We start from the raw sequence: 271,095 nt of genomic DNA, 5'->3' as shown, positions 1-271,095 counted from the left end.
AAACGAGCTTTATATGTTTCGAAATTATCTGTTTTTAAAATAACCATAAATTCTAAAAAAAAAAAAAAAAGAAACAAATAAAATGTATTTATTTAAAAAAAAACAACAGGAAAATCTGTGTGCGCTCTTCTAAAATGGAATTTTCAAAGCCCCAACTTTGTGTGTTTGTGTGTGCATAACACACACACACACACAATATGGAGGACGAATTTTGTACCTTACAGATGAAAAATGTTCCTGCGCCACTGTTTATGCACCATCCAAGTTCACAAGTTCAGCCCCCCCAAAAAAAATATATAATTATAATCTCTAATTCTTCGTACGCCAGTGCCAGAGGGTATCAAGTACTGAAATTAAATAATAAAAATATACGTTTTTAGTATTTGTTGTATAATCAAAGGTAATTTATTTCTGCCAAACTTATTGGAAGGCAACGATTATATTGGAACATACGGCTGTGAAGGCCAGTGTCAAAGATGATTTATGCACAATGGAACTAACAAAGAAATTTACTTTTCGTATACTGAATCCAACCTTCTTTTTTGTTATTCAATAAATATTCGCTCCTTGATCTATTTGACATTCATTTCCCATTCCCTTTTTTGCGATATTAACTACACCTAAGCTAGATAAAGAATACATGTATTATATCCCTGTTCTTACACAGTCTTTTTGCCTATTCAAGTAACAATAATAATACATTATTAATTAATTTACATATTTCATTAATGTCATTAATCTAATGTGAATACTTTAATTTCATCATTTATATTATTATTATTTCTGAGACTTGATTTGGACTCTCCCCCGAGAGTGATACGTGCCTGCTTTTGACTAATCTTGATTGATTGATTTGTTGGTTTAAGTCCACTTTATGCACAGGAAGGCTAATCGGGACTGGACCTACAGTTTAAAGTGGGATCCGAACCACTGTGCCATGTGTCTCCACCGGGTATCGAACATACTAATATTGAGAAATAGAGGTCCCGAGTTCGGCGGTTATGTACAGAATGGTATTTGAAAGGGAAGGGAAAGTCCTCCATCTGCTTGCTAATATTTGGTTATTGTGGGGAGACTATATATGTACAATTTATAATATATCGATGCTTCAAGAGTAGTTGCCGGAAATTTTGCAAATAGCTCACTCTTTATGTACATCTATCCATTTTGGACACTTATCAATATCTCCAACTATTAGAGCACAGCCAATTATAATTGTGAACTGATAGCAAAAAGTTTGTTTGTTAAACTTGTATTAAGACCAATTTATACACAGAAAGGCAAATCGGGACTGGACGTATAGTTTAAAGTGGGATCTGAGCCACTCAGTGGCATAGCGCAGATCTTTGGGCTCCCCTGCAAGTAAAATATTGAGCCCCCCCCCCTTAGTGTAAAAAAAATGATGCCAGAGTGGGACGGAGGTACAATAGTTAGCTGCCCTCCCCCCTTCGTTGTACAAGAAATTAACTTTTACCTCAAATATTGCCTTCCCATTTTTTTGTTATCGACTTATATCACTGTAGTACCTTCTTGAAACTAAATCAGGATGGTCTGAATCTCTGAAAAATAACTGGAAGAATAATCTGGAAATATTTTCTCTACTTCAACGCAGCGACACAGCCAGGAATCACTTTTGGAGGAGGGGGAAGCTTCCCGCTGCCAAATATTTTGTTCATGATGCTTTTTTATTTTTGCTTGAAATATTTTTTTAATGAAGTTACATATATTACACAGATATTAAAAAATACTGTTTTGGTGGAATTGTAAAAAGATAGTAAACACTCCTCTTTTGGACTTTGAGGTGGATGTGCCTTCAGCCCCTAAGCCATCCCCTGGTTCCTCCAGGCCAAGATTCAACGTAAGAGTCGCTCATATTAGCCTTCTAATACTGAGTGAGTAATATACTCAAGCAACAAACTTATCCTTCAGTAAAGGGGGTTGAACCGGACATCTAGATTGTCGGTAGTAACCTATCACAAGGTAAATTTCAATCTGCTACGAAGAAATAACTGCGGACTCTAGTCTTGAGTGATAGATAATAAAGCTGCGAAGAAACTCTATTCACTGAAAATTTGTCACTCAATGAAATGCAGCTTTGAAGGACTGAGCCCCCCCAAAATAAAAGAAGGTTGCCACAGGTTAGTAGACCTCAACATCATTGTTCATAATTTTAACGCTGCCATTCTTTTCTCGATAGACCAGTGATCATACTTTCTTAAAGACTTTTTCATGAAACAAGAACCTTTTTATTAATAGACCATCAGTGCTCGAATTTGCATAATTATTCTCCTTCACCTACTTCATTATCTTCAAGTTGTTCCACACAAGGATCCTTCCTTCTATGCCCAACGCGAACAAGGAAATTTGTAGCTAGGAATTTTCCCTTCGAACACTGCAGATCAAAAAAAATTATAACACATTGGAAAATAAGAACTAGTTCGACAGAAATGTCCAAAAAATGCCAAATTGTAAGAAAAATAAACTTAAAAAATTACACAAAATAATGGTCACATTTAACTCTTACGTTGTATACCCTGCGTGGCATTGGATGGGATAATGGTCTTTACAGCAAAGGGATAATTTACTATGGGTCCCACCTTTAACTGAGGTTTTCGGCCCTTTTGAAGTAAGACGTAACAAGTGTAGACAATGTGGGAAATTCATTTCAGCTCTTATTTCAATATGAAAAGAATTGGGGGCCCCCCTTGAAAATATTTGGTGGGAAGTTACATTTTAAATATCACGTGTAAAACTAAAAGGTTACGAATTAACAATTTTGATATTTATTGTAAAATAAGGATCGACTGGTTGAGCAACTGAATATTTCTACTGGATTCATAACTGTAGACCATTGACACGCTACACTACGTTTACGACAAACTGCTTAGATAAAAAGGTATGAGATGAGGGATATTTTCCTATCGATGGACATCTGCGAGCAAGTAAGTTAATTCTGCATTTCGGAGGGAGACCCATATGACAAGTTACTGGGGCCCCTCTGGCTGAGATAATACGTCACTGCTTGTTATCGCAGACGTCGTATATGATGTTACTGGGAACCAGATTTCTGTTTCGTAAATCAATTTTTTTATAAGCGACACTATCTGTGGAATTTCTGCGATTATATAAAAAATTCAAGAGCACATTGTGGGGCACCTACACCTCGTCTGACACCCCCCCCCCCCATATTGCGGGGGTGGCTGCTACGCCATTGGAGCCACTACGTGCCTCCACCAGGTATTGAATCTGGGGTCCCTTGATTACAAGGCGACGACGTAACCACTACGACATCAGAGAGGTCCTGATAACACAAAGTGTGTAGATTCTTGCACGAGAACAGTAACAACAGAATCCTGATTCCAAAGCGGAGAATTTATATTTTAGGTATTTTACTACATGATCTATGTTAGTTGGCCATTTTACTGTAACAAAATGAATGTACAGACGAAAAAAAAAAAAGCTTCACAGTGCATAGGCTGGTGATCTCAAAGGGATGATGTGTAAGCTTTAAACAGTTCTTCTTCAGGGTTGTGGCACATCTGTCAATGGCCAGTGGGCACAACCATTCCATTCTTGCCCTCCCTGCCAGATCGTAAAAGCAGTGAGGTCGGGTTGCTGAAACTGGGTAACGATGGTAAGAATATGGGAGGGTTTGTGAATGGGGAAAAAGAAGAATTTCTTGAAAGCGACGCCAGCGCCTCCCTCGTGTTCCCTTGGTACTGTTGTTAGAATGGAACTAAGAACACCCTCGAAATTTGATTTCTTTCAACATCCAGCCGAGGCTTAATGATTTTTTCTGTACTTTCAAACGAGCTGAAAACAAAATGGGGTTTCTATAAAAAAACAACAAAAAAAAAACCAATGAAAATTGTACTTCCTTACGTAGTTCAACGTATTGTGTCCACTAATTTCATGAGCCCCTCTCATACCTATATATTTGCGAAAGCAGTTTTTCAATATTTGTTGTTCTTCACCAAATATTTTAGGTTGCAATGTTAGATGAGACACCCTGTATATATGGAGTGTGCAAATGATTTAATGGAAGAAATCTTGTGCTGCTAACTGCTAATTTGAGGGTCCTGAATGTACCTCATATAAATGTTATGTTAGTCAAGAAAAAAGTACATATTTTGAAGGTTTTTTTTTAGAAAAAGTAAAGAAGGATAGAGGAAAATCTCGTATAAAAGTTTGAAGGCGATTTCACACGATTTTTTACTTTGCAATGTAATGTTCTGCGACACCAAGAAAAGCAGTGCCATTCTGGCGGAATTCGAGAATGCACCTCCCATCACATGGGATGTAGTTTGCTGAATATGATGTTTATAAATATTTAGTGATTAATAATGTATTTGCAAGCACAAGGCAAAGATAGCTCTCAAGAAAATGAACACAGCAATGCATCCAAGCAGTTGGGGTGTAAGGATTGACCCTTTTGTAAGACTCCCAAATATCAACCTCCCTGCCACGTAGTACACTCTGGACTGCATTTTGCAGACAAACAAGGCTCTGGCATCTCGTCTCCCAGCAAGGGCAAACCTCTCTGGGACTTGTGTCGTGTTGTCCTTTCATTCATTTTGTCGTATCATTAAAAATATGCATCAGTTTCATAAATGAGCACATATATTACATCACAGTACAAAAAAAGTTATACAAAATAACAATTACAACTACCAGGTCATGTGGTAAACATTGTCTAAATAACTACTTGGTACACAGCAAAACAAAGCTGTATCGAATGAATATTTCTATTTTTCATCAGGTTTCATTTGTAGCACATGTTCCACTAAGAAATGCTAACAAAATATATTTTCTGTACATAAGCATCCATACAAGACAGTGCTGTCAAGAAATATGCTTGTAGTTGGAAGCTGAGTTTGTTTTTTACCCATTTTAAACCTCATTGTCATTATCTTTAGGACACTGCAAATGAAAAACATACAGACCATACATATTATTTGCAATTACTGACACGTAACAACTCATTATCTGATAATGTTAAAGAATCAGTAAGTGAAAATTTTCAACTTTATACAAAATATGCAAACTTTTTGTAAGACCTCATTTCATGTTTAAAACTAAATTACTGCTGTATAAAAAACAAGAGCATTTTCCTGTAATCACATTACAAAAATTACATTATGAGTTCTGATGAGTACTCAATAGAGCATTAGCTATTATAATTTGACCGTTCAACACTCGTGATTAAATATGATGATTAATTCTCCACATTATGCCGGATTTCCAACTAGACAAGTGCATTCAACTGAACTCATTTTTTCTATCCTGTACAAACAGTTACAAAAGTCAGTCTTTATGTTGTCTAGCATCCATGTACCATGCATGGATAGTCCGATACAAAAATCCTTACAGTAGTCATAGTTACCGGTTGCATCACATCAATTGATGCCCGTTCTGATTAAATAACAAACATGTCTTGCAAATCCTACGAACCAACTACCAGTAACACCCCCTAACATGTGAAAACAATTCTTATTCTTAACTAATTTGTATGCTATATACGTAAGTCTGTTGGTTTGTAGAATGCTCTACACCTTTCATAGTACACTTTCCAACTTCTTTCCTTCACTACTTCTTCCACATTTAACTCTGCCTGTAATAACCTCAGCTGAAAGTGATAAAAAAATCAATCAGTTTAATAAAGTCTAATAAAGTCTCACATTATTTCAGAATGTTTCTGCCATCAGAAATGAGCATTAAGAAACATGTTAATGCAATACAAAGATAATCCAATGCTTATGTTACAATGGATTGTAAAATTGTAACGTTGAATGTCAAAAACTTGGTGAACCTGCTTCACTTACATAGTGAAATAACAAAAATTCCCGTTATGCAGGGTATACGGAATAATAACTATCTCAAAACCACACTTTTATAAAAAAAAGTAGTTGAATTAAAAATTACACAGTCACTATTTGTATTAATACTGTTTAAATATTAATATTAATGGTAACCTTATAATAATAAATAAAACAATAATAATGATGATGTGTGAACATACTTTATACAATGGTGGAATAGAGAGACCTTTGCAGATTGAGTCAAAAATGTTGAAGCAATCATTTTTGAACATACTGCTTTATTGATATCAGCGGATACCAGTAGTGTTAGTATCAGAAAGTATAAGCTGAAATTTAATCACTAATTCCGACTGGTGCTTGTCATGAGTCTAAGTGTTTTGGGGAATCAGCAAAAAAATCTGTATGACATTTTTGCTCTCTGAATATCCTGCAAATTATCAAAATGTATAATTTTCATTATCTTTGCAACAGTGTCGTAGGGAGATATGGATTTTGTAATTAGTTTACTATTTTACGTGCTGAGGTATAGTTCCAATGGAAAATATGTATTAAAATTTATAATTATTCTGAAGTTTTTCAAATTTTTACAATTTTCAAGCATTGGCATTGGAAACCTCTAAGAATATCAACATTGGTATCGGTTCAGACCTATAAAGAATAAAAAATGTGCATGACAAATAAATCATCAAATGATTAGCTGATGCCAATGCTTGAATTGAAAGGTCGACATTGAAACTATCACCACATGAAATTTTTATGCGAGGTATGTACAATCTCTGAAAAGTTTGGAATGTACATTAAATGAATATAAAATTTGAAAACCAGTGCTAGATGTGTAATCCAAAGGAATATCAATATAATTTGTTCACTTTTAAGAGATTATGTAGAGCAAAGAACAAGAAAAATGGGAACGAGGTAGCACGAACATGATCTCGACATTACAAATTTAGACCTAAGTATGGCTTTTCAAGGTCACACGAGGGAGATTTTGAAGAGTAATTGGAGACAGTTCTAAATATACGTTCCTTGCAAAAGAACACAGGAAAAATAAATAATAAGAATGGCAATAGAGACTTGCTGTGGAGATTTTCACAAGTGGTGTCAGCTGCCACAATTAAATTTAATTAAAATGAACATATAATCTTTGTAGAAAAGATGATGATTTTGAATTTCCTAATGACATTAAGGTTCATAATTAAAATTTGATAAGTTCTCCAGCAGCAAAAATGGTTGCATATTAGGTATCTACGTTATTGCATTTTTTGTTTTCGTTAAATTTATCCTATTTATCCTTGTGTGTAACTTTTTGTATTCTCCCGAAATGCAACATCAAAAAACATGTTGGAATGCTTTAGCAACTGTAAACTATAGGAGAAATAATTTTTAGCTAACCAACAGGCTACTATCCGTGACAAAAATATTGAGCCCTCTGTTTACGTGCTTCTCAAATTGTACTCCGTGGGAGGAAAAAAGTCAAATATACCTCATTGGAAAGCTACAAGTGTCTACTTTTAGAAAAAAAAGCAACACAAATTGATTTTAGCTCTGTCTGTTCTCTATTCAAACAAAAATATTCATAAAAGTGTAGTTTTTTCGTGTGTGTTTTATGTAAGTCAAATTCAATCGTGTGTCGCTTCTTGAAAACCAGTCGTAAAAATACGAAATTTCTTGTGATTGAAGCTTGTTTATGTGTAAATATCTCGGCCATATATAATGTTACTATCATTTGTGGAACAGCCAATATTAATGTTTAATAACAGTGTTGTAATCTCGGTAATGGTCAGCCCAATGGCGATGCAAAGCATATCTAAATAATGAGCATGGAATAACAATCAAATTTTTATGGCTTATCTTTTCACATTCTGCGAATTAAAAATGACAGACAGAATTGTTTCCCTTGGCAACCGGCTCGCATGTTTTTCACCTCGTTGCTACGACGAAGTGCACTTTGTTGCCACACGCCGCCGGCAGCCCTTTAAACTTTGCGTTCAGCCCAGCAGCTTTGACACTTAAAGTAAGCCGAAAGTTTTGGTTACAAAGAGAATTGTTGTGCACAGAGAAGCATTGTTCAGATGCTCTATACGGCGTACGCTTTTAGAAGGAACATGAGTTCGGCCAATACGCGGCCAGTGCTACTGCGCCGTTGCCAAACTAACTGCTAGCGCAAGGAAAGGACAGAAGATTCGCGATGTATCCATTATTTTGATAATGCATGGACAGTATATATGAATACAGTGAAATAATATACAGTAAACTCTTGTTAACACGAATCCCAAGGGACCGAAAAATCAAGAGTTCGTGTTAAAAAAATCGTGCTAACCGGGGACTTAAATTTTATTGTTGCAATACAGTTCTTTCTACACATTAACCATTTAAAATACGTATTTTGTATGTCACCATAGAAAACACTACTACATTAATTATTTTTTTAAAAAAGTACTCACAGATCATTTTCTGGTGAAAAACAGTTCAGTATGTGTTGTGATGACACAGATTCCCAGGATGCGGTGATAGCTTTTATTATATCAAGCACACTCCTACTTGGGGTTTCAGTCTTCTACGTTTTAAAGAATAGAAAAACACATCGGAACACACAACTGAATTTGTTGACGCGGTGATGGCGATTGTCGAGCAATTGCACCCAAGTTTTAATATTTATGTTACTCGTACTGGCTATGTTTTAAAGAATAGAAAAACACCTTTGAACACATTGTGATCTTAATCTGTTTAATTCGTGGTAACCGAAATTCGCGTTAACCGATAAAACTTTCTATAAGATATAATACATCCCTGCCGGGACCAACATTTTGTTCATGTTAACCGAGTGTTCGTCTTAAGCGAGTTTGTGTTAACGAGGGTTTACTGTAGTGAATATTTCTACACAGGATTATAATGTCATATCACTGTAGCATATACGAGAAACCCATACCTGAAAGAAGCTTGAAGGTATTTATTGTAGAGGAACTGTCAGGTCATCACCGCTCTCGTCGTCTTCCTCGGTCTCCATGTCACTGATTTCACTCATTTCCGAATCACTCTCCTGGGGGTTAATGATTAGATTTTGCACCTTTGGTGCCTGTACTACTGGTGCTAGGTTTCGAGAGTGACATTACTTAAAATAAGAAGAACACACGGAACACACACTATTGTACGAAAGGGCTGTATTTCATCTTTTCACAAACTGTTCTTCATGGCGCACGAGTGAACGATAAGCGAATAATTTTACACCAGCCTTGCTACGAAAACGCTGAACTCAAACTGACAGACTTTCAATGTTCGAGAACAATGAAGGGTCATTGTTTATATCCAGACGAATTTAACACCCACAGTTTTCCTTAGACACAACAACTCAGCTGCGTCAACACGGTGGCAACGAAAAAACAGGCGGAAGGAAATGAAAGGTGATGTTTCCCTTGTTTCTTCAAGGAACGATAACTCCGGCTGTAGGCGACGGAAATTCATGGGACTTGGACAGTCAGGTTCAAAATGTCTTGCCCCATCTTATGATGAACCTTAAAGTGGCGAGTTTTATGAAAACGTCTTGCGCGCAAGAAAAATACAGAACACGGCTTTTAACTTCCGCGCCGCAGTCTCCTAACTGTACAACGTTGCACTCCTGCCATTGGCTGATTGCCACGCACACCCTCTACGTGGCCCCGCCCTATATCGCTTCTAAAAGCGTGCGTCGTTTAATTGACGAATGCAGATTTTCTTTTATCACTCTTGTGTTCCTACCATATAGCCTGAACTTGCACACATACATAAGATGCCTTACATGCACTTTTTCTTGCTGTTTATCTTTGTTATAAAGGTGCTGTTGCTGTACATCGCAGGCACGTTATTTTTTTTATACAGAGGAGACTGCGAAGCCAGCAGTCACGAGTTTGAATATTTGGTCAGATATTTCATTGCCTTCATCAAATCAAGCTCATCGTTGCACTTACTCTCTTTAAATGAGCGACATAAAATGATACGGAGAAAATGACGTTCGTATAAAGATTGGATAAAAGCTAGAAAATTAACAATAACTAAAGTATACAAAGAAAATGTATTTCATTCATATGATAAATTGTTCATTCATTATTTTACACTGCCAGAATGTTTTGGATCGGACCAACGAAACACACTTCCAGTATTCCCGCAGCGTAAACCGTGTAGCTGCAAAGAAGTGGCAACACTGTGCAAGTCACCTGCAGCCCGCAGCGTCTGAGATGGGCCGCATATTGCCATACGTCATCCGCGCATTTACCATATTAGGAGTGGTCAATAATAATTTATATCTGTGGTCATACTTGAGATACACATGTTAATCTTCTGGATTTGGATCAAATGTGTCATATAAATGGCGTTTTACAATTTAATTTAATTTGAAATTATGCATTTCAAGATTGAACATTTGCCTAAAATTTAAATTTTTGAAGCATCTAGTGAAGATCTGCATTTGACTTCTTCCACAGAGATGCAAAAACAATCCGTCCTCACATACAAAAAAATCTCAATATTACATCAATTGTGGATTATGAACTGCATGATGTTAAGTTCCCCATTCTTGCAAACTGGAAGAAAAAACTACACTTTTTAGTGAATTTTTCATTATAATACGAAAATGGAACGAACAATAATTTTTAGATGACGCTTATTAAAAAAAAAAATACTTGAAGCTTTCCAATGAGGTATATTTGACATTTTTCCACCCACTGAGTACAATTTTACAAGCACGCAAACAGAGGGCTCAATATTTTTGTCACGGATAGTAGGTTAGTTTACCTGTTTTTAACACACCTGGAAGAGACTTGATTTAGCTTATGCACAACACAAATTCTTGAAGTACTATACCAAAATGCATTTACTCTTGTCTTAGTAGTTTGCTTGTTAGCATAGTACTATATGGAAAGGGTAACCATATGTCTAGTTTTGACAGGCAGTCCCGTTTCCGAGGCATGACCAGGTCATCCCATCGATATTATTAAAAAAACACTATTTGTCCCATTTTATAGAAGTCTATCAGTTAGCTTGAAAACAGAGTCTTAATTTGAGACATTTCATGCTAAAAAAAATTGGATGGAATTTTTAAACTAGCATGCATTGCAAGACTGTGGTAAGGGCATCATAGCAATGAAAATGCTCCATTTTCGTCGGGAACATTCGAACAGACAGAAGTTCACTGTTTTAGGTTAGTTCGCATTGTATTGTTGGTGTGTTCCATTATTTGCAGAGCAGTGAATAAACATAGCGAAGAAGTGTACATGTAGTTTCAAGCAAGAATTTAAATTCCTCCATTTTGCACAAACTCCAAAGACAAAGATATGTGGTGTAAGTTTTTCGAGGAGTTTTTTTTATGAGCAGTTGGTGAAGCATAAAACTGTTCTCAAGAAGATTGGATCTTGTAATTAATACTTCAACTTCGGCAAAGTTGATCAGAAGGGACCAGATGTGATGTTTCATTTATGTGATTCATACTTTAGTAAATAAGAATATGTTAATAACAACATTAATTGTATAATTAGGCCCAACTGATTTTTCGGGGTAAACTGATCTCCTTGGAATATCCCATTTTGGAGTCAAAGTATCATGGTCACCCTACATATGGGCAGTTCAAAAGTAACAGCATATTGGTAGTATTTCCACTCTGACCTTGACCCTCTCTGATTATCATATGTTTAATTATGTCCCGAGTAGATATTAGAACAAGATGAAACAAGCAGTGTATTTCATGCTGGAACAATGAAGCTGGTTCACTGATGGAATAAATTGATTGAAAAAGAACTACCTCTATTACTTTCGGTACCACCCTTCTAACAAACTCACAGATCCCAACAATGCATATCACATACCTTGGTTTGTTCTTTTCTAAGTATTTTTAGGAGTTGTACATCATCAGGTTTAGTAGTCCTTTCTTCCTTTAATTTACGCACTTTGTCATTAGCAAATGATATACACCTTTTAATAGAAGACTCCCTCTGATTGTAGTTACTTTGCAACTGTGGAGAAATGTTATAAGCATAAGTAAATTTAATTCATATAAATATTTCACTTACAAATAAACAAAGCAACACACACTGCATCAAAATGATCTTATTTATTTATTATTTGGTAAAAAGGGTTATCTATAATATGAAATTTGGGAGACCTAAAAAAAACAACTATGCTTTTAACCCTTTCACTGCTATGGACTTTCTGAATTGTAATACCATGCTGTGCTAACTACTTCTTACAATTTAACAGTTTAATTTGTACCATTTTCCCCCTTTCAATTTAAACGATTTTAGTGTTTCAGCAAACAAAACATGCTAAAAAGTTGTACATATTATTATCATTTATCACCAAAATAATTACACACATAATACACATAGGTAACTATACAAACGTGTATATATTTTTGTATATGAAATCACTGTATGACCATAAGGTGTGTAGTACCTGTAAATTCCGCCATTGTGTGAGGGCAGCACTGCCAAGTGGCAACAGCTGACCGGCGGGGTCGAGGAATTCACATCAGACACTTGATGTACTGACTGAGTGGTGCACGATGTTTGTGTGCAATCCGCGTTTCGAAGTGGGCTGGCTGGTTAGTTCTCGTAAAGCTGTAGTCTTCGTGTGCTATGTTTGCTTTTTTTTTTTTTGTTAAATAAATCTGTTGTTCAGCATATGGGCTTTCTGTGCAGTGTGGTGATAAGTGGTGCACGAACAATGGACCGAATATCAGACCGCTCAACGAAACACAAAGTGTTTGACCGTTACATTACGAATTGAACTGTGAAAGTAAGCAGCTGTTCCGTGCCATGTACTGTGATCGTCACGAATGTTGAAGATGGTCTTTGACTACCAGCTATGTGCATTTAGTGGAAAGGATAAGTAGGTCACTAGTTGCAACAAAATGCCAGCAAAACCAGACATTCAAGCAGTTGGAATCTCGACTAGGAGACATATTGCAGCAGCAGCTATCTACCTTCGGATCCCAGATTACTGGCTTGCAAGAAAATGTTGCTTCCATGCAAGAAAATGTTACCTCCCTGCAAGAGAACGTCGCGGAGAGGGATGAAAAGATGGATTCTCAGATGTCGTCGTTGGGTTCGAAGTTTTCTGAAGTAGAAAAAAGTGTTACAAGGAAATTACGGTTAGTAGAAGACTGTGTTGCTAACATGAAGGAAAACGTGTCTAGCAAACTAGATCAATTTGAATCTAACTTTAATGACGAATTTGTTTGCCTTGAAGCAAAGGTTGAGAAAAGAGTTACTGATTTGTGTGTTCAAACTTGTGAGTCTTTAACTGATGTAAATAATAATTTTGAGTCTTTTCATAATCAGTTAGAAACAAAAATTGACGAGATTGTAAGAAACTGCTCCGATCAAAGTAATAAGTCACAAGAAAGATTGAATGAACACGTGAAACAGAATGATCTTGAACTTCGAGAAATAAAGTCCATTATCGGTACTGACCAATCTAGGTACGAAACTGTAGTTAATAAAGTAGGTGAACAGAATGCTAGTCTTGTTCAGTTACAAGAAGAATTCTCAGAACTTTCAATGAAGACAGGTTAAACAATACAGGACCTGAGTCAAAGCGTTCATGTAGTATCAAATAAAATTGCAGGATGTGAAATTACATATAAGGGTTGTGTTCAACAAGTAACTGACATTGCTTCAAAAGTAGAAATAGTAGAAAATAAATTTGTTGACTTTCGAAAGACTTAAGAGCATTGCAGGTCATTGCTCAGCAACAAACTAACAAAAGTCAGATGCAAAGCACCAGTAAACTTAGTGATTTGAATAAAAATCCTAGTAGTATTGCTAGTCATGTACGTTTTTCAAGATCTAGTCATATAGATGAGAGATATCCAGTAGAAAAATGTTCCAATGTTACATTTAGAAAGAAAATACTAGTATAAAGTCTGATACTTCTAGTTCTGATACTGAAAGCTCAATAGAGTATAAAAAAAAAACTATATAGACTTAGTCATTCTTTAAGAACAAGTGGAAATGGTGTTAACAAAAGAATATCTAGTTTTAATAAAAATAGAAAAGGTTTATGTATCTAGTGAAATTGAATCTGAAATTAATAGAAGGTTCAAGAAAAAGCATGGAAGGTTGCCAAATTTCAATGCTACAAGGAGAGATTACTTAGCGTCTCAGTTTTTAAAAGAAATTGAAGATAATTTTGTAATGTCAGGCATGATTAGGGTTACCAGACGTCCGGTTTTTCCTGGACATGTCCTACATTTTAGCCTTTTGTCCGGCGTCCAGGAGGAATTTGAAAAATATCATAAATGTCCTACATTTTGAGTGTCACATAATAGTAATTAGGAAAATATGCGTTTCAGTTGAACAAAGAGAATGCATGCTAGTTACAAGTCTATGAACTGCGTTCCAAAACTCAAAAGCAAAATTTATTTTGATTCAGTCATTACCCCCCCCCCCCCATCCAGATGTTACTGTTCAATGCCTGAGCGCAATTTCTTGATTTGGGGTTTTCACTGATGGAACAAGGTGGTTTCCATTCTTATTAAATATTGTGATTGTAAAGCAGGGGCTATAGAGAACGAAGTTATTCCGGGTGTCTACTAGTCAGGAAAGTCAACAAAAAGTAAATAAATCAACAAGTAGGTCAAGATGTCAATAAAAGTCAATAAATTATTCTTGTGGTCAAGACTGATTGGTTGATTTAGTTTATTTTACTTCACTTTTCTGCTCGTTTTGCTAATCGCGAAGATGAGGATAAATGATGGTAAGATAAGATGGATGAAGGGACAATCACAAACATGCAGGGACAACCAACATTAGTCTCACATAAGATTTTACTGGCTGTGATCCCAGGCACCAGAGCCCCACTAGTCTGCCAAATGCAGTCCAGGGTACATTAATAGATAAAGCAGGTCTAATTGGCTTGTTAAATTCAGTCCAGTTTTCATCTTAACTGGCTTTTGTTAGGGATTTTTCATTAAATAGATATTTTCCATCTTTACCCAAGGTAGGGGTCGAATAAATAAAGGTTAAGAAGAATGAAAAAGGGCCAAGAAAAGTCCTGAAAAAGTCACTAATTTTGGATTTGTAATTTTGGCAGAAATCCTGTTATCGAACTAAACACTACCCAGAATGGAACTTCTGCAACCATTTCAAATTACAGTAATTGCTAAGTATTTGTTTGCCATTACAGGCCTTAATGCAAATGTTCAAAGACTACTTTCATTACCAACAGCACAACGGATTCACGAGAGAAATATTTTTTTCATAACGTCTGTAAAAAAGATTGGTACTGGTCCCTATAATTTCAAAGAGTTTGACTGTCCAGTTTCTCATAAATATATTTTGACTAAACCTAAAATTTTGAGAAAAAATGACTGAGAAGTACCAGGTAAAACATGTAGTAAGAGGTGCATTGTTTATAAGTATGATTACAGGTTTTGAAATTTTGCATTTAAGAACTCATTAAGAATTCATTTTTTTAAAGCTGAAAAGTGTCATTTTTAAATTACTTTTTAACGTGCTCTATAGAAATATGTATTATTTATTGCGAAAGATGTGTCCTACATTTGGACATAAAATCCTACATTTTGGGACATTATGTCCTACATTTCCCTTATAGCGATCTAGTAACCCTAGGCATGAAGTACATACCCATGGTTCTTAAGGGTGTTGCAAAACATTGGTTTGATCAAAACAAAGAGTTGATAGATGATTATGATTATTTTAAAGCATTGTTTCTAAATGTGTTTGAAAGTCCATCATGGAAGAGTACTTGTTTAACAAATGTACTATGTAAGAAATTTTCCAAGGAGAGTAAACAAAGTTTGTTAGGTTATTTCTGGTCACAGGTAAATGTGTTAAATGTAGTTCAACCTGAAATGAGTGATCAGCAAAAACTTATTCTCATTGCTCATCAAATGCCAATGAAAGTGAAAGAGGCTATACTTCATCAGCCCAATATCTCATTGGGAATTGCAGCTGAATTAGTTTCAAGACATGAAGCTCTTTATAATTCCTATGATGTAGATTCAAAGCCATCCAGTAGGTTTGTTAGGTAAGTAAATGTAAGAAAGTTTGATAGTAACGTTGAACCAAATACATCCAGAAATGTAAATAATAGTGCAAGAAATGTTGGTAACAACAATCGTGATAGATTTAATTCCTATAGAAGGTATAACAACAATACAGATTATCAATCTGGAAATAATACTGTAAGCAATAGATTTCTGAATAATTTCAATGATAACCAAGGAGGTTACAGAAATGAAAATCACAGTAGATTTAATGATAGAAATAGATATAATCCATATAATAGGTTTAATCAGAGGAAGCCTCTGATGCAAACAAGTAGTACTAATACTGAATTTGAAGAAAATACTGGTGTAGTACATGCAGTAAATTTTCCAAATAGGAATAATAGTAGTGGTGTACGAGAAAATTCTTCTTTGAGAGCTAAAGCCTCTACATTTTTGCCTCATGAAAGTTTAAACTGAATTGTGAGCCTATTAGTATGGCGATACAGGGTACAATACGCGTCATACCAACATAAGATACAAGATTTTGACAGTAGTGATGAAAATATATTGAAAACCACTAACATAGATTAAGTATAGACCTAAGCTTAACACTTATGTACATATTTGCCAAGTAGATGTTGACTTTTATAATGACTTGATGATAGAAGAGAAATTCAGTACAAAAACCATGAATTTGCCTATTAATGTCAGACAAAAAATAAAAGGTACATGCTTTATTAATTGTGAAATTAATGGTTTAGATTATAAATGCCTCGTAGACTCGGGTAGTGAACTCTCGTTACTCTCTGAAGATAAATGGAAAGAGATTATTCAAGAAGTTACACTACCAATTTTACAGCCCACTAACAGACATAGTACTTGTAGATTATTCTGGCAAGAAACAACAAAGGGTATTAGGCAAGATCATTGTCAATCTAAGATTTGATGGAGAAGATATTTTAATAGAATTTCTAGTGGTAAAGAACCTAAATGTTGGAATTTTATTAGGTTTAGACTTCTTATACAATATAGGAGCCCATACTGATTTTTCATGTAATGAATTGTTATTCAAGACGGCTCAAGGTAATAAGTTGATTAAGCTTTTACCATGTGTATCTGAAGAAGTAGATGGTATATTTCAAGAATGTTTGAATGTTGAATTAAATAAAAATGTAGGGGAGACCGGGGTAATTAGAACAGGAAACAGCCTGTAGAAGTTCCACTGTAAATTACTCAGAAAGTTACTGAAGGATTTTTTTTAAAATTTCTACCATTTAAAAGGACATCTTTTGCATATTTTTGAAAAAAATAATGCCCATACCTGCATTGCAAATAATCGTCCAAAAAAAAAAAAATTGTCATGACACCATAAAATTGTTCCAATTATCCCATTTGGGGTTAATGGAACATAAGTTAGAAATTTCAACTGAATAGCTTTAGATTGCTGTTGGGGTAATACGAACATCATATATAAATGTCCCATTTACCCTGCAAATTTGAACACAATAGCTCTACTTCTTCTGGAGTTATCAATGCTTGTTTAAATAAAATCCCAAGTTAACGTCTTTTTTTCATAAAGTTCAATTTCCCAGGTGTGAAGCAAATATGTGTGAATGAAAATCAGTGTTCTATGATTTATTTGAAAGGTTACAGGCCATTCTACAATGTAGTAAAGAAAAAATTTCTAATAGTTACATGTACAATCTAGTATACCCAAGCGAAATCAAGCAAATTACGCAATGTTCTAATAACCCATTTGCAGAAATTTTTGGGGTAATAAGAACTTTGCTTATAAAAACCAGGCAAATTGCCCATAGACAACCAAACTCACATGAAATGATGTGTGCCCTTATGTTTTATTATAGGGGTGAAGAAAATTTTGAAAGGGTTCTTTCATTCACATCCAGTATATGCAGAAGCAGAGAAACACCAAGCATGCGTCACATCATTTTTGCAGGTGTATAATAAAACTCAAATAAAACTTACTTTTGTGTAGTTATTCCAATAACAAATTTTCTGCATGTAGGTTTAGTGTAGGTACATAGGTATGAAATGTTATTACACCAGTCTTTTCGTTTTAAATTATTCTACATTAACATGTTCCAATAACCCCATGTTCTAATTACCCCGGTCTCCCCTATCAGAAATGGTTGCCAATACTACAGATTTGAGAAACAATGTAGATCAGGCAGAAATCTTGTCAATAGAATGATGCGTATGTGTTGTTTAGAAAGTCAAGAAGACTGGCCAAAATATATAGATATTATTGTTAATTTAATCAACCATAGTATCCATTCCAATTTAGGATATGCACCAGTGGAATTAATGTTTAATCGTAAATTATTGTTTTAATATTCCCCAGACAGAAGAAAAGAATTGGGATGATAAACTTTTTCAGCCACTATGCAGGATATAAATAAGAGAAAAATGAGAAACTTGAGACATAATGTAACACAACAGAAACACATTATCTCAGTAGTCTTGTTAAAAATAGAATTAGAAAATATGAATGTCCCTATTATGTCTTTAAGGAACTCAGAAAAGGTGTATTTAGTTTAATTGAATTAAGTAAAGGAAAATTAACAGAAAACCATCATGTAGAAAACTTAAAAAAATGGAATTGTAGTATAGAAAAAAGGAAATTTTATTTGGATGAATTTATGAACAAATATCCTGAAGTGTGGAACCAGATAAAAATATAAGTTCATTTTTGTTTATTCAAATATTTATTTTGAACTTTGGACTAAACTTATATTTTCTTGTATATTTTGTGTATTGTAAATATTTTTTTCCAATGTCAAAAATTATTCTCTCCAGGGAGGGGTAGATATGACCATAAGGTGTGTAGTACCTGTAAAATCAACCATTGTGTGAGGGCAGCACTGCCAAGTGGCAACAGCTGACCAGCGGGGTTGAGGAATTCATGTCAGACACTTGCTGTACAGACTGTGAGCGGTGCATGATGATTGTGTGCAATCTGTGTTTCGAAGTGGGCTGGCTGTTAGTAGCTACTCGTAAAGCTGTAGTCTTCGTGTACTATGTTTGCTTTTTATTTATTTATTTCTTTTTCTGAAATAAATCTGTTGTTCAGCATACGGGCTTACGGGCTTTCTGTGCAGTGTGGTGATAACTGTATTAGTATAAATGTATGTACAAGAAACTATCATAAAAGGGAGCACTGCTAAAATTTGTTGGGAAACAAATTAACATTTATCTACCTAGAGTGCGCGTCAAATCTCTTGCATATGGAAATAGCCAATAGCAGCGCACTTCACCGGTGCCATGTTGAAATCTCACGGAAAAGAGACAGCGTGGTTGAGCGAAACACCTTGTCACGGAACTACGCAACGCCGCACGTCTGTGATTCGCTGGTGCTGTTCAGCCGGTCAAGGCCATATGCAGGAGATTTGACGCGCGCACTAATATATACAACAATACACACAATGTTAGTAGCTTTGTGTGGTATTTTTCAAAGTACGGTACTACACAAAGTGTGACATTACATTTTTGGCACATATAACTCCACAATTGCTATCATCGAAGTCATGCACAGTAGGTACAAAATTAGCACTGTCCCATTTCAAGTGTCTTATCTTTTTCTTCTTTGTAACCTGTGTAACAGCAACGGGTGTATCAGGATCATCAATATCTCTATTCTCATCTCATTCACCATGTAAATCATTGCCTGACTCATCACTTCCATCATTTGTAATAAATTCGGCAATTTCATTGAGCATCAGTAAGAGCACTCGTACTTGCGCGACTAGAAGCCATTGCAAACAATAATAATGTGCAAAGTATACAAAACAACGACCGTTTTCACAAACTCGCATGACAATTCCATAACTCAAAAAACATAGGCTAATCTTTAGGACCAGTATACTTGCCCGTAGCAGATCTTAGAGGTTTCAATATACATTAACATAGTTGCTTTGTACCTCCCAAGATAGCAGTAGCTATCAGTGATCGACAAACTTGAACCTGCATTGTGCTGACGCCAATATAAAAATAGCAAACTAGTTGGGCGAGTATACTCACCGGTAGCAGTGAAAGGGTTAAACACACTCATTCACGCATTCTTACACGAAAATAAAGTATGTGTTTTCAGAATTCATTCACTTGTTATTGAATCAACTTCTTTGAACTCAACAATGTTTGCTTTTAAAAGTACACAACTTTCATTTGATATTATTTTTTTCTTAAATCACTTACATCCTTATCCAAACATAACTTGAATTGATTATTCACCATTTATATATAATGCTCTCAATCATAATTTAAGTGCGAGGTATAAACTTTAATCTTTATAGATGCAAATTCGCAAAATTTGTGAAGGACAAATGTGCAAAGTATTTTTAATTCAAAACAATTACCTGATTATATAAATCCTTGCAGGTTGATGTTGCATTGACTTGTGATTTGAATGAAGCAGTTGGTATTGATGTATTTAAGGCATACACAATTTTGTCATCCAAAATTCGCATCTTTTTAAGTGTGTCCTGAAGAGAAAACATGACTTGAAATATATATATATATATATAGTACGGATTTAACAACAAAAGAATGTATAAATTATCAGTACAATTTATAAAATACTTAAAAAGTACTTACGTTGGTGAGTATATGATTCCGTGAAACTACGTTTCGGGACGAAACTACTCCCTTCGCCAGGTAGATGAGCTATGCCCATTTAATTATACCATTGCTGCATCCAACAAGACATGAAGAGGTATGGTAAAAATTGATAAAAGGTTGAAATGTGATATAAGGCAGCTGAACATGTGTAGGTGCCTTATTCCTACCATTACGTTAGAATCTTGATGCAAGAATCCGTAAAAACAGTCTAAAACAAATTTTGTAAAACACGTTAAAAACACTTTTCGACTCTGTGAACACATTACAGCTGTCTAAGAAGGCCTCTCATGGAATGCCGGAAGTTGTGAGGTGTATTTCCCTCTTACTCCCCCCCCCCACTTCCATTGGGTTACGTCATATCTAGCTTGATTTCACGAGACCCGATCACAGCCGGGGTGACCTGGAAGCTGATTTCTTCCTTTGTTGTATCCCACCTTTTGAACATTTTAATCCATTTTGCATCAATGTTCCCGTCCTCTCTGTTTAGTTTATTATCCCCCCCATTACAGATATACACTGCTTCGTATACATTCCTACTTAATGGTTTATGATCAACTCTCATTATTTCTCGCTTCTGAATTTCATGTTCTTCCTCTATCACGTGTTCTGATAGTCCAGTTGTTGGGGTTCCTTCTTTTATGTCTTTGTCATGCTCCCCACACCTAATTTTCATGCTCCAGCCGGTTTGACCTATACCTATATTCTTTATTACATGAACATGTTATATTATACACCCCTTTTTCATTTTCTGTTTTATTCTCCTTTTCTTTCCCATCTTTTTTATATTGTGTGAAATGTTTTTCTACTGTTCGTGGTGCCCTCATCCCGCATTTAATGCCAAATTCTTTAGCTACTTTTTCTATCTTTTCCAAAATTCCTTTGAAATACGGAATTACGATATATTTGTATTTCTTATTCTCAGAGTTAATTTTGTTTTCTTGTGTATTTTTTCCTTTATCACTGTTCATTTCTTCACCCTCCTTTATCCTTTTTACATATCTTGTGCGCTTTCCTGCGTATCTTATTCAGATGTTCCTCTTTGTATCCATTCTTTCTTCTCATCCTATAAATCCATTCTTCTTTTTTACTCTCTCATTTCTTTGACTGCATAATTGTATTCACCGGATGAAAAAGTTAAGAAAGACGTTGTGTTTTGTTCTTTTGGCATGTTCTGACTTGCTATGAATGTATAAATCTCCAGCAAGGGTTTTATGGAAAACCCGTTTTAATTTTTGTTCCGGTTCTGATGATTTTTAAATCTAAAAAGCCCATTACATATTTTGCCATCTCTTCTTTTGTGAATTTAATTCGGGGGTCTTGTTCCCCCAATATATCAAATAATTTCAGAAGATCAGCTTTTCCCCCTATAACCAGAACGTCATCGACGTATCTCCCGAAATATTTAATATTTAAAAAAATAAAATGGTAGTTATTAGGAGAGAGGAACGCTTCCATAGTAGTGATTTCAAAATTGTACGAGGTAATCCCATCAATAAAATTAGGAGGGAAATCAAAAAAGGAATCGAAACTAGCATAACGCTTGCAAGAAAGGAGAAAAAGAAACTAATCGAATGTTGTAAAAAGGGAGAAATTCCGGTCGCCTTTGGGATCCCCAAAACTCACAAGGAGGGGGTACCACTAAGACCGATCATTCGCATGTACTCCCACCCTGGATATAATTTGGCAAAAACTCTTGTAACTAAAATTAAAGAAGTGGGAAATAACACAGAATTCAGTATTAATAATTCTAAGGAAGTAAAAGAGAAGATCGAAAATGCAGAGTTAGATAAAGATGATCAAATAATGAACTTTGATGTGGTAAACCTCTACCCTAGCGTCCCGAGAGACAAAGCAGCTGACTGTTTATTCAGATGGTTTAGAGAAAAGAGAGTAGATATAGTTGTAGCTTGGGAATATGTGTGGTGGTTTGACCTATGTACTAGGTATAACTATTTCAGTTTCAACGAAGAAGTATACATACAGAAAGAGGGTTTAGCTATGGCCAACCCTATTTCATGGATTGCATCAGGGATCATCATGCATTTTATAGAAAAAACTGCCTTAGAACAAATGGTAGAATATATTAAATATTTCAGGGGATACGTCGATGACGTTCTGGTTATAGGGGGAAAAGCTGATCTTCTGAAATTATTTGATATATTGGGGGAACAAGACCCCCGAATTAAATTCACAAAAGAAGAGATGGCAAAATATGTAATGGGCTTTTTAGATTTAAAAGTCATCAGAACCGGAACAAAAATTAAAACCGGGGTTTCCATAAAACCCTTGCCGGAGATTTATACATTCATAGCAAGTCAGAACATGCCAAAAGAACAAAACACAACGACTTTCTTAACTTTTTCATCCGGTGAATACGATTATGCAGTCAAAGAAATGAGAGAGAAAAGAAGAAGAATGGATTTATAGGATGAGAAGAAAGAATGGATACAAAGAGGAACATCTGTTCGTGGTGCCCTCATCCCGCATTTAATGCCAAATTCTTTAGCTACTTTTTCTATCTTTTCCGAAATTCCTTTGAAATACGGAATGATGATATATTTGTATTTCTTATTCTCAGAGTTAATTTTGACACAAGATAATAAAATTAACTCTGAGAATAAGAAATACAAATATATCGTCATTCTGTATTTCAAAGGAATTTTGGAAAAGATAGAAAAAGTAGCTAAAGAATTTGGCATTAAATGCGGGATGAGGGCACCACGAACAGTAGAGAAACATTTCACACACTATAAAAAGGATGGGAAAGAAAAGGAGAATAAAACAGAAAATGAAAAAGGGGTTTATAATATAACATGTTCATGTAATAAAGAATATAGGTATAGGTCAAACCGGCTGGAGCATGAAAATTAGGTGTGGGGAGCATGACAAAGACATAAAAGAAGGCCCCAACAACTGGACTATCAGAACACGTGATAGAGGAAGAACATGAAATTCAGAAGCGAGAAATAATGAGAGTTGATCATAAACCATTAAGTAGGAATGTATACGAAGCAGCGTATATCTGTAATGGGAGGGATAATAAACTAAACAGAGAGGACGGGAACATTGATGAAAAATGGATTAAAATGTTCAAAAGGTGGGATACAACAAAGGAAGAAATCAGCTTCCAGGTCACCCTGGCTGTGATTAACGGGTCTTGCGAAATCAAGCTAGATATGACGTAACCCAATGGAAGTGGGGGGGGGGGGGGAAGAAGAGTAAGAGGGAAATACACCGCACAACTTCCGGCATTCCATGAGAGGCCTCCTTAGACAGCTGTACTGCATTCACAGAGTCACTTCTCGAAAAGTGTTTTTTGCGTGTTTTAGAAAATTTGTTTTAGACTGTTTTTATGGATTCTTGCAGCAAGATTCTAACGTAATGGTAGGAATAAGGCACCTACACATGTTCAGCTGCCTTATATCACATTTCAACCTTTTATCCATTTTTACCATACCTCTTCATGTCTTTTTGGATGCAGCAATGGTATAATTAAATGGGCATAGCTCATCTACCTGATGAAGGGAGTAGTTACTTCCTGAAACGTAGTTTCACGTTAATCATATACTCACCAACGTAAGTACTTTTAAGTATTTTTTAAAATATTTTTTTATATTGTACTGATAATTTGTAGTACGTGAGTAAGTTGCACCTGCATCAATATGAAAGGAAAAAAGAATGTATTTTGCCAAACGTTTTAAAAAATAAACATTTTTTTTATCATTAAAATCACCACCATTTGAATGTAAATACAGTATATATCAATATCAAATATGTATTGAAATACTGGTACAGTATACCTAAACCATATGCTAGCCTCTGTGGCAGAGTGGTCAAATTTTATATTTTACTAGCTCTTCACTATTGCATTACTGGATTAATTGGCTCTGAAAATCCTAAAATATTGGGGGACTGAAATAAACATCGCACTTAATGTGCTTGCACATGCACCGAAAATATCGGTGGTGTCTTTTAGCTCGATGTCGTCAGCACCAGAAACCAACCCAGGTTAACAACACCAGGCACGTATCTGGAGATACATTGTCTCTCAATAATAATATATTTAGAATAATTATATTAAATTAAAATACAACAATATTAATTAAATATGTAAATTAATTAACATTGTAATAATTAATTGTTATTATTACATTAATAGGTAAAAAGATGGTAAAAAAAATAAATATATTGCAGCATGTATCTATTATTAGCTTACGTGTAGTTAAGCTCGCCAAAATTTGTATAGAAACAACTGCCCTGGCAAGGAAATTAATGTCAAATAGATAAAAAAAAAAAATATTTATTGAATAGCAAAAATAAGTTAATATAATTATAATAGGCAAAAATAATTGTATGGTGATCCCTTTTAATTGCCTATTACAACTGATGAAAATAAAGTTGCTGATTAATATTTTATGCATATTGCCACAAGTAGTAGTGTGCATAAATCTTTGAAACTGTCCTTCAAATTCGTATGAGCCAAATTCCTTGCCTTTCAATAACTTCAGCAGAAACAAACAACCTTCGATTACATAAATTGGAAACAATTATATTTTGATTATTTAATTCTAGTACTTGTTAAATCTGGGGTGGGGGGTGGACCCCTTTCCGTAAATACATCCTTGAATGACAGAGCTGCACACCTGGTCCTACACAACAATTTTCCCGGAAGGGTCGGAAGCTGGCGGAACTCCTCTTCACGAGCCGAAAGTCAGACCCACTCCCTATGCACCTAAGGTAATGGAAAAGGAGACACAGACTCAAGCCATATATTTTTTGTGTGTGTCAAGGAGGAAGTTGTTTTGAAGAAGGTACAGGAGCCATCTGAACTTTCTCAGGGTTTATACATCACTCCGTGTGCTCCCTCCAAGGTATTATCGAGAATCCTGATTTTATCAGTGTGTGTGTGCAAAATTTGGTTAATCAAATAACAACTCCAACAAAAGATAGGCACATATGCAAAGAATCTGACTGCTAGCTTTACCCCAGTGTACATTTGTACTTGTGCTGATCATGGAAATAATTCTGAAAGGCCCAATTATTTCATTACTTGAAAAAAGAAAATATTTTTTTTCTTAGATAAGGGATAACTTACACCACATGCCATCATTTCACTAAGTAATAAAGACCAGTTTTGGCATGTACTTACTTTGTTCTCAAGATTTCACCACATCATGTGGCTTCCTCAGAAGATAGGACAAGTATAGTAAAAATTTAAGACATGGGAAGGTAAGTTAAAGGTTAAAAAGATGAAAATATGATGGTAAGAGCCAGATCAGTGTACTGTCACTCCTTCCTACTCCAACTCTGGCTGGCAACTGACTGCCCTATCCAATATGGCTGCCTGGCTGACAGGAAGTAAAGATGGCTGCGCTTCCTGGTGGTCATTTGTTTATTGTGATGTGATTGTCTGGATTCCATACTGAACTTTTTGTTGATAGCTTTTTCTAATAATAACACAGGGCCGCAAATTAAATTCAATTTAATGTTGTTTTTTGTTTAATAGGTGAACTTTATTATTTGTGCCATGCTGATCACGAATATGAAATTCGTTTTTCTCTATCACGCAAGGTTTTCTTACAAATCAAATTTCAAAATTTGGGCTTTGTCCAATATTGCATACTGTTTTATTATAATGTTTCTTTTCTTCAATCAGAATAAGTAGCTTATCACACTAAACGCATCAACATGTTTATTTTAAAATGAATATAGACAGACACAAAGGACCCATATAATATAGAAAACGACATATAGCAGTATATAATATACACACAAGAAAATCATTACACAATACATATTTTTCAGTTCAGTAAGCTTTTTTAACTTTCTTGTGATTCTGGCGTTTCTCTGTACAATGCCCAACAGTAGTCAGCCATCATGCTAACACTCCAACGTCCTTGATACCTTTTCTCCATATCCCTCATGTCCTGATGGAACCGTTCGCCTTGTTCCTCACTTAATTCACCGAGATTTTGTGGAAAGTTATCAAGGTGTGAATGTAAAAATGTAATTTGATATTCATGTTGCAACCCAGCTCTTGAAATTTAAGTAACATATTCTCAACAACTGATCTGTAATCAGGACTTTTGTGGTTCCCCAAGAAGTTCAACACTACACTTTTAAATGCTATCCAAGCATCTCTTTCAGCTACAGTCATTGTTTCCTCGAAGTCTTTATCATTCATTAATTTCCTAATGTCTGGTCCAACAAAAACACCTTCTTTCACTTTTCCGTACGACAGGGATGGAAATTTGTTGCATATGAACTGGAAACATTGTCCTTCCTTGCTAAGTGCCTTCACAAATTGTTTAGTCAGCCCTAATTTGATATGAAGAGGAGGAAGTACAACTTTCTCAGGACTGACTAAATGTTGTTGTACAATGTTCTTTGAACCCGGGTTCAACGTTTTCCGTATTGACCATTCTTTTCTTTCCCAGTGGTAATTTCGTGCCCTACTATCCCACTCACAGATGTAACATGGCATTTTCGTATATCCACATTGTAGTCCAAGTAAAATGCTCAAAACTTTAAGATCACCACACACCAACCAACCATGGTCCTCATATTTAATTTTATAAGAACAAGTTGCATATTGCTGTAGGTTTCTTTTAGTGACACAGAATGAGCAATATTACACATTCTATTATGTAACAGAACAAATTTTAAACTTGTTTTATTCGAGTCAATGAATAGCCTCCAATCAGTTCAAAGACAAGGAAAATTTAACTTAGTCAGCAAACCGGACACATCACAACAAAACGCGAGAGAATCTTGTTTCGAGAAATAAGGCACAAACTCTTTTTCTCGGTGTCTGTACCAGGAAAATGTTGTTCCACGAGCCAGCAAGTTATTTTCGTTAAGTCTGGAACCAAGAAGCTCAGCTGATTCTTTAGATAAATTTAGGTCTCTAACTAAATCATTGAGTTCGCTTTGAGTAAACGGTATAGGGTCACGAGATCCGTGAGGGGGGTCATAAATGTCATCTTCCATTTCACTTCCTTCCACTGAATCACTTAGTGAACCAGGGTCACTTACACATTCAAGACTTGATGGAGGTGTCGGTACAGGCAAGTCTGGACAGTGCAACACAGGTCTCATTGCAGAGGGAATATTGGGATACACTATCCTCTTCTTGTTTCTAATATTTCGAAATACAATTTCACAGGAACAGAAGTAACAATCATTGCTGTGATCCTGAGGCTCCCTCCACACCATAGGTATTGCAAATGGCATAGATGGCCGCTTTCCCATGCTCCAGTTTCGTAAAGATTCCACACATGATCTACATACCTTGTGTGGGGCCCACGATTTATCTTGATCTCCTAGTTTAATTTTAAAGTATGCGTAATATGCTCTTCTTACAAAATCTGTAATTTCCTGTCTCTGTACCCAGGGAACAAATTCACCGCAGATGTAGCAAAACATATCTGGGCTATTCAATCACGAGATGCCATGGCCACACCATGCAAATTAGGACTTTTGAGAGTTACATATAAAATTAATTTCAAATGATATATCAATGTTTTACATAGTATTATTTTCAGCATTTAGGCAAGAAACATATTAATTCATTTAAATAAAACAAAACTTCTCTGTATTTAAAGCTTGTTTGTCTTTATTACTTGTTAAATAATTTTGAAACGTACCAGTGACATCTATCGACAATCACTTCAATTGCACTGAAACGTGCATACTACAACCCACATATAAAAATCGTGAATTGTAAAAAATTCTTGTGTGATGTGAGAAAACTAATGCCAGTTTCAGCATCAGCAAGTTCAAATGCATGTAAAACACCCAAAATTATAAAAACAACAGAACCCATGCGGCCCTGTGTAATTGACTTATTTGACTTAATTCCTGTTGCTCCTTTTGGAACATAGGGCATCTGTGAAACTTATCCATCTGATCCTGTTGACAGCCATCATCTTAATTTCATTCCATGATTTTCTCATTTCCAAGGCTTCTTCTTCAATTGTTTTTTTTTTTTTTCAGGTTTTCCTAGGTCGGCCACGTCTTCGGTTTCCCTGAGGATTCCAATCTAATGCAGATTTCTTTATGGATCCAGCAGGTTTTCGAAGAGTATGTCCAATCCATTTCCACTTCCTTTTTTTTTATCCGGATATCAATTGGTTGTTGGTTGGTGACTTCACATAGGTCTTCATTCATTATTATGTCAGGCCACTTTATATTTATTATCTGCCTGCATCTATTAACAAAAGTTTGCAGCCTATGTATAATCTGCTGGGTCATTCTCCATGTCTCGCAAGAATAAAGACTTAACACTCGTACTGAAAATGCTGATTTTGTATTTCTGGAGATATTCTTATTTCTCCATATTGGGTATAGTTGTAAAAAGGCTCCATTTCCTTTTTTAATCCGACTTTGGACATCATTATATGCTCCACCATTTTTGTGACTACACTTCTCAGGTATACAAATGAATCTACCTCAATGTTGTAGAGTTTTAGCCCTTCTTTATTTTATTTATTTACCCTCATCTCCTTTGTTTTATTTACATTAAAGTGTAATCCAGCTCCTCTTGCTTCTTCTTCAAGTTGTTTTAGTTTTGCATCCATGTCCTTGAATTTTTGGGCTAGGAGGTAAATATCGTCAGCAAATTCCAAGTCCTCTAACCTATCAACTATACCCCATTGGATACCTCTTTTTCTTCCTTCTGTCACCCTTCTCATCACTCTACCCAAAACCAATAAAAATATGGTTGGCAAGAAAATGCAACCTTGTCGTACTCCAGAGTTCACTTCTGTATGCTCTGTAAGTTTGCTTTCATGTATAACCTGACATTTGAAGTATCATACATGTCTTTGATAAGTGTCAGAATCTTCCTCTTTCAAAACCAATAAATGTCAGGTAATGGGTAGTCGCCACTCTGCATTCTGTTCAAGGATAATTCTTAAGGTATTAATAAGGTCTACACAACTACGACGTTGGCGAAAACCAGCCTGTTCTTTGCAGAGATGAGTCTCCACAACGTTTTTCATTCTATTTAAAATTATCCTGGAAAGCACCTTGCTTGGTACACTTAAGTGTGTTATTCCTCTGCAGTTATTACAGTTGGTGGTGTCTCATTTCTTCGGTATTTTAACAATTAACCCTTCTTTCCATTCTGTTGGAACTTTTCCTTCTTCCCATATTTTCTCTATGAATGGATGTAGCACGTCAATGGTGGAATCAATATCTGCTTTGAGGATTTCAGGATTCCCGGTGCTTTGCCATTGTTTAGTTGTTTGAGGGATGTTCTTACTTCTACACGTGATGGTGGATGTAGGCTTATCCTTGGGTCAGAAATATCTTCCCTTGCAATTTCTTCTTCTTGCTCTTCTAATACATTCTGCTTATTTAGGATTTCTGAAAAATGTTCCTTCCATCTTCCCAATTGCTGCTCTTGTGTGGATAAAATTTTTCCCTGTTTATTTCTGGGTTTACTCCTACATCCTTTCCCTGACAATTTCATGGTAATATTATACAATTCTCTTAGATTGCCTCTTTTTCTGCTTCTTCAGCTATCTGTGCTTGATTATCTCCCCAGTTTATTTTGTCTGTTCTAACACTTTCTTTCACTCTTTTATCCATCGACTTCTGCTGACCTGTTCTGCTTTGATTTATCTTATTCTTGGCTTGTTTTCTAGCTTCTATTTCCTCTCATGTATTTTCTGACATCCATTCTTTCCGTTGATAATTCCTACATCCAAGCACATTTCCACTAGTTTCGAGATATCCATCTCTAATAGTGTTCCAAGTTCCTTTAATATCTCTAGCTGTCACCGTTTCATCCTCTGTGAATGTGGAGTGTGCTTGAAAACGGTTTCTTATTTCTAGCTTAAATTCTTGTAGCTTACTTTTATCATGTAGTTTCTGTATGTCAAACTTTTTCTTCCTTGTTTCAAACTTTTTGACAGCTAATGTTATCTTAAATTGAAAGTATGCAACTACAAGGTGGTGGTCACTGCCAATATCTGCCCCCTTTTATTCCTTACATTTAATAAGGATCTTTGAAATTTTTACTGACAGCAATATGATCAATCTGATTTTCTGTGGTATGATCTGGGGACACCCATGTAACCTTGTGGCATCTTTTATGTATAAAGAGAGTTCCTCCAATTACTAAAACATGGTTTGCACAAAAATTTATAAACATCTCTCCATTTTCATTCATATCCCCTAATCCAAACATTCCCATTACCTGTTCCAATCCTTCATTATTTGATCCTACTTTTGCAATCTAACAGCACCCCTCTAAAAAAACAATGATCTGTCTCATACTGTTGACTGAGTTACTTCATAACAATGTGATCAGACCACTCGAGTATCTAAAATTTGGGTACCAGTTGAATAAGCCGGACACACATTAAACTCATTTATTTTCAAATAAAAATCATTTCTACTTACCTCATATGCATACCGGAACATTTTTCAAGCTGGGGATCACTTTTTTTTCCATGAAAAAAGCGTAATTTTTAAAATTATAATCATTTATTGGTCGTTGCAAATTCGGCGGGCAAATCTTGACTCACTTTGTCTATCGTCAGCTGATGTGCAGTGTTTCCAAATTTATGAACCGATAAATGCCGCACAAACTATTCACAAAAGGTTTTTAAGCGAAAATTTAGGCTAGACTCTACGTCCTTATCTGCATGGTGATTGCTTCTTTGCGTTCGCGGTGCGGCACCCGGCATCTCTTCGGGTAAGTACCTTTTTCTTTTTACACTTTCTGTTCACGATAGTCCCACTATCCATTCACGGGGTCGAGGTATGCCTACGAGGTTAGGTTAGGCCTGTTAGGTTAGGTTCCATTAGCACTCATTTCACCCCTAAATATGTGCATCATCATCTAAAAAATTCCTCTGCACGTTCAATTACGCATATCCGGACAACATCGGTTTTTCTCGATTTACTCCTTCAGGAAATTTTTGCTCGCTTTGGGATTTATGTTGTTGAATTCCTTATAAAATAAGCTTTCCAACGATATATGACACGTATTCCTTAGGAAAAGGACATAAACTAGAGTCTTACCTTAAATGGGAAAAAAAAAAACCGCTCACAGGTCATCTTGTAAAACTACCGCGTGGTTGCTACACTGACAGGGGGTTACATAATCGAACGCACGGAACATTTCATTCACATAGTCGACGGTAATGGCGGCACAAGCTATCGTACAAGGGAGATGCATGAATGACGAAAAATACCTTACTTAGAGGCCAAATAAGTTGCACGATTCGAAAAAACAATTTCCCCGGCTTCAGAAAGTTCTCAAGAACGCAATTCTGTAAGTACTTTCTTCTTTTTTTTTCTCCTGTAAATTTGAAGAAATCCGTCTCCGACTTATACAATCGTTACCAAAATTTGAGTTGAGTTTTTGTTGTAAGTCCACTTTATGCACAGAAAGGTTAATTGGGACTGGACCTGCAGTTTACCACTATGACATTGGGAATGCCTCGAGAGTATCAAAAAGTCAGTTAGAGAGCAGCACAGGCCAATACTTTAAATACTGTCAAAATGACGGTAAACTTTCCGTATCCGGAAAATGGATTTCTTAAAATTTAAAGGAGAAATTACTTACCGAATGCAGTTTCTTTAGACTTGTGGAAGTTCGGGGAAGTGTTTTCTCGCATCGTTCATTGAATTTTGCCGGTAAATCATGTATTTTTCGATATAAATGTGTGACCAATGTACGAAAGCTGTTGCATCCATTTCCTTCCAGCCGGATGTTGCCTGTGTGTGATGACGTAATTCCGGTCAGTGTTCCCAAACACGTGTTTTTGTATCTGAAGAAGGTACGTTTCCGCAAATGGTTTGTGGGGATATGTGTCAATCGTTTGTGGGGTTATGCGAGAATGGTGTATGGGGCTATGCATTTTTTTCTAAACCAATTTTTAAGTATTCTAACCTAAACATGACCCAACCTAACTTTACCAGAAATGGTTCGTGGGCTATGTAGTATTTTTGGGTGGAGTGGGGTGGAAACACTGGATGCCGACTACGGTAGTGAAACTGTGACCGCCATTTAGCGTGTTACCGAAGGGAAAAAGAAACGAACAAAACTTACTTCATACGTCGAAAATATAGATTATTTCCGTGAAAAAAGCGAAATGCCACCTTCAGCAATGTTTCTCAATGCAGAATACGTAGGCTAAGTAGGAATATGGGGTATAATTTAACAATACAGGGAATTTCTCCAATTTGTTTGAATTTTCGGTTACTTACTAATTTGGGTCTCCTAATCACGAATCTGCACTTAAAATTTGGCGCTTATTTGGGGGCAGGTGAATCCGGCCACTTTCTAACATGCCCTTAACAGGGAGTCTATAGATATAGGCGGGGCCGCGATAGCGGTTGGGGGCGGTAGGTCGATTATCCCAGGGGCGGAGCCCGGAACCGGCGGGAAATTTGGAAATCGAGGGTGTGGAAATAAGAACTTAATTTCGATTATTTTGCTATTACCACGTGTGAGCGCCAAATTTTGACTGCAGATTCGTGATTAGGGGGCCAAAATTAGTGAGTATGCCGAATTTTAAACAAAATGGAGAAATTCCCTGTATTGTAAAATCGCTCCGAATATGGAAAGTAACAAAGTTTTCCTGATACGGAAAGTTTACCAAAATGACAATTAATTAAAATTGAAAGTGAACGCATTCGGGGGTTAAAGCAACCGTTCCTTATCTAAGACTAACAGAACACAATACCGGTATTACATGCTCTATATAATAGCAAGATATTTTTGCCTTGTTCTTTTGTATCTTCTCGATAGAACTTCTCGATAATTCACAAAATGACAAATGAAACTCATAATAAATTCACGTACAATTGAGACTGAGAGTCTATTTATTTCTCACGTATCTCGTACAAATATTGCACATCAAAAAACAAATTTACTTGTGCAAAATTAATGTTTTATCTAATTTACAATAAAATGGCTTCATCTCCTTTATTTTGAGAGGTATCATTACAAACAAGTAAAGGCGATAGTTACAAATCTTCATGTAGAGCAAGGTATGTCTAAAACAATAATCAAAAGTAAAGAAACTACCTGAAATTCCATAAAATCTTCACATTCCATGCTTACGGGCGCAGACATGATGATCAATCTCCAACCCAGGTAATTTTCCCAGCATTCAATGTGTTCGAGAGTCCTTGAGTTGAAAGTTGCTCCGTTACTCGCTGGGAGAATTATATGAAAGGAGTTCTTTAAGTTAATCATCGAAGATAGAGCGAAAGAGGTAATAAAATTAACCTGATACAGTTCCGTAAGTAAATATCAACTCATTGCTGTTACGTGTTATTATTTTGTAGAGATATATCGTAGAAATCGTCGAATGTATGAAAGTATACTGTAATGGCGCAAGCCGACCGAGTATGAAACCAAAATTTCATGAATGCTACATGTGCTACTTGGAAAAGTGACAGTAAAAGTTCGTAATTTTGTTTTTTTTGTGGTAAAAACTCATTTCTCACCCTTTTAAATATGACTAGAGTACACGAGTGGAATATTCTATATTGGACTCTTCGATAGGTAGGTACACAATGTTTTCGGAAATGTCAATATTAGAATGCTCGAAGTAATTGTGAAAAGGTTACGTAGGTGTTTGCACAAGGGTATATCGGAACTGGGTTTGGTATTAAGAATATTTTATTCATTGCATAACTCACTGCATTGTTTGAGCATATATTCTCAAACAACTAATTTACATGTGTTTAGAGTAGCATGGATATAGTGGGTGTGAATTTTGCTGAATTGTAAATTCGAAGTAGACTGCATTCTAAGGTTGTCGTAGGGCACAGATTTTTTTTTTGATCGCTCACATGTACCGTAAGAGGCAATATGCATTATATTAGCGCATTGTACTTTTAACATTTGATATGCCGTACTCGGCCTATGTCCCTTAACAGAGCTGGACGTTTCTATGATTTGATGATAGGAAAAAAACATGATGCCCTAGTGTGAATGTTGCACTTGCAACATCAATTTCTATTCAAATTTTGGAACGAGTTTACAATACCGGACCACTCTCCAATTTCTATGAAATTTCGCTTACTCACTAATTGTGAACTCCCAATCACGGATAATTGGCGGTCAAGTATAGAAATCGAGAAAAAAACTAAATAAACTATGTTTTCTTAACGTAAGAACAATAGCTCCACGGAAGATGCCATTTTCCCAACATGAAATTAACAGGCAAGACAAGGTATAGTTCTCTTAGCTAAAATTTTCTTTGTATTTATGCTAATGGAACCTAATCAGTTCAATATAATCTCAAACCAAATAGATATATTCACCTCATATTCATTTTTTTATCAGCAACATAGAAAAAATTGTACATAAGTAATGCTTTTGTGAAACTGATCTATTTACGTTGGTACTGTTTTGGCTTGTTTTATTTGGTACTAATTTACTATCCTTCGGACACATTTATTTATTTTTACTGAAGAAACTACTTACCGGAATAAGTTCCTGTAGCATTGTCTAACATCGGGAAAGTGTTTTGTGTGATGTGGGAATGTTTCATAGCTGAAATTCATGTTGTTCGTTGAAAATGAATTCTGCGACGAAGATAGCGTTTGGGGCGTACATGTTCGTATACCATCAAGTTCGTACACCTTCATACACCATCACCTTCATACACCGTCGTGACTATCATGACGTGTCGTGATTGTGTTTTGTTGGTATCCAGTGTTTCGAACTGTCTGCGTTTGTGACGAGAGTTAGAACTGTGAATCGAGGGTTTGGATAATGACGTGTGGTGGGTGTGTTGTGAAATTGGTGCCGGGTGTTGAGGATCCGGTGGAGTTTTTGGTTGCACGGGGTGGTGAAGAGAGGAAAGGAATGTGCAAAGTGTGGGAGCGAATGTAAGCTACTCGTGAGGAAGAATGGGATGTGGGAATATGTATAATGGAAAGGTAAGAAAGGGAATATATGTTTCGCTAAAAATTTGGTGTGTTTTTATGAGGATGTAGAAATTGGAAATAATTGCGAATCATTGGCGCTAGCCCCACGAACCATTGGCGCTAGCCCCATGAACCATTGGCGCGTGGATAGGTTAGTAGGGCCACGCAAAGGTTTCAATAGTGAAAAAGATAGCCCCACGAACCATTGGTGCTAGCCCCACAAACCATTGGCGCTAGCCCCACAAACCATTGGCGCTAGCCCCACGAACCATTGGCACGTGGATAGGTTAGTAGGGCCACACAAAGGTTTCAATAGTGAAAAAGATAGCCCCACGAACCATTGGCGCTAGCCCCACGAACCATTGGCGCATGGATAGGTTAGTAGGGCCACGCAAAGGTTTCAATAGTTAAAAATATAGCCCCACAAACCATTGGCGCGTGGATAGGTTAGTAGGGCCACGCAAAGGTTTCAATAGTGAAAAAGATAGCCCCACGAACCATTGGCGCTAGCCCCACAAACCATTGGGGCTAGCCCCATGAACCATTGGCGCGTGGATAGGTTAGTAGGGCCACGCAAAGGTTTCAATAGTTAAAAATATAGCCCCACGAATCATTGGTGCTAGCCCCACAAACCATTGGCGCGTGGATAGGTTAGTAGGGCCACGCAAAGGTTTCAATAGTGAAAAAGATAGCCCCATGAACCATTGGCGCTAGCCCCACGAACCATTGGCACGTGGATAGGTTAGTAGGGCCACGCAAAGGTTTCAATAGTTAAAAATTTGTTTCGAAAAAAATATTTGTAGCCCCCACACACCATTTTCGGATAGCCCCACGAACCATTGGCGCTAGCCCCACGAACGATTGGTGCGTGGATAGGTTAGTTCAGTTAGGTTGGGATACATAGTTAAAATTTGGTGTCAGAACGTGAAAAATAAAGTTAAAAAGAAATAGATCTGATTGTTTGTCGACAGGCATTTCTTGGGTTCCGAAGGTTGAAACACTGCATAACAATTGAAAATCGAGAAAAAACAAGGCCGATGCGTCATTCCTACACGTTATTATTTACGAAGGTGTCCGCGCCATGTTGTGTGTGAGGCAAACGGAAAGGTAGGAGGAAGAAGTAGTCGTAAGGTGAAAAATTGCTCTTACTTTCATCAAAACAACGTCAATACACGTTCAGGAATGTTCCGCGAAGCAGATGCGTAAGTTCGAATGTCAAAAATTTGGCAAAAGAGAAGCCGGACGCGCAATTATGTAGGAAGGTGTACTCGCGATATTGTGTCTCAGGCAAGGAAAAACACCTACCAGAAAGACGTTCTGGTAATGTGAAAAATTGCAATTAATTTCATCAAAACAACGTTAATACACCTTCAGGAATGTTCCGCGAAGCAGATACGTAAGTATCAATGTCAAAAATTGACAAAACCAAAAAAATAGAGGTGTCCGAAGGATAGTAAATTTTTACGCTTTCTGGTTTAAAATGGCTTCTGCTGTACTGGAAATTTCAATAAATAAATAAAACCTAACAGGCCTAACCTAACCTCGTAGGAATGTCTTGTCTGACGTCAGCAAGATTGTTGTGCGTAAAGGAAGACCATTAACGAATTGCGAAAGAAAGATGGTTCCGAATTGTTGTGTATGGACAATCACCGTGGTAAATCGGAAGGTTATTTTACAAGTTCTGCACGTAAATGTACAATTTTAACAAGTGACCGCCAAATATGAACTACAGATACGTCATCAGGACACCGAAATTAGTAAGTGGGCGAAATTTTATAGAAATTGGAGAGTGGTCCAGTATTGTAAACTCATACCCAAATTTTTGCATTTTACCAAATCTTTACTGGGACCTAAAATATTGGGTGACCAGAAAAAAGAACAAAGGAGTGTAAAAAGAAAAAAGCATACTCACAGCTAGAGACTAAACTTTACGACACTGTGTGTTTGTACTTTTGCTGATAATACATATGATAATTTCATTCCATGAAAATAAATGGATTCATCATGCAACCTAATGTGGGTTTATTGGTTCCTTTAGTTATTTTTAAGAATCCTGTAATTTTGTTCATGGAAAAGATAAGTTTGTAGTCAAACTACTGTACTTTTTGATTTACATTGTGTAGAGCGACCACAAGGAAAAAAAAAACCTTGGACAAAAAGTCCCTTTCCCTTCTTTCGTTCAGCTCTGGCCATAAGGGAGCATGGTCCACTCTCCGCCTCCCCTCCTTGGAGTACGATGCACAGGAGTTGCAGGTCTGCGCAGGTTATTTTGCTTGTGGTTACACTATAGTGGACACAAGAAAAAGCTTCGTTCCTGAGTTTGTGTAATCATTTTGTTAGAGTACAGGTAAGGTTTGTGAACTGAGCCTGTGTTCTGATGGTGTCATTTATATCACTCTGAATTAATAATTTTTAGAATAATGTACACAAGGATTTTGTAGATATCAGAAACTCTTTTGGTGAAAGTACATTAATCGTAATCATTTAATGGTGATTATTAGGTTCTAAGATAGAAAAATAAATAAAATAAAATATATATGTTGTGAAGCTCATACAAGAGGAAATGTAAGCACAGGATTTCTCGTGATGTAAACTTCATTAATTTTATGGGTAAAAATAGCAAACATTTTGTGTAGAGAAATATACAAAATACTAATCATCTTAAACCATAAATAGTGTCAATATCATTAATGTGCGAATAAACATGGCAGGTGATATTTTTTCAAACTGTCATTAAAAAATCTCCAAAATTCAGCTACAAAGACGTTTTATGTTTAAATTATGTAGTACATCCAGAATGTTTTTTGGTACCAGTTCCGTATATCGCAAACACATTATAATCTGATATTTTGTGTTTCGCATGGTTCGTACTTACCAATTGTGTATTGAGGAACTTAGTTCAAAGTGCAATTATGCTTTTTACATGAAAACAAACACAATTTTTCACATGCAGAGTGATTTTTTTGATTCCTTTCTTCGCTTCCATAACACACATTATGAAGGCCTCGTCTTGACTCACGTTGTAGGTATGCAGTGTTCCGAACCTTCTTCTCCAAAAAATACCTACTATCGTGTTCGTCACCGGTGGAAATTGTACATTATTCGCGGGTAGCTGACGGATAGCCCCACACACCATTATGCATGGTAGCTGATGTATAGCCCCACAAACCATTTCCAATAAGGTCAGGTTTGGTTAGATTAGGCAAGCATAGTGGGGAAAAAAAGGGTTGGAAACACTGACAGGGTCTTACGTCATGAAATGTATGCAGCATGCAGTTCACGTAGTGAAAGCAATGGCAATTGTGCATCGGTGAGATATTTCTCTTGAAAAATACATGATTTACTGGTCAAATATATTCCACGAAAGAAAATACCTCGACGAACGTTTGAAAGCTTGCAGAAACTAATTTTCGTAAGTATTTTCTCCTGTAAAATTGAAGAAATGTGTTTCCGATATATGGAACTGTGACCTGTTTTATTTTCACTAAAAGAAAAGTTACTGCAATTATTATTAGTTTCGTTACACACTCAACAAACTTTTCCATATAAGTTACAGTATCAGAAAAATGAATGTTTATGTTTTTATTTGCTTTAATCAAACTGTTCAAATATTTTACAGGGCCGTTTATTAGAAAAAGCCTTTCTATATTAAACATATATCTATGTGCATGGTGCCAAAAATCATGCAAGCAATTTCAAATGTTTTTCTTTTAAAAATGAACAATTTTTTTTTTAATACTCATGATTTTTATCTGCCCTGTTGTAAGCACATTCTCCATTGTACATTCTCGTGTACAACTCGTAAAAATTATTACACAGTGTGAATCATTACCCTTAACTGGCCTAACCTAAATATAAACTGATGAATCCTAAATAACTTGCTGCTTAACTGTTAAAAATCTCCACAAGGATAAAATAATATAAATTGCCCCTAACAACAGTACATAGTAATTGTAGGTAACACACAATGGACAGGGTGTGAGATGGTATTGATAGAACAATGTAGTGATTGTTATATGAATAAGCACCATTGTTTTTTTACCAAGATACTGCTGCTAAACACCTCTGAAACTGAGTGATCTCTTGTTAGAAATAACGTTTTTGAATCTTGATCATCAAAATGGGGGATGAGGATCCTGCGGTTAGTGCTTACTTTATTTTAAATCATAATGGCTCTACACAAGCAGGAAGTTTTAATCTATCATGTTTCAATTCTTCTTCTTTTATATGACCTTATCAACGATATCCTGTTGACTTTGTTCAGTAATTCTGTTGTAATACTTCCGGGTTCGGTAGATTGTCACTCAAGTTCACCAGCGACAGAGTAATATCGATTTTAGAAGTAAATCACTTTTACCCTTGCACTATTTTATTGTGAGCACTTTTTATATTTCAAGCCTACATTTTTGTGCATATCTGTATAGAAGCCAAATAAGTGGAGAAGATAATTCTGATAAAGGGGAAGAGAGAGATATGGGTAATGAAATTTTCAATCGTATTCCTTTATATAGTATGATTCGTTGTTGTGAGAAAATTGGACATTCAAAGAATAAATGTTACGCATCAGGTTTTTCATTACCACATGTGCAATTTTGATGATTTATAATATGTATTTTTGCTAAATGTGCTAGTTCTTAATCTATTGATGAAAACTATGACCTGCCATATGTGTATGAATAAAACCATGGGTTTTTAGTTGTAAAATCTGCTATCCATCTATATGTATTGTCCACAACCATAAATTATTCCTTACACCAATCATTTCACTGATTCATGAGTTTGTTATTCACTTGTGGTAAGAAATCAGTACAAAGCATCTGTGCATTGAGTGGTTCTTAAGGAAGATCGTTGATGTGGTGGAACAAATTGGTTACGGTACGTACATAAGTTTTAGTTGGTGCCTAAAAATGTTGATTATCTTCTATAAATTGCCACCAGGAGCTACTTTACAGTACGATTGAATAGATATGCAAGAATGTACCTTGCTTCTTTTATTTTTCCTGAATAATTTTAAGGGAAGGGGATTAAATGTGTTCAACTTCAGAATTGCATTGGGCATGGCATGGTCATCAAGAACTTTCGGCCCAAGTTTAGATCCCAATATCATCATAATGCAATTTTTGTACATGAATCGGATTCTGTACATATCTATAAGGAGGGGGTAGAAAAATACAGGGTGCCCAGTTTGCAGTGGTGCGTAAATTTTCAAATCCAGTTCTATTTTTTTTTAACCCTTTCTGGAGGAGCATGTAAATACAGAGTTTTCCCAGGTTACAGATTTTTTTACTGATTTTCAGAAAATCTTAGAAAATATTGTGGCCGTACAGGCTAGCTCTTTCCCCCCCTGGGCCGCTTGGTTGAAGCCGAACAATAGGCGGTTGGGAACAAGCCGTCCAGGGTTCGATGCCCGGCTGTACCTGCACGGTGCACATAAACAAATAGAAAATATTATTGAGAAGGGGGAAAAGGATGGGGTTGCATATGAAATTATAGCGATTTGATTGGTGGACTGTGATATATGAACATGTATTATGTTAAGAATCTCTACATGATATGAGAATTGCAAGTCCACACCCTAATTTCAATTCCGGTCACACTTACACTGATGTCCTGGCGCTGTGTATTGATGTCTCCATTGTCTGTCGTTAGGGAACCTGGTTGTACCAACTGTCCGTGGTGTCAATCACACTGCCCTCCGGTGATGATTCCTACATATATATCAGGCCGCGGAAGCACACGTCATAGTTCACATCTGTCTTCTGTACACTGACCATTAACATATATACTTTTATATGCAAAAGTTATATGTCTCTTTGGTAGTGAAAATCCCGTTCATCATAAATCAAGTGTTAAATGCTATGCTCTGAGCATTGACGGACACTGACTTCTAGACACAGAATATTCAGCAACCTCTTGACAAAGACTTTCGGTACAACTTCTAGACACACACATGTCACCTGAATTCTCAACACAGACTTCCAGCGCAACCTCTCAATGACTGACTTCTCGGTACAACTTTTAGACACAAACTTGTCACTTGCATTCTCAACACCGATGTCCTCTGTCTAGCTTATAGACGCACACTGAACCGCCAAAATTCACCGTTGGATTAGGGTTTTTTGTCCATGTCCACTTTCTATTGGCTGGCGTGGAGGAGGGGGTTGGTTGCAGGGAAGAATGGAAATATTTCACGTTGGAGAGACAAAGGGGCTTCTGGGAGAGAAAGCGTAAATATAGCCATCGCCTTTTGTGGGCAAGGCAAATGACCTTTGCTTGGCTTCTCTGAAACTGACAAAGATTTGGAGTCTTGCTTAGTGTCCGATAATAATAATAACTGTGGAAGATGATATATGTATATATTGATACTAGTGTGCACGTAGGGGAATATGCCATTTTATATGAATTTTTTCTGTAACAATTTTTTGAAAGTAAAAAAAATGACGTATAAAAGTTATTGAAAAAATATTTTCAATAGGTAATATAAAATTATTTAATGAAAGTAACCTAACAACTTCCTATGAGAATCAAAATTTTTACTACCTTCTAAATCCAAACCAGAATTCTCACAAAACATTTAAACTATTTGCATATAAACTATTTACTGCTGTTATCAAGAGTATTAAAGAAGGTTGCGACTATTTTCACCAGGTGGTGAGAATAGCATACTGAGTTATTTTCACAAGGTAGTTAGAATATCATGTAGGGCAATTTTCACCAGCAAAAGTAATTACTGGCTCATTCCATGCTAAATCAACCGATAATAATTATTTTTTAACCTTAAGGGTTCAGATTTTTTGATTATACAGTGTGTCCGAGAAAAAATATACCAATAAAGAATTTAAATAACTCAACGATCGTTAACGACAGAAATGTCAAATAACGTTTATTTGGAAGAGAAAATCATAGATTTTTTTTAAACCAAAGAACAAGAAAAAAATTTCACCTTAGTAGATCTCAATGTGTGCTCCTTTGGTGGCGCGACAAACATCAAGGCGGTACTCAACCTTCATCCAAGTGTTCTTCAACATTTGATGAGTGACGGAGCCACATGCTTCGATAATTCTTTCACGGAGATCATTGAGGTCTTTCACAGGTGTTTGGTAAACCATAGTCTTCACATAACCCCAAAGGAAAAAGTCCTCCACCCCTTCCAATCCAATTACGAGCGAAATTGTTATTAAGGAAGTTAGTAACGCAACGGGCATAATGTGGGGGGGGGGGGGGCATCCTGCTGAAACATGTACCCATGAGGTATACAAGGTACAGCATACTGTTGCAACATTTGCAGGTAACTTGCACCTGTAACTGTAGCTTCCTCAAAGAAAAAGGGCCCAATTATGGAATCTTGTGTCAAACCACACCACACATTCAACTTGGGGCTGTCGCGTTCATGTTCAACAACTGCATGGGGATCCTGCTCACCCCATATTCTACAGTTATACCTATGCACTTTCCCGGAAATGTGGAAGGTAGCCTCATCTGAAAATGTTACACGTGTCAGGAATTCATTGTCATCATCAATGCGTGAAAGCACTTCACTAGCATAATCAAACCTAGCAGGTTTATCACTGCACTTTAGTTTCTGAACAAGCTGTAACTTGTAGGCTCTAAGCCTTAACCTTTTATGTACGATATCATGCACAGTAGAACGTGGAATTTGAAGTTGAGAACTAGCACATCTTACAGATTTACGCGGGCTTCTCTGGAAAGCTTCCTGAACTGCAACCACTTTATCCTCGCTCACACGCTTCCGACCACTACCTTTTTTCCTCAACAAAGACCCTGTTTCCAGCAATTGTTTATGCTATTTAACAATGTAATGACGTTCTGGTGCTTCCTGTCCATATTGTTGCCGGAATCTTCTTTGTACCTTTACAGGAGACTTCAATTCTGCAAACCAAAAGCAGCACTCAACTTTCTGACGAACAGTAAACGGCACCATTGTACAGACTACTCACGAACAAAGCCATGCATGCGCTTAATTATGTTACGATTTTTTCCCTTCTGGTGGTAGAAAAAAATCCTTTCTTCCCTCTTCCAAATAAACGTTATTTGACATTTCTATCGTTAATGATTGTTGAGTTATTTAAATTCTTTATTGGTATATTTTTTCTCAGACACACTGTACATTGCACCTATCAAGAGGACAAAAACTGCCAAATTTTAGATTTTTTCCGCTCTTACTTTTTGAGTTATTGACTTTCAAAAAAGCAAAAATCCCAAAATTTGCTGAAATTTTGAAATCTTTTGAAGAGCTGTAGATCAAAAACTATTTGAACTAGAGAGCTCAAATTGGTGTCATTCCCTTCTGCTTTTAATGGGCATTAATTTGAAATGCAACATCAGTGTGGTATTTGAATTTTGTAATTTTTAAAAGACTTGAAAAATTTTTTTTATGAAAATCTCAAAAACACCATTTTTAATTTTTTCAAAAAAATATGTGATTTGAAGACATCAATTGACTATTTGTGTGCGAAATTCATAGTAGGACGGACATGGGTTCCCATGGAAATTAAATTTTTGTATTGTAATGTGTGCGAAATTTGCTAAACGGAACTTTAAGTAAATAAATGTTTTTTTCTGCAATAAGATGGAGACCCTCGTTTTGGCCATAATTCTGATGATAGCCTTATTAGTGAACACAGCAAATTTTATTTTACATAAAAACACATATTTTCCAGTTTTCCGTATGTAAATACATATTTTGCAAATTTTAAATATATAGAATCGCTCATTGACTTCAGCTACCTCGAAATCCTTGAAGGAAAAATGTTTCTTCTCTGCACCTCTTTCATATCGAGAGTGTTAGGTTTGTTTTGTCTTTGAACACGATCGCTGGGAAACTTCTGGCGCCTCGGCTACGGTCGTATTGGAGGAAAATATTACCCCCACTGGATTTAATGCACAATTGCTAATGTCTAAATGTACAGAATTTGTTGGGAAAAACCAAACTTTGTGCCAAATTGCACATGTTTTGGAAGGTGAAGTAGAGGAAGCTTTGGAAAACTTCAGCGTTAGTGACATTTCATGCTTCAAATATGCAAGAATTGTTTCTTGTGACGTGGAGTGATCTTTCTCACAATATAAGGTGCTTTTTAGAGATAATCGCCACAGATTTACAATGGAGAATTTAGAAAAAAACTATGCTAATCCACTGATACTTCTCCAAAAAATATAGCTCACTAAGGGTAAGCATTTAAAAACTGATTTCAGCTGTTTAAAATGCATGTAATATTTTGTTTTTGTTACCAAATGTTTTTTTTATTTGTGTCACATATTTTCCTGTTTTTATCACATATTTTCAACATTTATGACACACAAAGAAATAAATGTTTCGGAGTTTTTTAGCACATAAAGTTCCGTTCCCTAGTTATAACCACAACTATATGCTGAGTGGTTGGTGTTGAAGTCTTCATATTAGTCTATTTTATAATTTTTGGACTACACATATGAAAATATCTCAAATTTATCACTTTTAACATCAGACAAGCAAATTGAAAAATGTACGAGAGGAAGTCATTAAGTAACAGGAATCTTATTGTAAACTTCGTGGAGATTAATGCACAACGAAAATTTGTGTTTCGGCACTCAAAATGGTTCCTTAGCATCACACCATAAAGTTGTCGTGACGATCGAGCAATATGTGCCTGCGCAGTAACTCATACAGCATGGCCGCTCCGCTGTTGACTTGTACTGTAGAAGAGCAACGAAGTGTTATATTTTTTTTTTTTTGTGTTTTCCCTAAACTTCAAACTAATTTAACCTTTATTTCCAGTACTCGAATGTGCTTGTCATCCTGTATAATTTGTAAAAGTCATCACACGATCGAAACTTGGCCCAATGTGATCATTCAGGTGGACTATCATTGTTAAATTACTTTAAAAGAAATTTTGTACAGCATGCTTTATTTGCACCATAGGATACACACAAATGGAAAAGTAATGTGAGCTCAGTCATGACAGTACGTATTTTATTTATTTTCCAGATGTCTGGACAAACACACAAATATCGTTACAAAAATGTTGGCTTGGATTCCCAAGAGCTGCGGAGGAGGAGGGAGGAAGAGGGGGTACAGCTGAGAAAACAAAAGAGAGAACAGCAGCTTTTTAAAAGGCGAAATGTACATGTTCCAGAAAACCTGCAAGATGATGAAGTTTCTAGTTCAATGCAGGTACATATAATTCTTTGTGTAACTTATTTAGCTGTGTTTAAATTTAAGTTTGTTTATTCTTTGTAGTAACCATGCATGTTGAGTAGTTGACATACAATCTCATGTCCAGGAAGACTGGGATTTGAGTTCTTACCAAGTTGTATGTACTTTTTCTTTGATTATTAGCTATCATTAGGGCCGAGCCGATACCGATACTTATATAATTCCAGTTTAAAATAACAAATGCTAGTTACTGAGTCACACTAACTCATCAGAATCATTTTTCTTTAATGACATTAAATAACCCCAAGTTATTCTTATGCAGCACTTTAACAATAACAATAGAGGATGCAAGAAAATAACTGAAATGTTGCAAGACTTTTTGAAGTGTTCCAGTTGCACCAAACAGTCGGTGGATTGTAAGTGTCAATACTTCAATTTAATGTCATTTGGGTTAACCTGGAGAGGGATAAAAGCTGCATTCAAATAATACAAATACAGTTATTAAAATACCATATTTAAGCATGTATAAATGCACACCCTGGTTTTTGATGGGCAAAAGTGACAAACAATTATATCTTGTATATAATGTTTCAAATTGTAGGTTGAAAAGCTGTTACTATGCCGATCAAGAGAGAATGACATCATACCTATTCATTGAGTCACCTGTTGCTATATGAACCAAGAGGAGAATATCCTATTGTGTAAACAATGTCATAAACCCTCACCACCTCCCCCTCTCCCTCCACTGTGTTTAGCATCCAAAAGTATAGTAGTTTTGAAAAGGACAATCTTTAACCACCTCATTTATTCTGTAACAGTAGAAAGCGAGATAATAATTACGTTATCGATTTGCAGTGCTCAGGAAGTAATTTTCTATTATATCTTGTCCAACAAATACCACTGACAGGCATCCTATGTGATGGAAGGTGCATGCTTAAATTCAAACAGCCTTCAAACTTTTATATGTGGTTTAGCTCATCCCTTCCTTACTTTTTCTAAAAGAAATTCAAAATATATACTTTTTCCGTGACTAACATAACATTTATACGAGGCACATTCAGGACCCTCAAACTAGCAGTTAGCAGCACAAGATTTTTTCCATTAAGGCATTTACACACTCCATATATTGTTTATTATTTGCCCAGTGATACATTTGAATTATTATTTCCTTTTTCCTGATCTTTTCTTTCATCCAAAGTACCATAAAAGTCAGAACGTTCCTTCATTTTGTGATTATTTCAACCACATTTCACATTAGTGTGTCTATCTTGAATCAAATACTGTTGCCATATTCAGAAACTGCAGGATTTAATCTTTACAATGATATATAACATGATAGGGTTCAGTAAACATGAAAAATTAATGCAAGTATCACAAAGTCATGGAAAGATCCTGCTTGGTTTCATGTTTGCTGTCCAAATTATTCCATGCATAATACGCACCACAGTTTTTGGGGTCAAAATTTTTGTTAAAAAGTGCAATATTCATGAGTAGATACGGTAACGCTCACTTGGCTGTCTCTGTTTATACCCTGATGCCTGTTATTTTCTGTTGTTTTCAATCAAACCATGTAACTGTGGTATTTACATTGGTCGATACCAGCAGTATCAAAAGACTTACACACAAAGGGAAGAGTGCAAGAAATAATCTTTGAATCTGAATCTGCAATTCTCCCTCCCTGCTTGAATGTAGATAAAAACAGTGAATTCCACCCCTCTTTCTGAAGGACTCCACAATTGTCTGGTCCAGCATTATAGTCAAACCTCCACCTTTCTTTGCCTTCAATAAAGTTTGGGTGCAGCTTTCTCTATTCATACCTTTGATCTTCTCATCTGCTTCATGGAACTTCTTCTGGCCTTCCAACCTGTCACAAGGAAGAGTGTTTTTCTAGCCACTCAGTATAGTATTGGTATAGGATGGTTTTGGTGAAAAATTCATCCGGTACTGATATATCAGTATCAGCTCAGCCCTAATTATACCAGTTTGGTATAAGTGTGTGTCTTGGCATTGTGTATTTTTTGGCTGTTTTTCTAATATATTTGTATGTTTTAGGAGGACTCCACCACACCCGTTTCACACAGCGGAATAACCCCAGATATGGTCCAAGCTCTGTATAGTCCAGATGTAGATGAGCAATTAGCCGCAACACAGAAATTTAGAAAACTACTATCTCGTGAGCCAAATCCACCCATCGATGAAGTTATTCAAACTGGAATCGTTCCTAGATTTGTGGAATTTTTACAAAATGTCTGTAATTGTACCTTGCAGGTGAGTGTTGGTAGAATTTTCTGATTTATTCAGTGTACTTGTATATTCCCAAGAAGCATACAGTTCTTTGTTACACTTTTGCCCCACCCACCTCTTAAACACTGAAGAAAAGGCATTCTGATTCATAGATAATTTCTCCCCTACAGTAATTCCTTTTGGCAGTATCACTGTGTTTCTGACACTGCAGTGCACTGGTGGAAATATTTAAGTTTAATTGGTTTTCTTCTGGCATTAGAAAACTTATGTGTCTCGTGCCAGAAACATTTTTGTTAAACAGCACAAAAAAAGACACTTTAAAAGTCTGTCCAATCTTTTGCCTCCACCCTGGAGTCATCATCAGGACTTCTAATTCTAAGATGTTTGATATTTTTTCACTTGATCATTGTAAAATATTGTGTTAAAAAGAATGTCATAAGTATAAATACAAATGTACATGACAAAATTATGTTTGCAAACACCTTCTTAATCTATAACATTAAAAGTTGTTAGAGCTTAAGAATGAGCTTACTGCTTTCATTCAAGTTAAATAGGATTTTCAGCTTTTTACAAAACCTGATTTGCTGTATAAAGCAGAAAAGAAAATAACCTTTTATAAACTTTTATTTCTGAAGTTCTAATTACATTAAACAATTATGAGGAGGTCCTTGGTAAGTCTCCTTCACCTGATTTATACTGAAAGGTTCAGATACAGGAATTTACGGAGTGTGCCCCGATTGTATCGGTGAAGATTCAAAAATGTAACCATACTTAAAAACTAACACAAGATAGAAGCTAATATAACACATTGAAAAATATTACTCACGGTTGTATAGTTCAGCGCTATACTTTTAACTTTGTAATGATCGGCGCTAAAAAGGCCATATATTTGAGAGCTCTCAACACTTAAAGAAGACTCACAATCAAAATCACTGAGCACTTATATTTTTCAACTTCTGGTTAGCACTTCCACTTCATTCCTCCTGTCTGTATCCTTAAAAAATTGCGCTAGAAGCCACCTCTCGCCGATCCATCATGCTACAAGTCTTTTCGTCTTTCAGACTACGAGTTCACCATTCGTGTTCTCTTTTGGGCTCGAACTATCCACGCACTTTTGTGTAATGCGGTGACGAAATCTAAAAAATGTCAGTCAACAGCTCAAACAAATGCAAAGTTTTCGCGTTTTTCCAGCAATGCGCGCGTGGACATCAACCACAAAGACCAGACGCTGAAACTCTCTTTTGCCGACTGTCGCAACAAACCTTCGCCCGAAATTCACGAGCGCTTATTTTTTATTGTCTTTGGGACTCAGTCTATTATTTAAGAGGGGAGTGAAGTCTTTTTTATAGAAGCCACCTCTCGCCGATAAGTCCTACAACAATCGGTTATAAATCTTTCAGTAGATATTGTCCACACATCATTGTGAGAGGATGATTTGAACGTCTCAACAAAGGTGTTTTTGGATCATGCAAACCACGATGTAATTAATTTCAATCATCCTAGAAACACACTTTCAAGGTAATGCATTATTATCCTGCCCTTATAAGAAAAGAAATAATTTAATTCACCATATTTTCTTAACACACTAGTTTCTCAGCTCAGTGAGAGTAACTTTCTTAAGCTGATGGGGGCTAATGGGGCTACAGCCCTTCTTCGAATTTTGCTATGTACTATCCACCTTTACAATTCCAGCCTCTTGAAAAAAAATCCTGCATACACCAGTGGGGAGAGAATATTACTGTGGCTATTACTAGGTGCAGAATTAATTGTAACCTGTTAGACCAAGTTATATCAGGTGGTTAGTATTTTGATATTTCCCCATGTTTTAAATAACACTTTTTTTATTTCCCTTTTGAGGCCCTCTTTCAAAGCAATTCTTCCCCACTGGAGGCCTGATGCTGTACCCCTTCTCCCTGTAAACCTAGGCAGTGCCCTGTTGTTCAAATATATATTGATGAATCATAAGGAAAAATGAACTTTAATTGTGATTCAGAAAATCTATGTTGAGATAAATAAAAATTGTATATTATTTTCTAATGCTCTTTGTTGCAGTTTGAAGCTGCGTGGGCACTAACAAATATCGCTTCAGGAACATCAGTGCAGACAAGAATTGTCATTGAAGCCGGGGCTGTTCCCATTTTTGTTCATCTACTTGGATCTGAATATGAAGACGTGCAAGAACAGGCAGTGTGGGCTCTAGGCAATATTGCAGGAGATTCACCTGAATGCCGTGACCATGTTTTAGACCAGGGCATTCTTGTTCCACTTTTACAGTAAGCTGTTTCAATTCAATTGTTTATATATTTAACTGCTCCTTGCTTATTTGTATTTCATTTATTTCCTACATGGGTCATTCCTAGGGGCATGCATATTTCGTTTTTGACGAAAAAATGACATTTGAAAAAACACATTGTAGTGTTAATTTTTCATGTTTTTGAAAGGTGTGAGATGCATTTTGTGACCATGTTTTGTCACGAAATAATGCGAAATGAACTGCAAAAAGCGAAATTAACTATTAAACACGAAATGTAGGTTTTATTCACCAACGCGGCACCTTCTGAGGTCTGAATTATCCTGAGAGTTATGCAATTCCCGGAAAATTTATTAATTCTGCTGTTAATATTGGAGAAACAAAAATTGACTCCTTTACCCAGAAATAAACTTAATACTCAGATAACTACATAAATGGGCTATTAGAAGTGAAATGTTAATTCTGTGGAATAAGTGTAGTTTTTAAATCAAATTTAGGATTATATTCACAATTTTAAAACCAAAATGTCTTTTTATATACCACTTTTCATCCAATTTTTCACCGCTATAACGCCGATATTTTATTTTATTTACCGCTTTTGAACCCGAAATTGACTCAGTTTTTATACCGAAATTTTGCTTTTTTATTTACCAAAAATATGTGCCTCTAGTCATTCCATACCAAATCATCCAAATGTAGTTGCATCACCATTTTAGAAAAAAATATATTTAGTACATTGGTTTGTACACGTTTTTATAAATACCATTGTTCAAAAGAATTTCATGTCCTTAGTTGCCTTGGGGCACCCATTTTTCCAACATAGCGCAGGGCATTTTTTTTCCCTCATGTAGCAGTTTACAGAAATCTTAATATCTCAAAAACCATTAAGAGTTAGAGACCTGGAACAAAATCCATTTTGTAGCTAATGAAGTATACTTTCTACGACATTCCAGTATGTTTTGCTTAAAACTGCATCCTAAGTATGAAAATTATGGTAGAAATTTGGGTAACAATACTTGAAAATAGACTTTTAAGCCAAAATTTTTTAATGAATGGGTTTAGTCTAAGGCTTGAAATTTGTTTTATGTGTACACCTACCTGCAAGGTGTGTGCAAATAAAATGTCAGTGCTTAGAAATGCAACCTTTTTTTCCTGCAAGGATTCAAACATGGCCATTTATGGAATTTTGACAGTTTTCAGGCTTAAACATCTCAGATGGGTCCTCATTGAAAATTCTGAAATTTGGCACAAAGTAAGCTCTTCATGACCATAACTCACAGTATTCATCTCAACTTCTAGACTCAACTCGTTTCGTCAATATGAGGTAGCATATGTGACTTAATTTGTGACGTTGCAGATTAAGGTTGTTACATGCATACCTAGAATAATGAAGCCCTTTCTTTTTTTCTTTTTTGAAAGTTGGATTAAAAAAGCCTCAGAAAATATAGTAACATAGGATTTTAATACTTTTCTCCTCATTCTCTTTGTGAAATCAGGCAGAATTCCTTGTTCCTTCACTAAGTTACTATTCAGTACTGAATCTTACTAAATGATCAGAAACCTCCTGTTCATCACATATATTTTCTCTTGACTAAGTGATAGCAATGAAATTGATGATTGAACTTTTTAACATTAGTTTTTACTAATTTACATTTTTCTTTTTAACATTTGAAGTAAATGATTGTACTGTTCATGCAAAAGGATTTTCACACTTGCCTTTTTCTTAATTTCTAATACTTTCTGGAAAACAACTTTTTCTTTTCCTTTGCACTCCTTGTTTGACACAAGTAGTTTTGGGAGCAAGAGAACTTTAATGTTTTTTTGCACTCAGCTTCCTCAGTTTTGAAACAGGAGATCCATCTAAAACAACAGATTTCATCAATTTCCTTCAGTGTTTATTGGGATGGCACAAAGACATGATCAAATCCAATCTATCACATATGTGAGCCATTTTCTCCAGAGATGAAAATTTTACTATAATGGGGTGGGCATATTGATTTACCTGGTATAAGGCTTTCTTGGCACTTTTTTTTTGCCTTGCCATCTGATGCAATTTAATATTAAAAATTTCCTTCCTTCAGTGTTTATTGGGATGGCATAAAGACATAATCAAATCCAACCTATCACTTATGTGAGCCACTTTCTCCAGAGATGAAATTTTACTATAATGCCGTGGGCATATTGATTTACTTGGTATAAGGCTTTCTTAACACTTTTTTCACCTTGTCATGTGATGCAATTTAATTTTAAAAATTCCCGTACTTAAATTTTTCTTTAAGTGGTATTTCAGAAGATCACAACATATTTTACCATACAACAAACTTTTTGAATGGTATTTGCATGTGTTTTGTAGTCATCCACCTGTAGCCTTGACCTAAGAATTGTCAATTAAGATCAATTAAGTGCTTGGATAATTTACCAAAAGTGTCTTCATAACATTCCTCTCCAGTTAAAAAAATCTACAGAACACTCCATTTCCAGCCACAAATAGCAAACATTCACAAGTCACTACCTCTCAACATATTAGTCAAAGGAAGAATGACAGCACATATTGTCCATGCACAGATCAACTCCAGGCTTGCCTCACATCCTATCAAGACATGTCTTTAAATCTTCTGCTCTGCACGACTCATCTCTACTTCCACGAATGTCTTTCCTTGGAAAAAATAAGTGGAATGTACGTGCAACATAAAATCATATCTTCAACCAGTTTTGACCCTCAGGAATAAATAGCCTACTTTTAAGCTGCATGCAATGTTAAGGAAATTCACAGTTTTGGAGCTGAGAACACCAACTGCATGTGGGTACCAAATAAATCAAACCCTTTGCAAAGAGATGTCCCAGATCTTCAATTGTGATACTTTGTAATTTTAAATTCTGTTAAGTCAAATATTAAAATGCTGTGTTACTATATTCTCTCAGGCTTTTTTAACCCAACTTTAGAAGAAGAAAAGGCTTCATTATTCTAGGTATGCATGCAACTTAACCTTAATCTGCAACATCACAAAATGCTACTTCATATTGACCAAACGAGTTGAGATTTATACTGTGAGTTATGTTCATGCAGGTAGGTTTAAACATCAAGATTTCAAGCCTTAGATTGAACCCATTCATTAAAAAATTGACTTAAAAATCTAAATTTTTATCTATTGTTACCCAAATTTTCACCATAATGTTCATACTTAGGATACAATTTTGAGCAAAACATATTTAAATATCATGGAAATTATACTTCATCAGCTACAAAATGAATTTTGTTCCAGGTCTCTAGCTCTAATGGTTTTTGAGATATTAAGATTCTGTAAACAGCTACATGAGCAAAAACAATGCCCTGCGCCATGTTGGAAAAATGGGTGCCCCAGGACAACTAAGGACATGAAATCGTTTTGAACAATGGTTTTGATATCTAGAAACATGTACTAAATATGATTTTTTTCTAAAATGGTCATGCAACCAATTATTTAAAAATTGGTTGATTTGACATGGAATAACCCAAATATAACCTGATTTCAAAATTCGTACACTATGACAACATACAAGAAACATACATTTTGAAAGCCTGCCTAAGCACTATCAAATTATTACCAAATAATGCAATAGTTCACTCTTAGCAGTGGTTTTTTATTGCTTAAGCAGACCTTTATTTCAATTCTGTCAAAATGCATGCTACTGTTAGAAAGAGAAGTAAGTTGTAAGATAGGTAAAGCTTATTAAGTATATGAAAATGTTTTTCACTTTCCATGTATTTTTTTGATTGGATGAAACTGCACTCTCTTCTACTTAACCAGAGCAATGTTTTGGAATTTTTCATAATCATCTAGTTTTCTTTCGTTCGTGTGCTTTTGTACGGTTATATTAACTAATAGTTCCAAAATATGGATGCATCTGTGAGGGTATGATTAGCAAAACTAACTTCCTGCTAACATTGGTAATGTTTAAATTGACAAATACAAACATTGGTAATGTTTAAATTGTCAAATACAGAAATGTTCTATTTAGCATTGTAAATAGGATATACTTACGGTCATCCTTTCAATGTATGAAAGAAGAAGATTTTAGTCGAATTATCTCACCAGTCACAAATAATACGTTGAAATTAATCTGCATTACACTTGACAGTGTTGCATACTCTTTGTTGTTGTATTCTATATTTGGTAAAATAATTTAAATTAAAGCTACCTTACAAGGATGTCAGATCAGATGACTCGGCATCCTCTCAGTATCAGCCAATGGAATATTAGTTTTATCAGTAAAATTGCCAATAGTTTTACTGATTTGGTATATTTATAATAAATAGCTCATAATTTAGTGCACATTTGTGCCATTTTATTTTAATTTTTAAAAATATAATATTTGGGTTATTCCATATAATTATTGTGATGTAGTTTTGTAGTCCCCCCCAAAAAAAAATTGTCAGTGAATATGTAATTTGTTTTTAAAACTGTGTGTTGTATAAAATCTTTTGCTTACAGGCTGCTAAGTAAATCAACTCGATTGTCTATGACGAGGAATGCTGTCTGGGCATTATCTAATTTGTGTAGAGGAAAAAACCCACCTCCAGAGTTTGCGAAAGTCTGCCCTTGCCTGCCAGTGTTGTCACGTCTACTGTTTCATAATGATGCTGATGTTCTAGCTGATGCTTGCTGGGCATTGTCTTACCTGTCCGATGGCCCCAATGACAAAATTCAAGCTGTGATTGATGCTGGTGTTTGCAGAAGACTCGTTGAACTTCTGATGTAAGTTGTTAGAATATAATATTATTTATGGCGAATTGCTTGTAGAACTTTTTCAATAGTATATTGTAAACAGGACTCATAATCCTGTGTTTGTGTAAATTTAAGTCACAGTTTAGCTTGTGTTGCACACACTCTTTATTGTGAATGATATATATAAAACCCATTTTATGTTTATCAAGGGCCTGTAAATAAAAAACGTAAAATGCGGGAAACTTAAAAAGTGGGAGAACATAAGGGAGGAGTGAAACTCGTGTGTGTAAGAAATGACTGCACAATCGACTTTTTAGTTGGTATATTGTGTCAAAAATTATTTAACAACAGGAAAGAAGTGTGATTATGAATTTCTGAGGAAAAAAGCAAGACCTGCTGTGAAAGTCAGTGATGGATTAATGGAGGACCCACTTTTGAGGGTAGGGATGGTGGATGACTGCTCCTAACTGGAACCTAATACGTTCAGTTTATGCATCTGATTGTGTAGGATCTCAGTTTACTCTGTAAACTGGTAATTAGTTGCTAGTTTTATAAGTCGCTGGTAATTTAGGGGTGGGGGGTGATCAGTTATAGCTGGACGTCAAGCATCTTTATATACTCTAATCAAAGTGTCCTGAAGACATGCAGAATGGTTCAGATTCTACTTTCAGCCCAACAGCATGAACTGAACAAAACAAGGTTTGTCAAACTTTCACATTTTTAGACGTCACAATAAATTATCAGGGAAGATGTAGTTACATATGCTTTGGATAGTAGTCAGCCCTCACTTTGCCATCTTTTACTGCCTTTGATGTTTTTTTTAATTAGAAATACTGGCTAAACAGGTGTTTATACCCCCATGAACCTCCCTTGGGCATGTCACTGATTGGTATTTACATCCATATTAATCAACGATGTATTATTGGATTTAGAAGTCTTGCAGAGGGCAAGACCAATAGTTTCCCAATGAATAATGTGTTTCCTTTTTTCTTCATCGTCTTCCAGTCAACATTTAATATTGCTTGATTTATTTTCAACATGTGAATGGTTCCGAAGAAAAGCGGCAATTATATTATTCTTAGCATCATGTCATTTCTTTCCCGCACTGCTCTGTGTGTTCAAGGTGTTTATCAGAAAGCAGAACAAGAAAAAAAGAAGAGATTGCTTTTTTTCAACTCCTCGCTTTGTGTCTGGTACTTGTGTTTCCTAATCCTTAAAGAAAAACAGCCTTCCCAGACGAGATTCAAAACAATGCCGTTTTTCTTTCCTTCAGAGTGGATGAGGCATAGCTCTGGAGCCACAAGACAAAACATGGGCACTCGTTGCCAGCTGCCTGCTGCTTGTAGATACCCCTCTGACTGGTTTGTAATGTATGGGAGGGGAAGGGGGAGATGTACAGGTGGTGGAGCAGTGCCAATGCAGTTGAAAAAGACTTATCAGAAGTGTGCTTGTTTCAGGAAAAAAGAAGTAAGGGGGCATTAAAGTGATTGATTTAGTTGGTGTTGTAAGCCACTTTATGCACAGGAAGGCTAATCGGGATGGACCTACAGTTTAATGTGGGATCCAAAGCACTATGTGCCTCCACTGGGTATCAAACCCAGGACCTCTTGATTACAAAGCGATGACACTACCACTACACCATCAGTGGGGGTGGGGGGAGGAGGGCATTAAAGAATGAGAATGAGAAACTGGTTGTATCATTCAATTACTGCATAGCTGTGCACAGTGGCAGATATAATAATATAATATACGTACAAAAAGAAAGATGAGAAATTTTGAAAAAAAAAAGAAAACTATCAGACTTTATTGTAGTATAGTATGGAAATTACTAATCTAGAAGCTAAAATGGTAATATACAAAAAGAAAGAGAATTTAGTTTTGAAGAAAATAGTTTTTGAATCATTACATTTGGAATTATAAAATAGAAGTTTGTGATTTCTGTTAAGATCTAAAAAAACTAAAATCATCTCATGCTGCTTATTGAAAATGCCAGATCCAAACTGAAGCCCGAAATAAAAAAAAATCATTGTCGGTTTGAACATTTGAAAGATGTAGAAATAAGTGGTTACCGTATTTACTCATGTATAATGCACACTTTTTTTCCAAAATTTTTGCTCCCAAAAAATGTGGTGCGTATTATGCACAGAATAATTTGGACAGCCAACGTGAAACTACAAGGTCATTCCATGATTTTGGGACAATTGCATTGATTTTTCATATTTACGGAACCCTATCATGTTATATATCGTTGTAAAGCTTAAAACCCACAGTTTCTGAATATGGCAACAATATTCCATTCAAGATAACGACATTAATGTGAAATGTGGTTGAAATAAGTTCATCACAAAATGAAGGAACATTCTGATTTCTATGGTGCTTTGGATGAAATAAAACATAAGATAATAATTAAAATGTATTACTGGCCAAATAATTATATATGGAGTGTGTAAATTCCTTATTGGAAGAAATCTTGTGCTGCTAACTGCTATTTGGAAGGTCCTGAATGTGCCTTGTATAAATGTTACATTAGTCACGGAAAAAGTATATATTTTGAAGTTCTTTTAGAAGAAGTAAAGAAGGAATGATAAAAACCATGTATAAAAGTTTGAAGGCCATTTCACATGATTTTTCACTTTGTAATGTTCTGCGACACCAAGAAAAGCAGGCTTTCCTGATGGCGCAGTGGTAGCGTCGTCGCCTTCTAATCAAGGGGTCCCAGGTTCGATACCTGGTGGAGACACTTGGCACAGTGGTTCGGATCCCACTTTAAACTGTAGGTCCAGTCCCGATTAGCCTTACTGTGCATAAAGTGAACTTAAAACCACAAATCATTTAATCAATCAAAACCAAGAAAAGCAGTGAAACTCTGGCAAAATTCAAGCATGCACCTTTCGTCACAAAGGGATGCATATCAGCAGTATTTGTTGGGCAAGAAATAATAGAAAATAACTTCCTGAGCCCTGCAAATCCATAACATAATTTTGATTTCGCTTTCTGCTATTACAGAATAAATAAGGTGGTTAAAGAGTGAAAGCTTTGTGATGCTAAACACAGTGGAGGGAGGGGGGGCTTTGGTTGATGACTTATTGTTTACACAAGAGGATATTCTCCTCTTGGTCCACATAGCAACAGGTGACTCATTGAATAGGTATGATGTTATTTACTATTGATCAGCACAGCAACAGCTTTACGACGTACAACTAAGAAAGCCATTTCTTGAAACTGGATTGTACTGCGCATTATATACGAGATAGAATTTTTTGTAACTTTTACCCATAGAAAACCAGGGTGTGCACTATACGCACACTATACACGTGTAAATACGGTATATTATCAATTTTTTTAAAAATTGTGAGGTGACAAATAATACAAGAATTGGTCGAAATGGCATGGAATGACCCTACTTTATTCACAATCTGCTTTTAAATTCCGTGCACCAAGGGACCATTAAACACCCCTCGACAAGATCTAGACTAGAACTGGTTTTTGTTATTTCGGTTATTTTTAGATGCACTCATACCATTCCTGGTCAGCCAACATTTTTCTCCTCCCACTGTAATGCATTTACTCTAGTTAATAATTCTCGAAGCTTTCCTGGTGGCGAATACTGAAGAGGTTTTCTTGGGCAATCAGCCAGGTGATTTCCGGATAGGCTTTCGAGAGGTAACGTGTCACTCATCTTCGGGGATTGAAGTGACGTTAACACTCTGAAGCCTATCCGGAAATCACCTGGCTGATTGCCCGAGAAAACATCTTCATTTACTCTAGTTGTTTGAAGGTCAACAGCCTCTTCTTCAACTTGCCTGCAAGTGTTCGATGGTGTTCTTGGTCCAGAAAGTAATTTCCCTGTCATGCCACCCTTTTCTATGATAATTTGGTTTCAGATTTCTCCATTCCTGGGAAAACTACATTCAGGGAACAGTAGGTTTGCAACATTGATTCAGATTATTAAGAAGTTCAGAGGGTAATTTCCTCATCATGTGCAAACCTTTTCCCTCTCCTGTAGCAGTTTGGCTTCACAATTCCTCGTTTCTGGGGAAATTACATGCTGGAAAAAATGGGTTTCCAACACTGATCAGGATCCTTTCGGAAGTTCTGTCACCTTTCAACCATGCGGCCCCTTACTGCCTCGCGGGCACTGTTTCCAACTCCTAAAAAATCAGGTTCATCATCTTATTGAAGTGAACACATTTATGCACATGTTCTGATAGATGTTTGTTTCTGTATTTTCGACTGTATTTTGGTCACTGAGTCAGGGCTTCACAGATAGCCTAGATAGCCCTGAATATATGCCCCTGATATATATATATATATATATATCTATCTACACACACACACACACACACACACACACACACACACACACACACACACACACACACACACACACACACACACACACACACACACACACACACACACACACACACACACACACACACACACACACACACACACACACACACACACACACACACACACACACACACACACACACACACACACACACACACACACACACACACACACACACACACACACACACACACACACACACACACACACACACACACACACACACACACACACACACACACACACACACACACACACACACACACACACACACACACACACACACACACACACACACACACACACACACACACACACACACCCCCCCACCCCCCTGTTTGTCTACCCTACCATGCGAGGACATGAGCAGACCACATACAATACGAGGACATGGCTCAACTGCAATTAGTAGCGCTCAAGAAAGACGTTTTATTGAGATGAAGCACCACTCGCATCGGCATACTCAATGGCTAAATAATAACGAAGATATGACAACTTTTCTCCTTACAGGCATGTAACAGACATTACGAGGACGGTCCACTAACTGTTGGTCATCTGTATAACCAAATGTACACCTGTGTTTTGTGTGCACAGGTCCTCGCATCGCACATAATTCTATCAACGATGCGAGGACATTGATGTCCTCGAACTGTAGATTCTGCAACAAACGAAGTGAGGACCTGAGTGTATGTATGTTGCCGCAGCTGGTGCACCACAGGGGGCAGGGAGAGGGTCGGATAAGGAGGGATGTGGCTATCGCGAAGGGAACTGTTCTAAATGAAAGCCATATGTTTCCTTCTTTGAAGTAAACCGTGTTGCGGTTAGCAAACTTACAACTTAAAAAGACTCCTGAGGGTCTGGGTTCCATTTTAGAAACAATGCCAGAAATGGAATTTCTGATCCAAGAAAAAAAAAAAGTTGTCCAGGTAGTTTCACTGAACCTTCTCAGAATGTATAACGTGATACTGTTTTTAATTATAGTCTAATTTAATATAATTCATCTTATGTATTAAATTGTATCTCTCTTTTAATCGTACTTGCAAGCAGCCCCCTTTCTCTAGGGATGGCCAAAAAAAAAATCCGCATTCGGAGATCCGGATTCGGAAAATATAATATCCGGATTTCGGAGAGAATCCTGATTTCAGAGCGAGAAGAATACCGGAAGCAAGACAGGTTCTGGAATGATAACGGATTACAGAGAGAAAGCAAATTTTGGAGGGAAACTGATTTCGACCCATATTTTCAATAATTGTCTCATGAATTTAACAATATACTCTAATCTACCAACCCAATATCAGACTGTCTTCCACGTAGTACACCATGGACTGCATTTAGCAGACTAACGAAACTATGGCGTCTGGACTCACAGCCAGTACAATCCTACGTGGAGCTTTTTTGTGGTTTTGTGATCTGCCCATGTGTGTTTGTGATTGTCCTTTCGTCTGCTTCATCTTATCACAATTCATACTCAATGGAGCAATTGAAGGGCATCAGGGAAGGGACACATAAATGAGAGAAGTAGGGAGGCCATATCAAGATTCACACAGGAAAGATAGATTGATTGAGTTGGTGTTTTAAGTCCACTTTATGCACAGTAAGGCCAATTAGGACTGGACCTACAGTTTAAAGTGTGATCCGACAGGAGAGATAGGAATGATAGCCAAGAGGCTTTACAACAGGTGACGGACGACATCGGTTACTTTTGCAATCTATCAAAATATCGCCCTTGTGCAACTGCTACGACAGTTATGGAGTCATCGAGCAATGTGGGCATGTTTGGCGGAAAGAAAGAACTGTTGTACAATACTACTGCACATTGCTTTTCAGTTAGCCAACTATTCCTCTTTCTCAGTTTGGAATTAGCTGCAAACATAGTCAGTAGACTTAGTTACGTACTATTTAAACATTTAAAATAAGCGTGAGCCAGGATGGATCGAATTCGAAATCTGGATTCCATTCAAAATCCGGATTCCCTCCGAAATCCGGATTCTCCGTTTTTGCTATACGGATACCGGATATATATTTTTAACAAAAAAAAACGGATTTGGCCATCTGTACTTTCTACATATGTATGACTTTTCCAAAAATATTACATGGAAACTTTCTTAGAAATATTAGCGAAAGTAGAAATCTTCCTTTCTACTTGTATTCCATTCATTTGCACTGTATGGATATTTTATTTCGTACTGACGTGTATGAGACTTTACGATCATCAGAAAATACATTGTAGTGAATGCCAGAAGGAAAATATATTTATTTCTAATTTATTTTTCTTATTAAACGTCGCCATTCTACCTTTTTGTTTAATCGCGACGATGATGATGAATGATGAAATTGTTATTTGAAAGGGTTTATCAAATTACCGAAATCCGATAAAGTTAAAGATAAAACAACATAAATTTCATGAATAAAATTGTCCTTCATTGACATCTGACAAAATACAATTATGCCAGATATTAGCTCATCAGGTGTTTCGAGTGGATTGATTGATTGATTGTTTGCTTTATTTTACTTCGCCTTTAGTACCACTTTTGCCTAATTTTCAAAGATGAGGATGAGTGATGATATGATGAAATTGATGAATGGACACTCACAAACATCCACGCCCAGACCGGGATTTGAATCAGGGACGCCTGGCGTCGTAGCTCAATGTGCTAACCACTCCACCACGGGGGCCGGCTGTTTCGAGTAGAGAAATGCACCAAGTTTATAATCATAACATTAATAATAATATATAAAAGTAATGGTTTCATTGCAAATGATGTATTTAGGGGGGGCAGGGGGTCTTTTTCCCCAAAGTTCATGGTATTATTTAAAACACCATCTCAGTTGTATTATTAAGACACAGAATGTCAACATGATTCTGATTCCGAAGCTTTTGGATATATTCATACAGTAGTTCCCAACCTTTTTTTACTGACCACAACCTTCACCAAACCCCTGCAATCACGACACACGTTCATTTGAATTTCTAATTATTATTTTTATTATTATTACATACAATTATATGTAGTATCAGATATTTAACTGAAATGAAGTACGCCCTGGTAGCCGAGCGCTTTGAGTATACTGATAAACAAACACTGTAAATTCACCTTACAGGGGTGATTTTGGTTTGTAACAAATAGACGTCCACAAAAAGCAAGTTTCCTCGTTCTAAACAAAGGTGAGTTTTCCTTCATGAACTTGGGAAGCGCATTTACCCGCCCGCGAAATGAGGGGTTGTTATACTCACCCGAGCTTAGGGGGTGTATGTGCACTGTATGCAGATGAAAGGGTGTAAATACACTCCTTTAACCAGGGCAAGCATGTTCACCACATACATTTGCTAGAGGAATAATTACAAAGCCTAGACTAGTGTGAGAAAACTCACCCGTGCTTAGAAATTGGAAACTGGCTCTTTGGGGACTCCTATTTGTGACAAAACTCGCCTCAAAAGTCGTAAACTACTGACTCTTCATGCAGTTCATCAGATGATCATTCATCTTCATCGTCGCGATTAGTTAAAATTGGTAGAAAATCGGCGTAAAAAAAATCAAGTCCAAATTGAAATTAAGCACTTTGGTAAAATAGTTGCACTGCTAGCACACGCATATGCCGAGTATAAACTGACTATTACAATCGCACGATAGCAGCAAGCAGGAAAATTAAACTTATCATTGCTACCGGTGTTGACCGTTTGGTATAGATATTCTCAAAATAAAACGACGTATTATAGGGTAGGTAGCAAATAGTAGAAAAGCAGTATGGAATATGGAACCATTCCAAATGAAATTATATGTATTTCGCCATACACTTACTGGGGTTTCTACACTTTTTTTTAATGTCGTGTTGTCAGACCCGTAGCTAGGGATGGGCGAGGGTGGCTTAGCCTAACCTGGACCGATACCCCTTTCATCGTATTTCACGATGTCCTTCCATGCTTCTTCTTCACATGCATGTCAGAAAGAATTTATAAGTTTATTGATATCTAATAAATTTGCATCTCTTATATCGCAAACGGGAACATTTACTAGGGGCAAGTGAGACGGAACAATGCATTCCCTTCAATTTCAAAATTTTAACTAATAATTCAATTTAAATTATCGATTTCTTTTCAAAGAAAAAATAGTAATTTGTTCTTGCTCAATACGCTATCACCACGTTGATTTGTATATTAGTCATATCAACTTCATACTTATTACTATGAAAATTAGCCCTCTCACCGGTAAAATTAATATTGTTGTTCATTTTTAAAAAAATAGGAAGAAGAGTAAAAATCTTCTCACTTGCTCTCCTCGCAATGAAAGTGCTCTTGAAACCACCACAACAGCTTTTCTCAAAAGTAATACAATTCTGATAGAAGAATTTAGTTATATGTATGAATTCAAGAAGCACCGAATTCTATTCTAACTTTGAACAAAAAAGAAATAAAAAACATCTCTAGTTGCAGTTCATGTTTCATTTCTGTTTAACTATTGAAACTAAAAGTATCATGTTTTACATGTTTGAAACAAGCTCACCCCCACTCACCAATAACCCTTGAACGTTTCCTCAAGAGATCACTCCAAGCTACAGGCCTGCGTGTTGTCAGTCTGGCATCTACTTTACCAGAAACACGACCGAAGACACAATTTCCGTTTGCATATTCATATTGGTCTGAAAGAACTCTTTCACGATATTCTGAACGTGCGAATTGAAACAAAAAAAGACTAAATAAAAATAGCAATGAAAGCTAAGCAATTTGGAACAAGTAACATATGCACTGGAATATATAAAAACATGAATATTTTCAGTGGTGGTTGTTCAAGAGAATACTCACCCTTCAGTACGTATGATTCTTCCGTCCTCTGAACACTCCAATGTGTGAGCAAATACTGATTAGTTTAAATAAATTCAGGCAAGAACTTTAGAAACTCTAGTGCAGTTTAGAGTCATGCGATTGGTCAGTGTAGGGACACTGAAGACAGACCTTTCAGCCTTATATTGTTTTTAGTGAAAAGCGTGGAACTACGGGGGAAAAAGGGTGCGACTCAACCGAAATGCGTTAGGGGTCAATCAAGTAATTTTCGAAAACTCACTAAAGATGGGGAAAGCTGTCATAAATTACCGATCTTTCGAACCAGAATGTCCAACCCTTCTGGTAAAATTGATGAGGCTGTGATAGGGATGAAAATGTTAAAACATTTAAGAGAGAAGGGTCGGCATAGAAAGCGTGCAGAGGGATGGGGAACAACAGGGGTGTTGCACATAAACTCGCAAAAACACAATAAAAGGAGCCTGCCTTTAAGAATTGGCCTCAATGAGAGAAACATCCCTCAGATGGTTAAGGGGTTACATAACGGCACGTGTGGAGTTAGCAGGCTGGGGCGCAAGAAGAGAAAGTGAAGAGATCTCCCTTTCAGAAAGTGAAAACCGTCACTCTCTTCACATTTATTGTACTTCCCTTGTTAGTTCTAACACTTTCCCTTCTTGGAGTAAGCACTCTACGAACAAAGGCGGTACCAACTTTACCCTGTGGGTGTATCACTTCGTGGGGCTTCTTTTAAGATATTCAACAATCTTCGAAGGGCCACAAAGATTATAGATTATATTGATATTGACGGTATTTATGTGCAACGTGATTATCTTTAAGGATACAATCTAAATGTTGAATTGCATGATTTATTTATATTTCTGGCTATTTTACATCAACGTTTACAGGTTTCGCTTGACCATGAGAAAGAAAGATGTAGTAATAAATTACGGAAGTGCAATTACCGGAATTTGTTTGACGGCACAGAGAACGTCACTGGCATGAAATTTTAAGGGCCTTTGTTGGGTCACTTGCAGCAGAACATATAGTACGAGATTGCGACTATTTTAATCTACTTTATTTACTTGCTTTTCGATCGTTAGGGGTGAAATTTGAAAAGTCAATGAGGCAACGAACGAAATGATGAGTCTGAACCACTGTGCAACGTTCCTCCATCGGGATCAAACTCGATAATCCTTGATTTAAAAGTCACAATGTTAGGTTCTACATTACCATCGAGATCCATCGTGTACCTCCGTGTCAACCATAGCTTCTGAGACACTCATAAGTGAGTATCTCAGAAACTACAACAGCCAGAGAGAGAACATTTGGGGATTGTTAAATTTAACACACAGCTAAAACACCACCACTAGACCCTGTGAAAGTTCGGCCCCCCAATCCCTGGTTTAACTCCGGCCCTCGGGATTACTTCCCTTCCCTTGCATTTTCCTTTCAATCTCTCCTTCCACCTCACCTTGCGTGCCAAGCGAGCAGATTATATTTGCGCCGAAATTACGAAGGGGGGGGGGGGGTTCACATAACATTTATATTTTTAGTCCCTGGTTCGTTACACATGTACAGAAAGTGAAAAAAATATTTTGTTAAAAATGGACAGTAACTGTAGTTCTTGGAGTTACTTCAGCAAATCATAACATTTCTAGTAGGATTATATGGATTTATTATACGTTGCTATTATTTACATATTTACAAAGCGTTTCCATACTTATGTGCATTTACATAATCAACCAATTTCCTTAATTCAAGCAAAGGTGTACCTATGGCCTAACCATTGGTACTTTCATTAACACAGAGTTAGCCTAACTATCTCTGTAGCCTACCCTCGACTTACTTGATATTCCGACTAGTCTTGCGTTTCCTTACGCAGCATCCTCATTCAGCCCGCTAGGCATTATGATGCGACTCGGCAATATCGTACAAATGCAAATCTTTTGTAATTGGGAATCTTGTGGTTTTTCAAACAGGGGTTACCTTTACCAAATGCTACATATATTTTCCATCATTAGTTTAGCCACCATAAGTGAATTAAACTTTCGAAGTAGGTTCCTTGGCCAAATGATACATTAATTTCAGTCACCAGTCTAGCCACCATAAGTGAACTAAAACTAAGACTCTCGAAGCTGTTCATTTGCCAAGTATTACATTTTCTTCTCAATCATTCAGTCTAGCCACCCTGAGTGGACAAGACTTTCGAAGGGTCTTCGTCGTTGTGAAGGTAGTGAAGAACTGGTTTTTTTTTTCCTAAAGCCCAACTGGCCCTTTTTCATAGTCGGGGTAAACGTCCGTGAACGTGAACCCTGTAGCTTCCCCCAAACCGGGAAGCTAAAAAACAGTGGAATCTAATATCCAGCAAAAATCACAATTCATTAAGCACATACACTTACATGTAATAATATCATAGAAGTACACACATGGAAAACATATTACTTAACACTACACCTTGTAGCTGGCCGGCAATTAATTAATACAATAATACAAAACTAGTAATGGTCAACCCGACCATTACAACTCCTACTTCTTAATTTCTGTCTAGCTTGGGTATTACTTGACCTTTTATTTGAAAGATTGAGGGGCTCCCCGATTTCGCAGTGGTAGTGTCGTCTCCTTGTAATCAAGGGGTCTCGTGTTCGATACCCGATGGAGGCTCATAGTGGTTCGGATCCCACTTTAAATTGTAGGTCCAGTCCCGATTAGCTTTACAGTGCATAAAGTGGACTTAAAACACCAAATCAATCAATCAATCTTCAAGGATATTCGAATTTCGAAGATTGCACCTGACAAGTTGGATTGTGGCACGTAATAATAATAAAATGTAACATTGACGAGTATGAAGTGGAACTCTAGAAGCTGTGAAAAACATCTGAATTTTTCAATCACATGTGATTACAAACGCATTTCAATGAGTGTACGTAACTATTAAAGGCCGTACCAAAGATGTGAAAAATACTATACGGCCGTAGGACGGACTGGCTATTGGGACAAGCATGCATTTCTTCCCTTGCACCAACACAATAATCGTCCCTTGTACTTGGCATCAGTCAAAAGAAGAGAAACGTAAACAAGGGGTCTCGTGTTCGATACCCGATGGAGGCACATAGTGGTTCGGATCCCACTATAAAACCAGTCCCAATTAGCCTTACTGTGCATAATGTGGACTCAAGACACCAACTCAATCAAAACTCAAAAGAAGTGAAACGGAATTACTAAAACAAATGGGTTCTAAATCAAAATCTAATGTCCGTGTGCAAAGGCAACAGTTGTCGCTGAGGTTGTATTAACATGTTGCTAGAAAAATTCTGGATTCCTCCCTACTTACACGTTATTTTTTCTTTAAAAAAAACTGGTCACCGCACCACAATCCAAAGAAAACGAAGCGCATCTGGAGTACGCAATTATGCTTGCAAGGTAAAGCACCCGAAAATATAAATTTGTGTCTGATATTTTTAAATTCCTTTGAAACAATGGCCATGATTATGACAAAAATAAATTGATTTTTTTGCAGGAACAATATTAAGATGATGGAAATAACCTAAACCTGCTTTTCCTAGATCTATTTGAGATTACTTGATACTAGGTTATTTACGTCGCTTTTCTGGCACTTTTGGCTAATCAAGACGGTGAGTATGAGTGATGATTTATGAAATTGATGAAGGGACACTCACAAAGAACAATCAACACCAGGCAGGGATCCGAATTCAGGACCCCTGGCATCGTAGCGTACTCTGAAAACCACTACGCAAGGAAGTCCGCTCCTATGCCTACCTGAATTGATATTGGTTTATTTTGGGAATCTCTCACACAGTATGTTGTTACAAGTACAGACTTTTACAAGAAAGTTCTGTTCTCTTTGGTATAATGATACAGCATCTTTTACAAACATACTGTCATCGCATGAATTCCAAAAAAATATATAGTGGCGTGCAAAAATGGGGGCTGGAGGAAGCAGAAAAAGGTGGCGAAATGATGACTGACTATTGTATAAATGTATAAGTGCCCCCATTTCGTAAATCCTTGTTACGTCACTGTATCTAGAGTTTTGTCTTTAAACCCAGTTTATGCACAAGATGGCTAATCGGGACTGGGGATTTGCAATTTAAAGTGGAATCCGGACCACTTCTACCTCCACCCTGCATAAAACCCGGGACCCTTTAATTGCAAGGAGGTGACATTACCACTACGTTATCCATCAAAGAAATAAAAGCTAAAACTATCCCACAACTTTTCAAGACATGGAGTGTTCCATTTGGAACAAAGAAATGGAGGAGAAATGGCCGTTCCACTTTCTGATAGGAGAGGAAGCGTGATAATTTACATTGACATTTCTTAACATTTTGAATTTTTTTTTCTCGAAAATGGGACGAGCCCCAATGATTTTTTATTTCCATGTGTTAGTACATGTATTCAGCTATAAGATGGCATACCACGTTTTTTGCTACCCTTCCGCTGTTTTGAGATAAGCCTAAATCTAAAGTTCCCGATTTCGCAGTTTTTGAGTGTTTAAATCTGCGTCAATATCCAAGTAATGTGCTATTAGCTTGCCCTAATAGTGAGTTTCCATGCCCAGTAAAAAAAAATGGGGTAGTGTTACTTAACCAAGATATTAAGGGCCGAAAACAGGCAAAAACTGCATTTTGAACCCTCTTTGTTGCCGCATAACAATGGAAAGCAACAATACCCCATCAAAACAATTGAATGTATACAAGCAGTCTTATACTAACAGTATATCAAAACAAAAGTTCGGGGTGTTGTTGCTTTCCAAAGATACAGCACTCCAAACGTACTCATGTTTCACTTTTCATGAAAAGTGGACGGTTTGACCTTGAACTTTGACATTTTCTACAGGGTAGGGAAAATTTTTCCAGCGTCTGAAAATTCCACAAAATTCATTTCTCATGACCTACTTCAACATATAAAAAAATCACGGAGAACCAAAAATACAACTATCCAAATATAACTTTTTGGTTCGAATTTCAAAGTAATGGCTCTTAAACACATTAAAAAACGTTATGTTCTTTCCTATTTCCCTTTGACAACAGACACATTGCAGACATAAAAGAACAATAGATAATGCATTTATGCATTCTCACTTTCATTCAGCTATAATTCTCTTAGGTCACCTTTCGTTACACTTTTCATTGTATTTTATCTCCCTTTTAAAAAAATAAGTTCCCTGAGTAATTTTGCAGCTGACTTGCTAATTAAGAAAGTCATAGAAGTTTTCTTTACTAGTTCGCACTAGAAACGTTTCTCTAAAAATCCCATCCCGACACCCTTCCTTCAAATACACTACTGTCAAGAGGAACTAATAAATCTTGTTTATGTTCCTAGACAATTGTTCCAGAAATTGAATAGTTTATTTCAGAAACCCCCCATTTCCACAAATATCGTTTGTGAGAAAACAAAAAAAATGCTATTGTCCCATATAATATTTGAGCGCAGTAAAATAAATTGGTCAAAATTAAGTCCCATTGTCCAAAGACATTTACATGGTTTTTGAATGTTTCCGATATTAAGTAGTGGGGGAATAATTATTTTTCCAATTTCACAGTTTTTTTTTCAGTGAACCACTTCTGTACATTTATTTTGCGCCATTATCAGCGAGATTTTATAATGCTCATTTATTATTATTTTTTGTTTATGGAGGGAGATAATCGCAACGAATCACAATAAGACTTTATTTGATTCATGAAATAAATGAGCGTGAAGAAAAATGAAAAAGGTTGAAAACTCAAATGTATTGTTTTCTTCATAATAATCATTAGCTATTCAAATTATTTGAGCTAAACTTAAGGGGAACAAAAGAAAAAAATCTTCTACGTAATCAGTTAAAAAATTCACATTTTCAGAGAACAAAATAGGTAGTAATCTAACGTACCTAATCTTTCTCCTAGACCAGTGGCGTAGCGCAGTTCTCTGCCCCCCCTGCAAGTAAAATATTGGGGCCCCCTCAGTGGAAAAGAATGAACATCGAGATGATGCCAGAGTGGGACAGACCAAGCCCGTAGCCAGGCAGGGGCCAGGGGGGCTCAGCCCCCCTAACAGGGTCGCCACCCCCCCTCCCCTTGGCACTGCCGCCAGTCCCTTGACATTAGGTAAAACTATTTTGTATTCTAATTTGAGGTGAAGAGCGAAAATTTAGACAGAATATATAATTTTGTTCACAACTTCGTTCGTTCATCTTGTTTATGAGCAGAAGTCTAAGCAGCGGCAAGTGTTTAGAAGATTCTCAAGACTTTAGAATGTTCCTTCATAAGGAGCCTTCTTTATCTGTACCTTCCTTGCCCCTGTTGCAGCCTCTCGTTTAACAGAAATCTGTGACTTTGATGTCATTATCCACATTCCTTCCGCATCTACGTCAAATGTCAACAGATCCCAAGTTTTATTGCTTTGGGCGGGGGTGGAATGTACGGTAGGCACTATGATTGAAGTGAATATTGTACATTTTAACATATGATAAATATATTTGTATCATGAAAAATAGTATGGAGAGTGTGTTAAGGGATGGTGTCAGTGGCAGTCATTAGCACTTCAAGAGATCTTTAGAAGATATATAGAAAAAAACTGTAGTATTCGTATGATATTTCTAAATTTTATATTTTAATTTAACTTAATGACCCCCAACACACATAATTTACCTTCATTTAATACTATTGAACTTTTGAAAAATGGACTTGGTTCACAAAGCCCCACCTGATACCCATAAGCCCCCCCTGGAGGTCAGTTCTAGCTACGGGCCTGGGACAGACGCACAATAGTTACCCCCCCCCCCCCAAAGTTGTAAAATGAATTAACCCTTTCTTCCAATTTTTCGACATCAACTTAGGCTATATATCAGTTTAGTAATTTGTCGAAACTAAATCAGGGTTGTCTGAATCTCTCATAAATAACTGGATGAAGAAATTAGAAATATTTTCTCTTACTTCAACGCGGTGGCAAGGCCAAGATTCTTTTTTTTAAGGAGGGTGGAGGCTTCACATAGCCAACTATTTTGTTCGTGATCCTTTGTATTTTTTGTTCGAAGCTTTTTTTCTTTAATGTAGGTTACATATAATGCACATATATTTAAAAAAATACTTTTTGGGTAAATTGTTTAAAGGATAGTAAACACTCCTTTTTTGGACTTAGAGGTGGATGCACCTTCAGCCCAAAAAGCCATCCTCTGGCTATGTCAGGCCAAGATTCAACGTAAGAGCCTTCACATTACGCTTCTAATACTAATAGTCAGTTATATACTCAAGCAAACTTATCATTTCAGTTACGGGGATTGAACTGGACCTCTACATTGTCAATGGTGACCTAATATCTTCGGGTCAATTGCAATCTGCTGCTAAGAAATAGAGGCGGACTCAAGTCTTGAGAGATAGAAAATTAAGCAGCGACTGGACTTATTCACTGAAAATTTGTCACTCAATGAAATACCTATTGGAGCGATTGGAGCACTTCGAGTACTGCATACGTTGTATACCCTGCGTGGCGGAATTGGGGCTATTGGACCTAAGGGCAAAGGGAAAATTGCCCCTCGGCTCAACATCCCGAGTTTTTGGGCCCCTTTGAAGTAAAATGTAATAGGTGTGGACAATGTGGGAAATTTATCTTATTTCAATCTCATACTGAGGCTTGGGGGGCTTGAAAATATTTGGTAGGAAGTTACATTTTAAATATCACGTAATATTACTGGTAATAAAAATGTCATAAATTATCAAGTTTGCTTGTTTAGGTATTGTGTAACAATAAGACATCAACCGGTTGAGCAACTGAATCTTTCTACTCGATTCACAACTGTACTACACTACACTACGCTACTATTACGAAAACCACGTAGGTATAAAGGTATGAGATGAGATAATATTCCTACCGATTGCCATCTATGAGCAAGTAACTTAATTCTGATTTTCGGAAGAGACCCATAATGTCAAGTTGCCCGAGCCCCTCTGCTTATTATCGCAGATGTCGTCATATGATATGTTACTGGGAACCAACTTTCTGTTTCGTAAATCCATTTTTTAAATAAGCGACAGCAACTGCTGAATTTCCGGGATTATATAGTGGGACCCCTATAACTCGCCCCCCCAGCATTGCGGGGTTTTTGCGGGGGCGGCTGCTACGCCACTGTCCTAGACCAAGTTGAAGCATTCAGCATGTGTTGTTGGCCACAGCAGAATGTTGTAGTAGAAGTTGTCATATTCTCGTGTGTAATCCAGCAACTTACGAATATCGTCCAGTTTCTTCCTGATTATGGGACCTTTCCTGTTGGCTTTTGGTGAATTTAGCTGAAGATAAACTTTGTCAGGCAACAATTCACGCAGTGGCGTGCTCAGGATTTTCTATATACATTTGTTTAGTTGCCAGCCTTCATTTTGCCATCTTTTCCTGCTTTTGATGCTCTTTTATTCTTGAATGCTGGGCATAACCTCCACCAACCCCCCCTTCCCCTTGGGCACGCCACTGAATTCACGACAATGTTAAACACACCACTCCACAGGAGAACACTTGTTCTTGGATACAATGTACGTAGTATTGCCAACTGTACGGAACGTCCGATTGAATCAGTTGGTACCAACTGAGTTACATCTTTACTCTAGAAACCCTCTATGTTGCGGCGCCTGAGGGGTTTCTGCAGTAAACGGATATTTCAAGGCCCCTTGCCTTCGTTACGGATGCGGTTATATGAGCATCTTGGTAAGGGCTAAATGAAACTGTAAAAATGTCGTTTTGGCCAAAAGTGGTCGATAGGCGGTTTCTTAAATAAACGATTCAAATTGTTTTTTCTTTATATAATATTATGATATATTGCAAATGCAGGAAATCAGGTTGATGATTGATGACCATGACAGCAAGCGCACGCAGGAAACAGCAAAGGTGTTGTATATAGTATTTCGGCAATGGAAACCTGGGGCTGACGCGACCCTCATAAAACTGTCATCACTAAACTTGTCCCTTTGCCAACCATTCCCCCCGAAAGACATCTCGTCTGTCCTTCCACTGCCTTTGTCGCCCGCTTCAAGCGAAAAAGGACTGGGATAATCGCAAGCTGAGGATGAATGATGAAGCGATGAAAAACATCATTAAATAGACACAAATCCAATACCTCCCCCAGGATTCCAACATGACAGAGAACCTCTGGCGTCGAAGCCTGCTACACTCATGACATCGTAACGGAGGCGGAAAAATAATCAACCTGTTCAAATTTTATATTATAATTTTCAATGTATGTTGTATATTGTTTTGATCATTTAGAAACAATGCAAATTATTTTTTAAAAAATAACACACGGACTTCAGACGTTTGTGAAGCAATGGAACTACAGTACTTTTGACTTATTCGAAGTTTAGCATGTTGCTTGGAATATAAATTAGTAACAAACTTTGAGACGAAAATGCGTAGTTTAGAAGAGTAGAGAGGTAAACCCCCATTTTGTAACAACGAATGGTTTAAATGTACTGTAAGCACTGGCGTACGCAGGATTTTTTTTTTTCGGGAGGGGCTGGAAATTAATAACTGGATGCTTTCAGTGGCGCAAACTCGTAGGGATAATTTGTCGTGTTATTACTATTATATTTGTTATTATGTATTTGCGTATTGAAATCAGTAAATAACAGATTGAAAATAGCGAGTATGATGCATTAATATCATAATACATGGAAAGGAGAATTTCAGATATTTTCTTAACTTAGAACCCAATGTTATAAAGAATGGCAACTACGGGTCATTTTATGGGGCTTGCATAGAAAGTGTGAGGCGTTACCCCCACACCCCCTATACGCCTTCATGGCATAGTGCTATGCACAGGGGAACACTTTACCTATACCTTTTTTTTTTTTTTGCATTTACCACTCCGTTCTAGTTTCATGTCCCACAGATTGGACACTTTGTTTTAGAAACCAGATTCTCAATGTCCCAATGTCCGTACTATTTTTATTTTTTTTTGTGAGTGGAAAATTCTTAATGCATGCAACAAATGTGTATTAGTCATTGTTGATCGTTGGGCTCTTTCATTTATCTTCATAATGGAGAACAGGTGTTCACAAAGGAAAATGCTTCCAACATCACTAAAATTCCAGCATCAAAATGACTTATTCGAGGATGCTGCTCTGGGAGATATAAGAAAAATTAGAAACGCTAACCTTGTAATGATATTTCTCTCTCAATGCGGAGTTGCGTTGTATTTAAAAAAGTTCCATTTCAAGGTCGGAACTTGCACACGCACCATCAAAGGAAAAGGAATTAGCGAATAAGAAAATTCCCCTTTGAAGCCTTGAACCCTGTTTTCAAATTCATCAATGCCGATATCGGTGACAGAGTGGTTAGCACAGCGCGCTACGACGCTGGGAGTCCTGTGTTCGAATCTCGGCCTGGGCATCAATGTTTTTGTGAGAGTCCCTTTCATCATCATATCATCGCTCATCCCCATCTTCGTGTTTAACCAAAAGCAAAAAGCGAAGTAAAATAAATAAATCAATAAACAATCAAATTAATCAAGTTTTAAGTTACTTATAACTTGTATGTGTAAATTGTAAAATATATATGTTACTAACTTAGATAAAGGAATACTGTATCTTTGCTAAATGATCTCTACGTCAATGAAAATATTTCTGTTGTGTCACGGAGGGAAATCATGACAAGCAGTTATTCTGTCACACTGAGATGAGACTCGCATCCACGAGTAAATACAGCTAACTGAGCAAGCCCACAGACGTTCATACTTTCATCTATTTGAAGAAAAAAAACAACTTAAAATTATGATTTCAATTTTTCGTTTTGACATAGCTTGTTAAGTGACCAATCCTCTCCTCATCTGTAATTCTGATACTTTAGCCTTTGATTTTATTTCGATTTTTGTTATCTAGCATCGCTTTTGTGTCACTTTTGTCTAACGGCGACGGCGATGATGCGTGACAATATGATGAAATGGAAGAAAGGGCACTCACAAAGAACACACACATATCCAGGTCGGGATTCGAACTTGGGAACCCTCGAGTCGAGTCGCACCGCGACACTGTGATAACATAACCACTCCACCAAGGCGGTCGACAACTTTATTTCGTAACAAAGAAATATTTTTGAGTGAATACACGTTATGAGGAAACAAAATATCAACACTTTTCACAACAAAAATATGCAATCTGCTATTTCGTTTGTGGGCCTCCCCCATGGCGCAGTGGTAGCGTCATTGCCTTGTAATCAAGGGGTCCCGGGTTCGATACCCGGTGGAGGCACAAGTGGTTCGGATCCCACTTTAAACTGTAGGTCCAGTCCCGATTAGCCTTACTGTGCATAAAGTGGACTTAAAACAGCAACTCAAGCTATTTCGTTTGAAAAATTCTACATTCCTCTTCTATAGTAATTTTCTTACTACCCACAAGTATTACGCAGCGGCAAGGTTGTGTGAAACTTTTCCAGAAACTGAAATTTCTTCAAGGCTAAACCTTCGCAATTGTCTCGTTGGCGACAGAAAGTATCCCTGCTCGTCTCCACCAGCCAGCAAGATATTTCTATACTTCAGAACCAACCTGTCAATAAACTTGCTTAATAGGCAGCCTCCTCCCCCTTTTAATGGAATGCAAGAATGTAGGGAAATAGGTTAATCTGGTGAAGTTTCGATGAGTCGACGCTTGTTTTAGGAGGAAAAAAAAGGGTAACTTCAATTGTACCGGTGTATATATAGTCCTCTATGCATGAAATGTAGGTAGCGCCAAGGCGAGCCTCATCAAGAGATGCTGCGGGCCGCGAGCTTGACATGGCTGACTTACATCAGTGCCCGATGCCAGAGCCGTTGTTAGGAAGCACGAGGCCCTTATATTTTGAAAAATGAATATGTATACACCTTCAATTCTTCGTAAAATTATACACTAAAACTCACATAGTTATTAATAGGGTGCGGATATGTAGGCACTAGAAATAGCTCAAATAGGCAGAAAAATAGGCGCCCAAAAGGATCAAAATACACTTAAAAAGCACTGAAAAAGGCACTTAAAAGGCATCCTAAAATTAAAAATTAAAAATTGCACTAAAATTGGCTAAAAATTCTGCCATTAAAAAATTGTCACTCTTTGTGAACCGTTATTTCATATGCTTCTTATCTTACGTTGCTTTCCGCCATTTTACTGAATCGCGACGATGAGGATGGAGGATCATTAAATGAAATTGCTGAAATACCGAGTACAGGAATCGCACGCGGAACCTTGGGCCGCCTAGTCCTTTGGTATTTTGAAACCAAGGATATCTTCACAAATTTGAAGCGTAGCCACCTTATATCATTTTACAAGCACAACAAAACAAATGAGTACTGTGACTCCTACAAGCTTCCAGTTGAAATAAAACAGGGTTTTGTCGGAGTACGAGTCAACAACCTATTTCCAGTTTGCTTACCCTGATTAAGCGACATTTGGAATTTTCAAAGATCTGACATTCCCTCAAATCTGTCGAATATCAGATTTCAGTCAGTTCAATTTAAACAAAGGCTTGCCTTCTTCAATGCAGGGTAAGTCAAAGGGGGGGGGGGAAGCCGAAGTAAGCAGAAATTGCAGAATAGGCATTTCAGGCACGGTTAAGCAAAATAGGCACTAGCCAAAAAAATAGGCAATTATAGGCAGGATGAAAATGCGTTCTTGAACTAGAAACGCCATGAAACGAACTTAAAACATTGAAGCCTACGTTATGCTATAGAAGAATAGAAAAGACAAATGGGCAAAAATCTGCACATTAGTTATTAATATTGCGTAATTATTACCCCCTTTCAATTTCCCTTCAACCATCAACGAAATTTGACTGCGTGTAGAGGATATCAAGACAACAATTTTCCGTAATAACTATTGCTACTTTAGGACCTATTTCAGATCCACCAGCCCTCGAAAAACATAATATTCTTATCTTGTGTATATGTAACCATGCACTGCAGATTCATTCATCTATGCCAACATACTAAAGACATGAAGCGGGATCATAGGCCAGTCAACAAGGGATGATTTTGGGGTCCAATAAGGAAAGAAATGAGGGAAAACTGGAACAAATTTTATTGCTTTCCTGAAAGGGTTCTTAACAACATATTAATTTTGCACGGCTCTACAACCCAAATTTGGCCGCCATCTTGGAAAAATGGCGCCCAAAATAGTTTTTTTTTTGCAAATATCTCACTTGGAAAGCATTGCATAGCAAAAGAGGTTACGAGAAAAATGAATCTACATAAAATTCTCTACAAAAAGGTTCTGTGCATTTTTCTTCTAGGATGCGCCTTTTGGGTGCTAAATGAGCGAGAAATTTTACTTTTTTTTTCCTCACTCCACTTTGCAAGAGAGAAAGACAAGGAAACGTTTTTGCACTGTAACTTGCATAGGTACTAAAATACCTATTCTAAATGTTCTAAGGACTTTCTTGAAAATGTATTTTCAAGTGGTAATATATGTATATTAATCACTCGTAAACAATAATTTTATAGTATTTAATACAAAACAAATTAATATAATGTCTGTATTTCTTGCTACTGTTAGAAACCAAACCATCCCTTGTCTTTTACCAGCAAGAATTCTTGTAATAAATATGAAAAATATCATCACAGTTGTCGTGAGCTTTCAGATCGAAGCAAAAGTTACAGACCATAATCTACCCAGGGATTTCAAACCGAAGTGATGATGACATGTCCCCCTTTAGTCTATAGTAAAACATTCCCCGTGCAAGCGCGAACAACAGACGTGCTACGATGTACGGTATTGAGAACTTGGCGCAGTTGGAGCGACACGTGCAGCTTGCTTCGAAAAGTTGCATTTATCTCTTAAGATTAGCTTCCGTCTCTTCTATACTCTGTCCCGGGAATCTCTGGAGCCAGCGAATGAAAACAAGTCTCTGCGCAAGTAGTAACTCGAGAGGGCTCGAGGAATGAACACGTGAGAGGAAACGGGGTTGCGTGGCGTGGGAAAATAACTGAAAGGACTAGCCGTTTACAGGAGCGTGTACTGCTTCGCTCCGCCCACTCGCTTTCTTCCCTACACTACTGTAATACACGACCTTGCTCCAGAGATTCCGAGGACAGAGGATAGAACAGTGTCGGATTTTGAACACATGAATATATTGCAATGTTCGCAGATCATTGAACACTTTAGCCCAATTTTCCTACAGCTACAAGGCCCCTTTTAAGGCTTTTACAGAATATAATGCGAAGAAGCTCAGACTGTGCAGTTTCTTGTCTGTTGTGATCATAAAGATAATACTTCTTCGTTTTCCACATCCTTACCTCATCAGCTATAAGGGGTACGGGGCAAGTTTGTACTTAAAGTTTTCTCTGAATTGATCTTGATTTTTTAGTAAAATATTATTTAAATTAAAACTGGATACAACGCATCTCTGATTTTTACTTCAGAAGTGATCGCTTCTGTGAATCTCTCTCATTTTGTTCAAACTTGACATTTGCCAAATGCTCAACATTGAAGACATTCCAACATCATGAGCATTGGAAGGATTGGTTTTCTTATTCCCTATTAATCTTGTAACTATTGGCTTTATACAATCAAAAGCAGGGATCCCCGATGGCGTAGTGGTAATGTTGTCGCCTTGTAATCAAGGGGTCCCCGGTTCGATACCCAGTGGAGGCACATAGTTGTTCGAATCCCACTTTAATCCAGTCCCGATTAGCCATATTGTGTATAAAGTGGACTTAAAACTCAAATGCAATCAAAACAATCAATCAAAAGCAGGGAATGGTGGCTAAGATGAGAATCACTGACAAAAGAACTGAGAGTCTTGTTTATCTCTTTATGTACGAGACTTTCGTGCATCGACATGCAGCTCATCCATTTTATCTGTGAACTGGTAACTAACTAACTAACTAACTCTCTAGCCTTCTTAAACCCGAAGGTTTATGGCTGCAGCAACACAAGCCTTCTATCTGTCTCTATCCTGGGCAAGATCAATCTTTCCCATCCTTACCGATTTCCTTTAGGTCCATCGCAACGTTATCCCTCCATCTTCGTCTTGGCCTTCCTACTGGTCTCTTACCATCAGGTTTCCCAAACAGTTTCCCAATTGCCTATCTGTGAACTAGTAGACATGCCAAAAATCCACTTAGTTAGCATTGAGTTGATCATTCCTCTGCCATCCCCACAACTGTTCTTGGAGCGCATCACGGACGGCTCCATCGTCATATCTGACAAGATCCCAGACCAAACCTTTTCTGATCGTGTTATTGTGGTTTGAATTGTTGTTTTAAGTTTACTTTATGCACAGATAGACAATCGGGACTGGACCTACAGTTTATAGTGCGCTCCAAACCACTGAGAAATGTGCCTCCACCGGGCATTGAATACAGAACCCCTTGATTACAAGGGCGTTTTATTGTGAAATAACCTTTTCGGACCAAGTCAATATGTTCCTTTGAAGTTATCTTCTATTTTTGACAAAATATATTATCTCCTGCACTCAGGGACGCTAAACTATATCCTGTAAGTACTACATGCAGTGATAAAAGCAATTGAACCCATAAATGACATTCTATGAGAAAGAACAAATGTAAAAAATCTAGTATTATAGAAGAGAATTACCACAAAACTTCATGTAAAACATGTTTCCACGAGCTCCGCACTTCCAAATCGGGGCGGAAAAAAATACTTAAAATTTCTAGCTCATCTAGCACCCAAACAGCGCACCCTAGAAGAAAAATGCACAGAACCTTTTTATAGAGATTTGTATGTAGATTAATTTTTGTTATAACCTCTTTTGCTCTAAATGCTTTCCAAGTTAGATATTTGGAAAAAAAAAAACTTATTTTGAGGGCCAATTTCCAAGATGGCGGCCAAATCTGGGGTGGTACAGGCGTGCAAAATTAATATATTGTTAAGAACCATTTTATGAAGATAATAAAATTTGTTCCAGCTTTCCCTGTTTTTTTCCTTATTGGACCCCCTTGTTGACTGTTGGTAGCAGAGAATCTGACAGAACGACATTCCTGATTTTAAATTTCGTTCAATTCACGTACGTTGCTTAACGTGTTTGATACCTTTACGTTACATATTTTATAAGTTTTATTAAGAGATATTCATATCCTGGAGGCTATCCTTCCTTGTCTGTCAGTAGCGTATTAAACATTTTGTCGTTTTACAATAGAAAAAATGTTAGTGGCATCGGCATGTGATTCATGGCTGTAAGCATACAGGATAAAAGTGGTATATTTTGAGGGCTCGTACTGTCAAAATAAGACCTCAACGAACAAAATGTTATCGAAAAATTTCGTTCACATTGATGTCGTTTACATGCTGTGGAAGGATGTCGGTGTTTCACAACGACACCCTGTGTTAGTGTATATCCATATACGTATATAAATATAAATGTGTTTGCTATTATATCTTTACCAATGCTCTAAGTGTATTCGGGGAGTTGTATTCCCCTCCTCAATAGAATATTTTATGCAAAGAATACCCCCAAGGCTAGAACAACTTCTCTCACCTAACAATTTTCCAGTACGAGCGCTGATCTTTACACATGGTATCGAACAAATATGAATATTTCAGTTAGTATGGTATAGTTGCGTATTTGTAGAACACAATGTAGCTTAGCTCTCCTATAATATTTCTCTCTAACCTTTCTCGCTCACCAAGGCCGATGACGCCCCCCCCGAAAATCAACTATTAGTTTTCTGATTTTGAAATTTAGAATACTGAAACACCTCCTGAACACGAACATGATGCATTATATATTCGTATATTCTCGATTGACCCTTGATAATCTTCATTAGATAACATGTCCTCGTTGGCACGCCCGATCCTTCTTTCAGGTAAATAACGGAATCAATTACAGATACAGAGATAACATTCTATGAACTAAAAATAGTATCACTTTCTACAATAGGATATAATATATCGACCTGCTCGTCTGTCTATCTGAAATGAGAGTTAAATATTGATATTTCCGATTGATAAAGGCCTGTGGAGTATCGCGTTTACCTTGTAAATGCTGCTGCAACTTGTTTAGCATCTACTGTCGCAGTAGGGCGTAATTTTTAGAATTACTAAAAATATATGCTTTTGGCTTCCTGATTTGTCGGCAGAATAGTAAGAACAATTAAATCCTAAACACGAAAACGATATAGAACACGAAGAAATGGAAGTGTACAGTGTACGAGTTACAGAGGCTTAACTACAAACTTAGAGACCCCTGCCAATGTTTCAAGATAGGTCCCCAATTGATTTGTACAAATTGTTCGCAAATTGAAAGATCGTTGAATTTTCAACACTTACGTGCAAAAGAGATGTTCTGAATTGATTTCTATGCCACGCATATGAAAAATACATTACTGAAAATATAATATATCCAAAAATAGATTATATTAATTAATTTCAATTTTCCGGAAAACTGGATGTAGGAAAGTGATTTTCCTCTGTAAGATATTAGAACTCATGCGCTATGTATTTAATTGAATGGTTAAAAATGGTTTATTGGAAGGAAGGGAGGGAAGAAAGAAACATAAATAGCGAGAGAAAAGCGGGTTGGCTCACTTCATATCACGACCCCTGACTCTTGTCATTCCATACACCCTGCAGTTACGCCCCTAATGAGCTACGAATCAAGCATTGAAACCACTGGTAAGTTATGAATGTTTTTGTCCTCTTTGGTGTGTCATCCAATTGAATAATTCATATGCGTCTGAGTGAAAAGCAAAGAAAAACAAAGAAGGGTATAAAAGGGAAAATGATTTTAAAAATCATGATACAGATTACAAAGAGAAGTAAAACTGGAAAATTGTCATTCTTAGTGGTTTCGTCGACATGACCAAAAGGCAAACCTGAAAGGGCATGGACTCGGTGGAAGCTTTCTTCCCAGAAGCGAGGGGGAATTATAGTAAACACATGTCCACGGTGCACCCTGGGAGGTCTTTGTCCCCTGCGTGGAGAGGAGGTGGGGGCGGTAGAGAAGTACTGTGACGAGCACGCGACATTCAGTCCGAGGACTTCACCCCCTCTCGCCCCGGACCCTTGGCGGGCTTTCGTGACCTTGGGGAGAGCTGAGTGTGAAATCCGAGATGTGTTACTTATGCCTACAGACCGTTAATATAGGGACATTTGTGTGAGTGTGTATATCGCTACAGGCACCAGACCTACGTTCCGAGCCACGCCTGGGAAAAGGACCACAGACTGAGAAAGCATTGGGATGCTTGAATATATTGTCGAGACGATCCGAGGACGTCCTCGCATCTACGGTCGGCAAAAAATGTCCTCGGACTGCTGATGTGTTAACACATGGAAGTCCTCGTTTACACGGGTAAACCAACGCGCGCGCGCACACACACACACACACACACACACACACACACACACACACACACACACACACACACACACACACACACACACACACACACACACACACACACACACACACACACACACACACACACACACACACACACACACACACACACACACACACACACACACACACACACACACACACACACACACACACACACACACACACACACACACACACACACACACACACACACACACACACACACACACACACACACACACACACACACACACACACACACACACACACACACACACACACACACACACACACACACACACACACACACACACACACACACACACACACACACACACACACACACACACACACACACACACACACACACACATGCAAGTGTGTATATATATATGCACTAAATTATACATCCAGTCATCAATCATCATCAGTGTCATAAAATATTCTTTTCAAATTCTCTTTCTCAGTTGCTGGAATGTGTTTGACATGCCCAGTAGCATCCAAATTGAAAGTGTGAACAGATGATTACAAAGTGGTGCATGTTGTTTGAGAATGGTTGCATGGATATTGGCACACCATGCAAGCTCCCCTAGAAAAACTTACGTTGGAGCACCCTCCTTATGGTTCAGACCTTCCTCCTGGTGATTTCCAGCTGTTTTATCCCATGTAATACGACCTTGGCGATGGGGAAAATCGTTCTCTCATGTGTAACGTTCTACTTGGTCTGTAGAAAAGGATAGCATGATGGGGTCCATGTGTAAGACACACTAAAGGTAGAATGTGCAAACAGTCACTTTGGGTTGAAGCCTTTGGTTCGTTGTTATGCACTGCTTCAAGGTCCTTCTAGAACTTCAGTACAAATTAGGGAGTATACTGCCCAATGTGGCAAAAAAACTCCTTGAGCATAAACTCATTCAATTCCTAACTAATATGTATACAACATAGTATTTAGAAGATGTACTAATAATCTAGATAGCATTAAACTAAGTACTGTCACAAGACTGAAAAAAATGCTATATTCTAACTACTACACTGTCACCAATTTTTAATGCATACCTTATGTATCTTTGTTGTTGTAAATTAGGCGAATGACCGAACAACAATCAATTTTGAAATTCTGTAGATTTTTTTATAAGGTATGTGCACATCAGTGTTACTGGAGTTAAATAACGAGTTAGTAGAATAATTATTATCCCAAGCTAATCCTAATGAGTAGAGGCACATATTTTTGGTAAATACAAAAGCAAAATTTCGGTACAAAAACTGAGTCAATTTCGGGTTCAAAAGCGGTAAATAAAATGAAATATCGGTGTTATAGCAGTGTAAAATTGGATGAAAAGTGGTATATAAAAAGATATTTTGGTTTTAAAATTGTGAATATAATCCTAAGTTTGATTAAAAACTACACTTATTCCACAGAATTAACATTTCACTTCTAATAGCACATTTATGTAGTTATCAGAGTATTAAGTTTATTTCTGTGTAAAGGAGTCCATTTTTGCTTCTCCAATATTAACAGCAGAATTAATTATTTTTCCGGGAATTGCATAATTCTCAGGATAATTCAGATCTCAGAAGGTGTCGCGTCGGTGAATGAACCCTAAATTTCGTGTTTAAGAGTTAATTTCGCTTTTTGCAGTTTTCGCATTATTTCGTGACAAAATATGGTCACAAAATGCATCTCACACCTTTCAAAAACATGAAATATTAACACTACAATGTGTTTTTTCAAATTTCGTTTTTATGTCAAAAACAAAATATGCATGCCCCTACTTATGAGCTATTTGGAATTTCAATCTTCTTCCTCGTTGAAAATTTTGATAAATATTAGGGAAGGGACCGAATAATCGGTACTCTATCAGTATCGGCCGATATAGGCATATCAGTGTATCGGTAAAATTTCCGATTATTTTACCGATCCGATATATCGATTATTATCTGATAATTTTGTGCAAAATTCTGCCATTTTGTTGTAATTTTTGTGGATAATATCCATGCCCTACTTTCTAAAAAAGTAAATGTCTAAATATGCAATTTATCTTGCACTGCAGTCACCTTGAAACACACATTTATTAAAGAGGTCAGTGAACCTTTCAGGTTCTTCAAGGACCATTTCTAATTTTATATCGGATCGGTAGAATATCGGTTATTGGTATCGGTAAGTCTTATATCGGTACTTTATCGGTATCGGCCAAAATTTCATATCGACCCATCCCTAATAAATATTCATGCAATGTACATAGTACGTATCCACTTCAGCAACCTCATTTAATCATTACAAGATTCATCATAATAAATAATTTTATTTTGGCATGTACATTTTCAAGCATAAGCATATAAATTTTCACTCAAATATAAAGTAAACTTATTTTATAAGAAAGGTGTGTGCGACTTACGTTGTTACAATACAATATAAGCACTTAAAAAAATACTATAAGAAAAATTACTTACGGTTCGTGAGTATATGTTTTATAGAAAACAACGTTTTGAGACACAACTGGTCTCTTCCTCAGGTGCATTTCTTGGCAATCGAAATTACTTCATGCCTTCAAATTACTTCAATTTACACCAGAGAACAAGGAACACGGTGATAGTAAAAGATCATGGTTAAAAAAGGTATTTGTTAAAACTGCCCTTTCTGCACATAAAAACTCACTTTCTCACATTGCCAAGCATAAACCTCAAACGTAAAAACATGTCTCCCATTACACGTTATAGTGCAGAAGGCCTTAGAAAGATCGCTTCGCGGGCTTACAGCAGACAACAATATGGGGGTGTGTCTGCGAGAACCAATCAGGTCCGCGAATGAGCGAGCCCGTTTGCCACAGCTAGCTCTCGCTGCACCCTTCTGGAAGGGTGAATGACCTCTGCCTCTTGCTACCTCGGCCTGTTTGTTCGGCTGAGGAGCAGACGACATGAGAGTATCGGCAATAGTGTGCGAGCGACGTCTGCTGTTAGCCCGCGAAACGCTCTTTCTAAGGCCTTTTGCACTATAAAACCCCACCTCAAGCAACGTTGTCTACGTGGTAACTGATTTATCTTCTCGCCGAATGCTGGAAGTGGCCAGACTTCCGTCCCCATCTGCTCTCCCCAATTGCCAAGTTCACCTGAGAAAGAGACCAGTTGCGTCTCGAAACGTGTTTTCTATAAAACACATACTCACGAACCGTAAGTAATCATTTTTATAGTATTTTTTTAAGTACAGTAAAACCTGTCTATCCCGGAACATGATGGTTCCGAGCAAAATTTTCCGTCTTAAGAGTTTTTCTTCTTATACAGGGTTGACTTTAAATACAGTATAGAGCGCTGCAGGAAATAATGGAAAGACAGATTTACATTTCGCATTACTTATAATGTAGAGTACTAATGCATGTACGTATAAAAATGCGATACAGTCGCAATAAGCATAGCAGAGATTACAATTATGTAACTACACAACATGTTGGTACACTTTTTACAGTATCGTAAGAATGTACAGTACGTACTTATGCATCTTTTCGAACCCGGGACCCCTGGCATCGTAGCGTGATGTGCATAGAGGGAAAGAGAAAGATTGGAAGATGGAATAAGAGAGGTGAAGAAAGATTGAGATAAAAGTGAAGAAAAAGAAACAAACAAAGAGAGATAACAAGAAAAATATAGAGAAGACGAAAGAACAGAGGAGCAACAGAGGCATGTTCCACTTACAGTATTGTATTGTTTTCTTGCGAGCAAAAACAATAAGGGAAGAAATTTCCATCTTACTGAGAATAAAAACATCTTGTTGGTCTTTAAATGGTGTTCTGTTTCTGCGTTAAGGTCATTTTCAGGTATAAAATCTGTCCAATCTTGGGACTTTTTTCCCATATTTAAAGGTTTCCTTCTTATAGAGGCTCCGGGATATGCAGTTTTTACTGTACTTATATTGTATATAAATATAAAGTCATTGAGTACTTTAAGATCCATATTTTGACCAGCAAAATAATTGTAACTACTCCATAATTTTAATACTGTTATTTTGCTTATTTAATATGCATTTTATCATTCTTCAATATGCATTACATATACAACTTTGATTGCTTAAGGTTCAACGTCGCAGTTCGCCACGACAAATTTATCATGCACTCTGTTACTTACAATTCAATGTACGTATTTCTATTCAACTTCTGATTTATGTTACGTATAATTAATCACTATTAATTTAACTAAGAAGTAAAATGCACCTCCTATTTCCACTCAATTATTAACATTCAGAAAAGAGAATTTGATTCGATGGCCTTTTGAATACTAGTTCTAGGAACATTATTTGAAAGTTTACGTAATTCCACATATGCAATAAAAGTACTAGAAGGGTTTACTTTTACGTAATTCCACATATGCAATAAAAGTACTAGAAGGTTTTACTTTTACGTAATTCCACATATGCAATAAAAGTACTAGAAGGTTTTACTTTTACGTAATTCCACATATGCAATAAAAGTACTAGAAGGTTTTACTTTTACGTAATTCCACATATGCAATAAAAGTACTAGAAGGTTTTACTTCCTAACTTACTTTGCTCTTTTCATGAGGGAAGATTCCACAATTGTTCAGTGTCTAGAAAATGGACACACTGGCACGTCAGTACATTATTTTACTTTCTTGCGAAGTCAAATGCACTTGTCCCGGGCATCACACACCAACATATACCTGGATTAAACTTATGTGTTCTTGCGAGGTTGCCATGTCGTGTTTGCAAGGACATTTATAGGTGCTTGTAGTTGAATCGGAGTACCATGGTCCCGCTTCCAGCATTCAAAATCAAATTTCTGCTGGGTCTAGAAAAGGAAAGTGCCCAGTCTAACTTCTCTCTCCCAGTCAGCGATCTAGAACTATCTTGATACCGTCTGTCCTGCAATCTCATAGATTTGGCAACTGGTAACAAACAGGTGGGCTCTTCCTAACACCATCGTAAAATCACAGGAAAGTATGCGTAAACATTGACGATTCTCAATGATGGTCCGAGCTTGTTCTAGCAAGGAAAGTTGCATAAACAGTGCTGCTCTTTGGCATTTGCAGACAAATGATAAGCAAAGGTCACAAAGGCATTCAGGGTTGGAATGACCCAAATTGTGGCAGATTTAAATGCCAAATGTTAATACTATTTATTTGCGACGAGAAAAATCATCACATATGTTGGATACAATATTTGGAATAAGACATAGGAAAATCATTGCTGTGCTATGTGCTTAAATAAACTTGGTGATTATGCATTAAAGATAAAGAGACTTTTAAATTCCATGCTTTGTATTTTTCATGCTACTGCAACTAACTTTTTTTTTAACTGTAAATCCAAACTCAAAATTTATAAATATTATCAGACAGATAATTTTTTATGCCATGTCTTAAATCAGGGTGGCGACAGACCTGGAAAACCTGGAAAACCGGGAAAAGTCAGGGAATTTGAGGTGTCAAAAGAAGTCAGGGAAATGTCAGGGAATTTCGTCTTGATTGACTTCGAACAGTCTTTTGACGAAAATTCTTATAACTCTGGCACTATGGGAGCAATCTACTTCGGATAACTTTTGTTTTGCAGCTAAAACATCAGCGCATGCAACGGTGAACAATTTACAACACCGGACCGAGGAAGGGGGCGTGGGGGGGCACGTCCCCCGAATTTCAATGGAAAAAACAAAAATCTGGAGTTCGCCCCCTCTTCTCCCGCTATTTTGGGGAGAAGGCGCAAACTTTAGTATTCTTTTCAAAGAATGGACATTTCTCAACAGAATGAAACATGTTTTATGTTCTTGGGTGCCATACAAGTTGAATAATATGCCAAAATGTGATTTTTCTTTTTTTACGAAAAATAGGTAATATGCATGTTTGGAGGAAAATTGTTATAACTCGGGTGCTATGGGGGCAATCTACTTCGGATAAGTTTTGGTTTGCAGCTAAAACATCATAGCAAGCAACCGTGTACAATTCAGAACACCGAACCGAAGAAGGGGGGGTTTGGGGGCGCAACTACCGAATTTCAATGGAAAAAACCAAAATCTGGAGTTTGCCCCCTCTTCTCCTGCTATTTTGGGGAGAAGGCGCAAACTTTAGTATTCTTTTCAAAGAATGAACATTTCTCAACAGAATGAAACATGTTTTATGTTCTTGGGTGCCATACAAGTTGAATAATAAGCCAAAATGTGATTATTATTTTTTTACGAAATATATAAGTAATTTGCATTTTTGGAGGAAAATTGTTATAACTCGGGCACTAAGGGAGCAATCTACTTCGGATAAGTTTTGTTTTGCAGATAAAACATCAGAGCATGCAACAGTGTACAATTCAGAACGCCGAACCGAGGAAGGGGGTTTGGGGTGGTGCGACCCCCGAATTTCAATGGAAAAGACAAATATCTGGAATTTGCTACATTCTTTTCAAAGAATGGACATTTCTCAAGAGAATGAAACATGTTTCATGTTCTCGGGTGCCATACAAGTTGAATAATAAGCCAAAATGTGAAACTGTTTTTTACGAAAAATGGGTAATTTACATTTTTGGAGGAAAATTGTTATACCTTGGGCACTATAGGAGCAATCTACTTCGGATAAGTTTTGTTTTGCAGCTAAAACATCAGAGCATGCAACGGTGTACAATTCAGAATGCCGAACCGAGGAAAGGGGGTTTGGGGGGAGCTACTACCGAGTTTCAATGAAAAAAAAAACATAAACATCTGGAGTTTACCCCCTCTTCTCCCACTATTTGGGAAGACGGTGCAAACTTTAGTATTCCTTTCAAAGAATGGATATTTCTCAAGAGAATGAAACATGTTTCATGTTCTTTGGTGCCATACAAGTTGAATAATGAGCCAGAGTGAAAGAAACTCTGTTCGGAAATGTGGCATGGATATGTTGCGGAGGTGGGGGGGGGGGGAGAGCTTGGCCATCAATATGAATTTCCCAGGCTTGCTCCAGACCTGTGTCAGAGTTTCCACCCAAACATAAGAGTATGAAGGTCCAAAACGCACATTCATTTCGTAATCAGCACCATGATACCATATGGTATCATCGGGCCAGTACGACCTTACCCTGATGATACCATATTGGTTGGTATCATTGGAGGAGTAAAGGTTAAGCCTCTAAATATTATGTGGTGAAAAATGCATTGAATTATCATTTTTTCTTGTCCGTATGGGAGTAGTAAGGGAACTTGTCAACAGATGGAGGGGATAAGAGCAGGTGGCGCCGTCCGATAGTTGTCGGACGTCGTAGTAAGGCATTTTGTTAGGCAAACTGAAGGAACATGGAAACAAATATGTTCCATTGATTCATACGATTTTTGTCGAATATCACCACACGACAAAGTATCTCACTACACCATGCGACAGAAATTGCATGGACTGAAACATCCAACAAAAATCGCATGCATAAACAAGAAGAGCTTTAGACTGCAAATATGCTGCTGGAATTTTATTACTCTTCTGGCTCACTTCACAATATTTAATGTAGCAGTGCTTACCAAGGTTTTCTTTCATCATCCTGACGCATTACTGGTTTCGCACAAGTTAACATACGTTTACAATGACATTGCACTATTCTTACATATCAAGAAGAACCCAACCAAATGGGATATATATTGAATACTATCACGAAAAAGTTAAACATAAATCTGCATTGGTGAACGTTATAAAAATTGGCAAGTGCATGCTCCCAACATCAAATTTACTGCAACACTAGTATTGAAATGAAATTAATGCCACTCTCTGTCCTGTCTGTTTAATCTCGTGAGAGATGGTCTTAAATTTCTCACTGAGTGAAGTTAATGTCCAATATTATGAAATAAAATACTAATAATAAATACGTAAATATTTTAATATCATATTTACTCGAATCATTGAATCATAACAGCAAATCACTTCCTTCAAGAATTGACTTTTCTCTGCCAGCCCTGCTAAATTTTCACTTTCCATCTACTGATTTATACGAGGGGTGGCCAGAAAGTAATTTCCAATTAGTAGGTACATTGATTTTTTGCAAACGCCAAAACCGTTAAAAATGGTAATTGCTGCGAAATTATGTTTAGGAATGTGCAGTGATGTCTGGACACATTTTTCGCCCGTTCAAAATATCGAAATAATGCGAATTTGGCAAAATATGCGAATTGTAGGCATTTTTAGCGATTTTTTTAAAAGAAATGTCCTAAAACAATGAAAAATTCCATGAAATCCAACATCCTTGTCTTTTCTAGGCCATGTTTGTGTACAAAGAACATGCAAGTTTTCCAACATTTTACTCAAGAGTAACTATAGAGTTATACGTACATGGAATAATTCCGACAGCTACATTAAATCATGTATTTCCCACAATTTTTTTAACTTTTATGAAAACCATTTGCATCACAGAGCAAAGTGGCAGGGTTCTAACAGGAGATCGAGTGCGTATCTACCATCACACGGGAGCCACATCTTCATATTTGTCGCACGAGATATGTTTTGAATTACTAAGCTAAGTGCGCACCATCGGCATTTGTCGAGCGAGTAATAATGGAGCTCAGTCGTTAGGGCATCTGATAATTGTGCGAGAGACCCGCGGTTGATCCCCTGCGGGGGAGAACCGGGATGTTTTCCACATATTCAAACTGCTCCGGCGCCCACCCAGCATCATACGAAGCTGGTACCTTGAGGAAACTTTGAGGGATAAAGGCAGCCAAGAGTGTGGTGCTGATCACATCATCTCCACCTTCAGCCGTGATCAAGAAAGTGTGGGGCCCTAACCCCACACCAAAATTTTATTATCTAAAATCCTTCCCTTAAAATTAATAAAGGGGTATGGAAAATAACTTTCAAGATATCAAACTCTCGCGAAGAGGCATAAGCCATGTGACTTACAATTTGAAACAGTAGTTTAAAAACACCATGAAGGTATAATTTCAGATATTTGGCAGAAAATGCGCTAAAATGAAAATGTGAATTTTGGGAAAAATTTTCGGCATAATCACCAGCGTTGTTCTGGCATGTGTCGCACCATGGCACTAAATTTTGAATGCCCATGGTATATGTGTGTGACACCAAAGAGTGGAACAATCTCTACCGCAATGTAGCTGTCAAATCCTTGCCTTGCCAGAAACCTCTTCAGTTAAACAAAGAGATGAAAGTAGGTACATTCAAGGCCAGGGCTGTACAGGGAGTGGTCCAAGTTCTCTCACCTGAAGTGATGCAAAGGGCCCGTGTGTACTCAGCTCTATGGGGTTGTGCACATTCGATTGGCCTTCCGTGAATTGTCTGCACCATCGTCTGACCATCCTATCACTCACGACGTCCGGTCTGCACAACTCACACGATTGCTCTGTGCCAAATTTTGAGCGTGCAATGTAGGCTACATCGCAGTCGGTGGGAGACTGTATGAGAGCTGCAATCTTTAACCTAGAACTGTCCTAAACCGGCTACATTGCAACTGTACCAGATTACAGCTACATGCCACTTCTTCCTGCCTGTATGTGTGCGTCGCTCTCTGACCACTAGTGCTGCGTATAGGTACCATTGGAGCTTTTCCAGGATGCCCCTCGTATATGAACTTTCAGAAGCTTTTATTATTAGTGTGTTCCTGTTTTAATGCGTTGGTTAGCTAAATCAGGTACCTATACAATACAATTCTATAAATTCCTTGATATCCCATCGATAATGTAAGGAAATATGACACTTTCTTTTGTTTGATTCAGTTGTTTCACTTATATGCAAGAGTTAAGGTGTTTGTTTTACAGAGAAGAGAGAAGTAACTTTATGCATTGAAAAATGAGTCCGCACTCATAGTTTTTGCAAGCAGAGGGTTCCAAACCTCAGTGGAAACATCAACATATAATACCGAGAATGTATAAGGAGACTGATAAATTACAAATTGTATTTCTTAATCAATCACTCTTATCTCATTTAGTCGTAACTTTACAATAAGCAAGTATGTTATTTTAAACTTACTGCGTATGACAAAATTCCATAATCCTTCCTTAGCTTGTGAATTGTAATAATTTTCCAAATTCTCTATTTTGCAGTTTGAATTCAAGTCATAGAGAATAGAGAAATTAAGTCAATTTCATAGAAGATAATATTCATACTTAGCTAAACCATGTGTGGATCTGTATGAGTTTATTATTTCCATTTGTAAAAACATCGATTTAGTTTAGTTTGTAATTGTCATGGGAAAAATTTAAATTTTGTCCTGGAAAACCTGGAAAAGTCAGGGAATTTCATTTCTGCTTGTTTGTAGCCACCCTGTAAATGTAGACGTTCATTTTATGTGGCCTCTGTATATCATATTTACAAATTGAAAAATAAGTGTTTGTGTATTTTAGGCACAATCAACACAATGTTGTCTCTGCTGCATTGAGAGCTGTTGGTAACATCGTGACTGGGGATGATGTCCAGACGCAAGTAATACTTAATTGTTCAGCACTTCCATGCCTTCTTCATCTATTAGTATCTCCAAAGGAATCAATTAGAAAAGAAGCATGTTGGACAATATCCAACATTACTGCTGGAAATAGGCAACAAATTCAAGTATGTATATGTTGAAGTTTTTTTCAAATTGTGCTGCAGATTTTTATGTGCTCTTTGTAGTTATTCCCTTGCTGCTTATTCTTCAAAATTTCATCTTTGTCAGGTGCAAAAATATGACATATTAAAAGTGTAGTACAGTAGAGCGTCGATTATCCGAACGTCAGTCAACCGAACGACCGCTTAACCGAATTGTGTACTCGCTCACTTTCAGATATCTGTAATGAAAAAAGTACGTGACTTAGCTGCTCGTAAGCGTGTAGGCTTGCTTAGACAGACCAAAATAAAGGATTTTTTTAAACGTTAATTTTGTGTACTGTGTGTATTGTTCATGCAAAATGCGTATGTAATATGTACATATTTTTGTTTAATAAACTGTACCACATACTATATATTCCTACTAAAGTTGCCTCTGTACGTTACTTTGTAATACATACTTAAAGAGATGCCTGTTTTTATGAATAAATTTACTGTACAGTACTTCTTTTTGGCAAATAAACATGTACAGTTCGATTATCCGAACAAACCAGTTTTCCGAACACCCATGTCCCCCAATTACTTCGGATAATCGACGCTCTACTGTAATAGTAATTGTTTCCAGGACTGCATCAATTGTGTTAGAGTGTACCTGAACAGTGTTACGAATTCTTGAGTGACTGATTGTAACTAACAATATTCCCCTGTCCCCCCTGCTGTTGCAATGATTCTCATCTGGTGCAATAACCTTGCATTTAACCCTGAAGTGAGCATGTGGATTACAATTATAATCCAAGGGTGTTAGATAAGAGGATTTACCCTTGTGTACTTTGAAGAGTGCAAAATGGCCATCTGTACTGATGCACCCAAAAATTTTAACTCATCATTATTCCCATAACAGCAGAATTCATGTACAGACTGTATGCTGGATTACACCCATAATTCAAATGCTCACTGCATTAGTAAGTTCATATTATGTGGTAATTTTCTTTTAGACATTCTTTTTTATACCAGGTGTGCCGGTTAATAATTCTTAATTGATCCGAAAGAAAACAAGTGTATCTGGGGAGAAAGGTAACAAATGCTTTATTCAAAATATGTGCCATCACTAGCTATACATTGTGCCCATCTGTCCGTCAAATTGTGGATGCCCTTCCAGAAAAATCGTTCACATTTTGATGTGATCCAGTCAGCATGCCATTGTTCGACATCTTCGTAATTGTTGTAGTGTTCTGGGAAAGTGAGTGAGACATCGATAAAAACAAATGGTAGTCCGAAGGGGCTAAGTCTGGTGAGTATGGCGGGTGAGGGCAAGAATTCCCAGCCAAGTGCAGAAATGGTGTGTGTGATGCCTTTTGCTGTGTGTGATGAGGCGTTGTCATGCTGCAAAATCACTTTTCCGTGTCTTGTCGCCCAATCTAGGCACTTTTTAATCAATGCATGGTTCAAATTGATGAGTTGTTGACGGTAGCGAACAGCATTCACTGTTTCACGTGGTTTCAGAACGTCATGGTACACCACACCCTTCTGATCCCACCAAATGCACAGCATTGTCTTCCTTCCGAAGCGATTCGGTTTTGCGGTCGATGTTGAAGGTTGTCCTGGGTCAACCCATGACTTTTTGCATTTTGTGTTCTCGAAGTAGATCCATTTTTCGTCCCCAGTCACTATCCGATGCAAGAAAGACTTTCTTTGATGCTGAAAAAGCAACACTTCACACCGTTTTTCGCTTTTCCATTTGTCTGTCGTTCAGATGATGTGGGACCCATTTTCCTGCCTTCTGGATCTTTCCTATGACATGAAGATGATCAGGTATAGTTTGGCAACCAACATTTAACTTCTCTGCTAGTTATTGTTGCGTTTGTGTATCGTCTTCGTCCAACAGTGCTTGCAGTTCGGTGTCTTGGAATTTTTTCGGCTGGCCCGTGCGATCTTTGTCTTTCAAGTCGAAATCACCACTTTTGAATTGTCGAAACCAACGCGCACACACATCTTGCGTTAGGACATTGTTCTGTGTACATTTCCATAAGGATACAATGGATTTGACTCGCATTTTTCTTTTGATTGAACAAGAAAAGCAGGATGTGCCGCACATGCTCCTTATTTGGTTTGAAGGTCAACATGTTTCCCATACAAACCCAATATCACGATCACTTGCACTCGGTTGCACATCCATGGCATTTTGACAGGTAGTGTCCTGGCAACACACTGACATAACACTTGAATCTGTGCCCCAACCCTTGCTTCCAGAGCCATCATGCGATGAAATTAAGAATTATTAACCGACACACCTGGTATGTGAATTGGACATGTATTTCACACCATTCTGTGAAAGAGCATAAATGTAAAGACAATCACATTAAATTATTTATAATATTTTAATACAATGCAGATGTCTTTGTGCAAAATTGTTTACAGTTGTAATCCACACACTTTAGGGCAAATATAAGAGTTATGACATGTTAACATTTAAGATAATGAATATGATGTACGTGAATTTAAATTTTTAGATATTAAAAACCTAAATTCCCTTTAGAGATAGTAAAAAAATAATGTATCATATTTTTCCATGCTGCATATTTATTATCATTTGGAATTTTATGTACGTGAAGATTCATGTTTCTGCATTTCACAATTAGAAAAATTAATCTGAAAAAAACTATCAAATTGTTCAACGTGGAAACACAAATCTTTACATGTGTAATAATTAAAACTGAGTTTACTTCATGCATCATGAATTTTAAATTTTAATCTAATCTTCACACAAATCACTTGTAACACTATGTGCTGAACATGCTTGTTAGAGAACGGGAACATGATACCTTATCTTTTCAGTAAAATTAACTTAAATTGTACTACAGTATATCATATTTTTAAACACTTTCCGGTCGGGAATCTGATGTGATGCGAGCAGAGTAAAACACCCATTCCGGTCACCAATTGGCTAGAATACGATCGCCGTATTTCCGTTGCGTTTAAATTTATTTGCCCGAACCTTATGCGATTACCGTTGCACACGCTTGGAGATAATTCTATCTTTCGCCACCAGAGAGCATCTTATGCTGGTTGGGTAAAGGCTTACCATTATTTTGTTGTTTTTTGATAATGTGCACAGTGCATGTTTGTGCTGATTGACGTCATGTTGCAACTGTCGTGTCCGTTGCTTATCGCCAAGAAAATGAGTGGTATTCGCGATTTTGTGGATATCTAATTGAATTATCTATTAGAACAGAATCTAAGCTTTCATTTGATACATAATACATTGTGATACCATTAACAGTGTATTTTTCTGGATTTTTAAAAAAATGCCCTAAAACGTCCACAGGTAAAAGATGGGTGAAAACCACAGACCAGAAAGTGTTAAGAAACAAAGTATGTATATATTGTTGATTTACACAATGCAAAACTGTATTTTCAATGTTTCAGAAACATCATCTTGTTTACATCATTAGGCACTGAAAGATAAAGTTCTGAAAGTTTTTGTTTTGTGTATGTGAGGATTACATTCAAATTATACAATTAATTTCTGTAATAGACTAAGAGTACTGCATGCTATAAATTTATACCAAAAGTTCTAAAGATAGTGTTACTTTGTTACAGGCTGTAATAGATGCGAACATATTTCCAGTATTAATAGACATCCTAGGTAAAGCAGAATTTAAGACTAGGAAAGAAGCAGCGTGGGCAATTACAAATGCAACATCTGGTGGAACTGCAGAGCAGATACGCTACCTTGTGGATCAGGTGATTAAAACCATTTGGTAGTTTGAACAGTATGTTATAACCAACTATTTCTTTGAACAACCATGGAGTAATGGGTTTTGTCTAACTAAAGTAATTCCATAATATTACTTTGTGCTAATGCTTAGTTTCCTTTTACTTAGTATCCACATGCATTACTTGCAAGTTCCAAAAAAACTATTATCTTCTGAATTCAGTCTTAAACCATATGCTTTTATTCATGTAGACGTTGTAGATTACTTATGTAGAAATATAGAAATGGGAGATGGCTTTTTATGGGTAGTGTATGCTTGAGACTGTATTTTCTGGTTTTGTAGACAAGGAAGGTAATTTAGGTAGCCTCTCAGGTGTTCTACTCGAAGTTATGAAATTTCTGCCAATACCATTAGAAAATGCTTCTGTACCAATAACCAATCAGATATAAAATTACAGGTTTCTTGAACTTCAATATTCATTAACCCCATTCATAATGTATGCAATCTAACAATTGCAATTGGTTTCACCTCAGACAGGGTGGTTACTCACCGGGAATTCTACGTGAATTTTTCTCCGTAGACGTGATAAATTGCAACTTTTATTAATCCAAATCCAATTGAATGTAAACATATTTATTAATGCCCTGAGGCAAGTTGTTCACAGTTCAGTTTTTTATCGAGGAAGGAAAAGAAAAAATCTCTCAGTTTGTTTGCTTTGTTCGTGTCCCTTGCAGAACAATCTGCATATCTGACAGATGGAAGATTATTGTAAGTATCTTGAAGTTGATTTGTAAAACTTACACAATTAGCAATTTTTCATAGATTAATATATCCCATAACATTTACAACTTTTGTTTGTAGATGTATTTCGAGTCTGAGTGTGTGAAATGGCAAATGCAAACTGCACACCTTAAATATGTATACTGTTGAATTGAATTAGAATTTTTAAATAAATTGCAATTGCAAAGATCCTTTGTATTGTTAATACATTTGTATGTGGGTGGTGAGAGGAGATAATACGTAAAGCTGCTTGTAGCTTGAATTTTATCAAGGTCCTAGAGTAGTTACCCTGTTAGAAAAAGAAATTAAACGAATGTATATGAATTGTACTTCATGACAATCAAAGAAATATGTAAATGACAGAATTTTGCAGTAAGTTAACAGGTATACCACTTCATCAATTAATCCACCCAATCCTACTAATCTTCATCCACTCTAAGAACAAAGTCATTAAAAATCGCATGACTCTTTTGTCTTCAGAATTAAGCAGTAGGATTTCTCAAGTCTTATATTTCTTTATGCTGATTTTATTCTTTCAGTAAGTGGGTCAAAAGTCCAGAGTTTGTCTCAGGAATTGGACGTTATTGTTTTAATTTGTTGGTTCCAAAAGTACATAATATCATGTTATTCAATTGAAATATTTTTTTTTGCAGAATTGTATTCCACCTCTTTGTGACTTACTTACGGTAATGGATGCCAAGATTGTTCAGGTTGCTTTGAATGGATTGGAGAATATTCTGCGGTTAGGAGACCAGGATGCTAAAGCACACGGAGGAATAAACCCATATGCAGTCCTGATAGAGGAATGTTACGGTATGTTTATGCGTATTCTGGATTCTGTATGCATCGGTAAATTTCACAAATTATTGGGGCTATTTTTGTTTCACTGTTAAGTAAATCAATTTTCCACTTATCCAAGATTGGAGTGCGGATGCATTTTTTTTTATGTTTTAACCTCTTACTTTGGCCTGCATATTAGTCTATTCCATTTCCTTTTTTACATTATGACACAAACATCTTGAAGCATGATGTTGAACCTTTTTTAATACTTTCACATTTTTAACAAGAAATCTGGAAACCACCTGATCTGAGTTTCGAGATTCCTCAGAAAATCAAGATGAAGTCAAAAGGGCAGAACTAATTTGTGTGTGTAAGTAAGTTCAAAATAATGTTTATGAATATTTGTACTTGATTTCCTGTATATAGTGAACAAGATTATAAGGTGTTAATATTACAAGGTAACCAAGAAAGTTCTGTCAGAGTTTCACTAGTGTTTTTCAAATGCCAAAAGGCAATGTGAAATGGACCTCTTAGGTCAAATATAGCCCCCATCAGCTAACTCCAACATTCTGACAGACCATTGGTTCCACTGCTGAACGTGAACCAAAGAAGTCATCAAGTGCAGTTTGCACTTTGTGTAGATTTTGGAACTGTCGTCCTTGCAACATATGGTAATTGGAGAGGAAGCATCAGTGTTTCCATTGGAGAGAAAGCATCAGTGTTTCCCAACCAAGGCAGAGAACTGGCATCACATGCCTATAACATTGCTTTAAGGTTTTTGGCACATTCTTTTGAAATGTGCAGATTTTAATATCCTCAGACTTTTAACCTTTCCAACGGTTTATTATCCATATTGGGAGGAGATGACAGTGTTTTACCAAATGTTTTTAGTTTTTTTAGCTACTTGAGGAAGTTTTTAGACTATCCATGCCCTTTTTAATGTGTTGTGTTTGTCCTGGGCAAGTCCCTCTACAACTTGCATTTTTAACCTTTCTGAAGGGAATCTTTACGCCCCTTTTTTTAATTTTAAGGTAAAGGTTTTAGATAAGGGCATTTCCCCTCATATACTTAGAAGAGTGCAAAATGGCCATACTTGCCGAAGCACCCAAAAATTTCAAATCAATCAGTCCGTAAAGGAACACCATCAATCTTAATATGTTATAAATATTTATAAACTTTTAATGTCCATTGTAGCTACCCCATATTAATGAAGGAATTCAGTTTTCCACACAATATTGGCACATAATTGAAGAAAATTGTAAATTGTGCATAGTACCAGCAGAATGCAAAAAATAACATGCATTTTGCATAACCTACAGGATATATGAAGTCTGGGTAAATATGAGCTGATATCATATTGCTCAGTCGGTAACGCGTCTGACTACCATGCTAAAGGTCCCGGGTTCGATCCCCGGCTGGTTCAAATCCGGGAACTTTTCTAACGTTGGAAGCGGCCCCGGCGCCCACCCAGCATCGAATAACATGGGTACCTGGGGGAAACCCTGAGGGGTAAAGGCGATCAGGGCCGTGATGCTGATCACATCACCCCCACTCACGACCGGATCAACAAAGTGTGGTGCGTTACCCCTACACCCCCTATACACCTTCATGGCATGGTGTTAAGCACCGGGGAACACTTTACCTTTTTTTTACCTTTATCAGTAATTCAATATAGCCAATGCTTCCGTTTAATATTGAAATGGCCCTACTGAAATCCAATAACCCTTACAAATACAGTTTTGTCCTGTCCCTATTCTTGCTTCGCCCCCCCTTGAAAATAATTTAATATGCCTCTATTTTTCTATGTAGGATTGGATAAGATTGAGTTCCTGCAGTCACACGAAAACATGGAGATTTACCAAAAGGCATTCGATATAATTGAACATTACTTTGGAAGCGAAGAGGAGGATGCCCGTGTAGCACCATCAGTGGATCAGGAAGGCCAGCAGTATCAGTTTAATGCAGATCAGAGTGTTCCAATGGGCGGATTTCAATTCTGAGTATTTTTGAGAGAGACTAAGAAAATTATCGAAGGTGAGGAGGAGTAACTGCTGGCAAGTGCAAAGGGAAAAAATATAGCTGATGTGAGTGAAACATCAGCATAGCTCAGTCTCCTTCATATATATAAAAAGAATATATATTAATTCAAGACTTTTGTGACTTTTGTGGAAAAAGAACAATTTATAGTACTCAATTGCTACTTGTACTGGCAGAATATTTTCTGTGAAAAATGATAGTGGAAACAAAAAAGAAATCTGGCTTTGCTTGATATTATTTGTTAACCTCTCATATGAAATGTGTGCCGACATAAATGCTCACCATTATTTTGTGTAGTACCTTGTCCCAGTACTGTTAAATATATTTGTTACACGACCATTGCAATGGATTTTTTTTTGTCAGCATTTTTTTCAGGTCGTTTTCATATAGCATAATTGTTTTTAGTTGTATTTTGAAAAAATGTCAAAATTAGTGCACATATAGTAAAAGTATTGGAACTGGAATTTGCATATTTTGGCTATGACATATTTATTCATAGATTAAGTTGCAGTTCCTTCCAGTCTGTTGCCAAATATTTTTATGTTAATTTTTCAGTTTAAACGAGACTTGATCAGTGAAGTTAGCAAGTATAAAATTCCTCATTACATGTAAAAATAGGATAAGTCTGCTTCTTCCGTTTTATAAAAGCTACTCATAATTCAATTCTTGAACTATGGCTTAATTGTATGCTGCGAATATCATTCTAGATTAATGCCACTGCTCTTGGAGGTAATGTATACAATTCCACACTGTAGCCATGGATTCTGAGCATATCTAAGTGAGTTCATGGAGCTGTTGAGTTTTGTATCAGTGAAAGGAAAAGTCAGTAAATGTTTTTGTTAGCAAGTTTCGAGTTCATTAATCATGCAGAGACATCTAGTAGTAAGTAAACAAAATTAGATGTACTTTCTGGAATCAGTGTCACTGTTCGTTCAGTCTGAACGCATGATTTCTTTACAAGTCAGCCATTTCTGCTAAGAAAAACAGTATGCATGAGGTACTATTGCTAATGTTCTCCCAGGTATTAAATATAATTTTAACAAATTATATGTTTTTGTGTGTTGAATTGGGCCTAAGAAAATTTTAGACCAACTGTGCACTTGTATTTCCATCACCTGCAATATAGCAGTAAATACCAAGGGAGACATTGAATATGATTGTGTGTATACATGACAGACAAATAATTGTGACTCGTAGAAAAGCAACAAAAAAAGACAATGTGACTGTTGACATACTTATATAATGAATATCCATCAACAGTGTGATTTTCGAAATTGGGAGTGGCCATGTGCTAAAATGTAGTGTAGATATATTTACATTATATAAATATATATTTCTGTTTCTATTACTGGATTTTACTGTGTAGATGGTGCCCAGTTCCTTAGTTTTATGTGAATTTATCAAGTGTCACAGTAACTTTTGATACACAAGTAGGATGTTTTTCCTCCACTATTTCTGGTTTTATTATGTGTTCTAAACAGAACTGATACAAGATATTTCAGTCATTGTTTGTAAATATATTCTGTTATTCTTCAGATTTGTATATATATATACACTTATTGTTTGAAACACTTTTCAGTTGCTGTTATATTTTTAAAAAATATAAAAACATATCAGTGCTTTTTTCCTTCAATGATGAAACTATTTATTTTTCTAAAATGAAGTAAGAAGAAACAGAATTCCAAATATGGTAACTAAACTGAATCCATTTATGTCCTCAAATGTTAAAAGGATTATTGGATTTCACAAAAATATTTGAAATGATGGCAGCTGTTTCTTGATTATACTTGATTTTTTAAAGCTGGAAATAATTTTTTAAAGAAAAGTATGGATCTGAATTTATATTTCATAGGTGTGATTTGCTTTTCTGGCTGTTCTAATAATACTGCCTGAAGAGTTTGTGCCTTTAATGCATGTAAGATATATATAAATAATATTGATGTATATTATTTGTACATTATAAAAATCTGTTAAAAATTATATAATTTTCAGTGTCTGTATTATGTTAGCAAATGAACTACCTCAGTTACTATCTAAGTCTTAATATTATAATACAAGGTCATTAAAAAAATGTAAGAATTGGTGGTAGTCTGTTTTTCTAAATACATTGTTTTGAATACTTTTCCATGGTAAATTAACCGGCTAAAATTTCTAGTGAAGTTTCCATATATGAAACTTCAGTGTGTTGCCTTCCATATGAAATGTAATAGACTGATACAAGGTGAAAAATTATACAATTTTTTGTGTTTTTATTTATGCCATAATGTTCTCATTTGAAAGTGAAAGTTGTAATATATTTGTCTTAAAAGATCTACAATTCTGATAAATTGTTTGATGAAAGTGAACAATAGGATGGACAAAAGAAATTGTTAATGGTTCATTTTTTGTCCAAATTAATAGTGGAATTTTTCGAAGTAGTTGCTATGAATAAATAATTTTGTTTGTTGTGGTCTTTTTGTGTAGAATATAACCTAAACAGACACGAGCCATAGTTTTTCCATCCTGTTGTACATTCCTTGCATGATTTATTTAGTATTTGAAGAGAGGCATAAAATAATTATTTTTTTTCCTACATTTCATTTTTAATAAATGGTGTCATAATAAACATATGTGATGTGTAATGGTTGTTGGTTACTGTGAATCACATCTATGAAAATCTCATTTATTAGAGTGATGTTCCTGGATAGGGATGTCTGTCTCAACTAAGCCACTCCCTCTAAACATAGACCAAAAAAAGTGCAGGGGACTAAAATAAATATTTTGAAAAAAAGAAGCAAGCAATAGTTAATGGACAATATTAAGGTTCGTACTGAGAACTTCAAAAAAAACATCTCTTGTACGATTGGTTGAGAGGATTAAGGGGGGAGAGCACAGTCTGACCGACTTGACATTATTTGAAAGACTGCTTTCCTTACGACCAATGACATCGTGTGTGTGTGTGAATGTGAACTGTGCTTACGTGAATGAGTGAACGGAGTGAGAGCGTGTGTGTTTCAGTGCTGTTGCACCCGGTTTACATAGTGCATTGTTATATCAGAAAAGCTCGATTTACGCTAATAAGTTATTCTGTGATATGTACCAAAAATTCATCCTTATAGAAAAAAAAATTATACAGTGCCTAGAGCTTAACTGTGTGCAACAGTGATTAAAAAAAAAAAAGAAAATCTTCAAAAATATACATACTCTGTTAATTTTGGTTTTTCAAAATTTCATTGTGTATTTGTTTTAAAATTTGAAAGAAAAATGTAAAAGAAAAGACTGTTCAAAATGGGGGAGAAATGGGTGAAAAAACTGGAAGACAAAATCAACCCTTCAACCATGCTAGTCATATCTGTTTGGAGATAACACCCCATAAAGTATTCTGATAATTTCTTCATTTCACAAGTAATAGTGTTGATTTTCTCTTCCATGTGAAATTTTCATCATTAAAAAAATCAATTTGGCCATGAAAAATTCCAAGTAATTACAGTCATGGCATGTAAAATGTTATATCTTCAATAAATTGGAAATCAAAGTAAATGTGCAGTTTTATTATATAAGTACTATATTCCTCTTGTAATACCCAAGGTACTTAATGGTAGTGTGTTTCTCTTGGGATGTTGGCCAGGTCAGTTGATGTGATATCCTAAGAGAATCTCTTCACCATTTACTGCCACAAAAGCTTTGAGAATTACGTGAAGTTACGAGAGTTTGAATCTTTTTGGATAAAATAATTTTCTGTGTTTACTGCAATGCAATTCAACAGCAGCCTCTTGAGTTTTGAGGGAGTTACAGAGGGTACAGTGAACCTCTATTCCTGCACCATTACCTACAGGTAAAGTTGGGTGGAGTATGGTGCTAGTCACATCACTGCATGTCGTCACCTTGTAATCAAGGGGTCCCGGTGGAGGCCCATAGTGGTTCGGAACCCACTTTAAACTGTAGGTCCAGTCCCGATTAGCCTTACTGTGCATAAAGTGGACTTAAAACACCAATTCAATTCACACCACTATTGCAGGAGGCCCAACCTCCCATGATGAAGGGGGAGGGGGGACTTAAATGCCAAAGTCTGCTTAGGCTTGCCTACCCTCCCAGAATGGAACTCATCACACACTCGGTTAAACTTTATCTTCCGGAATGACTAGAATTAGTGTTATCAAATTTTTACTTTATTTGCCAAGTGAAGAAATTTGTTATTGAAAACCACAAAATTAAAAATTTGCAATATTATTAGGCGCATCCAGAAAGTAAGTTTCCCACTCACCCACAGGGCATGTGTATTGAAACCGGTTTTGCGCATGTGTGAGAGGCACATGCCCTGGCTAGTGAAAGTCCTGAGTAGCATCGTGGCAGTGATGAAACATGGCGGCTCTTATTCCATCTCTCGTGGCGTGCGAACTTTGTTCGGTGATCAAGTTCTTGAACACGCAAAACATACAGCCGATCGAAATTCATCGTCAGCTGTGCCAGGTATATGGGCCAGACGTCATGAGCAAGCAGATTGTGCGTTGTCCGTGCAGGACATTTACTGAAGGCCGGCAAAATGTGCATGACGATGAGTGCAGTGGGCGGCCATCGGCTGTTATGGACGAGCTTGTGGAGCAGTTGCAGCAGCGCATATTGGAGGATCGTCACGTCACGATCACTGAATTCAGCAGCCATTTCCCGCAGATTTCTCGGTCATTGTTGCATGACATTGTTACCAAACGCCTCTTGTTCTGGAAATTGTGTGTCCGGTGGGTGCTGAAACAACTGATGCCCAAACACAAAGGAAAATGCATGGGCACGGTGCTGACATTTCTGCATCGTTCCCATGATGATGACTATTTTCTCAACCGGATCATCACAGGGGATGAAATATGGGTTGCATAGAGCACTTCCAAAAAACAAGCAGCAGTTCATACATTGGCATCACAGTGGATCTCCATGCAGGACGAAGTTCAAACAGACCGTGTTGGCACGAAAAGTGGTGTGCACTGTTCTGGGACAGACAAGGCATTCTGCTCGTAGAGTTTCTGCCTAGAGGTGAGACTGTGAACACTAACCGTTACTGTTAAACACTGGGGACATTGCGATGTGGTAAGCTCAGTGATTACCACCTGTTCTTGCACCTGAAATAGTTCCTGTCTGGTCAACGTTTTCACAGCGATGAAGAGGTTCAGACGGCTGTCGCACAGTGGTTCAGCACCCAGACAGCAGACTTCTACGACGCAGGTACACAGAAGTTGGTCCCACACTATGACAAGTGCCTGAATTCCGGCGGGAATTATGTTGACAAGTAACTGGACAAGTGCTGTATCTGTGGTAATAAAGCATTGAATGAAATAATGTTTCCTTTTTGTGCACGACCCCAGAGAAACTTACTTTCCGGATGCACCTAATACTTTGAAGACTCGTACGTTATTTCATTTTGAATTTTGTTTTAGTATTATGGCTTCAGAACAGTGCTCGAAGTAAGGGGAATGGTATTCCTCAAGCTGGCAAAATGTTTGCAACAAAATCCCCCAGCTCTCTCATTATCACCAACCTCCTGCTCAGAATTTTCACTTGAAGCACTGTTTCAAAAGAGTCTATACAAAGTGTGGTTACTAAATTATTTTGATCAAGTTGATTGAGTCTTGTATTATTGTATAGATAACATATGGGCATCAGGGCATTAGTCTTGCAGAACATTTTAATCTAAAGGGTTTCATGACTGTAAAGAAATCTGGAATTTTGGTCTTTAAAGTTGGCAAGCCTAGTCCCATATGTGATTTGAAGCTAGGATGCTTGGCTTTGTAGATGGTCCTGGGTTCAAATCCTAAGCAGTAGTTATGTGTGCATTTATAATTTTATTCATGAGACAAATTTTTGTATTGTGATACCTCCCAGTTTTTGAAAGAAGTTCAATTGAACTGTTTTGAAGCCAGATACTGACTTGAACTGGTGGCTGTTTGCTATTGTATTTCACCCAGTGTGCACAATAAGAGTACTGCATGGGACCACTCAAAAGTCTTCCACGCTCGAGCGTATCGCACTCGTAGTGGAATGGTTGACAATCTCCCGTATTTCAGAGCCTAATATGCAGCACTGTCACGCTAAAACCCATACATGGAAGGAAACCACTCTATGCAATTACAATTCTAAATCATATTTCTGTATATTATTATGTAAGACTCAAAAAAAAAATATATATGAAAGTATGCAATATCTACGGACCGAAACGTAAAATAAGATACACATGCTGACAGTCTTGCCTCGGCACATTAAACATATGGTATCACAGTGCATCAAGTACGTGTACATCATTGTTCACTTGTGAAATAATGAAATGCAGTTATAAGTAGACCTCGGATTTTAGGTTTTTAACCTATTTTTTTTCCTTTACAGATATGTAAGAAATAAGTTATGTCAGCGTTTTGTTAAAAAAATGCAACAACTGATGAAGTTTTATAATGCCTAAAAAACCTATTTTAGGTTTTTGCACCTAAATCAAGCCTTTTTTTAGGTTTTTATATATTTTTATGTCTCACAGGCATTTGCTTTGTTTTGTCACGAAAAATTTCAATGACGAACATGTTTGAAACGCACTCTCTGTCGATTTTCCTTCCTCTAAGTGGATGGTGGTTTTTCAAAGCTCTAAACAAAGCAAAATATCTGGTGCCACTGTTACCTGTACAATCCAAAGAGGTCTGATCTGTGTGGTCTTGCTCACTTTCATGCCACTTTGGTGCTTTGTGGCATTCACGCCTTGCAAACTAACATTTCAGCATTGAAGTTTGCACCACTGACTATGTTCTTGTTAAAAGATTATTTTCAGCATATAAGATGATCCTCACAGACAAAATTGCGGAGTTTCACTGTGGATAACATGGAAAAAGATTGTTGCCTAATTATTGATTGATTGAGTTGGTGTTTTAGGTCAACTTTAAGCACAGTAAGGTTAATCGGGACTGGACCTACAGTTTAAAGTGAGATCTGAACCACCATGTGCCTCCACCGGGTATCAAAACCAGGACACCTTGATTGCAAGGCAACGACGCAAGCACTGCGCATGCCATCAGGGAGGCTACATTGTTGCCTAACTATACGGTGAAGGGTGGATTTTAATAGCAAATTTCCAATGGTAAGTTCTACCATCGCCGTAGGGTTAGGCAACACACACACACACACAACATTATGCACGATAGTGTGCATTTCAGGCTATAGGTGCCCATTTTCATTGTCGGTGACTATACCTAATCAGCATTTTTCAAGAATTTTGAACTATTTTAAGTTTTTGGTACTACTTTACTATAGGTGAGACACCTATAAATCATTTATTTCGCACTTTTTTACATTGCTAATGTACTATTCTGCATTGCGGAACATTTCTTTAGTTGAAATAATGAATTTCTAACAAAAATAATGTCATTTCTTACATTAACGAGTACTTACTGTTCTTCCTTATTTTCACACAAAATATGGCGAAAGCTTACCCGTTCATCGCATGTTGTGCCAGTGTTTTGTCGATTTTTTTTTTCAACCTCTGATGGTGCCACCAGGTGGCCCGTGAAGCTCTAGGAAGCGGGGTGTCCCCCCTGCCACTACCACCACCACAGCCAAGGCCAACGCTTCAGTTGAAGCTGAGTGACGCGTGTGTACAGATGTCTGCTATAATTGACTATCCCGCCAAGTGCGAGGTATGTTACTGTTTGACTTTATGGAGCCGGGGTCACAATCAATGCGGCTGCATACTGTGAGACATTGCTCAGACTATGCAGAGCCATCCAGAAGAAATGGAGAGGCATGCTGTCTTCATTGTCTTGCTTCATGATAATGCCCGACCACATGTTGCTGCGTCAAACTCAAGACCACCTTCAATGATTATACTGGGAAGTGTTTAATCACCGTCCCTACATCCCGTATCTGGCACCGAGTAAACTTCCACCTTTTCCCGGCAATGAAGAAGTGGTTGGGAGGACAAAGAGGAGCTTTGGGACACCTTGCAGACCTGGCTCAACAGACAGGCGGCACCTTTTTTTGCAGAGGGTATGGAAAGCTGGAGCATCGGTTCGATAAATGTCTGAATCTTCTTGGTGATTATGTTGAAAAGTAGATTATACATGGACGTAACTTTTGTCAATAAACGCATTTTGCTGTTCACTGTGGTTTAGATTTTATGCCACATCGAAGGTTGAAAAAAAAATATCCCTCGTACAAAACTGCATTTTAACATGGAGATGATGACTAGAGCCCGGATTTGTATATTTTATTTCTTTCTAGACACATACCTTGAACAGGAAAATGTCAACGAATTACATACCTGGCATGATTTTTCATAAGTTTTGTTACATATTTTCACATATGGGTCAATCCACATCAAGTGGTACAGAAAAAAATATATTGGTTGCTTGACAATTTTTAAAAAGTATATATTTTTTGTGTTGTGAGCCTCATATGTTGAGGGTTCAGAACCACGGTTATTTTATTTCTACTATCACCGATTTCAAGATGGCAGGCATTTTTTTATCATGGCGCACGTCATTTTCTCTATTTGTACGCATCAGCTGTAAATTCTTTCTCAGCTCTAGTAAGCCCTGGGACAAAATCTGTGATGTTAAGCACATTATAGGCTACAATTATATTTGTATATAATATTCTAAATATTATTCCTTCATAATAAATTTTAAGGTCAAAATTGTGTGTACTAATCACCCAAATAAACTTGATGCCACCAAAAAGCAGGTAGTTGCATCAGACTTTGGAGCATGAACATCACTGTGTTGCTTTCAAAAATTTAGTTGAATTAGTATCCCCATTAGAATTCACAATTGAAGAAAGTAAGACATACTTTTCACACATAATTAAAAATTAATTTTTAGAAATTTTCTGATTTTCATTATAGCAGTGAATGAAACAAATTTCAATTCACACCAGTGTCACTATAATAAAATATGTCAGATTGTTGGTACTTCATTTTTGGTATTTAAAAAGGTTCATATTTACAAATAAATCTACATTGTTTGTAACAGACACATTTATTAACAATAACTTCTGTACAATTCAAGTAATTTCCATCACATAATTGTGTGTTTAAACTCAGTATGGTGTACTACCATGTTCACAGAACAACTACATTATGTTTTTTTTTTTTGGCAACTTGTGGCAGTTTTAATTTCTGCATGCCACTTGCACAATCTGCTTTGTGCAGGTCTCTTCACAGTCATACATTTACATGCTTAAGAAAAAGTACTAGACCATGTGAGCTACAACCGCATTTGACCATGTCTTTCATGAACCTTTCCTTTTACCTCTCTGCTTCCTGCAAACCTCCTCTCATACGAAAATTCAACTTGATCAGGCAGTTTCATGGCATGCCTTTAAAACCTTTTTTCTGTACAAAATAAATTACAATGAGTAATTTTACAATCTTTTTACAGCATCTTACTTCTTTTTTTGTGCTAAAACATATCAAAATATAATCCTAAACACATTTAAAATTGGATGTAGGGGAGATGGGGGCACAATGAAACAAGGGCCATTGTAAAACAGAAGAGGTTCTGTCAGGACTATTTGTTGTAGAGATCTGGCACACTGGGGTCTGCAACCGTTGTACGTTTAGTCACTTGCCATTTCAGTTTGATAATGGCTGCCACCAGTGGAAGTTGCGCAGGAAGAAGAGTTTAAGTTCATACTATCGGAAGTAATTTTTTAGCTTCCCAGTTATTTCGATTTTCCATCTAGCAGACGAAAGTTGTCACAACGATTTGCTGTGTGTTTTGAGGGAATATAGTTTAACTTGTAAGGTAAGTAAACATTGTTTGCTCTCTTTCCTTCTGTTGGAAATACAAAACATTTTCATTAAAAATGTGAGCTGGGGCACAGTGAAACATATGGAAAGGGGGCAGAATGAAACGTCTCATTGTGCCCCTTGTAGTGTTTCATTGTACCCCATACATATGCATGAAATATTTACCTGCTACAAATTTCCACAGTTTTATTTTACCCGATCCACTCTCTTTTTGATTAAATTATTTTTTGAATATATATGAATGTTCATGTAAATACAACCTTGCAGATTGACATGACTACAGTATTTCTTCCTCTTTATACTTTCAGGAAAGGAAAATGGTTCGCAACAGAGTAAGGAAAACAGAAAAGGGAAATTTTTCAGAAAAGTAAATGAGAGAAGCAGTCATGTTAGTGCAACAAGGGATGAGTATTCGATGGGTTGCCCAAGAGACAGGTTTGAAGTATCCTACTGTATCCAGGTACGTAGATAAACTGAAGAAAGCTGAAGACAAAGACAGTGTTAGAATGAAACCTAAATACGATTGCAGGAAGGTATTTACCAATCAAGAAGAGGATACATTATCAGCATATATCCTAAAATGTTCAAAAATGTTTTATGGGCTCACAACAAAGGACTGTAGAAAGTTGGCTTTTGAAATGGCAAAAATTAATAACACTTCTCACCCACCAACTTGGGGAAACTAATCAAACTGCAGGAGTAGACTGGTTCCAAGGGTTTATGAAGAGACATAAAGAGCTCAGTGTTCGAACACCTGAAGGTTGTAGTTTGTCACGAGCAACTTCTTTAATAAGCATAATTAAGATGATTTTTTTTTGATAACTTAGCTAAGGTCATTAAAGATGTTCCTGAACTAGGTGATGGAACAAGAATCTACAATCTTGATGAAACTTGTACAAGCAGTGTGCAGAAACCACCAAAGATTGTTGCTCAGAAGGGAGAAAAACAGGTTAACAAATGTACGAGTGCAGAAAAAGGAACAACTGTTACAACTTTTTGTATTGTTAGTGCTACTGGAAACACTTTTCCTCCAGTTATGATATTTCCGAGGGTGCATTTCAAAGAACACATGGTAAAAGATGCTCCAAGTGGTACTCTTGGTATTGCCACCCAAACGGGGTGGATGACCAGTGAACTTTATGTCCAAGTTATGAAACATTTCATAGCTCAAAGGAACCTCCATCTTTACTGTTATGTAACAACCATGAAAGTCATCTGTCAAAAATAACTGTGTCGTAATAATAATAATAATTACATTCCCACCACATTCAACACACATAATGCAGCCTCTTGATGTGGGAATATTCAAACCCTTCAAAACATACGACAATGCTGCTGTTGATGCCTGGTTAATGAATAATCCTGGGAAAACTTGTTCTATCTATGATATTGCTGGGTTTGTGAACATTGCACATTAAAAAGCAATGTTGCCTGAAAACATTATAGCCGCCTTCAGAAAAACTGGTATCTTCCCTCATGATAGACATGTGTTTTCTGAGAGTGACTTTCTCTGCAGCTATGTTACCGATAGAGCAAATCCATGTGCAAGTCATCAATCAACCCCTTCAGATTTTATTGCATGTAGTGCTGAGGCAGAATCTACATCTCACGCCCTGATTGCAAATCAGGTAGGAAGTCTTAGCGCATCAAATCCAACCACATCTGAAGGTGCACTATTAGAAGATACAACTCGGGTGTTTCATTTACCAGAAGACTTTAGAGGGTTTCCAAAAGTAAAGACTGTTCCATCGAAAAGACAAAGAATAGGAAGGAGTATTGTTGCTACCAGCACTCCTGAAAGATCTGCTATAGCTAACAGGAAGTATAGACACCAAACAGTTCTCAAGAAAGTAAGGAGGATAATTCTCAAAGACTACAAAATAGGGCTATCTGAGGAAACGAATTCCAAAACAACAGCCCTACTTGCCGAATCAGATGACAGTGATTTCTCTTCAGGGGATGACTTGGTGGTAGTTGATCCTGATTCTTTTGTAGATTTAGACAGAAAACCTCTTGAGGGAGACTTTGTTTTGGTGGGATTTAATGTTCAGGGGAGGAAAAACATCTTCTACATAGGCAACATAATCCGTGAACAAGATGCGGAAGGAGAATTTGAAATTACCTTTCTTCGAAGTAGTAGCAAGCACAGTGGCAAGTTCTTTAAGCCAGATATTGAAGATATTGCATCTGTTCCTGAAGATAAGATAAAAATGATTCTTCCCAAACCTACGAGGGTCGTTCAAGGAAATAGTTTCCCCCTTTTCTTTTTTTTGGAGAAAGTATGAGCCCGATAAATGAAATAAAACTAGCAATGTGTTATTTCGTCTTTCCTCTATATGTACACACAATGCAATGTTCGTGCAGGCTACCGTGCATGTGCGGCACGTGATTAGCGTGAGTCATGCAGTGAGAAATGTGCCCTGGTCATAAGGAGTAGCGAGTCATGGCGGAACAACGTGTTTTGGTGGTGTGGAGTATTGCTCACAGAGTTTTTGAAGAAAGGGGAAACAGTCAATGCTGCATGTTATTGCCAAACACTGGAGAAAGTGAAAAAAACAATTCGCCGCAAACGTCCTGGACTCCTTTCTGCTGGTGTCGTTCTTTTTGATGACAATGCTCATTCCCATTCGGCAGCACTAACAAAGGATAAACTTCGAGAAATGAAATGAGAAAGGTTACCCCCCTACAGCCCTGACTTGGCCCCAAGTGACTTTCACTTGTTTCCTGCAGCAGGTCAATGTTTTCACACTGATTTGGAGGTTCAGACAGCCGTGAAAAGTGTTCTTCGTTCCCTGGACCCCGAATTTTTTGCAGATGGCTTTCAAAAACTTGTGCAACAATGGTACAAATGCTTGTGCCCCTTGGAAAGCATGTTGAAAAGTGAGAAAGGACCATGCTACTTGGTGCAACTTGATTTTTGTCTGTAACTTAAGAAATAAATTTTTTGCATCATAGGGAAACTTTTTCCTTGAACGACCCTCGTACATTGTGGGGAAAAACAAAACGACAGAATTCATATTTTACCTTTGGTGTCGATTTTTCCGCATTGAACATCCATTAGGGTTAGTGTTTTGGACAGTAAGCAGCTGAGATGAATCTATTTTTTGTATTCATTTGTAAGTGTTAGTGTTTTGGACACTAATAAGCCAAGATCAATCTGTTTTGTTGTGTTTCAAGTATATTTCGTGCCTAAAGTGTGAAATCTTTGATTGTGTTTCAATGTGCCCCAAGATGTGTTTCATTGTACCCCGATAATGGGGCTGAATGAAACAGTTGCAGTAATGGTTATTTCATTATCTTATTGAAAATGTCGATCATACTAATTATTATATTATTTATTTTGTAGACTAAGGATTGTTCTGTAAACATAATAAAATCGGTTCAATTTATTCAATAAATATAAAGGCTAGAGCTCTCTACTTCTTTTTTGTTTCATTATGCCCCCATCTGCCCTAAGCCATTAATATGATTGATTTGAAGTTTTAAAGTGATGTTCTGTGGATTTTAACCAGATTTCTGGCTCTTACTGTCATCTTCTACTATCCAGATATTTGAAAATCTACATATCCTGACTATCCAACAAAATACTCTCTCTTCAAAATAAAATAATATTTTAAGGTATTTGCACTTTGAAGAAACCATGCTGGAACTACATCTTTATTTTTCCACATATCAAACCTCTCAACTGCAAATAAATCAACCCAAATATCAAAATGTTTGACTTATGTACAAAGCTGAGCATTGTAATTACACATTGTTCATCAGATAAATATACATTCTCAAATTAAAGCTTGGTGTCACTTTACATTATTCTGTATCCATTTGTTGTTCACAAATGTCACAAGAACAGCCGTTATGGAGTAAACAATGTGAATCAAGGAGTCAAATAAACAAAATGTTTGAGGTATTACCATCATACGAATCACATTCAGCTCTCATGTGGAAGACATTTGAACAAATTCAAACATTTGCAGCATTCTGAAACAACTGCTTTAGAACATGAACAATTGTTTTACTAGTTTGTAGTTTTCTTTAACAAAAGCAGCCTTATTAAAAGTACTTCACAACTGTTGGCATTGCCACTCTCCAGGAACATTATACAAACCACTAATTTTATTATGATTACATTTTGAACTGCTATTGTATTTCAGAATGTACACATTGGAAAAAATATGATGCTCGCATTACAGATAAATTTTCTTCATATTTACTGCTTACCTTTGTTGCCCGAAGGTACCAAATCAAAACAAGTTGCGGCAGATAGGACAAGTTGAATTATTACTAGTGCTAAACCATTTGTACTGAAATAGAAAACAAGAAATATTTTACTTAAAATTTTATAAATTGCAACTTTCAGTTGGGAGAAAAAGTGATTAAGTGTAATATGGCAATTTACTAATATTTTTCATTATTTTCTTGTATTTTGATTTGGGATGAGGCAATACCAATTTCAAACAATACAGATGCATATCTGTTACTGACTCCAACCAACACTGTTATCAATGCTTAAAAATTGTAACAATTAACCTTTGTTTACAATATTTATAAAAAGTAATACATAACCATTCATACCATGACATTCCATATAAATTGATACTGTTATGGAATTTTTCAGTCATAGGTGGTTTCTTTTAAATTTTGCATATTTTGGTGATTTCTATACCATAAAAATTCGTGCCCTAATAATGAGTGGCAATAATTTGCTGAGGAGATCAAAGATAAATTATTATATGGAAATACATCCTATTTTGATTGAGATACAGGGGGGAGTGAGTGAGAGTATGGGGGAGGGAGAGAGGGAGTGGATGGATGATGAATGTGTCTTTTAATGTGTGTGAGAGAGAATTCTTTAAAAAAATTCTTGCACGAAGTGAAAGAAGAATGTGCAGTACTTACCAGGCAAGGGGAGTGGAACTTCTTTTTGCATGTCTGGCAGGATAACTTGGGGATCTGGTAATTTGATCCATGGAGTATGGAGAAGCAGATGTAACACTCTTCGACACCTTCAAATCGCTTGTCTAAATTCTTCTTCCACAACTTCAGACCATCCCAAATGGAACCATTCTAAAGAAACCAAACATCAGCATTAAATTAGAGTTGTCGTTATTTTCAGAAGGAAGAAACAAAATCTCATTTGTCTAAAAGCACCAATACAGTGGAATCCGGATTTTATGTTTCTGGACTTTACATTTTCTCACTAAAAGTTTCTCTTTTTCCTTTTTCACATTGGTCAACTGCAAAATGTAAACAGGAGTCCTGTTCATTTTGGAAAAAAAATATAAAAATTCCCTGACCTTTCTTGGTTTTCCAAGCAATTTACAGACCATTCCATAGTGCTTTCACATGATAATGCCCACATTGTAAGTGCTAAATTGCTAATCGAAAGAAAGTTTAAGCTTCTCAGATGTATCTTCAAAATTCAGACTTTTTCAGGTTTTCGGACGTATTTTCAAAATTCCTTGACATTTTCATGTTCTTAGATGTATTTGTAAAAATTGCTCAACATTTTCCAGGTTTTCAGATGTATTTTCAAACGTCCTTGACATCACTTGAATGTAAAATTTTGTATTTATTTCTCCTCGACCATAAATAAAATCTAACAGTGACTTTCGTTTTCCAAACCCTTGTACATTAGCTACATTTAACTATAGGCGATAATTGTTATAGCAGACTGTATGTTTTCATTACTTTTATGCTTGTACAAATTATTACCAGTGCCCATCCATCATTATAAACTCCAAATTGTTTTATTACATGAAGATAATATTTAACTAGAAGATACATACAGGGTGGCTACAAAAAAGCAGAAATGAAATTCCCTGACTTTTCCAGGTTTTCCAGGACAAAATTTACATTTTTCTCTGACAATTACAAACTAAACTAAATCGATGTTTTTGCAAATGGAAATAATAAACTCATACAGATCCACGTATGGTTTTGTTAAGTATCAATATTATCTTCTATGAAATTGACTTAATTTCTCTATTCTCTATGATTTGAATTCAAACTGCAAAATAGTGAATTTGGAAAATTATTACAATTCATAAGCTAGGGAAAGATTATGGAATTTTGTCATATGCAGTACGTTTAAAATAAAATACTTGATTATTTTTAAAGTTACGACTAAATGAGATAAGAGTGAAGAGTGAATGATTAAGAAATACAATTTGTAATTTATCAGTCTCCTTATACATTCTCGGTATTATATGTTGATATTTCCACTGAGGTTTGGAACCCTCTGCTTGCAAGAACCATGAGTGCGGACTCATTTTGCAATGCATAAAGCTACTTCTCTTTTCTCTGTAAAGCAAACAACTTAACTCTTGCATATAAGTGAAACAATTGAATCGAACAAAATAAAGTGTCATATTTCCTTACATTATCAATGGGATTTATGCTTCAGTACAGTATATCCAAGTGAAGTACTGTGAAACTGACAACATGCAGTTATACCATTAATGCTGACGAAAAGCAATTTAACGCAAGCAATTTATAGAATTACATTGGATAGGTACCTGATTTAGCTAACCACACATTAAAACAGGAACACACTAATAATAAAAGGTTCTGAAAGTTCATATACGAGGGGCACCCTGAAAAAAGCTCCAATGGTGCCTATACACAGCACTAGTGGTCAGAGATAGACACACACACACATGCAGGCACGAAGAAGTGGCATGTAGCTGTAATCTGGTACAGTCGCAATGCAGCCGTTTTAGGACAGTTCTAGGTTAAAGATTGCAGCTCTCATACAGTCTCCCACCTACTGCGATGTAGCCTACATTGCATGTTCAGAATTTGGCACAGAGCCACCAGCAATCGTGTGAGGTGTGCAGACCGGACGCCGTGATAATATGGTCAGACGATGGTGCAGACAATTCACGGAAGGCCAATCGAATGTGCACAGCCCCATACAGCTGATTACACACGGGCCCTTTGCATCACTACAGGTGAGAGATCTTGGACCACTCCCTGTACAGCCCTGGCAGGGTGGCTACAAACAAGCAGAAATTAAATTCCCTGACTTTTCCAGGTTTTCCAGGACAAAATTTACATTTTTCCCTGACAATTTCAAACTAAACTAAATCGATGTTTTTGCAAATGGAAATAATAAACTCGTACAGATCCACGTATGGTTTTGTTAAGTACCTATATTATCTTCTATGAAATTCACTTAATTTCTCTATTCTCTATGATTTGAACTCAAAAAGCAAAATAGTGAATTTGGAAAATTATTACAATTCACAAGCTAGGGAAGGATTACGGAATTTTGTCATATGCAGTAAGTTTAAAATAAAATACTTGATTATTTTTAAAGTTAGGACTAAATGAGATAAGAGTGATTGATTAAGAAATACAATTTGTAATGTATCAGTCTCCTTATACATTCTCGGTATTATATGTTGATATTTCCACTGAAGTTTGGAACCCTCTGCTTGCTAGAACCATAAGTGCATACTCATTTTTCAATGCATAAAGCTACTTCTCTCTTCTCTGTAAAGCAAACAACTTAACTCTTGCATATAAGTGAAACGATTGAATAGAACAAAATAAATTGTCATATTTCCTTACATTATCAATGGGATTTCTGCTTCAGTACAGTATATCCAAGTGAAGTATTGTGAAGCTGACAACATGCAGTTATATCATTAATGCTGACGAAAAGGGTATTTAGGTATTAGAAATTTAACGCAAGACATTTATAGAATTGCATTGTATAGGTACCTGATTTAGCTAACAACACATTAAAACAGGAACACTCTAATAATAAAAGCTTCTGAAAGTTCATATACGAGGGGCATCCTGAAAAAAGCTCCAATGGTGCCTATACGCAGCACTAGTGGTCTGAGAGTGCCACACACCCATGCAGGCAGGAAGAAGTGACATGTAGATTTAATCTGGTACAGTTGCAATGCAGCCATTTTAGGACAGTTCTAGGTTAAAGATTGCAGCTCTCATACAGTCTCTCACTGACTGCGATGTAGCCTACGTGTAGTAATCAGATTTTTCCACACTCAGAATTTAGCACAGAGCCACCAGCAATTGTGTGAGGTGTGCAGACCGTCTGAAGGTAGGGGTGATGTGATCAGCACCACGCTCCTGGCTACCTTTATACCTCAAAGTTTCCTCAAGGTACCAGCTTCATATGATGCTGGATGGGTGCCGGAGAAGTTTGAATAGGTGGAAAACAATCCCGGTTCTCCACCGCAGGGAATCGACCCCGGGTCTCTTGCATAGTAGTCAGACACACTAACGACTAACCTCCATTATTACTCGCTCGACAAATGCCGATGGTGCGCACTTAGCTTGGTAATTCAAAACATATCTCGCGCGACAAATACGAAGATGTGGCTCCCGTGTGACGGTAGATACGCACTCGATCTCCTGTTAGAACCCTGCCACTTTGCTCTGTGATTCAAATGGTTTTGATAGAAGTTGAAAAAATCGTGGGAAATAAATGATTTAATGTGGCTGTCGGAATTATTCCACGTACATATAACTCTATAGTTTACTCTTGAGTAAAATGTTGGAAAACTTGCATCTTCTATGTACACAAACATGACCTAGAAAAGACAAGAATGTTGGATTTCATGGAAGTTTTCGTTGTTTTAGGACATTTCTTTAAAACAAATCGCTAAAAACGCCAACAATTCACATTTTATGCCAAATTCGCATTACCTAGGTATTTCGATTTTTCGAACGGGTGAAAAATATGTTCAGACATCACTGCACATTGCTAAACATAACTTCGAAGGAATTACCATTTTTCACTGTTTTCGTGTTTGCAAAAAATCAATGTCCCTTCTAATTGAAAATTACTTTCTGACCACCCCTCGTATAAATCTGTAGATGGAAAGTGAAAATTTAGTAGGGCTGGCAGAGAAAAGTCAATTCTTGAAGAAAGTGATTTGCTTTTATGATTCAATGATTCGAGTAAATATGATACTAAAATATTTACGTATTTATTAGTAGTATTATTATATTATTATTTCATAATATTGGACATTAACCTTCGTCAGTGAGGGATTAATTACCATCTCTCATGAGTTTAAACAGACAGGACAGAGATTGGCGTTTATTTCATTGTAATACTAGTGTTGCTGTAAATTTGAGGTTGGAAGCATGCATGCATTTGCCAATTTTTATAACGTTCACCAATGCAGATTTATGTTTCACTTTTCCATGATAGCATTCAATATATACGAGGGCCACTATTTATATTTTGAGCCTTGGCAACACTGATTGAAGTTAGGCGCGATTTGACGTTTGCACGGAATCGTCTGGCATTATTGACCATAACATACTTCAAATGTTTTGTCAATAGCTTCATTTGTGTTGTTTATGTTGCCTTGGAGATTGTGCGACAACAATAAAATGGAATTAACTCGTGAACATTTTCGTGCGATGATTTTTTACGATTTTCGATGTGGATTATCATGACAAGAGTCCATCGATCAACTTACTTCCACATTTGGCGATGAAGCCCCATCCTTTGCCACTGTGAAACGCTGGTATAACGAATTTAATCGTGGCCGCCATTCGCTCACCGACGAGATTCGCGAAGGTCGTCCAAAATCAGTTGTTGTTCAAGAAAACATTGATGCAGTGCAAAACCTAATACTGCAAGATCATCATGTGACATACTGTGAGATTGAGGCAACCATAGGCATTAGTTCCACCAGCATATATAAAATATTACATGATCATTTAGCTGTGAGAAAGGTATGTTCTCGTTGGTTCCCACACAATTTGACAAAAACTCAAAAAGACGCTCGCGTCAATTGGTGCAAACAAATGCTCAATAAATACAATCGTGGTGCTTCAAAAGACGTATATAAGATTGTAACAGGTGACGAATCATGGATATATGCATATGAGCCGGAACGTAAACAGCAGTCGACTGTATGGGTGTTTCAAGATGAACCAATCCAACAAAAGTTGTTCACGCTCAAAGCACATCGAAACAAATGGTCGCCTGTTTTTTTCGGGAAAACTGGTCATGTGGCAACTGTGCCTTTAGAGGAACGTAGAACGGTCAACTCTGAATGGTACACAACAATTTGTTTGCCAGAGGTATTCGGTCAAATACGGAAAACAAACAAACGCCGTCGGATCATTCTTCATCAAGACAATGCCAGCTGTCACACATCTCGTCTAACAACCGACTTTATGAACAGTCAAAAAATCGAATTGATGGGTCATCCGCCGTACAGTCCTGATTTGGCACCCAATGACTTCTTCTTGTTCCCAAATGTCAAGAATAAATTGCGTGGACAACGATTTTCGTCGGCGGAAGACGCCGTTGATGAGTTCAAAAACCATATTATGGAGGTGTCTCATGAAGATTGGAAAAACTGCTTTGACAAATGGTTCGAACGAATGCAAAAGTGTATTGACCATAAAGGAGAATACTTCGTAAAACAATAAAGCAGTTTTCAATGCCAAATTCCTGTTTTTTCATTGTTAGGCTCAAAATATAAATAGCGACCCTCGTATCCCATTTGGTTGGATTCTTCTTGATATTTATGAATAGTGCAATGTCATTGTAAACGTATGTTAACTTGTGCGAAACCAGTAATACGTCAGGATGATGAAAGAAAACCTTCGTAAGCAGAAAAGTAACAAAATTCCAGCAGCATATTTGCAGTCTAAAGCTCTTCTTGTTTATGCATTCGATTTTTGTTGGATGTTGCAGTCCATGCAATTTCTGTCGCATGTTGTAGTGAGATACTTTGTCGGGTGGCGATATTCGACAAAAATCGTATGTATCAATGGAACCTATTTGTTTCCACGTTCCTTCAGTTTGCCCAAGAAAATGCCTTACTACGACATCCGACAACTATCGGACGGTGCCACCTGCTCTTATCCCCTCCATCTGAAGACAAGTCCGCTTACTACTCCCACATGGACAAGAAAAAAAAATGATAACAATGGATTTTCCACGTAATATTTAGAGGCTTAACCTTTACTCCCCCGATACCATATGGTATCATCAGAGTAAGGTCGTACTCGCTCGATGATACCATATGGTATCATGGTGCTGATTACGAAATGAATGTGCTTTTTGGACCTTCATACTCTTATGTTTGGGTGGAAACTCTGACACAGGTCTGGAACAAGCCTGGGAAATTCATATTGATGACCAACCTTCCCCTCTCTCCGCAACATATCCATGCCACATTTCCGAACATAGTTTCAAATTTTGGCTCATTATTCAACTTGTATGGCACCCAGGAACATGACACATGTTTGAATCTCTTTGGAAACGTCCATTCTTTGAAGAGAATACTAAGGTTTGCGCCATCACCCCAAAATAGCGGGAGAAGAGGGGGCAAACTACAGATTTTTATGTTGTTTTTTTTTTTTCAATGAAGTTCGGTGGTCGCGCCCCCAAACCCCCCCTCCTTGGTTCGGCGGTCTGAATTATACACGATTGCATGCTATGATGTTCTAGCTGCAAAACAAAACTTATCCGAAGTAGATTGCTCCCATAGTGCATAGTGCCCGAATTATAACAATTTTCCTCCAAAAATGCAAATTACCTATTTTTCGTAAAAAAAATAATATATATATCATATTTCGACTTATTATTCAACTTGTATGGCACCCAAGCACATGAAACATGTTACGTTCTCTTGAGAAATGTCCATTCTTTGAAGAGAACACTAACGTTCGCGCCTTCTTCTCAAATAGCGGGAGTAGAGGGGCAAACTCCAGATTTTTATGGTTTTTCATTGAAATTCGGGGGCCACGCCCCCAAACCCCCTTCCTCGGTTCGGCGTTCTGAATTGTACACGGTTGCATGCTCTGATGTTCTATCTGAAAAATAAAACTTATCCGAAGTATATTGCTCCCATAGTGCCCGAGTTATAACAATTTTCTGAGCAATATGCAAATTACCTATTTCTCGTAAAAAACAGAGTTTCACATTGTGGCTTTATTATTCAACTTGTATTGCACCCAAAAACATGAAACATGTTTCATTCCCTTTGTAAACGTCCATTCTTTTAAGAAAATACTAAGGTTTGCACCTTCTCCCCAAAATAGCGGGAGAAGAGGGGGGCAAACTACAGATTTTTTGCTTTTTTTATTGAAATTCGGGGGTCGCGCTCCCCCAAGCCCCTCTTCCTCGGTCCGGCGTTCTGAATTGTGCACGGTGGCAGGCTCTGAAGTATTCTTATCCGAAATAGATTGCTCCCATAGTGGCCGAGTTATAAGAATTTTCCTCCAAAGAGTGTTCGAATTTAAAATTACCGGCGAGAAGACCGGGCGAGAGAAATTTCTCTCTCTCTCTCTCCCCTCCTGCCATCACTAGTTTCTCGCCCCGTGCTTGTGTTGAGCATATAATGGGCCTAAAAGTTGAGGCCGAAACTTACGAACGAGATTTCCTGTTCCGGTGCAGAATTCCATAACGATATCTTTAAATAAATAAATAAACAAAAAAATAAAATAAAAAATAAAAAAAAGTCGATGAAGACGAAATTCCTTGACATTTCCCTGACTTTTTTTGACACCTCAAATTCCCTGCCTTTTCCCGGTTTTCCAGGTCTGTCGCCACCCTGCCTGGCCTTGAATGTACTGACTTTCATCTCTTTGTTTAACTGAAGAGGTCTCTGGCAGGGCAAGGATTTGACAGCTACACTGCGGTACAGATAGTTCCAGTCTTTGCTGTCAGACACATATGCCATGGGCATACAACATTTAGTGTCATGCCACGACAAATGCCAGAACAACGGTGGTGATTATGCCGAAAATTAGGTTAGGACTCACTGTTACTAATGTAATAAATTACAACTGATATTCTTGTTTTATTTATGCCTAATCGGTAGGGACCTTGATAGTTTATATTATTTTCAAATTGGTGTATTTTCTTATTTTATATTTTCTACTATACGGTGTTATTTTTCCCAAAATTCACATTTTCATTTTAGCGCATTTTCTGGCAAATATCTGAAATTATACCTTCATGGTGTTTTTAAACTACTGTTTCAAATTGTAAGTCACATGGCTTACGCCTCTTCGTGAGAGTTTGATATGTTGAAAGTTATTTTGGGAAAGTTATTTTCCATACCCCTTTTTTAATTTTAAGGTAAGGATTTTAGATAATGGAATTTTCCCCGTATATACTGAAGGGTGCATAATGACCATAAGTGGCGACGCACCACCCAAAAAATTAAAATCAATCAATCTCACATGAGAGATACCGATATATTATGGCACCAAAAATTGGCATTATCTTTTTTTGACTTGTATGTTACGTTTCCCAAAATTCGCACTTTTGTTTTAGAACATTTATCTGCCAAATATACCAAAACTTAATACTCCATTGTGCTTTTAAACTATTATCTTAAATTGTAGGTCATATGGTCTACGTATTTTTGTGACAGTTTGATATGTTGGAACAGATTTTTGAGGAAGTAAAAGTAAAGTGCTCCCCTGCACTTTTCCATGAAGGTGTATAGGGGTGTGAAGTTAGGGCCCCACACTTTCTTGATCATGGCTGAAGGTGGGGGTGATGTGATCAGCACCACGCTCCTGGCTACCTTTATCCCTCAAAGTTTCCTCAAGGTACCAACTTCATATGATGCTGGGTGGGTGCCGGAGCAGTTTGAATAGGTGGAAAACATCCCGGTTCTCCCCTGCAGGGGATCGACCCCGGGTCTCTCGTATAGTAGTCACATGCCCTAACGACTGAGCTCCATTATTACTCGCTCAACAAATGCCGATTGTGCGCACTTAGCTTGGTAATTCAAAACATATCTCGTGCGACAAATACGAAGATGTGGCTCCCGTGTGACGGTAGATACGCACTCGATCTCCTGTTAGAACCCTGCCACTTTGCTCTGTGATGCAAATGGTTTTGATAAAAGTTGAAAAAAATCGTGCGAAATACATGATTTAATGTGGCTGTCGGAATTATTCCATGTACATATAACTCTATAGTTTACTCGAGTAAAATATTAGAAAACTTGCATGTTCTATGTACACAAACATGGCCTAGAAAAGACAAGAATGTTGAATTTCATCGAATTTTTCGTTGTTTTAGGACATTTCTTTAAAAAAATCGCTAAAAACGCCAACAATTCGCATTATTTCGATATTTCGAACGGGCAAAAAATGTGTCCAGACATCACTGCACATTCCAAAACATAACTTCGCAGCAATTACCATTTTTCACGGTTTTGGCGTTTGCGAAAAATCAATATCCCTACTAATTGGAAATTACTTTCTGGCCACCCCTCGTATAAATCAGTAGATGGAAAAGTAAAAATTTAGCAGGGCTGGCAGAGAAAAGTCAATTCTTGAAAAAAGTGATTTGCTTTTATCATTGAATGATTCGAGTAAATATGATATTAAAATATTGACGTATTTATTATTAGTATTTTATTTCATAATACTGGACATTAACCTTACTCAGTGAGAGATTAATGACCATCTCTCATGAGTTTAAAGACAGGACAGAGAGTGGCGTTACTTTCATTGCAATACTAGTGTTGCAGTAAGTTTGAGGTTGGGAGTTTGCCAATTTTTATAACGTTCACCAATGCAGATGTGAGTTTCACTTTTTCGTGATAGTATTCAATATATATCCCGTTCGGTTGGATTCTTCTTGATATCTAAGAATAGTGCAATGTCATTGTAAACGTATATTAACTTCTGCGAAACCAGTAATACGTTAGGATGATGAAAGAAAACCTTCGTAAGCACTGCTACATTAAATAAGGTGAAGTGAGTCAGAAGAATAATAAAATTCCAGCAGCATATTTGCAGTCTAAAGCTCTTCTTGTTTATGCATTCGATTTTTGTTGGATGTTGCAGTCCATGCAATTTCTGTCGCATGTTGTAGTGAGATACTTTGTCGGGTGGCGATATTCGACAAAAATCGTATGTATCAATGGAACCTATTTGTTTCTATCTTCCTTCAGTTTGTCCAACAAAATGCCTTACTACGACGTCCGACAACTATCGGACGGCGCCACCCCCTCTTATCCCCTCCATCTGTTGACAAGTCCCCTTACTACTACGGACAAGAAAAAATGATAATTCAATGCATTTTCATGTAATATTTAGAGGCTTAACCTTTACTCCCCCGATGATACCATATGGTATCATGGTGCTGATTACGAAATGAATGTGCTTTTTGGACCTTCATACTCTTATGTTTGGGTGGAAACTCTGACACAGGTCTGGAGCAAACCTGGGAAATTCATATTGATGACCAACCTCCCCCCCCCCCCCCCGCAACATATCCATGCCACATTTCCGAACAGTTTCACATTTTGGCTCATTATTCAACTTGTATGGCACCCAGGAACATGAAACATGTTTCAATCTCTTTGGAAACGTCCATTCTTTGAAGAGAAGGTTTGCACCTTCTCCCCAAAATAGCAGAAGAGGGGGCAAAGTGAAGTGAAAGTCGTTGAGGACGGACGTGTTTTTGTTGAGCTCCGCTGGTTGAAGTGTCCGGGGACAATGGGTGTGTGCACCGTTCAGTGGCGCCTGGCTATAGGCACGTATTTCACCCGAGCGCGCCCGAAAGTGTCGAAAGCAAAACAGAACTGCGGTCTTCAGAAAGTGTATCTTGCGTATGGTGTTGTGGTGCTAACCCTACTCATTGTGGGAGGTGTCGAGCAAAATCCAGGGCCTGGAGATGATCTACAAGAGCTCAAAGGTTTGATTCAGGATCTTAAGTCTGAATTTCAAGAGAGCAACAAGAGTTTGAGCAACGAAGTTCGCCAACTTGGGGACACTTTAAATAAGATATTGCTGAGGGTGGACAACATGCAAAACCGTGTGAATGTTCTAGAAAAGCATGTGAACGACCTGAGCGATTACACAAGTTGGTTGGAACACAGAATCGACGATCAGGAGAACAGAGGACGGAGAGAGAACCTCGTGTTTTTTGGTGTGGAGGAAGATGCCGGAGAGGACTGGAACGCTTCGGAACGTAAGGTGAAAGATATCGTCGAAAGCAAACTCAAAGTGACCCTCCATGATGATGATATCCAGAGAGCGCATCGTGTGAACGTTCAGCGATCACGTGGCCCCCGTCCCATAGTGTGTCGTTTTTTACGATACAAGAAGAAAGAGGAAATAATCAGAAATAGGTCAACCTTGAAAGGAACTAAAATATTTATTGACAATGATTACTCTTCGTCGGTTCGGCGGGAAAGAGAAAAGTTGCTGCCGTACATGCACGACGCACGGAGACAAGGACACAGGGCACATCTGAGCTTTCGCCATTTAGTAGTGAACAACAAGAAGTACGCCTTACGCGATCTGGAGGACAATTCACCTGCTGCCCCCCAAGAACCAAATGGGCCATCCCCAAGTGCATCCGCTGAAGGTCATCGGCCTTCTTTCCACCCCCTTTCTCCGTGGAACACCCGCCAGAACCATGGAACTTCGCAGAATTCGGAGACCTCCCCCTCCACCCGCTGAGATGGTCAACGTAGCCATGCCCAGGAGGTACAACCCGGTAAGTTATTATCAGTGAGTGACAGTTCAGAACCTCGATTCAACTCCTGTGTCAAAAATAAACCGAACAGAAATATACACTCTCTAAACCCTGTTGACGGCCAGAATAATGACACACGTCGTGAAAAACACTTGTTGGATATTGTCTACTAGAACGTTCGTGGCTTACGTACTAAAATTAAAGATTTTTACGTGGCTATAAACGCCAATAACTATGATGTAGTCATTTGTACCGAAACGTGGGTGAATTCAACACATAACAGTTCTGAACTTTTTGATGACCGGTACAATGTATTCAGAGTCGATCGTAAATCGTTGCAAACTAACAAAAACCTGGGAGGGGGTGTAATGATTGGAATCAAAAGCGAACTTATTGCATTTCAAGTAGAATGTTTAATAGATGATCCAAATATTGATATTATAATAGTTAAAGTTCGAACAATTCCTGGTAGTTATATATATATATGTGTGTGCAATTTATATACCTCCTAATTCTGATATTGCCCTGTATGCTCTTTTCCACTGTATAACTATGCATTGCCCGCCGGGGAGTCCGATTCTAATAATTGGTGATTTTAACATTCCGGAAATTCGCGATACAGATTGCAAAGCATTAAACAACAATAAAACCTGTCAATCATTATGTAACTTTCTCCAACTAACTGGTCTACAAAACAAAAATAATATTAGGAATAATTATGGAAAAATGCTTGACCTAGTACTAACAAATCTGAACCACATAAAATTGTCCAGAGAAGAACCTCTGTCCGTTCCTGAGGATAAGCATCACCCTACTTTATATTTGAAAGTAAGTCATGTACGTTGTAAAACAAGAAATCCGGAACCAAACGAGAAACGCTACAATTTTAGGAAAGCTGATTTTAACAGTATGTATAAAAAATTTACTTCCATAGATTGGGAAGAATTAAAATTGTGCTCAAACGTTAATATTGCCGTTGAAAAATTTTATCAGATCGTCACCTCCGTGTTTGATGATTGCATTCCTCTTTCAACCCCCTCCTCCCGCCAATACCCTTGTTGGTTCACGCGACAGATTATAAGGGATCTGGCATCCAAAGCAAAACATCATCGTAAAATGAAGTTTAACGTAGGGAATACTCAAATGCATGCAGCAAAATTCAAAAATATACGAACCAGACTAAAAAAGAATATTCAGGATGCGTACTCAAACTACTTGAAAAGCATTGAAGCTAGTGTTAAAACAGGGGACATGAAGCAATTCTGGTCCTTCATAAGAAATAAAAAACGACCATGATACGCACAACTTTGTAATGAAAATCAAGAACTCGACAGCAACAACTCAATTGCGGAAGCGTTTGCAAAACACTTTCACTCTGTTTACGTACAGGAACCATCTTATTACGAACCACCAAACCCTCTGTCTGAAATCGACGCCCTTCTATCTTCTCTAAATTTACAGGATATATCAATGGCTGAAGTAGAAGCAGCAATAAAGAACCTTAAACCTAAAAAAACGGCAGGGCCTGATCTCATCCCCCCCTATGTAATCAAGGGGTGTGGTGAAAGTCTAAAATATCCGCTACATATACTCTTCAACCTTGTAATACAAACATCGAGATTTCCAGATAAATGGAAATTATCCCAAATTTGTCCCATACCAAAAACATCAGATAAATCTCAAATTTCAAACTACAGACCAATTGCGATACTCTCTGCGCCAGCTAAACTATTAGAACAGATTCTTTATAAACACTTTTTTGCTCACGTAAAACCATTTCTCTCCTCGCACCAGCACGGATTCGTACCAAAGAGATCTATCGTGACGAACCTCGTAGAAATTTCAAACTTCATTTCCACTGAACTTGACAACAGAGGTCAGGTAGACGTTATATACACAGATTTCTGCAAAGCGTTCGACACTGTAAACCATGATATTCTCTTGAAGAAATTAGCATTTTGTAACTTCTCCTCTTCCCTCGTAGATTTAATGTGTTCCTATCTCAAAAACAGAAAACAATACGTAAATTATCAAGGTTGCTGCTCCGATGAATTTGTAGCTGGCTCAGGCGTACCTCAAGGTTCTAATCTTGGTCCCTTGTTGTATTTAATATTAATTAATGACCTACCAAAACAGCTTAGAAATTCCGAGAAACTCTTATTCGCTGACGATTTAAAATTCTATAGGAGCATCCACAATGAAGAAGATTCCATTAAATTACAAGAGGATATCGAAAATCTCAACGCATGGTGTAAAGCAAATAAAGTTAATCTAAACCATAAGAAATGCAGGGCCGTAACATTTACCCGATTGAAATCCCCAATACACTATAACTATGAAATAGCAAACACGCAAATAGACCGGGCAAACTCAATAACAGATCTTGGTGTAGTGTTCGATGATAAATTATCGTTTCAGTTACATATCACAAAGACTGTTAATGACGCGCATAGAAAACTGGGGTTCATTATGAGAACTGCAAAAGAATTCAATGAAAATAAAACGTTGTTATCATTACTTAACCTATATGTTAGGCCCAAATTAGAATACGCATCTATAGTGTGGAGTCCACAAACCAGTAAACAAATAGATCTTATTGAAAAAGTTCAAAATAAGTTCACCCGCTATACAGTTTTTAGGATAGATGGTGCATATCCAAAGATGACACCTTATAACGAATTACTAATTAAATTACACATTACCTCCCTTGCAAACAGAAGAACCATACATCAGCTCCTTTTTCTTTTCAAACTTCTTAACGACAAATTAGATTTTTCCTCTCTGCTTTCAAAAATAGCTTTCTATGTCCCCCATCCAAAGTTGCGATCAAGAAAACAACTCTTTGCAATTTCCCGCACCCGTACAAAATCCGCAGAAATGGCTCCCCTGCGAAGAATGTGTAGCTTGTATAATGAATGGTTAGAGAGGGTCATACACTTGGACATATTTGCTAAATTTTCTGAGTATAAACGCTATTTAATGGACAACATTCTTGCTTAATTTGTTATTATTTTTTTATTATTATTATTACTATTATTATTTTTACCTTCTTTATGTGTATATATATATACCCATACATATATGAATGTAATTGTGTAAGGTTTGATTAATTTCTTATCCACGGTAATGTTTAAGGACGATATATATAACCTCTGTATGTATTTTTTTTATATCTGAAATATGTATAAATATTATTTTGATGTGTATAAATCCTATGTAAGACATTTACTGTGCACTGTAAAAGGGCAGATGCCTGTTGTGGCCAGGATATTAAATAAATAAATAAATAAATAAAACTCCAGATTTTTACGTTGTTTTTTTTCATTGAAATTCGGAAGTAGCGCCCTCAAACCCCTCTTCCTTGGTTCGGCGTTCTGAATTGTACACGGTTGCATGCTCTGATGATGTTTTAGCTGCAAAACAAAAGTTATCCGAAGTAGATTGCTCCCATAGTGCCCGAATTATAACAATCTTCCTCCAAAAATGCAAATTACCTATTTTTCGTTAAAAAAAAAATCACATTTAGGCTTATTATTCAACTTGTATGGCACCCATGAACATGAAACATGTTTAATTCTGTTGAGAAATGTCCATTCTTTGAAAAGAATACTAAAGTTTGCACCTTCTTCCCAAATAGCGGGAGAAGAGGGGGCAAACTACAGATTTTTATGTTTTTTTATTGAAATTCGGGGGTCGCGCTCCCCAACCCCCCCTTCCTCGGTTCGGCGTTCTCCCATAGTGCCCGAGTTATATCAATTTTCTGAGCAATATGCAAATTACCTATTTTTCGTAAGAAACAGATTTTCACATTTTGGCTTATTATTCAACTTGTATGGCACCCAACAACATGAAACATCTTTCATTCTCTTTGGAAACGTCCACTCTTTGAATAGAATACTAAGGTTTGCGCCTTCTCACCAAAATAGTGGGAGAAGAGGGGGCAAACTCCAGATTTTTATTTTTTTTTTCATTAAAATTCGGGGGTCGCACCCCCCAAGCCCCTTCCACGGTTCGGCGTTCTGAATTGTACACGGTTGCATGCTCTGATGTTTTAGCTGCAAAACAAAAGTTATCCGAAGTAGATTGCTCCCATAGTGCCCTAGTTATAACAATTTTCCTCCAAAAATGCAAATTACCTATTTTTGGTAAAAAAAAAAAAAAACACATTTTGGCTTATTATTAAACTTGTATGGCACCCAAAAACATTAAACATATTACGTTCTCTTGAGAAATGTCCATTCTTTGAAAAGAATACTAAAGTTCGCGCCCTCTCCCCAAAATAGCGGGGGAAGAAGGGGCAAACTCCAGATTTTTACGTTTTTTCCATTGAAATTCGGAGGTCGTGCCCCCAAGCCCCCTTCCTCGATCCGGCGTTTTGAATTGTACACGGTTGCATGCTCTGATGTTTTAGCTGCAAAACAAAACTTATCCGAAGTAGATTTCTCCCATAGTGCCCGAGTTATAACAATTCTCCTCCAAAGAGTGTTCGAATTTAAAATGCCCGGGCGAGAGAAATTTCTCTCTCTCTAAAGGGACCTAAAAGTTAAGAACGAGATTCCTGTTCCCGTGCAGAGTTCCATAACGATATCTTTAAATAAAAAAATAAAATACAAAATAAAAAAAAGTCAATGAAGACGAAATTCCCTGACATTTCCCTGACTTTTTTTGACACCTCAAATTCCCTGACTTTTCCCGGTTTTCCAGGTTTTCCAGGTCTGTTGCCACCCTGTACATAATATTGCAAACAAAGTCAAATAGCGAAGATTGCGAAGGCAAAAAAAAATACATGAACATAAATATCGAAATATTTTTCCTTCCACAAAATTAAACATTTCCTAACAGTTATTCAGTGAGATAATAAAAATGATAAATGTATCCTCAAAATCCTTGACTTTTCCATGACTTGCACATCAGTGGGAATCTGTAATTACTATCAAATACATTTTTCACAATGACTTTGTGATATGCTAATCTTCATATTTTGCATTGTGCGAATTACTCACCTTTAGCAAATATTAAAATATTTTTATATATTAATAAAAAAAACCGTTGCATTTATCGACGGATGGTGCTCACTTGTCGTAAGTAATTTATACATTTTTATATTTCTATTAATATATAAAAATATTTTAAGATATGCAAATCACTTTCATTAGCTATATGCCTTCATGGCATGGTGCATAGCACAGGGGAGCCCTTTACCTTTTTACCTTACATTAGCTAACAGCCAGTGGCGGCGACTGGGTTCCAAAACAAGGGGGGGGGCAAGGATAATTTACTTTCCCCTGGTAGATAAGGTTTAGCATAGTGCGGGGGCAAAAGTAGCAAAAAGTGGGGGGCAACTTACCCCCATGCCCCACCCCTTAATCACCGCCACTGCTAACAGCGCTCCAAGATAAGATTATGGTGTTTTATGCTAACATAGGCTAATCAAATTGGACACAGAAAACTGCTTACCTGGTGGGTGAGAAATATGGTCAACTGCATCATCCAATTTCGCCACTGACCAAGTCCCACACCATGCTTCTTGCTTTCTACTTTCACTGGTCCCAAAGGGTGATTTTGGGACAGTTGCACCAGCAGCTCCATTTTTGCTTCATCCACCTTGTACAGAGCTACTACCTCACGAACAGAACTGTGCACTATGATCTGGAATTGGAAAAACAAACACCAGAGGATTTTTTAAAAAAACATATTATTTTAATTATTATTCTATCTAGAATACAATAGTCGTGTTTTCAATCTTACGTGCATTGGACTAACTGGTTGTGCCAAAAAACGTATTCTGTGAATTTTGTTAACACTTCATGATAATTATCTTAACCTTTAGCATCCCAATGGTTGAAATTTCGACCGCCACTTGTATGTCGGTTGAGGATGGATGGTCAATATTTCGACCAGCAGTGCACTGCAGCAATTATTATGCCATTTCTTGAAAACTACACATGATATTTCTGTTCTGTCTTTTTTCATCTTCAGTATACATATGGAAGTATGACATACTTGAATTACAAATCAATATATACTAGTATTAACAAGTGAAGTTTGAAAGAGTCCTTTGTTTCCCTTTGTTACCACCATATTATTATGGGATATCAACTTCTAAACTACTGCATCTATTTGAATAATTTAAATTCTACAACAAGAATGAGTAAATAGCAACATTTTATGTAACATCCAACAATTAAGGGCTCAGGGGGAGAAGCAGGGGCAAAGGTCCAAAGTTCGAAATTTTCCGTAATTACTTAAAATTTCCGAACCACATAATTTCAGTTGTTTATTCAAGTTGCAGCACGTACATTACATATCCTCATAGTGTGGTCTTTTGTCGTGCTTCCCTCCAAATTTGGTCTATCCAGCATCCATAGGGCCGATGCTAGAAGTGAAATTCCGAACATTGTTCTGAAGCTGGCAACACTGTCATTTTATATAATGTTATTATTTTTTACTCAAGAAGTATGAGTCTGATTTCAACGAAACTTTGCACGGTTGTAGGAATGTACCACTGCTACATACATTTTTTTTATTCACTTTGGTCTATAGGGGGCACAGGGGCATTCCATGTCAATTTTTTTTTTATTTTAAAAATCAACTTTCTTTTTCTTCTTCCGTTAACACTAATTATTGGGAGGCACAATGTATAAATTTTACCCCTACTAAAAGCCCTGTCTTTAAGAAAGAAAATAAAACCAATTTCATCTGTCTACAAGAATTAGTTCTCGAGATACGATTTATTTTTGTACTTTCTGGCAAGTTTGAAAAGCGTGGGCTTGAAAAGGCACCAGCTTCAAACGGATTACATACACACGAGCCGTCCGGCATCTAAAGGTCAATGTTGTGATTATCTTGAGTAGAGTCTGACCCTTACATTAAGAACTTGCTTCTAATCAATGGGAACTAAGGGGAAGGGGGGAGGGGGTGTAGAAGTAGCCTCAGCATGGTACTGATTACTAAAGCCCGGATTTTTATGTAATATCAACCCCTAAAATATGTACATAAATATGTAATAAAAATGTCTGAAATATGTAAAAAATATGTAAATTCATAATGAAATATGTACTATAAATATTTATTCCAAACGTTACTTCCTATTTTTGTTACATTTTTTCCTCACAAAGGGATATGTTTATTTCAAAAACACTTACAAAAATTGAAGTTACAATATTACAATGCTTACATTAAGTATTTTTTATGTTCTTATAGAGCAAAAATATTAACCACAATTTGAATATATTCAATATTTAATATACAATGTCACCAGGTACCATTCAAAATGTTCAGTAGTAAATTTTCGTTGCCCAAATTTTTCACTCAAAAAGCACTTACAAAAATTAAGGTTACCTTTGATCTTGGGGCAGGCACTGTATTTAATTATTTAACTTACAATATGTTACCAGGTACATTTCCAAATGTTCAGAAGTAAATGTTTGTCGCCGATCAGATAATATGTTCTTGTACGCAGAGAAACTTCTCTCAACGTCACAAGAAGTAACCGGAGCGTACTTCAGGAGGTGAATGTGGTCGGGAGAAATATCATTGGGAGGGTTAACTGTTTCACCATTGAGAATGCGGCTCACTGTAAATAAGCTGACGTAACCTGGGTTTCTTTCAGTCACTGCGTCAAATTTTCTTCGAGCTTTCTCTCCCACATCTCCTCCAACAGCAGACAGTTTCTTTCTTGCGTCCTCATATATATCCATGGCTTCCAGGAGAGGAAGCCCAACAGTTTCAAGTTTTTTTATGCTTGTATCAATCCAACCAAAATTGCTGTTTATGTATGCCATATCGCAAGCAAGTTTGGTGTCCTTGAAGAGATTTTGAGCAGTGCGTACCGATACAGCTGAGTCTGCCGAAAATGAGTCAAGCACAGATTTCACTTCTAAAAAAATGTTTGTTGTAAAACTTACTTACCCGGATCCAAGTGCCCCATCTAGTAAGAATAGGTTCCGGAGGAAGTGCTACACCTGGCAATTGTTCCTTGTAAACTTGCACACGTTGTGGTGCCTTCAGAAACACCTTTTTCGTGGAAGAAATAAGTTGGTTGACTTCCGGGAAATTGCCTCTCACCTCCTCAACAATGCGTTGGAGAGCATGTGCCAAGCAAGTAAAGTGGATCAAGTTAGGATAAAACACTTTAAGTGCCGTAGTAGCTTTTAACATGTATGACGCACTGTCTGTGAACATGAGAAGAACTCTCTCTTCTTGTACGCCATCCGGATACAACAATTTAAGACTGTCATTCACAAATTGTGCTATGATGGAATGATTAGTACGCTCTAGAACTTTGCATGCAATGAGATGTGGTGTAGATGGAGAATCAGCAATTAGCGTTCCAACAATTAAATTACTTACATACCGTCCCAAAGCATCAGTTGTTTCGTCGATGGAAATCCACACATAGGAACTGCCTACTTCTGCCCTAATTGATTCTAAAGTTTCTTTGTAGGAATGTGGAAGATATCGCTTTCGAAGGGTTGACTCGTCAGGAAGTATACGGCCACAATATTTTTTCAGAAAATCCCGGAACTTCGGTACTTGAATTTTATACCAAGGGATGTTTGCTGCAATCATTGCTTCGCACATTTCCTTGTAAAACACACTGAATGAAGAATCCTCTTGCATCTGGGTTAGTAAAACTTGCTTCTTTTCACTCCGTAGTTGTTTGTTTTTCACATGAAGTGAAGTGCGAACATGTTGATCTAATTGAGACTTCATAGTGCACCCAACTTTTTTATCGCACACTCGACAAAAAATAACTTTACCATCCGTAGTAAATGCATCATCGACTGCTATCCAAGATCGCAACTTTTGAGATAACGAGGAGGTAGGCGGAGCCATTCCAGCTTTCTACAGCTAAAACACTGTTTAAATACTGAGGCAAGCTCTTCTTAAAACTCCCAATGGTTAAAATGAAAAGGCGACGAAATATATATACGAAATTCTACGGTTGAGTTAACAATACTTCATTCAAGATTTGTCGCCGCCGGCTGCAAAAATCAAAACGATCACAACAATGTACGGATGAAAGGTAAGTGCCTCTCAGCGTTGTACTTGCCACCTTCCATTGTTGGTTCTCTTCGTTCGCTGTGTGTTGCTTGCCGCTCCATGTTACAAACTAGAAACTGAAACACTGTCGAATCTTGATGTAATTGTTACGATGCGGCGAATCAACGAACTGCTATGTACGTACAACGAAGGCAAATCGCACTTTTAAGTTACTATATTTTTTTAGACCTGGAAATGGGGAGGGGAAGTGAGAAGATACTTTTTTAACTAGTAAGCCAAAAGTTCATTGGATTTTCCTCTTAAGGACTGTTTTATGTAAAAAATATTTCATATCTTAGGAATATGTAACATTTAGTAAAATATGTAAAAATATGTAATATAAAACTTCACTGTGACATCTCTACTGACGTAATTCGTCAATATATTTTAATTCCACGCTTGTACATATAAAGGAAAAAATATATAATTACATAGAAATCCGGGCTTTACTGATTACATAACCTCAAACCTCAGTGTGCTTAATATCAAGAATATCTGGAGAGCTATGTTCCCACCTACTTGCCTCAGTGACCAACATAAGGACATGCTTTAGATATTTTTTCATCCATCAATTGGATTACAAGATAGTTTTATTTGACAATCATTTTCAAAATGTACATTGATACCATAGTGGTAGTTAGTTCTCTTACAATTTTGGAATATTTAATTTTTTGTGAAAACTAAAGAATAAGAAGCTTCTAAGGTTTTCAAAAATTGTTAAACTGTGATTTATGAATTATTTTGCAATGCGCTCTTCTGCTGAATGAATAGTTTCCTTTTTTATCACAACAATGTTAAAAATCATAAGGAACAATCAGAAGTTACTCACTCACTGATCAAATAGTATAATAATCACTCACTGATCAAGTAGCAAGTTTGAAAAAAGCAGGACAGTACTGAAATATAATTCGTTCAGACTGTACAATGGTAACAAATGACCTGCTACAGCCATACTAGAAAGAAGCAGGATTGGATGAGTTTCAAGTTATGTACTGGTTTAGTCTTCATGAGCGTAGCTACAACCTAAGTGACTTCAGAAAACATTCCCATGAAAATAGTTTGCTACTCTCAGATCTCTGTTGCTACTGATAAAGTACCGATGCATAAAATTTACCAACTCTGATACCCAATACTCACTGATCAAGGTATAAAATTGCAAATGATCCTTGACTAACTTGATTGGTTCATTAATCTCCTTAATTAATGTACGTAACTAGGCAACTACAATAGGTTTAACCTTTGAAACAGACACTACTGCTGAATATTTATTTTATAATACAAAACCAGTGTTTAAGAACTACACGTTTGTACTCATTAAAACAATAACAAAGAAGCAGAATGTTATACTAATTAACAAGCCATTTAAATATATACCAGATAAGTAAGGCCCTTTGAAGACCATTTTGCAAATTTATGAATAATATTTGTGTTCTGACATCTTAGCATGTTTGAAGAAGTTGCTAATAATCATGTACTTACCTCCATATTATCGAATTTCTTCTCTTCTTGTTGAATGGCTTTCATTTCTTCATGGCAGAGGTAAGGGGAAATATACAGCATTGTAACACGTTCAACTAAGCCACTCACACGCTGATCAGTTTCAGACCACCACTGGCGAACCAAAGCAGGTAATCTTCTCAGAGTATCACAATAAACCCAACACACTATGTGCTGTAGTTCTTGAGGAGTTACTGGACCTGAGCAGAGAAACAATTGAAATATAAATCTCTTATAAGATCAAGCACATCATTCACATAGTATGGTGACATCCTGGTATGTTCTAAGTGCAGAAATTTTATCAGGGGAAATAGTACATATTTGTGATGAGTATTATCAAAAGTTCAGCACAAAATCCAACTACATTTTGGATTCAAACTTGATAAAGTCCCGTTACCATTACAATCAAACGTAACTCTGAAACCACATGACATAGAGCAGGGTGTTTTTTTGCAAAATGTTCTACAGCTACAAAAGTGTTTTTGTTGTTGTTGTCATTAGTTCACTGGTGTTCATTTTTGTTCAACAGATTGGTAAATGACGACACCCCAGGAGAAGGCCCACTGTGCGATTTTTTCCTTTGGGGGTATGTCAAGAATTGTGTATACCAAACCCCAGTTCCAGATCTTGTTACACTTCACACAAGGATCATTGCAGCTGTGCAAACAGTTGATGTTGATATGCTGCAGCGTGCATGGGTAGAAGTAGTGATGGGTATTAGTCGACTAATATTAGTTGATTATTAAAACCATTGAAAAACCATCAACTAATAAAAATTAGTCAACTAATATTAGTTGAATTAGTTGTTCAACTAATATTAGTCAAATTAGTTGTTCGACTAATATTAGTCGAAGTAGTCATTAGACTAATATTAGTCAAAGTAGTCGTTCAACTAAAATTAGTCAAATTAGACATTCAACTAATAGTAAAATTAGTCATTCGACTAATACACTAGACTCTCGCTAATCCGGCCCTGAATAGTCTGGCCCACATCCGGCCTGTAGTCACTCAAGCAGAAATGACGTGCAGAACAATGAATTATCGTGTTCAACAATGTTGTTAGTTAAAAATGTTAAACAATGCTATAAATACGTACAGTAGTTGAAATTGTGACTTTCTTACAGTAAAGTTCAGTACATACTATGGCTTCTAAAAGGGAACACGTTACACTTGACCTCAAGCAGAAACTCGAAATTTTAGATAAGTTGAACCGAGGCTCTTCACAGAAAGCCATTGCTATTGAGTACGGTGTTGGACGAGCAACTATTTATGACATCAAGAAGAAAGAAGAAGTTATTCGACAGTATGCATCCCAAATGGATAGCGAGTTGGGGAAATGGAAGGTTATGCGAGAGAGAACTGGACATAGCTGTTTATAGATGGTTCATACAGCAACGAAGTAAAGGAATTCCAGTCAGTGGCCCGATAATAAAGGAAAAAGCGGTTGCATTTAACAAACAACTTGGTGGCAGTAACTTGTTCGCAGCAAGCGAAGGTTGGCTATCAAATTGGAAAAAAAAGACATGGCGTGCGTACACCGCCTTGAATAATGTAGTGTGGAAAACGGCACAGTTCCGTGCGCTCTGGCTAGTTCCACTCGAAAATGATCCGCTAGAGGCGCTGGTGTTGACCCCAGTGCTTGGTGTTCGACTGCTTATAATGGAAGTAAATGGAGTTTTCGCTGCAACGTCTGATTCTTTTACACGAAGCATTTCTATGAATGTGATAATTGCTATGATATTTGGTACAGTGGTTGCGAAGATATTAACGAACATTCTAGACAGTCGACCACGTCCTGTTATCGTCATACTTTCGTTAATAATACGGGAGAAAAAATACGCGTGGAATGTTCTTGGCAACTAAATTTTTGTGTATGAATTAGGTTCATTATTATTATCATCTTCATCATTTCTTTTAAAGATATACACACTGAAGCATTTGTATTTTGGATATTTACTGTCTCTTTTCTTCAGCTTTAAACTAATCGCGGCGATGATGATAATGATAATTCCATGAAACGACAAGGGGAACCCCACAAAACTTTCTTAGTGCCATCGACATGAGTGTAAGGAAACTTTCAAACCAATGGGACAAGCGACACGGGATGTTCACACTGTCACACTAGTGACACACACTTCAAGACTGTAAAATAGCATTCATTTCACATGAGGGTCCAAACAGCAAACGACGCGTTCATATGGCGTATTCGCGTGCTACTTGTTACTTCGGTGGGAAAGCTCCTTAAAGGAAGGGTGCTCAGACCGAAGCGACGCGCTACAGTTGGAGTTCCCAACTAAGTGACAAGCGACATGGTGCCTTCAGTCTATTGGCAAGCGTTCGCTGCTAATTGTGCGAACAACAGATAGGCGACACGAAAACCCGCACATTACAACAACAGATTTAGGCAACACGATAAGTCACACGTGTCGCTTTGTTGCTTGTGCGTCGCTCAAACTGGGCCATTTCCTCAATAGCTTCCAACATGTTGCCGTGGTTCGTTGTTCGCGCATGCGCGATTCAATGTCTTGCTTTAGGGAGATTGCGCACCAAAGCGACAAGGAGCACGCGACACTTATCGCTTGAGGATTTCACCAACCGAACGCTGGCCTGTGCTTCCCGTCATGCCGGTACGATGTGAAATGTTGCTCTTGATTGGCTCGTTTCCAAGCAACATGTGTCGCTTCGGTGTGAAAGTTGCCTTGGACCGAAGAACCCGTGTCGCTTTGGTGTGAAATCCTCGTATGGTTTGTCGCGTGTCGCTTTGGTCTAAAATCTCCTTGAGGAAATGGTGCAGTCAGAGCTTGTGTCCCTACGGTTCGAAAGGCTGCATTGATTACGGACTGCTCGCTTCCAAGCGACACTTGTGGTTTGTCGCCTCGGTATGAAATATCTCTCAGGATACTATTTATATTCTAATAACATAGAAAAATAAAACTGTAGTACACAATCCAACACCTGACGTCCGGAATCACTTTGCGGTGTTTCTTCTTGTGTTACGCATGCTATTTATTTATTAATTTTATTTTACTTTTCTTTCCAAATTAATGTCATTTCGTGACTGCAAATCACTCCACAAATATAACTGTTTCCATCAATTCACGTACCGGCTTTCAAGACAAACAAATCTACATAATATATTCCAAAAACTAACAAAGCCACATTACTTTCATAAGAAAAATAGCACCGAGATTGATCGCACTGCCATCTATGTTTCTCATCCGTCTGGGTAACCAGTTTCTTGGGTCGTTTTCCACACTACGTTATTCAAGGTGCTGTAGCGTGCGGCAGCTGACAGTCACCGGGGAAAGTCGCTCAGCTAACGAAAAATATGCAGATGAGTTTGTAAAGATGATACAGAAGATAGTAGAGGAAGAACATTTAACTGCAGATGCCTTGTACAACGCTGATGAAACCGGCCTCTTTTACAAGATGCTTCCTTCAAAAACATTAGCTGCCAAGAACGAGAAAGAAGCTCATGGGTACAAACAACAGAAACAGCATGTAACCATAATGGCGTGTTGTACCACAAATGGGAGTCATAAACTACCACTCATGGTGATTGGGAAATCCCAAAATCCACGTTGTTTTCAACACAGCGACAGAAATACACTACCAGTGCAATTCTATGCCCAGAAGAAAGCGTGGATGGACAGATAAATATTCTCTCGGTGGTTCCACCAAACATTTGTACCAGATGTGAGAAAAGAACTGAAGAAGAAAAAACTTCCCCTGAAAGACATCCTTATAATTGGCAGTGCTCCCAGTCATCCTTCTGATGTGTACAGAAGCACTCTTTCTTCCACCAAATGTGACAGCCCTGATACAACCCATGCACCAAGGGATTTTGGAATCAATTAAACGTCATTATCGACATGCACTTCTTGTTTCCTTGCTGAACGAATGTGAAAACGACTCTACCGAAGTTATGTTGAAGGTGTGGAAAGCAATCAACTTACGTGACGTTGTTTTCCAAACAGCAGAAGCATGGGATAAAGTGGAGAATGCAACCATAATGAAGAGCTGGAGAAAAGTGTGGCCATGCATTGATGCAGAGTTGGAGCCAGTACTGAGCGACAGAGATGAGCCAGTCAATTCGGAATCATCAATTGCTGACAATATGTACATTGATATGTTACACAAACTTCCGGGAGGAGGAGAAATTGATGAAGAGGATGTTGCTAAGTGGCTGAATGAGGAAAACTGTGAGATAGACCAAACTTTAACAGATGAAGAAATAATCAAGAGCATGCAGGAAAGTACTAATGATGAAAGTGATGAAGAAGAGGACACAGGAGGGGAGAGCATGAAGATTTCTCACACTGCTGGTGCGGAAGCGGCAGACATCTTCCTGGAGTACATTATGCAACAACCAGATACATGCAGTACCGATGTAATGCTTGTAAAGCGTTTGCGTGATAAAGAATGCTGCCGTCGCGTATCATCATTGCGACAACTAAAAATTCGTGACATGTTTCATAGTGAGTGATACTACTGTATATGTACACACTGAACGACTAAATTTTCGATGTAAATGAATGTAAAAGGTAAAGTGCTCCCCTGTGCTTAGCACTATGCCGTGAAGGCGTATAGGGGGTGTAGGGGTAACGCCCCACACTTTCTTGATCCGGTCGTGAGTGGGGATGATGTGATCAGCATCATGCCCCTGACCGCCTTTACCCCCCAGGGTTTCCCCCAGGTACCCATGTTATTCGATGCTGGGTGGGCGCCGGAGCCGCTTCCAAAGTTAGAAAAGTTCCCGGATTTGAACCGGCCGGGGATCGAACCCGGGACCTTGAGCATGGTAGTCAGACGCGTTACCGACTGAGCCACCGCGGCCATTGTAAATGAATGTACAGTGTCTTTGGATTTAATAAAGTACAGCCTGTATAGTCCCTACGAGTTTAAACTACATAGTAGTACGTAATTTCCGACCCTCTCAATAATCCTACACTTCCACGAATCCGGCACCCATATGTGCAAGGAATGGCCGGATTAGCGAGAGTCTAGTGTATTAGTAAAATTAGTCATTCGACTAATATTAGTCCAATTAGTCGTTTGACTAATATTAGTTGAATTAGTCATTTCACTAATATGAGGGTCATACTAAAACTAATGAGCAACAATTTTTCATGAACCAAGTTTTGGTTTTATTAAAGAAAAACATTCTACATCATAATCTACAGACTTATCTTTACTTTTCAACAGTCCATTTGTTTGCATGCATTTTCCCCACCTTTCTGGAAGCTTGAAAATACCCTTATGGTAGAACTCCGTTCTAGCTGCTCGCAGTCACTGACACACTGCTTTCTGTATGTCATCCATTGTCTGGTAGCGTTGGCCTTGTAACTGTTCCTTTACAAAACCGAACAGATGATAGTCTGAGAGTGCAATGTCAGGACTGTAGGGAAGGTGATGGAGAAGTTCACACCCCATTTTCCCAAATTTCCTGCCTGGTGAACTGAGCAGTGCAGGCATGCATTATTATGTTGAAGGATGATTTTCTTTCCAGGACGTTTATCCCGCAATGCACAACGGAGCTTGCGCGAAGTGTTTGGATATAACAGCGAGCATTTATGGTTACCCCAGGTTCAAGAAATTCAACCAGAATGCACCCCTCTGCTTTCCATGTTGCATTCCATGGAAGCAGTTCATGGGTGTATAATCCAAGGCTTGTCTTTGATGCCCATGTTTCCTTCTTTAAAATGTTTTACTCATCTTCTACTAACACTGCTAGCACCCATGCATACATCTCTATTCTCACGCTGAAGTCTATACTGAATTTAAGCAGCAGGAATTCTCCTTTTAACAAGGAATTCAATCACAGCATGTTATCAAAACGAAACATCACTGTCAGCCATATTTAAACAACGGACTGCGCTCACGCGATCAAAGCTAATGACGTCACATTACCTCAAAGCATTCAGTAAAGTATATATTTTGCGATGATTTACTTTGCGTGTATTGATGGATTCTGATTTGTTAAAAATTGTTGCTCATTACTTTCAGTATGCCCCTCGTATTAGTCGAAGCAGTTGTTTGACAAATATCAGTCGAAGTATCGCATGATTAATTTTAGTCGAACCACCAGTCGACTACATTCAGATTAATTTCAGTCAAAAATGAACACGATTTATTCAGATTCCATAAGAACGAACGACTACTGAAGTAGAGGCCAGAGGGCTTATTGTTAAGAAGTGAAGCAGGAAGGAGGGTATTTCTTGGAAAGGTCAGTGGCTGCAAAATTCCATCACATGGTACCGCCTCATAGCAGCCAAAGTGAAAGGAAAGGGTGGTCCTGCTGTGGCATGAGCCCCTACCTCCATGTCACAACTTTTGCCTACACTGCTGTGTTCTCTCAAGGCATACACATTCCTACTTCCTCGAGTTTCTTGGAATTCACAGGCCAATGACCATCCCTAGGTATCATGGTTAGTAGTGCAAGAAAGACTTTGCAATATTTAAAGTGCAAAGCTCTCATTTCTAGCCTTCGGATTGGGTAGAGATTTTATGTTAAAACTTAAAACCATTGTACTGTAATGAAAATATTCTTATAATTAAAAAAAAAAGTCAAATATAAGAACAAAGTTTAAAATCCATTAGTTAAAAATAAACACTAATTACATTCATAGGGCAAATACTAAATATGCTGTGCAGTATATGAAACTGGCTGCAGTTGCTGTAATATCTTAAATCGTCTTTAAGTGGTGGAGGCTTGGCTTCCCGGTTTTTCAACCTTTATTTTTATCTCTTTTGGCATCAACCCCCCCCCCCCCCCAATTGGCATGTCTATTTCCATTTGCCAAGCAATGAGTGTTCAATGGATAGGCTCAATGAACTCGAAGATGAACTTGATCGCACCCTCGATGAACTTCATTCATTAGCTGTTTCGTCTACCCCCATCCCCCACACCAATCGGCGAGTCATTACCAGATCGTTAAGTAGGCAAATACAGGCCACTCGAATCGATGCATTAGCTGATCCGCACTGTCCAAACCACCCCGAAGAGTCCTTAGGGCATCAAATAAATTTGTGCGACCTTGAGGTCAACATGTCGCATACCGCATCCTTTAAAACGCCCGCATTTTCGGGAGGAAAACGAGACAGTGTCCATCAGTTCTTGTTGAAGTTCGACAACCTGGCGGAATTTAACGGGTGGAACGAAGAACGAAAGAAATCGGCTCTGGCGTTAGCGTTGCAGGGAATCGCCCTGGAATGGTTTTCTGGCATTAAGCTTTCCCCGAACTTTGCTACGTTGTCCTACAACGATCTCACGGACAAATTAAAAGACACGTTCCCGGAGAAAGGTGACCTCAGGTTAGCCGAGGACAGGATCCGTGCTAGGATCCAAAGGAAGGATGAAACGGTGATGAATTACGTAACGAGTAAATCCGCTCTGGTCAGGAAACTTGTTCCTGGCATTCGAGAGGATAAGCTCATGTATTCCATCATAAGTGGCCTCCAGGATAAATACCTGGAAGCCGCAGAGAAGGAGTTCGCAAGTTTGGAAGACCTTATTAGCTGGCTCAGACGCGTGGAGAAGCGTCGAGTCATCGCTAAAGAACGTAATCGGCAAGAAAAATTCAATACAATATTTGGTTCTGATTCCGACACGTCGTCTTCCGATTCCTTCTCGTCTGACGAGGAGAAAATCCTTGCGAAGCCGACAAGAAGGAAACACGTTCACAGGCACAAACTTGCGAGCGCAGCAGCTCCCACGGCGGAAACAGCTGCCCATCCAGTCGAGTCAGCCAGAGCAACGACCGTTCAGGGCGCCTCCTTTCCACGCACGGCCGTTCCAAATAGCACCGCTCAGGATAATCAAGACGTTAGCCTTCTTGCAAACAAACTTCACGATATGCAAATTTCACACCAAGAATTGATCAATTCTGTGACAGATAGCAACAAGCTCATAAAACAAATGCAAAATCAACCCCCCAGAAACAACTATTGGCCATCTAGAGGTGGCAAGAATAGAAAGTACGTCTCTAGTAATAATGGAAACTTCTCTAACCAAGTTCCGCGCCAGAACTTTTACAGGCCAAATCAATATTTCCCTAGAGGTAACAGGGGTGCAGGTAGAGGCTTTAGAGGCAGGGGAGGACGCAACTTTCAACGGCCTAATTATCAATGGTTCAAGCCCTAGGTGCGTGGGCTTGTCACTGCTGAACATCTTCTGTCCAAGGTGAAATAAGTCTTTCCACGGCACACTGCTGATAATATGGCATCTTCCGCTGCAGAATGGAGAGTTCAGGTCTGACTGGTAATTAGAGGATTCAGGTTTCGGTTCCTTGCGGGGATACGTAGCACCATAATTTGTAATACACTTTGAAGGTCTGATCCTGGGGGATAATTGGCCACTGGGTCTCCAGAAAACTAAACTGGAGCGTGGGTAGATTGTCCATACATGGATGCGTGACTCTTGGGAACTCTTGTCACGGACGTTCACTGCATTGGCGGCAAGCTGTTGTTGCTTGTTCGGTTGGGCTCGTGCTGGCGTAAAGAAAGGCAATTAGGGTAAGGAAAAGGTAGTATTTATTGGGTGTCGAACATGATTGAAGCTATGTCGGCGTATGCGGAATATCTGACCTGTTCGGGGGGAGGGTTGCGAGGAACTTGATATGAAGAAGCGTCGTTGCAAGTAGGGGGCTGAGGTGCTGGGTTCGAGGGAACGGCGGTGGACACAGTAGGTACTGGGGGCAGCGGTGGAAGTGCTCTGGGTCTAGAAATATGAGTGCGGCGGGTACGTCGCTTAGTGGGTGGCCTGTTCTTAGAGCAATGACACCAAAGTAAAATACATGGGCATTTCAGGACAGTGTACAATAGAAAAATGACACATAAGATAAGAATAAGAAGAACCAACGCGGAAGCAGAAACAAGATGTGTTGGAGATTCCAAATCAAAGGCATGAGCTCGCTGTATGAAGCATAAGGCGAGTAGTTTCTTGTGCAAACCTGTTATAAATAATAATGCAAATGTGAGAGCCAGGTTCCAAATAAAGAGCGTGTAAATAGGTACATCGCTGTGTTTATAAAATGGCTTATACTCTGGGATGGGAGCGACCTGAAAGGTCGGGATATCCAATGAGGGAATTTCCATTTGCCAATCTTGTTTCAGGATGTGTGAAATGTTGAAGTCGTTGTTAAGTTTATACAAGGTGCCTAATGGCATTTCGTGAATCTTCGTCCAAGCCGAAGGAACGAGATGGACAGTTTTAAATTTAGGGTGTTGCCGTGCAACGCAGGGATATACTGGGTGAATGGAAATGAATTCGGTAACGCTTACTTTAGAATTGCATGGGAGTGACATTCTGACCGCTCCGTCCTGTTCGTGAGTGGTCATGGAGTATTCTAGAGCCGAATCGTTCGGAAGGTGGACGGTCACCACCGGAGGGGGGAATGTTATTATAAATTCTGTTCTGTCCACTTGCAGAATTTCCGTAAGGGTGGAATTTTTGCAAGTGTAAGCGCACTCATGTAAAGAGTCTCGAACGGTAGTTGCGTTAATCACTTGCCGGACGCAAGCAGCAAAACCATAATGCGAGGAAACAAAGGTAGGCAATTTGCAGAGTCTCTCCCGATGAATTTGGCACTTATCCAATTGAGTGCCTTGAACGACAATGATCGAATTTTCATGATTTATAGCCACGAATGAAGGAACAGAATTTATAATACAGGTTTGATTTTGATTTTTGAACGGTACCGGAACCACTTCATATAGTTGGTAAGTGGATCCTTTTCTTTTGATTGGAACGTTTACTGTTACAAATATGTGGTCATTCGTTATTTGACATGTTGCCAAGGGCGTGGCGTAATAAATTTCGATCAGTTCTAAGGGAATGGCTAATTCGTATCCATCGTGAAGAATATTTGCTTCGACGTTACGAAGATCATGGAGGAGCGTCTTCAGAGGAATGCTTTCGCTATCCAAATACCCCATGCGGCACGATTTCGACGTACTTTGAAAACGTTGGATTTGAAGGATTTGAGAAATTTGCATTAATGTTGTGGTTTCCTCTAAAAGTAAACCTTGAAATTGTAGGTTATCCTGTTCTTCAAGTAGTTTAAAATTTGCCATGAATTTTGATTGTTGTTCATCCAAAACCGAAACAAACTCGTTAAAGCGAGTCACAATTTTGCTGACTTTTGTGTCGTATTCCTTTATTTCATTGGAGACCGTCTGAATAAAAACGTGATTATTCGTAAGTTGTTGTCTTACTGCCAAAATGTTTTGCTCTACATTTTGTTGGGAGGTGCGGATATTATCTAATTGAGATTTTGTGGCGAAATCGCAACAGAAGCTTGCGAAGGAGGAAACAAAACTAAAAATGGTACGTTTAGTACGTACGTGGGAAGTAGAAGAGTTGGTTGTTAAGTGTTCCGTATCTTTATAGTACGTGAGCATTAAATCTGTCTGATTAAATAAATGAGTTCGCACGTCGTGCAGGCGGTGAGCCCATACACAGTGAGGGTGAGTTCTGTATGTAGCGTTGCACATGACGTTGCGAAGGTTAGTGTCAAACTTCTGAAGAGGGGGGAGTTGCAGTGTCACCTTATAAGTGAATGGAATGACGTAATCATACGTCAGAGCTTCAGGCAGCGGTTTTAGGTAAAGTCCTGAGACAATTTGGAAGTCCTCGGTGCACCATGTTATTTGAAATATCGACGCTATTGTTAATAAGAGAAAAGGTTGATGCGGTGTAAATGCCATGTTTACAGTCATAAGCCCGTTGAATCTACGAAGAAAAAAAAATAATAATTATGAGTATTTAGTTGAAAATGCCACTGAGTAATCTCTATAATAATATGCATAGCTATGTATAAAAGGCTATTATGTACACACAAATTGTTTTTCTGTATAGCTAAGTGTTGGCAGTGTGGGTGTGTGTTTAATAAAACTACGAAAAGAAAGGGACTGGAATTTGTAAGGGGGGGGGGGGGTAGAATGATTGCCAAATTGCAAAACCATTTGCCAATGGGCCTGTAGTTCCCCATTGCCTGGGAATATTTTACGGATGCTGTTGTAGCTTTGAACTGCCCCGCACCCATTGGAGCAGCTTGACAAATGATTCGGCAATTCGTGAATTTCGGGACTGTCCTAAGTGTGTAGCTATGGTATGTAACTGTTTTATGTGCACATAATTATCCTTATCACATTAAAATTACAACTGGAGTTTAAATCTGGCGTATGATAATAACAAAGGTATAAATAACATAACAATTATAATAATTGCAATTATCCCTTTTTAAATCTGACATATATATGCAATGTCTCCTCTACTAGTAATTTCTTACAGTATTATTGTATGCCTTTTATTTCCTTTCTTGAACATTTCTTTCATATGTTCGGGGGGACAATAAACAATACATGATGTGTACAAGGACGATCGTCTATAAATAATGTACATTGTTTGTTCGTACGAACTATAAAATCTTTAGTGAAGGCAAGGAAACGCGTGTTACTGCTTAAGTGAATAAGCTACCTTACTTGATCGACATTAAATCGCAAGCATTACTTTTAACGCGTAAAGGGATTATTATTAGATGCTTAGCTTGCTTAATGTTGATATGTGTCCAAGGTATAGCAGTGAAACTGTACATTCTTGGTCATAAACAAGTGTCAAGCCTGCATCATGAATGTGATGAGATGTTACAAGAATAAGCTATGTATTAACATTAAAATGACATTAGGTGTACGCCCTGTATATAATTTGGGATGGAAAATTTGGTTTTAAGCTTTGTTATACTACTCAGAAAGGCTTTCGATTTCTTTCGCAAATATCTCCCAGTCTTCTTGAGTGTCAACGCAGAATGTTATGGCATCTACTTGGTCATTGTATTTTGTAAGGAATTCTCGAACTGAAGCGATCGCAATAACAGCTGACGCTGTCACGTCAAAGTTGTGTGGCGTAGTGGTTAGGAGGGGGAATGCGAGGCTTCTTTGTTTCAGCGCGACTAGCAGTTCTAAGCAGTTTGTGAAGGTTTTCTTAAGAACCTCCAAATCTTGCTGATTGGGAGAAACAACGTGTAATGTGTAGTTAGCGTTTGCGGTAAGAGCGGATGTAATCTGCACATCTGTGGTTTCAGCACGTTCCACGTGGGACTGTTGATCATCACGATCGTGGAAATGCAACGATTCTTTTCCGGATGGAAGGAGAGATCCCTCGCTTGCACTGACTAAGACGTCAGCTTCCTGTGAGGCGATGGAACTTTCAACTACGTGAACTTTGCTACCAACGGGACTCGAATCCATGACCATGGAAACGTTTGTTGTGTTCCTAGGGGGGTAATACTTTTTCAAGCGAGTAATACTGATGTCGTCTGTATGTAATTTACCTTTCTCATCTTTCCACTGAATAGAACAAATATTGCAGTGTGGTTTACCTATTATGGTTCCAGGCCCAAAATAAGTCCTGGAAAATGACTTGGATTTTCCTTTACGGACGACAGGGTCAAAAATGAGAACTTCAGAACCAATAGGAAAATCTTCCTTTTTGTGTTTTTTGTCTACGTATCGTTTGTTGGTTTGAAAACGCCGTTTTGAATTTTTAACGGCGGTTTCTCTCGAAACTTTGAGTTTTTCGATTCTTTGAAGGTTTTCCGTATTTTGACAAGGAATATCAAGCGCTGCGTCTGTGGCGATGCGGGGAACATAGCCGAACAATGCCTCAAAGGGTGACATTTGGGTAGAACTGGACTCATTTATATTATGAGCAAAGACGACGCTTGGAAGGTACTCGCTCCACAAGGCATGTTTCTCCTTGATGTAGCACTTCATTACGTTTTGAACGTACTGATGGCTACGTTCCACATTTCCTATTCTGTTGTGGAGGTGAGTAGCAGCAAATTTCAGATTAACACCTAATATGTTGGACAATTCCTGAAAAATGCGAGATGTATGCGCACTCGCTCTATCCAGATAAAGATATTTTGGAATACCAAACACAAGGAAAATATGGTCTATTAGAAACTGAGCTATAGTTTCGGTTCGTACATCCGGAACCGCTTTACTTACAAGGTACTTTGTACAGTGGTCTACGGCAGAGAGAACATACTGTTCGCCGTGGGTGCTTACTTTAAGGGGGCCGAATGCATCGACCGAAACTGCCTCAAAGGGGGTCAGAGGCGTGTCTACATGTGTGAGTTCATACGGGGTGGGACCTTTTGCTCGTTTGGATATCTGGCATTGGGTACAAGTGCGTACTAGGTTATAAATGAATGTTTTCATTTCCTGAAAGTAGTATCTTTGCAAACATAATTTGTAAGTTTTATCTGCTCCAAGGTGTGCTCCCATACTTTCGGATTCATGTATTTTGGTGACCAATTCGTGTCTCAATTTGGATGGAATGCAAAGGAGGTGCTGTTTGGTGTTAGCATATCTGTGGACTCGGTACAATTTATTGTCTATAATTTCGTATTGATACGATGCTCTTTCGTATTTTGGATCCAGGTCTTCACTTTCAGTAAGGTAAGCTAAAATTTTGGAAAAATATGGATCCGAATTTTGCAAGTCTCTAATGTTAAAATTCGGGTCGGCAAGAAAATAGACGAGTGTGTCTTCAGTGACATCCCCGTCATCCCTGTTCCTTTCTTGCGGTTCTCTTGAAATTGCATCCGCCATTTTGTTGAGTGTGCCTTTTAAGTGGATAGGTACGATCTCGTATTCCTGCAGATACTGACTCCACTTCGTCATGCGAGAATTTAGGCTGGTTTTGTTATTCAAGAACGTGACGGCTTTATTGTCGGTTACTAAATGCACTGTTTTACCTAACACATAGTAGCGGAAGCTACGTAAGGCGTAGATGCATGCAAGAATTTCTAGAGAAAAGGTATCATATCTGGTTTCTGTGTCTTTTAATGTTCTACTAGCAAAACAAATGGGATGAAAATCTATTTCACCGTTTTCATTGGTTGCCGGTTGACACAAAATGCCACTTATACCCTTTTTTGATGCATCCACAAACACGTAATTTGGTTTTTGTGGATTGTAAGGGGCGAGAACAGGAGCCGAAACAATCTTGTTCTTCAGCGTTTCGAACGCTTTTTGGCACTCGTCGGACCAAGTAAACGGAGTGTCTTTTTTCAAAAGCTGTAGAAGGGGGTGGATTAAACTACTAAATCCGAAAATATAGGCGCGCACAAACGAGCACATACCGATGAACCTTCGCAATTGTTTAATGTTCTTTGGTGGTGGATATTTGGTTATGGAATCTAGGCTTTTGGGAGAGATTTCAAATCCAGTTTCACTTACTTGGTGGCCTAAACAGGTGATTTTTGTGTAAGCAAAGCGTGATTTTTCTACGGACAGCCGCAGGTTCGCGTGCCGTAGTCTATTGAATGCATTACTCATTACTCGAAGTAACGAGTTCAAGGAATCGGCACTCAAAACAATATCATCCACATAGATGGACACTTCATCCTCACTTACCCCATTGAACACTAATGAAATAACTTTATTTAAGGCATATGGTGAGTTTTTGTATCCCATTGGCAAACGACAATATTCAAATGATTGAAAATTTGGAATGGAGAATGCTGTTTTCCGTTTACTTTCCTCTGAAAGTCTGACCTGATAGAATGCATTTTTTATGTCTAGTTGGGTGAAATATTTCTTTCCAGCCAGGTTGTTTAGAACAGATTCTACGGAAGGAAGTGAAAAACTAAGGTAGGGCGTTTGTGAGTTCAAATAACGAAGGTCTGTTAGAATTCTATACTCGTTATTGGGTTTCTTGATTAAAAATGTAGGAGAGTTGTAGGGAGACCCCTGTGACTGACGAATGATTCCCTGACTTTCCATTTCTAACAACTGATTTTTAATTTGCTCACGTAAGTGTATTGGGATATTAAACTGGGGTCGGTGAAAGGCTGGATTTGTCCCCGTGTCAATTTCATGCTCGTAATCTTCGAAATCTCCTCTATCTTTGGAATCCCAAGCAAATGTATCGCTGTATTCCTGTATTAAACTCAATATTTTTTCTTTTTCCTCAACTGTCAAATCTTTGTTTATGTTAAGACGAGAGGGATCAAATTTTTGTTGTGCAATTTTTATTTTCTCTGTTAACTGCTCTTCTGTCATTTTTAGACATGTGTCAGTGGGGGGATTTGAAATATTGTCACTTGATATCTGCTCATTCTGTATATCATTCCTTGTTGGGGGGAATTGCATTATAATTTTCCCTGTAGATAGGTTACCTAACACTGTGCTATTTGTGATTTTTATCTTATGAGTTGTAGGATTAATTATGTGAATTACAGGATTTTCTGTATTTAATAAAGCTCTAGGAACCAGCAGGCTCCTTTTCAAGAGAGAGGGTTCTGGCTCGAATATGTTACAGTCTTTGTCTGCAGTGTTAATAATGTTTACAGGAACAAACATTTTAGAACGGGCTGGGATTTGAACTTTCTTTACTAATAAAACTTGGGGGATATTATCAGCAGCAATTTTCTGAATAACGTGTTCGGGTAGCGTATTCACCTCAATTTTGTCTTTGGGAATCTGGAACTTAGGTGGTTTCCCAAACCGAGTGAGTTGCATGGTGTTGTTACAGGAATTTATGCTTACGTCATGTGTCATCCAGAAATCGTTGCCTAACAATGGCAGCATGGATGGCATGTGGACGACTCTAAATGGATGAAGAAACCATTTATTTCCTAGACGAAATCTAATAATAGCAATTTCCTTTATCGCTATTTGATTTCCCGTGACACCCCGGATAACACAATTTATTTGCAATTTTTTGGTTTTTTCAGGTACTAGGTGATCTGGGAAAATTGATGTCATGGCACCTAGGTCGACGCAACAGTTGGTAGTTTTCCCCTTACAGTTACCAAGTGTAGCGTGGACCAGGTATAAATTATTTTGCTTAATTAGTGGGACATTAATTCGTACCCCTCTTTCCATACGTGGTGTCCCTCTACGTACGGAAGTTAACCGTTTAAAGAATCACTTTGGACAGCTTGTTCAGAAAGTTGATTGACGTGACCACAGCTAGTGCATTTATTATGGGACTGGTGTGTTTGGGACGTCTGCGTGTTTCTATCCCATCGCTGGTAATTAGGCCGTTGAAAGTTGCGTCCTCCCCTGCCTCTAAAGCCTCTACCTGCACCCCTGTTACCTCTAGGGAAATATTGATTTGGCCTGTAAAAGTTCTGGCGCGGAACTTGGTTAGAGAAGTTTCCATTATTACTAGAGACGTACTTTCTATTCTTGCCACCTCTAGATGGCCAATAGTTGTTTCTGGGGGGTTGATTTTGCATTTGTTTTATGAGCTTGTTGCTATCTGTCACAGAATTGATCAATTCTTGGTGTGAAATTTGCATATCGTGAAGTTTGTTTGCAAGAAGGCTAACGTCTTGATTATCCTGAGCGGTGCTATTTGGAACGGCCGTGCGTGGAAAGGAGGCGCCCTGAACGGTCGTTGCTCTGGCTGACTCGACTGGATGGGCAGCTGTTTCCGCCGTGGGAGCTGCTGCGCTCGCAAGTTTGTGCCTGTGAACGTGTTTCCTTCTTGTCGGCTTCGCAAGGATTTTCTCCTCGTCAGACGAGAAGGAATCGGAAGACGACGTGTCGGAATCAGAACCAAATATTGTATTGAATTTTTCTTGCCGATTACGTTCTTTAGCGATGACTCGACGCTTCTCCACGCGTCTGAGCCAGCTAATAAGGTCTTCCAAACTTGCGAACTCCTTCTCTGCGGCTTCCAGGTATTTATCCTGGAGGCCACTTATGATGGAATACATGAGCTTATCCTCTCGAATGCCAGGAACAAGTTTCCTGACCAGAGCGGATTTACTCGTTACGTAATTCATCACCGTTTCATCCTTCCTTTGGATCCTAGCACGGATCCTGTCCTCGGCTAACCTGAGGTCACCTTTCTCCGGGAACGTGTCTTTTAATTTGTCCGTGAGATCGTTGTAGGACAACGTAGCAAAGTTCGGGGAAAGCTTAATGCCAGAAAACCATTCCAGGGCGATTCCCTGCAACGCTAACGCCAGAGCCGATTTCTTTCGTTCTTCGTTCCACCCGTTAAATTCCGCCAGGTTGTCGAACTTCAACAAGAACTGATGGACACTGTCTCGTTTTCCTCCCGAAAATGCGGGCGTTTTAAAGGATGCGGTATGCGACATGTTGACCTCAAGGTCGCACAAATTTATTTGATGCCCTAAGGACTCTTCGGGGTGGTTTGGACAGTGCGGATCAGCTAATGCATCGATTCGAGTGGCCTGTATTTGCCTACTTAACGATCTGGTAATGACTCGCCGATTGGTGTGGGGGATGGGGGTAGACGAAACAGCTAATGAATGAAGTTCATCGAGGGTGCGATCAAGTTCATCTTCGAGTTCATTGAGCCTATCCATTGAACACTCATTGCTTGGCAAATGGAAATAGACATGCCAATTGGGGGGGGGGGGGGGTTTGATGCCAAAAGAGATAAAAATAAAGGTTGAAAAACCGGGAAGCCAAGCCTCCACCACTTAAATCGTCTTCTTTACATATCGATCGAGCACTTACTAAGGGGAGAAATGAGAAGGTCAGATGGAGTTTTACAGTTTACTCGGCTAATCAAATGAGAGTAGGAGGAGAAGGGTAGGTGGCTGAGGGAAGCGCCAGCACTTACCTCTGCTTCCTGGCGGCGGCACTGGCTGCTACTACCAACTGATTACAACCCAAAATAAGACCTGGTGACAGGGCACCCTTCGCTTAAATAGCAGCCAGTTCTGCTGTACTTTGCAACCTCCGCTTCCTGTGGAATTCTCCTCTGCAAGTCGGAACATTCCAGGAGACGGAGGAAACCGGACGAGAAGTACACCAGGAAGCAAACGTTCTGCACCCGCATCCCCAGCCATCTACAATATGTTGATTTTCACTTTCCTTTTCTCTGGGGTAGAAATTTGCCAGCAACATCAGTGGCTAAACACGGTGAGTGGTCCATTCACATTCTTGCCACTGATGGGTCTGGGTTCAAATCCTGGCATGCACATGGATATTCCTTTCTAAGTTTCCACTCACCAATTTTTCTAATCTCCATTCATTCTTCATTTCTAACTCCCATAACATACCTTAGCCTTATTTCCTTCTTTTAGTACCCAACCTCTAAACTTCGCCTAAGCATCCTACCAAAGCACCATTACTAAAATGTTCAAGCTGAAATATAATCCTGCAATACATTTATAACAAAACTGTACTTAATTGTAATAACTTCATTATCAATTTGTGTATATATGTAGATGCCTTGTGATGCAATAACTTTATCTACTCTTGATCATAACCAATACACTAACCTCAACCACTTTTCCTTATCATATTTCATGGTTTACATTATTATCAATATTACTGCAATACAATTACACTTACTCTTGTCTTTGCTTTAAATTTCATTTTTCGAACTTCATTTCAGTTACTCTTACATATACCTCAATTCTCAAAAATAAAAAAATAATAAAAAAACATGTACCACGTACAAAAAAAACAACCACAAATATTAAAATAATTTTTCGTTATAGGTATAACAAATGCAACTTATTTTATTTGTGTACTTCTGTAAATAAAGCCTGTTCTGGATGCCAGAACAAGTCTTGCAATCTAAAGTTTTGTAACCAAAATACATAATCAAACAATGTTCAAAGTTATTATAATACATGTAATATGTAATATCATAAATAAAGTACACACAAAAGAAAAACGGGGGAACCGGTAAATTCGGAGCAAAAGACATCCTGGTTTATATTTAAGGTACCAGGACTTAAGCGCATACCCTCGAATGTATGCAGGTGGAGGAAGGGGTTCCCCCCTTTTTTTAATTATCCCGCTCAGCATAATGAGGTAGAAAAGCGACGTAAAAAGAGGAAAATAATAACGAAAGATAGAGGATATGTCACTGCAGTAACTTATGACAAATAATTCTTAGGTATGTATTTACCACTGTGTACTAAGAGCCCAATCGAGATAAGTAACGTTCTTTCAAATTATTCCCTTATCGATAAGCATATTTACATCATGACATTGCTTGTAACCCTTGTTTTCATACCGGGAAGTAAACATTACTTGAAAAGGCTGCGTTGAAGACCCCTAGTATTGGAATTTGTATTTTTGTAATTTAGCGTTGCTTTTCTGCCAATTTTGAGTAATCACAACAATGAGGATGAGCGATGATTATGAAATTGGTGAATGGACACTCATAAGGAACACCCATGTCCAGCCACGCACTCAAGGGGTGGGGCAATGGGGGCCATTTCCTCCCTTCGAACTATGAAATGTTTTAATGTGAAGCTTAGCTATAAAAACCTACGAGAGTAACACCCACGTATTTTCAGATTTTGCACGAAATTTGAATTTGTCCTTGCATAAATGAATTGGTTCTTCGTGGAGAGAGGCAGGCTCCAGAACTCTGCAGTGTTTAATATTTGGTAATTTTAGTTTTATCACTACTGATTCAAGTCTACCAGATGACCCGATTTAGTCAGGACACTACTTCATCGCATCCTGTTTTTTTTTCCTTTCAGTCCAAAAATTGGTTTATAATAGGTATTTCATATCTTAATCGTCACATTGGCATGTCAGAATACAAAACCAATTATGGCAGCACATGATCTTTGGACACAGAGGATTAAATTTTCTTGAGTCCGTATTTCACAACACTCTGCTTAACTTTCTAAGGTGTAATATATTTCAACTGTAATGCACAAATCAATAACAACTAATGTTCTACTTTTCTTTTTCAGACAGGAAAAGAATTGATGTATGTCAATTTAAATTATTCACGAGACCTTCACACTGTTAAAAATTTGGCATAAAATATGTGACAAATATGTGTTGAAATGGTAGTGTGGTGCAAAAAGTGGGAACAACTGCTCCCATGCCCCTTAATCCTTAAAATTACAAGTACAAAAGAGGGTTTCAGAACAGGAGTTTTCATAAGGCATTGGCAGGGGACCTATACATTAATAAAGAATCTGAGCATGCGAAGAGAACAAAAAACAATGTATTCTTAAATTTCTACATTAGGGCAAAAATACTTTGTAATTATAAGGAGGAATTGGTAAAAGAGGAAAAATGGATCATGGGTGTAGGAAAGAGAAATTGGTATGGAGAGAATGAAATGAGGAGGATACAAAGGGGAGAACACAAAATTTGCAAAAAAGAGGAAAGGGGGACCAATAAGGAAGAGGGAAAAGAAGGAGGGGGAGGGAAAAAGGAGAAGAGGAAAGGAAATATAGATTTACGGGGATTCCGTATTTCAAAGGGGTTTCTGAAATGATCGAAAAAACATTGAAAAACATTTCACTGAGTACAAGAGGGACGGAATGGAAAAGAAAAAAAAGAGGAAGAAGAGAAGGGTGTGTACAGAATTATTTGTGTTCATGATAAATAATACATCAGTCAAACAGGAAGAAGCATGGGGGTGAGGTGGAAAGAACACGATAAGGACATTAGCGAGGAAATACCCAGAACACGTCTATCTGAACATATTATAAAAAAACAGCATAAAATTAAGAAAAGGGAGGTCATCAGAAGAGAAAATAAACTAATAAATAGGAACGTATACGAGACCGCTAATATATGCAAAGAAAGGAACAGGACACTGAAGAGGGATGATGGGAACCTGGATGAAATTTGGACTCAGATATTTAAAAGATGAGATTTACGTAAGAAAAATAAAACAGGATTTCATGTCACGCCGGAACTAATCCCCACAGCCCAGCAAAAACGGGATTTCGAGCTGAAAGTGACATAGGGATATGGCGGAGGGGAGGGGAGTAACGTGGAAGGGGAATAGCCGCAAGCAACTTCCTGCATTCCACAAGAAGGGCAACCAGATACCATCAAGAGTGACTGAGGAGAGGACATTTTTAACAGTTTTAAGTTTGAACTTTTATACTTTATGCAGGTTGATTATGGATTTGGAAAGTTTTTATCAAGGCATGGGCAAGTCTTTTAGCAATTTTTATTCCAAATTAAACCTTTTACCCCATTCCTTGTTTTACATAATTGACACAGCATGCAGTACTGACTTGTGCCAAGAAAGTAGCCTGAAGAAGGGGGCGGTAAGACCCCCGAAACATTGCTTACCACAACGATATATACTCGCAAAACGTAAGTAAACAGTTTTTTGTGTTTTTATTATTTTTTAGAAAACACTTTTTAGTTTACCAGAGTGAGTAATTCGCACGTGTGCAAATATGAAAGAACTTATAGAGCAGTTTGTATCTTAGAACTTATAGATTTAGTCTCATTTAGCCTGCCTCAGCATAACTAAGCCTTGAGATATTTCAAAATAATAAAAAAGTAAATATTTTGGATTTACATTAGTTGGAATAGAAGTCAATTAAAAGTTAGACTAATAAGTCATTTCTGACTAATTCAACTAATATTAGTCAAACAACTACTTTGACCAATATTAGTCAAACGACTAATTTGACGAATATTAGTCAAACGACTAATTTGACGAATATTAGTCAAACGACTAATTTGACGAATATTAGTCAAACGACTAATTTGACCAATATTAGTCAAACGACTAATTTGACCAATATTAGTCAAACGACTAATTTGACCAATATTAGTCAAACGACTAATTTGACCAATATTAGTCAAACGACTAATTTGACCAATATTAGTCAAACGACTAATTTGACCAATATTAGTCAAACGACTAATTTGACCAATATTAGTCAAACGACTAATTTGACCAATATTGGTCGAAAAACTAATTCGACTAATATTAGCCAAAAAAGTAGTAGACTAATTGTTTTGATTAATTAGTCAATATTTTGTTTCGACTAACGACTAATTAGTCAATGGTGCCTATCACTAGGTAGAAGTGGAATATCGCCTTGGCATCCTGAGAACAACCAGAGAGGCACATGTTGAGGTGCACTGACATACAAAAAAAAACTTTTTGAGCTGTAGAACATTTTTTAAAAAAAACGCCCTGCTCTATGTCATGTGGTTTCAGAGATATGTTTGATTGTAATGGTAATGGGACTTAGGGACACCCTGTATAATTACATTTCAGCATTACTGTGGTAAATAAAATCTCAAAAACAGATCAAAATATCTCCTGTGAATGCAATGGAGGTCAGATTATTAAACATATTGAAATCTGAACTTGGCAACGAGCATATACTGTAATATTTTTTGAGGCGATAGGAAGAACTTAGTGTTTACCTACCTGAATATGCTAATGCTGGTGGAACCGAAAAGAGCTCAGACAATTTATGAGTAGATGTAAAGTTTACTTTTGCATCTGCCAAATGCAAGACCATTTCAGGCATCAGTCGAAACAAATTGTTCAGCAAACTCTTCAAATAGTTTGAATTTCTGAAAATAAACAAACTTTGTAGTAAATTCCTTCTGAGTATTTATTAAATAGCACAAAATGAAAATCACTAGCTTTTCCATGATTCAGTCATAGGTCAAATTCTTTCATTTTCCCAGGTCACTGGGAACCCTGTCTAGTTGTTGTAGGATATTTTCTTTTCCATTAGAATTAGAATAATATTTAAACCTATATACTTAGTTTATCAATACAGTGCTATTTTACAAAATTAAAACAACGATGATCTTACCTGAGCCAATGAGCATACTGATATCTTAATTCAGACTCTGCACACCTGCACATTTCCAGGAGTAATTTCCACAGTAACAAATATGCCATTGTATATGTATATGTGTCCGTATATGGTTGAACTGTGCAGTGGTCACCGATTCTGAAACAAGAGATACAGATCAATTCTGTTGAATATAACCATGAATGAAGGGTGATTACTTGCATTGTTAATTGATTCTTCTTGGAAGATCTATTTAGGAAGGGTCAGTCCCCAGTGGATATTACAATACATACTAATAGGGTTGAACTGGATTACAAGCTTAAATTACACCAATTTTTGTATTTTGATTGTCTCACATGAATACTTTTAAACGGTTTTTTCAAAAATTCTCATTTTACATAGTTTTCTGCCTCTTTTAGCTTAAATGTGATGAGAATTAAGATTAAATTGATCAATTGAACATTCAGAACGGAACACTCATGCCCAGGATAAGACTTCACACTGGAACTTTCAACCAATCGATGACCTCGGACAATGATGCAGTTTCAAGGAACATCGATTAATTTTTTTGGCATTTATAACTAGCCTGAGTAATTTCAATGGCAGAATGTAGAAAATTAATGTACTATATCTTAATTAACTACATGCAATACTTGTATATGGTGTCAGCTGGGTTCATTTCACCAAAGCAGTGAACTTTCAACATTAACCATTATAATTATTCACTCATACATATATTCATACATTACAAAGTTCATTAAAAGTAAAAACTGCACGAGTTACCTAAATTCCATTAGCATGGTGTCAACAACTGTTTGAGTGTCTTCCAGAGCATTTTTAAGCTCGAAACAGAGCAATTTCAACTTTGTAATGTCTTCTGACTCACAGCCTTCCGCTGCCAAGGTCATGTCAATTTCTGCAGCTTTGGGTACCAACCTGCAAGCAGAGCATTTGGCTTAAATTCCAGTAAAAATTATACTTAAAAATATTATAGACAGTTTTAATAATTTATTGTATCTTCTGAAGTATGAAAAAAAGTGTGTTATACTCTGTCCCAGGAATATGTGGAACAAGTGCACATAGAAGGTGAAACTGCGAGTTGGTGGAGCAAAGCAGTGTGTGCTTCTGCAAATGGCTGGTGGCCACACTCACTTCACCTCTCACGAGTTCATTGGCCGAGCCCTCTTGAATTTTGAATTTAAAATTTTGGGTGCGTCAGCTATTTTGCACCCGTCACGTTATATGGGGTCCAGCCCCTTATCATAACAAATAACATAACTGTAATGTCGTGTAACTAAAATCTTAAAATATTCTGACATCAGTTAAAAGCAGATCTCTCGGCCTCACAAGGAATTGGACGCACTGTATATCCATACAAATTTAAAAGTATACCAAGATAAATATAGTTTCTACTGGCAGTGTCTTCGTCTTCTTTCTTTTTGACTCGTCTACATTAGCAAAAGGTTTACGCAACTTATTTTAAATGTCGATGTAAGTGTAAATCTGCTCATTTTGGTGATATTGTGTTTGAAAACATAAAACCTTTCGGTGTGAGACAAATATTTGCAATGGAGTTGTTGAGCACGTTTGCGGCCTTAATTTTTGGCGAAATGAATTGGAAAGGAAATATATGTTGCCATTCGTTGACAGTTCTTTCGGAAGGTTTGTCTATGGGCACACGCGCTCCGATTTCCAGTTTTCCCCCTAGGTTTTTCTTGGCTCCTTCGGTGGTGCTAGAACACTGGAAAAATACAGCAGAGGGGGTTCGCAGTGCCAGATGTGCACCGGGCTCTCACTGCCTAATCTGATGAGCTTTTCTTGTTGACAGTCAGAGGAAATTGGGAAATTTGAAACATTGTGCTTGAAATGTAGTTTTATTATACTGAAAACAAACCAAATTGAAGTTTTCCTGTTTTCAGTTGGGAGTTTGTGTGCTCCGTGAACCCCCTTCAGGCGACGCCTCTGAGTACAAGTACAATAAGCAATGTGCACCATTAAGAAGACTTATTGTCATTTAACACTGGACAATTAGTGTAGCTCTATTATTTCCTCAATAGATGGCTCTCTGTTGATGGTGGTAAAAATATTGATTTTCTACATAACAATACAATGCAAAAAATGCATTACTAATAATTACTCGTCCTGTTTTCGCATTCTAATCAAACAATCCCCACCCTCGCCCCTCATCCCCCACAAGATAACCATAAAAGAATAATTAGTATTTGAACTGTGACAAGATAAACCAAACTACTGTACAAATATCAATATGAAAAAATACAATTTCTGAATACAGTTCCATTCAAATCATCATACAATTGTAGATCTCCATAAGAAAAAGAGTATTAATACGTGTTTGTAGTATGCACGTAGTATGTAACACTAAATTGATAACACTGAAAGAAAAATGTATATTTCCATATTTGACTGATAAGTCAATCGTCTGCATGTATCCCAGTAAAAGCAGGTATTCCAATTCTAACTAAAAAAAAAAAGATTGAGAATAAGAATAATACTGATAATAATGACAATTTCAAAAATATAATCTTACTTCATTAGTGCTTCAAAAGCAGAAAACTGTAGCTGTTTCACAGGTGAATACAAATGCACAGAGAAGTATGAAATCAGCTTTCTCACATTATCATCGGTGCACTCTTTTGGACTGGCATCTTTAACAAAAAAACTGGCATGTGTGAGGAGCCAGTCACTAGGCACTCCTCTCATGGCCTCACACAGTTTTTCCATTAGAAGCACAGTCTCTGATGGAACGTGGACATTTACTTTCCCTATAATGAGAAAAAGCAAACTTATCAATTTCTGGGTGTGCTTTACAACTCGGTACACTGGATGGACTGATATGAATTTTTTGTCAATATCAATAAACCCAACAAAATTTACTTATATATTCTATCAATCCAATATAAATTCAAGCAAGTTGGGAGAGGAAGAAGTAAGTTAAAGTAAAGGTGGGGGAAAAGAATATGTTCAGGAAGGAATAAGCTTCACCAAGATGAGAGGGCAGGTACAAGTTCAGAGATCTTTTACTTGTGTTCTCATGCTGTTTTTTGCAAGGTAAGTCAGTATGACTGTGCCAACACTTTATATTAATGCTTTTCTTGAAAATTCAACAATACCATTTAATGTATTCCTACATGTTTACCATTTTATATCAAATTGACATTCTATCATTCATGGCCACATTTATTGTTATTGACAAGAAGTTACTATGCATTTTTTATTACACATAAAACAATAAAAAGTGACAAACAATAAAAAGTGACAAAGTGAAAAGGAATTCATACTATGGGAATGAGAGACGCGGCGGTAATATATAATTAAGGTACTCACGCTTTCCGCGAAGCTGTTCTATATTATTTTCTATTAATTTCGGTAGCCACTGCCGCCATCCTCGTTGGAATTCGTTGTGTTGTTGCTTGGCACATTTCTGTTGTTTTTTTCCTAAATCGCCGCTAGGTGTGCTGCTGCTGCCTGTATGTCTGCATATATGTTGTCTGCTGTTCACCGATGTTAATTGCTGCAGTAACAGAAGCCAGGCATGGTGTGCCTGGCCACAATCTATGTTCAGTTCATGGTTGTAGTGCATGATGGTCTGTGTTTCTTTGATTTTTATGCCTTTGAGAGTGTGTGCTTTGTATTTGACATGTACTTTCTCAATTTTATGGTTGTGGAATTTGATATGCTTGGCAAGTCCACTGGTGGGTTGGGCAGTTTTTGCATTTGATAGGTGCTGCTGAAATATCTTACTGATGGATCTGCCGATGTAATGAGCCTTGCACTCGCATTCAGCATCATAGACACCTGGATTGTTGAGGGGGGAGAGTAAGTACCCTTTATGTTTGTTTATTTGGTCAGCTATTTTGGAGGTTGGTTTGTGTGCTATTTGGACTCCTACAGTACCATCGCAAAGGACCCCACAGACAGATACAGCAAAACAGTGACCACAAATTTCTCCTCAACCCCCACCCATCACCCGCCATTGTTTATGGAATCCCCAAAACACATAAACCAGGAATTTCCTTGCGCCTCATAATAGCTGGCTTCAACCACCCTACCATACATCTTACCAACTGGCTCAAAAACAAAATATCTCAATTCAACCACAAGCTCTCATATGTATTTCGCCACACTGCCAAAAACTTGACAACATACATAGTGCAAGCAGATAGTGCTAAAATCGCAAGCATTGACATAGTGGACATGTATAATTAATTCAATACCCATAAACCTAGCCCTAACATCAGTTGAAAGGTGGCTGACCATAAATAAAGTCCCCGCACTGGAAATAACCGGTTTGCTAGAAGTGTGCTTAAGACACAATTACTTTCAATTTGATAATAATTGCTATGAGCAATCTGTAGGCCTTTTCATGGGAAACCCACTATCGTCTCCCATAGCAAACATAGTAATGCATTTGGCTGAAAAAAGTATACTCCAAACTCCAGAACTCGAATCCATCAGATATGAACGATACGCGGATGAGACCATAGTCATATACAAAAAACCCGTTGTTGGGAAAACTAGATAGCATCCACCCCAGACTAAAATTCACCATAGAACATGAAAAGCAGGACAAAATAAATTCTTGGACCTCACCATCAGTGGCGGGGGCAACAAATTCACAACCACAGTTTTCAGAAAACGAGATGCAGGCAACCAATATATCCATGCACTATCCAACCATCCACCCAAGCAAAAGGCCAACATATGGCTAAAACATCTTCCAAAGAGCCTTCTCCTACTCCTACTGTTCCAGAGAAGAAGACCTGAGGGATGAGATAGGAACCATCATAGTTCCACTATCGCAACCAGATCCCAGTAGCAAAACTAAGTGATCTGCCTTTCCCTACCATCCTACCACATCCAACTGCCTTACCCTCCGCCCCTACAACATCCAAATAGCACACAAACCAACCTCCAAAATAGCTGACCAAATAAACAAACATAAAGGGTACTTACTCTCCCCCCTCAACAATCCAGGTGTCTATGATGCTGAATGCGAGTGCAAGGCTCATTACATCGGCAGATCCATCAGTAAGATATTTCAGCAGCACCTATCAAATGCAAAAACTGCCCAACCCACCAGTGGACTTGCCAAGCATATCAAATTCCACAACCATAAAATTGAGAAAGTACATGTCAAATACAAAGCACACACTCTCAAAGGCATAAAAATCAAAGAAACACAGACCATCATGCACTACAACCATGAACTGAACATAGATTGTGGCCAGGCACACCATGCCTGGCTTCTGTTACTGCAGCAATTTACACTGGTGAACAGCAGACATATAGGCAACAGCAGCACACCTAACGGCGATTTAGGAAAAAACAACAGAAACGTGCCAAGCAACAACACAACGAATTCCAACAAGGATGGTGACAGTGGCTACCGAAATTAATAGAAAATAATGTAAAACAGCTTCGCGGAAACTTGAGGGAAAAGGAAATTAAAAACTATTAACTGGAATATGGGATTAGGAGAACTATCAGTAATTTTACTTATAAACTGATGTGTCAATATTCACAAACTTCCAGTACATAACAAGTAGAAATTCTTTGCTAATTGATGCAATTACAGTATTCTACTCATGTATTGTATTGTAAGTAGGGAGTGAATTTTTAGGTAAAAACATATTTATCTTGTTGCTTTGGAAGTCTGCCATACTCGGTAGGAAGTTGGCCATATGGCTGCAATACAATCTGCAAAGTCTTATTTCAGAAAGAAATGCATAATTTAACCTTTAGCACATCAAACACATCTCTTGGTAATGAACATGAAATGGACATATTTTAGACATTCCAGCCAAAAAGTTTCTGAATTTTTTGTGTAAATGTAAATTTTGGAGTAAATGCACAAAATAGACAAATACAATGTAAATTAGAAAATTACTATACTATTTGGGACTCCACAACACACCAATCACTACTGCTACAGTGCCTATAATGAAGCTGTACTACTGACCTACAGTTTAAAGTGGGATCCAAACTACTATAAACTACTATGTGTCTCCACCGAGTATTGAACTTGGGGCCCCATCATTACAAGGCCCCCGACATGTTGTTGAAATTTATGGTGAAAGTTTGCAAGACATCCCTCATTTCAAATATGCATGTCTGACTACGAGCGATGTGGAAAGGTTTAAGTTTTTTTGTTTTTGTTTTACAATATATGTTATTGTTGCTCATTGCATCTAAATCTAAAGATTTGGGGGATCGTAGATAGGCTAATCCAGCCTCGAGCCCTCGCTAAGCGAGATTGACATCTGTACCAGTAAAGGGGGGCTATCCCTTGTGAAATAAGAACAACACTTACGATAAGATTTAAACACTTCAATTGACTGGTCTGGCAGGGGTGAGAGAGAATGATAGACAAGGATATAGGAACGTTCGTTACCTGTAGTACTTGATGTGAAGATCATCTCGAAGATTCGTAGATACCACACTCCTAAAATAAACTATGATAACCCACTACTCCTCCCTGTAACTCCTTTTGTATCGATCGGTAAGTAAGAGGAAACAATTATTCATGCCATAACTTCTTAGTACAACTGCTAGTATAACTCTGAGGCAACGACTGTGTTCGCGATAGATTTCCAATACCAACTGAACTGAGAAATATTCTCTCGAGCTATTTAACTGAAATTCGAACTTTCGATTGCTAAAATCCGCTGGCTCGGAGCGTCCCTTGCCAATGGCCATTTCTGAGCCTAAACGCTGATTTACTGATTTTCATATTCTTCCGGCCTAGTGCAATGTCAGCAAAGTTTTACAACTCCACTGAAGGTCGCTAGCGTGATTTGCTTTGAAGAAGCTATTTTCCAACACTTCAGCGGGACCCCTTTTTATAACATGATTAGCTTCTTTATTTATGATGCCCGGGGTCCTGGGTTCGAATCACGCCTGTGACGTGATACGATTGTAATCAACAGAATTCAACAAAAACAACTAACATCCTGCTGTTACTGGTGAGTATCTATTTATTTGTTTGATATATTGTATGAAAATATTTTCTACTTCTAGCCACATGTGTCCAATGTTTTTCGAACCTAAAAAATAAATATTCTTCTACTTTTAGCACCTAAAAATCCACTTCCTAATTATAAGTGTATTTATCAGTGAAAAAAATACGTACCTGCAATATGGCTGAACAATGAGCACAACCCAACATACACATGTTCAGCAAAAAACTCATTCCACTCAGTAAGGAGTTCTTGTGGGTATCTTTCTCTTTCCACTTCTTCCGTTAATTTACCCATGAAAGCTGTTACAGAAGAAATCAACTGGCACAGTGACGACATGCATGCCACGACATACTTATTATTTGGTATGTGTTTCATAGTTAATCCAATACTTTTCGCCCAAGAAGCAAGAGAGCATAGGATGAAATCCCAATGATGATTTTGTATGACTGAAGGCACTTTGTTCACAATAGTTCTGAGGTACTGAGTCAACTGAATTATCAGATGAATCTCCTTCAATTCACGGGAGCCCATATCACTGAAATCATAAAAACAAACCACGATGTAACAAATATAAATTGCCAAAGTTCAACACAATGTTTAAATAACATTACTGTAACTGCTACTTTAGATACTCCTTAATGGGTCTGGACCTCCCCCATGTGGCAGTCAAATGTGCCACAGAGGCTTACAGGGTCTGTCAAAAAGATCTGATGGATTATGAAATAAAACTACTCTGTTGTGTGAATAGCTACAAAGTATTGCATTGTATCCTTGAATACAGATATCTGTGTCATTTACAAAAGTAAAAGAGGGGAAGTCGGCGAACATACCTTGGGAATTTTTTTTTAAAAAAATCGTCCAAATGATGACCATTTCTGTGGATGCACTTTGTGAGTCTGTCTGTGAAGCTCTGCAAAGTTTGCTAAATCATTACTGGGGGCATGGTGTTAATTTGGCACCAAATCGCTTCTTTCTGATCGGAAACCATATTGCTGTTGGCAATTGCCATTGATGTCCTCACTGTATGTGATGTTGCCCCATCCTGTTGGAACTATACTTGGCGTACTCTGCCAAGTTCTGGTCCCTGGTAATTGTGCAACATTGAAACGTAGCAATTTGAATTGACAGTAACAGTACGACTAAATGAAATACAGGCCAAGGACCAACATCACCGTTGCAAACTTGGCCATGTAGACAAAACACTGAAGTGACGTCTGAACCTTGGCTGAGTATTCACTACAGATTCGTTACTTTTTTAAAAAATGTCTCCATGGCAAATGCCCAATGCAGTCAAACCTCGATTTTATGTTTTCAGGGGCCTATAAATAAAATGCGGGAAACGTAAAAAGCAGGAAAGCATAAGGGAGAGGTGAAACTCAAGTGTCAGTAAGAAATGACTACAGAAGCGACTTTTTAGGGGGAATATTGTATCAAAAATTATTCAACAACAAGCAAGAAGTATGATAATGAATTTCTAAGGAAAAAAAGCAAGACGTGCTGTGAAAGTCAATGACGGATTATCAGGACCCAGTTTCAAGGGTAGGGACAGTGGATGACTGCTTCTAACTGCCGCCTATTAGGTCCAGTTCATGCATCTAATTGTGAGAGATCTGTTTACTCTGTAAACTGGTAATTAGTTGCTATTTTTAGAAGTCTCGGATAATTGGAGTGGGGGGGGGGGGTGTTGATCATTTATACGAGGCTTGTCTAGAAAGTAAAGATACAAACACATTTGCACATTAGGGGAAAAATGTGTACCAAAGTTGGCAACACTGGCAGTAACCGTGGTCCATACGACGAGGATTGGGAGTCGTGAGTGCTGCGCTGAGTCTTGTACGAGGAACTCGCGTTGGAAATGGCAGCAGCGATACCGAATCCCGCCAAGTGCGAAGTGCACGCCGTGATCAAGTTTTTGCAGGCACAAGGAAAGCGTTCATCGGAGATCCACTGAGAAATTGTGACTGTGTACGGGAACGTAATAAATCGTCAAAATTTGGCAAAATGGTGCCGTGCCTTCGCAGAAGGTCGACGTGATGTTCATGATGAGGAGAGAAGTGGGAGGCCGTCCGTAATCACAGACGACCTTCGCAATCGTATTGAAGCAGAGGTGTGTGCGAATAGGCAGGTGACAATTCAAGAATTGTGTGTGATGTTTCCTGACAGTTCGAAAACCATTATTCATGAAGTTGTGAGTGGGTTAGGGTACAGAAAGTTGTGTGCACGCTGGGTCCCAAAACATTTAACTGACGAACACAAAACCAAACGACTGGGATATGAACTGGACTCGCTATGCAGAAGAGGGAGAAGCATTCCTGGACTCCATTGTGACAGGTGATGAAACAAGGGTGTTCCACCATACGCCTGAATCCAAGCAGCAGTCACTGCTGTGGTGCCATACCCATTCTCCAAAAGCCAAAAAATTCAAAACGTCAATTTCAACCTGCAAGCTGATGGCAACCGTTTTCTGGGATCGCCACCGCATCCTGCTGGTGAAATTCATGCCGCCTGGAAGAACAATTAATGCTGAAACCTACTGCCAGACTTTGAAACATCTTCGATGTGCAATTCAAAACAAACTGAGAGGCATGTTGTCACATGGAATCCGCTTTATTCATGACAACGCCTGCCCCCATGCAGTGAATGTCACCAAGGATCTGCTTGCACAGTTTCAATGGGAGGTCCTTCACCATCCGCCATACAGCCCTGACCTTGCACCCAGCGACTGCCACCTGTTCCTGTACCTCAAGAAAAATCTTGGTGGAAAACACTTTGCCGACAACAATGAAGTCAGGGAAGAAGTCACAAATTGGTTCCAGATGCAGGTGGCAGATTTCTACTATTCAGGGATACAAAAACTTGTTCAGAGTCTGAACAAATGTTTGGACAATGGTGGCACTTATGTGGAGAAATAGCCTCTGTATCAGTGTATCAAGTGTAATTGCGAACAATACATTTATTTTATATCTTATTTTTGGTTTGTATCTTTACTTTCCGGACAAGCCTCGTACCTGGGAACCAAGCATTTTATTATTGGATTTAGAAGTCTTGCAGAGGGCAATAGTTTCCCCATAAATAACGTGTTTCACTTTTTTTCTAATTCTTTTTTTGTCTTCCCGTCACTGTTTAATATTGCCTGATTTTCTTTCAACACGTGAATCCTTCCCAAGCGGTGATTATATTATTCTTAGCATCATGTGCATTTTCTTCGTGCACTGCTCTGTTTGTTCAAGGTGTTTATCAGATGGAAGAGCAAGAAGAAAAAAAAAATAGGTTGTCCTTTTTTTTAACTCCTCACTTTGCATCTGGTGCTCCTGTTTCCTAACCCTCAAAGCAAAACAACCTTGGGAGGCAAGATTCAAAACAATGCCACTTTTCTTTCCTTCACAGTGTATGAGTCAGTCATTGCTCTGCAGCCTCGAGACAAAAACATTGGCACCTGTTACCAGCTGCCTGCTGCTCATAGTCACCCCTCAGACCAGTTTGTAATGGGAGGAATGCAGTTGAACAAGTCTTATCAGAAGTGTGCTCATTCCAGGCCAAGTTGCAGAAAGAAAGAAGGAGGGGGGGGAGAATGATCACTGATTAGAATCTCTCTCATGCTGTCATGTCAATGGTTCAGACATATATTATGTTAACTGGTTAAGATTGTCTTGTGTAAGGGGCTGTCACTTCCACACGAGCAAGAAAATCAGGGCAGAAATACTTGGCAATGCCCCATGACAGATTATGTTTGCAGCAGGTTTTATATATTAATCCACTCGAGAACGGCACTCAGCATCTCCATGCCAGTCTTGCTTAACCTGCGAGCTGTTCATATCACAGACAGTGAGAAAATCGGCAGTATTGCAGCAGAACTATATTCTGCATGCACGTTTGGTTCTATGTATGCAATAAGTTGCTGCAAACTTAACCTGTCGTGGGGCTTAGTAATGATACCGTAGGGGGCATGAGAAAATACCCCCCCCCCCTTTTTTGCAAATGAGAAAAGGGTGAAGGTTGTTTCCCTGCACTTTGCACCATGCCGTGAGGCATATATATATGGGGGGGTGTGGGAGATGGTGTGATCAGCACCATGCTCCAGTCACCTTTACCCCACATATTCTTATGTTTTTTTCCAATTTGAAGGTGATGTGATCAACACCATGCTTGGGCAGCCACCTTTCTCTTTTAGCCCAAATACGCATTCTAATGACATTTCGATGTGCACTAAATTTGGTTGCTCTCAGAAAATAATGCCGCACCCCTCGTTTATTCACTAATTTTTCCTGGCCCCATCACTTTACAACACAAGAGTTACGCAATATGCATAGAGAAAACATTCTCTGCCTCATGTAGAATAATAATTTATCCAACTTCACCCCCCCCCCCTTCCCACACATAATTCATTTGAAACAAATATTTTTCCGTCAGTGAGAAAAATATCGCCATATCTGCCCATAGATTGTGCATTTTCAGCTTCATTCTGATAACCAAATGATATAGCGTCCGCGAAAAAAAAATCAGATTAAAAATAATCGAACTAGATCCAATCATATTTCCTTAGGAATCTAAACAATTTCCCATTGAAGAAAAAGTGCCGTTGTTATCCGGTATGGCAAATCCTTAATTTTTTCCACTTTCAACGCAAACAAGAAGAAAGGAAAAGGTTTTATAAACAATTCCCCCCTCTTTTTTTCGTTCCTGTCAATTAGGAAGGATTCCGTAAATGTGTGGGCAAAGAAGCGAATGGTGATCCAGTCCCGTTGTCAATTTTCCACTCGCATTTTTGTGGAGGGGAAGGGCGAACAAAGACACCTCAGTCACACACATTGTGTCCAAACTCTATGGAAGGCATCATTTAGAGAGCATCGGTTTGGCAACAGTGCACTTGTCTGAACCTGCAGCAGAAGGATGGGCCTATTTCGTCTTCATGGGGAATGCAAGAAGTGCCATTTTCCCTTCCTGTCCCTCAGGGAGTTATGACAAATGCAACTTGTGCACCTTCTTCCCCCCCCCCCCTCCCTGGAGCCATGCCTGCTCTCTCTCTCCTCTAGCGCGAAAACCTAACTTCTGGAAGTTCAAGGTTGTGTGGGGAATGTGAAAGCAAGAGAAAGGAGGGAGGGAGGGAGGGAGAAGTCATGTGGTCAACAGAACAGGTTTCTGGCAAATTTTAAAACATCGTCACGGCTCGGAGAATGTATAAAGTGGGAAACGGGAGTTGGAGCGAATGTAAGATCGAGGTGAACATCCTATTATTTAACATGCCTTTTGCCGAGGCCTGACTGGATGAACGTATTAAGTGGGAAAACATATAATGCGGGAATGTATTATCGTGATTTCACTGTATTCCCCTTCTCTATGGTAACTGAAATGTCACACACACCACCACCACAATGACAATGCCATCTACCCTCCAGTCTAGTACTAGGAAACATAAAACCATCAGATCTTCTTGCCAGACCCCATATAAGGTAAAAACTCCACTTGGTGTGTCAATGGTATTCAATATGATATTTCAGCCAGTAATGGAAGCCAACTGAACTTTGAACTGAGGACAAAAGTCTATTTCTCAATGATACCAATGCTTAAATTGTAATTAGTTGTTCAAAATACGGCTTTAAAATATTCAAGAATTACCTCAGAATATTTAAATACGAGGGCAAATCGAAAAGTCTTTGCACCTAATTTTCTCTAGCTTGTTATTAGTGTTATTACAAAAGCAAGATATACGAGCCATGCAGTAGACTTTTTTTGGAACGGCCCTATTGTAACTTCCGATTTCTTTCAAGGCACGGTGCTGTTATCAGTTGGCAAAGATTGCCGGAGTGCTCAGGAAGTCCACGCCATATGAGCAGCAAAGTGTTATTAGTTTTTTATGGTGCAAAGGACAAACAGCCACAGATATCCACAGGGAAATGGAGCCAGTGTATGGGGACAAGTGTATATCAGTGCGAAGTGAGCAGTGGTGGTGCAAGGAGTTTGAAAATGGACGGGAAAATGTGGAGGACAATGAGCGATCGGGCCGATCTCGTTCCTCATTGACACCGGACAACATTACCCATGTTGATGAAATGGTGAAAGCTGATCAAGGTGATCATCTGAAGGACACACCACACCATGCTCTGCTGTTTTGACTCGGGAGTGTAATGCAGTATCCACCTTTAATCGCCAGTGACAATGAGTTCCAGGAAACTGTCACCCTCATCGACGTAATCCTGCAAATGGTTCATGACCATTCGCTTTCCCTTGTGGACATCATCAAGAAGCTTAGGAATCCACCGATATGACACCTTACGGTATCCCAAAGAATCGTGAACAATGTCGTAAACACTACCATAGGAAATGTCAAGTTCAGGGGCAATGTCCTTCAGATGAACACGTCAATCAGCTTTCACCATTCCATCAGCAAGGAACGAGGTTTGCCCGATCACTCATTGTCCTCCACATTTTCCCATCCATTTTCAAACTCCTTGCACTTCGAACTGATAAACACGTGTCTCCATACACAGGCTCCATTTCCCTGTGGATATCTGTGGCTGTTTGTCCTTTGCACCATAAAAAACGAATAACAATTCGCTGCTCATATGGTGTGGACTTCCTGAGCACACTGGCAATCTTTGCCAACTGATAACAGCACCGTGCCATGGAAGAAATCGGAAGTTACAATAGGGCTGTTCCAAGAAAAGCCTACTGCATCAATTGTATATCCCACTTTTATAATAACACTTATAACAAGCTAGAAAAATTAGGCACAAAGACTTTTCGATTTGCCCTCGTATATGTCATTGAATCAACAAGCTCATTTTTCAATCAATGCTATTGTAAAAAGAAAAAAATGAAAACTTCAATTTTGCATATTTCCAGGATAACTAAACTCTGCTAAAGTGTGACATGGCATTTTTGCAGACCTCAAGATATACCCAAATTCCTGAATAAATATCAGCATGAAAATTCAAACCCATATCAATACCACTAGTATCTGCTGATACATCAGTATCAGCTCAACACAAGAACTGCCAATTAAAAGGCATTAAGTGTACTTAATCTTAGTACTTCTTTCGATACTTAGATAATTACCATGAGAATAATAGAGGTCTTTCATTGATTTTCCTCCACCGCAAAATGATCTCCAGAGATCCAATAACAGCTTCTGTGCATGCAGACACATCTAAGTCTTTATGCTGTAGCACCTGGGTCAAAACTGATAAACTTGCATGGTTCTGAGGTACCAAATTTTCATTCTGAGCAAGTTTCCCCACTTCAACACACATGATATCAAATGCTTGTGACCACTGCAGATGTGGGATCAATACCTGAATGAAGAAAAACAAGTGTCAATTGCCAATATAGTATTCTCTTGGAACATATTAGGCATTAGTGAATGCAAGACAGTCCTTCGTACATAGTAAATTTTCTGAAACAGTAAAAACTCTAGGACTAACTATGAACTAGCAGCTTGATTGGTCTGAGAATGTAATGCAACAATGTGGCAAGACTTCCTCTCGCCTAAGTTAAACTTAGTGAAATCTCTTATCTTCCCTCTATTTGACTACAGTGATTTTTGTGTACAGTTCAAGAATAACAGAAAAGGTTACAATAAAAATATACACAGTTCAAAATGCATGTATTGGGTATGTATAAATAAAAACGAAGGAACACATTCTCCCTGTGCTTAATGAGCATGGAATTCTCTTCATGTTAGGTTAGGTTAATTTTATTCATGTTTTTGAAGAAAATTTATACGCAATTGAAACATACACCAATAATTCCTAGACAATTCTCAGAATTCAAGAAATTTCAGGGCAGTAGCATGCATAAGATATTAAATACTAGATAAAATGTATTTTTCATGTACATGGACATGCTAATAGGTTAGGTAATACCCAAGTTAAAAAGTGTCAATTGCCTGTGGAACACACATTTTTCACTTACAAAAATCAAGATAAACATCCTAACATTACATTAAATTGAGATTAAACATGTGGGAAGTTTAAAACTGATGCTTCATAATTGTTTGCATAAGGTTTGAATATAACAGATTGAAAATAACATGTCACTACTTGGGGAAAAAATGTAGATCAATAAAGCACGTGGAGAATAGCAGGTGCTAAGGTATAGCAGGATCTGCACCCCTTTCACATATATTCCAGTTTCTGATGGCATTTAAGTATAAGTTAAGCAAAAGTTCTTGATGGTAGGAAGCTAATTGAAACCCCACCCTCCATAACTCAATTTTGTACTGCACTGCTCTCTACTTCTGATTAAAACAAACATTATTCCGAAATGGTAAATACCTGAGCTACATGTAACTGCCATTCAGACCACTCATTTACATCCTGTAACAGTGTTTTGTAAACATCATCCAAGTTGTGGTTGCTTAAAATCTCAGTCATCCAAAAATGCAACATCTTTGCAGTCAATCCTCCTTGTTTTTTCACTCTGGAAATGAAAATAATGCATCATAAATATTAGTTTGCATTTGACCTTACTTACAATTCATGCAGTGCCATCATTATATTTGCTGTAAATTAGTACAGGGTGGGGCAGAGCAACTTGCTTCTTTGAATTTGGCACCCTGAAGCGATGGTTGCTCCGAGGAGGGTGGGGGTAGTAGGCACATTTGAGAGAGCAGGGCGTAAAGTTATAGCTTCACTTGGTTTAGTTAGCAGCATGGAGTGGACAAAGTTGGAGCGCACGTTTGCTGTCGAGGCATACTTTTCTAAAGGTCGCTCAATCATCGCCACGCAACGTGCATTCCGTACCCATTTCAATATTGCACCCCGTGGTCGTGTTCCTGGCCGGCAGTCGATTGTTTCATGGGTAAACAACTTCAGGGAAACTGGTGATGTGAAGAAGAAAAAAACCTGGGCTTCCATGAACAGCAAGGTCACCCCAAAACATTGACATGGTAAGGCGTTCTGTTTTGCGATCCCCTCAGCACTCTGCCTGCAAACATGCAGCTGCTGTTGGGTTGTCTGCTCGTTCTGTGAGGTGAATCCTGCATGAAGAACTAAAATTTCATCCCTACAAATTGGCTGTGGTGCAGGAACTTAACCCACGAGATTTTGTTGCTCGAGAAAATGCATGTGAGTGCTTCTTGGCATGCCACACGACACACTTGTTTTCTTCAGTGATGAGGCTCACTTCCATCTTTCGGGATCTGTAAATAAGAAGAACATGTGCTATTGGAGCCCTGATAACCCCAGACAACTTCATCAGCGTCCCCTACATTCACAACGTGTAACTGTTTGGTGTGCACTACCGCGAGTTGGAATAATTGGTCCATGGTTTTTTGAAGAAAACAAATGGGCAGTTTCGGTGACTTCTGACCGTTATGTCCACATGATTCTGGAGTTTTTCCTGCCAACACTCAACGAGATGGATGTGAGAGATATATGGTTCCAGCAGGATGGTGCCACAGCACACACAGTGCGTGTGTCAATGTCTGTTTTGCGGCAACACTTCCCAGGATGCCTTATCTCCTTGACGGGTGATCTGCACTGGCCAGCACGGTCACCTGATTTGTCACTGCAACTATTTTTTATGGGGTTATCTAAAATCACTTGTTTACACCTACATAGGACCCTGGCTCACCTGAAGAACAACATTTGTCAAGCTGTCGCCAACATATCCGTCGATATGCTGGAAAGAGTTGAACAAAACTTCCGAGTTCGATTAACGCAGTGTATTGAGAATAATGGACGCCATCTGCCTGATATTATCTTTAAAACTGTGTAAACATAAAATTTAATTTTTGTACTTGATGCTGTTCACAGAATGAAATATATATCTGCATTACTTTTTTTGTAAATGAATTTTTAAATAAGCAAGTTGCTCTGCCCCACCCTGTACTTTCACCTTGTACAATAACACTGGTCTACATATGAAATTTTTTAATCTGCTGACTTAGATATTTTAACTGATTCTATATTATTTGAGGTCGCTGATTCCAAATATGGAGTCAGAAAAAGGGTATCACGTCACAATTTTTCACAAATCACATTTGAAAATTTTCACAATATTATAATACTGGGCTAAACTCCAACAATTTTCAATATAGATATCTGCACATAATTAAATTTCTTTTTCTGCTGACTTAGATATTTTAACTGATTCTATATAATTTGAGGTCGCTGATTCCAAATATGTAGTCAGAAAAAGTGTATCACGTCACAATTTTTCACAAATCACATTTGAAAATTTTCACAATATTATAATACTGGGTTAAACTCCAACATATATATATATCTGCATATAATGAAATTATAGGACTACAAACATAGGTGGCGCAGCTGATAACAGGTATTAAGTTGCATTGTTTCACAAGTCACATTTCAAAAGTTTCAGAAAATTATATCTGGCTACATTCCAACAGCACTTGCAAAGAGATTGCGACGTAGTCAGATGTCCATACAGAGTATCACGTCACGTTGTTTACAAACATACGTTTCTATTTTCTCAATTGGGAGTTCTTAATGGACAAAAAGTTTAGGAAATTCCGGCAAATTGATCAATTTGTTTTACGAGCACATACAGTCAACACCTGATGCCTGTACTTTTGCTAAACTTAACATACACTACAGAATAGCACAACATACATACCTACTTAGGCAAAAAAAAAATTGTTTCTTTGATTTTCTGGAGTAGGTGGCCTCAGAAACGTCACGCTACAAGCACCAGCAATAGTCGGCCATCATGTTTTCATTCCATTTCCTCTGATATCGGTGCTCCATGGTTTTTATGTCTTGGTGGAAGCGTTCGCCCTGTTCTTCACTTACAGCACCAAGATACATCTAAGTGGAAATACATCTAAGTGGCTGTGCAGGAAGTGAAGCTTGACACTCATATTTACTCCTAACTTTTGAAACATCACCAACAAATTTTCAACTAGAACCTCGTAGTTGTGCGCCCTGAATTTTCGAAGAAAGTTTGTAATGACATCAGAAAAGGCACACCATGCATCTTTCTCTGTGCGGTTCATTGTTTGTAAGAATTCTTCATCTTTCATTAGCATCCTTATCTGAGGACCATCAAAAATAAATGCTTTTACTTTCTCATGCGTCAATGCAGGAAATTTTGAGCAAATGTATTTAAAGCAAGCCCCATTCTTATCCAGAGCTTTTACGTACTGCTTCATTAATCCCAACTTAATGTGCAGTGGAGGAAGTAACACTTTCTTAGGATCAACAAGCGGATTGTTCTGGACTTCAAAACTTTTCCTGGCAGACCACAGACTTCGTACCCAATGTTCGTTCCTTGCTCGACTGTCCCATAAACACAAAAAGCATGGATATTTCGTGAAACCTGCTTGTTGACCAAGTAACATTGAAATGACGTTGAGATCTCCGCACACAAGCCAACTATCAATAAAAAGCCTCCATTCTTCTGCATTATACGTACATCCCATAGCTTCAATTAGTCCCTTCACATCTGTACAATAGACAAGTTCTTCGTCCCTTTGAAAATATCTTAGATGCCTCTCTCTGTCCCGATACATGAAGGTTGTTCCAGACGCTAACATATTTCTTTCCTTTAGTCTACACAGGTCCTGAACACTTTTATGAGGTGCCCAGGATTTATCTTGGTCACCCAATTTAATTCCGAAATATGCACTATATGCTTTCCTTACAAAGTCAGTAATATTTGTCCTTTGTTTTGGAGTTAACAATGCTCGAATAACTGATTGAAATAATATTCATTATAATATTCAATGTGCTGCCATCTTGTGACCTCTTTACGGACTATGTTGTTTCATTGCTCTAAATATACATCCCTAATATTAGATAATTTTCTATTTTCCTCCGAACCCTGACGTGATAGAAGAAAACGGATTTCGGTTTTGGATTTACCACCCTCGAATTACTAAAGAACAACCATCAGGCTCCAGTCAGCAAAATGGACGTAGACCAGTGTAATACACCAAATGTAAAATAAACAAAATGTCTTAAAAAACATACTTACCTTTCTATTACTTTGTTAGTCATTCTCTCCCGTAAATCATTATCTAGACTTCTCAGAAGCTGAATGGTAATTTTCCTTGTATAGTTATATTTACTAGTTAGTTTGTTGTATTGTGAAGTCTGAAACAAAATAAACAAAATATATTTAACTTTTAGGGATTCTCATTTTCATTTCCTCAAAATTTTAATATCATAAATCTTTTTTGAAAAACAAATTATCTAAAATTAGTTTAGATTAATTATTTATTGGGTTGGGATATTTACAGGTATGTATTTTTTGGGTAAATACATTGGGTATTTACTTAATATAAATTAGGGATGGGACAGATTAATCAGTACTCTATCGGTATTGGCCGATATAGGCATATAGGTAAAATTACCAATTATTTTACCGATCCGATATATCTATAAATATTTTATAATGTTGTGCAAAATTCTGCCAATTATGTTATAATTTTTATGAATAATCTCCATGCCCTACTTTATAAAAAAGTAAATGTCTAAATATGCAACTTCTTTTGCACTGCAATCACCTCAAAACACACATTTATTAAAGAGGTGAATGAACCATTCAGGTTCTTCAAGGACCATTTGGAATTTTATATCGGATCGGTAGAATATCAGTATTGGCCAAAATTTTATTTTATTTTGTGTAATAAGTATAGTCTTTAAATCAAATTTAGGGTTATATTCACAATTTTATCACCAGAATGGCAGTATATGCTCTTCATTCCAAAATATGCCATTTTTATACCGAAATCTTGATCTTTTAATCACCATAAATATGTGACTATAGGTATTTGATTTTTAATTATTCTTATTTTACATCACTCTATTTTGTTAGATTTAACTCATCGTGACAATCAGGATGGGTGGCAATTAGATAAAACTGACAAAGAAACCCATGCCAGGCACAGGACTCAAACTAAGAACTCAGCTACTGGGGCAGCTAGAATATAATGGAACAAAGAAATATGTGATACCAAGGAAAACATTGACACAATTGACATTTCTTCATTGTACATAAGCCAACAGATACTTACACTTGTATAATGCTGCAGGTAGGATTCCATCAGAGTCAATGCAAACAACATGTCTGCAAAGTTTTCCATGAAGTCTTCCAGTTTACGAGAACATGTGTCATATGAATTTTCATCAACTTTCACACCCTCTTCAGGAACACTGTTTACAGCACCACAGTCCATTTCAAAACACATTGGGATGCTAGTTACCAAGACTGATGTGTATAATACCATGATATTGTAATCTAATAACTTTACAGTCTGTGAAGTCCTCATATTGTAAGAAAAGAAACTAAGATTTCCTTTGATAAGTTCAGCCTCAATGCACGAGTGATGCAGTAGTGTTTCGCATTCGTCCCACTGCTTTCGATTTGGCAAAAATATCTTTATAAGCTTAATACAATTATCCCACTCTTCCTCACCTCGATCGTAACAATTTATCACAGCCCTGCAGAAAGACACAACCTTTTGAACAAGATGCTCTACATGACAAATACTTAGGTCCTCGTTATATAACAGCTCCCTCACGACATCTGCAAATCTCGATGATAACTTTTCTATGTTCTCTCCTGTGTTCCCAATAGTTTTGGCCAGACACGATATTCCTTTAACCCACGCAGAGTTCAACTTGTCAAGTGTCGATGCCTGCAAACCATTGTTAAGATGACAACAAAGCTTGAACATGACTAAGAATAGTTCCTGGCTGGGTACACTCTTTTGTAACAGCAGAGTGTACCCTATTTCTCCACTGCACACGATATTTGCTAGTTCTGCCACAAAGATAGCACATAAGTCTAGATCAGGTATAGCTGTAGGTGTTGAAGTAGATGTGGATAATGTTTCACAGAATATCTCCAAAATTAATGATAATGTTTCAGTGCCAACTAGTAAATCTGGAATTAGAAAAAAAAACACAAGATACAATTTCCTTTACTACATTATCTTTCCTACAGTTATTATAAATATTTTGCACACTTTTAAATAGCAGTGAGACAGGCTTCAGTTGATAGCTCTTCCTACTGTTCTCACTCGTTCTTAACACAATTTTATCCTTTACTTAACACAATTTTATCCTTTACAATGCCAGAGGGAAGCTGGCGAAAAGTCAGAACTTTTACTATTTTATTTATATGTGTGGTGTTACCTTTCAGGTTTTTACTATCTCACAGATGAGACAAACAAATTACACAATGTAGGAATTCACATGTGATTGATTATAAACTATCAAGCAAACATGCTTGCAGTACCTGAATCTACTAGCTATGTGGAAAGATTATTACTTTCTTCCCCTTTTGTTGCATAAAAATACATTTTCACAACCATTAAAGATTTATAGCTGTAATAATGCAAGAACATTAATATTGCAATTCTAAAAACGGTAGAGTTAATTTTATAAAAATTTTGACAAGATTGTAATGCCATTTGTGGCATTATCAATGCATATCAGAAACATAAAACCAATGAAAATAAAATACGTATGTACGAAGAGTAGCAATTTAGCATTTTCAAAATCTGCATAAAATTGAAAAATTATTTTTACAAACACACTCACTCTCTCTTATGGTCCTACCAGGACTGACTTTTATCTTGTAAAAGTTTTATCTACCTTATTTTCTTGGCTGATGAATTATTTTTTCATGAAAAATATTACACTCAACATACTGTACTAGATGATTATTAACTATTAAATATAAAAACAGCACATTGATGATTTCTAGTCATATATAAACAAGACTTCCATTGACAACCAAAAAAGGAACAAAGAGTTTTTTTTTTTTTTTAGGTTTGATATAGAAAACAAATTTAATAGAATTTATTAGAAACCAACAGTTCATTCTATTTTTATCTACTCTTTTTCTAATGATCCTTATCAACCAAACTATATCTGGCTTAATTTCACAAAAATGACAGTAAATATCTGTACAGAAAAATATGTAGAAGTCAAAAATATAATAAAAAAAATCGGTGGTGTTTATATATTTAACAATGAATAGCGCTATATATAGAGTGGAACCTCGATTTCATAATATTTTACTATGTTGGGACCATCAAAATTGAATGTATAATGCAGGAAAATGTAAAATCGAGGCTCCACTGAATATTTCAGAACACGGCATCTTGTCAAAATCACGTTCAAGCCTACCTCCATCAGGTGTAGTTGAAAAGCAATATTTCAAAATTTCCCACATGTGACCTGTCTGTTCATCCTCCAGGGGAGAATGTTTCTGTATTCTGGACAAAGACAAATTCTTTGCCAAACCCACGACCAGCTGACCCAATTCCTGGCTCTTCAACCACTGCCTCACGCAAGCATCCTTGTGGTACTTTGTGACAGACAGGGAGAGGCACCACAGCAACACAGATGAATTGTTTACCTGCAGAAAAGTAAAAATAAGTTGACTGACTGAAGATAAAATGGGTAGGGCTGAGCTCAAACCAATTGGTACTAGATCGGTTTGATTTAATTACCAAAATGTCATTTTACATTCCATTTTTGAACCTGAAATGTGCTGTTATTGTACTGGAATTTTGGTCCTTTATCCACCACAAATGTATGTCGGTTTATCAATATCCATAAATATAGGCAGAAAATTATTCAGCAAAACTGTTAATAATTTACTGATTCAATATTTCTTTAAAAAGCCTGTAATTGAGTGCACAATTCTGAAATACTGTTATTGTTTTCATAAAGTTATAAGTCATGTACCCTGATTTTGTAAGGTGAATTACTACCTTATAAGTTTTTCTAAGGCAAAAAACAATTAGTCACATACATTAACCTATAAGAACTATATATGGGTAAAAATTACCCAAGCAAATTTGAAATCTGTTTTTACCTGCATGCGCACTCATGTGTTTCAGTCTGGTGGTGTTGTTTATTGTTGATTTATTTGTTTTTACCAACGAACAGAAGTATTCTTAACTACATTGGATTGATATGACTGTAGTGTGACAGAATGTGTATCTGTAGATTTTTATTTCAATGTAGTGAAGTACTGAAGATGTCCAGCTCTCCGAGAGAGAATGAAATTACAGAAGCAATGAGTGAAAAGTGAGCTAGCATGAACACTATACACGAACATTGACCTTCCTCTACAGTTTTTGCCACCACAAAACAATGGGTCTAACGATAAATGATTATTGATTATTCACATGCACTGTCAGCAACTATCTCGTAGTGTACTTCATTCTGTATTTCAACATGTTACCATTCTTTCACTTCTAGTAATTGCACAACACTAATTAGCTTAATCAATATAGCTATTATTATTTACATGCTTTCAAACCAATATAATTTGGACTTCAAAAAGTAATTTTGCCTGTGGGTAATTTTACTCAGTGTGCATCTTTGAGTCCTGTCACGAGAGTGTGCATCTCCTGCCAGGAGACAAATTGCTCAATCAATTTCTTCATGAAATGCTTGCAATTTAACTCTGTTACGCACGTTATTTTCTGTAACATGCATAGGCACATGATGTAGACCTGTCCCCCACCCAACCCTATAATTATTTTTAAGGTATGAAATACACCATGAATTATACTGATCATGTACCCAAAATGTTCTCCCTTTGTCTTTAATCAGCTGCTATTTTCTGCTGATCTTTCAAAATAATGTATAACAGTGAATGCAGTTATACGTTTCGCGATAGTACGTTTTTCTCGTTAGTATGTTTCTTCTGGTCGTCCCTGCCAATTTCTGTAAGGCTGCATACTATTATATTTCAGTTAATACGATTTTCAGATATACAATTTTTCCAGTTTATGTTCAGCGATTTTAGTCCCTATAAGGAAAAGACTTCAGTTATTCATTTTTACTGTGCTTGTTAAAAAGAATGCTGCCCTTGGAGTTAAAGATTTCCATGATGAAAATATGTGCCACCCCTTCCCAAACAGTTTTTCTAATCAGCTGCAACCATAGGATCAGACTTGCAACTTGGAATTCTATTTTTGTTGCTTGCATCGGAGGGCATTAGATGGGCAATGCACCCTTGAACCAGATTCGCCTATGCTAAATAATCCTACTTTAGTTCTTTGCATTGCGTTGGGCAAGTCACATCTGCCTGAAGCAGATCGGAAACTGATATATTTCAAGCTGTCAGACAAGTCACTGGCATAAAACTTCCCAGCCTATCGTAAGAATTACAAACAAGCTGAAGAAAGGGAGGGGGAGTCAACAGCGGCTTGCAGATGGGGAAAAGTTCCGCTGTCTTATTACCAATATATTTGAAGATGATACGATTGTTGAAGACAAAGAAGTTGCAGTACTTTTTTTATGCAAACAAAATCGCAGACAAATGAATTATTGAACACTGACCTTATTTTTTAGCATGTGAATGTTTCTGAAGAAAAGCAGCGATCATATTAAACATTGTGTGCATTTTCATTCTGCAAGCATCATTTGAGGAAGTCCTTTGTTTCAAATTTATTACTATAGGATAAATTGAAGATAAAAGGCTGTGACTGCTCAACCAATGCACCATTTTAAAAATTTAAATCCTAAAGGTAAGAATGAGCAAAAAGTAACATTTTAAGTAACATCTGAGAATTAAGGGTCTAGGGGAAGGCTCAAAGTTAGAAAATTTCCGTAATTACGCAAAATTTTCGAACTACGTAATTTCAGTTTTTATTATTATTATTTCAGTTGCGGCATGATCATTACATATCCTCTTAAGTGGTCTTTCGTTGTGTTTTACTCCAAATTTGGTCCATCTAGAATCCATACAGCCGATGCTAGTAGCAAAATTCGGGATATCACGAAGACGGCAACACTGCCGTTTTATACAATGTTGTTTTTTTTTACTCAAGAAGTATCTGTCTGATTTGAACAAAACTTTGCATGGTTGTAGGAATGTACCATCACTACATACAATTTTTTTCCATTCACTTTGCTCTATTGAGAGGGGCACAGGGGCGTGCCATATGCCATTTTTTTTTCTTTTTCTTCCTTTAACACTAATTATTGGGAGGGCCAATGCATAAAATTTACTTCTGCTAAAAGCTCTGTCTTTAAGAAAGAAAACAAAACCAATTTCATCTGTCTACGACAATTAGTTCTCGAGATATGTTTTTTTTTTGTACTTTGTGGCAAGTTCGAAAAGCACACTTGAAAAGGAACCGGCTTCAACGGGAATACAAGCACACGAGGCTCCTTCCGCTAAAGGTTTTAAGTTCACTTTATGCACAGAAGGTTAATCGGGACTGGACCTAGTTTAAAGTGGGATCCGAACCACTAAGTGCCTCCACCGGGTATCTTAACCCTGGATCTCTTGATTACAAGGCGACGACCTAACTTTCCACTATTCCATCGGGAAAACAAAAAAAAAAATTATATGTAAGCCCCCACCCCTCGAATATCCTGGGCATGCCACTGGCTCTGGTATTCAAAAGAATTATTCTTGTGTTGTCCGCAAGATAAGAGTTACTGTTTTGTTTATCAGAGGGCAGCACAAGACCGAAAAGATGCATCCTTTATGTTGGAGTTGGATGAGACATTGCTGTCAGAAGCGATACCCGCAAGTGACTGCTTTGGAGCAGCCAGACATAACACTAGCACCGTTAGCAGCCTCCTTACAGACAGACTGGAATAGAAGGTCCTGCACGTCTTTAAGATAAAGCACTTGTTGAGGACGAGAAGCTGGAACACAGCATTAATTTCATTTTATATCAGCAGCATGCTTATTCCCGAACCAAGTTGCAGAAAGAAAGGGGCCAGCCCCTGTGGCGGAGTGGTTAGCACATCGTGCTACGATGCCAGGGGTCCCGGGTTCGAATCCTGGCCTGGGCATGGATATTTGTGAGTGTCCATTCATGAATTTCATCATACCATCACTCATTCCCATCTTCGCAAATTAGCCAAAAGTGGCACAAGAAGCCAAGTAAAATACAGCAAATCAGAAAGAAAGGGGGAAGGATTATTATATTGTACATTTCCTATGCAGATAGCTGCATAAAAAAAGAAGAATAAAAAAGACTGTTTTATGAAATTATTGCAGAATAATGAGCTCTTGTGAAGAGAGATTCGTGACTTTTTTTCACTAGTTCCTAAAACAATATCGGATAAACGGGGTTGGCAAATTCTTCTTACTTTTTCCTGGCAAACAAGAAAAAAGGAAAGTTTTCCAAGCAAGTTCCCCTTCCTCCCTCTCTCTCCCATATACTAGGAAGAATTACGTACAAGCGTCGGTAAAGAAGTGTGAATAGTGATTGAGCCATGCTCTCAACTGTCCACATTTCTTGTGGAGGGAGGGAGAACAAAGACACCTCAGTCACACCTTTAGAATGTGTTAAAACTAGTGTTGATCGATATATCGTTCAGACGATACATTGCGATAATGAAAAAATATCATCCAGGCGATATCAACTAGACTATATCGTCACAATATTTTGGCAACATATATTGTGTCTGTGATGTATCATCACGATATTTGGTGATACATTGCTGATATCACGATACGGAAAAAGTATCGTATCGTCTGGCACAATATTTTCTTGACGATATATTGCAATATCAAATTTCCGATATCGTCCACCCTAGTTAAAACCCTAGAGAAAGCAGCTCTTAGTTTGGCAATAGTGAGCTTGTTCCCCGATTGTAAGGCAGGAGTTCAAGGTCGCAGGGTGGGTGGGTGAGTGGGTGGTTGGGTGAGTGAGTGAGTGGGTGAGTGAGTGAGTGGGTGGTTGGGTGAGTGAGTGAGTGGGTGGGTGGTTGGGTGAGTGAGTGAGTGAGTGGGTGGTTGGGTGAGTGAGTGAGTGGGTGGTTGGGTGAGTGAGTGAGTGAGTGAGTGAGTGAGTGAGTGAGTGAGTGAGTGAGTGAGTGAGTGAGTGAGTGAGTGAGTGAGTGAGTGAGTGAGTGAGTGAGTGAGTGAGTGAGTGAGTGAGAGAGACTGCTGCAATAGCAAGGAAGAAGGGAGGGAGAGGTCACCTGGCATGCGGAACAGGCATCTGGCAAATTTTGTTATCAGCAGGTCTTAGAAAACTTATAAAGTGGGAAACGAGAGTTACGGTAAACATAACATTGAGATAAACATCCTAATATTCAACATGTCCCACTCAGCTCTCCAGAATCAATTCTGTTCTTAACTTTTTCCTTGCTATAGTTCGTTGCAGGGTTCCCTCATTACACCATTTTTCAACACCACATCTCCTGTCCTTTCTAAACTAACAGACTCCCTATCAGCGCCGTTTACTGAATGATTTTAGGTATCTTTACTAAATTGTCAATGGCAAAATCCGTTGCAACATGCTCCTCCAGGAATTCCACTTTTGAGTGCCTATGTGCACAACACGCAACACAAATCTATTTTACACAAAAAAGCCTAGACTGGAAATTCAAAAAAGTATCGCTCTTCCACTCAATATAATGACCTCCCATCAAGTGCTGATGTATTTTCCACAGAGTACGCCTTTCGGTGAACCATCAGAACATATGAGGGGCAGTCAAATGAAAACCGAAAACCACCATAAAACACATTCCTCGCAAAAGTTGGCAACACTGTTGTTACGTATCGATACTGATATCTGTAGGGTAGGAGAAATGCGTAGGGAAAACACACAGGTCCACACAGTTGCTTCGTCATTGCTCAAGAGGTGAGCGTAGTGAAAAGTGTGTTCGTCCAGGAAATGGAGGCAAGCAAAGAAGAGCAGAGAGGTGTGGTTCGTTTCTTGGTGGCTGAGGGTGCTGGAACATGCGAAATTCATCGTCCCATGTCTGCAGTGTATGGCGAACACTGCATGTCCCTGACAAGTGTGCACGAGTGGCAGAAGAGATTCCGCGAAGGACGCACATCACTGCAAGACGTCCATACGATTTCCGGTAAGGTCATGATGAGCTTCTTCTTCGACTGCAAGGGCCCTCTGCTTGTCGACTTCCTAGACTGTGGAGCCACAATCAATGCACAGCGCTATGCAGACACGTTGCAGAAACTGCGACGTGCCATAAAGTCAAAACGCCCTGGAATGCTGTCGGACGGAATCATCCTTTTGCATGATAACGCCCGTCTCCATACTGCCAATCTGGAGAGGGATAAGCTTCAGACATTTGGCTGGGAAACGCTTGAACAAACTCCATTGTCACTTTATAGCGGGTGTTCGGTTTTCATTTGACTGCCCCTCATATGTTGCTAAATAATATTTAATTGTGCTATCTTGACTTATTTATATTAATAGTTTGTCTTATTTTGTTATTTTTATTTTTGTTCTTTTCATTGTAACTGATTTCAGTGTAAAATGACTATGTGCTGTATCTGAAATTTTCTCAAATAAATAAACATGGTTTTTGAACAGATTAAACTTGCTTGCATGGCTTCCACACCCTGGCACCTTCACTGTCTATTTCTCATGATTTTGTGAATTTACAATAATGATTTAGAACAGATTAGAGCAATATAGCAAACTTTGGTGTGTATATATAGTACACCTTTTCTTTCTTGTGTACTTAATTTTACCATTTTCATTATCTTTCAGTAATATGTTTTATCCCTTCTGTCCCCCACAAAACATATACCTGAGATTTCACTGTATTATAAAGTTAACGTCAGTTGCATGATTGGTGTGGTGTACATTTGCCCTCCATGTGCCTAAATATGTAACAACCAAAGCATGCCATATTCATTTTCATGTTCACTTTTGGCACTATTACATACCTACGTGTCCATCCCCTCCTCACTAACCCACTTTCGTATAACATCGGGATCTGAAGTGTTCTCAGTCTCTCGACGCATTGATATTTATCCTGTTAGGTATTTAGGCATTGTGGGGTACAACTGTACACCAAGAACGCAACTGACGTTAGCATTGTAATATATTAATGTGGCTTAGAAGTGCAGCAGAACTGCACAACTGTGCTGAGAACAAAGACAAAGCTACACAAAAGCACTCATGTGCAGTATAGTTCACAGTGTTGCAATCTCACAATGAATATCGATGGGGGACACCTGTACCGCACATGCCTAACAGAGGGTTGATATTGACTTGGCAGAATATCGTTAAATTTTATGTCAGTACTTTTTATGAGAAAAATTTACATTTCATTACCCTTACCTTAACAAACAAAATGTATTCCCTATTAGTACATCCCTGACACACACACACACACACAAAAATAAAGTAAAAAAACAAGTCATACCTGGACAAGCGAATGCAGTATGGATGTTTTCTCTTCAGTCTTCAAATATTCAAGCAATAAAAACACAGACTCAACCAGGCACTCCGAACACATAATTGGATCTTTTACCCATGGGTATAAGACATCATCAAAGAAACTAAACAGTTTAGAACTTGAGTTGGCTTTGTTGTTCAAGTGTAGAAACAGTTCTTGTGATTCAAACGTTACTAAAAGCCTTGCAAAGTGGAGCACCATACACGAAGAACCAGTTCTTTGTGCTTCTTGCAAATACAAAAAGCACAACTGGAACACAAAATCTTTGATAGGATCTACAGACACTAAACCTGGGAAATCAACTGTAACTTCTTCTTCTACTTCACTCTGAGCATCAACATTTTCGTTCTCTTCCCTGAATGTCACTTTCTTGTCTTGTTTCTTGTTCAGAAGATGAGGATTTTTAAGGCACACTAGAAACTCTACCTGGTTTCTTAATATCCATTCAGATTTACCATCGTGATTCACAACCAGCTTATGGAACATCTGATATATTATGTCCACCAAGAAGGAAAGTAAAATTTCATAATTACTATTCTTTTCACTTTTGTGTATATTCCACCAGCACTGCAGCATGTCAAAGATATGTTTATACAGAGGAGTCATGCAGTTGTGTCTCTTTGGATTAACAATGGTGTCTTCGAGTAATATTAGAAGCTGAAAAGTAAAATATATATAGATCAATATTTCTCGACAAGCAATGTGTAATAGTTTTTCTTGTATGTACACATTGCTTGCATTGTAGAATTATTTTTCTGTAGTTTACGGTTATTACAAGCATAAGAAAACAGTTTTTAGTTGTGACATTTCAGGAGAACACACGCTCCCTTCATCAGACATTTATTTTAATTTTGACTAAAATACAGTTATAACAATGGTTAGCAAGTTTTTAAACAAAAAGAATCCGTTATACAGGGTAAGTCAAAATGATGGACCCAATTACAGAAACGTATTCTGTGAAATCGAATAAACATATGTTATTATGAGACATGCGCTTCGAAAGGATAACTTTCAAAATAACCGTAAACTACAGGAAAATAAGCAATGTGTAGTTACTGTTTACTTTAGTGTTTTTATAATACATTGTCTGTTATTTTCTTGTGTGTATACAGAAGTGATTTTCAATGTATGAATATATCGGGTGATATTGGCATATCAGAATCGTTATTGGAATAGGCAAAAACCTGTTCTTTAAATCAATTCGGATGCTCAATTTCCTCTTTCAAAACTTATAGTGAATGCATTTTTAACTGGCAGCTGTCCTGGGAGACTATCTATCTGCCAATTATTTTTAAAGATTTGTGTGCTGGAGCAGCTGGCAATCTCAATAGTGAAGTGCATGTTCTAGGAAGAACACTGGCTACCCTGTACAGGGTGGCTACAGAGAAATGAAATTCACTGACATTTCAAGGTTTTCCAGACAAATTATATATTTTTCCCTGACAATTATAAACTAAATCCATCTTTTGCCAAATGGACAGATCCAGGTATGGATTGTGTTAAGTACCAATATTACCTTCAGAGAAATTGGCTTCATTTCCATTTTTTCATATGCAGCCAGTTTTCAATCAAATATTTGATTATTTTTGAAGTTGCAATGAAATGAAATTAGAGTGAAGCGCGATTGATGAAATAAGAAATTTTGTAATTTATCAATCTCCTTAGTGTTTCTCTTTATACATATGTTGATCTTTCCAAGGTTTGGAACCCACTACTTGCAAGAACCATGAGTACGGACTCATTTATTAATGCATCAACATTTGTATCATACTTCTCTTTTCTCTGTAGATGCTTGCACATATGAGATTAGACAGGGTAAATTCGCAGCTTATTCTATGCACACATGACAACACATAGTGTCTGATTGGCACCAAAATCCCTTAAACCTGATTCTTGGGAGTAAATGTTTCTGAAAGTGAAATAATGGAATCATACAAAACAAAGTGTCACATTCCTTTACACTGGGAATCCTCCTTCAGTCAAACATTCATGGAGTCTGTTGACAACAGCTTTCGAAAGTTTATATATGAGGGTTATCGAGAAAATTAAGTTCCAATGGTGTCTGTTCACGGTGCTAGTGATCGGTGCGTGCCATGCACATGCAGGCAGGAAGAGGTGGCAAGTGGTTGTAATCTGGTGCAGTCATTTTAGCTCAGTGCTAGGAGAAAGATGGCAGCTCTCATAGACTCCCGTAGACTGTGAGGAAAAAAAAAAAGTAAAGTGCTCACCTGTGCTTAGCACCACGCCATGAAGGCGTATAGGGGGTGTGGGGGTAATGCCCCACACTTTCTTGATCCGGTCTTGAGTGGGGGTGATGTGATCAGCATCATGCCCCTGACTGCCTTTACCCCCCAGGGTTTCCCCCAGGTACCCAAGTCATTTGATGCTGTGTGGGCACCGGGGCCCCTTCCAACATTAGAAAAGTTCCCGTATTTGAACCGGCTGGGGATCGAACCCAGGACCTTGAGCATGGTAGTCAGGCGCAATACCAACTGAGCCACCGCGGCCCCACCTGTGAGGTATGCACAGTAATCAGACTTTTGCCCGCTCAGTAGATGCCGGCATAGAGCCACCAGCAATCTTGTGAGATGTACAGACCAGATGTCAAGAGCGACAGTATGGTCATACGATGGTGCATACAATTCACGGAAGGCCACAACCCCATACAACAAGATCATACAAGCTCTTTTGCATCACTTCAAGTGCGAGATCATCGATCACTCCCTATACACTCCCGACTTTGCATGTACCAACTTTCATCTCTTCATTCAGCAGAAGAGATTGCTGGCAGGACAGCGTTTTGACAGTTACGCTGCTGTACAGATAGTTCCAGTCTTAGGTGTCAGACACATATGCCATGGGCATACATAATTTAGTGCCATGCTACGACAAATGCCAGAACAACGGTGGTGAATATGTCAAAAATTAAGTTACTACTGATTTCATACTATGGGAATGAGAGACGCGGTAATATATAATTAAGGTACTCTCGTTTTGCACGAAGCTGTTTTACATTTTTTTCTATTAATTTCGGTAGCCACTGCCACCATCCTCGTTGGAATTTGTTGTGTTGTTGCTTGGCACGTTTCTGTTGCTTTTGTCTAAATCACCACTAGGTGTGCTGCTGACGCCTGTATGTCTGCGTATATGTCGTCTGCTGTTCACCGGTGTTAATTGCTGCAGTAATGGAAGCCAGGCATGGTGTGCCCGACCACTATCTATGTACAGTTCATGGTTGTAGTGCATGATGGGATGTGTTTCCTTAATTCTTGTGTTTATGAGAGTGTGTGCTTTGTATTTGACATGTACATTCTCAATTTTATTGTTGTGGAATTTGATATGCTTGGCAAGTCCGGTGGTGGGTTGTGCAGTTTTTGCATTTGATAGGTGCTGTTGAATTCTCTCACTTCCAAAATGTGCCTGCCTGATTTTCAAAACTGTTCTATTTCGTTATTTAAATTACTGAACTAGCTGAGAAGTCTGGGGAACAGGGAACAAATGTCAAATTGCTATGCCTGACAAAAGTCGCATGCATAAAAAGTAGGGATGGGTCGATATGAAATTTTGGCCGATACCGATAAAGTAACGATATAAAATTTACCGATACCGATAACCGATCCGATATAACATTAGAAATGGTCCTTGAAGAACCTGAAAGGTTCATTGACCTCCTTAATAAATGTGTGTTTCAAGGTGACTGTAGTGAAAAGGAAATTTCATATTTAGACACTTATTTTATAAGAAATTAGGGCATGGAGATTATCCTAAAAATTACAACAAAATGGCAGAATTTGCAGTAAATTATCAGATATTTATCGATATATCAGATTGGTAAAATAATCGGCAATTTTACCGATAAACCGATACACCAATATGCCTATATCGGCAAATACCGATAGAGTACCGATTAATCGGTACCATCCATAATAAAAGGTTTGTTCAATGAAGTGTGAAACCACACCAGACAAACTTAGATCAACAAGGTTCCGTTTATGCACGAGATTTTTGTCAGATGTCGCAGTCTCAAGACCTCCAACAAAAATTAGTTCCATAAGAGTGCTATGCATGCTTATTTTGTCACATGTTGTAGTGAGTCATTTTGTCGAAGTTCGACACTAGTCGGATGGCGATGTCTGACAAAAATCGCATGCATCAATGGCACCTAAATGTTTGTCTGACAAAAGCTGTACCATGGCATTCCACAATTTATAGAGTTGCATAGTGCCGTTATTTGTTTTCATGTTCCTTCAGAATGTCTGACAAAATGCCATACTATGACATCTGACAATTATCGGAAGCGTCACAGTGTGGTGCACCCTCCTCCCCCAAATCTGTTGACAGCTTTGTCCCCTTACTACTCCCATTCCCACACAGACAAGAAAAAATGATAATTCAATGCATTTTCCACGTTATACCGCCGCTCTGAAATCTCCACCCCCACCCCTTCGCACCTCCCCTGGCACCATGGTTAAGTTGCATATAAAAGGGACATAAAAGTTGATGCCGACACTTAGCAGCGCTTCATAATGACATCTTTCAAAGCAAATGCCTCGCACATTCATTCCATTGCAAAAAAAAGTCAATCAAGACAAAATTCCCTGACTCTTCCCGGTTTTACAGGTTTGTTGCCACCCTGCTGTAGTACCATGCCAAGCCATACAATTGTTAACCCCCCCGTGCTCATAAGAATCCACTCATAACATGGCTCCTTAACAACCATTTTCTTTGCAACCAACGGAGCAAGGGGGGGGGGGGATATATGTCCACACTAAGTTTGGCAACATGGGGTATATCCGATTCTGTGACCATCGTTTCGCAGCTTTATACATGAAAATAAATATATAAATACTTAGAAAAAATTATATCGGTATCTGCCATACTCCACCTTGTTGGTCAAATGTATCATGAACAAAGGTTCCTGGTTCAAGTCCTGCCATGGACATTCCTGCAGGTACCCTCTGATCAATACAAAGTAGCCATCATTTATCCTCATACTCATGATTAACCTTGAGAGTAAGAAAAGCAATACCGAATGTATAAGAATTGTGGGGTGTGACACATACCTGCTGAGAGAGCAATTCCTTGCAGAAGTCTAAGTCCTCATGGTGGTTCATTATAATATACCTCAGTGCCTCCATAAAAGCCACAATTATTCCGCAGGATTCAATCTGACTTTGTTGAACTGACTTGTGTTCCAAGCTGTTTGAAAGAATAAGCAAAATTATAAAATTTGCGGATGGCAATAACTAATAAAAAATTACAAATGTTCAATGAAATCCTGAATGAATTATTTGCCAGGCAATTTCAATAGGTAATTGCCTTGCGAAAAAAGAATGAACTGCTTATTTACACATTTACTTCACAAAACCAGCATACACGTTATGGGGCACAGCTGCAGTACACACAAAATTTACATAACTACAAGTTCTGATGTAGACAGTGACAGTGGTGACCAAAACTAATCAAATGAAATAAATCATTAAAGGAATACATAGTACATTTTGTGTATATATTAAAACCAGCATACATGAATTATACAATTATATATAAAAAATGAAAGAGCACAATTTTGAACTAAATTACATTTTGGAAATCTGTGCGTTTACTCACTAAATATATTCTTTTAGAGTAAAGAAAAAGGATATAAAAACTTACGTGAGTGAGTATAATGGTTGCAGACGACGTTTCGCGAAGCTACGCTCCGCTTCCTCAGGTCTCTTTTCAGTACATAAGTACTTCGTCACATATGTACAAAAAATCCAGGATTAGGTAAAAGAAGGTGTTTGGATATGGAATTTAAAATTACATGAAGATAAAAATGCCATGAGGCTAAAAGATAATTTTAAAAGAACGGTGTGCCCATATTACCATTACCAAATTATCTTTTAGCCTCATGGCATCTTTATCTTCATGTAATTTTAAATTCCATATCCAAACACCTTCTTTTACCTAATCCTGGATTTTTTGTACATATGTGACGAAGTACTTATGTACTGAAGAGAGACCTGAGGAAGCGGAGCATAGCTCCGCGAAACGTCGTCTGCAACCATTATACTCACTCACGTAAGTTTTTATATCCTTTTGCTTTACTGTAAAAGAAAGAACTAAATTACTGGCTACTTAGACAAATACAAGATCAGTAGAATTATTAGCAATTAATTGCACTTATAAACCAATATCCAGTTATGATATTGATTACCAACCAATACATGTGACCTAGTGTCTTGACATAAAATATCTCATATTGATAGAGAACCTCGATGATGTACTATTAACAGTCTTATTTAAATTACATGGCGAGATAATCTTTGACATGTGTTTGTTTTAGAAATGATGATACTGTATCTTGTTAAACAGTCAAGTACGCACGTTCTTGTCTCTTGATTGCTGTATAGCACGGTTGTGTTCACGCATTCACGCTGGACGATGCTCTCCTCTCTCTTTTTTCTGCAGGCAGTTGCTATTGAAATATGTAACTCATGGAACTGATCCTACCTTCTGTTGTGGTTATATGGAAGTGAAGAAACTAAAGTACCCATTTGGAAATAGTTTCTAGTTTCTTCAAATATGGCGAAGAGAGAACAACCTAGTACACCACACAAAATACTTCAGAATCCAAAAAAGATACATGTGGGGGGTATGTGGAGTTGGACCTTGTGTGGATGAATGCTTCCAGAAATATCAGTCTCACTAAATACTACTAAACTTCAAGCATTCCAGGAAAAGAAAAGTTTATTCTTCCAGTTCTACAGTTGATTCCCTTACACTCTTCCCCCTCCATCACTACTACTTCACTATCATATCTAGGTGTGTACATTTATACTTGAAGAACTGTAATTATATCAGATGTTGTAATTCATGATTTGTATTTATTATGTATTTTTTGATAAATAAACAGATTTTACATCAAAATATTTTTTTCTGGAATGGCAATGACAGCATAGTAAGTACTTAACTGAGTTGGTCTTTGGCGGTAACATATTGAATTTTAACATGGTAGGAAAAGGGTTAAAACGTATACTTTACTTTAATATTATTAAAACCACAACAAAACCAATAACTGTACATGTTATCTGTTAAGAATGTATCAATATAATAAGAATGGGGGCAAGAGAACAATAACGTAGATAGCAGAATTGACCATTCACTTACTATGAATGGAAATATCAGCCAATACTTGCAAAAAACTGATATGCCATTCTTAGCTCATGCCAATACATCAGGTCTGGTCAACCCATTGTAATTATGGAACAGCAGCAGTACTGGGTCACTGTAAGAGGGGCAGAAAATGGGCAGGAGGTTTCGTCTATTGCATTCGTGCAGAGTGCAGGCAGGTAGACTGCAATACATTACTGATTCTTTTTAAGATGATTTTTTAATCTCTACTAATGATCGACATATGGCATTGTACAGTGGTCCAAGTGAATGCAAAACCTGGCCAAAATTACAAAATTGCAATTGTAAAAGTATGACTAATCAAGGATTGGGCATACATCCCCAAATACAAGCAAAACACCACACTACTCCACTCAAGTGCAAGGCTCATAGCTACCATAGCCAAAATGCCATGAGAAGCCATTTTGTTTACTAGTGATACTACCAAAAATTAAGATTAATGCCCAAAAACCTAAGAAAAAGCCGAAAATCAAGAAAAAGATGCAATTCATGTCAAAATAAGTTATTATCAACATGCCAAAGTCATTTTTCATGCATGAGCACCATGTGCTATAATTTACTTATTAGACGAAATTTTTATTTATTTACGCATTTTCAAGATAACATTTGTGCAGGTGCAGAATAACCCCTTTATCTTGAAAATGCCATCCATTTAACTCAGTTAGCATAAATGTGGATAAAAAACAAACCAAAAATCAATGTTTTTTGGTAAAAACATTAGAGAGCTTAAAAAGCTCCCATTCTAGTCTGACACCTGGTGGCCAGACTTGGAACTACTTGATCCAAGCTACCTATGACCTCAGTCAGCCAATGGGAGGCATCGCAGGGTATGACATCATGAGGAACGTAGCAGATTTCTTTATTATGTGTGAGGTTAGCCCTCGTGCTTCTCTTCTGTGTTAGATCTCCAACAAGTAAGGTCTCGGCCAACGAGTGTACCATTTTCAAGTTACGCGAGTGGGTACAATGGCCCCCGAACTTACTATTAGCTGCCGTAAGAGTGAAGTATAGTCTCTTGAGTGCCTAGTATGGGCTAACAGGGTAAAAAATCGGGACTCGGGCATGCAGGAAAGTGCTCAAATGGGAAAATGTGCAGTTTGCAATCTCCGTTTTTCTCACGTATGGCCACGTGGCTATGTTAGCCGGACTATTGGAGGTATAGTGAAGGAAATAGACTTTAATCCAAGCTCGTATAGTGGAACCACAAGCAAAACAACCTGCACAGACCCACGACTCCTGTGCACCGTACTACCGCGAGGAGGGGAGGGGGAGAGTTGACCATGCTTCCTTATGGCCGGAGCTGAAAGGAAGAAGGGAAAGTTGCGTGGGGACTTTTCATCCAAGGTTTTTTCCCTTGTGGTCGATCTACAGGAGACATCCATCACCTACGATCTCCTCAACAGTCAGGAGAGGTTGCAGGATATCCAGGGGCAGGTGTTTGTGTACCGCCAAAGTCTGTTCTTCACCCCAAAATGAGCCATCGCTGAACATAGTGTGTGCATGTGTAACAAAGGCCCCAGTTAAGGTAAAAAGTGTCCATATCTAGACATCTGCTGATTTCCAGATATTGAAAGTATCAATATGTTGTTTTTATGCGAGTGCTATAAATGTAAAAGTGCATACATGTTTGTTGATGCCTATAATATTTCCAAATGTCTGTGTTCTAGTGGCCAATAAATATGTCGGTCCAATGAAAAAGATCTAGTTTCATTCCTGAGTACTTAATTCTGCTAAGCTCTCCTCCACTACTGGTTATACAGGCTGAAAGTTCTTTTAGATACCGGTGAGTCTTCTGGGGAATACTCGCTGCTAATCTGGGAACACCACACGTCACACATGGGAGACGTGTGTCCGCATAAATTAGCCTGGGAATTACATTTTTAGATACCTTTGCATTTTTCTTGGTAATTGAAGACCAGTAGGTAACCGAACAAGTCAAGTTCAAACTTAAAAGTGTAGCTCCTGAAAACCATCATAAAAGGTCCATTCTATTGAAAATTACCTGATGCTACACAACAAGTGTGGGAATGATGTGACCTTTGTTAGTTTGTTGCAGAAAGGACTTTTCCATGTAGTTAGTTTTGTGTCTTTAGAAACATTTATTGGATGACAATTGCGGTTTGAAACTTATTTTCCGTTAGTTTTAAGCTTTAATTATATGGATATACTTTTGTCATTTGGTTTAATCAGGTATTAAATTGTTAACGTGCCGGAAACCAAGTTAGTGCTAAAAGCCACAGATTTCATCCTTTTTGATACTTGTCGTTGAGTAACAAAACAACTCAAACATGCTCAAGTTAAGATTAAACCATTTTGTGTTAGAATAATGTTTCTAGTTCAGGATCCAGGTCAGTTTTTGCCCGTTCTTGCCCCTTTTCATAAAAAGTCTTAAAATATAATTGGATACGCGAGATCTTCATTCTTTGCAAGTTGTTAGGATGGACATCTGGGCAATTTCAATGTAAGCAGAGGGCCAAGGAAGAGGGATTTCAAGACACAGACATTTTCTTCACATTCCTTGTGCAGCTTAAGATACACTATAAATGTAAGACACTAGCAAAAGTTGCTATTTGACAAAATCTTTGACCTTCAACGACAAGATTTTGCTGGCTGATCAGGCTTCAATTAAAAAAGGAAACCATGGCTCTCACAGAAAAGTGTTCTATATGCTTACTTAGCCCAGATCTACACAATTAGCAGGAACGAAAGCTGGACACATTCCGCATTAGCCTCTTCAGGTTACGTGTGTGGATAAACATCATGGAAATCAAAACAAGGCAGGTGAGTTGAAAGATAAATAAACAGTTGATGAAGAAAATAAAACAGAAGGTACAAGCCAAGATGAAGATGGAATTAGGCATCATTATAGATGCACCAAGGCAAATGGGAAGTGGGACATCGAATGACAAAAATACCAAAAAAATATTCTTTCCAAGAACTCCAAGAAAGTGGTGGATATAATGGGAATTGCCATGCTCCTATAGGCACTATCTTATGGACTGGGCCTAGACATGGTGAAATTTGAGATGGGGACCAAGCAGAAAATTGAGCTGCACTTCTCACTCTATCAACATGCCAGCTTCCATTCATAAGATACTTGTCCATGGTCCAGCAATTATTTCAGCTGTTCTTCTGCCAATAAGAGAAATGTCAGAAGAGACTCAAGATGCAGGAAACAAGCATATAAAGAAGCATTATCCTTACCACCATACTCGGACCAGTTCTTGGGGGAAAAAAAGATTATGAATGTGATCTATCGACAGTTATCTCCACAGAGCAGTCTGAGATAAACATTTCAAAACGTAACCTCCAGTCATTGGCTGATGTTGAAACCGATCAAGATTGAAACTGTAAATACGTTGAACAATTCATAAGTTGTGGTTTACTTTATTGTGAGTGCCATTAGCATTAAAATATCATAATAATGTCCAATATTGTGCTCCTTCCCTAAAATTATAGATTATGTGAAAAAAATCTGCATTCTGAGGTTACAGACCAAAAAATTAATTTTGACCAGGTTTTTCATGCATCTGGACCACTGTGTATTGTTACAATTACCATGTAATTTACCAATACACAGAACCTTAAAATGAGTATTACTGTATTAGTGTTGTTTCATTTTTCCTCTTTCCATTCTTAATGTGCCTTCCTCTCCACCCTTTATCTTGACCTATATATGTGTACAGAACTGAGATTTTCAGAGGCTTGTGGTTAAAAACTTACAATGCAAGAAAATGAAATATCCTGTAAATATAAATTGATATGGTTTATTATTTTACTTTGCCTTTCCACCACTTCTCGCTAAATGTGCAGATGAGGATGAGTGATAATATGATTGAAGTACACTCACAAAGAACACCAGTGTCCAGTTTGGAATTCGAACCCAGGACCCTGGTGTCGTAGCATGTTGTGCACCATGGAAGATGACTTGGGAACCATACAATCAGTTCCACTTTATGTTATAATCACTATAAGCCTATTAATTAATTTTTTTTTATTTCTTTCAAATTCAGCTCCACTATTAATGGCAATTGCACTGCCAAATATTAAAAAAATGGGAAAAATTCCCCTCCAAAAAAACATGGTTGGAAATGTATACTGGCATAAGGACACAAGATGAAAATGGTGGAAAGTAAGGCACAGAAGAAACGGAGGAGAAAATCAAGGATTAGCAAACAACAACAAATACATAAACATAAAATTCATTTTGTCTATTTTTTTCTGACTTGTTAACTGCGTTTTAAAGTCTGGTCAAGATACAATCACCAGATAACTTATCATTGATTGACTGAGTTGGTGTATTAAGTCCACTTTATGCACAGTAAGGCTAATCGGGATTGGACCTACAGTTTAAAGTGGGATCCGAACCACTGTGCAATGTGCCTCCACCAGGAATCAAACCTGGGACCCCTTGATTACAAGGTGACGACGCTACCACTGCACCATCAGGGAGGCCAGATAACTTATCAATCGATAATATTAAGCAGCTTACCCTTTTCTCAGGTTGTCGAAAAACTTCATGTAAAATTCTTTCTTTTCAGTGATTAATTCTGAAGGCATTTTACTCAGGAAAGGCAATAGCATAGGGAAAATTGTAGCAGCATTTCCTTGTCCACCTTCTCTGAGAATATGCCAAAGTTTTGGAAATACCATCTTCTCAGCATTCACAAATGACCAGCAATCCTTTACAAAAAAGAAAACATTTATTGTGTTACAAGGTCCTTCTGAGTGACAGTGTAATTTTTTAAAACATAAATAGCAAGAAATAGGTTTCTCAAAAATATAATTTTGATACACTTTTGTTCACTTCACAAGGATCAGAGATATAAATTAATGTCCTTGTATCCCTTTCAACAACAACTTCCAGGTAGTGATCATCCAACCTTTACCACAATCAACATACATCTCAGTATGGAAAAGATGGGAGAAGGTTTGCATATCAGCCATTCGTGCACACCCATTGGCCTGAATAAGGACACTCAAACTCTCAATCCCTCTCTAATAATAATAACATAACAACCCATGTTGTAACAGCCCATAAGGCTTATCGACTGTCAGCCTCACTCCCACCTGCCGAGATGGGAGATCACGGGGGTGACGTGTGGTCAGCATGATGAACCCCAGTCATTGTTGTAGGCTTTTTTTTAAACTTCCAAATTTTATCATGATCATGGGTGACCACCACAAATCCCATACACAGGCCAGAATCTTGTGCTTCCCCAAGTAGACTCGAACCTGTACACGTCCTGTAGCCAGAGTCCTGGGTTTGCACCTTAGACTGCATGGCCATGATGTTGGGCAAGAGAGAACATACAGACAACAATTATAAGCTTTTTCATTATGGACTGTAGAAAAACAGAAAAAAATCAGTTCCACTGTATGATAATGTAGATTTGATTCAAGTGATAGCCAGATTCTTGAAATATTGATTAAAGTATTATCCAACATCCACATATTCCTAACATTTTTCTTTTTTTTGGCCAATTACGTAATACAAATTATGACCTACAAATATACACCTGGACAGCAATTACCTTCACTGTTACCAATGCATGGAGTGCTGCTTCCCACACAAGTGGCAACACTGTTGGATCCCTTTCATCCAAATTACCAAATATCGATGGTACCAGTTGTGAGGCATAATCTGACACAAAATCAGACATCTTGTGGCACAATGACACCAAGGCACAAAACCAAGCTCCTCGTACCTGGAATGATAACATAAGTGCTTTCATGAAAATATTTTGGTTTGTGTACTTCTATATTAACATTGCATATTCAAAAATTACCAGTAGTACTCGCACACAATTTATTACAGTATTTAATCTCTAGCTGCCAGACCTCTCGTACGCCTGTATTCTCATTCACGCCAGCGCAGTTTTAAGCACGTGCTTTTCAAACTTGCCGCAAATTACAAAAAAAAATCGTAACTCAAGAACTAATTGTTGTAGACAGATGAAATCTGTTTTGTTTTCGTTCTTAAAGGCAGGGCTTTTACAGAGGTAAAATTTATACTTTGAGCATCTCCCAATAATTAGTGTTAAACAAAGAAAAAGAAAGTTGAATCTTTTCTTAAAAAAATTGGCATACAGCATGCCCCTCAACAGACTGATACTTCTTGAGTAAAAAATAACATTATGGAAAGTGGCAGTGTAAAAAATAACATTATGTAAAGTGGCAGTGTTGCCAGCTTAGGAAGTTCACTTTTAGAATCAGCCCTATGGACGCTGGATGAATCAAATTTGGATGGAAGCACGACAAAAGACCATTCTCTGAGCATATGTAATGCACGTGTTGCAACTTAGAAAAAAAAAAGGAAATTTTTTGCATAATTACGGAAAATTTCGAACTTTTAGGTTTTTACCCTTGCTTCTCCCCTGGATCTTAATTGTCAGATGTTACTTAAAATATTGCTTTTTACTCATTCTTACATTTAGAATTTAAATTGTTCAAAAAGATGCAGTGGTTCAGCAGTTATAGGCTTTTATCTTCAATTTATCCCGTTGTAACAAAGGAGAAAGTGTTTTTTTTCAAACTGCGCTTGTTAAATAATAGTAACAATGGATGTACTGTTTTGTAATTCCAGTATACAATACCTTCAGATGTAAACTAATGAACAAAAAAGACAGAATTGAAATATAGTGTACAGTTTTCAAGAAATGGCACGTTAATAATTGCCATATGGTAACACGTGGTCGAGGCAAATTTCAACAATTGGGCCTTTGCCCCTGTATCCATCCTGAATCCTTAAGTGTCGGACATTACATAAAATGTTGCTTTTTACACATCCTTCTTGTAGAATTTAAGTTTTTCAAAAAGATGCAGTAGTTTACAAGTTTTTAGAAATCTATCCCAGAATAATATGGTGGTAACAAAGAGAAACAAAGTATTTTTTCACACTTCGCTTGTTAATAGTAGTAAAACATAAAGAATGATAAGAAAGAAAAGAATCACACACACCCTAAACTACAAGACCAAATGCAGTTGAAACTAAACTATGCTTTCCCAGATTTTCACTGTCCTTCCAAATACCTACAAAGCAACATGCTATAATATAAATTTCTCCCACTTTTATATTTCACTGTATTTTTAAGTCATATATCCAACAGACCCTGAAAAACATGTTATCATAATTCATAAGTGTGATCAAAATACTGCACTTTTATGATACTTAAATAGCAGAAGGTTAGTCATGGCAACTATCTTTTCTCTCAAAGTAAAATGATGGCATCACAATATGATCATATGTCCTGGGGAATGTGGCATCCATAGTACGTTGACACATTACTAGATGGCAGTTAATGGGTGATCACTAGGGGCATGCATATTTCGTTTTTGACGAAAAAACGAAATTTGAAAAAACACATTGTAGCGTTAATTTTTCATGTTTTTGAAAGGTGTGAGATGCATTTTGTGACCATGTTTTGTCACGAAATAATGCGAAATGAACTGCAAAAAACGAAATTAACTCTTAAACATGAAATTTACCATTTATATACCGACGCGACACTTTCTGAAGTCTGAAGTATCCTGTGAGTTATGCAATTCCCGGAAAATTGATTAATTCTGCTGTTAATATTGGAGAAGCAAAAATGGACTCCTTTACACAGAAATAAACTTAATACTCTTATAACTACATAAATGTGCTATTAGAAGTGAAATGTTAATTCTGTGGAATAAGTGTAGTTTTTAAATCAAATTTAGGATTATATTCACAATTTTAAAACCAAAATGTCTTTTTATATACCACTTTTCATCCAATTTTTCACCGCTATAACACCGATATTTCATTTTATTTACCGCTTTTGAACCCGAAATTGACTCTGTTTTTGTACCGAAATTTTGCTTTTTCATTTACCAAAAATATGTGCCTCTAGTGATCACACAGAGGATAGTGATAATTCAGTGGTCAACTGGCAAGCAGCTAAGCAGAATGGACATGGTCCAGCATGAACAGCATTCATATATCAAAATGGCCATTTTTCAGGGAAGAAATGATAAGAGGGAGTTGGTGGAAACTGTGGGGGATAATACCCTGCAGTACCGAACTGTCAAGAGGTGGGCAGCAGCATTTCAGCTGCTGAATAGCAATGTGCAGGATCACTATGCAGTCAGAAGATTCAAAAAAAATCATCCCTGAGTGAAGGTGATGGTTAACGTGGCTTATGACGTTAGGGGAGTGGCACAACTGACAGCAGCCTACTCGAGAATCTTGCTGCAGAAACATTTACATTCTGCCATTAGGGACAAACGTTCATAATGCAACAGTGAATACAGCAGTGTGTACAGGAGCCAGTTGAGTGTTGGAAATGGGGCATACTGGAGCATTCACCATACTCACAGAGTGGTCAATCATCTAGATCATAGTTTCTCAATCTATGGGGCACGATCCACTGATGGATCCTGAGGGGGCATTTGGTGGGTCACGAAGTTGTGCTCGAAAATATATTTGCAGCGTCTTAAAAACCCATTACATTTAAATTAAAAAGTATAATGTTTTAACAATTTAAATTCAACCCATGTTGTACGTAATCTAAACTTTACATTTTCATTATTCACTCTCCACCATTGCTTTTTACCGGCATCTCTAAATTTCAGCATGTGTGTTTAGTTAGATTAGAGTAAATTAGTCTTTAAAATAACATATTTACTTTTCTAAAATGAAGTATGTGTAATTTGTTTTAGCAAGTGTAAAAGAGGGCTTTCTAAAGCACTCGATGTTAGCAAAAATATAATTATAAACTGGGTGCACATCTTTACAAGTAATTCTGCTTATGGGTCCCATGAAGTGTAATATCCTTCAAGCTGGGTCCCGGACTGAAAAAGGTTGAGTCCACTGATCTAGATGAATGCTTGGGATACTTCTTGTATGAGCTAAAATATATCTACAATCACTCACTCTCAGACACACAACTACATTGGAGAGGACATACCATTGGCACTTTGTGTTTAGAATATTTCCAAAATTTGGATGAAGACAGTAACTTTTTGTGCATTTCCTCAACCTTGTTCAACTCAGCAAGAGGAAGCTTTTGAAGATAGAGCGAATAACCCTGAAGACTGCTGATAAGGAGTCTCTGGTATTTAGCTTCCATTTCTTCTGCAGGGGTTGTCCTATAAAGAAAAATATTTCAACAAAATTGTGATAAACTATGATCAACATTTAAGGTAAATGTGTCAGAAAAATTGCCTATTTCATGTGACGTAAAAACCTTACACTGACAATCTGAAATCAGATAAATTTTAAATGGAAGAAATTTCTGACATTTGATCCTGGACTAAATATAAAAAATTAAAGCATATTTGAGGACTATGGAATATAAAATAAAAAACAGATCTAACTTCTACACTAATTCCCTTACTGTTACCTCTGCAGAGCAATGGAACAGATTGCCCCCCAAAATCCAAGCCTTCACTTCACAATTGTAACATTCAAAAAATAATAATATTGCACATGTTAAACAATTGGACCTAGAAATTGAATTCCCACAAAACAATACATAAGGTTTAGAGCTCACATAATTTGCTTTCTCTGTATGTGTGTGTGCGCGTGTGTGTGTCTCCAAGTATAGAAACTGTTTTGCTATTATTTTTTAATTTTACTTTTCTGTTATCTTTTTCATTGTATTTAGTAAAAAATAATTACCACTGTAATTAATGGTTAATCAGTGGCATGAGTCCACATGTATAAACTGTTTTACATTTATTTTATTTTTCATTTATCTCTTTTCATTATTAATTGTAAAGAAAAACAATGACCACTGTAATTAACAGTTAAGTGGAAGAGAAGGCATTAGTGCCTTAACTTCGCCATGTGAACAAAGTCATAAATAAATAAATAAAATAAATAAGAATTCTATAAACAAACACAATTATTGATAATGTACATTTTATATTTAAATTCTCCATTTAAAATTACAATTGGAGATGAAGGTAACAATTACATCAAATATTAAAACAATTATTGTCATTATTCATGTGCAAAATTTTATCTACAGAACAACAAAAGAAACGTCCCTACTCACATATTCTAAAAGCAAATTTAAAAAATTCAAAACAGATATTTCACCATACTTACTTTGGATTACTCCAAGTCTGCTCTGTTTGGTTAATTAGACTGTCATAAATGTAATTCAAAATATCATCTTTGCAAAAAATTATAGCCTCGTTGAGTTTTGCTGGAGGAAAGGCACTCTGGAAAATTAATGGGAATCACATTTAACACACTAAAAGCAAATAACTAAAATACTAAACAATAGAAAATATAAGGTTATCAGCAGACCCTAGATTTTTATGTAATATCAAAGTACAAAATATGTAACAATAATTGATAAAATATGTACCAAAATTAGAGTTGCAAAAATGCTGCCTTTTTTAATGGATATTTTTTTTATTTATAAAAAGCAAACTCTTTTTTTTAAAAAAAAAAATTTGGCTTTTAACCAATTTCACTTGAAGTGTTAGTAAACAGTTTTAGAGGTTCTAAATGTCATATTTTGAAACTAGCTAAGTTATATTACATTGTGTAGTAGCCAAAAGACACATATTTTTTATTTCTTCTACAGCATGTTCAAAAACCATGCAACCAAGACTGAATGAACGTAACTTTTGTACAAAAAGTGATAAGAGACAAGAATATTACATTGGGTATTAACTTTGTCTGTGTAGATATTTTTTTAAATATTAAACTAGAAAATCGTGTTGTAGATGAACGTTCAATATGGGCAAAAAGTTACTAAGGTATAAGAAAGTTTTTGCATGAAGTGAAAATAAACATGGATAAGAGACAGCTGTGGAATCAATTGCAACAATTTTCGATGTCTATAGATTTTCTCTCTGGATATTTACCGAATTGATAAAGGAATAGAGTTGGAAGTGGTCTGGAAAAAAAAAACAGCTTTTTTTTCCGCAGCTATTTGGTTTGGCTTTTTCATAAAAGTGTCTCAAATAAATGAAAATACAGTAGTTGGCAGTATTTTTCCTGTTCCATGGTTTTAGTTTATCTCCCTACTGTAAAACAGACACTCCTTTCTAAATATAAAATACAATTTACAATATGAAATTCATTGCTAGACATGAAGTGTTTTCTAAAAAGCTGTCTTTCTTGAACGGGTGGTTCTTTCAGAGTGTCATCTTCATATTTTGACAGGCTTATTAAATATATTGTAGAGATATGGAGACCATTAAACCGAGAAAACCTCGTCATGTTAATATTCACACTTGTTTATTTCCTGAACTTGTCCGACCAGCGAGTGATCCCAAGAATGCGCTAGCTTGTAACTTCCGTAAAACCAGGAACTGGAAAGGCAAACGCGTGGATCTAAACAGGATCTACCGCGTTTGAAAGGTTTAACAACCTTTCGACGCCTAGAATGATAAAAGCAAGCTCCTACCCGGAGCTAGCTCTCTTTTGATTCTGACACTCATCGACGCTACATGGATAACTAGTCCGATTACTTTACAACACGTTACACTGCTAACTACGACGATGGAACACTGAGTTACCGCTGCCTAGCATGCTACAAGGCGCAAGGGATCGCTTGGCTTGGTGAACTGAGGGTCGCTGGATAGAACCTTGGAACTGTCACGATTCGGTCTGCGAGAAGCATTAGGACAAGACATCACACACATCTACCAGGTATGAACAAGCGTGAATAACCTTACACCAACTTTCCATATCTCTACCCTCCTAACGGAGCAGGTTCAGCCATCAGATATTATTAAGCTCTACCTAAATGTTTAAATGAAACTTCCCTGTGACCTCAGAGCCCAGGTAAAACGGGCTTACAACATGGTGGAGTTGCTTCAGGCCCTTTTTGCAATTAAGTACCCTCCTGTACAAATTGCTTTACATTAAATTATTCTCTCCCCCCCTCCCTCCCACTTTGGGAGCATTTTTAAAGTCAATTTTTAGTAATTCCAATTCATACTCCCACAGTACGCTTAAGATGCGTCAGACCCAGTGACAATTTTGTGTATTACCCTATGGAAAATAACCCCTCTTTTTCTTTTATGCCGAGCCCCCCCCCCTTTTTCAACAAAAATCTAGTTCTTCTGCATAACATGTATTCAAGCATCATTCACACAGGAATGAGAACACTTGCTTATACTTATTTGACCAGCGATATATTAATGACATAAATAACTGTATACCCATACTTTCATTTGTTCTTTGGTCAGCACGACGAACCTTCGTTTATGAATACGTCACAGATAGCGTTGCATGAACACCTAGATTCCTCCCTCGACCAAATCATAGAGTTAGCAACTGCAGTCACGGCAAATCCAATAAATTCACGTCCTTTATCCCCAATTCCCTCCACTCCACTAACACGGTTAAGGTCTGCTAATAGAAATTACCCTCAATTTGTTCTTGGACTAGCAACACCCGACAAAAATCAACCTCAGCCCTTAGCAAGTACCCCAGCTCCCGTTTCAACTTCCTCTAACACTGTTAATAATTCTGGTAACGTAGCTGTACAAATTTCCACCACTAACATGGCCACCCCAATCCCCACTGCATTATACCCGGCACCATTTAGCGGAAATGACCCTAAGCACATTGACTCATTTTTCCTTAAGTTTCAAAATGTAGCACACGCCGCAGGATGGACGGAAGCTAAGCGTAAAGAGATGTTACCTTTATTTTTGACGGACACCGCTTTAACTTATTTTCATGACATACAGAAACAACCCAATTTTGTAGACTTGACATACACCCATATCAAAGACGAGCTAAGTACGTTATTCAAGGGATCATACCTGTCAGCAGATCCTGTACAGATAATACTCCAAAGAAAACAAGTGGTAACCGAACCCATTCACACCTACGTTATTGCTAAAAAGGCATTAGTCCAGCAATACTTCCCGAACGCCACTGAAGAACAAACTCTCTCTTACATCATCACGGGACTGCGAGCCAAATACATTGGCTGTTTAACCAACAAGCATTTTGCTAGAACAGAAGAATTAATTGCCCACCTACAGAATTTCGAACGCCAGCAGTCATTAATTAATTCCCGTATGTTGGAAGAGAAATTGGAAATTGATCAGGCCATCGCTCAGGCGAGCTTGCCCCAGACATTCATCCCGACACCACTTCACAGCTGTTCGCATGCACAGGTCTATTCCCCCCTCCCCAGTAATTCTCACAACCCGACTCAGCAGTTTGTGTCATACAACCAGTGTCCATCTCCTTTTCTCCCACCATCGACACATCAAGTCCAAAGTCTACAGTCCAATCCGGCTCTCGTAAATAGTTCCCACACAGTGTATCAAGGAATGTATCATATACCGAGTTCTGATAGTGCCCGCTGTGCGGCGACACCAGCCGTACCCAGAGTAGAACACGCTCCAAGTGCTACCTCTGGTGACGAAATAAACAAACTTTCGTCACAAATCTCGACGTTAGCTCTGCACTCAACCGAAGAGATGAACGCAAGTTCTCTCTTCAATCTTTGCTCAAATGTGCTGGAATTTGCGAAAACGGCTAATCAAAACGCACATAACAGAGGTTTCAACAAGGGGAATACTAACTCTTCCTACAGAAATAATAATAATCATAGAGCTAATCACAGAGGTAACTTTCGATCGAACTCTCGAGGCCAATTCAGAGGTCATAGTAACAAGAGGTTTCAACGTCGAGATCAGGCTAATCGCGACGATGCAAATACCTCAGCCTGTAAGTTCTGTGGTCGTTATAATCACGAGAGCGACAACTGCTTTTACAAGCCACAACGAGACAGTGCTTTAAACTAAAATCGTCTTCGACTTGCAGGGACGAAATCGAAGATAATAGCAGATTAGATAAAGTTCCTATAATTGAGAGAAATGGCCTATACTTTATTAATAGTAGCATACAAGGAAAACAGGTAGATTTACTTATTGACGTGGGTTCCCAAATCTCAATTTATCCCTCCCATCTTCTCCCTACTGAAAGAAAAACATACAAGGTACAATCCACAATCCAAGGTGTGTCCGGATCGAAACTGAGTGTGTCTGAAATTGTAGTGCTTCCTATCATAATTGGAAAGCGTAAATATTCGCACCCATTTAGAATAGTAGATTCAACTAACGTCCCTCCCCTTTTAGGAAATGACTTTTTACGAACGCAGAGGTGCGAAATGTCATTAAAAGACAATACAGTAACTCTTTGTCATTTAGGACGTACTCCAAATTATAGTATTTTAAGATCAAAGTACAAGACTCACCAGCTGTCGCATGACATATTTACCCAAATTGAGAATGTAAATGTGTATGAGGGAAAAGCTACCCTTTCAAACACAGTTCAGTTAAGTCCACGATCCAAGACTTATATCAATTTGAACATTACCACTACGACACCTAATACCCATAAGCCTGTACTTTTTACACCATCTGCTTCCCTTATGAGCCAGCATCCAGTAGTCCTTCCCAATGCTGCAGTAAACCCGCAGTCACCTGTCATTCACATACACAACCCTACGGAAACCACAATCACTTTGGAAAGTGACACAATATTAGGCAAAATATCGACATGTGAAATTTTAACTGACGTTACTTCCGTTTGGGAAAAAAGTGAAGATGTTGCATTTTCATACTCTTGTAATGAAAATACTACAGTAAAGCAACAACTTAGTGAAAGTCAAAAGAAATTTGACCCCTCCCTCCTCACAGTTAACCCTGATATTCCCCGAGAAGAAAGAGAAAAAATCCTAAAGCTCGCATACACGTATGCAGATATTTTTCTCTGGCCAGGGGATAAATTGACGAAAACTAATGTTTTGGAATACGATATCAAACTGACAGATGACACCCCAGTGTATGCCAAAACCTACAATATTCCTTTTCATTACCGAGAACCCATGAAACAGGAAGTTCAGAAATTACTAGACCAAGGTGTTATAGAGCGCTGTGAAGGGAGTCCCTACCGACACCCAGTCCTATTAGTTAAGAAACCCAATGGGACTTACCGTTTTATTTCTGATTTGCGCGCGCTTAATGACATAATAGCTCCGATTTCCTTACAATCCCCAGACATAAAAACCATCATGACAGAGATGGCTGGAAAGAAATATTACTCAATTTTAGATATGTCCAGTGCATTTTTTCAGGTTGCATTAACAGAACGTTCTAAAGCCGCCTTTTCTATTAACAATCTGGGTAGTTTTAGGTATGCTAGGTTATGCCAGGGATTGAAAACATCCCCCGGCGTAATGAACCGCGTAAGCGAACTTGCCCTTAGCGGAATAGACAGTTCAGAACTTTCTGTTTACACTCATGATATTATTATTTACAGTTCAAATCTCCCACACATGCTTAACATTCTGGACAGAGTGTTTCAAAAGTTACGAACAGCATCCCTTAAATTATCACCCTCTAAGTGCAAGCTCGCTTTTACCGAAGTAAAAGTCCTTGGTAACTTGGTATCTCAAAAGGGAGTTAAGATTTCAGAACACATTCTTAAAGCTATTTTGGAATATCCCACCCCTACCACCAAACGCAAGCTTCGTAGTTTTCTAGGACTTGTCAATTTCATTCGACGATTTGTGCAAGGTTTTGCAGGACCAACAGAATGTTTATTCAAGCTTCTTAAAAAGAATGTTAAGTTTCAATGGACTGATGAACACCAGAAAAGCTTCGAAACACTGAAAGAAATGATCACGTCCGCCCCTATCCTCCGCCCTTATGACCCTAAACGCCCCTCATATGTATACATTGATGCGAGCGGAATTGGGATCGGAGGATCGCTGTTACAGCCTGATGACGAAGGAAATTTACATCCATGTGCCTATTGTTCACGAGCCTTAACAGACACAGAGAAAAGAGCTGACACATTTTCACTCGAAATTGCAGGTGCATATTATGTTTTGAAAACTTTCAAATTTTTTCTTATGAATCAACATTTTGTGGTTCTCACAGACAATAAAGCCTTATCCTATCTTCGTTCAACTAAACACCATAGTTCTATTTTAGGAAGAAGAGCCCTTTATTTTCAGAATTTTGATTTCGAAATAAGGCATGTCAGCGCTAGTAAAAATGAACTTACGGATGCACTCTCCCGTGCAAGTTTACCGCTTGACAAGACTAATCATGACAAGAAAGAAGATGATGATGATGATGATGACTTATTTTTTCATCAAGTATTTCATGCACAAGCAGCAGATTTTGATATTAGTTCAGAACAACGTAAAGACCCCTATTTAAGAGACATTATTGACGTATTAGAAAACAAAGATAAAGCTAGTGACCCTAAACTAGAAAAGCTTTCGTATTCTTATGTACTCAAAAATGGAGTGTCATACAGGACTAATAAAATCAAAACTGGTAATAGGGATAGACTTTGTATTCCCCATGCATTAAGAAATCAAGTTTTCGATGTTATTCATGCACACAAAATGAATGGAAGTCATCAAGGTGCACAAAAGACATATAATTTAATGCTTATGCGCTACTTTTTCCCTAATATGAAGAAATTTGTGTACGATAAGGTTCGACATTGCATCCCTTGTCAGATTTCAAAGAAACCACAAGGTTCTAAACCGCATACGCTGCAAACATTTCAACCAGCCGAAATTCCTTTCCAACGAATTCATATTGACGTATGTGGTCCTTTAGTCTCTTCAAAAACGCACAAATACAAATATTTCCTATCAGTAGTCGATAGTTGTACAAGGTATGTAATTACAGCTCCTTTGGCTAATCACGATGCACAAAACATAGCAACAGCCCTAGTTGAGAAAGTCTTTTTAGTCCATGGCATCCCGGAAACGATCTATTTAGATCGTTCAACACCCAATTCAAGTTTACTCTTACGAGAGTTAGCCAATATTACAGGTGTACAACTAAAATATGTAGATACTTGTGCCCATTTCATGAATGGACTAGTTGAAAGTTCATTTAGTTACTTGAAGAAAGTTATGAGAGTTTTTGTGTTAGAAAAGAAGGATTCATGGTGTGACTATTTAGCTAGCGCAGCGTTCAGCCACAACGTTACAATCCATTCTGGATCCCTCCAGAGCCCGTATTTTACTTTGTTTGGCTACAACCCAAGGATCTTAGCTGACGCTGTCCTTCCTTCGAACCCCAACAATGTTTCCCAGACGAACGAACAGAGACTTGAACTCCTGACCTCCATACGTAAGACCGCACACGACAACTTGAATAAGCGTTACGAACAGCAGAAAAAGTACATAGACAGCACTTCTAGGAAAATACAATACTCACCAGGACAACATGTATGGATTCTAGATGCCACTCCAACTCCAGGCGTGTCAAAAGCCTTTGCGTCCTCTTATAAGTATAAAGGAACTATTCTTCGCAAAGTTAATGAGAATTCCTACGAAGTAACTTACATCGCCGGCAGGAATAAACAAAAGACTGACACTATTACTATTTCTAGACTCAAAGCCCGCTACGACTAGTGCCATGATAACCCCACTAACATTCATTAACACGCCACTCCGTTGTCACTCGCTTTAGCCTCCTCGCTCCTCGTTGCGTACATTGCACATGCTAGCATGATCCAGCATTTTCTCACGCTCATCCACCTCCCCCCCCCCCCTTCCTTCCACTTCTCGTGCACGCACTGCATTTCTGCGTTAGAACGAACTCATTTTATTTTTAATACAACATGGTTATTTTTATTTTTAACAAGGTCAGGATTACAGAATGCTATCTCAATCGTCGGAACATTTATAATACATCTCTTGCCTAATAATTATTTTTTTTTACAGATATTTTAATGTTATTATATATTTTGCGATTAAACGCATAGTAATAGTCAGAACATATCACTTAGCTGATTTGACTAATAAGTACTTAGTGTGTTTATGATTCTAACTAGCAAATATTTTTTTTTTTCCCCATTTGCTGGTACATATACGCTCAAATGAAGAAAAAAGTACAAAGAAATAAAGAACGAATGAACTAAGATAGAACAAGATCAATGATTTAAAGAACAAATGAACTGCGTAGAACTTGCTTGAACATGTGGCTTATTGGCCATAGCAATTTTTTTTTATTTACGCTCAGGTGTACCGCGAACTGCTTCTTGGAAAGCTGCAATGCACTAAATATGTTAATAAAGCATATAATAAAATAGGCAAATGTTCCCACTCTCTCCTTTAATTTTATAGTTCAAATATTGATAGCATACAACATGGTATAGCTCATATCCCATGAAATTACAAACTTACTTTATTTTTCAATGAACTATTACACAAATCTATTACTTACTCTTTTTCACTTCTTTTTCAATTATTTTTTTTTAGCAGCGAATCGAAGGCGCTTAAACCTTTGTCCACAATACACGTAAAATTCTTGCAATTGTTTTTATAAACGACATTTACACATATTACAGAAGGAAATGTCTCGTAATCACTTAGTTCGTTCTATTATCGCTGAATTCTCCTTTCTTTTCTCATTTCATTCCGGCTAGGCCGATTATTCCACCTATTCCCCCCCCATTCCCCCCCGGCGAACTTTCCTTACAACATGGAATTATTCCACCTACTGCCCCCCTCGTTGCCCCGGCGAACTTTTCCTCAGGTAAACCTGTTAATCATAAACAGGCCCCCTTAAAAACTCTACATCATATAAGTAATAACGCCCCTTCGCCGTCATTCAAATTAGATATTACCTCCCCTCCCCCCAAAATAATTCACCAGTTTTAACTGAAAGTCCCTTTTCAATCGATTTTATAACCCGTCATCACTTATTGTAACTCTGCTCCACTACCTTTTGCTTTTTCCTAATTTTTCCCTTTTTTTGCGCTTGTTTCATTTTCATCGCCACGGATGTTACCGGACCCATGACGCCCTCGGCTTGTACCATCGAGCGACAGACCTAGGCTCATCGCAGAGACCGACGACGATCTTGTGGAGTTCCAGCACCAACAAGGACCCGTTCCCGTCTGGACCGCATGGCTGATTTTTCCATCTTCCACGCCGCGACCCAGATGTGGAGTGCTTTACCCAGGACGTTTCTTGCCCCGAAGCGCCATCGAAAATTTGACTTCCAGACTGCCCTCCCATGACGATCTACATCGACAAGGCCCCGCCCACTGAGTGCATTGTGCTCTTGTTTCCTGACGTCATATGATGCATATGTTATTTTTCATCGGCTACAAGTGTTCCGGTGCTCAGCTACTTCAAGTACTGTAAGGCACACGCTATTAGTACAAACATATGTCATTTACAGTGCCAAAGTTTGTGCCCATGAATGCTACCCATATTGGATACGTCTCTTTCTTTTTTTTTTTTTTTACAGTCAGCTGCACAGCACGTCCAGCCTATGACGGCATGCAGTTTACAATGTTGCCATAATAACATACCTCAAGGCTCCACCCAGCATCGTGTATGTTCCGCCGAGTGTACTTTGAACTCAGCAAACAGTGAATACCACCACGTGTGGTTCCCGGCGTTTCCTCACACTGTGCTGACATGTGTTTTTTTTTTATTGTGCTGTCATCACTCAATCAAAACTAGTTCAATGTCACACTTATGTAATTATTTTTCTCCATGCCTCAAGACTTAGTTATTGTGCTCGTACTTTTTGAGTATATAAGAGGCTATGACCTACAATTTTTTTTTTTTTTATTATTCTACGTGTTTTTATATATTTTTTTCTCAACGGTGTTTGGTGCCACGATATGATATGACTCTTCTGGTGATTTCAATTTTTTTTTTATGGTGATGCGATTCTTCTAGTGATTTACTGTATTGGTTTTCTACGAGTTTGATTTGTTAATAAATCCTAATTTTTAAATATAACCTACTCCGGACGAGGTAGTCGACCATCACAGAGTGGTTCGATTATTTCAACAAGGGGAATGTAGAGATATGGAGACCATTAAACCGAGAAAACCTCGTCATGTTAATATTCACACTTGTTTATTTCCTGAACTTGTCCGACCAGCGAGTGATCCCAAGAATGCGCTAGCTTGTAACTTCCGTAAAACCAGGAACTGGAAAGGCAAACGCGTGGATCTAAACAGGATCTACCGCGTTTGAAAGGTTTAACAACCTTTCGACGCCTAGAATGATAAAAGCAAGCTCCTACCCGGAGCTAGCTCTCTTTTGATTCTGACACTCATCGACGCTACATGGATAACTAGTCCGATTACTTTACAACACGTTACACTGCTAACTACGACGATGGAACACTGAGTTACCGCTGCCTAGCATGCTACAAGGCGCAAGGGATCGCTTGGCTTGGTGAACTGAGGGTCGCAGGATAGAACCTTGGAACTGTCACGATTCGGTCTGCGAGAAGCATTAGGACAAGACATCACACACATCTACCAGGTATGAACAAGCGTGAATAACCTTACACCAACTTTCCATATCTCTACCCTCCTAACGGAGCAGGTTCAGCCATCAGATATTATTAAGCTCTACCTAAATGTTTAAATGAAACTTCCCTGTGACCTCAGAGCCCAGGTAAAACGGGCTTACAACAATATCTATGTAGCATAAACATATTCACATAACTAGAGTAGTTTTGTAAATGTTTTTAATAGAATCTAATAGTATGTTATGATTTTCAACATTTGAATTTGTCATACGAACACATACATGAAGCAAAAAAGAAAATATTGCTCTACATTTTGAAAATTTAGTATAGATCTCTTTACATTAAATTTTGTGTTCAGTAAATATATTTGTATTCTAGCTCTCCAGTACATCATGTATAATTTGCTTAAATGGTCGCTAAATCTGGTCATAGAGCAACTAGTGACGCATTTTGGCTGCTTGTTGCAGAGGTTCTCAATGTTTGTGAGACCACAGCTCAGTACATTTATTTCTTACAAGTCGATGCCCTGATCCCAACAATTTCAACCATAAGTACATTTCTGATCTTTAAAATTTGTACGAAAATTAATATTAATATATCAACTATGGCATAATCATAAAGAGTAATAAATAGTTCAATAATGTATAGACTTGTTGTCAAATATAAAATTAGATTTAAAGTAGTTGTGAACACCTGGGTGCACCTCCTAGGAGAGCAAGTCCTTGGAGAAGATGATGGTAGGTTGGAATAAGCAAGTCCTTCAATGAAAAGGGAGGCTCAGACCTTGGGCACTGCATTAAAACTAAAGCAAATAAGACTGGATGCAAATGGCAAAAAAAATATCTAATAAAGAAATGTGGACTGGATCTACAGTTTGAAATCCGATCCGAAGCACTCTGCCTCAACTGAGGATTGAACCTGAAACCCCTTCTTATTACAAGGCAACAGCATTATATTACTCCACTTCAGAGGCCCATTCATGATTATAAAAGGAACCTTCTATCAAAAAGCCGGACTTTTTCCAACAGTTCTTGTAATTTGTTCTCTGTGATTTACAGGCTCAATTACATCTTATTCTCCGATGAAGTAGCTAACAATCTTGTTAAGTATAGAGAACATTCAGACCGAAGCAACACATGACAGTGGGGAGTGTCACACTGAAGTGACAAGTGGCCCTTCAGTCTAAGCAAGCATCCACCACACATGCACAAACAAGACTGAGGTGACCTGTTGGATGCCATTGAAGGAGCTTTTAGACTGAAGTCACAGATGACAAGCAACACAGTCTCCGTCAGTATAAAGCAAAACATTCACCATACATGCAAGAACAACAGACCGAAGCGGTACAATGCACGCCATTCAGAAAACAGTCTAGTCCAAGCAACATGCAAACAGCATGAGCAGCTTGTTGTTGCACTTCGGTTCAAAAGGTTGATTGGATTACTGAGGGTCTGCTTCCAAGTATGAAAGTTCTCTGAGAGAAAACGGTACAGGCCAAGTAACAAATGACACTTGCAGCTTATTTTGCTTCGGTTCGAAAGGTTGCATTTACTTCTAAGGGTTGGTTTCCAAAAACCACATGTTGCTTCCATCTGAAACCTCTGTTAAACAACATATATACACACATTCACGTAACACATATACTTCAGCATATGTGTTGTGAACAGTAAAGATTTTTAATTGTCTCGAAACATCGAGTATTTTGATATATTTGTTTCATATTTTATGACATCAACATTTAAATTGAGACACAAACATGTAAAAGCTTGTTTTAAGTACATTTAATAGTCAGATGTACTCATCAGGACTACATGCTTAATTGTAACCCTAGCTTACCCATGATGTACAAGAAACTTACATACCGGGGGCAACTCATAGGCCCACACGTCTCACTAATTTACTTTACCCTACAGAAGGGGCCAGTCGCTTCCCTTAAACGTAGCTAACTCAAGGAGTAGGCTCACAAATAAGTAAGTAAAATAGCTTTTATACAATATTTTTATTGTGTTCTTAATAGAAATATTTTTTAATATTTAATATTGTGAGTAATACGCAGCAAATCCAATATGAATTACTCAATTAGTGTTCAGATAAAAGAAGAGACTTGAAATTTATCATACAAAAGATAGTTAGGTTAGTTTAATGTTCAAAAAATATCCACATGGACAACATTAATACCCCACATAAGATTCATGTCTCTACCACTTTTTGTACAAAAGTTATGAAAAGCCAAAAATCTTGGTTGTGTGACTTTTTGGATACCCTGTAGTTATTAATTTTTTTTCCCTTATGTGAGAGTATGTATGTGCCTACCCAATGCCATAGTGGTAACTCTTTTGTTTTTTGATTTAGTTTTATTTTACTTCGTGTTTTGTGCCTCTTGGCTAATTTGCGAAGATGGGGATGAGTGATGAAATGATGAAATTAATTGATGAATGGACATTCACAAACAACCAAACCCCACCGGGATTCGAACCCCGGACCCTTGGCGTCGCAGCGCGATGTGCTAACCACTCGGCCACAGGGTCGGGCGGTAACTCTTTTGTCTTGTAATGAATGAGTACCAGGATTGTTCTTCAGTGGAGACATATTGCATAAAGATTCAGATTCCATTTTAAAACTGTATGCCCAGTCCTGATTAGACTTTCTGAGCATACACTTTCTGAACTTAAAACAAACTTTCACATGTTTGTGCAATCGATATCAGAAAAAAATGAAGCAAATGTTACTATTAAACTATCAGATCTTTCAGGACAATTAAACCTTTACTATCCACACATATTCATATATACCCCATTTAATGTTTATAATCAATATGCTACTACAAGGGAGATTTAGATCCCAAAGTAACTTACAATTGTGAGTACTGTTGCGGGAAAAAATATAAAAGAATGAGCCTTCCTGATGGCATAAAATAATTATGTTACAAATGTCACCTTGTAACAAAGGGGTTCCAAGTTCAATCTCCAATGGAGGCACAGAGGTTCAGGTCCCATTTTAAGCTGCATGTCTAATTCCAATTACAATATCTGAGCATAAAGTGGATTTAAACAACCAAAATTTTAATGAGAGAAATCCAGATCTTTTTAACGAACTTTTTTTTCCATTTGTGGTCAATGAATTTCAGTTTGTGCTTCACTTTTAGGTCCACTGTGCACCAGAATGACAGAGTTTCTCAACTGTCAGGTCGTGGCCCATTAACAGGCCGTGAGAGTTCCTTAGATTGGTTGCCAACTATTGTAAACCTGATTTTACATTTGTCAACAAGACTAGACATATACCAAAACTAACTAACTAACTCTCTAGCCTTCTTAAACCCGAAGGTTCATGGCTGCAGCAACACAGGCCTTCCATCTGTCCCTATCTTGAGCAAGATCTATATACTCTTTTCCATCCCTACCGATTTCCTTTAGGTCCATCCAACGTTGTCCCTCCATCTTCGTCTTGGCCTTCCTACAGGTCTCTTACCATCTGGTTTCCCAACAAGAATCCTGTAAACTCCTCTTTCCTCTCCCATTCGTGCCACATGGCCTGCCCATCTAAGTCTTATTGATTTAATTATTCTAATAATATCTGGACATGAATACAAATTATGTAGTTCTAAATTATGTAACCTTCTCCATTCACCTGTCTCCTCATCCCTTTTAGGTCCAAAGATTTTCCTAAGGATCTTATTTTCAAATACTCTCAATTTATGTTCCTCTTTCAATGTAAGGGACCAAGTTTCACACCCATATAATACTACAGGCAAAATTACTGTTTTGTATATTTTAACTTTTAGTTTCTTAGATATTAAACGAGAAGACAAAAGTTTATGAAGAGAGAAGTAACATGCATTTCCTGAATTAAGCCTGCTTTTTATTTCCTCTTTAATATAATTTTCATTTGTTAATATTACTCCTAAGTATTTGAATTTTGAAACTGGTTCAAACGAGTTGTTATCAATAATTAGATTTTGATTATTACCTAACACTTGGTTTCGGCCTGTAAGCATATATTTAGTTTTCTCTTTGTTAACTTCCAAACCTATCTCTTTAGCAGTTTTGAAAAATATTTTAGCATTATTCTTAATTGTATTCACATCATCCCCCAGTAAGTCTACATCATCTGCATATGCTAACAACTGAGTCACACCATTTAATTTTAGTCCTTCTTTAGTTTCTTTTACCTTCCTTACAGCATATTCTAAGGCAAAATTAAAGAGCAATGGAGATAATGCATCTCCTTGTTTTAACCCATCATGAATTATAAATTTGTCAGACATATTATTACCCACACGGATTTTACTTTCTGTTTCACTGGTGCATATTTTTATCATACTAACAAGCTTCTTAGGTATTCCAAACTCTACTAAGATATTATATAATTTATCTCTTTTGACTGAATCATATGCTTTTTTGAAATCAATGAATAGCTGATGGACATTTTGATTATATTCCCACTTTTTTTCAAGTGTCTGTCTGATGTGAAAAAATTGATCTGTAGTTGATCTGTTACGTTTAAATCCACATTGATAATCACCTATAATTTCATTAGCATATGGGGTTAGTCTTGTTACAAGAATGTTAGACAATATTTTGTATGTTGTTGAGAGTAGAGAAATTCCACGGTAATTATTGCAGTTCATTTTATCACCTTTTTTAAACACAGGAACAATTATGGATTCTTTCCACTGTTGAGGGATTTCTTCTTTATTCCATATTAAACAAATTAATTTATGAATTTGACATATTAATGAATTTCCACCATATTTAATTAACTCAGCTGGTATTAAATCAATGCCAGGTGCTTTGTTATTCTTTAGCCTTTTAATAGCATCTTTAACTTCAGTCAAGTTAGGTTCTGGAACTAAAGATTCTGCTCTGTGTACTTCATTTACTTCTGATTTATCTCCTACATGCACATTTAAAAGGTCATTAAAGTAGTTCTTCCATCTATTTAGAATATCGCTTGGGTCAGCTAGAAAATCACCGTCTTTATCTTTTATCAAGTTTACTTTAGGTTGCCACCCCTTTCTAAATTCATTTACACCTTTATATAAATCTCTGATATTTTTATTTTTGCTGTTTGTTTCAATTTCGTTAATTTTGCTTTTCAAGTAATCTCTTTTTTTACTTCTAAACGTGCGGTTAACTTCTCGCTTTATTCTATTATAATTGCTTAGATTTGTATCATCCGAGTTATTTAGCCACCTAAGTCTAGCCTGATTTCTTATTTCTATTAGATTATGACATTCATTATCAAACCATGGCTTACTTTTTCTTGGTTTATGGTATCCTATACTTTCTTTAGCTGCTGATTCTATTGCACTACGTATGTGCTCCCAATTCTTATTTACGTCTGTTTCATTTATATTTTCATCATCATTTAAATCCTGCAAAACCTCAAATCTATTTGACAGTTTAATTTGGTAATCTTTCTTAATTCTTTCATCAGCAAACTTTCCTGTATCAAATTTTATAACTTTTAGATTTTGTTGCATATGATTTATTACTGCGAGTCTTTCTCTTAATTTAGCAATTACTAAATAATGGTCACTGGCACAGTCAGCACCTCTATGTGTACGAACGTCAATTATACTAGTATGCCTTCTCTTATCAATGAGAATATGATCTATCTGATTATGAGTTTTACCATCTGGAGAAGACCAGGTATATTTATGGATATCTTTATGTTTAAAAGTGGTACTTTTCACAATTAAATTCTTTGAGGTTGCAAAAGTAATCAATCTTATACCATTATCATTACTTAATTTATGAAGACTTTCTTTACCAATCGTGGGTTTAAATGTATCTTCTTTGCCAATCTGTGCATTACAGTCACCTAACAGAATTTTCATATCATACTGAGAAAATTTATCGAAGACCTGTTCTAACTCTGTATAAAAATCATCTTTAGTATTATCATCTTTATCTTCCGTTGGTGCATGTATGTTTATTAAAATAATTTTACACCACCTACCCTGTAAAACTGCATATGATATCCTATCATTAATAAATTCTACTGTTTTAAGAGCCGAGATAATTCTATTATTTATAAAAAAGCCTGTTCCAAAATTATGATTTTCAGTACCACCATAGAAAAAAGTATAATTTTTAGTTTTACAATTCCCTTCTCCTGGCCACCTAACTTCCTGGACAGCTACTACATCTAATTTATACTTAACTATCTCATTAACTGTACACTGAAATGCCCCAGGCCGGTAAAGGCTCAGAACATTCCAGGTGCCTAATTTAATATCCTTATTCCTAACGTAGATCTTATCCTTAGTCCAGGGACCTCCCAAAGTAGTCCCCACCCGGAGATCCGAAAGGGGGACTATTTTACCTCCGGAATATTTTACCTTGGGAACATCCATGGCCTTATATTTCTGTTTCTTGACATGTCTTTTTACAGTGCAGAGTTGTCAGCTCTACGCCTAACCCCCGATATGAATGGAGGAACTACTACACAAGACAAACACAAACATATTAGACAGCACAATTACTACACAAGACGAACATAAACACATTAGACAGCATAACTACTACACAAGACACACACAAACACATCACAACTATAACACAATATAAACACACACACACCACAACTACTTCACATCTGTGAAGAAAATTCATTCAGAATGCTTTGGTGCTAAAAACTCATGCATAATTCCAAGAATTCAAGGAATTTCCAAAAATTAAAAATACTTATCCCATTTGTTACGTTCCCCGGTTTAGTCTCAATGGATCTACTTACTTTTGTTCCTCAACGGCGAGCCTGAGACTTATCAGACACATATACAACAGAATGGAAATTTTTCTTACTTCAATATACATATGCCAAAAGTATTCACACTCAAGTGCATAAGCAATTTATATTGAAAACTGAACCTTTGAATTACGTAATGTTTTGTATGTGATATTTCTGTCCCTATTATATGTTGCACGTCCCACTTTCTCGGCCACATTTACATATCTTATTGTTTGTTATTTTAATTTTGAATAAGTGTTCTTTAGTACATAAATGTCACGATCCCAGTTTGTAAACACTTACATTTCTTGTAGCCTACTACTGACATAATGAAACCATGAGTTCTCCGCCTTGAATTGAGCAATTGATTAATTTATTGACACTGACCTAATTTTTTTAAAAAATTTATTTGGAATTACCGTGATTAACTTACCTTAGATGGTTCCCCTCTCGCTAACCATGGAAGATATTTATACTAGACATATACCACATGCCATATTTCTTAATAGTATTTAATTTAATTTCAAAGGTGCACATTAATGTATAAAGTTTAAAAAATTAGAAAGAGGTAAAAAAAAATTTCTGTGTTCTCACAATGGTTGACAACCACACGAGGTGGTCAAAATATGTCAGGATTTGCACTGTGAACAGGTCTACCAGCAATAAAGGCAAATTATACATGATGCACTTGAAAGCCAGAATGCATTTGTATTTAACTTTAAACTATTTTTCAGGGGGTTTGACACTAGATTTTGTACTTTAGATATAGGCCACACAATGGGTACTGGTAACCTCATTGCCTTGTAATCAAGGGGTCCCTGGTTCAATATCCGGTGGAGGCACGTAGTTGTTCAGATCTCATCTTAAACTATAGTTCCAGTCCTGATTAGCATTTCTGTGCATAAAGTGGACTCAAATTAAAGATCAAAACTCAAATAAAAAAATCTATTTTAGATGTAGTTAAAATAAAAACTGTATTATTGAGGGTACATTTGATTTTTTTTTCCCACGTTCATATACCAAATTGAAACATTGAAAATTATATTATACTATTAGATTCTATTCACAAGATATAAACAAAACTACTCTAGTTATGCGAGTGTTTAAAAGCCTACAGAAATATGAAGTTTACACTTGGGGGAAAAATGTCCATTCAAAAAAGGTAGTATTTCTACAACTACTGCTTGTGTCCAGTTATGAATTCCATACCGAAAGTTGTATTTTAAATTTAGGTATTAGTGTCTTTTTACAGTAGAGAGATAAATGAAAGCCGTGGAACACGAAAAATGCAGCCAAGTAATGTATTTTCATTGGTTTGAAACACTTTGGGGAAAAAAGCCCAACCAAAAAAACAACTGAAAAAACTTCTTTTCAAAACAGGCATTTTTTCCCGGCCATTTCCAACTCTGCATGCTGTCGTCTCATGGTTGACAACCACACTAGGTGGCCAAAATATGTCAAGACTTACTCCGTGACCAGCCATTAGGTCAAATTTTACATGATGCACTTGAAACCAGAATACAAATATTTTATGCTAAATACAAATGTTTGATACCAATTTTTTTTATTTCAGATATAGTTAAAGTAAAAACTGTATTATTGAGGGTACATTTGATAAGTGTTTTAAAAGATGTAGCACTAATAATTCTCTATTGCTTCATGGTCATGTTCATATGTCAAAATGAAAATTGTACTATTACATTCTATTTGCAAAATACATACAACATTACTCTAAGTTATTCTAGTGTTTATATAGTTTGTGGACATATTTATTAAGTCTACTGAAATATGAAGCTAACACTTGGGGGCAAACCACCAGTTCAAAAAAGCTGGCATTTTTGCAACTACTGCTTGTGTCTAGTTATGATTTCCATGTCGAAAGTTGTACTGTATTTTCATTTAGATATGGGTGTCTTTCCACAGTAGAGAGATAAATGAAATCTGCATAACAGCCAAGTAATGTATTTTCATTGATTTGAAATGCTTTGGGGAATAAAGAAAACCTGGTGAAACATCAAAGTAATGGTAGAGTATGCTGGAAATAATTTGTTGCGGTCCTGCATCACAACATGGACTTCAGCAGGCAAGTGCACAAAGTATTCAACTGATATTGAGAAGACTCCTTGCAAGGCCATTAACCTGTTTCTCTTATCCATTTCAAATAAAAACATTCAGCCTCATCATGATAAACTTCAAGTACCTACAAAAAAAGTGACACTAAAATGTTAGAATTCTCTGTTTGGCATTTTCTTGTATTTTAAAATTCCTAACCTCAATGAAGAATGTACACAAAAGAAGTTTACCTGGAAAGCTGTTTTTGCTGCACTTGCGGCAGGGGCATAGGTATCATATTGGCATGTAAACCATGGTCCAGATAAGACCTTAAGGTAAGGAGCCAGGTTTCGCTTCACTTGCAGAACAACTTCATTGTGAGCTTGATGTGCCGCTTCCCGGACACGATGATCCACATCAACTGCCAACTGACAATACAAGCGAGGCCAAAATGGAAGAACTGCTTTCACATTGTCTGCTTCTGATTGTTTGCAAAGATCTCCAAATTCCTGAAGAGCCTGCAAGAAATATGTATACTGAATGAAATATAGCAGTAATGTAAAAATTGAAAAAAATAAAATAGGATAGTCCAAGAAATATATCTGCACCTTCAATGGACTATTCTCAAGAGAATTTGAGGTTTATGCCCTGCATAAACATATCTGAAACGTTAACAGCATTAAACCAAAAGACCATGCATAAGATAATTGTGGAGGTGTAATAAAATCTAACCCAAATATCACGCTGGTGCCTACTCTGATACAAACACAAAATTCACATGTAACTATAGCTAGGGCAGAATACATTTTTCTATTTTTTAAAAAAAACTCTTATGATATGGTCAAGGGCACCCACAGAGGGAGGGGAGAGGTGTCCAGGAGTGATAAACCCTGAGATATCTGGGAAAATTACATATTTCAATGGTGAAATTGTTATGTGAAAACATGGGTGTCATGAAAAAGCAGCACATTAAATGGTCTCTGATATCTGTGCATCGTGAAAAAGTACTGTCCCTCAAGGTTTTTATGGGAAGGAAGCAAGCCGAATCCAGTTTCTATTTAAAAAGTGGACTCACGCCTGAACTTGGCAGTAATGCCAGGGTATTATCAATTTTAAAAATAATAATAATAATAATAAATAAAAGATAAAATATGATGTTTATGACTGAACGGCAAATGAAATCTTACTCTGCCGGCAGTGCTTGAAGTGGGACAAAATTTAACTGGTCTCAAGTACTCATGTTGTTTCATTTTGCTCCCCTTTATGTGGTTGTGTCATTTTCGAAACAACAGATTCAGAGCAGCAGAAACAATGCTAACTAAAATGCAAAAATATAATATGCATATACGAGGGTCAGCTGGAAAGTTTCTGGCCTGATCCAGAAGGAAGCATTTTTGGTTCATGAAATTTTTGTATGTTAGAGAGTAGTCCTTATATGGATACCCTACGAGGTTACATGTTTTAATGTTGAGCCGTACCTTTTCAGCAGGTGGAATTGTGAGCCAGGATGGAGCCATCTGTGACTGAGCAGTGCATCGCCGATCTTGCAGTGATTCGGTATCTCTTACTGAAGGGTTGGACGGCCAAACAGATTCATGAGGACATGCAAAACACCTTACAGGACAATGCCCCATCCTATGCAACGGTGAAGTGGTGGGTGAATGAATTGAAATGTGGATGACAGTCTCTCAGTGATTAACCTCAAACCAGGTGCCCACGGAGTGCTTCCACCACAACATCAAGAAAGTGCATGACATGATCATGACGGATCGCCGACTGACGCAACAAACTATTGCAACACATCTAAGCATCACTATTCGTGATCATTTAGAAATGCGCAAGGTGGCTGCGCATTGGGTTCCACGAGACTTGACATTTGACTAAAAACGCACACGAGTGTAGCTCTTAGCTGCACATTTGCAACACATGCGTGCAGACCATGAAGACTTTCAGAACAGGATTGTGACTCAGGATGAAAGATACTGTCATCATTTCGACCCCTGCCATGAAGCACACCTGAAGGCAAGCATTTCTGCAAGGATGATGTAATGATGTTATGGATGCTGTTAATGACTGGTTAAACACCCAGGACTAAACTTTTTTTTCCAGTGGGTTAAAGAAACTGGAGCCATGCTGGGAAAAGTGCATTCAAGTAGAAGGGGACTATGTAGAACTCACACAAAATTTCAGCTCGCTACCACATCTCCTTCCCCCTCAGGCCAGGAACTTTCCAGCCAACCCTCGTATAATATAATAAAATGCAGTAAACAATTTGGTACAGATGATTTGAACATACCTTTATTTTTGTTGTAGCATCTTTCTTGTTCATTTTCTTCAAGACGAGCTGGAAGCTTGGGTGAACAGTTGAATCAGGCTCCTCCACTGATAAAGAAAACCCAGGCAACACTGGCACATACCCTCCATCCTTAACAGCTGAAAACCCAACAAGTGATGCTGTACTTCCCAGAAGCTCAGCACTTCTTCCACTGCTTGATGGCTAAATAAAATGCAAAATGTTATTGCACAGATAGTTTGCTCTATGGTTATTTTATGCCGTTAAGAAAACCAATAATGAAATAACAAAGCGACAGTTATGCATGAAAATATACACTAACTTGATTTAATTTTCATTTGCTTTATTTTACTTCGCTTTTTGTGCCACTTTTGGCTAATTTGCGAAGATGGAGATGAGTGATGACATGATGAAATTGATGAATGGACACTCACAAACACCCACGGCCAGCCCGGGAATCGAACCCGGGGCCCCTAGCATCGTAGCATGATGTGCTACTCATTTTGCTGTCTTTTCCTACCTTTCGACATTCTTTTTGTAGGAATACTGGTCCGAAGGGGGGTTATGACCCCCATCAACCCCCCTCCCCGTCAGGCATGCCACTGCTAATTATTACAACAATTAAAACAATGTGGGTACAATGAAAATAGTTAGGAGATGGGACATTCCACATCAAGCGGTCTAATTACTCCCACCATTTGTCACATTTCACTTAAATTTTGCACAAATAATTTTAGACTGCAAACTGCATTGGTTGCTGAGATAAATCCCGGCCCAAGTTCCTTTTGTTTTATTATGATTTCATCATACTACGAATGCAATTTTTACATGGTTCGATTTCGATGTACGTCTGTTAACACATACTGCGGAGTTTTAGCGATTACTTAAAGTTTTGTTCAATATATGCTCTCGTGGTTAGGTTAGGCAGGTGAGGTTTGGTTCCCTTAGCATTAAAATAAAGTCCCTAAATGCATTCTACTAAGGTTCCAATTTACTTCTACATTCATTTCTACGCTTCTACGATATTTATTGTCGCTTGTCGATGGAGAATATCTTGTAAATGAGAAGTGTGTAAGGTAATTTTCAAGTTTTTTTTTTCAACATAAATAACTCTTTTTCGAGTCCAAACAGTGCTCATAACTTTAAGGAAGGTTCAAATTTCGTGTGACAATGATTTCCAAAATTCTATGATAATTACAGTCGAGCCGCGATAAGAAGCGGTGTGCAATCAGAATGCAGAACGTGACCAAATTCTGTCTCCTCGTTGGCTGCCATGTGGCTGGGGGTTTTCTGCGTTGCCACGTTCGCACAAACAGGTGGACAGGCTAATCAGCTGTTGGCAAGTTTGGGAAAAAATAAAACTTCACGCGAATTAAGCACATATGTATCACTATGCTAATATATATAATTTCCGTCGTAAAGTGATAAATTAACGAATCTAGAAGTTTGAATCTGAAGTTTCTTGTAGGTCAACGTTAACTTCCCGTGTGAATTTTACATTCTGGCAAGCATGAAACATTTTCTCTTCCTCCTTGCACAGCAACCGAAAACCTTCACTGAAAGAACCTCTGTTGTGTTTTTATTATAGTACATTGCAAGCATCAGCTACCGGAATCTTTTTACTTGTGTTGTATCGTATCACAATTACCTACAAAAGAAAATGCATCTTGTGTTATGAACAATGTGGCAAATCGTTCTCCTTTGATTTCATGCTGCCTCTCTTTGCCTTCTTTGTCACACCGTGGTGTTCGTCTTTTTCTCAACTCGATTCCGACCGCAGCTATGCCCGCCTATTGATTTTGTATACGAAACTCACCCTTTGTTTTCTAAAGACATGGAATTTATACTCCTGTGACATTGTTGAAGCTTCAGAACGTACAAATGAAATTTATTTCTTGAAAATTAGGGTGAATTACGTATAAACAAATTACGTACAACTTGGTTTCGTTAACTCGTTTTTAAATTATATTTTGCGGAACCTACAAAAATTTACCTCCAAAACCGAATTTCACTGAACTGAGTTACTGTATTACGGAGAAGAATTTATCAAGAACAAATCAATTGTGTGTGAATGATTGATTGAGTTAGTGTTTTAAAGTGGACTTTATGCACACTACGGTTAATCTGGAATGGACCTACAGTTGGAAGTGGGATCCGAACCACTATGTGCCTCGACAGGGTATCGAACCCAGGACTACTTGATTAAAAGGCAACGACGCTTACCCTACCAATGTACCATCGGGGAGGCACATGTGGGTGTGTGAAGTGAGATAATTTGGGAAGCTTTCTTTCTTCTTTCCGACATTGCAGTACAATTTCTCCAAACAACTCTTACAAACACACACACAAATGCCCACTCATGCACAAAAGTATTCAATACAGAAATCGGAATATTTTTAAAAAAAACGCACTTCACTCAGCCAAAAGCTCTCCCCTATTAACGTTGTTCCTTCAAATATGAACAGAGTCAGACTGAGAACAATGGAAGTGTCCCGTTGTTATATGTTTAACCAGATGTTTAATCCTACACGAAAATCTTGAAGTAAGGTTCCATGCCAGTTGCTGGCACGTCTGGAATTTAGTCTTTGTGCTAGGAGAAATCATAAAACAATCTGAACCGTTACATAAATCCCCTTATCCAGAGGGGATTGATTGATTTGTTGTTTTAAGTTAACTTTATGCACAGTAAGGCTAATTGAGACTGGACCTACAGTTTAAAGTGGGATCCGAACCACCTGTGCCTCCACCAGGTATTATCCAGAGGGAAGTCAGTCGCATTAGCCAAATGAAAAATAAAATAGGTAAATATGTGATATAGCCCAAACAGATATCTTCACATTTACAGGAGAAACTACTTACTGAAATCAGTTTCTGTAGCATTGTTGAAGTTCTTCGAGGTATATTCTTTTGCGGAAACTGAAAACTTCACCACAGAATGCTGCAGAACAAGAAATAATCACTTGTTATGTAAGGAACTTGCATTTTGTGTAAAGGGACAACATTTTGCCGTTGTTTCCATTATGTACCTGCAGATGGCGTGAGCGTCGAAAGTCACATGGTCTCGCCAGTGTTTCTTTTACGAGAATTTTTATTTTTAACTATGCTTACCTAACCTAACCTAACCTTGCCGGAAATAGTCCGTGGGGCTATCGTGAATGGTTTTTGGGGCTATCGTGAATTGTTTTTGGGGTTATCGTGAATAGTTTTTGGGGCTATCCGTAAATGGTTTGTGGGGCTATCGTGAATGGTTCTTTGGGGCTATCCGTCAATGGTTTGTGATGACATAATGAACACGAAAGTAGGTATTTTTCGGTTAAGAAGGTTGAAACACTGCATACCCCACTCCAAATCGACAAAACACAAGAACGATGTGCAATGGTCCATGACGAGTGCACACCATATTGTCTGTTAACCAAGCGGAACAAGGAAGACAAATAATGACTCGTAACATGAAACGTTGACACTATTTTATGGAAAAAGGCATAACTTCACCTCAAAGCATCTTCCGCAATGCAGAATAGGTAAGTATCAATGCTAAAATGAATGAAATAAACGAGTGAGAGGTGTTCGAACAATATCGCATAATTACCATAAAATATTTTCAGGTGCTCACACCATGAAACAAGAATACAATACTAATGCTATATATATAATACTTATTTACATGTAATGTAAATTACAGTAATGGCAGCATTGCAAAATGCAATTGTATCGTTGTTGTAGAGAAAGCTTTTCTCTTATGATTGCCTGGGAATTCAGGCAGACTCATTGTTTCTTTCTTCAATTGAGCTTGAAAAGTAGTGAATTTTACCATGGACAGTAAAGAAGTCAACTTTAAAACTTTAACAATACAGGGAATTTCTCCAATTTGTTTGAAATTTCGGATACTTACTAATTTGGGTCTCCTAATCACGAATCTGCACTTAAAAATTTGGCGCTCACGTATAGAAATTCCTGAATTATGGCTAGCCCCACGGACCATTGGCACTAGCCCCACGAACCATTGGCACGTGGTTAGGTTAGGCTAGGAAACATAGTTAAAAAATTTTAGGGTCGTAGTAATATGAGGAATATATATATTTCGTTCTTTAAGTATTCGAAACTGAAAATCTTGCGATAAATAATGAGCAATTGTGCATTGTCAATTGCGATGACTGACCCTCTTATTTTGCAAGTTTGACACGTGAGCGCCAAATTTTAACTTCAGATTCGTGATTAGGAGCCCTAGTTTAGTGAGTATGCCAAATTTCAAACAAAATGGAGAAATTCCCGGTATTGTAAATTCGCTCCGTAAAGACAATAGGTACAAGGCAAAGCAACACCATGCCATTAAGGGCACATAACATCATTCTCGGATATATCACATAGTGAAGTTGATGTAGTCAGCACCAAGCTCTGACCACAGTGGCGGCAATGAGGTGGATGTGGGCGAGGCCTTATGTTAAGAGTATTGTTTATATTATTTATTAGATTCTCATGTTTTGCTCCCATGCTATCGTTTCTTAATGCTAAGCTGAACAAGAGAAAGTAAACTGTCCTCCCCCCCCCCTCCTTTGGCAATCAATACCTGCAACTAGTTCCGAGTATCCACAGACGGGATGCTGAGTGCGTTCCAGAGCCACGTATGCACGGACATAGACGGAAAGATCACCCACCCAGGTCTCCTCCGTGGCCATTACATGATCTTCTGCAAATAAATGTTCTAACGTATCACAGCAGCCAGACAGTTGAGTTGCATTCTATTACATTATCAATTTTCTCCTGTACATGTGTTTAATGGATTGCACGAGCACACACATCTAATTGAATGTCATTTACTGGTTATTAGGAAAAACATCTTGGCTACAAGTGAAACACCTTTTCATTTCTTTATTTTGGATGATAAATATTGCCAAGACCAATCGTGCTACGTTTCAACCAGATAAAAAAATATGATTTGCTGTTTACATACCTTTACGTTATTTTTGGTCCTCTGAGCTTGCTTATGTTTACCTCCCATATCTTTGATTTAGGATACTATAAAAGTGACAATTGACTTTTTAGTGATTAAATCTCTTTACTTGCAATAAAGTCCTGCAATACGATGTGACATGGGCCACGGAAGTACTCTTTGGTACATACAGGCTCTGTAACGGAAGAGGTCTGCCTTGTTCTTCTTCTTCTTCTTCTTCTTCTTCTTCTTTTTTTTGTCCCTGTCAGGCATTATCTTGTCGACTTTGGACATCATTATTGTTTTTTTTTTATTTCTTTTAATGTTTTCTTCTAAAGTTGGCAGTTAGTCTCACAAATTAATCGGAATCACAAATATATAACAATTATTATAAATAATTCACTTTTTTTTGTCCATTTTGCTGTTTCTTAAAAATCACTTTATATTTCAAGTCTACATTTTCGAGAATATGCACATAGAAAAGTTAGGGAATAGAAGTGGAAGCTACATTTAAACCTCGCTGCGCTTTGAAATTGCATTTCCATCGGTGGCCAGTAGATGGCGCGGCCGTCTTCTTTTGCTGCTCGCAGTAAATAGGGGGGGGGAGATTCATTGTCCCACTGGAGTGTCCTTCACCACAGAAAGGACAGGGGTGGGTTGTGAAACAGGTTTTCTGAAAACGAGGGGGAATATATGTCTTTTTCTGATTTCATGCAGTTCGTGAATTTACGGAATGAGGACTTTGCCAGGCAGCTACATACCCTACCAGGGCGCGAAATCATTGAAGATTGATTTTTTTTGGGGGGGGGGCAAGAAGATTGTGGTCTACACAGACATACACAAACTATACATATATATTATGTATGTGCATGAAACTTTTCGAATTTTCTACCAAGCAACTGACAAGAAAGAGCCTATATGATTAATATTTATAATGTTATTAAATATAAATTTAAATTACTAAACATGTAAAAATACATTAGTATTTAATACATATAAGGGAATTTATTTGATATTTTTTATGTATCAGATATTTATAACTGCCTTCTCGATTGCGCCGTGAATACGTTTTCGCCTTGCAATCAAGGAGTCCCGGGTTCGATACCTGGTGGACAGGCACGTATCCAAGGAGGGAGCTTAGGGGGCTCGAGCCCCCCCCCCCCCCCCGAAAGTTTTCAGTTTACCCTAGATAAAATGAGGTTTTTGGTTCCTTGTGGTGTGAAATAAAATAAAATAAGGATAATTTAAGAAGATAATTAATTATGGAAGAAAGACGGAGAATGTTCTGTAACTATATTATTGATAATAGCTCGTATCCAAGTTGGGAATCAGGGGGATCGAGCCTCCTTCCCCAGGAAATTTTCAGTTTACACTAGATAAAATTAGGTTTTTGGCTTCTTGAATAATGTGACAATTATTTAAGGAGAGAAATAATTATCGAGGCAAGACGGGGAATGTTCTATAACCCTGTTAATAGCGTGAGCGTGTATCCAAGGTGGGGATCATGGGCTCGAGCCCCCTTCCCAGGAAATTTTTTAGTTTACACTAGATAAAATTAGGCTATTGGCTTCTTGGATAATGTGACGATAATTTGAGGAGAAAAATAATTATCGAGGCAAGACTGAGAACGTTCTATAACATTGTTATTGTTAATAGCACGTATCCAAGATGGGGATCAGCGGGCTCGAGCCCCCGTCAGTAAAATTTTTCACATTTCGTTAGGTTATTGGAGATTTAATAATATGATGATAATTTAAGAGTAATAATTATAGAGGCAAGACGGAGAATGTTCTATAACCTTATTATTGTTAATATCATGTATCCAAGGTGGGGATCAGAGGGCTCGAGCCGGCCCTTAAGGAAATTTTTCAGTTTACACTGCATAAAATTATGTTTTTGTCTTCTTGAATAATGTGACGATTCAAGGAGATACATAATTATAAAGACAAGACGGAGAATGTTCTATAACCCTGTTATTGTCAATTGCATGTATCCAAGGTGGGGATCAGGGTACTTGAGCCCCCCTCCCACACACATACACACAAACAGGAAATGTTCAGTTTACACTACATAAAATTATGTTTTTGTATTCTTGAATACTGTGACGATAATTGAAGGAGATTCTTAATTATAAAGACGGAGAATGTTCTATATAACCCTTTTGTTGATAATATTGCACGTAAACCATTCTTGTGCTTTTGGTGTTGTCGCAGCAAACTTTTTGGAAGCTGCACAACAAAGGTAGCGCAACTAGTAGGACGATTCGTTGTAATTTTTAATCTCTGGAAAGCACGAGAGGGAACGTTCTTGAATAAGAGGAGTCGAACTACTGGCCATATTAACGAATCGTTTTATCTGCGGAACGTTCTAGAATATAATGAGGATATAAATATGCTGCTTCAATTTACCAGTTGATTTGTACAACAGAATCGGTTAATGAGACTTCAGAATTTCCAGAGTATGGCAATTCATACAGTCGATTAGTGATCTGTGAGTGTCCATTGCTTGCTTTGTAAGATCTAGTGATTCTAAAATAAAATGGACTGAATATCGTAAAGTAACGAAGTCTACTAGTTCGGGTCCAAAGCTGAAGACATTGACGACAGCGGAACTTCCGGAGCCTCAGTGTAGTGCAGCTAGTTCAGGTCGAGGGCCGAAGAGATCGAAGGTCTCTCTCTCTAAAGTGAATATTTCAGAGGTTTATTAAAACAGAAATATGCTTCACAGATCAACTGAAAATCAAAGTTTTGAGTGATGATTTAGTTGTGCCCGAACAAAATTTCATGTATGCAGTCCGAGAATTTCATGGCATAAAAGAAATAAATTTGTTTAAGCCTACTGGGTTCACACACACACAAATACTTAACTACCATGAAGGGACAGCCGAAAATTTCATGAATGTCGAGAAGAGAAACAAGAAGATGTTGCATATGTAGTTATTTTAACGGAAATTACAGGCTCTACCAGGACCTGAATCAGGGCTCTGGCACACCATGCCATTGCTCTACCAACTGATCCACGAGCCATCCTTGACTTCGACTGAGCTTGCGCTAAAATGTATAGGCTACATAGTACATGTTCTGTGTATGTCAAATTGTAAGATGTTACCTGTTTTATTAACAAGCACAGAAAATAAAGGAGAAAGAAGAAAACTGATGGGCATTCCCACCGGTTGAGGAGACATTTTTCTTCGGTGGTCAACACGAGCTGCTGCTCGTGGCCTATTGATGGAGTTTTCACACTGTGTTGCCCGAGGATTTCACAAGTCGAACGTTGGTTTGTGAGGCCTTTTGTGTCGCTACGGTGTGAAACGTTTTGTTCATTGTCTCATTCCATACGTCATGTATCGCGTATCACTTCGGTCTGAAATCTACTTAAGTTTTGAAGATCCAAGTCACAAGGGTGGAAAATTAGGGCTTTGTTAAGGTTAGGTGCGAAGGCAGGCGAAAGCACTCTAAAGGATAAAATCCAAACCTGCAGGAAGACTTTACTTAAGTCTCGAATACGAAATGATAAAAACTTCTGGTGAGTTGATTTTAAAAAAAAAAATGTGTCCGAGATAAAGAATGGCGTTCCCAGGATTATCGGTAGGGAGAAGGGTTACGAATACTATTTTTGGTAGTCAGTCCTCATTTTGCCATCCTTTCCTGTCTTTGAAGTTTTTGTTTTTTTTGTTTTAAGGAATACTGGATCAAATGGAGTTATGACCCCACCAATGCTCCCTTCGGCACGTCAATAGAAATAAATAAGTAAACATTTGATCATATTGGGAGACGAAACATTAGATGTGTTGGGAACGGAAGGTTTTTTTAGAGGCCTGAATATGAACAATTTAGTGGGGTTCGGCTTTTATAAGAGCTGCAAACATGGGAGGACAAGACACAGTAGTGGTGTTCAGGCTCGAATCAGAGAGAAATATTCGAGAACTGTCTGCGTCCAACTCGCAGCCCACAGTTTCAATCTTGCATTGTCGAGTGGATTGTCCATCCCGTGCATGTGTAACGGCTTCTTAAAAACACTCAGGCACCATAGATGTGTTGATGCCTGATGAGAAGAACTGGACAAACACACACACTCAGATGGTACTGGTACACAATGTTAATGCATGGAAAGAGGGGAGTCGAGTGATAAAAAACGTTCCGATTTCACGTTGATTAAAATGGCAGCCTTAAACAGTGGCAACAATTTACTTTATAGTTGCTCCCCATTTTTTTGCCTCTTATTCCTAGGCCTTGTCTACCAAGAGAAAGTAAACTTTCCTTGCACCCCCCCCCCCTCCGTTTTGGAACCCTATCGCCACCACAGGCCTTAAACATACAATTGTGAGGTTCTATCTATATATCTTAAAGAGATGATGTTCAGCCCCCCCCCCCCCCGAAAGGAATTCCTGGATACGTGCCTGCTGGTGGAGGCACATAGTGATTCGGATCCCACTTTAAACTATCGTTTGATTGGCTTGTTATTGATTTTTAGTTTTGGTTATTATGTATAGTTTTTCTACCTACCTGTGGGTGATCGCGGCGATAGGGTTGAAATAAAACATTATCTCTTATGCCTTTAGAATCGGTTTGGATGGAAGGGGGAAGGGTGCGTGGTATTTGCATTAACACAAGGTTAGTCGAGCAACTGTGCAGAATAAGGTTGACTAACAATGGCAGTGAGCCTAAAGTATCCAAAGTAAACATATATTGCTTAAATATGTCTGCATTATACAGTGACTCAACTACAGGGGGGACAGGGGCTAATGCGAGCAATTACCCCTTCGATTTCAAATTTTATGCAAATAAAAATTCAATTTGTAAAATTTTCTTCCTTGTTTCGCTCGCAATATCTGCTATTCTTGTTTTCATCAAGTTCAGAGGGGCGGCGGGAGCCAGCCATTGGGCACGAATGATCTAAAAAAAGTTGTAAAAGAGAGAATGCCATGGCGTCCAGGGAAATTAATTGCGCACTAATAAATCAATATTGTTTTCAATTGCACAAATTGGATCTAAAATTTTTTGAGGTATCTATCTGCATTTTTCCGGACCTTCTCATCGGACTAAAATGTATGATATAAAGTAATCCCCTCACATTAGCCTTCTAATACTAATAGTAACTAATGTATTCAACAATGTGCTCATTTCTGTTTTGGGGGTTGAACTGGACCTCTAGATTTCTAGTGTTAACCCAGCATCACAAGTTCAATTGAAATCTAGTAGAAGGAAATATGGCGGAACTCCAGCCTTGAAAGACGGGTAATAGGGCGGTGATGGGACTTCATTCACTGAAAATTCGTCACTCAATGAAAGTCGATCGGAAAGACTGAATTCCGAAAAGGATTTCAATTTTAATAATAGTGGACATTATTAATAATAATTTCAACAATAGCATTTCTTTTCGATATATTTCATGAAACAAGACCTTTTTATATTAATAATAGATCGTCAGTGCTGGAGTTGTGGGTGTGGAGAAGGAGTGCAGAGGGGTGCTTTTCCCCCAGTTATGTACATTTCCATTAACCATCGCCTCCTGCTAGGATAATTTCCATAAGCATCCCCCACTTCTTCATTGTCTCCATGCTGATCTACACAAAGACCCTCCTCGACCAAGAGGCCTCCCTGATGGCGCAGTGGTAGCGTCGTCGCCTTGTAATCAAGGGGTCCCGGGTTCGATACCAGGTGGAGGCACAAGTGGTTCGGATCCCACTTTAAACTGTTGGTCCAGTCCCGATTAGCCTTACTGTGCATAAAGTGGACTTAAAACACCAAATCAATCCAATCCTCCTCGACCAAGCATACCAGCTATAGGAGTATCCACTTCGAGCACTGTAGATCATAAAATAAAAACACACTGGAAAGAAGGAAATGTCCACAGAATTTCAATATGGAAGAAAAATGAACTTCACAAAATGCCCCCAAATAATGGTAACATTTAACCCATACGCTGTGAACCCTTAGGGCAAAGGGATAATTCGACTCCACATCAAACTGAGTTTTGGGACCACTTTGAAGTAACATGGAACAGGTGTAAACTATTTTAGAGTTTTTTTCAGCTCTTATTTGAATATAAAAAGGCTTAGAGCCATCTTGAAAATATTTGATGTGAAGTTACATTCAAATACCACACGTAAAATTAAAATTAGTGATAAAACTTCATGATTTATCAAATTTAATTCTTTATATTGTGCAGCAACAAAGCAACGACTGGTTGAGTAACTGGATCTTTCTATACTGGATTCATGCAAGAAATAATAAGTTATGTCAGCGTTTCGTTAAAAAACGCAACAAAAGTTTTTTAGTGCCTAAAAACCTATTTTGCTTGTTAGAACCTATTTTAGGTTACACTGTGACCTGTGCAATACAAAGTGGTCTGATCTGTGTGGTCTTGCTCACTTTGGCGTCACTTCCATGCTTTGTGGCATTCACGCCTTGCAAACTAACATTTCAGCATTGAAGTTTGTACCACTCACTATATTTTTGTTGTAAGATTTTCAGAATATAAGATGATCTTCACAGACAAAATTGCGGAGTTTTACTGTGGATAACATGAAAACAGATTGGTGCCTAACTATACGGCGATGAGTGGATTTTAATAGCAAATTTCCAATGTTGAGTTCTGCCATCGCCGTAGGGTTAGGCAACACACATAACGTTATGCAAGATAGTGCATATTTCAGGATATATGTGTCCCATTTTCATTGCCGGTGACTATACCTAATCAGCAGTATTCAGAAATTTTGAACTATTTTAAGTTTTTTTTTTTAACCTACTTCAGGATTTTTCGAGTCTAACTTAAGATTTTTAGGACCTATTTCAGGATTTTTAGCAGTGACGTGCACTGAGGAGTAGCTAGTCTAGCAGAGATAGATCAATCAATCTCAAATCTCTAATTATTTTCAAATCACAATATTTATTGTTTTGTTGAAGCCACAGTTTATATGCAACACTTTTTTCACGCGCTTCTCGTCCCTCGGTGCGTTCAGCGGCCTAGCTCGCTCTTTTTCCGCCTCACAGTTCCAGGTAGAAACGGGTTTTCGAAAGGGAAGATTTCTGCCTCTACCTCCCTTGCCCCCTCGCCCCCGCTGCAATGGTTGAAAGCCTGTGCTTTCAGGTCCTCCAGTCTATCTCCTATAGGACAGATAGGGGATTGGTTTCCCTTCGATTTCTTTGAAATCCTCTAAAGAACTAAGGGGAATTTTTCCTGCAGTACTTCTGTCTTCTGTATTTACACTACTTTTTACACGTTGTACAATATGTATGTATACTATGGGATGTGCTTTTATCATTTATGCAATTGGAACGTCTTCTGTGCAGACAAAATTTTATGCTTTTTTTTAAAATATGGAATATATAATGGTTAAATAACAAATATGTGCTCACACTCTCTCTTGATCTCGTTTTAGTAGTGTTTTATTAAAATATACAAATCTCTTGGCCTCCAATAAAAAAATGGATAAGCTAAACAATCATAAATACGGATTTATTTATTTGGGAAAGTGAACGCTCGTTCTAATTCTTGTTGTTGGTTTATTTTACTTCGCTTTTCTGTCACATTTGGTTATAGCGAAAATGAGGATGAGTGATGATATAATGAAATTGATGAAGGGACCTCGCAAAGAACAATTCAGGCCGGGATTCGTGACGAGCGTGCATTCTTGTTCTTATGTGTTGTACTCTGCCTGCAGTGGATAATGAGAAAATTAGAAATGAAAAATGTATCCCAAAACTCAAAAAGCCAAATGAATATCATTGAAGAAAGTAGAAAAATGGTTTGTTTAAAGTTGTGTTTTGTTACCCATCGCTTTTTCTAGCTGTATAGATTTAATCGGAATAAGTAGCTAAGAGCTTGGAAAGTCGTGAGGGACAATCATAAACAGAGAATTCTAGGCTCCTGATTTCACAGTACCCTGCAGATGCACTGGGAGGAAATTATTTGTATTTTCTTCTCTCTTCCATTGCTTTTCCTAATTTCTGCCATGACAATGAACGTTGATTAAATTAAACGAGTGAAGAGTGGTTGCAAATAAACACTCATGCACAGGCCAGGGCTCGAGCCCGGATCCTTCAGTAACGAGATCGTGAGAAATTATGGAAATCAAGCAATGCAAAATTTTTTAAAAAACGAAAGATGGTATTTCAAAAATTCAACTGAAAATTACTACTCAGGAAAAATGCAGTTTGCTTTACCGATACCCACGTATCCGAATGGTTAGCGCCTTCCTCACATGTTTGTTGTCGGCCGACCGGATCTGTACCCGATGGAGGCCTATAGTGGTTCGTATCCCACATTAAACTATAGGTCTAGTCCCGATTAGCCTTTCTGTGTGTAAAATGGACTTAAAACGTCAAATCAACCATCAAATCAACCAACCGTGGGGGAGTGGTTACCACAGCGCGCTACAACACCAGGAGTTCCTGGTTCGAACCCCTACCTGGACATGGGTGTCATTAATTTTGTCGCATCATCTTCGCGATTAAACAAATGTATAAAAAAGCGAATCAAATCAAATCATTGATTGATTGATTGTTTGATTTAGTTTATTTTACTTCGCTTTCCGCCATATTTGGCTAATCGCGAAGACGATATGATAAAATTGATGAAGGGCAAGGGACACACAAAGATCACCCATTGCCAAGCCAAGATTCAAACCCGGCATCTCTGGCTCAGTAGTCAAATCAAATCGTTTTTGATTTTCGAAAGTGGGTGGAAGTTATGTGTACAATTTTTTGTAGTCATTCCTAACTTTGCAATTTTTCCTGTATTTGACGTTCTTCTTTTAGGAATACCGGGCCCTAAAAAAAGGGGGGGGGATTATGACCCGTTGGGCACGCCACTCATTGCTACCCCAAGTGTCGACGTCACTGCACGTCACTGATTTTTAGAACCTATTTTAGGGTTTTTCGAACCTATTTTAGGATTTTTCGAGTCTAACTTAAGATTTTTAGGACCTATTTCAGGATTTTTAGAATCTAAAAATCCGAGGTCTAGTTATGAGATATGGGATTTTTCCTATAGATGTCCACCTGCGAGCAAGGAAGTTAATTCTGCATTTCGGAGGAGGACATATGTTAAGTTAGCCGGGCCCTTTTGGCCGAACCAGAACGCCCCTGCTTATTATCGAAGATGTCGTATCATATGTTACTGGAAACCAGATTTCTGTCTTGTAAATTAAATTATTTCATAAGCGACACTTCCTGTTGAATTTCTAAGCTATATAAAATTTCAGAAGCAGAGAGAGAGAAAAAATATTGCGGGGCTGGTTCTACACCTCGCCACACCCTGCATTGCCGCTAATTATCATGATCAATTGAGCTTTCGTGGCTGCCTTCAGTAGCTGTTATGTCAATCTTCGCAGGTTTCAGATTCAAATCTTCTGTGGAAAAATAGCGACGCATTGGCTTCGAGGAGGAGAGGGGGGGGGGTAACCTTGAGTTAGGACTCACTCACTGTCGTAATGTTCCCAAGTTTACGACCGCAACCATTACCCCCCCGATGCCCAAACTGCTCGCGGATCTGATTCAGGTTTGGCCCGCTTTTGAAGGTCCTACAGGCATTTTCTTCCCCCAACTCTCGTGTTTACAATCCCGCCAGAGCCAGTTTCTCTGTGACGCAGGCCCGTAGCCAGGAATTTTTAGTAGGGGGGCGAAGTCAATCCTATAGGGAGCAAATTTTTAATATATTGTGTTGCATTGGAAGATGCCCCCCTCCCCCTCCTCCAAGAGTGATAAGTAACAGGAAAGGGATGATATCTTGAAACTCCAACGAACAAAAAAAGTTCGAGCAACATCAAATAACAATATTTCGATAATGACATTTTCGGACTACCAAAGAATACAAAGATAAAGTTTAACATAAATAGGCTAATCGGGACTGTATCTACGTTACATTTACAGGTCAATAATGTTAATACACGATTAATATGTACCAACAGCTTTGGGCTTCTCTGCAGAACTGATTAATGAAGACGTTTATAAATCGTGCTTCATAATGTTTTCCTCTAGTTTCCAGTATGCAAGATTTTTACGCTCATAGGAATCTAACGAGAATCCAAGAACACCATTGTGTTGTATTAGGCAAGAAAAATAGAATTAATTAAATAATAATGGTTACATATTATCTACACTTTGATGAATTGTTTAAACATTTACATTTTTTTAAGGCCTACTTGCTAAAACATTAAAATGGGTCCCTTAGTCCACCATGGATTCTATTTGCTTCAAATGAAAGACTCTTGCATCACTTCAGACAATCTTTGCCTACGTTAACCATTTTGCAAAATATTGTGTTGACACCTGACAAACAAATAGGAATCCCTTGATTGATCAGCGACTTCTTGGATTACACTGTCATCATTAATATTTCATATTTTTATCAAGTTTTATCGAGGGAAATGCTGTATCCTCTTTACATTTTGAAAAATACCTTCCTTAATGACTATGGTACGAAACCGAAAGATATAAGGGGCCTCCTTCGCTTTACCCCATTTCCGCGGCACGAAGTCTCTGAGCAGCTTATCGTCACCACTTTTTGAGCAGAAGAGTACAAACCCCAAATATCAGGGATTTTTATTCTGATACTAATTTTTACCAGTCACACAATGGCTTAAGATATATGAATAAAATTAGGAGAATCCACTACATAGCAGAAGAGTTGACATAATTATTTGTCAAAAAATTAGGTTGTGCCTGAGGTAGGTTTAACAGACAACTTCTGCTACAGACACAATTTATTATTATAAATATAAGAAAATAAATAGAATGTAATTTGAGAGATTTTCAATCGTATTTATTTCACTGCAGCTTTTTTCTACTTGTCATTTTCTTGAACCTATATTCATAAGGTGCCGCCTGATAACATCGACAACTTTCACAGTGTGTGCAGGACATCAATGCAAGCAACTTTTCTCAGTCACTATTTGCGCCTCTAATTCAACTTTCGATGTTACAAGGAATCAAAATAGGCATCTTCTGTCCTTAATGAATGCAATCCCATTGTAAGCTTCGTAGTTGCAAATGTCATTTATTTTTACTGCCGTTTAAAATTCTGAGAGCAATATATAACATGCTATTGAAACGATATCATGCAAACAGTCAGGGTTAAAACTTAACTTTTCCTTTATAAAATGGATATCATAACACACACCTATGTTGCTTACCATATTTGATGCGTTTGCATAGAGAAATGATTCATAAGATTTGAAATTGATATTTACACTCCATAAGATGCTTAGTGTAACCCTATCGAACTACAAATTTTATCGCTTTCTAACCGAAATAATAATTGTGAAACACTATCACATTTTCATCGTGTTTGATAATAATTTGAGCCAGTAAGCTGTCCTACATCTTTCACTAGCCGACCTACATGGTAGGATGGTTACATAACGCGCTGCGAAGCCAGGGGTTCCAGGTTCGAGCCTGGGCATGAGTCTTCTTTGTGAGCAGAGGCGAAACCACAATTTTTTATCTGGAGAGGGGGGGTCAAGTACCAGGACAAACGTGCTAATAATAATAATAGTAATATAGTGGTGGTAATGGTAGTAATAATAGTAGCATTACAAGACGTTATTATCGTCGTAAATCATGCAAAAGGGGATAGAAGTCGGTGTTAAAGCATTTGTGTTTGAACAAATTATTTGAAATATTTTTCCAACACGTTCAATTTCATATTAGCTAATAATGGAAAACAAGCACACAAACCGTATTTTTCAAGGACAGAATAATGACGAACATTATTATTTTGTACATATGACAAGTATAACTTTCATGTATACAACATATATTTTAAACATATGTAACATAGAGCGACATAAAATAAGAAAACACATATGCAACATGTTAACGCTAAATTGTGTACGTATTCAAAGTTTCCTTAATATATATATATATATATATATATATATATATATATAAAATTTAAATACATTACATTGTCAATTCATCCGCCAAATTGTCTCTCAAATGTGAACGCTCCATTTCCTCAAAAGAATTGTTCATGCATTTAAGCAGCAACAGTCTGAAGTATATATATCTGGCCTTACCTCTCTCTCGGGTAATTTAGAATGCATTACAGAAAATAATCATATTGGGATCGAAGCGAGCAGGAAAATCTTTAGTATCAAATATTTGCAAACTGAAAACAATATTTATTTAATAGGGCGCAACAAATTTCACGGCGAACATGGCATTCTCTTTAACATTTTTTTATTTAGATCGTTTTGGCTCCCAGGGCTGACTCCCGCCGTCCCCTAGCTATAGCTCTGAACGTGGGACTATAAGAATAGTAGATATCGAAAATTTTACGAAATGTACTTTTATTTGTAAACAAAAATTGAAATCGAGGGAGCAATTGCCCCTCTTTGTCCCCTGCAAGTGCCCTTGGCCGTCTGGAGGAAAATAGCAAGAAACACTTGAAAACTAATTCCAACTTGAGTATCCATTTTGTTCTACTATACTTAGATTCTGCTAGTCATGTTTCTTTACTTCAATGTTTGCCCCCTCCCAGATTGGACTTCCGTTCAAGATTGGGGGGGGGGGACAATGCCCCTACCCCCTGTGGTTGCAGCACTGTTTGTGAGTGTCTCTTCATCAATTTCACGTCACTCCCTCTCTCTATCACATGAATCGCTATTACCAAAAGGTAGACTTGGGAAACAAAAAATTATGCTGTTCAAACTTCTTAGCAACACATCCAAGAAAAACTTCCAAATACATTAGGCACTTTTAATACAAGACTACTCAAAATATCACAACTGTTCTACATACAGAAAATTGATAAATCATTTCCCGAAGTTTGAATCTGGAAGAGATTTTATTCCCCAAATCCTGATCCGACATTATACGGAATCCCACACACCTTCATAAATCACAAAATCAATAAATGTCTTTGTTATGTTGCTAGAGTAATACAGGATCAAATTGTAAAGATTAGTGAGAATTCCAGGTAGATATGTATTCTGTATTTTTTACAGGGGGGGCAGTTGCCCCTCTGCTCCGTATAGCTACAGGCCTGCTGTGACGTCACCTACGTAGGTGAAACTTCTTCCGAGGGTCGCCATTTCAGCAACGAAAACATGTTGATTTGAAGAAGATTTATGTCAGGCTCACACAAAGCATTTGTGGGGGGGGATTCGAAAGTGTTGAATGCTCAATTGATTGAATTAGGTTATTTACGTCGTTTTCTGCCACTTTGGCTAATCACGGCGATGAGGATGAGTGATGATATGATGAAATTCATATGAGAAAGCTTATGAAAAGTCTGTATTGCGAAAGCGGGAACGGCTATGATCAAGGGCATTATTGCTAAAGCACGGCGTGCTATGTGTTTATTTATTCTTGCAAAATTAAATTTAAAAAGTAAAATACAAAAAAGTAAAACTATTTGCCTCCGATTTGTGTTAGCATTTATGTAAATAATTAAATAAAACTGTTAAATATTGTAAATATTCGCTATTTTTATGGGTACGTCAACACTAAGGTTCTTTGCACCCGTCACATGTCCTTTCTTTACAAGTCTGTTGCGGACATTAAAACACACCCATGCCCTCGCCGGGACTCGAATCCGACACCTCCGGATCAAAGCGAGTTGAGCCGACCACCCAACACGCTCGGCTACCGAGGCCGGCATAAAACTGTTATGTTGGCCTCTTAATTTAAATACATAGCCTACTTTTAAGTAAAAATGTTAACTGTTATCTAAAAAACAAATGAGCAGACACACATTTTTCATGTTACATTTCATTTGCATGAGGAATATAATAGCTGCTTAAATCTGCTATACGAAGACGTAATTTTTATTTTTAAAAAAGGGAGGGAGTGAGTCATTCATTCATTTATTTCAGTGATCAGAGCCACCCCAATAATTTTGACAAGTCGGCGCCCCTGGGCACCCAGGGCACGGTGTTATATGCACGGAAAAATTTACATTACCTCTACCTATGGAACTCACCAGAATACATGTTGCTAAATTCCACTGAGTCTATTTTTGCGTTCAAAAGTAAATTTTAAAAAATTGCAACGCATTAATCACTTCTAGGCTATTCAGAAAGCACTTCATCAACATTATTTACTGATGTAGATGTAGATTCAGTACCACTTGAGAGTTCACAAGGGGATACGTAATCAATACCGGGAAGAACGTTCGCAATAACGACGACCCAATGCGACGAGGCAAGGAATTTTCACAATTCTGGCAAGAGTCACCGCGTAACTTTTTTGGGGGGGCGGGGAGCGGGAATGCAAAATTGAATTTTGCGGTGGCGGTAGCTTACATGGTTTAGACATATCAAAAGTTCTCAAACGACACTGTAAAGATTTGTGATAAACCTCCACTACCGCTCTCCAAATTTTCCATTATATAATCAAAGCTCAAGAATGGGTTTAAACTAGGGATGGCCAAACGGATCCGGATCCGAAAAATCCGGATCCATTCGGATCCGGATCCAAAAGTTACGGATCTGAATCCGGATCTGAAAATTCCGGATCCGGTCTGAAAGTTTCGGATCTGGATCCGGATCCGAGGGTTTCGTATCTCAATCCCATTATAATATTACCACACCTTAAAAGGTATTATGATCTTCGATTACAAAGAAATTTTTCATTAGTCCTACAAGAATTTTTTTCAAGCGTTGTTCCTAAAATACTTTGCTACGCATCGGCTAACACACTCGTGCAGAAAAATAATCTTACTTGTTTAACATAAAATGTCAGAGGTGATTTTGTAAATGCCATTGAAACGAATATGTATTCATTCGAATGTATTGGAAATGAAAACACACATAAATGTGAGACATTCCATTCCAGGATGAAACCTTTAACACATATAACAAGATAGAAATGTTATACAAAAATTAAACAATTGTTCTACAGTTACAGTTTTACAAATTAAAATAAAACATTATAATATCTACAGTGTTATATAATTACGAAGTGTAAGACTAACAAGGGAGGTTATCTAAGTGTCCCCCTCCGATTTCCATGAAACTAGGCAGGCGTATAGTGGGGCCCAAATGAAGAAATACGTGTTTTTTTGTATCGGCTAAAAATCTGTTCTAGGGGGCAACCTCACCTCAAATGTCAAGATGAGGACAAATTGAAGTGGGGATATGACCCCTGTGTTCCCCTCCGATTTCCATGTAGGTGTATAGAGGTTCCCAAAGGAAGAAATACGTGTTTTTTTTGTTTCAGCTAAAAACTGTTTTAGGGGGCAAAATCCCCTCAAATGTCAATTGATTGATTTATTTTTTTATTTTACTTCAAGTTTTGTGCGTCTTGGCGTTTTTGCGAAGATGGGAATGAGTGATGATATGATGAAAGTGATGAATGGACATTCACAAACAACCGTGCCCGAGCGGGATTCGAACCCGGGGCGCCTGAGGTTGCAGCGCGATTTGCTAACCACTCAGCCACAGGGTCCGGCCCTCAAATGTCAAGATGACGACAAATTGACGTGGGGATCATCTGACCCGTGTGTTCCCCTCCGATTTCCATGAAATTTGGCAGGTGTATAGAGAGGCCCTATGCACCCTGTTTCTTCCTATGTCATATTTACGTGGTTTCAGGGTCAGATCCCCACTTCAATTTCTCCTCATCTTGACATTTGAGGGTGGGTGCCTCTATACACCTGCCAAGTTTCATGGAAATCGGAGGGAGATACTTAGACCTCCCTTGTAAGTGTATTAATTAATTACAAATCGCGCACGCGCGCACACACACTATATATATGTGTATGTATGTATATTATATATATATGTATATTAGCAGGTAACAATATGTTATAAGCACATTCTTACTTTCCAAAGAAGCGCATGTGGGATGGCAAAACGGATCCGGATCCGGATCCGAAAAATTTTAAGATCCGGATCCTAAGGATCCGGAACCAACCGGATCCGGATTTCGGATCCGCCAGGATCCGGATCTGGCCATCCCTAGTTTAAACTCGGTACACTCAGTACACTCCACTGATGTTTTTATTTCTATACGCTTCCACGTGAACACATCACAGGAAGGCAAGTTCTTCAAGCCGATGTGACGATGACGTCACAGAATTTTCAGACCGCGAGGGTTGACAAAATCCCATTCATTCTCTTTGCAAAAGGGGATGAGGCCTTGCTCGAAAAAGGTTTTATATCCCTGCAAAAGGAGACCTTCAGGCAGTGGACAGAAAACACAACGTAACTTGACTGCGGGACAGAAGGGATGCCTTCTTGCGAGGCATAGAGGACCAGTCGTCCTTGAGCGAGGGAAGGTTGGGGGAGAGACGGATCCATTGACCATAGTTTGATGTCGTGCGTCAACGATTTCTTTAAAAACAACCCGCAAACTCCGTGCTGTGACTTCCTGCGTGATGTAGGCTTTGTCTTGGTTGGGACCAGAGGCGCAAACACGAATTTTTGTCTGGGGGGGAGGCAAGTACCAGGATAATCGTACCAATAATAATAATAATAATAATGTTAATAAAATAATGTTAATAATAATGTTGCTAATAATGTTATTGTAACATTATTATTATTATTATTATTATTGATTTACTTTATTTTACTTCTCTTCTTGTGCCGATCACCACTACTAGTTAGCAGTCTTAAAAATATTCCCGAATCAAACGATAGTATTATATATATTGTAATATTGGGCAATGTTTGTTAGAAGTTTTAATTTAAATTTTAGATTAACTGAATACTTAAGAAGAAATGATGCCTCTTGCTCAGGGTTGGCAAATTATTTTTTTTTAAAGAACAAAACAAACTGTTTTTTTTTGTTTAAAATATGTTTTTTTTGTTTTAAACATAGTTTTAAACATGAGTTTTAAAAAACAAGTTTTAAACATGTGTTTTAAACAAAAGAAAGTCAACTTTTTCCAGTAAATTATAGTTAAAGTCGTTAAAGAAAAAATAGGGGTGTGCGGAATCCCGAAGAGTCGGGACCAGGATCTGGAAAAAAATTTCCCGACTTTTCGGGTTCCCGAGCAGTTAGTTTTTGTACCAAAAGTGCAAAACAAGTACTTAAGATGAAAATTACGTGTAGAATTCGAGATTTTTAGAGCTTCGGGAAATTTCGATCATTTCCCGTCCCGAAAATTTCCTGACTTTTCGGGAAATGGCAAATATTTCCCGTCCTGAATGTCGGGATTTAAAAAAAAATTTCCTGTCCCGATCCCGTCCCGACCAAAAAAATTCTGTCTCGCACACCTATAGAAAAAATACTCATTTTTATGAATCTATATTACTGAAGTACAGTGGCTGCAAGGACAGTTTATATCCCTTTGCAGGATAAGGTTTACCATACTGTAGGATAGGGGTGTGCGGGACAGAATTTTTAGGTCGGGACGGGAAATTCTTTAAATCCCGACATTCGGGACGGGATATGTTCGAAATTTCCCGAAGCTCTTGTAATCGCGAATTCTACACGTAATTTTCATCTTAAGTGTTTGTTTTTGCACTTCTGGAACAAAAACTAACAATTTCCGATACGTTCCAGACATACATTTACATTGAAGAAAATGTTCAGAATTGGCGACTTTTTAAAATGACCATTCTGTATTTCCCTACTGCTTGGAACCTCAAAAAGTGGGGATTCGGACGGGAATTTCTTTTCCCGATCCCGGTGCCGACTCTTCGGGATCACGCACACCTCTACTGAGGGACAAAAGTAGGGAGTAATACCCCCATTTTCCGCCACTGCTGAAGTAGATTAGGATTCATATTCATCTAAATCTCAAGAAACTAAATATTATAGAATTACTATCTTCGTCGTGGAAAAATCAGTGTGAAATAGTTCCTGCTGCCTGAACAGTTTATATAGGAGAAAACAACCTGCAGTGTCATAATAGATTCTCCAGGTCAATTTATCTATCCAAAGTACAAAATTGTGTTACCAAAAGTAAGCGTCTGCGCTTTATTCAGTTATACAAACGAATGAATCCTATCGCAAGAGAAAAAAGTCACATCATCATCAAAATCACGCATTGTGTATTCAGATACTTCCACCAGTCTCAAACTTACAGGACGGTACGAAACAAAGAACTGAGAAGTTTCCATTTCTACAGTAAAGTACGGGCCCTTCTTGTCGCAAAACAGTTTTTCTACCTTGTGCATACATAGCTAGCCTGCCTAACCAACGTAGCCCGTGATGTCAGAACATGAGGTTGGTCAAGTGTTGAGCGATAAGTGAGACCCGTAAAGCACGGATTAATTGACACTGATTCAATGAAAAGACAGGGTTGCCAAACAAAAAAATTATCACAGACTATAAAATATCAAGTACCAAAATGTGTTTTAAACACTTCTAAAAAAAACATGTTTAAAACACATTGTTTGAAACGTTTAAAACATTTGTAAAAAACAAAGCCGTGTGTTTTAAACGTTTAAAACAAAGTGTTTTAAACACTTTTGTTTTAAACATGCCAACCCTGCTCTCGCTCGACCGCGTTCGTCTCCCGAGTTTTCCCCGTTTACTTCTGAAAGAAGTAATCAATTACACTTCTCCGTAACTATTGGACTTATGACCTTCAAATTTTTATGGGACACTTTTCAAAGGTTTATTTCATAATCCATTCATTCAAATTTTCATTCTCACAAATGGTTTGATATTTGGTTTTATTTACATTAAATTTGGCAATGTTCATTCCAAATGCCATAAACAGGCGAAGTCAAAATCGACCCTTTACACGGAACGGGGTCTTTCCCGGCGGTTGGAGTTTTTTCCCCCTCATTTCGGCAGGACCGCGAAGGAAGGGAGGGGTGCTGCTAATGAGTGCCAAACCTTCGTTGGAAGAGTAAACCTTCAAGAAATAGAAGATCGAAGAGAGAAAAGGCGCAGAATACCACATTCAAAGGTTCCAAAGAAGAAATCTCGGCAGGGTGCTCTTCTTCGGAATTAATGGAAAAATCACAATTAATCTCTTTTCATTTAGATCGTTCGGCGCCCAAGGCCGACTCTCGCCACCCCCAGCTACGGTTCGGAACTTGATAATACTAAGAAAATCAGGTACTGCTAGCGAAGCGAGGAAGAAAATTTTACGAAAAGTATTTTTATTTACATAAAATTTCACAATATTTTTTATTAGCTTTATTTTTACTTCAACTTTTGTTCACTTTTTGGCTAATTTACGAAGACGGGGATGAGTGATTATATGACGAAATTGATGAATGGACACTCACAAATATCCATGCCCAGGCCGGGAACCCGAGACCCCTGGCGTTGGAATGCAATGTGCTAACCACTCCGCCACGGGAGCCGGCTGAGTTCACAATGAAAATTGTTTGCATGTCCGGGTAAAAACAAATATTTAATTTCGATTTTGTGGTTTGATTGAATTGGTTTATTTTATTTGCTTTTCTGCCACTTTTAGCTAATCGTGAAGATGAGGATGATTGATGTTCTGATGAACCGACACTCACAAAGAACAACCATGCAAAGCCCTGGCTTCGAACCTTGAATCCCTGGCATTGTTGCGCACAGTGCTAACCACAGCGTCACGTAGGTCGGCGATTTGGTGTATTAAAAATAAACAGAGAATCCTTGTGTATTAAATCATTCTTAAGCGAAGTGATAGCAAGGGACACCAGATCACCAAAAATAAAAAAAAATAAAGACAAAATGAAATAAAAATAAAGAATACGGCTTCGGTAGTCTACTCGGTAGGGCGTCTGACTGCCACGTAGGAGACCCTGTTTCTATTCTGGAGGTGGGCCTTGTCCCCTCATAAAGCGGCTCTGAGGCTCACCTAGCCTCTAATCAATGTGTATCTGGGGGCAACCCTTGGGATAAAGGCGGCCGGATCGTGGTGCTGATCACATGACCGAGACCGAGAATGTGTGGGGCCCTACCTCACATCCCCTAAATGTGTGTTATGGCACGGTGAACTTTGCTTTACCTTACCTGTGAAAATAATGACGTCCTATACAGAAATTTATCCACGCACCCCTAACGACTACAAAATTTCTCAACTCTCACCAAAAATTTTTCACTGAAGTCAAATTTATGATTATTTCGGCTCTAAATTTACCCTTACACTTCTGTAAAATTCTAGGTTGACCCCTGGTCATATAAAATCAGTATCGTTCGGCTTGCAATTGCAAAACAGTGATAGACTTTTTGCTAGCTTCCTAGTAATACAAACTTTCTAGTAGAACCATATCAAATTCTTACTTATTATACTTGGAAAATATTTCTACTTAGTAAGAACTTTTCTCCCGAAAATTTTGGCCAGGGTATGAGGCCGGAGGGCACTCACCATCATGAGCAAATTGGGGAGCTACGAACGATTAGTGTAATCAGGTCGTGGAAACCTATAACAACAACTGAGGGTTCGTCGTGCTAATCACACGTCATCCCGTAACTGGTAGCATGACAGAGGCGGAACCACGAATTTTTTAAATTTTTGTCTTGGGGCGGGGCAAGTACCATAATAAACGTACCAATAATAATAATAATAATGTTATTATTATTGATTTTCTTTATTTTACTTTGCTTCTTGTGCCACTTTTGACTTTGCTTCTTGTGCCACTTTTGACTTATTTGCGAAGATGGGGATGAATGATATGATGAAATTGATGAATTGACACTCAAGCCGGGATTCGAACCCGGGACCAACATTATTATTATTATTATTGGTAGTAGTAGTAGTAGTAGTAGCGGTAGTAGTAGTAGTATCAAAGACGTTATTACCCTCGTAAATTATGCAAAAAGGGGTAGAAGTTGGTGCTAAAGTATTTGTTTTCGAACAAACGATCTAAATTATTTTTCAAGACGTTCAGTTTCACATTAATAACGGAAAACAAGTACTCAAACTATTTTTGAAAGATAGTAATGCTTGATAAATGCATTCCAAATATAATTCCCTTTTACATTAACATGTATAACTCATGCACGATATATGTTTCGCACATATGCAACACTAAATTGTGTACGTATTCAAAGTTTCTTTAATGCATATTATATACAATATAATATATTATTTAAATACATTACACAATAAATTCATCCATCTCACAATAAACCAACAGCAAAAATTACATAAATTGTGCACGCTCCTTTTCCTCAACAATTGCTCATACATTTAAAACAAAATCAATTAATAAAAGTGTTACTCTCTCTCTGGTAATTTACAATGCATTACAGAAAACAACCTGCGAGCAAGAATATTTTTAGATCCATTTTTTTAAAATTTAATAGGGGGCAAATAATTTCACGGGACGCCAACGCATTCTCTCTTTTACAACTTTTTAGCTTCCCCGATGGCGTAGTGGTAACGTCGTCACCTTTTGATGGAGTCCCGGGCTCGATACCCGGCGGAGGCACATGACAGTGCTTCGGATCCCACTTTAAACTGTATGTCCAGTCCCTATTAGCCTTTCTGTGCATAAAGTGGACTTAAAACCACAATTCATCTCTTTTCATTTAGATCGTTCGGCGCCCAAGGCCGACTTTCGCCATTCCCAGATATGTTTCGGGACTTGATAATACTAAGAAAAGCAGGTACTGCAAGCGAACCGAGGAAGAAAATTTTACGAAAAGCATTTTTATTTACATAAAATTTGAAGTTGTGGGCGGTAATTGCCCCTTGCAGATGCACTTGGCCGTCAATGTTTCCCCCCCCCCCAGAACTCATTTCCGTCCAAGGTTGGGGTGGGGGGCAATGCCCCCCTGTAGTTGCGCCACTGTTGCATGATCTCCCTCTGCTGAGGCATGTGGGAGTGATGCCGGCAGTATCTTGACCTGCTTGGACCTTTGCGCCATGGGTTATAATTATAATTATTGTTTACACGGAGAGAGAAATTGTATTGTATACGCTTCATCATCCTCATACTCGCGATTAAGCTAAGAATTATAAAAGCAACGAAAATAATAAATACAGTCAGTTTATGTGAATTATAAGACTGTGTTTTCCATAAAGACCTCGTATGCTTTCTTTCAATTTTCTTTATCTTGAAACTTTTTCCCATCAAAGTTGATCTAACGGTGAGGTGAATATAAGTGTAATAAACTTAAATATATTGCTCTTTATATCATTAGATTAAGAAAGACGAGATGGAGGAATAAAAATATGAAACTGGGAGGAAGAGCCTCCATTATGGTTGCATCTTAGAATTTATCCGGAGTGATTAAGTACAAACTGATACACGTACCTATATTTTCTACATTTAATGGACAGCCTCAGTGGCCAAATGATTTGAGTTATCGACTCAAAATCTCACCGCCGAAGATTCCAGGTTCGAACTTCGCCCTGGGTAATGTACACGTTTTCTTGAAAATTCTATTAATGTTTGAATTAGTAAGATTTTCGGACAGATTTCATTAGTGTATATCCCACGACATATATTGATCGCTGATCATATAAATTAGAAACTATCTGTTGAAAATATAAATTACAAATTTGCGCTGTCTGGATGTCGTTCAATTTGTCTTTCGAACATGGATTCGTATAAAGTGTACGCAATTGAGGCTTTTCAAATCTCATTTCACAGTGGATGTTTTTTATGTGGAAGCAATTCTGTGAAGACTGAACTAAATATAATCTAAAAACTAATTTCTGACATAAGCACAGAAATAAGCATAATATTTCTAATGACGCCTTCTTTGACGAGATCCCAAGAGAAGAAATGGAGGACCTCTTCAACCTGGACATTAACGATAGGTTAATTATCATCTCTTAAACATGTAATTCAATTTCTGTAACAGTGCATTAATTATTATAATAGGCCCGAACCCGAAGTGACATTGGAACATGCTCTTCACAGGAATATTAGAAAATGGAATCCAAGAAGTTAAATGAAGATAGAAGTGTTTTAGTGTTCCAAGGTAAAAACCTGCAATTTTGTGACTGTCTTCGTTTGGATATCACTTTAATTCATTCCTGAATTAACAAACTTACGGACAGAAAACGGCAGCAAAAGTTTCACTAGAATAACTTACAAAAAAAGAAGCTCAGTTGTAATAAAATAAGCCAACTATTTTTTCAGCGAGTTTGCAGATTCAAAATAAAATACCAGGCTGTTCCAGAAGACCTGCACCATACTAGAACGAAAACGAAACACAGAATATCAGAAACAAAGACAGACTTTATTCAGCAAAGTACAGGCCTCCATGTTCAGTTACCTTCACCCACCTCTGCGACAACAGTTCAATCTGATGGCGATACCAGGTGGCAGGTTTAGAATTGAAAACCTCACGACAGGCAGAATTTACTTCATCATATGAACTGAAGTGCCGATCACACAGGAAATGAGAGAGAGCGAAACAAACCGTAATCCGATGGTGCAACTTCCAGACTATAGGCGGGATGAGGTAACAACTCAAATCCGTCAAGCTCAGCTAGTGTGTTGGTCACTCTTCGAGACCGGTGACTGGGAGCATTGTCATTTTGCAGCAGTAACCTCTTCCTCCTCGTTAATGCCGGGTATTTCCCGTCCAGAATGGCATACGCTCGGCGTAATTGTTCAGAATACATTTCACCTGTTACAGCATGGTCTTCTGGAACAAACTCATAATGGACAATCCCGTCAATATTCCACCACACACTCAGCATGAGCTTTTTCCCAAATCTGTCCTGTTTCACATGGGCGATGGCCTCCTTCCCTTCTTTTCACCCACTGTTTACGTGTATCGGGAGTAGTATAAAATACAATATTATAAACTCACAAAAGGAAGAGCTCCCCTCCAGCAGATTTGTTTACACTTAAACCTAGCTCAACATGCCCATATGAGCTTTTTGCTCAAGTGTGGAACCCCCTCTAATCCAAGAATTTTTGTAAAAAAGCCCTCATGGATTCCATGAGAAAGGAAGAGCCCCTCAGATTGATGTGCCTATACTTACAAAAAGGCACTTCTGTGAGATTGTTGTCCATAAACTTGTCAAAATTGGCCACACTTAAAACTACGCCAAGACACACACACATACACACACACACACACTCATATACACACATATTTACTTCCAATTTAAGTTTAATTGGACCCCAGCTTCAACTTGCATATCCAATATTAAAACAATGTAATATGCAGAGACCCTCTAGAATTGCTCCGTGACTCTCTCATTTCTCACATCATAAACATATGATTTTTCTCCTATGAGAATAACACTACATATGGTGTCATCAGGTAATGCCTCATGAAATTCACAGATAATTTTAATGTTTGTCCTGTCATTCACCACAACTTGTTTTCTTTTTGAAGTGTTAATTACAAACATGGGTCTCTGTGCCTTGAATTCATCTGGTGTGTAGTACATGTCAGTATTGCCAGTAGTAACTCTTTTGAAGGATGTAAATGCCTCATATAATTTGAGGAAGTCATTCTTGGACATGTCTAAATTGTAATTTTCTCTAGGAAATACCTCATTTCTGCCATTTTTAAGATATATGTTCTTGATGTTGCAGTTATCAAATTTACTTGAATTTTTTTCCTGATTGTTGTGTCTTCCAGTCTGAAACAGTACCACCACAAAATCAGGCATGTCAAATTGAATACTGGAGAATGAATTTGTAGCATCAAACTCATAATATGTACCAGATGCGGGTTTCTGTACGCATTGATATGTATAAAATTGCAGAGGAATCTGTGGATTTTTTATTATATCAGCTTTGTATTTAAGACCATAACTGGCCTCATACTCAACAACAGGGATTCTTAACTCCATAGTCTGAATAATGCATTTGCCTGCATCTGGTAGGGTATTAGGCAGAGCTTCTCCTGTAGAGTTTATTGCACTGTACCTCATCAAAGCATTGTTATCATTTGCAGCTCTTCTAAATGTGATTCTTAAACCACCCTTCCACATAATATCTTTGTAATCTGAGAAGAATCCTGGCAACAGGCGCATGGGGAACAGCACTGTGTGGTTCTTAGATAATATCTTATCACCAGCCTCGAATCCTCCTATTTTGTAGTATGAAGCCTCGGTTTTGGATAATTTTAATGTGGCCAAAGCTGTGGAGGTAATGCCGGGATAATCCACTCTGTTTATAACAACGCCATGCTTTCTGATCTCAATTTCAGAGAATAGATGAGGCACAAAATTGTCTACAAGTCTTATATTAGAATTTGCCGGATAATCTGTTCCATCGAGCTTTACAACATCAAATTTGATGTATAAATCTGCTCTGTGAGGGTGTATAAATCCATCCCCTACATCAAGATCAACCTCAATTTCTGTGTTGGGTTGATTTAAATTTGCAAATGTCCTCCTGTTTGGGGGGAATGATTGTAGCTCATAACTCTCAATATTTTCCATTGTATGTATTTTTATTTAAATATTAATCTCTATGATTGCAGTTGTTGTGGCTCCAGCAAAATCAACTAATTCTTCTTTTTCATTAGTGACCATCAATTCAATATAATCTATTCTATTATGACACACAGGAAAATATAATGTTGGGGATGGATTGTAGATGATTGGCTCCATGAATTCAGAATTAGGCTTGAATGTTGCAATGATCCCTGTTTGTTTGTGAGTGCCTATGCCATTTGATTTGGTGATCATACCCTCAGCCACATTACAGTGAATATTCAGAGTCTCTATGGCTAAGAATTTAGGTATATTCATAGCAGTGTGTTTGATGCCTGGTTCAAGTTTTGTGTTGTTCTCAAAGCCCAACAGCTCTCCTATTGTAGCCAGATCCACTGTTTCTGTAGCAGATACAATTTCTACTCTGTGAGTGACAGAATTTTGACTTAACACTATACCTCTGGGTAATTGAGCATTTAGAGTGGATAGATTATACTGCCCTGGAGTGATGACAATTTTTTCATCCCCTACTGCAATTGTGTTGTTGTGGTGTGTAATATTGGGGATTAGGTACATGCCGTAAAATGCTCTGAGAGCTATTGTTTTGGGATACACTATATCATCATGTAATTTGAGTTTCAATATTGAATTTTGGCTGGTGAGATGGAATACCCCCATGATGTTTCAAATACCACAAGGCCTTTTGAAAATCTTCAATTGATGGTTTATTTATTTGAGACATGTATCTAAGAACATACAAACACAAATGTCCGCAATTAACATCTTTGAAATTTTGAACACGGGCATTATTGTAATAGAGATTAGCTGAATTTAAATATTTTACTAAATTTTCAGGTGGAACACCTCCAAATGAATCAAACACAAATGCCTCATTTTTTAAATATTTAAGATAACAGATCCAGTGAGTGCCCTGATTTTTGTACTCATCCAAATTAACAATGCCACACTCTTTGTTGAGTGGTTGTTCTGGCAAAGAATCAGACATGTACACACCTCTAAAATTTTTGATGCCCAATGGCTTGATTAAAGCTTCAATATCTTGGTTTGTAAGCGGCTCTTGTTTTTTTTAAACTTATTCATGGCTCTCTTAACACCTTTGCCTTGTTTCTCCATGGCCAGGTTATGGCGCCTCTGCTCATCTAATTCTGCCCTATTCTTCTTGGCATCTATTACTGTTTTTGCTATGGCCGCTGAACCCCCGGCCAAGCTCCCAACAGCCCCGAGAGCAGCTAAGATGGCAGGGATTGTAAATATGAATCCCCCCACATGTGATTTTTTTCTTGATTGCTGTAATTTTTTTAATTGGGGGGTACTAAGCAACAATTTCATACCATGCCCTTTTGCAATACAAGAATTTTTTTTCTTGCGCTGCTTTTTGGTCAAAAGACTGTCAATAGTTTTAAGAGATTTGAGACCTGCATAAGGTACTTGATACATAACACCCTTGGCCTTCATTGTAGGTTTATTATATACATATTCACAACCCCCACCCCAATTTTTGTTTGGTATTCATAGCTATGGTGGTTCCCAATGCTGCTATTTTTTCACTTAAAGAAGCATTTTTGCTTACAAATCTGCCAAATGCAGCCTCTTCTAATTTCTTGTCTGCAACATGTCTCTTGTCAAGATCAGAATGTGTGTTGTATGCTATGTCATGGTCTCTACAAGCAGCATCTAGGGGATTAACACCAGGATCACCTCTGTTTAATCTATGATCTAGTTTTGTACCTGGACCACAATACTGATAGCCTGGAATGTGTAATTCAAATGGCAGCTTGTTTATAATGTCATTAACAAGGCCCCGACCCTCAGAAATATTCCAAAATTTGGGGGGTAGAGTATTAATAATTTTTATGAGATATCCAATCCCCTTAGGATCATTCACTATAAAATTAGACAATTTAGTGCTTATCATGTCCATAATTCCAACCTTTTCATTGTAAAAATTGTGGTTCCCAGCATTTTCCTCCCCAGCTATCACCAATAACCTATCTACAAGTTTCCTGACATCATCAACCCACACAAATTCTTTAGGCAGGGTGTTGTATTGTTTGATTCCACTGCCAGTCTTGATTTGAGACCATATGGGCTTGATTAAATTGTTGTATTTTGCCCCACTGCTAGACTTGACTCTTTTTTGTGTGGGATCATTGTTCTGGTATAGAGCATCTGATTTTATTAATATTTCTTTGTAATCCTCATAATCCTGATCTGTATAGCTGCCAGGCCTTTTCCTAGTCATCAGTTCCCACAATCCAGGCGTTCCGAGATACTTAACAAAAGCACCTTTTTCTCCAAGTCGAGATTCTGAATATACAATTATATCATCTCCCATAAATGTTACTCTGAAATTGCCAATTCTATGTATGATGCTGCCATCAAGCTCTGTGTCAGCATATAAGCCAAAAACCTCATCTTTATTGTCTTTAGGTGTTGTTAAATATTTTTGAGCAAGAAGACCCAATTCAATAGGATCCTGACTAGCCTCAATTCTTCTAGGAGCAATAGGACTAGGTGTATGAATACTGGAAAGTGGGGTGAATGGATAATCTAATATGTTCCTAGCAGCTACAGGTACAAGCTCTGTGAGCAAATTTTGATTCTGCTCTGTAACAGTTTTGATATTCTTACCTAAATTATTAATAGCATCAATTACAGGCTGTTCTGTTTGTTTGTGTTTTTCATAAATTCCACGGTTCTCTGATTTCCATCCCTTAAATCTTTTTACAAGATAATCTCTTAACTTAAGATCATCAATGATTGGCCTTTTCATGGTTATTTATATACGTCTCTACGTCTAGAAAATCGTTAATTTTATTTCTGTATTTGCCACTATTGGGTGTTCTTGTCATATCAATTGTGACAAACCCATAACTGTCCTGGTTCCAGCACTTGCTGCAAAATTTGGAAAAATCATTGTAGCTCAGGTCCCCACCCACATATTCATCATGTATGTGTTTGAGGTTGGTATGATCCTGATGAAACACACATATAAAATTGCTGTTGTCCCGGATCAGTTGCTTCGGTATTTTTGAAAAAGTCTGTGCCAGGTAGAAGCAATCAATGTTTTTGTGCCGGCCCTGTGTAAAGAAATTCCTAACCTTGTTTTGATTATCCAATATAATGTCATCAAACACAACAACAGAATTATCGAGACATTCATGAAGTGGCTTAACATCTGGTTCAAAAGTGGCAATATCCAATCCATCATATAGCTTCATCAGCTGCTGATATTTTAATTGTTCCAAGCTTTTAGAGAAGATATACAAGTGCCTGTTTTTCCAGTCTAACCAGTTGGGTGCCAATAAAAAATTATCAACCATAAGTGTAGTTTTACCACAAGCAGATGGCCCAACAATAAGACACCTAATATTATCAGGTAGCAGCACTCCATTTCTCTTATTCTGCTGTTCAGGTTCTGGGAGCCTTTTTATAACATCCCAGGTGTTCATATTATCACTTTGTTTGCATCGATCCAGCTGTTTTCCGGATGACCCAGCCATTTGACAAGTAACTTGTTGCCTTTTCTGCGGATAATTTTTTCTATGAGATATGTGTCAGGCTGTTTAGTTTTGCTGAGCTCTTGTTCATAGAACCTGCCTTTGAGAATTTCTCCTCTGTGATCCTTTATTATATATGTGTTAAGGGTCCCGGGTTTAACTTGAACCACTGTAAATAATTCAGTGCTCCAGTTTCTTGTAAAGCCTCTCTTGAATAAGTGCTTATATTTGCTTATTCTTACTTGATCCCCCACCCTGTATTTGGCCTTTCTTGTTGTTGGCTGATATTTAGGATAATAAACAGTACTGATCAATTTTTGCTCATCAGATGATGTTACTTCAGAGGGTTTCATGTTGATTGTGGAATGGACAGAATTGTTATATTTATGTAGAAGTTCTGGAAGAATATTAATCCATTTATAATTACCCTGCAGGGTAAATTGTTTATACATAAGATTTTTTAAGGTTCTGTTGAATCTCTCTACAATTGAGGCCTTGAGGTCACTGTAACTCGAATAATGTTTTATTGCCTGGCTTTTAATAAATTGTTGAAACACTGAATTATAAAATTCTTTGCCATTATCTGTTTGCAAATAGCGCGGTGATCTTCCACTCTGATTGATGATTGTCCTGAGGGCTTCTGTAACACATGCCCCAGTCTTGGATTTGAGTGGCACAGCCCAGGCAAATTTTGAAAATGTGTCTATTACAGTGAGTAGATACTTGTAGCCCTTGTTGATTTTGTCTAAGTTTTTCAACTGCCCACTTGCCATTTCAATCAAGTCCCCCTGCCATAAATCATCTATGCCCTTTGTGACTACTGGCAGTCTCTTAAAATTATGTCTGGCCTGTCTGTGTAATTCATCAACAATAATTTTTCTAGACATAATATGTAAACAAGAATATTGCAACTATAGGGTGTTCAGCAGCTGAAACTGCAGGATTTTCTAAATATAATTTGTCCCCTATTTGTATTTTAAATTCCAGAGTGCCATCATCTTCAGTATAGGCTGTTTCTAATGTATTGGGGTCTGTAAAATCCTCCAATTCTACACTGGTGATTTTCACTTTGTTATCAGCATTTGTTATTGATAATGTAGGGTAGTGGTGTGCCTGTGGTTGAAGCCAATATTTGATTTTGATTGGTCTCAATGTACCCCCAACAAAAAATTGGTAATAAAATTGTGCAGGGGACAGCATATATATTTTGCCACCTGGTGTAAATGGAGAATCATATTCTTTATTGGGGATGCTGTACAATTCAAGAATTACTGTATGTTTTGGATTCTCGATTATGCCTGTTATTTCCTTTTCTGCTGTGAGCAATCTGTTTGTTACAGATTCAAGGTGCTCATTGATGGTTCTAACAACATCATCATGGCCTGGCTTGATTTTTATGTCCACAGCAAGTCTCTTGTATTGTTGCACAATATCTTGAAGCTGGGTGGCAAAAACAGACAGAGCATTTGCTTGATTGGATTCCATGGTCCCTAGCTGTTGCTTGATATTAGCTACAATTTGTTGCAAATTTTCAACAACTGCCAATTTTGAATTTTGAGCAGTAAGATCATGGACCTGTCTTCTGATATCCTCAAACAGGGCATGCAGTTCATTAATATGTTGATTGGTTGGTAGAGTGGCAACTGTCTGAGTGAGATGTTTGATCTCTGCCTGGATATTCTTGATATCTTCTGATTTCAATATGCGATTCACTGCTCTCTTAATATTTTTAAGTTCCTGTGATGTAGGCAAATTTGATACTGTATTTTGCAAAAATTCAAGTGCCAATTTCACATTGTTTAATTCAGAAGCATCAGCCACATTTTGCATAGCATTTTGGAGCAGGGCTATATCTGCCTGAGAGGGTGTGGATTGTTGTAAAATTTCAAGTTTTGTTTGGATATCATCTATCAAGTGATGAAAATGAGACAGTTCAGATTCAGTGTTGAGGTTTTCAAGCTTTGTGATTTGTTGCTGGACACTAACAAGAGTATCTACAATCCCGGGCAATCGGGATTCAAGTACATTTGCCAAATCACTTTGCACTGCTGCTATTGTACCTTCAAGATGGGTTATGGAACTTTGAATTTTTCCAAAATCTTCATATGTTTCAAGTTGCAGCTTGATGTTTGCAACACTCCGAGTTATTGCACTCAAAGCATCAGAAGATGGCAAATTGTTCATAAAATTTTCAAGTGTCTCAATTTTTTCTTTAACCTCGGCTATGGCATTGTTCAGAGGGTCCAGATTAGGTATCTGGAGTGATTGAATCTGTTCCTTTAGAGTGGAAATCACTAGATCAAAATCTTCTTGTGATTTTATGCTTTTGACAATTGTTTGGAGCTGTGTCTGGACATTATTTATTTGCTCCTCTAATTGCTGTTTCAATTGCTCAGAGTTGTTAGCCTGGGTCTTAAATTTGGCTTGAAGAGCTGCTACAGCTTCTTCTAAACTTTGAAAATTATCCAATGTGGCCAGGTCAGTATATTTCTGAAGCAACAATTTGAGTTCAGAATCAATTTTAAGAAGAGGGTCCATGCATTGTGATTGTAAATTTGTAATTTCTAATTGAAGACTGGCATTGAGTGTGGTTTGTAAAGCTTGTAAATCACTTCTTAATTTCTTGACTCTGACATCAAGCATCAGAATCTCATCACTGTGATCTTCATGTCTTGTATGGCCAAATATATCATTAGGCATTTTGTTTAGTAGTTATTTATTATAGAGTATCTGATTCTTAATTCTATAAAAAAGGGTATAAGCTTATCATAAGATCCAGGGACCTCAATATATAAGCAGTCACCAGCAGAAACAGTATAAACAGTGCCAGAAACCATGTTTGAGTGCTTAATTCTGTAAATATTTCTCCCTACTGAAATATTAACATCACCCTCAGGGGTTGTAATAAATTGTAATTGCCCACCTACAGGTAATTGGTAATGATTTAAATTATTGTTAAATATGTACAATATTTTGCCTGTCTCATCATCAACATCTGTAAATATGCTGTTCAGATGAATAATTAACAAGCCACTCAGTTTAGACTGCATATCAGGAGAGGGTTGTGGTGTTGGCAGCTCCATAATAGCCTGTTTTTTGAACCCAAATAAGTTCATAGGCATGTTTATTTATTTCAAATCATGCTCTGTAATTGGGCATTGATTCCCATTTTTCAAATCACAATGACCCCATGGTAAAGTATGTATGCCACATGATAAAATGCATCTCTTATCATCATGTGGGTCCAGAGCCACTTTTCTTACAACATTTGAAGTCAATAAGTGATCCACACTCTGAATTCTGGATTCTGATGTTTTGATTGAACTCTGGGATTTGAGGCAATTTTTATAATCTTCAAATTGGAGCTCTTTTTCAACAGTCACTCTGCCAATGCCCTTGGCTTTTTTGACAACAGCATCACATGTTTTAAAACTGTACATCTTGGCACTTAACCCAGCAAATTCCACAATAACATCACCAAGTGTCTCATCTTTTAACTTGCCAGGCACTTTTTTGTTGTGGTGGTGTTGAATTTTTGTATGTTCACTGGTGTCAAAATATTGAAACAATTCAGGCTGGGTCATATCTTGATAAATATCTTCTGTTTGAATATCAAGAACAAAACTATCCGTGTCCATGTACGTCAGTTTTACTCTATCACCATAAAAAGGTTTCAACACGTCATAATACAATGTTAACATATGTAATTTGGAAATATCCAATATTGCAGCCCCTACATAAATAGGTTTATCAAACTTAATCCTTGTTTTTTTCATGTTGAAAAGTGCCATATTTTCATCATAAATTCTTCTGTAATTGAAATTAGGCTTTGCAACCAATTTTTTGCTCCGGCTGGGGTCAGTAATTATTTTAACATCGGTATGTTTTCTGACATTTTCAATTGTTTTGCCATATACAGAATTGACCATCAATTTAAACAAGGTCTTATCAAATTGGCTCTTTGCAGATGTTCGAAGCTCCGTGTTTGTATCAATGTATGGTTTCAACCATTCTGAGTGCCTGAATCTCAAAACTTTTCCAAGTTTGGTCACTTGAATACCATGTTTCATCAGGAACTGGAGATTCTTGTAATATATGACGTAGCCTTGTTTTGCCTCCAGTGTCATCATGAGCTTCTTCTGTTTAGAGCCAGGTGAGCACTGAACCTCGGGAATTGGGGGCAGATCAGAAAATTTGTTGTGCAAATCATCAGGAATTGTCAGATCAACCTCTAAGAATAGTCCACACTCACTATCATCAAAGACCTGAAGATCCTCAATATTGAAATCTTCAACCCATTCAAGCCCTGCATATGGCAGTTTTTGCATCATGGCATGACCATAGAGGCTGTTGGCATCCACATACAGTATATAATTTGATGACCGTGCCGGATCATAATCAGGCATATGTTTGTTATTTGCTCTGGCATATCTCTGAGAACATTGCACCATGCCCCCTCTTATACATTGCTCCATGAACAGATACATGTCTTGATCTTGGATCAGTTCCAATTGCATTTCAGTGTTCAAAAACATTGCATCCCATGCTAGGCCCGGGGCACTGAAAAAATACACTGGGTCCAGTCCATAATTTTGCATACAAGATTTTCTGAATGTCTGCATTATATCAGCTAAGAGGGTCACATCAAGTTTCAAATATGCCATGTGATAATCACCAAATGTCCGGCATTTTAAATTGTTCCACATCAATTGGGCATGGTGATAATCATCATCAGTGATTCCGGATCCTCTGATTTTGCTGTAAAACTCTTCTTGTGGAGGCAGGGAGCACTCATCAAATTTAGAAAAATCTGTGACATAGTCATAAGGATATACACCCTTCCGCCTAATTAATTTCAGATCCTGATTTGGAAACAATGCACGTGTGATTTTGAATTGATCATCAGATAATTGAGAGGCCAATGTAGCCAGGCTAGCAGGTAAAAATCTGTAAGAATCAAGAAATCTCATGTGAATAGGAAATCCATTAACTTTAATTGTTTTGCTAATAGATATATATTTCTCATCATTTTCAGCTAAAATATTTAAATTCTGCTTCTCAAACCCCTCGTACCTGATCAGATGATGGAAATCATAATTGGATGCTCCATGGCAAAATATGGGGATAAATTTTGATCTCTGAATCTTAATATTACAGCAATTACACAGGGCCATTAAGAATTTACCATCTGTATGAGAATGGTGTTTCACCTTGATATTTGTATCTGAAAATTTACAATCACATAGTAGGCATTTTTCTGCATTGTTGAAATCCTCAATCTGTTTCTCTGTTAAAAGCAACATACGTTTTGATTTTAATAAGATATTAGATGCTATGTCACGGCACTCATTTTCTATTCTATGTGCAAATTTTTTGATGGCATCTGCTCCCATGTATGAATATTCTTTACTAGCAACACCATCCTGTACAACCACATAACAAAAGCTGGAAGGTTCATGTAGCTGGTATGGTGTAATAGAAGATTCTTCAGGATCTGGATTGCAGAATGCAATAGATTTGAGGTTTGATTCAAAATCACAGACAATATATGCTGGGTGTTCCAACAAGGCTTCAAACTTTTTGAATTTGCAATTTTCACTTGGATTAGGCATCACCATATGAACAGGTTTATGGTTGCCACAATATTTCAGATGTTCAATTAACTTATTGTTTGCAATTCCTGCATTCACTTCCCGAACCCCCTTCACCGATTTTTGACCATCAAGTACAGTTAAACATCTTCTGCATATTCTGAATATTGTATTGGATTTGTCTAGTTGTGTTCTCACTAAAGCTTCAAGATTATGTATCAGAGTGTAATGATATGTGCCATCCCCTTCAATTAAGAGCAAATCAATTGGAATAGCAGATTCATCATCAAATATACTGATTCTGAGAGGTTCTATCGGGCAATTGCCAGTGGAACAAATAAATACATTAATAGATAATTGTTTGCCATTGATATGCCTGGCCTTTTTTTCAAATTTATCAATATTCTGAACAGACATTGGATATTCCAAACCCTCCATTGCATCGTCAAAAAGATGTTCATGTTGTTTGTAATAAGTTATTCTCTGAGGATTCCTTGAAACTGGATACAAAACAGCTAATATACACCACAAAAAGCATTTCTGGTCGGTATTTTCAATATTAACCACGGCTCTTTTGTTTTTAATATTGTCAGGTAATGGCAAATATGTAGATCCTTGCAATGGGCTGAATTCAGAAATATTAACATATAACTTGTGAGGAGAGCCGCATAGGCTCCATCCAGACTCTTTTGCCGCAAATTCAGAGTGCTCAATATTCAATTGTTCTATCAAACTGCTTATTATTGTGTCTGAATTTGCATTTGAATATACCGGTACAGTTGCTGTTATGTGGGGCTGTGTAAATTTAGTGCCGTTTGGCTTCTTATATTGAGTATACAATTTGAGGGACAGCTTATAAGAGCCATTTTGTGCATTTAAAATTGCCTGCAGATCAGGATTTATACTGTTCAAAAAATTCTCAATACCACATCTTGGCTCTGATACAAACCGGTGATCCCTAAGTTGGCCATTAAAACTGCTATGGATGGGTTCATAGCGTGGCTGCTTTGCTGCTCTGGCATTAAGAGGTGCTTCATGCTTCCTTTTCAGACCAGATGTAGATGGTTGTGGGGGCAATGTTGAGGACTGTGCAGAACAAGTATTTTTATGTGTATATTTGAAGTATTGCATGCTGTATTTTCTATTGCATTTGGGGCAAATTTTCGTGGGAGTTCTGTATTTGTCTGGGTCACAAATCTTTTGGTGTCTAGCCCAATTAGAGCTAAATATATTTTTATTGCACTGATTACAATATTTCTGACTTGGCATTTTTGTTGTTTGTTTATTATATATATTTCCCGGGTTTCAATTCAAAACTTTATACTGAATAAAAATATCAGTTGGGTTCAGCACTGTGCTTTGTGTGTGTGTGTGTGTGTGTGTGTGTGTTAATATTTCTCGCTTTGGTATTTATATAAAATTTCCTGGGTTTTAAATCTAATCTCTATGCTTAATCAGTTGGGTTCAGTACAGACAAAAAAAACTGCATAGCTCTATGTCAATTAGTTCTTGAGATTTGTATTTAGGAACCACTTTGACCCCCCTGCCAAAAATTGGCTTTTACTGCATCAGTGTATATTGTTTCTATGATCAAAATTCTATGCTTAATCAGTTGGGTTCAGTACAGAGAAAAAAACTGCATAGCTCTATGTCAATTAGTTCTTGAGATATTAATTATTTTGTATTTAGAATCCACTTTGGGCTTCCCCCCCCTCTTCCCCCCCCTGCCAAAAATTTGGCTTTTATTGTATTAGTGTATATTGTCTCTATGACCTTACTTGGGTTATTCCGCCAAATTATATGCTTCAAGTCTCCTATACTTTGGTGGAGCCTGTTCAGGTTCTATCCCCCACTTGTGGGTTCCATTGCCGATCCAGCAATGGTGAAGAACCTGCACTGTGCCCTGGCTTATATAGATTTACAGAGCCAATAGGAGCCCTGCTTACTTAAGCCAACCAGAAAACACCACATCATCACATTATGTCATAAGCATTTAATTAATTAATATTGCAGAACATGATGCAATAGAACTGGACTGGGAAGTAAATATGTATGGATGTGGGTATGGGTGGGTGTGGGTGTGTGGGGGTGGGGGTGTGTGGGGGTGGGGGTGGGGGTGTGTGGGGGTGGGGGTGTGTGGGGGTGGGGGTGGGTGGGGGTGGGTGGGGGTGCATCTTGGCTTAGTTTTAAGTGCTGTGTTCAAAATAAAAATATAATGGCTGGTAGCTGTATCCAAGCCCTATTATAATTTTTGTTTCTCTATTCTGTTACTAATTTTGATCCTAGGATAATTATATTTATAGGGGTGATTCTGCATGGCTGGAGTATTTTCTCCTGTGCGTACCTCCCGTTTCTCTGCTAGGTGTACATGCAATCAACACGCAGCGCCATGCCCTGGCGCTCGCAGGAACTAATCTATCAGCTAGCTGGAAAATCAATTCCTGGCAAGGCAGGTTTTGCACGGTGCTGGGAAATATTATCGACCGGGCAGACGGTGCTAGGAAATATTAACCAACTCCCAATGTATTGATCCGACCTCAGCCGTCCTACAGCTCCATGCGGGAATCTGAGGAACTAATGTATTGAACCGATGCTCACAACTCCAGCAGGAATTTGAGGAACTAATATATTGAACCGATGCTCATAGCGCCATGCGGGAATCCGAGAAACTAATATATTGATCTGGTGCTTTGCAGAAGATGTTAATAGAATTGTTGAAAGCAATCAATATATTGATTGCCAGGCCGGTTGAGAACTGCCCGGCCTGTGTTAATCTTATATGCATGACAACTGCTTGGCCCCCTGAGCAACATACTGAAATTTGGAAAAAAATCGATAATTTTGTTTCTCTTATATCTTCGGAACCATATGTCCTAGAGACATGGGGTTTGTTGCTTTGGCATGAGCACGGCAAGATGCAACTTTTTGATGTCTATAAATTTTTCAAAATATCTTGTTGTTCTCTAGATCTTGAATAACTTGCCCATTTTTCAAGATAGAAGCATGGGGGTTGCATATTTGAAATCTAGAGGATGTTTAGAAGTTTTGTTAAAAAATCGATAATTTTTTTAAATTTGAGATTTTTCAGAAACTATCAGTGCTGGAGACTTGAAATTTTGTAGGCATATTCTAGGCATGATTCTCTACATTTTATGTCTCTATAATTTTCCTAATATATGCAATATTTAAGCTGCAAATCTCTAATTTATGTCTGTTCTATAAATAGAATTTTCTGAAAAGTGCAATATTAACAAAATTGTTAATATCTTCGGAACCATGAATCCTAGAGACATGGGGCTTGGTGATTTCTCATGGGCATTTCAAGATGCAACTTTTTGATCTCTATAATTTTTCAAAAATCTCTTGCCATTCTCTAGATCTTGAATAACTTGCCTATTTTTCTTGAATAACTTGCCTATATCATACAATATCAAGAGGGGCATATTTTTGACAAGTTTATGGACAACAATCTCACAGAAGTGCCTTTTGTAAGTATAGGCACATCAATCTGAGGGGCTCTTCCTTTCTCATGGAATCCATGAGGGCTTTTTTACAAAAATTCTTGGATTAGAGGGGGTTCCACACTTGAGCAAAAAGCTCATATGGGCATGTTGAGCTAGGTTTAAGTGTAAACAAATCTGCTGGAGGGGAGCTCTTCCTTTTGTGAGTTTATAATATTGTATTTTATACTACTATCGGGGTTTTCAGAAACACATACTTCTCGTCTCCTGTCACAATTCTCCTCCTAAAACGAAGATCATGCGGGTTTTGTAGCAATGTCTGGCAAATTGCAACTCTGCGCTGGGCCTGCACCTCTGTCAGCTCGTGTGGACTTTGTCGAGACTGTGTATTGGTGTAATCCATGTCATGCAAGCGAAGTTTTACTGTCGATTTGGATGCCCCAACCACTCTGGCTAACACGTGTGCTGGATTGTGGTGTAGCATGCACAGCATCCTGCAGAGACTCGTCAATGTCCATCGGAGGTCACCCCGTGCGGGCCTTGTCCGCGAGGCGTACTTCACCCGAAGCGAATTTTTTAAACCAACGGGAAGCTGTCCATCGATTCACCACTTCTTCGTTCTCCACACGACAAATTTCCTCCGCTGCCGCTTTTGCTGTTAGACATTTTTTACATAAAAAAAAGCTAGCACTGCACGAAGTGCAATTTGGTCCTCACTCATCGTGCCCACTTTAATTTCAAAGGAACACTCGCTACACATGCTGCGCGTGCCTTCACTTGATCCCACGAACCTGTCCTCTATGCCTGCCAACAGCCTTTCACCGGTGGCGCCACCCACCCTCGCAAACTTCATCTCTTAGGGCTCAGTGTGCTGATGGTGCAGGACTTCTGGGACAGCCTGATATTAGTGTTGAACTAGTGTTTATTGACTAAATTATATATTTTACGCATGTACATATTTGTTGTGTGTATATGATAGGACAGGGTTTCGCCGATAAGCTGTCATTCTTCTGCTGGCTTCCTGCTTAATTGACTTCTATAGTGAGTACAGTTTTAATTAAAATTATTGATTTGATTTGCTTTCTTTTACTTCGCTTTTTGTGCCATTTTTGTCTAATTTGCGAGGATGGTGATGAGGAATGATATGATGAAATTGATAAATGGACAATCACAAACATCCATGCCCAGGCCGGAATTCGAGCCCAGGACCCCTGTCGTCGTAGCGCGATGTGCTAAGCACTCCGCCACGGGGGCCGGCAGTTTTAATTACACAATTAAAATCAATCAATTTAATAAAACAATAATCAATTTTATACGGAATAATATTATATATTTTTTATCAGAAAGGGGTTTGTCAATAATAATGAACAGAAATTAATTTAATGATGATGGCTTGAGGAACTTATATGCTATAATATTGCTTTGCTCCAGTGATTGGTAACTAATTTAAATTTATATTTGTCAGTCTTTATGATTATACCACACTTTCCAATTGTTAGTATAAACTATAAAAAAAATGAAAAGTATTTACGAATAAATTTGTTGGGATTGGGCATCGTCCT

The 271,095-nt window shown here is 37.7% G+C and overlaps 3 protein-coding genes across 6 annotated transcripts; 1 reads left to right on the top strand and 2 right to left on the bottom strand.

Moving 5' to 3' along the window:
• Positions 1-4,602: 4,602 nt before the first annotated feature.
• On the bottom strand, positions 4,603-33,601 carry Ccdc58 (Coiled-coil domain-containing 58). Its single transcript, XM_083123980.1, has 4 exons — positions 33,482-33,601; positions 20,172-20,297; positions 11,654-11,800; positions 4,603-5,626 (listed from the first exon to the last, which is right to left on the bottom strand). Exons 1-4 carry the CDS (start codon positions 33,527-33,529, stop codon positions 5,513-5,515), a joined length of 435 nt encoding a protein of 144 aa, XP_082980106.1. The 5' UTR covers positions 33,530-33,601; the 3' UTR covers positions 4,603-5,512.
• Positions 33,578-99,997, top strand: Kap-alpha1 (karyopherin alpha1). Of its 2 annotated transcripts, none has more exons than XM_083123977.1 (9): positions 33,578-33,671; positions 45,323-45,508; positions 47,543-47,758; positions 49,787-50,007; positions 54,458-54,721; positions 92,410-92,614; positions 96,188-96,331; positions 97,737-97,896; positions 99,673-99,997. In XM_083123977.1, the coding sequence occupies exons 2-9, from the start codon at positions 45,323-45,325 to the stop codon at positions 99,861-99,863; spliced, it is 1,587 nt and encodes a 528-aa protein (XP_082980103.1). In that variant the 5' UTR covers positions 33,578-33,671; the 3' UTR covers positions 99,864-99,997. The 2 variants fall into 2 exon arrangements, with proteins under 2 accessions (XP_082980103.1, XP_082980104.1); XM_083123978.1 differs by having other exon boundaries at positions 33,597-33,698.
• An 8,874-nt stretch (positions 99,998-108,871) lies between these two features.
• Ltn1 (E3 ubiquitin-protein ligase listerin) lies at positions 108,872-231,942 on the bottom strand. 3 transcript variants are annotated; one of them, XM_083123975.1, is made up of 24 exons: positions 231,776-231,942; positions 226,828-227,028; positions 224,783-225,049; positions 205,552-205,667; positions 204,407-204,587; positions 201,008-201,181; positions 199,966-200,156; positions 193,361-193,496; positions 188,265-188,954; positions 181,284-181,515; positions 179,162-180,033; positions 178,120-178,238; positions 174,453-174,597; positions 173,236-173,471; positions 166,350-166,714; positions 161,748-161,982; positions 159,983-160,135; positions 159,218-159,358; positions 158,821-158,969; positions 136,635-136,852; positions 131,568-131,759; positions 114,548-114,715; positions 113,870-113,952; positions 108,872-109,676 (listed from the first exon to the last, which is right to left on the bottom strand). In XM_083123975.1, exons 1-23 carry the CDS (start codon positions 231,821-231,823, stop codon positions 113,893-113,895), a joined length of 5,289 nt encoding a protein of 1,762 aa, XP_082980101.1. In that variant the 5' UTR covers positions 231,824-231,942; the 3' UTR covers positions 108,872-109,676; positions 113,870-113,892. The 3 variants fall into 3 exon arrangements, with proteins under 3 accessions (XP_082980101.1, XP_082980102.1, XP_082980100.1); XM_083123976.1 differs by having other exon boundaries at positions 108,872-109,234; XM_083123974.1 differs by having other exon boundaries at positions 108,872-113,952.
• Positions 231,943-271,095: the final 39,153 nt, after the last annotated feature.

Source organism: Lepisma saccharinum, chromosome 6 (genome assembly GCF_977018435.1).
Source record: "Lepisma saccharinum chromosome 6, izLepSacc3.1, whole genome shotgun sequence".
Taxonomy (NCBI): Eukaryota; Metazoa; Arthropoda; class Insecta; order Zygentoma; family Lepismatidae; genus Lepisma; species Lepisma saccharinum.
The sequence above is the reverse complement of the archived record's forward strand: the minus strand, read 5'-3'. Positions and strand labels throughout refer to the sequence as shown.

Excerpts from the sequence above, each read along its gene's own strand:
- Kap-alpha1 (XM_083123977.1), top strand. The coding sequence starts at position 45,323 with ATGTCTGGACAAACACACAAATATCGTTACAAAAATGTTGGCTTGGAT. Across the intron at positions 47,759-49,786 it reads TCTGTAATTGTACCTTGCAG|TTTGAAGCTGCGTGGGCACT; the intron begins GTGAGTGTTGGT and ends TCTTTGTTGCAG. Across the intron at positions 97,897-99,672 it reads CCTGATAGAGGAATGTTACG|GATTGGATAAGATTGAGTTC; the intron begins GTATGTTTATGC and ends TTTTCTATGTAG.
- Ccdc58 (XM_083123980.1), bottom strand. The coding sequence starts at position 33,529 with ATGTCTGCGCCCGTAAGCATGGAATGTGAAGATTTTATGGAATTTCAG. Across the intron at positions 20,298-33,481 it reads AAGATTTTATGGAATTTCAG|GACACACTTAAAAAGATGCG; the intron begins GTAGTTTCTTTA and ends TTTTCTCTTCAG. Across the intron at positions 11,801-20,171 it reads GCAAGGATTTATATAATCAG|TTGCAAAGTAACTACAATCA; the intron begins GTAATTGTTTTG and ends ATTTCTCCACAG.
- Ltn1 (XM_083123974.1), bottom strand. The coding sequence starts at position 231,823 with ATGGGAGGTAAACATAAGCAAGCTCAGAGGACCAAAAATAACGTAAAG. Across the intron at positions 159,359-159,982 it reads ACCATGCTAATGGAATTTAG|AATCGGTGACCACTGCACAG; the intron begins GTAACTCGTGCA and ends CTCTTGTTTCAG. Across the intron at positions 158,970-159,217 it reads CAGTATGCTCATTGGCTCAG|AAATTCAAACTATTTGAAGA; the intron begins GTAAGATCATCG and ends GTTTATTTTCAG.